This window comes from Lepus europaeus, chromosome 14, assembly GCF_033115175.1.
Source record: "Lepus europaeus isolate LE1 chromosome 14, mLepTim1.pri, whole genome shotgun sequence".
Lineage (NCBI taxonomy): Eukaryota > Metazoa > Chordata > Mammalia > Lagomorpha > Leporidae > Lepus > Lepus europaeus.
This window is the reverse complement of record NC_084840.1, coordinates 30,364,336-30,652,693: the sequence shown is the minus strand read 5'-3', so window position 1 is coordinate 30,652,693 and position 288,358 is coordinate 30,364,336. Positions and strand designations below refer to the sequence as shown.

Here is a 288,358-nt window from a genome sequence, read left to right as displayed (position 1 = left end):
ATGGTACGTTTTAAGCTTTCATTTAGTAAGAAAGGTGCATATGAGAGAGAGCTTTATTTAAGGGAGAGAGGTGAATAGGGGTTCATACCAAGCACCAGGAACCAGCCACGTGCATGAGCATCTAGGTCAGGAAGCCTAGAGCACATGGCCCGAAGGCCATGCACCCTGGAGGCACTGGGCTACAGCAAGCCCCCTCCTGACAAGAGGCCAGGGAAGAAGAGCAGGCCGGGCCATGGTGTGGCCCGGCTTTTAACCCACTCCAAAGGGGAGTGGTTAATTAACCTGATTGGCTGGTGGGGACCCAGGTGTGGCTAGGTAAGGGAATGCCGAGGCCACTCAGGGGCATAGCAAAGGCATCAGGTAGGGGCATGAGGTCACACAGGGGCGTGGTCTTCCAGTTCACAAATCTGATCAATTTTAACCTGTATGCCTGCCTACTTCAACCTGAGGTCACAGGGAGCTAAGACCAGACTTTAGGCCCCCTACCTACCACAGCAGGATCATTTTCATTACACAATTGTAGGGTCTGGAATTTAATTTTTTTAACCCCATTAACTATATATTTCAAAAAAAAGCATATGGTTTTAAAAATAAATAAGAAAAATAAATTTACCACCTATCTAGCTAGTGATATCATAGGGAGGAAAAATAGAACATGCACAATACAGTAAATAAACCCAACATGACTGTCCCATATTATTTTCTCAAAATATCTCTATGTATAGACCTTGCAGCACCTAAGGAAGCTTTTAAATGCAATATATGAGCATCATGAAATAAAGACATATATTTTTTCCTTTGGCAGGAATATTTTAGACACACATTTGGACATAGTTATCAGCATCTTCCGGTTATAAAATTTTGAAAAATTCTGACTTTAGATGTATATTTCACACACCATTAGAATACATTAGAATATATTATAAACTCCCTTAGGGCCAAGCTCTTCTTCCTTGTTCTACATATTTTGCTTATTAGATAACTGTGTGCACATGCTATGGCAAAGATAATAGGGCACTAAATTAGAAATATGCCTAATTTTAATTTTCCAATTGAATTTTTTACATACTACTATAAGCATATGTGTATTTATGTTAAAGAACTATTGAGCATCTTTATTAAATGAGTAAAAGCAATATAAAAACAACTATCATGTTCTTATTTACTTGGCCTTTTAAAAATACCTATTAATTAAAATATGTTTTGGCTCATTTGACATGAAAATATATCTTTGAAATTTATTGCAAAATAGAATAAATCAAGGCTGATGCTTTAATCTAATACTTGACAGAGAATAGGTGTATTTGGTGAATCAATGAAGGGAGGAAGGGAGGAAGCAAGAAAGACAAAAGAGGAATGTGTGGGTAACTGGATGGATAAAGGATGATGGAAAGAGAGATGAAATGGTCATTGTAGGAGAGTCTGCACAGTGAGTCTGTTATCAACTTTTTAAGAAAGAGCCAGGATTGTGGAATAGTTACATACAAAATATAATCCAAAAATGAAACAAATATTTGTTGTTCAAAATGTTTTTACATTTATTTATTTTCATTTTACTATTTATTTAATTTGAAAGAAGGAGAAAGAGAGATTGCACCTGCGGTTCAGTCCCCAAATGCCTGTAACAGCTGGAACAGGGTCTTCTATATCCTTACCTGGAAACTGGGATTATAATACATTTCTTACATGATTTTTGTGAGAAGTGGAAACAACATATGTTGAGTGTCCTAGAATACCTAATGGGCCACCTTTAGAAATAAAGCATACCAGCAATTTGGGAAGGTGCAAAAATTGTTGACTTTTTATCTGGACTTAAAATTTTTTATTATAGCCAGTAATCCCAGGTGTAGCTCCCTGATGGTAGAATTGTTTTGTAAACAGTCCTTTGCTTGGTAAACAAAGCCAACTTAGTTTTTTTAATCATCTTCTTTATTTTTTAATGGACCAAAATTTCCCTGCCTATCTCATCCCCAAATTTTGTCCCAGGATCAAAGTATGTCCTTAATTCTTGAAGCCCAGAATAAATATAAGCTATTGTAACACAAAAAGCTATCTGAAGAAGAAAATCATGTAAGGACTCTCGTGTGTCATTCACACAGCCACAGGCATGTGACTGCCCTCTGGTTACTCAGCTATCTGCTGTGCATTGTATAAGTTATGTATCTGTTTAAGTAAACTGTACTGGTAGCAATCAAAGGCTTTAAGATTGCTTATGTTTTTCCACCATGAGATAGATTGAAAATTACAGACATCATGGAGCTATAGCTGACAAAAATCCAGTATCTTGTTATTCAAATAGCTTTAAACTCACTGTTACCATAACCCATGATAAATATTGCTGGTGATTAGATTGTGGGTAACCTATCTGGATGGCATTTTAGGCAGTAGGCTCAAAACTCCCCCCCACCACCACCTTCTTACCTTATGCCCTTATTTTTCAGAAATAATGTCTTTGAAAATTTTGGCCAGTACCTTCTCTTTTGTGTGTGTCTTTTTCTTTTCTCTTCTTTTTCTAGATGCCAATGTGACTTTAAAAATATAAGGAACAAAGAAAGAAAGGAAAACCTCGTTAGCTCTAGATAACTTTCTGAGTCAGCATGATGAGATGGTTCAATCGCTACTCATCATGACCTTGGACAAGTGCCTTTCCTTAGGCCGTGCCTCAGGCTTCTTGTCTTTTGGTAACAGGGAACTGGAGAATATGCATTCAAGATCCCTTCTAGATCCTGAGGTCATTTTAATTATAAGTGCTTTGGGGTTCGTCAAGTTTTATTTGTAAGGGAAGGGAGATTGGTTTAGATCAGAAAAGAGATTGTGTAATAACCACAATCAAATATATAACAGCCGTATGAACTGAGTAATGGCAATGGATAGAGAACACTGGCTCTCCAGCCAAAGGCATTTGGTCTGAGTCATGTCTGACCCCAGAGAACAGAATTATTGAGATCAGTGATAGGTAAAGTAGAGCCTTCTAAGGAGAATGCCTCTCTTTTTATGTAATTGCTGGCTATTGCTCAAAATCCGTGGTATAACTTCTGATAGAAATTAGGAGGATCTTTTCGATACTTAATGAAATACTCATTGCCATCAGAACAAATATCGGCCTGGATCCCCCCCCTTTTAAGTCAGGTAAACATTTTTATAAGCGGTAAGATGTTTTTAGCACACACTGATGGAATCTCTCTTCTGCCTCAAAGCAGTTTATATGGTGTTGGGAAAGTTCCACTAAAAGAGTGAATGGTTTTCTTTTAAAATTTTTTGTTATTTATATGAAAGGCAGAGGCACAGGGAAAGACACAGAGAGATCTCCCTTCTGTTGTTTCACTCCCCAAATGCCTGCAACAGCTGGAGCTGGGACACGCTGAAGCCAGGAGCTTCAGTCCACATCTGGAACTCAATCTATATTTCCCTCAAGGGTGGTGAGACCTAAGTTCTTGAGCCATCACCTGCTGCCTTATAGGGTTCACATTAGCAGGAAGTTGGAATGACAAGTGCAACTGGGACTTGAACCCAGGTACTCTGATGTGAGATACAGGCATCCAAAGTGGCATCTTAACCTTTGGGTCAGATGCTCATCCTTGAATAGTTTTCTTGTTTCTCTTTTTCTTAGTTTCATTAATCTTTGGACCAGGGCTGCAAGAATGAGAGGGAAAGATAGGAAGAGTAGGGGCATCAGTGAGAATCAAGGAGCTAGGAAGCAAAGTCAAGGCTATTTTTCATCTACTGTCTCCTAGCATTTTCCTCACTCCTCCTCCTCATGTGGTTGCTTCCACACGTGTATCTTCTGTGAATGATTGTATCGCCTGAGTTCCCTCCCGCCCAGGAGCAGCTATGAACTCAGATAACTTACATGGGGAGTTTTCTCTTCATCCTGTGGTGGCCTGAAAATTGAATGAAAGAGAGCGGGAGAGAATGAGAGAGAGAGAGAGAACGAGCCTTTTGTCACTGTGAAACTTGCCAGTGTACTTCTGTGAGGATGACTTCGCTGAATGAAGAGATCAAAACCTGACAGGTTCGCTGTGCAAGATTGGTGACGAAGATTGCTGTGTTTTCCTACCACATTCTATTTTTACCTCCACTGCCTTGAAATTTTTGAGTTTGTGCTTCTATTGCTACTGATACAAAAATTATATCAGCACAAAGAAATGAAAGGTGAAAAAGGCCCGGGGATCCATAATACTCCATTTGTGAGAAACAATAAAGTTTTCTTTGACCTCAGCATGTCAAGTTCAGCTCAAGTCCAGGGGTTAGCTCAGTGCCCACGTTGTAGGAACAGCATGTTCAGAAGCTTTGCAAGGTAGTAGAATGTCCCAGTGCCAGTATGAAAGAACAGCATGTCTAAGGCATGGTGGGCAAAGCTTTCTCCTTCCTCTCCAGGTCCCCCAGTGTCAGGCCACACCTCCAGGTTTCATATTCAACTCACCCCCTGGGTACTTTTGTGTCTCCTGTTTGTTTACTCATATTCCTCTCTCAATTTGGAGCCTCTTTGGAGAGAGTATAGCATGAGAGCCATTCACACAGTACCAGGGAGCAGTTTACCTAAATGAACTCAGCTTTCTGCTACAGCCTAAGGCAGGAAAGTTAATCTTCCCTTTATAAGGTTGGAGCCATAATGAGGCCTGCCTTGTGAACCTGGAGTGAGGATTGGGCATGTAAAGTTTTGAAAACAGTAGAACATGATACAAATTAGGATACAGAACTGTCAGCAGCAGCATTGTTGCTGTTAATGATGTTTGAGTCATTCTCAACTCTAAAAGTCATGGTTTGGTGATAGTTTCCCATCCTTACTGCCATCTGCCCCTTCCTTTCCAGGCAATGCCAACCACCAACCATTCTCACTGGCTCTCTGTATCAAGTGATGACCTCAAGAGACCACATCAACAGGGCTCCTGGGTCTTCTGACTTCTAGTTGGTTCTAGCCAATGGAGAGGCTCAGTAGGCAACTGGGGGAGGGAAGAAAAATGCAAACAGAGCATTTACACTCCAAATACCCTTCCTCTCTGCCAGCCTGTTCTGGCTGTATCCTCGACCAAATGTCACTGCTTCCCTAAAGGAAGTCTCCACACAGCCCTTCCAGATTCTGGATCCATGCTTACCTAGGATTCCTGCACAATCTCTTAGTGCTCCCCTATGCACTCCTGTAGTCCTTCTACAATTGGTTCCTCTGCAGGTCCATTCTCCTAGAATTCTTCCAGGTTGAACGTCCCATCTGTTTCACATTGGATCATTCACTGATAAAATACTTTTCTTCCTAATAGAGGTTCTGGAATTTTAGTGAACACAAGAAAAGCAATTAGTGGGGCTGCTGTTTGACACAACAGACAATACACTGTTTTGCATGCCTGCAATCCATATCAGAACCCTTGCATTTGAATCCCAGCTTCACTTTCAATTCCAGCTTCCTGCTGGTGTGCACCCTGGGAGGCAGCAGGTGATGACTCAAGTGTGAGTCCTTACCACTCCCATGGGAGACCCACATTGAGTCCGGAGCTTCTGTCTTCAATCTGGCACAGCCTTGGCTGTTAGGGGTGTTGGGAGAATGAAACAGAAGTTGGAAAATCTCTTTTTCTTTCTGTCTCTCTCTGCCTTTCAAAATTAAAATAGTAAAACTATTAGGAAGTTTTTTGAAAATGCGGATACACAGATTCCTGAATCAAAACCCTAGAGACCCTGCATTGTCGGTCTGCTAGGAGGACCAGAAATCTGTGTGGTTACCAAGATCTCCAGGGGATTCTGATGCCATGGAAGTATCAGGGTTTATACAACATTGCTATTGCCTTGAATTTTATTAAATGTTTCTCCAAGACTTTTCTTCTCTACAATACACATTGAATACCACCTGTATGCTAAATATTCTCACATCTTTTTACATTTATTATAAATAGCCACAAATCTGTCTGAGCCTTTATCGTTCCTATTGTACAGATGACAAAACTAAGGATCATAAGTTTGAGTAGGGCATCCAGATGAAGGTCACTCCTGGACATCAGTCCACACCCATATCTTCTGGGATCCACATCTTTGCTCTTCTCCTTTGTTGCTAATGCCCATGTGTAAGGAAAATCTTGACAGCTTAGTGTTGGAGTGAATTTAAATGGGAAGGACAACTGCAGGCTGGTGCTGTGGCTACTTGGTTAATCCTCCACCTGCGGTGCCAACATCCCCTATGGGCGCCGGTTCTAGTCCCGGTTGCTCCTCTTCCAGTCCAGCTCTCTGCTGTGGCCCGGGAAGGCAGTGGAGGATGGCCCAAGTGCTTGGGCCCTGCACCTGCATGGGAGACTAGGAGGAAGCATTTGGCTCCTGGCTTCAGATCAGTGCAGCACCAGCCATAGCGGCCATTTGGGGAGTGAACCAACAGAAGGAAGACCTCTCTCTCTCTCTCTCACTCTCACTCTCACTCTCACTCTCACTCTCACTCTCACTCTCACTCACTGTCTAACTCTATCTGTCAAATGAAAAAAAAAAGACAACTTCAAATCAAAATATACACTTGAACTTAGCTTTGCAATATCACAGGAGAAAATAAGTAATTTTAACTACCAGAGATGTGAAGCCTACATCAATTTTGTGATGTTTTTCTCCTTGATGGTTTCTTCAGATTTTTCTTATTTTCTTCTCTTTTCGTACCCTTGCTAACTCACATTCTGCTGTTGTTGGTTGATAATGTGAACTCAAATGGGCATGGTAAAAAAAAAAATCAAAATTAGCATAACTAATGCAATTGGAAGCAAAGAACATTTTTTCAAATGATGAAAATTTTGTTTTTCTTAGTGATTTATTAAAAACTGTAATGCTTCCTGCAGAGGCCTCATGACCACCTTCAACATGTTATGGCCTGAATATGTTTACACTCCATATGCTTATATTAAAAATTATATTGGGGCCGGTGCTGTGGCATAGATTAAGCCACTGTCTACAGTGCCAGCATCCAATGTGGGCACTGGTTCAAGTCCCAGCTGCTCCACTTCCAATCCATCTCCCTGCTAATGCACCTGGGAAAGCAGTGGAAGCTGGCCCAAGTGCTTGGTCCCCTGCACCCTTACGGGAGACCTGGAAGAAGCTCCTGGCTCCTGCCTTCAGCCTGGCCCAGTCTCAGCTGTTGTAGTCATTCGGGGAGTGAACCAGCAGATGGAAGACCTCTCTCTCTCTCTCTCTCTCTCTCTCTCTCTCTGTAACTCTGCCTTTCAAATAAATAAATAAATCTCAACAGAGGGAGGGAAAGACACAGAGAGGTCTTCTATCTGCTGGTTCACTACCCAAATGGCCACATGGCCAGAGCTGGGCTGATTCAAAGCCAGGAGCCAGGGACTTCTTTTGGGTCTCCCACATGGGAGCACTTGGACCATATTCCACTATTTTCCCGGGTCATTAGCAGGGAGCTGGATTGGAAGTGGATCAGCTGGCACTTGAACCATTGCCTATATGGGATACTGGCATCTCAGACTGAGGCTTAGCCTACTATACCACAGCACTGGCCCCAACAATAAAATAATTTAAGATGGACATTCACCCATCCATTCTTGCATCCATCCATTTGTCCATTCACACAGGCAATATCTATTGAGCAACACCTTACTAGGTATTGTCCTTCATGTTGGGGGAGCAACAGAGAACAGCACAAACCAGTCCCCACCTCTCATGGTGCTTACACACTTGTGGGAGATAGGCTGTAAGTGCTATGGCAGGGGAAGGGCTTGGCTGCCATGGAAACCTTTCAGAGAGACACCTACCGCTTTAGGGGTGCAGTGTCATCTCATCTAAGATCTGGAGGTTGGGAAGGAACTAGCCAAGTGAGGGGAGAGATGGTAATACACCTGACAGAGGGTACTCTGTGTGTGGCTACTTGGAGACAGAAGTGCTTGTCTCCTCTGAAGAGCTGAAAGTCATAGCAGAAGGCCAGAGCACAGGGATATGAATGAAGTGTGACCTTCAGGTTCCCTTTAACAAAGTGTCAGAGGGAGACAAAGTCGTTGTGTTGGTATAGTAGTATATCAGGAAGCAAATATTAGTCTACCCGGTGCCTAGCCTTGTGCTCAGAATGTAACAGATACCCAATAAATGTTCTCTGGCTGATTGGTTACTGAGTACTCAGTAGTATGTAATAAGCTTCATACTTTGATTTCTGCCTTCCAGTATCTTTTATTATGGAACTGGTGAAAACTTAAAACAACAAAAGGAAGGGGCAGGCCTAGTGGATAAGATACCACCTGGGACACTCCTGGCTCTACTCTCCATTCTAGCTTCCTGCTATTGTATACTCCAGGAGGCAGCAGGTGATGGCCAAGTAGTTAGGTACCTGCCACCCATGTGGGAGACCCACACTTTAGCCCAGCCCAACCCTAGATGTTGTGGACATTTGGGGAATAAACCAGTGGTTGGGAGAGCTGTACATCTGTCTCTTTTTCTCTCTAAAATACATTTTTTAAAAGATTTATTCATTTATCTGAAAGTCAGAGTTACATACACAGAGAGAGAAGGAGAGGCAGAGAGAGAGAGGTCTTCTATCCGCTGGTTCACTCTCCGGATGGCCACAATGGCTAGAGCCGCGCTGATCCAAAGCCAGGAGTCAGGAGCTTCTTCTGAGTCTCCCATGCAGGTGCAGGGGCCCAAGGACTTCCATTGCTTCCCCAGAACATAGCAGAGAGCTGGATTGGAAGTGGAGCAGCCAAGACTCAAACTGGTGCCCATATGGGATGCCGGTGCTGCAGGCAGCGGCTTTACCGGCTACACCACAGTACCAGCCCCTAAAATACATTTTTTAAAAAGCTTTTTTAAAGACAATTTTAAAAATGTATTAATTCAACAGAAGAGCAGGCAGGCATTTAAAGCCCTGGTAAATGGGAAGAGAATCACATAGGGAAGTGGAGGAGACACTGGGGAGGTTTGGTGGGGTGCCTGGTGCTGTAGCTGGTACTGAAAGTTCCTTGAAGATTAAGTCAGAGAACTTAGCAGGCATCTCTGTTAAAAGCTCTGGTGGTGACCTTGAATAGTTGTATGTTGTGACCCTGAAGTGACCTTGGCTATCTGGGCCTGCGCAGCAACAAGCAGCTACCTGCTCCTGGGAGCTCCAGCCTAGGACCATAATGATGTTTTCCTCTAAAATCTGGGGCACACTCTCTGGAAGAGGTGCACAAATTTATAAATTAGAATCTTCCAGGAACTGCGGAATACATAATGGTTGCAGACATGGATTTTCAAATTGGTTTGATCTCCAGTTCTAATGGGACCTTACGGCTGGGAACATAGACTTTGAAGCCAGTTAGACCATATATTTATGATGGGTCTGCCTGCTGCCAGAAATGTGATCCCTGGCAAAGTCTTTCACATCTCTACGCCTGTGAAAATGGGGATAACATTACCTTGTTAGGGGTTATTTGGCTGATTCAGTGAAAAAATGAATATGCAGTGAGTGCTTAGGACCATGCTTTTGACAAAATAAGTATTAAGTAAAATATTGTTGTTCAAGATAGTAATAATACTTGAGCCTAATGTGCAGGCATGATCAGACTCCTCTGGGAGTAGATGCTCCCCTGAAGCCTTTGACTTTCTAAGTACCCATCATCCCCAGGCCCATAAATGTGTTTTTGTTCTTGGTTCAGCCTTTTATCAGGATTCCCAAACTCACTGATTAGGCTGGCTTGTAGGCGCCAACCTGAAAAAAGAATTTGACTTTGCCAGTATTGGGGAAATATTTGTAAAATAGTCCAGTCAATAAATAAATATACTGTAGACTTTGAGTCGCTTTTTAAAAATTGCCCAGGGGGTTAAAAAAAATTCTGAATGCACAATGTTAACTGGGTTTGGTTTAGTATTTGGACAAAGAAATCCCTGCTCTGAACTGAGCAGAGATAAGCGCCTTGACTTGCGATAGATTAAGAGACCTGCATTGGTGAGAACAAACCACGGCTCAGGCGCTCCCTGAGTGCCGCCACATTTAGATTTAAGATTAACGGCAGCCGAATGGTGGAGCGGCTGTTTGTTTTATGAAACAATCGCTAATGACATTAAACAGACGGAGCCCCTTCCAACATGATTGTTCATTTGCGATAAACTGAGAGAAGCCCACAAGAGATTGAAAAAGAAAACTCCTAAGTGCTTCATTTTGAGGCTCTTACAATATTCTAGTGGAGGTGACAATTAGTGGAAGTGACTAGGTATCTAATTCAAAGCACATTTAGAGAGGAGGAGGAAGGAGGTATGGCAGCAAAGAATCAATATGAATTTGCTTCCTTTTATATTTATATTAAGAAATTGAGTAATCACAGCTTTATGACATTACCCATGGAGGATTCTCTACTCTCTCTTTCTCTCTCTCTCTCTCTCTCTCTCTTTCCCTCCTTCATTCTCTTTCTCCCTCCCCCTCCCACCCTCCCTCCCTTCTTTCCTTCCTTCTTTCTCCCCCTTTCACTCTATCCTCCTCCCTTTCTCTGTCCCTCTCTTCCTTTTTTTTTAGTGCTGTTTATTTATTCATTTCTGCTATCCCTATGGCTTATAGCAGCCTAAAGTTGGCACCAAGCATTAGCTGCATTAAAAAGCACGCTGTCTATTAGTTCAGTTAGACAACAGACATTTACTTTTCTGTGTATTTGAAGCCTGATTTGATTTGAGTTCAGTCATTTAAAATTAAGAGAGCAGAACTGTGTACAGATACCTGTAGCTCTGAAGTCTTAATTGCAAATTCAGATAAGGATTAGAAACGACTATATCGCTCTAGTATTTGCTAATACCTGAGATAGAAAGGTTCTTAGAAACTGTGTTTACTAATTCAGGCTTTGCTTTTGAATTTTCATAGAATTGTAATATTTTGGAAGAAAACAGCACAGATTACACCAGCATTAAGAGAGTATATGTGCATAAAATCTCAAACAAGGCTCACTTATGTTTTCATTATTTTGGCCTAGCTAAAAATTGCAATACTGTTTATTTTTTTTTAAATTGTCAAAGGCCATGTTGCAGCATTAAGCTTTTGTTTTATATACAAAGAAATATATTAATGAAAAGTGTTTTAAGTGCTTATTATAGAGATGGTTTGTTTTGAAACATGGGCTTTTTCACAGCAGTTTTACACTTCATTGTGTACCATGAAAGACATTCTAAGTAGAGGTTGTCAGTCTCCCATCAGAAGCAGAGTACTGCTAGGGAATGGAGCCATTTAGGATGTCACTCATGCAGGACTAATCTAGAGTAGATATCTTATAAATAACCAGTAACGAAAAAACAAATCATTCCTCTCCCCACCAGAGCATAAAGAATAACTGCTTAAGAAAAAGGAAATCTTTATAATAAAGATTTACAGTTTGAATTAGTGAATTGTTTGGGGCAAAGCATTGCACAGAGTTGCAGTGACAATCTTTAGATAGGTGTTTAGAAAGCTGTAGTATTACCTTTATTGGGGCGGGGCTGGGGAGGGGGTGAATTTAGTAGGTCTCTTGTACAGCCACATCTGTTCCTTCAGTTTGGAGGGTAGGGGAGGATGCCCCCAGAAATCTACCAGTTATAGGACATGGCTTTATCATAATATTGTTAAATCACTAACACGTGCACTCTTGGACCCCCAAATATTTTCAAAACTAATCATTATAACCATTCTTTGCTTAGAAAATTGTACATAATTAAAGTGATGGTAGTTTATCATGGTGAGTAACAATAGTCTTTTAAAACTGTATGGTATTTCAGTTTTCATTATTTTACTCTTCAATCTCTGAAAAGAAATGCTGGTTTCATTATATATTTGCAAGTTCCCTAGCTTTGGAAATCTTGCCAGAACCTTCTCTCCTTTGCCTTGTCCTTCTGCAAAAAAGCTGGAGGGAGCTACCTGGTAATGCCCAAGGAAGAAAGAGACTTAGAAAGAGGAAGAACCTGATTGTCTCGATCCTGATAAGTACAAATTCCTCTTGTGGAAGCTCCTGTTGCAAACAAGTTGTGGTGATACAAAGAAATGAAGAGAATGCCTTGCTGATTAGAACAAACTTTTCCATTCCTCCCATCCCTGGGCTAGGAAATACCATATTACCTGAGCTCACTGAACTTGTCCACCACAGTGTATCACTCTGATCTCTTGGAATACAGGAGAGAAAAGAGGCAAAAACACAAAAATCCTACTGGAGTTACTTTAAAAAATTCATGGACAATCAAATGAAAAGATGTTTACTTTTGCTGTAAAACATTTTGAAATCCATGCAGGGTTTTGTTTTTTTTCCCCTACAATGTGAATTTCCATGAACTTTTCGAAGACCCCCTGTATTTATGCATAGCTTTTTTCCCCTAGTAGTTTGGTTTTGATAGGGTTGGAGGAGAGAATGGATTTTATTGAATGCCAGAGCTTTCCATTTTATTGCATCTATTTCCACACATGCCTGTGAGTTAGATAGAGCAGATGCTATCTACATTTTTTAGATGAGAAAATTAAAGTATACAGACTTTCTTAAGATCCGGCAGTGAGAAGCTACATCTATCTAGAGTTCCTCAGAGTTTTAGGAATGCGCACTACTGGGGAACTGAACTGTTTTGGGTTGGTCAGGCAAGTTGGTCTTAGATTCCCTGTCACCTGAGGTGGTCCAGGGCCAGGCAGGATATGCAGACTGCTACACACAGGGACCTGTCACACAGGGGCAAGTACTTATGTAACTAGAATCCTTGACTTAACAGGTGCACATACTTCTTATTCAGTGTATGTTGCAAAGTATGTCCTTAGCATAAAATCACATTCTGTTTCTTATTGTCTCTGCCAGTGATCATCCATATTAAGAGAAGGCTCGGTTTTCTAAACCTCATTGAGTGGTCACTTTAGATGGAACTACTTGAGAACCTATGGAAAGTGAGGACTGGATGTAGGGCACAAGACGGTATGGGCTGAGTTCAAGATCCTTGTTCTCTGGTGTGTGGAGACCCCATAGGATAAATATAAGTGCATAGGAGTGAAAAAGGAACTCCAATTTGATCAAAACAATATAATATACTGCATATAATAAGGTGTTTACACACTTAATTTTTATTTACTATTAATATGTATTTACATTTAATAATATGTATATAAAATTAAATTCTGAATACAAAGTTCAATATCAAAAACAGTCACTTTGCAAATTCGTTTAGCTATTTGTTCAATCAAATGCACCTTTTCATATCACAATATATAGCACCTGGTTTCAGGGGACTCTAAGATCTAGAGTTCTGGTTTAGGGAGAATGAAGACAAAGCAGGACTTGAACCTCTCAGATGAATTCTGCTTGGTAGGCAAGTCATATAGTTTATTATCACTTGGATAGGACTGAGACTTGATATAAAACCAAAATTTGAGAAATTAAAAAAATCACAAATTCACCAATTTGTTACCTTGATAACAGTAAAGTCAAATTTTATTAAGACTATCATATCTCATGCCAAGAAAACAATAGGTAAGATAAAGACGTGAATTGCTTTGGAACCTATAAAACATCCTTTAGGCAGCCCCTTCTCTTTACTGTTCTTTGTCTATGTCTTCTTGGAATACCTGAAATGTATAAACACAAAGGCTATACTCCCTTCTTCCGTACTCTGTCATAATCTGCCTCCTCTGAGGAGGCTTGGTTACATGATAGCAAATTTGATGTCCCTGTCATCATCTTGAAATATTTGTTGAATGAATGGATGGATGCATTCCCCATCTGTGGAGTCAGTTCTCAATTATCCATTATAATGGAGCTGAAATAGGAAAGGAACATTCGAGAGTGAAACCCACAAATCATTGAGTAAGTTCACATGATCCGTTACTTTCAAAGTTCCCCACCAAATCTTTTGCCAACTTGATTATAGTATATCAAAAACAGCGACATGTGAGGTCTTTCTCTTTTGCCTGGCTCTACTAACTTAAATTCTAAGAAATAAAATTCTTGTATTTTTAAAGATTTATTTATGTAGGTGAAAGGCAGTGTGACAGAGAGGGCGTAAGGAAGAAGGAAAGAGAGAGAGAGGCAGGCAGACCTTCCATTTGCTGGTTTACTTCTCAAATGTCCCCAACAATTAGGGCTGGGCCCAGCTGAAGCCAGGAGCATGGAACTCCATCCAGGTCTCCCACGTGGTTGTAAGTGCCCAAGTACTTGAGCCATCACCTGCTGCCTCCCAGGATGCATTAGCATTAGAAGCAGAGTGGCTGGGACTAGAACCAAGCACTCCAACATGGTTGTGGGCATCCTGAGCTGCGGTTTAACTAGCTGAGCTAAGGTGCCCACCCCAGAAATAAGATTCTAAATTAGAGTTGAAGTCAGTATCTAGATAGAGTCCAGCAGTTGAATGATTATCTTTGAATAATCACAGTAGTAGCTTAGACCTCATTCATTGTCCTTATAAAGAGCTTGAAGAATTTTTTTTTTTAGAGTCTCTGAGAAAAACAAACTAAAAGTTCATTTGCCCCCAAAAGAACACTAAACAATGAAAGTTTCCTATTAACTTTGGAAAAGAAGAGGGAGGAAAAACATAATTCAAATGTTCGAAGGAGTCCCGAAAAGATACTAGACACTTAAGTACAAATTTGCTATCTGTCTGGGTTTTTAAGATTGATTGATTTTGGAAATTAGTGTTACAGAGATCTCCCATCCAGCGGTTCACTCCCCAGATAGTCACAACAGCTGGAGCTGGGCCAGGCTGAAGACCAGGAGCCAGGAACTCCATCCTGGTCTCCCATGTGGATGGAATGGCTTGGGTCATCTTCCAGCTGCTTTTCCCAACCATATTAGCAGAGAGGTAGGTCAGAAGTGCAGGAGCTGGGACTTGAACCAGCCCCCTTATGAAATGCTGATCTTGCAGGCTTGCAGCATTACCCACTATGCTAAAACACCAGCCCCAATTTCAGTGAATCCCAGGATACAACTGCAGTGTGTGTGCCTAGGCACTGTGGAGAGAGGGCTTGCGATTCCCTTGGGTGAGAGCCCTTGGAGAAATATAGAGCCTGGATCAAGGTCACATTGCTGATCTTATGTTTCAGGATATATGAAAGTGAGGATTTTCCCCCTCCTCTTTTAAAATGTTTAGCTACTTCCTATTAGGTTACTTTTGTAAGCTCTTATGGTTTGGAAGAAAAAGTGGCAGTAAAATCAGCATGGTTTCTGACTACAGGCCTGCGGGCAACAATGGTAGGGTAAGCAAATGCCACGCAGAGTTACTAGCACCGAGTGGAGTTACAACTGAGCAGCACCAGCCCAGGAAGGCAAGTTTTATGTTGCATGCAAGATCACTGGTGACTGATTTGTACTCCTGCTCTGAAGAAATTGGAGACAATCCACACACACCTGGTCTTTCCCACAACTCCCCACCTTGCCCTCCCATGATATTTGAAACCGGGGTTTCTTATATTTGGAAATAAAGTCATAATATACACTTAGTTATTAATAGAGGGAGAGTTTTTTTTTTAAGAGTTGTTTTATTTATTTATTTGAAAGGGTTACAAAGAGAGAGAATGGGAATCAAAAAGAGAGATTTTTGATCCAATGGTTCACTCCCTGAATGCTGCAACAGCCAGGATGGGCCCAAGCTAAAGTCAGGAGCCAGGAGCTTCCTTCTGGTCTCCCACGTGGATGCAAGGGTCCAGGAACTTGGGCCATTAGCGAAGAGTTGGATGGAAAGTGGAACAGCTGGGATTTTTTTTATTATTATTTGACAGGTAGAGTTATAGACAGTGAGAGAGAGAGACAAAGAGAAAGGTCTTCCTTCCATTGGTTCACCCCCCAAATGGCCGCCACAGCCAGCGCTGTGCCAATCTGAAACCAGAAGCCAGGTGCCTCCTCCTGGTCTCCCATGTGGGTGCAGGGGCCCAAGTACCCAGGCCATCTTCCACTGCCCTCCTGGGCCACAGCAGAGAGCTGGACTGGAAGAGGAGCAACCAGGACCATAACCCGGCACTCATATGAAATGCCAGTGACGCAGGCGGAGGATTAACCAAGTGAGCCACGGCGCAGGCCCCAGCAGCTGGGATTTGAACTGGCATTGCAGGCAGTGGCTTTACTCAGTACCACCCCTAACACAATCTTGAATATCTTGATAGTCTCTGTTTTTAGGCTAAGAAAGTATGTATGCTTTGGTTTATTTAGATTATACCCATATACTCTGTTAAAAACAAACTACTTGAAGTGAACTTTGGAGTGGGCATTAAGTCTAATGGTTAAGATGCTCATGTCCCACATGGAATGCCTGGTTTGATTCCTGGCTCTAGGTTGCTAACTCTAGCTTCCCACCAATGAAGACTAGGTGGCAGCAGTAATGGCTTAAGTAGTTGGGTTGCTTCATGGAAGATTGGGACTTAATTCTAAGCTCCGAGCTTTGGTCCCAACCAGGAACTGCTGAGGGCACTTAAGGAGTGAATCACTCAATGAGAGCTCTCTCTGTGTGTGTCTCTTGCTTTCAAATAAAAAATTTAAACGTGTATAAAAAGAGTATATACATTTTAATGTATTCATACAAATATTATAATATATGCAGAAAGCCCAATGCACCTCTAAGATTAGTTTCTTTAAAAAACAGAAAGCAGGAGGTGGGTGTTCGGCCTAGCAGTTAAAGCTATCACTCAGAATGCTCACATCCCATAATATAAGGCCTAGATTTGCACCTGGGCTTCATTCCTGATTTCAGCTTCCTGCTATTGCATACTCTGGGAGACGGCAGATGATGGCTCGAGTAATTGTATCCCTGCTGCCCAGATGGGAGACCTTGATTGTGTTCCCAGCTCTTGACTTCAAATGGATCCAGCCCTTGCTGTTGTGGGCCTCAGAGGTGTGAACCAGTAGACTGGAGATCGGTCTCTCTTTCTCTATTTTTCTGCTTCTCTGCCTTTCAAATAAATAAAAATAAAAACCAGAGCATAGACTTAAGATAAAAGGAAACTTGTAGGCAATAAGCAATAGTAAATAGTTAAACTCCTTTGCTAACATTTTCTTTTGCTTTTTTTTTTTTTTAAAGAAGGGGCAATAATAATCAGTATGGATTCTAAAATACTCCTTGATGGTTTTATTTTACCATGTCTTTTATAATGACAAGGCAAGTCTCTAGGCATTAACCGAAAGCATCAAACTGAATTTTCGTATCTTTGCAAAGAAGTAAGCAAACCTACAAACACCAGTGTGCAATTTTAAAGTCTTCATACAAGAGTACAAGAAACACATTTATGTCTGCTTAGGGACTCCAAGAATACTATGATGTGTGTGATGTGTGTATGTACATAGAAGAATCTTTTGCCTTCGCTTATATTTTACCCATGATAATTGATAATGCCTGCAGCTTATGAAGACAGCAAAGTCAGACATATATTTATTTACATTAATGGAAGTAACATATCATCTTGGTATAAAGTTACCTCCAGTTCCTAATCTTTGCCTTTTATTTATATATATAATTGAAAGAAAAAAAAATGTCTCCTATCCACAGGTTCATTACCCAAATGTCCACAACAGCCAGGACTAGGCTGAAGCCAGGAACCCTGAAATCAATTAAGGTCTCTCACATAGGTGATAGAGACCCAGATACTTGAGCTGTTACCTGCTGCTTCCAAAGGTGCACACTGGCAGGAAGCTGGAAGCAGGAGTAAAGCCAGGACTCAAACCCAGCTACTCTGATACAGATCATGATGGCCTAAGTAATTTTAACTTCTACTCCAAACGCCTGTCCCAAACCTTTTTTTTTTTTTTGATAAATTTTAATCTTAAGAGGATAAGAATAACAATTTAGTGAGAAGCCACCAAAGCTCTCACTGGAAAAGTTCTGTTCTAGGCATTGTGATACTTTTATCCCCTTAATTACCCCAACAATCCAGTGAAGTTGGGATTATTACAAACGCAATTTATAGTCGAAGAAACTGAAGCTTACTCAAGTTACAGGACTTGCCCAAGGCCATATAGCTAATAAGAGCCATAGACAGGACCTAGACTCTGGTTTCAGACTTCATGCTCTTAAAACCAAACAGGCGCCAGTACTGTGGCACAGTGGCTTAAAGCCCTGGCCTGCAGTGCCAGCATCCCATTTGGGCAATGAGTGATTTGAGAACTGCCTGCTCCACTTTTGATCCAGCTCCCTGCTAATGTGCCTGGGAAAGCAGTGGAAGATGACCCAAGTGCATGGGCCCCTGCACCCATGTAGGAGACCCAGAAGAAGCTCCTGACTCCTGACTCCTGACTCCTGGCTTTGAATTAGCTAAGATCCAGCCCTTGCAGCTATCTGGGGTGAGAACCAGTGGATAGAAGACACAAATGCCTACAACATCCAAAGCTGGGCCAGGCTAAAACCAGGGACTCCATCCTGGTCTCTAATGTAGGAGCAGGAACCGAAGTACTTGGGTCATCTCTGCTACCTCCCAGGTTCATCAGCACAAAGGTGGATTGGAAATAGAGGAGCCCGGGCTAGAACCAGGCACCCTGATATGGGATGTGGGCATCCCAAGTGGTAGCTTAAACCGCTATGTCACAACACCTGCCCACAGAATACATGCTCTTTGATTACTATAATGTTCACTCTTAAAATACTATGTAGCACAGAAAAGATACACGGGCAAGAAGAAGTGTGAGATACTAAAAGAGTAATTCTCATCACAGTGAGCCCATACTGAGCTAAGCGGTTCTTTGGTTGTGTGGGCTTTGCTCTGTATGCCTAGAAGTTCTTTCTGAAGGTAGCAGGACCTCTATCCAGTGTGTTCTGAGTTGTTTTTCCAGAGTAAAGAAAGGTGTGTTTCTCCTATTTTCTTGGGGGAAGAAACCACACAGAAGTCAAGAATTAATTTCTGAGGGCTGGCACTGTGGCTTAGTGGGTAAAGCTGCCACCTGCCCATATGGGCACTGGTTCGAGTTCCTGCTGCTCCACTTCCAATCCAGCTCTCTGCTAGGGCCTGGGAAAGCACTGGAAGATAGCTCAAATCCTTGGGCCCCTGCACCCATGTGGGAGACCTGGAAAAAGCTCCTGCCTCTTGGCTTCAGATCGGCCCAGCTTCGGCTGTTGCAGCCACTTAGGGAGTTAACCGGTGGATAAAAGATATCTCTTTGTCTCTCTTCCTCTCTCTGTAATTCTGCCTTTCCTCTCTCTGTAATTATGCCTTTAAAATAAACAAAAATAAGTCTTTTTTTAAAAAAATTTTACTTTTTTCCCCAAGAGACAGCTGGGACCAACTGTTGCAAAGTGCCCACTTGTTATACAAGAAAGCCATTCGTTCCTGTCACATGTACCTGCAACATCCACTGATGGAACTTTTCAGAAAATAGAAATAAGATGTATGTGAAATATCTTATACAGAGAGAAATCCAAAAGAGGGGAGGGGCGCTATGCTCTCTTGCCATTGAAATAAAGAGAAATGCTTCTTTGCTTTCTGAAAACCATTTATAAATTAACACTCTTTTATTTCTCAGTTTCCCCATCTGTTAAATGGGAATGATTGCCTTTCCACAGGCCTGGATAGGGTTAAAAGGCCAAGTGCACTTGGGATGAAAACCTATCTATTTTCTTTCAGCACTGTGGCTAAGGGCCTCTTGAAGTAACCAAGCCACAGAGCAGAGATGATGGCCTTTATCATGGAGAGAGTGGTCGACCAGATGGCAGAGCCCATTCCACATAATGACTGTCACTCTGGTGGTTTGTAATTTATGAAGTCGCCTTCTAATCAAAGGCGCTGCGGGCTGCCAGAGAGCTCAACCCCAGCATGGAAACAGCTTCTTCCAAAAAGAAAAACACAATCAACTTCAAATCTTCCACCTAATACAACAGATAGAGTAAAGCACAAGAAAGGTCAACACAGACAATGCCCATTTGTGTTTTGTAGACTTTGAGCTAGGAGGATATGGGATCTGTTATCTAATGAGACAGCTTCCCTGGACTTGCTGAAGGCTGCATCGGGAAAGACACGCTTGCAGCCTGGATCTTTACCACCCACTTGTCCACTCGTGGCTCCCAGACCCTGATGCCCAGGCAAGGAAGGAAATGGATAAAGAAGGGCAGACAGAGCGAGGATAGATGAAGGGAACAGGAGAGAATGATGAAAAGGGTTTGCACTGCTGGGCGGAGGCAAACGACTCACCCCGGTGTCAGTGGTTGCCTTTTCCACTTTAAATCATAGACATCAAAGAGCCAGTGAAGGAATTTTTCTGATTTCCTTAACCATTTTCTTTTTTTTTTTTTTTAACCAGACATATGATGAATTTGGTCATAATTCTGTAACCTCTTCTTGCTATCTCTGAGATGTCCCTGCATCTGTTTTGCTGGAGTGCGAATTCCTATCATTCCGGATCCCTGTTCTTTTTCTCACATAACAGTCTTGCTAATCTAGCTATAGCTGAAGTCAGAGTTTCCGAAGAACTTCGCTTGATTTAGAGATATACGCTGCCCCATTTTCTCTTAAGTGTGTAAGGAGACTAAGAATAACCCATCCACTAGTTGGTGTTGGGTACATTTTCAATCTGGCATGCCAAAATTCCCAACTCCAGGGTGAGAAATAAATCTGTTTCTTTGAATAGCAATGAGAAAGATGGGTAAGCATTTTAAAAGGGTAGATGATGAGAGCGAGTTGCAGTGCTAAATGGAATTCTATGTTGTTATGAGCCATTCAGTGTAAAATGATAGAGTGTTTTCTGATTAGGTGATTTTTGCTTTTATGGTGAGAAAATAAATGGTTAAACACAGAGCACTTTCCTAAGGTACTTCACGTGAATGCTTTTCCTCCTTACTGAAAACACATCGGGAAATGCATGATGCATCTCGTTGGATTCAAGTGAAATGGTTTAAATTGTTATGGCTTTGAATTTTTTTTTTAAAAGCAAATAGCTCTCTTTAGTAAAGAACCATACAACTGTATGTTGTAACCAGGTGGTGATCCGATGCCTATTGATTTATTGAGTTGCCACGTTTGGTAAACTATGTCACTAGACAGTAGGCTGTTGGGACATTTTTAAAGGTCATGGCCTATGGCAACTTCACTTTGTAAACCAAGATGCTAACAGTCGCAGCTTGAGAGGAATACTTGTATTTAAATGGGGTTGGGAAGAAGAGCAATGAGGTAAGAGGAAATGATTTGAGAACAACTATTCGTAATCAGAAAAAGCCAGCAGATATTAAGGGGGACAAAGATCCTGAGCTGTTACTGAAAAAAAGCTTTTGAAAGCAGTGTTTCGAAAACTGGCCGTGGAATATAGATTCCTAGAGGAAGAATCAAGGCAGCTTTCTTAGGGAAGGAGACATCGGGAGCAAGTGGAAGGTGGTGCGGGGAGGTGAGCCGCCTGGAAGGCTGGCCACACGCGGAGCATGGCTTCACTCTCTCTGCGAGCTTAGAAGCACCAGTGCCCTCTATCGTTCACACGAGAACTGCAGGGTTGCCTGAGAACACAGCCAGGCATTTTTTGCCTTGGCAACAGACTTCTCAGCAAACTGTGATTGACGATAATCAATAAAGAGGGAGGAAGGAAGGAATGGATGAAGAAAGGAAGGAAGGGAAGGAGGGCGGAAGGAAGGAAGATCATTGTGTGGCCATTGTATAGTTAGAACTAATTATTGTCAAAATGTTTCAAAAATGACGCATATTAAACATGCTTTTTCTGCCTTAGCTATTTGAGTTTATTAACGTGAGAAGCATTCCTTAAGAGAAAGCTGTGTGGGAAATTTAGCAGTGAGAAGACAAGATTAATGATGGAAAAGTTCTTCTTTAACTTTGTTCTACTTCTTTTGTTTTGATAAACCTCTATTAACTGTGGAAGAAAATGCTGATATTAATATCTAGTTTTCTCCTTTGCATATTGCGTATTTCTCAGGTATGATTTCCATCTGCCATCAAGATGCAAAATGCAGGGATGGCAAACTTTTTTGAAAGCTAAAATACCATTAAAAGGAATGTTACTCAGTTCTGTGTCTCACTAAATTAAAGATTACTGCAAGAATGACAACTTCATTCAAGCGGCTCATTTGGAATTGCATTAGACAGCTGCTGTTAAACAGCTGACGACAGAGACCATTTTGATCTCCAGAGCACAGGGAATCTAGCAGCAGGCTCCCTGCATGGGGCTGCGAACACCGTGTGCTCCTGAGCCCCACACACAGCGCACTCCCCATGGCGCTTGTTGCCAAACACTGGGCTTTCTAATCACTTTGTGTTCAGTCAGAGATCCAGGAAGTTCAAATCCATCCAGACAAATGCAGAACGGCTTAGCAGAAGCAGCTTTAACAGGTGCCGTGGGTATGGTCTTAGGAAACCTGAGAGACACAAGACAAACAACGGGGCACGTTGGTCTTTGGTGCCTGTTTGCCCAGTCGCTGAAGAGCAGTTTGCCACCGAGGCTGGCTAATTGATCCCTAAGTGATGGCATAACAGTACAAAAAATATTTCCACATCTCAGCTGTGCATGTTTTCTGCAGACTTCTGCTGGGGGCTCTTTCCTGTTCCCCTTGCTCTTTAGAATGTTAGAAACAGAATGGAGTGGAATAAAGAGCATGTACCTTTTCAAAACGAAAAGGAATGGAGAAGAGGTTTGACTTAAGCAGGTGCTACATTCCAATGTCAAGATCAGACAACTGGATGGCTGACACTGGTGTAGTGGGCTAAGCCTCCTTCTGCTACAGTACTGGCATCCCATATGGATGCAGGTTCTAGTCCTGGCTGCTCCTCTTCCGATCCAGCTCTCTGCTATGGCCTGGGAAAGCAGTAGAAGATGGCCCAAGTTCTTGGGCCCCTGCACCCGTAGGGGAGACCCAGAAGAAACTTCTGGCTCCTGACTCCTGGCTTCTGGCTTTGGATCAGTTTGGGGAATGAACCAGCAGATGGAAGACCTTTCTCTCTGTCTCTCCCTGTCTGTAATTCTTCCTGTCAAATAAATAAATAAATAAAATGTTTTTAAAAAAAAGGAAAGAAAGAAACAGGCAACTGAAGATTGCTACCCCACTGTCTGGCTCTGTCCTTCTCTGTGAGGACGAGTGTTTCACCCAGCAGGTCACACTTGTGCCCCCATGTCTCGTGGTTATTTTTCTGGTTTGTGAGGCAGATTTCTCTTGGTCATGCATTTGCTTTCCTTGCCATATTCTGATCCCTGTTTCAATAGCGCTTGGTTAAAGTGGGCTTGAAAAAGTTGGCTGACCCTACAGCATCCTTCCAAACCCTTTCACTTTATAAGTACAAGGACAACTTATATTCTCCCATAAGGAATACGAAATTATGAAATGGCAAAAAAAAAATGTTCTTGAACTTGTGTACCTTGAGAAAACACTAGAGAAAAATTTACAGGACCTGTGTGCTCAGATAGAGCAAATTGCAGAAGAAACTGGAAACATCTGCATGAAGGTGGAAGACAGTTTGTATAAATAGTTCTATTAATATTCAGACTCTTGGTTTGGTACTGATAGTAAAAAGAGAGACAGAGAAAGAGAGAGCAGCAAGACTGTATTTAAGTTCTTTAAAATGACTAGCCATGTGTTTACTTTTGCATTTGGGCAAACATTTGATTATCTTATAGGTTTTTCTTATAATGTTAATATTGGGTACAAAATAGAGTCTCAGTTGGATGAGCATAACAGGGTCTTCTGGTGCCACAAAATGTCTATTGCTGTCCTCTCTGGTTAACATGGATTAAAAAGTCTGAGAATTGTCAGAGCAGGAGTTTGGCAAGTGATACAGATGGTGCTTGGGATGCTGGCATCTCCTATTAGAGTGCCTGGGTTAAAGACCCAGCTCTGTTTCTGATTGCAGCTTCCTGTCAGTGCCCACCCTGGGAGGCAGCAGGTGATGGCTCCAGTGCTCAGGTCACTGCCAAATACATAGGAGACCTGGATGGACGTCCAGGCTCCTGCTTTCAGCCTGATTCAGCTCAGTCTGTGCTAGCATTTGGGGAGCAAACCAGCAGATATTTAGGAAGTCAATCAGCATATGGAAGATCTTTCTATCTCTCTTGTTCTCTTGCTTTCACTCTGCTGTTCAAATAAATACAAATTTTAAAAAAGTATAGTACATGTAACCAGTTCTCAAATGTTGATCAAAAATGTAATTTTCAAGTGAATCAGAGTCTGTTTCTTATGACAGATTCCAACTTTACCCTAAAATTTGAAAAAGCCTCTCCTAAACTCTATTTGTAAATCAGCAATTACATCCCAGTGTAGCCCTATCTGCACATATGTATTTAAGTTTTTAATTTTAAGATTATCAACCCTCTTTTAGTAGTAGTTATTATTTGAGGTGCAAGTTTCCAAAATCACAGAATTCGCCTTTATGCAATTCCCTTTCTAGTTTGATTGCATGAAGCTGAAGGAAGATGAAGTTAATAGAATAAGCACCATTCAACATGAAGTAAGAGTGAAAAGTTGTTAATGACTAGCAAGTCATTAATCACACTGTGGACTTCTGGACATTGACATTATTGTACCAAATACCACTTTCATTGATTACTAATATTTGGGGACCTGAATGAACTCTTGGTATAAATTAGCCCATTTCTTTCACAGGAATGTCAGTAGACTGAGGCTTCAAGAGACTGAACAATTTGCCCAAGCCACACAAATCGTTCGCAGCAGCATCAGGATTATACAGCAGCTACCCCTGAGTCTGTTTTGCCATTCAGTGTTTCTAAATCAGCTGCCAGTGGTCATGCTCCCTAGTTTGGGAGGAAATGCAGTCACTGTACCCCCATCGGCCCAGTTCTTCTGCATCCCTGGGTCAGGAATATCTGAAGATCAGAGAGCAGCTTATTGCTGAGGGCAGAAGTGGGAAGGGGAGAGGGATCCAGCTCTTTCATTATATCATTGTGCTGATATAAAGGGGCTTTGCAAGGGAACAGTGGTGTGGGTATGATCTTGTGAGGCCTCAACACCTGAGACAAAGGGATCTAGTTAACATGCTGTTATTTTTATCCCATGGTATTGCTACAGATTGAAGTAGAAGAATGATGGGGGTGCTAACACAGAGAGAAACAGCCTGGTGGGATGGGAGTGATTATTCTGAAGTTTGTCTCTGCCACTTAAGGGTTGATAGGATCCCAGGCAATTTAAATAACCTCTCGAATCCTTGTTTCAGAATCTATCAAACTGGAAAACTAACAACATTTATCTCGTACATAGGTAAGAGAGCTCAGTCAGATGATGGGTGTACAAACATTTTTGGAAGCTCTGAAGTGCTATGTTTGTGCTGGAAATTAGCAAATTAAACATGCAAGGCTACAAAATTTATCATTTTAAGCCCATTTTACTGGTTCTTTGATGAGATTCCTCTTGCTAAATCATACTGATAATTACAGATATAATTCAAGGCCTCCAGAACATATTGAAGAAAAAAAAATTAAGCTGCTTTAAGGAAAATGATTAGAATTTCATGCAAATAGACGTAACAGAAAACAAAGCAGAAATTGTGTATGTGTATGTGTGTACTAATCATTTATTGGATGGGTATACAGTTTTTAGAATTAGGAACTGGTTGATGTTTACTTAGCATTGGAAAACTGTTTCAGATCTCAGGTTAGGGGATGAACAATCGGTTGGTATTTTTCTTATTTTGTCATGAGTTTACCAGTTAAGTGCAGTTATTTATACAGGTCAATTATCAGCTAGAATATAAACAAATGGTATAATGTTACAAGTTATACTTTTAAAAAGATTTATTTATTTATTTGAAGGGCATAGTTACAGTGAGGCAGAAGCAGAGAGAGAGGTCTTCCATCCACTGGTTCACTTCCCAAATGGGTGCAATGGCCAGAGCTGGGCCGATCTGAAGCCAGGAGCCAGAAGCTTCCTCCAGGTCTCCCATGAGGGTGCAGGGGCCCAAGGACTTGGCCCATCTTCCATTGCTTTCCAAGGCCATAGCAGAGAGCTGGATTGGAAGTGAAGCAGCTGGGACTCGAACCAGCACCCATGTGGGTTGCCAGTGCTGCAGGCCAGGGCTTTTCCTGCTACACCACAGCATCAACCCCATAAGTTATACTTTTAAAAATGAACAAATCTGCCTACATTTTCAAATATGATTCAATTTTGTTCCATTATTAGATAAGAAAAAGATGCTTTGAAAATTAAGATTTTAAGCCAAAAATTCTTTGAAAAGTTAACCCTACCATTTCAGGTGTAAAGCACTGTTCAATATGAGGGGCAGGTATTGTGATACTGTGGGTTAAGCCATCGCTTGGGACACTTGTATCCCATATCAGGTACCTGGTTTGAGTCCCACCTACTCCATGTTTCCGAGCCAGCTTCCTGCTAATGGGGAGACAGTGGAGTATGGGCCAAGCGCTTGGGTTCCTGCCACCCACATGGGAGACCTGGATGAAGTTACTGACATCTGGCTTTGGCCTGGCCCAGCCCTGGCTATTGTGGGAAGTTTGGGGAAAGAACCAGTGGATGGAAGATCTCTTTTGCTCTCTCTGTCACTCTGCCTTTCCAATAAATAAATCAGTCCTTGAAAGAAAAAAAAATACCATGCCATGAAATTAATATTTTTCTCATTAGGGCATTTTTGAATGTTTTTATCAGTTTGGTATTTTCTTTTTGTAATCAGCCTATCTTGGCCTATTTCCATTCATTCCATCCAGGAAAACCATGTGTCAGAGTAGCAAGAGCGCAGCCTGATGACACAGAGGCTTGGGGTTAGGTCTTGGTCCTATCAATTATGGCCAGGTTTCCTTGGAAACATTAATGTCTCAACTTTGTCCCTATCCTTGTGTTTTTCTGTAAACTGTGAGTCATCATTATTATCCTATCTACTTAATATAGGTCATTAAGATTAAATTACATAGCTATATAATAAAAGCCTATTTAACTGTATTAAAACTTTTTGAGGCTAAACTCAATAATATGTACACAGCACACAACACATTGCTTGAAAAATAGTAGGTGCTCAACCAAGGTTTTCCATTTCTCTTCAACACAAGCTCTACAGGAAGACCTCTCTTAAATCCTGTATTAGTTAATAATGCCAACTAATATTTATATACTTCTTTCCAACTTAAAGACTGAGGTTGATTCATAGATAGTTACCTTATATAGGAAGACTGGAGTATAAATGTAAATCACCAAAATACACTTTTAAAATAATAGCTACTTTTTATGTTTTTTACAGGTGAATAAGCTAAGTACGAAGCAGTTAGTTAACTTTTTCAAGGACAGACTCCAAGAATGAAAGAAGGAAGGGCGTAATTTAAAGGAAATGGGAAAATCTGGAGTATTTCCCTTTAGAGCGACAGCTCATTCTAAAAGGACAGTTCCTCTGGCGGCTCTGCAAGCAGTTGCTTGAGAAACTTTAGAGTCTGTTTTCAACCCTAGTAAAGTAGGCTTCCAGCTTTGGTAAATAGAGCAGAAACATAGCTGTTTACTAATATGGAAATGACAGTAAAACTTGCTCAGAGAGCTGCAGAAATATATATATATATATGCCTGCTCTCACCTAGAGGGTAAAACAAATGGATCCTAGAGAAAACCCAGTCAAATGACATCATGAAGGCTGATGTAGCTCTAGTGGCAGTGGGCCAGCAGTATTGCTAGAAGAACAGATGGAAGATGGGACACATTTGTAGCCAAAAAGAGACTACTCATAGGTAACACAGCATGCATTGCCAGGAATAAAGATGGTGAGATGTAGAAATAACCTCTATAAGTCCTGTGTGTGTGCATTTCTTAAACTCAGATTTTTATGTTGCATGTATTTTGAAAGTCTTCACCTAGGAGTCATACATTCTAGGTATTGTTAAACTTTGTCAGGGGAGTGTTCAGAGGGTGTGTGCGTGTATATGTATGTACACACATACCCAAATGTGCACTACTAGTTGCTGATGAGCTAGAGTTGATTAAAACATCAAATGAGCTACCCTGTGAATGTTGCTTGGTTGTTTACTTTCTAAGAAAACGATATGGGTTTGCATTTCTCTTATGTGTAAATATTTTGTCTAGCACCTCATGCAGTGCTAACAACAATGTGATAAATGCTTGCCAAATATAGTATAGATAAATTGATTCGACACCTAGAAGTTTGGTACTCTCTATTTCATTGCCATTGGTTCAGGCACAAAGTAGGAAAAACCCTAACAGACAAAGCCTATCTTACTCCCTCATGATTCCTTATTTAATACCTGAGATTAATCTCTTTAGTTTTATTCTCTGGAAGCAATTAACCCTTTCATGCCTTCCTATCAGCAACTTTTCTGCTCTTCACTTAGCTACAAGGAGGGATCAGCAGATAAATGAACAGAACCACACTCTGAGGGTACCATGATCAGAGAAACAGCATGTAAGGGAAGATCTGTCACCTAATGGCAATAAACAACATGGTTCAGAGCAAAAGCTAAGTGTTGCAGAAACAGGATTAGAATTGTTTCTGCCAGTTACCCACTAGCGAAGTTGTAGTAAATTATTAGTCTTATTTTCCTAATCAGAATAATTGGAATGTTATTGAGTTTATTATAAGATTCACATGAGCTAAACGAGGTGAACTGTTGAGTGCAGTCCTACACGTTGTGAATTTGTGAAATTTGGCAACATTAACCATGAGGAAGTGATGATGGTGACAGTGGGGATGATGGTGATGCCGGGGGCACCTAGTGGCTAACAGCGGGCTTGAGAAACTCTTCCAAGGGCTCAATAAAACTTGTTTTCTAGTTTATGTTTCTAGATCTGAGAGTGCCTTCAAATACGTTCTTAGTTTTGAAAAAAAAAATAGCTCTCTAAATTGAATTACCCTCAACCCCTGCAACTGTGTATTTTTTTAATCTTTTTTTTTTTTATTTGAGAGGTGAAGAGAGAAACAGACTGAACACACTCCCATCCACTGGTTTGCTCCCCAAATATCTGCCAAGGCCTTGGGATGGGACCAACGCAAGGAACTGGGAACTCAATCCAGGTCTCCCTCATGGGTAGCAGCAGGAACCAATCACTTGAGCCATTACCACTGCCTCCCAGGAGCCACAGTTGCAGGCAGCTGGAATCAGGATGGAGAGATGGGTATAAAATCCAAGCACTCTGATGTGGTACATGGGCATCATAACTACTCAGCCAAATATCTGCCCCTGTATTTTAATACAAGGGACTTTCTGAATTCTGTGCCATGGCAAAAAAAGCCCTGAGATATTTATTTCGGGGTTCTCTCTGTGATACCAAGAGTCACTTTGAAGATGGTCTTTTGTTTTATTTCAGTTACTTTGGCACATTCTCCTACCTGTTATTGCAAATGGATAGATTGTACCTGTGCTATAACTTTTCTTCTCTACTCATTGAATTTTCTGGAACTTACCAACTTTGGGAGAGGGATAAATCTTCATTGTGCAACTGTTACAAAGTCATATCTTCTTGGGATTTAAAGCACACCTTTTATAAAAGCAAGCTGTGGTACAACCTCAATCCATTGGTCTCTAATGGCTATCAGAGGAAGGCAGTGACATTGACAGAAGGAAGAATTTATTCCATTAAGCAAAAATACTGCAGGCTCCATGGATTGTTGGAGTTAAAAAATCAAGTAACAACTGAAGTGAATTTGAGATAAAGCACTTCCCATTTAATGCTACACTCATTTTGCATTTATCAGGGAAGGTTGAACCGTCTACTCCTCTTTTTCTTTAGTTAAAATCTCCCTAAACTGTACATTTGAGGGCTTTTTTAGTTGTCTAGGAGTCTAACACCAGAGGGCGATGCGAATACAACATGTTAACGAGTTTTATATGCTAGTTTAATTAGGGTATGTAAATAAATTAAGAATTTTATATTCTTAACCATTCATTTTCTTTAGACTTCTTTTTGTAATTGAAATTTTGCTCTATCCCTCTCCCCACTTTTGCAATTTGACAAAGAATGGAAGTGTTAAGAAATCATTTATTCATTTAACTATACTTATGGAGTAACCACTGTAGGCAAAGCCCCATATTAAAGGTTTGGAGGGATATGGTACAGAACATCAAAGAAATATGTTTTAGAGTGGGAAGTATCACTATGCTCCTAAATCTGTATATATGAAAGACATAAAAAGTATTCACCTCATATAAATTTAAAAACTGAAACAAAAAGGAATATGCATTGGCCAAATAGTTCTTCATACAAGCACTCTGATAAGTCTACTTGGACTGATAAGGAGTCAGGTAGTTTCTGTCCTCAAGGAACTTACTCTCCATTGGAAAAATATTCTGTTCTCTTCTGTTATTTAAAGCCATCTCATTTTGCCATGAATGTTTGCTCCCCCAGGCTTTTGAGACCTAGCTCAGAAAACCTGCCTTCTTTCTCAAGTAGAATTGTTATATCCTTTTTTAAAAAGATTTATTTATGTATTTAAGATACAACAATTGAGGTAACGAGAGAAAGAGAGTTCCTAACATCTGCTAGTTCACTTCCCAAATGCCTGAAGTAGCCAGCGCTGGGTCAGGCTGAAGCCAAGAGCCAGAAAGTCCATTCAGGTCAGTCTCCTATGTGGGAGGCAAGGTCTCAAGAACTTGAGCCATCATCTCTGCCTTCTAGGCACATTAGCAGGAAGCTGGATAGGAAGTGAAATAGCTGGGACTCTTACCAGCTATTACAAAATAGGATGAGGACATTCCAAGTGAAAGGATTAACCTAGTGCCCCGTAATGCCCACCCTAGTGGCTTTAGACTACTTTGTGAAGACACATCAATGTGAAGACTGTGCCAAATGCCTGGGCATTAAATAGATGGTAATGGGAATAGCTGGAGCAACAATCTGTAAATAGGAATGCATTCAGTCCATTCAGTTCAGGAAGAGATTGTAACCAGGTTGCTTGAAGCAGAATAGGGAGATGTATGCTAGGCAAAGCAGTTTGGGTCAGGTTGTGAACAGACCTGAATTTCAGGTTACAAAAATCTTGATTTTGTTCTGTAGCAGTGGAGAATACAGGGTAAAGTGCTTTAGAACAACATATGGAATAGATTAGAAAAAAAAGCAGAAGGAAGAGGGGGACCGGGAGGCCAAGGAAACCTTTACTTAGGAGATTCAGGCATTTGGAACTTAATTTTAGGAACATAACAGGTGATCTAAAATCAGAATCAATAGGACTTAGAAACTGACAAGTTCTTCTCATCTATATATAAGAAAGTCATAGTTTTTTTCAAAATACTTTTGGTACTTATAAATTGGAGCAAACCAGTTTACTGTTATGATTTTTTTTATTGTTTTTCATGTGTATACATTATTTTTTAGTAAATGTTTTATCTTCAAACAGTATAAGATTTACAGAATAATTGTTAAGATACAACAGAGTTGTCACATATCCTATACAAGGTTTCTTCTCATATGTGCATCTTACATTGTATGGTACATTTATCACAACTTATGAACCAATGTTGGCACACTAACTCTATACTTTACTCAAATTTTCTTGCTTTTTTCATCTAACGTCCTGTTACCATCCCATGACCCCACATTACATTTAGTCATCCTGTCACCTCAGACTTCCCTTGGTTGTTACAGTTTCTCAGGTGGTACTTGTTTTTTTTAATAACCTTGATAGTTCCCAGGGGCACTAGTTACATATTTTGTAGTATGCCCTCTACTGGAATTCCTCTTATATTTTTCTCATGATAAGATATAAGTACTGGCAGGAGGAAAATTTCAGAGGCAAAGTGTCCTCCTTACCACATCCTAACAAGGGTACCTATTATTACTAGGTTCATCTTGTATACTTACTGATCTATACTGAATCAGAAGTCATGTTTTTTGATGGCCAAAAAAGTTACACAAATTAATCATTCTCATGCTAGTAACAATACTAAGCTCCAAAGACTAGTGCTGTGGTAGGTGTTGTGGGGAACATGCCACGAGGGATACTGTCATCCCATATTGGAGTGCCTGGTTTAAGTCCTGGCAGCTCCACCCTTCTGATCCAGATTCATACTAATGCCCCTGGGAGGCAGCAGATGATGCCCCAAGTATTTGGGTTCCTGCCACCCATGTGAGACCCAAATGAAGTTTCTGGCTCCTAAATTTAGCTTGGCCAACCTTGAATTTTGGGAGCATTTCGGGAGTGAACCAGTGGATAGAAGATTGAGATCTCTCTCTCTCTCCCCCTCTCCCTCTTTCTCTTTATGCCTTTCAACTAAATAAATCCTTAAAAAAAAAAAAAAAGGCAAATGCTTTACTATGCTTGTACTCATTCATTTATTTGACACACAGCTGTTGAATTTGTACTCTCTGTAGCGCCTTAGGCTATGTGTTCCAAGCATTCAGAGATAGACAACCCTGGATTCCTGCCTTCAAAGAGCTCACAGTTTAATGAGAAAAGTGAAAGTTCAGATAGGAAAACACAAAATGGTAGCAAGATAAGAGATGCCTCCAGAGAGGATCTTTCTGAGTCTGCAGATAAAAAAGAGAAGTGTGTGTGTGTGTACAAGTAGAGGGGTGTTTCTGGGTAGTAGTGTGGTGAGAAGTTTGTGAGGATGGTGTTTAAGCTTAAGAATTCACATGTGTAGTGACATGAGATTGTCACCAGGCATAAAGAAACAATCTTTATATAAATCACACTGACCCCAAGAACTCTCATTTCTCTAGTAATGACTCTTCGGTTTAGACAATGTTCTGTTTTTCTATCCAATGCTGTTTCAGGATTGTGATGACTAGATACTAGTTTTATTTGAGAATCAATTTCTTACATGATTAAAAAAATTTCAACTGAGAATTAACACTTTCACTTCTGCCCAATGAAATAGTTAACTTGAGAGGTAGAAAAGCTACGGAATGTCAATACATATAAAACCACATTTTGATCATTGTGACATGGTAAATTCAAATCACTTGAATGAACATCAAGCTTCATACAGGGATGCCTCTGCCAGCAAATAATCTCCAGGGGTAAAGAAAATACAAGTAACAATTTGAACCCTTTAGCTTCTTGATAATTTTGCAGTTACTCTGCCAGTTATACAGAAAGGTTTGGAAAAAAACATTATTTCCCCAGAACCACCTAAAGCAGGGTTACTATTTTTTCCCCTTCTTTCTAATTCTTCTTCTTTTTTTTTAATGTGAGGCACGTTCCTTTGCAGGGCTTAGAAATCTCTCTAGTTCAACATTGAACAAAAAAGGCCTCCCCTAGTGCTCTTTTTGTCCGACTGATGAAGCTGTATAGAAATGTAAATGAAATATAAGCGGTGGTAGTGGCTAGGTGGTGTTGTGCTCCTCTCTTCTCCCCAGCTCCCTTGTAAGAAAATTCTCTGATTTTGCTGTGTGTGTGCATCTCTTGTGTAAGGGCATTTAATTAGCTACAAGTTACAACAAAGACTTCTGAAAGGAAAATATATCTGGTGCAGATGCCTTTATTTTCATTCGGCCAAGAGCTCGGTTTTTAACTCCCTTATCAAGAGCTGCATGAACTGCCCAGACTAAATTGGGAACATCTCCACACTGTTTGACAAATAGATTTTTTTGTAAACTGATTTAGCCTTTTCATTGTTTGCATTTCATTATATAGCAGACTTCATGTCACAAAATCGGTATTCATTCAAAATAGAGAATTTACAGATAGGACTGTAGCCAGATAGAAAATATTGCTCAGGTCAGGGCTATTAAGCATAGAATAATAGCAAGTCAGTGATCCAAAGGGTCGTTCTTCAACACAGAAGAGGGTAAGAAGTCAGACTCAGGCCTTAAGATGTGTTCCGGTCACATTTGCAAGACAATCTGCAGGGAAGAGTGAATGAGGGAGTCTGGCAGAATGAATGTAGCAGAGACAGGTTTGCCCTCTGCATCTTAAACCTCATTCTCTTTAGGGACAGAGGTGGGAATTGTCATTGTTTAGATATGGCTTGGTCTGTCCTGAAACTTGCATTTGGAGTGCCACGGCCCATATAGAAGAGCTGCCATTAGGGAACTGGGTTCTGGAAACAGGTTGAATAATGAGAATGCCTTTCATTTTTCTTTTAAATTCTTTCAGGGGTGGGGGACCTTTTTATCTGCTAAGGGCCATGTGGATATTTAGGATATCATTTGTGAACCCTACAAAATTATCAACTTAAAAATTAGCCTGCATTACATTTATTGAATTTTGAATCCCACCTACAGTGGCTTTGGCAGGGCCGTATCAAATTATGCCCCAGGCCTGGTATGGCACCTAGGCCAAAGATGGTAGAAGAACCACTGGGTCTCAAACTTGAATGTATATCACAATGACCTGGGGGGGAAGAGGGGCGGGGGCGGGAGACTGCAGATCACAGACTGCTGGAACCCATCCCCAGCCTGAAATTTACATCCTTACCAGATCCTTAGAGATACTCAAGGTTCACTCTGAGAGCCACTGTTATAAACCATTTACCCCTCACTGGAGATCCCAATTACTCGTGCTTTCAGAGTACCTATCAGTTAAATCCACTGGGCAATGGCTCTTCAAAGCTCTTCACTGATAGCTTCAAGTAGAGAGTCTGAATGAAAGACCATTTGTATATAAGAACCTTCCTTACTTGGTTTTATTATGAAATAAATAGAGCTATGATTCTATGACCTCTTATTCTCACCGCTCCAGGAATTCCTGCCTATTTCCCATCGTCAGGCTTCATTTTAGGTCAGTTTAATGAATCTTTGGAGATTACCTTTTTATGTACTTGGCCCTTAGTGCCAGGATTATTTATAAAAATGAAAGGATGCCATTTTCCTCTCATGAGGGTTACAAGTATGGGGAGGACATCAAGAGCAATTGGTTTGGTTAGTGTGGATGACAAAAGGATGCTAAGTCTTTGTCCCACAGGGAGCCTCCTCTGTCCTCCCCTTTGCCAAACTAAGGATTAAGGATAAGGTTTTTATTTTTTTCCATTTCTTTATATTCAAAATCTTGCTCTTTAAAACAAAAGTTTTATTTATTTTTTTATTTGTTTCAAAGGCAGAGAGAATGAAAGAGATTGAGTCCTCTTGCTGGTTCACTTCCTCAAATGCTTACAACAATCAGCGCTGAGCCAGACTACAACCAGGAGCTCAGAATTCAATCCATGTCTCTCCCTTGTGGGCAACAGGGACCCAAGTACCTGAGTCATCATCTGCTTGCCTCCCAGGGTGTGCATTAGCAGGAAGCTGGATCAGATGTAGAGACAGAACTCAATCCCAAGTGTCAATTTAATCCCTGGGCCAAAGCTTCCTGGGATAATTTGGTTTTCCTATGACTCTGTTTCTGATGATGAAACTGGAGACTCTTGGAATAAAGGTGAACTAGAGATACTCTAGGGGCTGTGTTGCCACACTTGGGCATGTATCAGAATCCCCCTGGGGGCTTGTTAAAACAGACTGCTACCCCCAGATTTTTGGAGTTTTGGAGTTGTGGGCTGCGGGCAAGAATTTGCATTGATAACCCACTTCCAACTGATACAAGTTCTGGGATCAGCACTTTGAGGACCCTTGGGTCTCTTCAATCCCGTTCCCTGGTGATGAGTGGGACCGGGGGCTTAGGTCACAGAGACAGGGAAGAACTGTTCTTCCTACTACACCTTTCTTTTCTGGGCAAGATGGGAGAAATTCAGTGATTGTATTTTCAAACTTACCCTAAAATTCAAGCTGTCTCTAATTTACAGAGATAAGTAACGTGGCAGTAACTGCCACTTGGGAATTTTCCATCCTGTTCTCCTGTTTCTCAAGTGGAGGTCATATTGTGACCCAGGAAAGCAACCGCTTCAGTAAATCACTGAGTTAATTGAGACCACATAGGGCCCCCTAATATGTAGATTTATTTATGAGCATGATATTGGGTATTGAAAACTACTGACCCTCTGTTGCAGAGGTTCTCTCATGATGGCAGGGTTTTGCCATCACTGTACCAACCCTATCTTAAGGAAAAGAATACTGAAAAATGCAGTCAACACATTCTTATCCATGGGGAAGGAGTGCATTCAATGATATAGGTTTAATTTTGTGAGTAGCTAATTAAGAAAGAGTAACTGTATTGGCTTCGTTAAAATATGGACAAGGTTTCTTCAGAGAAATTTTGCAATTTATATACAAAAGGAAACCCCACAAATGTGAATAAATTTGTCAAGATCAGCAATTATTTCAGCTAGTACTTATCAAGAGCCTAAGATGCATAGATTACGGTGTTGGGCACAGCACAGATAAGTAACTGCCTTCAAGAAGTTTACTAAATGAAGTTCAGAGACCTAATTATAAGGTATCTTGAGATAAACCAGTTAGACTAGTTAGTGCAAAGCATTGTAGGACACAGAGGAGAGAGAGCCATTGATTGGGCCTGAGGGCACACGAGGGAGGTTTAGCACGGGAGGGGACAGTGGAGGGTGTTCTGTCTACCCTGTGGACTGTGTCGCTGAATATTGTAGCTGACTAATGGGAGCCCGAATTACAGAGAGGAATACTTTCTGTGCAAATCTACACAGTTTATTTATAAATAATGTAACTTTCTTCTTTGTGACTAAGAGCACATGAATTAAGTCTGATAAAAATGAACTAAATGTTTACATTTGCTTTCTGTGCAGCTCAGAATATTGATTGGGATTGAGTAATTGAGTAGGTCTAACTGCTCAATCAGTGGGAATGAGGCCAATGGTGGGACAGGACTTGGGCAGTACTGAAAAGCTCTAACCTCAGAAAGAGCCCATTAAAGCTAATAATGTCTCATTTAATCATCTTTACTAATAGAGGAAACAAAATGTGGCCTTGTTTCCTTCCAAGATCTTCTTAGCAATGACATACCCAGGCCCAAGAGCACCTGGCCCTGTACAACAAAAATCTCCTTAAATTGCATTCTGTAAACATTAGAGAGATGAAGTAGAGTAATTCTGGAAAAAACACTGATGTTTATGAAGCTGTTATATTATATGGGTTGATCTTTTTTTTTTAATTATGGAGGAAATCTTGGAAAAATCCCAGGCAAGTATAGTAGTTTTTAAATTCAATTTTTAAAAAATTGGATTGTTATTCCTTCTGTCTTAACCAAAAATGGTTTTGATCTTCCTTACGTCTCTGGGTTCCTTGACTTAAATATTCTAGAATTATGCAATGGTTGCATGATGGTAAAACTCGAGGAGGAGAAAGTCAATGGGGAGCTATCCCAAATCTTTCTGAGTGAAATCTGTGATAGAGAAGAGCAACTGAGACCTCAGGTTTCCTTTTTGTGCTCTAACTTCTTACCAGTGTTATTCATGCTGAACCCAGAAAATTCATAAAGTGCCTAGTAAAGCACACATCTAAAAGGGGTTTTCTGAGTAAGAGAGGAAGACCAGGAGATGTCAATGTTAGGAGCAGCTTTACTACATATCCTAAAGCCCAACCATTTGTTGATGGGGAAACATGTATTCTGGTGAAGTGTCTTTCAAAACAGATGCAGAAAGATTAATAGGAAACAGTTAGACATTAGGAGTAGAAAATATACAGATCTTGTAAAAATAAATAAATAAACAACCAATACATTCAGATCCTAATTTTGCTTTATTATATCAGGGCATCTTTTGTGCAATGAATTAAACACTTTGAACCCCAGTTTTGTCATCTATGAAGTAGGGACTGGGGCCAGCATTTGGTGCAGCAGTTAAGCCTCCAGTTGGGACACCTGTATCCAGTATGGGCCTCCCATGTTAGAGTACCTGGTGTCAAGTCCCTGCTCTGCTTCCAGTTCCAGCCTCCTGCTAATGCATACAGCAATGCCCAAGTAGTTGGGTCTCTGCCAGCCACACAGGAGATGCAGACTGACTTCCAGATTTCTGGCTTATTCTTGGCTCAGCCCAGGCTGTTATTGGCATTTGAGAAGTGAACCAGGAAATGGAAGATCTCTTCTGTCTCTGTCTCTCTGCCTTTCAAACAAGTTAAAATTTAAGAAAACAAAATGTTTAAAAACAAATAAAATGAGGAGAATGATAATATAGCTTCTGTCCACCACATAGGGTTAATGTGGGAACAAAAGCATTTGTTAATATTAAATTATAGCAAAAATAATTAGATATTTTACTTATTAATTATAATTTTTAAAGTTCTAACAATCAAATTTCTCTACCAGGATATATATATATATATATATATAATATAATTATATATTTAGATTTATTTATGTATTTGAAAGGCAGAGTTACAGAGAAGAGAGAGAGAGAGAGAGAGAGAGAGAGAGATCTATCTATCTACTGGGTTTCTCCCCAAATGATCATAATGGTCAGGGCTGGGCTGGGTTGAAGCCAGGAGCCAAGAGCTTTTGTTCCGATTCCCTCTGCCCCACCACCATTCCTGTCATTTTAAGCTGCCAGGGGAAGAAGGAAAAATTCTTTTGCATCTTTCTCTTTTGCACCCAAAGTGTGGTTTTCTAGAAATAATATTTTTTTTTTGACAGGCAGAGTGGACAATGAGAGAGACAAAGAGCAAGGTCTTCCTTTTCCGTTGGTTCAGCCCCCAATGGCCACTGTGGCAGGTGCGCTACGGCGGGCGCACCACGCTGATCCGAAGCCAGGAGCCGGGTGCTTCTCCTGGTCTCCCATGCGGGTGCAGGGCCCAAGCACTTGGGCCATCCTCCACTGCACTCCCAGGCCACAGCAGAGAGCTGGACAGGAAAAGCAACTGGGACAGAATCCGGTACCCCGACTGGGACTAGAACCCGGGGTGCCAGTGCCGCAGGCGGAAGATTAGCCTATTGAGCCGCGGCGCCGGCCCTAGAAATAATATATATATATATTTTTTTTTTTTGACAGGCAGAGTGGATAGTGAGAGAGAGACAGAGAGAAAGGTCTTCCTTTTGCCGTTGGTTCACCCTCCAATGGCCGCCGCGGTAGCGCGCTGCGGCCGGCGCACCGCGCTGATCCGATGGCAGGAGCCAGGTGCTTCTCCTGGTCTCCCATGGGGTGCAGGGCCCAAGGACTTGGGCCATCCTCCACTGCACTCCCGGGCCACAGCAGAGAGCTGGCCTGGAAGAGGGGCAACCGGGACAGGATCGGTGCCCCGACCGGGACTAGAACCCGGTGTGCCGGCGCCGCAAGGCGGAGGATTAGCCTAGTGAGCCGCGGCGCCGGCCAGAAATAATATTTGATCCTCTTGAATGTGAGGTGTTCTCATCAGGATCTTGCTCCTGTAGTGAAACAAACTGTACAGGACTTGGGTAAAGAATTTCAGGGAGCAGAGTATAGAACAGCCTGAAGGCAAGAATTTGGTCTTTTTAAATTAATTCCCTTCTTCCCCTCCCTAGAAAAAGTGAAACCTGCCTCCTTCCTGAAGCATCCAGCACCTCATTGACATTGGAGCCACGTGGCCGTTCCTCACAGGGTCCTTGTCAACATTCAACCAAAGAAATCTTTATGCAACGAGATGCTCCTAAAATCTGTCATGTAGAAATTTTTATGTTAGACTGAAGAACCATTTTGGAATGTTTATATAAAAAAGAATTTGGTTTCAGGACATATCTGGGCTTGTGATTAAAAAAAAAAAAAAAATTTAGGGGCCGGTGTTGTGGTGCAGTGGGTTAAGCCATTGCCTTGCAACACCAGCATCTCACATGGGCACCAGTTCAAGTACTGGCTGCTCCTTTCTGATCTTGCTTTCTGCTAACATGTCTGAGAAAGGAGCAGAAGATCGCCTGAGTGCTTGGACCCCTGCACCCATATGGGAGACCTGTAAGGAGTTCCTGGCTCCTGACTTCTGTTTGGCCATTGTAGCCATTTTATGAATGAACCAGAGGATGGAAGATATCTCTCTTCTCCCTCTCTCTTCCTGTCCCCACAATGGATTTTTGAAAAAATTATTTATTTATTTCAGAGACAGAACTTCTACTGGCTAGTTCATTCCCCAAATGGCTACAATGGCCAGGGCTAGAACAAAAATATACGTCTCCTGTGTGGGACCCAACTATTTGAGCCATCGCCAGGCCTCCAGAGTCTGCATTGGCAGGAAGTGGGAGTCAGGGACAAGAGCCAGCCATTGGTCTCAGAGTCTCCAATACGGGACCTGGGTATCTCAACCACTAGGCCAAACAGCCTCCCCATGGGACTATGATTTTTTTTTTTTTTTCAGTTTTACAACTTTAATCAGCAATTAGTTCTCACCCACACTAGCTGCAGATTTCTCCAGGTGGTGACAGCTACGTGGGTAACCAGTGCAGAGCCTGTTTGGCCGATCTGTTTCCTCATTACGTTCTTCTGGACAAACTCACCGCATGTGGTATCGGATGTTCCTTATTCCTTGGGCCCAGACAGTTTTGTTGAGCAGGTTTCCACACCCTCATTTGGAGGCCCTCTTTCATTGCAAACTTCTGGATCTCTCTGAGTGCCCGAGGGGCACGTTTCTTGAAGCCCACTCTAGGGATGCACTTATGTGTTGATGGTAGACTCGGCTCACCACCTCATTGATGACAGAACAGCCCTTCTTCTTCTCGCCACCCTTCTTTGTGGGAGCTATTTTGTAGGGCCCCAGTTGGAATGGAAAGTGGGACTGTGATTTTAAATGCATTTGCTATCAGGTTAAATGGGAACAAAACAATGTGTCTGTGTTACCCTGTTAAGAGCTGGGCTTTTAGGTCCTGATATGGCAAACTTTGCTTGTTGGCTTTCATGTCAATAAAAACATTTTTCTTGATCCAATACTTAGTTAATATACTATTTGGAAAACATAGAAAAATAGAAAGGAGAAGAAGAAAGCAATGACTCCAAATTACTTATGCTTGGCTATGAGAGGGATAAGTGGTGATGAAGTGCTGGAACCACTTAGTCTACATAGCAGGCCTTGTCCCCACATTCTTCTTCCAACCTCCTTGCTCTCCACTTACCTTTGCTTCAATCACTTATCTTTTAGAACCTTCCTCTATGACTTCAAGAATCTGACTGAACCATCTTTGTGATTTGGCAGCCTCCCTTCAAGTGAGCAGTAGTACACTGAGTCAAAGCATTGATCATTAGTTCATACATTCATTCACTCATCCAAAGACATATTCATGTTACTGGCCCTGGGGACACCATCAGACCTGGCCCATTTCCACAGGTATACTAGGAGAGGGGTTGGAATGGAGCAAGGACAGGCCATTTTATAACAATTGAATCTTTAAAGGAAAAGGTAGTCAAAATATGTGTATAAAAGTACAGCTGATTAACCAGGAGAAGAGAGAGAATTTATTTCTACTAGCTCATCCCCACTTGCTTTTAAATGTGACACATTTCTTTGAATGTTTCTAAGCTTTTGTTGAAAATAGAGTACAATACAGTATTCGCTGGGTATTTATCTCTTCCGTTCTGATGTCCCTTGGCTTTCACTGGGACCTTTTTCCTTAGAGGGCTCTGATCTCAGTTGGAGTTCTATGCCCTTGGTATATTGTCAACAATTGTGAGATTAACATTAGTAGCTTGTTACTAACTAAGCACTGCAAAGGGGAGAAATGTAATCTTTTCTAATATGAGCTTTCCTACCACCTAGGTGTGTAACCTGGGCTAAGGCTCTTACCCATTCTGAGCCTTATTTTCTGCACCTGTAAGAGAACCAAGTTGGATCCATAATCCCCTCGGTCTTTCCTCGCCTGTAATTCCCCATTGCCCAGACTTTCTGTTCTGCCATAGATTAGTGGTCATTCAATGTAACAAGAGAAAGCCTTGTGAAGAAATTGAGTTCTTGAGATATCTGATCAAAAGAGTTCCTGGGTGAATGAGCTTGCGCTTGAGATAGTAATAAAATCAACAGCATTATTGACTGAGCGGTTAGGGTAGAGGGAGGTGGAAGAAGTCCCTTAAAGGAAGAGAAAAAGAGCATGAGCAATTTCTCTCTCCTCTTCTTTCTTGTAAACAATGTCCAGTTGAATTCTCGGGAGAGTCAGCAGAATCAGTTAAGTTTCCTAAGTCCGTCTTCCTCATCCCCATGCATAAAACATGGTGATAGCTTTAAGGGGAACAACTCTTATTGTTCCCTCTCATTGCATTGAGCCAGCATCTATTTGGCAGGTTAGCCAGCAATTCAAAATTCTTAAAGTAAATGTTAATGGTATCATTGCTGGAGGAATAGTTGTACCTTGTTTTCTTTTCTATAGTAAGTGTTTTGAACCCCTGGTCAAGGAAGAAGGCCAACTAAACTGCAATGCCATTCTTTCCTATCTCTTCTTTCAGTTAGTAAGATTTAAAATAATATGGCTAATGTGTATGGAAGGGTCACTATGTGTAGGACCAGAATAAAATTTAGTAACCAAACTGAAGCAAAAGGAGGGGAAACTGGAAATTATTAGGCTAGGACACATGGCATAAGACAGAATGTCCTTAGCCTTCTGGGTCATAATGTTCCCGTTCAACGATGACCAGACAACAACACTAAATTGGTATAGCTTGTTTAATTCCCAAAACAAGTCTATAAGACTGTGACTGTTTTTTCCATTTAATAGCTGAAAAAACTGAGACTTAGGTTGGTGAAGTGACTCCAGTCCAGTCTCACTCCTGGTTATTGGAATCCGAGCCCAAGTCATGAGCAAGCTGCAACCTCTTGTTGTAAGCCTGTCTGTAGGCCTCTGACTTCTACCAGGTATGACACATACACACCCCTCACTGATTGCCCTTGCTTCTGGGAAGCAGATTTTTATCAAATATATTAATTTATAAAAAGGAACCTTAGGGGCCAATGCTATGGCATAGCAGGTAAAGCTACTACCTGTGGTGTTAGCATCGCATATGGGTGCTGGTTTGAGTCTCAGCTGCTTCACTTCCAATCCAGTTCCCTGCTAGCACTCCTTGAGAGGGCAACAGAAGATGGCACAAGTTGTTGGCCCCTTGTACCCACATGGGAGACCCAGATGAAGCTCCTGGCTTCAGTCTGGCCCGGCTCTGCCATTGCAGCCTCTGGGGAGTGAACCGGCAGATGGAGGACTTCTCTCTCTGTCTCTCTTTCTGTCTGTCTGTGACTCTACCTTTCAAGTAAATGAATGAGTCCTTAAAAAAAATATTAGAAATATATCAATGCGTTCTAACATCCAAAAGGTGAGATAACCTTTTTAAACCTGTTTATGTGGATACTAGCTGTTAATATCTCATTATTTTTTCAATGCTCCTTTGAAAATCTTGACAGAAAGGTTAACAAAAGCAATAGGAAAAGAGACCTTTCCAATTGTAGTGAACACTCAATTTTATATATATTTATACACACACACACACACACACAGAGAGCGCCTAAATATATGTTGAATGGGGTGGCTAAAAAGGATAATTTGATCATTTTCCTGGGATAAAGCAGATATTGCTTATTCTGAAATCTGTTGTATTTGTTCCACTTTCTCCTCCTCCGTCTCCACTGTGGCCCCTGCCTTGCTCTGAGAGTTAAACTACCCTTTATTTTGGACCACACTATCACACACATGATTGAGTCAACAATTTATGGCTTTTAAAAATAGGGATTTCGTCCTCTCTTAGGTTTATTGTTTATCATAATCATCTTTCAAGTGAAAAGGCTAATTTACTCTTTCTATAGGAATATTTTAAGCTTGATTATCATAATATTACCGCTGCCTGAAAAGGTCTAAAACGGGACATTGACCTTGAATGTTTTCTGCATTTAGCTTGCAGTGCTTAACATTCAGGAAAGAATATGACTGCAACTCATTTATTAATGTATAATCTCAAAATGTTAACTATTGCTCTGTAAATACATGCCACACAGATTATAGAAACCTTGTAGGATGCCATAAAACACTCTTGATATTATACTAGGATGAGTATGTTAGAAATACAACATAACTGAAGTCAGTTGTCCCATTGGAGCTACTGTAGTTTGTAATTTAATTTTTACTGACATTTCACCATGTATATTATTAGCTTGACAAAATGAAAGTGAAATAATCCTGAATTAATTAAACAGGAGCCGAATTGCTTCTCTTAGTTTTTCTGTCACTGATTATTTATTCTTCCACTTTCACAAAAACACCAGGAAACGAGTTTGGTGTATTATGGAGGAGAGACGATTGCTCCCCAGAGAATGGGCTTTTTTTTTTTTTTTAATAGAGACTCCATAATTTGGGAATGGGATGGATTTATAGGACAAGCACTGTATCAAAAGGAAAGATTTTTATTAGTGCTTCTGTGGAAGTGATCACTTTCAGTAGAAATGATTGCTTCTTGCCAATGGAGACAATAATTTAAATATCAAAGCCTGTGCCCTAGAAATGAAAGGCAACAGAAAATGAGGTATGATGAATTGATAGAGGGTTGGTGGTAATATAAAGTAGCCACCCTGATTTCCAAAGAAGTCTGCCTGTGCTCAGTGGGAAAGGTATGTTCCTAAGTAGGTTTATGGCCCAGCAGAAATTCCAGTTTGCAGATGAGGGGACAGGAGACCAGAAAGTGAGGAGCCCAGGCCACAAAGGCTGGCATCTGGACCTTTTCACCTGTGCTGTAAGGTTTTTTTTCTTAGGGACTGAACTATGGGTTTCCCCTCAGAGTGAAAGGTATTAGATTGAAGTAGTCCTGGTTTGCTTTCTGTAGTAAGGTAACACTGCACAGGATATATCAAAGACATCAGAGACAATGGTTCAAAAAATTCAACAGCTTTTCAAAGGTTTGATGATCTTGAGGAAAAATCTGGAAGGCAGATTTACAAGGTAATTTAAACCTCAGAATTTTTAAAAACTGGCTTAGTTTTAAAGTGTTCAGCAAATAGCCATTGTGCAGTAGGGGAGGGAACTTCAAAAAGTTCATGGAAATTGACTTAAAAGATAAGTTTATTTTGGTACAAAAATATTTGAAATTCAGGCATTTTTTTCTTGTAATAAGTATTTTCCAAGAATTTTTTTGAAGACCTCCTTACAAAATCTAAATCTGCTTCAAAATGACTATAGTAAGCTTAAAATATTTTAATATGGATTAGTTTTCTTAATTTTCAGAAAAGGAGCATGAGCGCTATAAAGAGCTATTAGTTTGCAGTCATAGCAACTCTTAGCATTTCGCACCACTTTGTGTAGTAACATAAAAATTGTTAGTATATTTTAGGCAATGATTCTGACTAAAATACAGTAAGATGCATAGTATGTGCAAGGAGAGGAATCTACCTTTTGTTTTACTTGAGTTTTGCTTGTGGCCACTCCTTCCTTTCAAATGGAAATGAAGTACACTATCTCTTTGGTATCTGTGCCTTACCTGGGAACTGAGAATGATGTTGTTCAGATACTTGTGACTGCATTGTTTAGGGAAGAGAGTGAAACTATGTCTAACCTGAGGGTCTGATGTATAATAGACTGATAGTAACTAATTTACTAATACTCTTTTTGAACCAGTCAAAAGAAGTTCTTTTGTTTGATTCCATTTTTCCTGATTTGGGTAGACTCCTTGTGGTAAGATTGTGAAGTATATGGACATTTAGCAATATGAGCTTATTCTAGTCTGTTTATCTTTTTGATTGCTCTTTTTCCCCAAAATCCTCTGTAGTTGAATTTCTTGAAGGCTGAAGCTCAATATGACTTGTGCTGGCTTTCTTTTCCTATGAGTCTCTATTCCTTTCTCTTTCAAGGTGAGGAACTTCTGTGATTAAGGAAGGTTCTTGAGATACTGTGCTGTGTGTTTATGAAATATTCTTGAAGCTGTCTCGAAAGTTCAGTGTAGTGGATATTATTTTAAATTTTAAATTGGTTAAACTGGATTCAGGATTGTATGTGTAATCTTAGGCCCTTGACTTGTACAGGTGACATTTTGATCCCTGGGGGAAAACACCCCATTCTACAAATCTAATGCACTTCTGGTCATTGAGAAAGCGGCAGGCTCAGTGAACACTGCACCTTCGGAGATGAAATATGGTCAGCGGAAGATCAGTGAGGGTGGCGCTGTACGAGTGCGTACATGTGTCTCTGGGCACAGAAGAAAGACGCATGCATGAATATGAGTCTAAATATGTTTAAAAATACACACCGAGGAAATCAAATGAGTCGCAGTAAAGGCAAAAATACCCTGAAAAGGAAATAAGAAAATTCTGGGGAATAAAATATCGCCTCTATAAAATATGATGACTTAAGGCCATCAGTAAATAATTGACTACAAATCTTGCCTTTAAAAAGCCATTTCAAAGGAGGAATAGCCAGGTTCTGTCACAGCATGATAATGCAAAGAGACTGAATACAGTACGAGATTCTTCCGCACAGGTACAAGATCGGAGTGCATGCGTTGAGTCCATTAAGATGTGTTGAGTACATTAAATTTTTTTTTATCATATTAAAGAAATGCTGGACAAAAAAGTTTTTTTTTGGTATATCTTTTTAAAAAATGTACAATTGCATTTATTAATTACCTTGAAGATTTTAGTGTATTCAGAAATCAAGAGGAACAGGAAACAAAGATGTTTTTCTGTCGAATGCAGTATTAGCTTCCATATTTCTCTATATTTTAGAAAAGTCATGTTTCTTTTTCAAAATGCCTTTTTATTTATTTTTGAAATTGTTGAAGAGTTACATGTCTCCTTTTAGATTGAATACACAGATCTTTTTCTTCCCCCACCCCAGTGTCTGCAGAATGCTTGGATTTTCTTCGGCATCTCCAAGCTCTTTGAATTCACTGCTCACAACCAAATTTACATCTTAATTGCAGAGTTCACATTTAACAATATAGACAGCATAATGCTACTGGTAATTAAGCTTTTACTACCTGCTTTTATACAGTATTCTCAAGCACAGTTTTAGCTATGTGAGTTGGGATCTAGAAACTTGTCTGCATTTAGACCACAAATAAAAGGAGATCGGGCCCGTATCTTAGATATAGCTAAGTACATGGCAAGGAAATTGCTTTCTTCTGGGGGGGAATCCAATCATGTCTGTCATTTTTATATTCTGAATGTTAATGTGGCTGTCTTATTTTAGTGTTTTGTTTTATAAAGACCTCAAAAATTGGAGAGGTTTGCAAGATCTGAGTTCTGATTTAGTCACTCTAACACACGCTAAATATCTGAACTAATTAATTTTGATCTCAAAGGTTATACTATTTCTATTAAGTCCTGCCTGATACTGAAGGCGCAAAATGTGGTAAGCAGTAGAGCTGAATTATATAAAAATTGTGGGTCTTCAATGTCCTGTAAGGTAGCAGTTACCTCTCTGCTATAAATAGCTGGTGTCTATTGCATTGGCTATATATATATATATATATATATATGTATATGTATATGCATATACACACATATGTATACACACACATATATATGTATATACATATAAACACTTGCAGTTTAAAATATGACTTCAGCATGCTCTTTGTTATATAGAAATTAAAAATATGCTATATGGTATCATAGGAGGAAAAACACCTCTCTTCTTCTTATAGCCTCTTGGTTTTTTGGAACACTTTTGATTGGGAATTTTTAGTTCTGTAAATTATCTGCTTAGAACTAGTGCTTATAGTGACCAGAGTGTGTGAGGGCTTACAAAAGTTACCTGGGCAAATTTTCTTTAAGCATGCACAAAGCATCAGATATAGAAACAAACATGTACACTGCATTTTATTGGAGGCTGGCATTTGGAGTAAAATCATGTACATTTGTATATATCTCTTAGTTTGGAAGCTTGTATCAAGTACACAATTAAGAACACTTTGAGGACACTATTTAGAAATGTTCTCCCTACCAAAAATGGTCTTTAATTTTGTCCGAATGCACTGAGAGATTTAATGCTGTATTTACCCCACAGCCCTCAGTCCGCCCACCTCTGAGAAACCAACTCCTCTTGCACTTGCAACTCCTCTTGCACTTGCTTTGAAAAGCTCCGTATTGTGTATCTCCTCGTAGCGAGAGGAGCAGATCTAGAGACGGCTGCACATAGAATTTACATAGGCGGTCTCTCAAATTGCAGGGCAGCCCTGTTTCCTCTTCTGTAGTTTGTGTAAAACTGCATTGAGAGGACGCTCCCAGTTCACACGCTTCAACGACGTAGAAGAATGTCTTTTATGTTTAAAACGCCCGGTACACACCAGGACAGCAGGAAGAGACGGGAGTTAGGAATAAACGAGAAAGTACAGCACCCGAGAAGCCGCAGCCCCCAGGGGAATAAAACACAGACAGGGCAGGACAAACTTAATGCTCTACCTTCGGCAGAATCCTTTCCCAAATTAACTGAGAGTCTGCGTGAGTTCTTCTTTTCAAGGCAACACAGATCTTAGAAACCCCAGGCAAATGACTCCAGTGCTTAGAGAGTTAAGTTAGTTCTGTTTCTTTTGTAGCGACAGAGAGGAGGGAGGGGGGAGGAGAGGAAGAGAGAGAGAGAGAGAAAGAGAGAAGAGCAAGAGTGCGGGAGGAGAGCGCGAGCGAGCACGCCCGCACTCGCTCCTGGGAGCCTTGCAATCGCTCGCTCTCGTCCCCGCTCCCTTCCCGCTGCCCGCGCTCAGCCCGCAGCCCCCTCGGCTGCTCTGCACCCGCTCTACCTGCGTGGTTCCTCTCGCTCCGAGCAGCCTCGCGTCGCCTCCCTCCTGATTGGGCAGAGGCCCCCCAATCGGCTGCGCGCCTGGGCCGGTGGGACTGCATATGTAAAGCCCTACTTCATATTAATAAGCTCCAATCGGGGCTTTAAGTCCTTGATTAGGAGAGTGTGAGAGCTTTGGTCCCAACTGGCTGTGCCTCTCGGCTTGTCACTAGGAGAACATTTGTGTTAATTGCACTGTGCTCTGTCAAGGAAACTTTGATTTATAGCTGGGCTACACAAATAATGGTTGCCGGTCGCACATGGATTCGGTAGAACTTTGCCTTCCTGAATCTTTTTCCCTGCACTACGAGGAAGAGTAGGTACCTTTTTCTTTCCCTTTTTCAACTCGGCGTGGGGGTGCGCGTGCGGGGGTGGACAGGATGTGGCGTCGCTCCCCGGTTCAGGTAATGCCCTGGGTGTTTTGTGTGCACGAGTGCCTGTTTGTGTCTGTCCTGTGCCTTTTGTGTGGAGAGTGATCTCCTAATTCAGGAAGTGGCGAATTGTTGTCTGACTACAATGTTACCTTTGAGGCGCAAGGCTCAGTGACTGTCAGTAAAACAGCTGTGTGACAGTCACTTCTTATTCAGGTGCTAAGAATAGGCACTTGGCACAAATGCTTAGTGAACTGTTAAAATGCATCTTTTACCAGGATCCATTTTCCCAAGGAAAGATGTTTTAAAATACAATATTCAAAATGATTTATACTATGGAGTGCCTCTTATGTATTTGCTGTTTGACAGGTATTTTCAGCTCCCTGTCATTTCTAACCGCGCAGAGTTCGAGGCAAAATTGCACATTGACTAATTCTCCTTCAGAGAACAATTTTAAAACTAGCCCTGTGCGATTCTGAGCTAGAATAATGTTATTTGCATGGTTAGCGTTAAGTCAGCAGTTAACTGACAAATCAGTCCATTAAGTAACATGAGATTTTCACACATTATAAATATTTAAGGGGAGGGAAAAAAAAACTCGGGAAGAAACAGTAGTGACTTTTAAAATCTCCCCTGAAAGAGACAATGCTCAGACCATGGATTTGTTTCATGTGTCGTGTCCAGAAAAGCTAGAAAAGTACTTTCGTTCTTACTTGCAGTTTCATTCGTATTTATGGTTATCTTTATATACACAGAAATATATATATACAGATTACTAAAGGTTGAGGGGGGCATGGGTGAGGGAAAAGGAGAAGTAAATTAGCATTCTTGTGTAAATGAGCAGGTCATACATTTAATTTCAACCCACTGGTCAGGTAAAACACTAGTATATCGCAGGAGCTGTCACTCGTTTGTCTTGCTGTTGAGTTAGTTATATTGGTTTGCTTTTACATTACAGTAATACCAACTGTTGTAATTCTGAAAAGAGTGCTGTTGGCAAACATTTCTCTCCATGGGCTGCAAAGAAAATATAAAACTCTAGAAGATGGGGCAGTGCACTATAGGTAGATGTCCACTAGCTGTCCTTAGTGACTGCAGATTGCATTGCTTTGTAATTAAGTAAGAGATGAAAAGTGACTTGCAGTCTCGCCGGCTGTTCAAGTACGTCTGAGTGTGAGTGTGTGTGAGTGTGAGTGTGTGTGCGTGTACCTACATGCACGCTCCCACACGCACGGCCCCCACATCCACGCTCACCCATGAGATGCCGGCCAAGAGATGGGGTTGGGAGGAACTGAGTGTCAGGCTGTGCTTTCTCAGTTTCAAACACTCACGGGGAGAAACAACCTTAAAATGTGTGAAAATAAAAATGAAAGCTAAACAAAGGCAGGGCTGCCCACTCAAGTGTAGTTTGAGGGTTCACATACCTGGGGCTGTAGAACCGGAGAATTGAAAGCGCATTCATGTCAGGAAGAATGTCTTACCTAAGCTCACCCAGATCCTAAACTTTCTCAAATAAATAAACAAAGCAAACTTTAAAAATCCCCCTAGAGGCTTCTTTTTAAAGTAGTTTCCTTGAATTTAACTTCTTATAGCTAATTTGAATAATTAGTTTAGATAAGCCTCTTAAAGCAGATGCATTTAAATGAAATTGGGGCACATGTCCCTTTGGCTTTGGCGCAAGATTCAAACTAGCTTTCTTTTTGGCTCAATTAAAAGTCATCTTTTAAAAATACAGGTTTATTGTCCGGATGAGGTTCTGATCATTACGTGGTTCACTGGACAGACAGAAAGACCCAATGCTAAGCAACGCATCTGTCTCTCTGTCTCAATTAATAAACCACGGAATTTATACATGCTATTAATATTCATAGTAATTGTACTGGGTTAAACCCCATCACGTGTGTGTATACACAGAAATGAAACCAGAGTTATGCAGTTTCAGAGGAAAACATCGGACAGTTTCTGCTTTGGGGACTGTTAAAGATTCATACAATTTATTGGCCACCATTAAGAGAGCCTAAAATGTTAACCTCTAACTATGTATTTTTTTATTTTAGGAAATGTGCCAGCACATTAAAGAACATAATGCTTGAAAGCTTGTTTCACATTTAATAGCAGTAATAGCTGATAGCATAAATAGATGAAAATAATCTATCTGCTCATTTTGACATATGTGTCAGTCTAATCATTCTAAATGAGTGTGCTCATCACATGAATCCCTTTCAACCTCTGATTAAAATGTAACATTGACTACAGGATTACAGAGCGGACTTAATTTTACTGACTGTTTTAACAGTTGTCACAGCTGTTGGAAGAAGGAAAGGCAATTGAAACTCTCCAAAACAGACAAGGCGAGGAGGGAACACTTCAGTACATTTCAGCTTGCTCATTGCAGTCTAGACACTGAAAATTTAACAGTTTTGTATTTAAGATCCCTGTTCAGAGCTGCGCAAGTTTGATTTTATGTGGGCCACTCTTTCTGTTTCAGTGTTTTGATTTTTTTTCTCTCTCTCTGCCTCGTTTCTCCTTATTAAAAGCTAAGCTTAATTGAAATACAACTATCCAAAAGTAATACTCTAATTCACAGTATAGGAGATGAAAATAGGCTGGAAGGAAAAATTTATTCTGTTAACAATGACGCCTAAATCACAGAGGTCACTATTTTTAAAGGAAAGACAGGAGCTTGCCCAAGTCATTTTAGATGTGATATTATTTGACAACTATGAACAGGCACTTTGAGTTTATTTGTCTGAGAAAGAATAGTTAAAACTCCGGAGGTGGAGCTCCTATCCCTTTCCTTCCTATTTCTTCTCTAAATCTGTTGAAAACACCTGCAGCCTTAAAGGTAGGTGCAGTAGGTGGGGTTTTCAGATGATTTCTTTGTAAATTGCTTGAAGTGACAACCGACAGCACCTGGGGGTGAGCCTTCCGAGAGGAGTGAGCTGTAGAATCTTGCAGCCCTGCCCATCACCTCACTACAGTGAACAGAATTAAACAACCATTGTATGTGTCCCACGCTATACGATAGTTGAAATAGCCAGACGGTGTATGTTATGTAACATATGATTTTCTCCTTGAAGTATGCAAAAAAAAAAAAAAAAGTGTTCCCGAGTTAATGGAATAAATGTTGAATGGGAGTGGTGAGCAAATGATGGGCAACCCATGTTCCAGCAGCCCTTTGTGTCAGGGTATTTATATGTTACCCTATGCACATTTGGTGGTAAGTTTAAAAATCTTCCTTTTGCAGAAAAGGCTGCAAAATAGCTTTCCATTTCCTGGGCAGAGGCAAAGGTGACAGTGTGGCTGCTTCTTATAGTGATGGTTTCTCATCTTAATGTGTTCATGGCACTGCTGTTTTATTTACTGAGCCTAGTGTGTTGCAGCGGTAATTAACCCATGTTATTAGCAAAGCCCTTGTGGATATCCATTAATTCTCTTGCATGGATGATCATTTTTCTAGTGTTTTTCCCCCAATAAGATATTGTTGTTCTTTTTAAAAGAAATCTAAATGGACAGCATTTGATATATTTCTTTGATTTAATTTGACCTGTAATATATATTGGCCATCTTAGGAAGAATGGTGTTCTAATTTGGCTTTTAAAAATGCTAACAGAAGCTGGAGGGAAAAAAATGTGTTCCTTTCAAAGTAAAAAATGAAAAGAAATTAAGATTTAACAGGGAAGTAAAACAAGAAATCAGTTTTCACTCCAAATTTTCCAGATCTTAAAATTTATGATAATTTGTTTCTGGGAGGTCTTTGGATCAGGTTTTTATTTAGTTAATAGCATTTGAGGCATTTTTGTAAAATATTGAGCCAGCAGAAAAATACTTGTGCTTCCTGTGCTGAGAAAAGATAAGGACTGTCTCATTAGCCGGGCCATACTTTTGCAATTAATTTTAGATACCTGGTGCTATTCATCAAAGAGGGCAGCTAACTTCTTTATGATGCTATTTAACAATACTTTCACAATACCTCACTCCTGCAAGAATTTCAGACAAAGAAGGGACCCTTCTTTGGGAAGGGATGCGTAATGCCCAATCTCAAGTCCGAATCACTTGTGAAAAATTTCTCAACATTTGTCTTAGCCTGGTGATTCAACAAAATATTTTTTTTTTTCTAACTTGGAGAGTGATGTGCAGTACTGAAGGTTTTTTGCTTTATATTATTTCCTAAGATAAATCACAGTGCAGACTTACGGTTGGTGCTTTTTCATACAAGTGGCAATTAATAGCAATGATATCTATTAAACCAGTGAATAGCAAATAAACTTTTTAACATCACCTATAAGATTTAGCAACAAGAGGAGAGCATTTGAGGGATCTCACTTGAACTTTAAAGTCATCATAGCAGATAAGCGTTGCTCTGAATCATGCTTCCTAGCAAACTCATGGCTGAGAGAAACAATACAATGTTGATCTGTTATAAGTGCATATGAGCCCCGGCCCTAACCAGTTCTCTGGAGAAAATCTTTGATTACACTGGCCCAGTTTGTCCAGTTTTTATCTCTTTTACATCCACTGGCATTGTATTAAATTGTCATTGTCCTAAAGCACATGAGATAGAAATGAATTGCAGTTCTGTACCTTCTCTGACAGTGAAATATTTAGCCTCTCTTTCTCCAATCATACTTATGTGTGTCTTTGATAGTGCAACGATGACACCCAGCATCTTTGCCGCTTGACATTCTTCTTATCGCATTTTGTAAATTTTGCCGCTGATGGTTATTCTTCCAGCCATGTATATCTGGGTATATACGATCTATACCATCATTAATAAACGAGCTCACACGTAGGACTTTAATGTCCAGAGCAGTTGATGGGCTACACACGAGTGCGCTTGTGTTCATGTATAGTTTGCACGTGAAATCCCTGGTATTTAGGAAGAGGCAAATGTAGAACAGAGGTATGCTGCTAAGATCGTTCCTGTGCATTTCTATAATAAAGTAGATCTTAGGTATGAGTCAGTTAGTTGCCAGTTAATTTGCCAGACATGATTTTAACCTAGAATTACCATTTTAGATGTTAACCAAGGCTGATTTTAAACTGAACTGGGATGTTAGATAACAGGTAACCTAATAAGTGAATTTGTTTCTGACTATATTTTTAAAAATTATTTTCATTCATGTATTCAATATTGAGTAATCATAAATAATTTGTAAAATAGGAAATAAACTACTGATATTAAATGCATACTGTAATGGTTTGGGCCCAGATCCAAGAAACAATTTTGATTTAGCTCTTGGCTGCATCTTATACAATTGGGCCTGACAAACATACCTTAATGTAAAGCATGACAGTTTTCAAACAAATGCAAAATATAAATTCTACTTATCTGCATTACATAAACCTCTCATTTGCTATTTTTTGGCTAAAAGCAAATATGTGAAATTCGTAAATATTTATATAAAGTGCATCATAGATTTCAGACTTACTTACTAAATATTATTGTAAGAGGTAAGTTTAGAGGACTGTGATTTTACTAAGCAAATCACAATGAATGTTGAGTAAAAACACTTATAAAATTGCTTTTCTAATTCTAATTCATATTTAAATTCCTAGATTCCATTTTTACTTTTATTTGATCGACTAGTACTTTAAAAAGTTTACTGTTGCTGTCTTTTTAAAATCCTGCTGCTAACTGCTTCTTTATGTCAATCCATCAGATCAAAGTTAGCTCCTTTATTATCAAAGGGTGGTAAGTGATAGCCTTCTGTTTTTTGAAGGATTTACCTGGGCTTTTATTCTTGCTTCAACTTCATTTTAGACTTATGCTTTCTAAGTTTTGGGGAACCTCAGCTGATAAAAATAATTCCATTCAGAGTTTTAGCAAACACATCTTCCTTGTCTACTTGCTCTTTCCAGAAGTGTTTATCCATATTTTCCAATTGATTATCCAAAACTACTGAATTGAGAGGGTTTAGATTCTGTGTGTATTGTATATGTGTGTGTGTGCATACATATATTCCTTCCTTGTACTTTTTAAAAATATTTTTAAATGTTGGGAGGAAACTTGCTATTTATATTTCGATTTCTTCAAATGATACTGTCATTTTAGTTCATGGCAGTGCATGTGTATTTGGATGCTAACTCACTAAGGCAAAGCAATGCAAAAGAAGGTACAGTTTTAAAGAAATTGGCTTCTCACTGGTCAATTAAAATCCATATACTAGTATGGATCTGTATGTACATTTGACCATACATGTATAACACACAACACCAGTCATTAGAAATAACAACCTTTAGCTATTCAGAATTCTTTTACACAAGATAGTAAATGAAAACATGGGTTTTTGGCATTTAAAATCTATCAAATACTTATTGAAGTGTTAAAACTCATAGGGAGTCTACTTCAGGTTAGATTACATTCTAAAAAAGAGCTTACAATTAAATCTATGTGTAATTATAAAAAACATTCTTTGTCACATGCATTCCACAGTGCATTTTCATATTGCTTTGAATGAAATGAAATTGCATATGTTCTTTTCGTCATTTTTGATTGGAAGTACACATTTTGTGTAATATGCCTTGGCAGCACTTACCTAGCCAAAGAAAACAAATTAATATTAAGCATACTGAAAGCTGTCAGGCATATCACAGACATGTCAATTTAGCATTGCTTCATCACACACCTTCTCCGTAAACAGTTGGTTAAGATGGTGCTAAATAAAAAGGGAGCCACCAATAAATTCTCATTTTACATCAGAGATTGATGGCTAGTGTAAGTGTAATGAAAACCAGTTTGCTTGCTTTAAAAACTAACTGTAGGAATACAGATAGTATCAGTAGTAATGGGTATTTTTTTTAATGTGTAATTTAAGCTTTTTCCCATCTTTCTTGCCAATCTTTCTATTACCTTGGAAGTCAAATGAGATTTTATAAAAATATTTCTCAAGTGGTGAGCTTTGATTGCTCTTCTTTATGAAGTAAAAACAAAGATGTAGAGTCAGGTGCATGTCCAGTTTTAACAGGCAACATCTCTTTTTGGTGCACTTTGTATATATTTTCTGGGAAAGAAAAAATCTCCTGCTCTCTTTTGATATGACTTATTCAAAATGAAAAAAAAGGAAATTTTATAAAGTAAATCGGGAACTTATGCACACAGAAAGGCAGAAGGACACTAAATTTTCTTTTCATGATTAGAAGGATACTTTTACAAGTGGTAATTCCTTTTTCATCTACTCTAGAAACATTTTACTCATTTCTAGTGGTTTTGAGAATTTACACAAAGGACTAGTTAAACAAATAGATTTCCTTTTAATACTCACAGTGTGAGTCAAAGGTTTTAAGGGTGTACTTTTCAAGTTAGTAAATATATAAGAATTTTTGTAAAAATTTATTTTGCCTTGAAAAAATTCTGAGAGCATATTAATCACATATATAGGATTACATCCAGAGTTAGCAAAAATAGCATGTGAAGTACAGAGAGCAGTACTTATTTAAGAGAAAAAATTCAAATGTAGGGTTGCTCGATTGTTCTGATTTCCTAATTATCGTAGTAAGTTAGCTTCTCCACGAATGTCAGATGGCCATGTTAAACTGCATTCATTTTCCCGTAAATGAAAGGAATATCCTGATAGTACTTTCTTTCTAGCTGTTCATTTGCTAAAACAGATCAGATCTTTTGAGGAGGGCTATTAAGCCCACAGTGAACTGTTCATAACCAGAGAGGGAAAGATAGTGGTTGAGGAGACCCATGTTTTTATTTTTATTTTATTTTTTATTTATTTATTTTTGCCTACAAGAAAGTGACTGTATACAGTTGGTGCTGGGTCCTATGAAATGACAGAAGCATGCCTTTTATCCATAGACTTGAATGAGACCTGCCTCATCAGTCATGGGATCATAGTGTCACAGATGGAAAAGCAGCCATCAACTGAATTGTACTGAACTACACACTTGGCTAATTCATCTTCTTGCTCTGCACATCTAAAGGAAGGCTCATTCTGTTCTTGGAGCCTAGACAGCATCAGGAGTTGGGCTCAGGTGGGACCATGTGGCTGTCTTTTTCTGTTTTCTCCTAACCATGCAGCAAAGGGAGGCGAGGAACAAATGGACAATGTATTCACAGAAACTCAATGACAGATTCTTTCCCAGGGTCAGGGATTTGTTGTTGCTTAGTGGTTATGTAAATTTCGGAGTTCTCTCATGTTCTGGAAATGTCATGGTTGCCTTTCATGCTCCAGAGGCCTCCCCACAAATGATGAGGTGTGCCCCTCAATTTATGCCAACCGTGAAAAACAGTTTACGTATTTTGCAATAGATAAAAATGGAGAACAGATCATCTATGTCCATTATTTTGGATAATGATCCTGTGTGTGTATGTGTGTATATGTGTGTGTACCTTTATATTGAAGTATTCATTAGGTTAAGTCTGAAGAATAAGGAAAATAATAAGAGGTTAAAAACTCAAATTGTATTTTTTTATTTCTTTATTTCCTTATAGTGAACAAAACTTTAATGTCTAGAGCATTTATGAGGGTTTTAATGATTGGAAAATCTATCCTGAGAATGTGGTCACCATATGTGACAGCCTTGCTTTCTATCTTGTCTTCAGTTTATGGGGTAAGTTCAGAGATATTGTCTACTGTCTTACTTTGCTTACACTGTGGAACCTCTGCCTCCACACTGAGATAACCTGAAATGTGGGGGAAATGCCTGCTTACTTCTAAACCACTTTCCTGAACACCTTCCCCTCCTCAATCCCGGCAGTCTATCCTTTTACAATTTCTGTTTCTATCCATCTATTTTGCTAAAGGATCATTGACTTTGGCCAAAGGTAAGTGCATGATATCCATCCATATTTGCATATGCAGTGCACTCTGTTTTCCCTCTGAATTCCAAAGAGCTTGCCTTCAACTTTTCATATTTGTTTTCCTCTTGTTTCTGTTTGTTGTGCATTCTAGTTGAGTGCTTTTATAGCGGGTTTTTTTTTTTTTTTTTTGATTGTTGTCAGTTTGGGATACTTGCTGTTGACATTTTTGTTAAGTTAATGTCACAGCAGAGAAACCTATGGCAAAGTGGAATCTGGCTATAGTGCATAGAAGATACAAGTTATGTTTGATTGTGTGTAAATACAGTTAGTTAGTTGGGGGTTTATCAGATAGCTTGGCAGAAAGAGAGAGGAGCCGTACAAACTGTTTTCAGTAACTGTGCTGTTCATACACCTGATAAGATTGAGAGAGCTTTTCGAAATGCTGATAGGCTTTGAATAAGAAAAGAATAATCACTTCTACTGGCACCAGCTTATCAGGAATGAAGGAAAATGCCAACACTTTTACATTAGCAAAAGTAAATGTTTTAGACACTCTGCGCCTGTTTCATTCAAGTTAAAAAGGAGGGGTGCTTCTGAGTGTGCTGTAATGAATAGAAGGATTTATTACCTTGCCTAAATTACAGGTGAATATGTTGATAAAGAACCTTCAGCATCAACAGCAGCTTCTTTGATAAGCAGGTACCTCTGTGCTGAACATTCTCTGGAGAAATTAAGCATTCCTTTTTCCACTCTGATTCTATTAAACATCATTTCTGATGGTAGAAGATGTAGTTAGGTCCTGTGTCAGTGGAGTCGCCTTGTTTTTCCTGCGAGTGGGTGACAGGCATTTGAAACTTAGCTTATCAGACTTTGAAAATACTGGAGTGCTGTTGTTAAATAAGTTAGGGCATCTGTAAGTTTCCATCGGTAGTGCTGGACCAGCAAACTCTGGGAAGGAAATCCTTTTTCTCCCCTCCTCGGGGATGAAATGAGATTAATTATAAATTTAGCATACTTTCTAATAAGAAGATAAACGTATGTGTCCCATTTCAAGCACCTCCTCTTAAGAAAGAGATACTGGATTTGCTCCTCAGTATAAACCATTAACTTTCCTAGGTCCCCCATTTTCTCTTCTTTGTAATTTGACGCCTACAAATAATTTGGCGTATTCAGATTTGATAAATGATAGTGCAAGAGCTGATTGATTGATTTTGGATTACTATTGATTACTCTCAATGAGATCACTGTGACACACTCGAATCAATAGTATTCGATTAAGCAAGGCACCACCGTTCTATCCGTTCAGCGGCAGTGGGGACTACAGGAACAGAACGCTCACAAGCTGATAAATTGACAAAGCGCTCAGCTTTAAATAGCCCTTTGTTCAGCACTAGTTCCTTAAAATATATTTCATTGGAAAGTTCGTTTTTGCAACTTGGGGCCTTTCTGTGGAAGAAAGGTCGTCAGTTTAAGGTTCATTAAATTTTAACCAAAAACAACTGGTCTCCATTTAGATATAAAATAATTTAAGTACTTACTGCAGGCAACCTTCATGCTTTTGAGCTGTTGCTCAAAGGTTTCGTTCTTTTATGAAGATGTCAATTGTAAACATAAAAATGCATCACTGGAAATGTAATGGTTTAAGATTCAAACTGAAATAGAAATTTGTGCCTGAGGAAAGCACTATAATCAAAATCAGGTGGTCTTCCCTTTCCTCAGAAGTGGGCGTGCTCAGGAGGCAGCAGCAGGTGGAACACCTTGATCAAGCACACAGCTGCGTGTGCTTCTTATCTAAGGGTATTCATCATGTCGACAATGCTACATGCAAAACACTAAATATCATTTGATCTAAGAACTGCTACTACTGCTGATCCACTGAAGTCTTTGTGCATTGAGCAAACTTACCAAGCTGTTGGGGGGAAAAATCATCCATGTTTTCAGGTCCTTTACTCCAGGCCCTCAAGAGGAAGATTTTTCTTTCATATTCCATTGTTGTGCAGTCCTGGCACTTGGTGCGAAGTCTTTGCTCTTACCTCATATAGCACTGCTCAGTTGCTTTTCACAGAGGTGAGCATTATAGTGCACACTCCCCCAAATATGGAAAGGTTCCTATGGACAAAACTTGATTTCAGGTCTTTACTACTAGGACCTGTATATGCAAGGCCTTACGAGGTCCAAGTCTTAAAATACACCTACATGATTTCTCTGATTTTGATATTAATTTTTTAAAAAGAACCAGAGGTGGTTTTCTGAGGGAAATCAATAAGAAGTCAAGTTTGAAATCATGAAATTCCCTGACAAAACATTAGGCTTTTTTTGCATGACAGTGAGGTAATGGGATTCTAATTATATTAGGCTGAACCATATGAAGCTGCCATTTTTGTAGGTCAAGAAATGGTCAAATATCAGCAATTTCATATGATTCGACGCAATAATTGAATTTATTCCTATACTGTTCATATTTCATAATCAAATTGAAAGCGACAACTGTTTTGTATTTGATGACGGGCTGGATCAGATTATGGAAGACACAGGAATTCTGTCTACAATTATGGCAACTATGGTACTATGTTTAGCAACTCTTTTTTTTCACATCACCATTGCCAGGTGTACTTGCCAAGTGTAGGGTGTTGTAGACATTGAACAAGTGGGTATGCAGTCTGTCTCCCCGGGGGAGGAGCAGCCTGGGAAATCCCGCCTCTGCTAAGGAAGACCCCAACACCAACAAGAGGAAAGCCCCACCATGTCAGGATGCAGTACTGACCCCCCCAAAGAGCACTTCGCTAAGGGTAAAGCGTTTGTAAGCAAACTCGGGGAAAGAGGCCGACACCTCAAGTATTTCATCCTCACATCCGTTCGTTAAGAGAACCTTACCATGCTAGTTAGCGCTTCTGCTGCTTTTCCCCAGAGAAGTATTAGCACTGTGCTCCATTAAACCCGTGCGCCACCGTGCAGCAGGCAGGCACAGAGCTCCCCACGTTGGCAGTGGAGCCTGCGTCGCTTTATTAGCTATTGCAGTCAGGGAAGGGGCTTCAGGAGAGGTAATAAAGTGATCCCGGGCCGCCGTTTGACCCCCCCAGATGCGTGGCTCATTTTGGAGTTGTCCTGTGCCGGCCAACAGGGGCTTTCTGTGCCCACCTGCGGGCAGAAGTTGGCTTCCAGATAGGAAGGAAATTGGCTCTTTCGCTAGGTAGGAGAGAGGGCCGCTAGTGCCACTGCTGGCAATGTCAGCACAAAGTGCATCTTGACTTGGGGTCACGGCAGGACTGGTTAAGTTTTTCTCACCCTGGGTAAGCGCACGACAGCTTACATCTTGTTTCGGAGACAAGGAGGGTGGGCAGCGTTTAGTGGAACTTGATTGAGCGGATGCCTCTGACTGGTCCCACTGTCAGTCTTGGAGTTTTTTCTTAGTAGTGCATTTCCCCCCTGTCTGTGGCACTGAATTTGATTTATCGCCGGTTCTAAGATCAAAAAAGAAATCATTCCTTTTGATGTTTGCTATTAGGCACATGCAGTGCAGGGGGGTGGAGGGTGGAGGGAGAGCTGTCTTAGTGCACAAGTCACTGTCCTGGCCACACGGTGGCCCCTGTTTATTCTCTCTTCCTTTTGCATGTAAAATTCTATGAATAGTGAGGCTAGCTATGGTGTACTCTCATTGAATAATTATGATTAATACAGATCCCTTGGGTAGGGACCCCAACAGTAGATCACATGCTACACCTGAGAGATTTTTTTTTTTTATTTTTACATCAATTTGAACAAAAAAAAAACATAAAAAGCTCAAGAATATAAATAACTCAATGGAATTTTTTTTTTAATTTCAAAAAAGAGCAATTGGTTGCGTATTTCATTGGGTGACAAACTTGGGACTTCAGAACCTTATTTGCAAATGAGGGGAAAGGTTTTATGGGGTCCACTTCTCCTGGCTTCTGGACCCCGGTCAGGCATTGTTCCCAGCCCTGTACAGTAGGAGCTTTTGTGCGGCGTCTCAGTGAGTGGGGTTTCTCCGAGCGGCATGAACCCCAGCCCGTTAGCAGGCTGCTAGTCAGCAGGTGTGAACAACATAAAACAGGATTAACACTGAACCAAAGTGTGTACTAAAAACAGAACCCCTGCCTTGCTTTTAAAAGGAGGGCAGCACTGGAAGATAGAAGCCACCCTGGACCTGTATGCTCCTTGTTTACTAAACAGTGTTCAATGGGCTATTCATTTTTTTGGTACCTATTGACTGAAAACTTGGGCAAAAAAAAGCCCAAGATTTTCACGGGGGAGGGTGCGGAAACAAAACAGACTAAAAATTGTCCTAGGAAATTTTGAACCAGGATTACTGGTTAATATTATAAAAGATACTGCGCTTATGTAAAAAACAAAAAGTCGATAGTTATTTGGGGTGCTGTACTTCCTATCTGGGAAAAACAGTACTGGTTGGCTTAAATTTTAGGACTCTTGTTTATATGTATAATTAAGTGACTTTCTTGATATTTTCACCTAGGTAGGTAATCAACAAATATATAGAATAAGTAATTTCATTATAGAGTATATGCCCACCTCCACCCTCAATTGAGAAATAGCACTACCTATATCTGAACAAGAAAGTGACAAAAGAAAATCATAGTTAACATACAGTGTGAATTTAGCAAGTGGGGCATTGCATTGGATTTATGGCATTTGAATCATTTTGTCAATACTTTGTTTTGGAAAGAGAAAAGTAGCATTGAAAATTTTATTAATTCTTGTATACACTATACATTAGATTAAAATTTAGATATCTGCTTCCTTTATTAGATTTAGACTAGCCTGTATTTTGAAACTTCCAGGAAAAATCTGAAATAGAGATAATTCAATCAATCAGAGAAATTGTATCATATATACATATTAACTCTTTTTTAGACATATGCAAATACAGTTTTTCTTGTATGAGTATGTAATATTGTTACACTGATTCCTAATATTCCAAAAGTATGTTCAAATATACATATTTATATAAGGTAAATCTGTTTAAGAATATCATACAGGTTTACTTTAAGAATACTTTTGATGGGTAAAAAAATAAAAATATTTAATTATCATTCTCTTCCTGCATCACCTTTGTAATAAATATTACTTTTATTACCTCATATCCAGGGCTCCAATTTTAATTATGTACTCCTTTCTTCACCCATTGCTTGTTTATCTTTACTGTTTTTTATATTTTTTAAATGGCTTTTTCTGAGACATTGCTACTAATTTTATTTTAAAAGTAACATGATTTGCCAGTTTGATTGTGATGATTTTAACACTATTGAATTTAACAAAAATATCTAAATCATGATGAACTGTACAAATTTTAAAAATTATTTTTTAGTTCCACAGTTACTATTTTTTTAAAAGATTAATTTTATTTCTTTTAAAGACAGAGTTAGAGAGAGAGAGAGAGAGAGAGAGAGAGAGAGGTCTTCCATTCCGCTGGTTCACTCCCCAAGTAACTGAAATGGTCAGAGCTGAGCTGATCTGAAGCAAGGAGCCAGGAGGTTCTTCTCCCACACAGGTATAGGGGCCCAAGGGCTTGGTCCATCTTCTAGTGCTTTCCCAAGCCATAGCAGAGAGCTGGATCGGAAGAGGAGCAGTTGAGACTAGAACAGGCGCCCTTATGGGATACCAGTGTTGCAGGCTGGGGCTTGAACCTGCTGTGCCATAGCACCAGCCTTCACAGTTACTCTCTTAAAAAGTATATGCCACTTACCTTCTAGTGTCTTTCTTCCTGAGAAATGTCTGTTCCCTTCTGTTTAGGATTTTTACGTACCTTCTGTTATTAAGCAATGTACAGAAACATTGCTTAATGATAGTTAATGAAATCAGCTTCAGAAGATATTAGTTTAAAATTGATTTTTGAAGTGTAGTGTTCATAATTAACTCTCTGGTGTCAAAATGATTGCTTATAGTAACTTCTCATGTTGCATCAAAACAGATTACTTGCATTCCTTTGCAACTTTTTAAATCATTAAAATCATCAATGAAATGCCTTAAACTGCATTTTCTTGATCTTTCATTCAAAAATATTTGTGTGCAGGCACTGTCTTAGGCACTAAAACCCTGAAGCAAATAGTAAAAGTGTGGAATGGTCATGAGTTTCTGTATACCATGTAGAAGGGAGTCTTTCTGTACCTAAGTCCCCAATAAGTGGGGCTCAGTCTTCAGCAAATAAATTCAGGAATTTGGATAGCAATAGTTTTACATAAAACTTGAGAGAACTGATTCTTCCATTCTGACTTTCTGGTTTTGGCTTTTGAGAACTGATATGAAGTTAGTATCATGAACTCAATTAAAAATGTGCATTAGGGGCTGGCGCAATGGCGCAGTGGGTTAAAGCCCTGGCCTGAAGCACCGGCACCCCATATGGGTGTGCGTTCTAGTCCCGGCTGCTCCATTTCCGATCCATCTCTCTGCTATGGCCTAGGAAAGTAGTAGAAGATGGCCCAAGTCCTTGGTCCCCTGCGCCCACGTGGGAGACCCTGAAGAAGCTCCTGGCTCCTGACTTTGGATGGTTTAGCTCCGACCGTTGTAGCCATCTGCGGAGTGAACCAGCAGATGGAAGACCTCTCTCTCTCTGTAACTCTAAATAAAAATTTTAAAAAGTGCATTAGGTCTTGAATATCACAGGGCTGTAACTGGGGCTAAATAGCTGGGTTGGTCTCTCTCTCTTTGAAGCTCCTGATGATCTGATCACCAAAGTTGTTGAAGTCCTTAAAATGTTTGAAATTACTTCTATATCGTTAGTTTTTGTGCACAGATAATGAAAGATGAAAAATGTTTTCAAATATCTTATAGGAAAATATACTTCCCAGGTTGTCAGGAAAGCAAGCGGGATTTATCAGAAGGTTTGTGTTGTTTGACATTGAGGGAAAGGTTTGAATTAGTAAACTCATTCTAATCAAACTGGATGACTGTGGAGAGATAATTTTTATAAAGAAACCTTGCCCTTAATCTTGAGATAATCCCACAGCGCTTGTCTTTGTCCAGCATTCCTACAAAACTGCCCTGTAGAGTTCCCCAAAGCCTGGGATTTCCATTTGCCTGAGGACTGGAAGATTGAATTCTGAGCAGTTCTCTGTCTCTCTGCAGCATCTCTTGAGTGGATGCATTTCACCTACGTGTTTTCTTCATTTATTTATTTTGATGCTACAGATTGGTCTGCTTCAGGTCATTAAAATTATTGTCTCTCACAGTTTTAGATGTTTATAATGAGATGATTAGCAAAGTTAGGCAATAAGATTTGTATTGGCATCAGCTAAGTTTAAGGAAGGATTAAAATCATGGTATCATGGTACCATTGCCAATCAGAATATGCCAGAATTATCTCAGGAGAGTTTTTGTCAAGGGTTTATGCTCAATTAAAATTTATACTGCATGTTACTGAGTGCCTGTCTCATGATGGCTTGGCATCAAGATGTTGCAAGTTTCTCTTTTGCAAGTGATATGCAATGCAATTTGTGTGTGTGTGTGTGTGTGTGTTAGAGAACTATAGGGTTACAAACTATGTAAGGGAAATGTCAGACTTTTGGAAATGATCCTAGAAATATGAGACAAGGAACTATCTCTACCTGGGCACAGCCAATATTCTCTGCAATAGCGACAGAATCTAACAATATTATTTTTGTCTCTTCCCCTACATGTATGCCAGGGCAGCTTACTTGTATGTAAGTCCTGCAAACATGAGCTGAGTTATCATCTCATCTATGTTGCCCCTTCATTTATTTTTGTTTTTTACAAAACATTTGTGAAAAAAGCTTCCCCCATAGTCTTCTTGACTTCGCCCATGTCACTCTTCCTGAATGCTTTTCACTTTTTTAAGCTGCGATGGAATGTTTAAAAGGGATGCATCCTGCTTTGTGCAGAGTGCCAGAGTACATTCTGAAATCTTCACTAGGGTCTTCCAAAAGAAAAGACCCACTTAAAAGCAACAGCATAAAACATCGGGTTGGGGGCGCAGAGAGGGGAGAAGAGGGCAGCTGGTAATTTACGATTCCTCCAGTATTGCATGGGAAGGATCTGCCAGTGCCCCACTTCCACCCCACCCCCAAACTACACACCGCTCAGTGTTAGGATGATGATAATGTACCTGGAAGGAAAAGGCAGCCCATGCCCAGGCAGGCAGCATCAGACAGGGCGCCTTGCCATCTGCCCCACCTGCTGCATTCATGAGTCCATCTGGTGACTGCAATAGCTCATTGTAGGCCTCTTTGGAGGAACATTCGGGCTGAAAAGCAGGCAGTGTGAATTATTTAGGTAGCTGGTATAAATAAATAGAAGGAAAGGGAAAGAATAACAGGGGAAGGGACTGAAAGAACCCGGTGCTCCCTTAGTCTGGAGTGCTGTGGAATGCTCCAGTGGTAGAATGCAACCATTTGCATACAGATTTAGACATATAGATCCCTGTGCAGATTACAAACCAATGAGTTTTATCTAGATTTAGATAGCGCTCAGCCTGTTTGCACTTAAAATGTGGCCACATTCAGGTAGGGAATACTCCAGACTTTCAACATAAAGGAAACTGATAAAATATAGTATTTTTAGACATTGATTTACCGAAAGTAGAACAACTCTGTGTCCTTTTAGAAACAGATGAATTTCCTCCCCCATGGGGACAATATACTTGGCTTTTTACTGAATGATAATTTATATAGATTTTTTTCCTTTCTTCCTGTGAGATATAAAAAAATTGAAAAATTTCCATGTTTATTTGTTTGTATATGTTAAGCAAAATATGTTAATTAACTACTGTGTACAAAGCACTGCTACTGATCCATCATAGATATTAGTGTCTACTAAATAGTGAAAATCTTTTTAAGCATAGAAATCTGTGTATAACATTGTGTGTTTTGTACCTAGATAGATGACATGGACAGCATAAGAAGTCCTCATACTTAATTAATATAAAAATAAATAGTTAAGAAATTATAAACTGGAGTTGAATAAGTTTATGAAATGAAGAAAATTTAACAATATAATGACTTACTGGTATCATCTTATCCAACAAGATGGGTCTATAATCTGTAATGATCATTAAAGTCTAGGCTGAGGTAGTTTATAAACTGTAAATCAAAGTTTAGGATTTTTAATGGAATTGCTATTATCAAGATCTTAAACAAATTGTTCTCTTTTTAAACATTATTTATTTACATGAAAGGCAAAATGACAGAGACAGAGAGAGATATACCATCTGCTGGTTCACTCTCCAAATGTTTATAGCATGTAGGTTTGGGCCAGGCTGAGGCCAGGAGCCAGGGACTCCTTCCTGGTCTCCAATATGGGTGGCAGGAATCCTAGTACTTAGGCCATCATCTTCTTTTGTTTTTTTAAGGGGAAAGGTTTATTGGGGGAACCCTACAGACCAGAGGGAAGGGGTGAAGAAGGAAAAGATGGAGAAGGAGAGCGTGAGAGAGAGACAGAGACAGAGATCGAGACAGAGTGATCAGGAAATGGAGACAAAGAGAGCCAAGTGTTCAGGAACAGGTCCTCTTACAACTTTTCTGGGGGGCAGGCAGAGAAGTAGGAGCAGTGAATCCCATTAGGATGGGGATGGAGCTTACACCTGGCTTCCAGCAATAGCGGCGGGGGCTAGAGCCTAGGATGGTGTCCAGGGTATAGATCGCACCATAGATAAGACAATGCCATTTTACTAACATTCTCCCCTTTTGTTTTTTATAAAGCAAGAGTTGTATGGGATGAGGCCATCATCTTCTGTCTCCCAGGTACAATAGCTGGAAGCTTGATTGGGAAGCCGAAGTGGACTCCATCCCAGGCACTCTGATATGGGAAGCAGCTCTCCCAAGTGGCTATTCCACAATTCCCTCCCCTTAAAGGAACTGTTCTTATTTTCTTCCTTCTGAATTATTTTTAATATCATTTTGGGATAAGAATAGGGCTTCATTTATAATAGTTTATGATTTTTTTAATTCACTCTTCTCATTTTATGTTGTAGATGGACATAAATATTGTATGTGAAAACTCATTTTTTTTAATGAAATGCTTTTCCTTTATTTTTTTAACTCTTTAAACTGTTACTCATTTAATTTATTTGAGAGAAAGATGGAGAGGGAGAGAGGCAGACACACACATACACACACACACACAGATGTCCCATCTACTGGTTCACTCCCCCAGATGCCTGCAACAGTGAAGGCAGGTCAAAGCTGGGTGTGGTGAACTCAAAGTGAGTCTCCTGCTTGGAGGGCAGGGCCCCCCAGCACCTGACCTGAGCCATCATCTGCTCTCTCCAAAGGTACGTCTTAGCAGAAAGCGGGAATCAGGAACCAGAACTCAAACCCGTGAGCTCTGACAGGGCATGTGGATGTCCCAGACAGCAATTTAACTATTATACCAAACACCTACACTAAGTCACTTTATTTTATCAACTATACTTGTACATATTTATGAGCTACAATGTAACATTTCAGTCAGGTGTACAAAATGTGCATTGGTCAAATCAAGATAGTCAATATTTCCCTTCTTTGACATTACTTTAAGCTTGTTTATGGTTTTTTTTAAAAGATTTATTTATTTATTTGAAAGTCAGAGTTACACAGAGAGAGGAGAGGAAGAAAAAGAGAGAGAGAGATAGGGAGAGAGAGAGAAAGACAAAAAGAGAGGTCTTCTATCCGCTGGTTCACTTCCCAGTGGCTGCAACGGCGGGAGCTGGGCCTATCTGAAGCCAGGAAACAGGAACTTCTTCCAGGTCTCCCACACTGGTACAGGGGCCTGAAGAGTGAGGCCACCTTCTACTGCTTTCCCAGGCCATAGCAGAGAGCTGGATCAGAAGTGGAGCAGCAGGGACTCAAACCAGCACCCATTTGGGATGTTGGCACTGCAGACAGTGGCTTTGCCTGCTATGCCACAGCACCGGCCCCTTGTTTGTGTTTTTTACTGACAAATCAATGGTAACGTCACAGAAAAGAGAACAGATTGATTATTATTTCCCCTGACTTTGTGTTTACAGAAAGGCATGTGCTGGTTTGTATTCTAGAATGGAGTGGACTCTTTAGGGTTAGTTCACCCCATCCTTTTTGACTCAACACAACTGCTAAGTAAATGTAATTTACTAAATGTAATCTGCTTTTGTGAGCCAGTAAAGCCCTAGCCTTCATTTAAATAGTCAGCATGAAAATGAATCACATTGCTAATTATAAATAGCCTCTTCATATATATATATATATATATATATATATGTATATATATATATATATATATATATAAACATTTTTATTTGAAAGAATTTTACTTGGGCCACGTTGTGGTGAGGCATGTTAAGTCACCACCTGTGGTGATGGCGTCCCGTATGGGCACCTGTTCTAGTCCCAGCTGATCCAGCTCCCTGCTAATGTGCCTTGGAAAGCATTGGAAGATGGCCCAAGTGCCTGGCCCTTAAACTCATGTGGGAAACCTGGATGAAGCTCCTGGATAAAGCCCCTGGCCATTGCAGCCATTTGGGGAGTGAACTGGTGGATGAAAGACTGACCTTTCTCTTTCTTTCTTTCTCCCCTTCTCTCTGAAACCTTGCCTTTAAAATAAATATATAAATCTTTTTTTAAAAATGAACTTTACTATGCCGGCGCCATGGCTTAACAGGCTAATCCTCCGCCTTGCAGCGCCGGCACACCGGTAGTCCCGGTTGGGGCACCAGATTCTATCCCGGTTGCCCCTCTTCCAGGCCAGCTCTCTGCTATGGCCCAGGAAGGCAGTGGAGGATGGCCCAAGTCCTTGGGCCCTGCACCCGCATGGGAGACCAGGAGAAGCACCTGGCTCCTGGCTTCGGATCAGTGAGATGCGCTGGCCGCAGCGGCCATTGGAGGGTGAACCAACGGCAAAAAGGAAGACCTTTCTCTCTGTCTCTCTCTCACTATCCACTCTGCCTGTTAAAAAAAAAAAGAACTTTACTTAAACTCAGTCTCTACCAAATAGTGTATGAGATGATTCCTTGTATCTGCATTCTGAACCACTTTCCAGCACCAAATACAAGGAGATTTTTGGATTAAGCCGAGAAACTCAGTAAAATTTAGGGAGTTGGATGAGTTAAGCAGCAGACTTTAGCCCCTCCTCCCTCAGACTTTCTTCTGAGAAACGTCCCCACCGTCTCTCCCCAGCCTTGGATTAACCAGCCGCTCCCACCCCCATTCCCTTTGAAAATGTACCATTATTTTAGAAAGCCCCCAAATCATCCTTACTTATTCTCCTGATATTACTATCTTTTCCTGGAAAGCAGTCTCCTTAGAGTTACTTGGAAACTGGTGCCACTCTAGATAGGCAAAGGATGAAGCTGACAGAGACATGGCTTCATTAAAAGTCGTGCTAGTGGTAGTGGTTACCTACAGGAACAGGACTCCATGTTGAACTGACAATTTTGGGGGGGCATCTACAGATATTTTGAGACTCCTTAGATGTATAAAATAATGTCAAAAATTTTAAAATGCATTGACATTTACACTTTCTACTTACTGCCTTAACTGCTTTGCATTCACAACTTGCTGCAGAAGAAATTTTGTTTCTTATTACGACTTAGAGGCAAGGGTCCTCCTGTGCATTATGTTACCTTCTTTTGTGCCTTTGTGTTAGGGTGTTAGAAGTCTCCGATCTAAGCTGGACAGGGCCAGAATAACTCACATGCATATGATATCATTAAATCATAAGCTTCTTTCAACTTTTCCTGGACTATGTAATAACTTACTTTATCCTAAGATCAGATAAAATTACATTTGTTTTGATGAGGGAACCTAAAGTGTGTTTCTTTCCAGAAAATGGCAATGGAAACTTAATGAACATATATCAGCACATTGTACTTACCATGAACACCTTTCTGGCATTTCCCGGATTTCTTTCTTCATCTCTGTCATGAGGTGGATATTCATTTGTTTCTTTATTTGATCAGCATTTTAATCAAAGGTGTTATTTAAAAACACACAAAAAAAATCATCTTTCAAAGGAAGCTGAACACCCAAATATTTGTCAGGAATTTTACAAGGGAGCTTTTATAATTTGTCAAGAACATACCCAGAAGGAATTAATTAGTGTGACTACTTGCTTTTAAGAATGCTGACTTTATAATTATATAGTGAATTGGTAAGTCTAATGATTTCATTGGACCTCAAAATAAATAAAGGTAACATTAATAAAAGTCTTTGTGTGACACATTCTGTGTTTCAAAAGTCAATCTACTTTTAGTGGTTCCTCTTAAAATTTGCTGTTGAGAAGCAAATTTATATTTATACTTTAAATACTGTTCTCTAAGAGCAGTTATGGTGTTATTAATTATATAGCATAAGTAGCAAATAGTAGCATCCATGTTGCTTGTTAATGGCCTCCCATAAAGAACTTCATTACTCCATTCTTTGGCAGTAAGAGGGAAGTCCAAGTAAATCATGGGGGTTTTATGGCAGCACAAGTGGGAAGGCAAGGTGACCATTTGGGTTTTCCCCAAAGCCCAGCTAATAAATACAATGGTATTCACTTAAGCTGGTCAGTGTGGCCTGGTCATCATTTGTTTTGGGACAACTGTTCCCAGGCATCATGCCAGATTCCCTTATTTTCTTAAGACATGAGATTCACCCTGAATTGTCTTTGGAGGGTTAGCACCCATGGCAAAAGAGGAGACAGGTCTGTGGATGGGTACAAACAGAAGGAGCAGCATCTGTGCATGGAGACACACATGGAGCAGTTAAGAGAAATCTACCAACTGCCATTTTCTGTCAAGGCTTCTGTCAAGACTCCTTTATGTAGGAGCCATAGTTTGAGGGCCATATTGGGTGCAGGTCTTTAAAATGATGCACTTTTTGGGGGAGGCAACTGAGTATGGTACAGACCATGATTATGAATGCCAAAGAAATTTATGCTTCTACTTAAAGTATGTAAAGTCTAATGATTTAATCAAACAGCATGCATACATAGCTTGGTAAGAGTAGGCAATGAATAAATATTTCACCCCCGCCCAACTTTGCGCTTAATAATGGGATTGTTAGTAGCACTAGAGGGAGAGTACAAAAGTGAGATTCCACTCCTCAAAGCCAAATTAGCTTCTTACCTCAAGCGACAAATTCTGAAGTCAAAATGAGTCATAATAAGGATTAGTCAGGGAAGCTTGAATTGAACCTATTTCTCTTGCACGTGTGACTCCTTATCAGTCTCCTACTACTTATAATTGCTGGATTCGCTTTCTGAAATTAGCAAAGGGGAAAGCAAAGTAAAGGTAGAAACCAAGTCAGTGGCTGGTTTCTTCCTTGCCTGGAATGTTAGTGTAAGAATAGGACTTTAAACATATAATATTTAATTATTAGTGCTGTTAAAGGGAATTTAGCCATGAGGCTGAGTTCTCTGGCAAGGGTACGGAAGGAGAAAGTATAGATTCTAGCAGATTTCCCTGAGGGGTTAAATTATTTTTTAAAGTTTGTTTGTTTGTTTATTTGTATTTGAAAGGCTGAGTGACAGAGAAAAATCTTCCACCTGGTCTAGGCTGAAACTCAAAGCTGAGAACTACATGTGAATCTCCCACATGGGTGGCAGGGAGCCAGGTCTTGAGCCATCACTTGCTGCTTCCAGGGGCAGACCCCACCCGAAGCATTCGAATTTGGGATGTGGACATCCTAAGCTGTGCCACAATGCCCATCTCCGGATTGAAAAGATATTTGAAGAGATTCTCATATCTTCTGTTTCTCCTAGCTTTTGAAAAGCATAGGAACATCTGTCTTTCATATGAATCCAGTAGAAAATACTTTGTCTCTAAGGTTGGGAGTCCCTTATAAGCCTTGTTACTGGTAGTAAGAGTAGGTAAGTGTGTGTGTGTGTGTGTGTGAGAGAGAGAGAGAGAGAGAGAGAGACAGAGAGAGACAGAGAGAGAAAGAGAGATGTCTGGGAAGTGGTACTCAATCAATTTCAGGTGAGTTTCAAAAGAAAGGGTTAAATCTACTGATTGAGCTCATTTTAGCCTCCTGTGGTGATATTTTATTTATCTGATAAAATGCTTGGAAAGTGATTATTTTGTCAGGGGAGCATCTTGTTACTTTAAATCTGATGACTGTGTAATAAAATTGCCATAACACAGATGGGAAAAAAGAAAAAACTGAAATAGCAAGGAGTCTTCCTATGTTTCCACCCAGTTATTTTCACTCAGATTTCTTCTTTTAAAAACAACTTTCCAAGACTCTTAGTCTAACAGTTAAGTGAGGCACCTGAGCAAGTAATGTTGCCAAACCAAACCAAACGATTAGGAAGGAGTGTGATAGACGCCACAGATGGACTGGTGGATGCTGGTGCCTTATTCCTTCTCCCCAGACCAAGGGTGATAGATCCATCCATTCAATTTCAGCCCAGGCTGATTGATTGGATTTATATAAATTAAAAAATACAGGTCATATACCTTTTCTGATAGACTGTAAATGAGAAATAGGGATTCCTTTATACCTTAAAGGAAAAAATCCATAGGCGAAGCTTTCTAGTCTATAAAGCATCTCAGTGGCAAGCTTCTTGCCATGTTTGTACGGTAAGTTTTAGTTAATAAACAAATATTACACCAGCCGTTCCCCAACTTTTTCAACAAGATGTAATTTGTGCAGGAACACCTATACTGTGGAAGATTTCTCAGCCTTTGTTGCAGGTTGAACTGGTGCTTCCTAGACATGAAGGGGGCAGAAATCACCCATTTTTTTCCCCAGTGTAACAAGTGAAAATGGCATTCGTTAAGGAACAATGACTTCTATTCACACGCATTCTCCCAGCTCCATGTCCATTTGTCCATCAGAATGAGCCACTTATCATTCTTCCAGGTTTTTCCTCTTTCAACATTAAGAGTTATGAAAGGAAAATTCCATTTTTTCCTGGCCCTCCATGACAGGCAGACTGAAGATTGTGGTCATTTGGATTAAAAACATATCCATCACCAGCAGCCGGCAGGTTATTATGATGTCTCCTTTGAATATATGAATTTCATATACTGCATGTTGGAAGTCTAAGAATGCCAACTTTTTAGATAAATAATTATCCCATTGGTGATGTACAGCGTCCTGTTGCCATATTTTCTCACTTCTACAGCATTCTTGCCCTTACTACCCATAACATAAATCTTTTGCTTTCACATTTAATAAAACTACTAGAGTAACAGCCCCCCATACTCAGGACAGTCAACCAATCACACACCATCATTTGATGATCGTTATTTGTTTTCTCACGACAGATATTTTAGTAGACCATCTAGTCTGAATCTGACAGCATATTTGATACAGCAATGCAGGTATAGAAGCAGATGGCTTTATTTATGTGCTGGCTATGACCTCAGCATGCAGTCCTCAGTTTTGTGAGGTTCTATGGATAGAAAGACGGATGAATTAATCAAGTTCCTAACATCGGTCAGTGTTAGTATCTGAGCCAGCTCATCTGTCAGCTGCATTTGGGAGAGTGGGGAGAAATACGTCCATGTGGGCTGGGATGGGAGTGACGGTTTCTCAAGAGCTTCAGCTCTGCTCCATCCCAGTTCCCTGAGTCACAGGTCTCAGGTCCTTAGACCTGGGAGAGACACATGCTCCGTCTCTCAGGTTTCCACAGTGTTGAAGCCAGGCCCCTCACCTCACCTCCCATTTCTTTCTCTGTTCTTCCCCCCAGTTTATCTGCCACTGTTGACCTTATTTCCATCTCCATGAAGTTCATGCCTGGACGCTGTCCCTCACTCACCTACTGTTTGTCTCCTGGTTTCCCAGCAGGCAGACAGACCTAGTCATGAGCAGGGTGTTTGCCTGGGGACGTCAGTGTTCCGGGAGGCACCTGAAATCTTAGCTGTCTGACGGGTCACCTGCTGTGACACACTAACTTTGTGTTTCAGCAGAAGCACTTGGCTAACTTTCCCCGTTACTGTGTTCCCTCAATAACTCCTCCCAGGCTTTGGATAAAAAAAAAAAAAAAAAAGAAATGCCCCTGCCCCTTCAGTTTTCCTTCTGGAAAATGGGCAGATTAACTGTCACAGGGACAAATGGACGTGTGTGTGGAGTGTGGCTCACAAGTGCTGAGACTGGGACTACTGTAATTAATACCGTGTGCTGAGAAGTGGCTCCACTGAGAAGACCCCAGGAGCTCTCCAAAGAAGACCATGCCTCAGCTCCTGGTGGTCGCTTTCTTTCCCAAAGTAGCCAGGTTTCACCACATCGCCTTGTCTGTCTTCCTTGTGGTTAGGGACCATGGTCAAATTAGTTTAGTCGTCTTGGATGTTTCTCCTAGATTGAGTTCCCAGCTCCTGGCTGAAGCCTTGGCATCATGGGTATTTGGGGAGTGATCCGGCAGATGAGAGGTAGCTTGTTTCTCTCTCTCTTTCTCTCTCTCAATCTCTCTCTCTCTTTCTCTTTCTCTCTCCTCTCAAAAACATAGAAGTTTCCCCACACTTGTGTTAAATGAATCGTTATCCACACGGAACCCGGTGGAGGGCTCTGAGCTCTTCAGTTTCTTGCATAACTTCCACACAACCTGAGCTCGTAGTACGACTACTTTGATTTTCTCTGAAACTCACCACCTTTCCCGTTGGCAAAAGAGCTCCTTCGCAGCTAGCACCGTGCTTTGCACGTGGAAGATGCTCACACACCATTTGTGAATTGACTAACTGAAAGCTGGGCTGTAATAAGTAGGCTAACCTCTCAATGTCATGTACCAGGAAGTTAAGGAAATCGTTTCATGTAATGCTGTGAGCTAGCATTGGTGAAAAAAGCTGTAACACTTAGACTACATTATGACATAAAGAAACACAAGCCATTGAGAACCACAGAAGTTGGATAATTTTTCTATGAGTACCCCAGGTAAGTGTGGAGTTATATTTCAAAACTATACACAGATTTAGTTTAAGATTTCATTATTTCAAAGATGAAAACTGATATTTTGTCTTGTAAATTTATAGTAATACTTTAAGTTTTTTGCAAGTTTCTCACATCTCTTTTTTGAGTGTCAACATTGCTGTGCATTAGAGAAGATAGGCATTTGTACCCTATTTTAGTTTTCAGAGTAAGTGTTTGTGTGTTAATTTTACATAGGTACATAAAAAGATTCTTGGAAAAGAAACATTATTAAAAATGTAAGCATGTATTTCAAGATTTTTGTAACAAAATAAACATCTTTTTTAAAACATTTATTTATTTATTTGAAAGGCAAGTTTAGAGAAAAAGAGGTATCTTCCATCTCCTGATTCACTTAGCAAATGATCACAATGGCTAGGGTTGGGCCAGGCTGAAGCCAGCAGCCTAGAACTCATTTCAGGCCTCCCAAATAGGTAGCAGGGTCCCAAGCACTAGGTTCATACTCTGATGCCTTCCCAGGTGCATTGGCAAGGAGTTGGACTGGAAGTAGAGCAGCCAGCCCTTGAGCCAGTGCTCATATGGGAGGCCAGCATCACAGATGGTGGCTTAACCTACAGTACCACAATGCCAGCACCTAAAGTTATCCTTTAATTTGGTTTCTCCATGAACTTTTAAAAGCACTCTCACACATATCAATACAGGTAATAAAGAACACCAACTAATTGACCAGGAAGTTATGCCTAATATCTAGCTTTAGTGTTCCATGCTGTGAAATAAGTCATGTTATCCTTATTGAAAGGCTGTAATCCTGTACCAACTAAATAGTAGTCATGCTCAGCCTTTGCCTTTCTATGATGCGAATAATCCTGATATTTTCTAAATTGCTCCATCATCTTGCCATTTCATCACTGTTATCTTTTTTCTTGGGCTCTCAAGAAGGACTAAGGCACTTTTTTGAGTTTGTTTTATTTTGGTCCCATTTTTATCATCATGGGTTCCTATAGTCTTAATAGGTACATCAAAACATTTCCTGAGTATATGGTTTCAAAAATTAAGGCATTGGAAAAATAAAGTCTTCAGAAAGTGAAAGTTTTAGTAGTTGACTATGTGACTACAGTTGACAAATTAAATTGGCTGTTATAAAGAATTGTGAGTAAATCATTGTGATACAGCATTTGGTAGTTCAGAATAAATGACTTAGATATTGAGAATTAAAGTTCTGGCTTCACAAGTTACATTTCCTCAACTGTAAAAAAATAGAAAAAAGTCTTGTCTTACAAGGATGTCTTAAGAACACATGTAGGAGTGTTTTTTTTCCCCATCAAAACAGAAAAAAAAAAAAACTTGCTTGGGACATATGAAATTGTATCAGTATTTCTTCTTAAGTTTTATGTATTTACATTTTATTTAAAAGGCAGGGAGTCAGAAAGAGATCTTCTACCCACTGACTTATTTCCCAAATTCCTCATTCCAGGGATGAGCCAAGCTGCAACCTGGAGCCTAGAACTCAATCCTGGTCTCCCGTGTTGGGGGTTGGGATCCAAGTACTTGAGTCATCATCTGTTACCTCCCAGGACCTGCATTAGCAGGAAGGTGGATTGGAAGTGGAGGAACCAGAATTCTAACCAGGCACTCATGTATGGGGGGGCAAGTTTCCCAAGCAGTGACTTAACCACTGCACTAAGCACCTGCCCCCCTGATATTTCTTAAGAACATTATTTTGATACTCAACATAGTGTCTAAGAAGTGGCAGAAGAAAGAACAATCTTTCCGTCTATTCCAGCATCTATATGACCTTGACTTCCTGGCATCTAGAGTCAGAGCTTGGGCAATAGAATATTATAGGGCATGTGTTGTGGTGCAGCAGGTTAACTTGCCACTTGAGATGCCTGCAACCCATACTGGAGTGCCTGTTGAAGTCTTGGCCCCTCTGCTTCCCCTCCAGCTCCTTGCTAATGCACCTGGGAAGGCAGCAGATGATGGCAGAAGTACTTGGTTCCCTGCCACCCACATTGGAGACCCAGAAGAAGCTCCTGGCTTCTGGCTTCTGGCTTCTGGCTTCTGGCTTTGACCTGGTCCACCCCTGGCTGTTGCAGGTATTTGGGGAGTGAACAAGTGGAGAGAAGCTCTGTTTCTCCCACTCTCTCTTTCTCTGTGTCACCCTGCCTTTCACACAAATCTTTTAAAAAATAATATCATAGATATAAGTCAGATATAGAAACTCTTGTGATTAGGTTTATGACAGCATTAGTATAAAACAAGTTTTCAATTGACATAAAAACTTGCAGTTCATTCATTGATTCTTCAACAAGCATCTATTAAATGACAAATAGCTAAATGAGATTAGCATAACACAATGCACTGGGAATACAAAGTCAAATAGTAGAAAGCTTATGCTTTCAAGGAAAATGTTAATTTAAAAAAAAATTTTTATTTTGAGATAATTGTGGGACCCACACATATTTACAAAAAACACTACAGAGGAACTCTGTGTGCCCTTAACCTAGTTTCCTTCAATGGAAACATTTTGCATAACCATAGTGTAATATCACAACCAGGTAATTGACATTGATATAATCCTCAGACCTTTCAGATCTCACCAGTTTGCAATCATTGATTTGTTTGTATATTAAATGCTATGCAATTTTGTGATTCCTGTGACCACTACCACAGTTCCATCACCATGTGTAAATTTGTTTTTATTTTATACTTTATTATAGCTTGACTGTTACATATTATTTGTGGATCACTAATGTTGCAAGCACCTGTTTTAATGATGCATATAATATTTATCCCTTCTTTTTATTCTCTTTGTCATTATCTTAATTCAGATCTTTCTCATGTTTTGGATGGAATAGCTTCATCACTGAGCTTTAACTACCATGAGTTCAAAGATCTGCTCCATTTTGTTTATCAGGTTATAGGCCTAACAGACAAGAATTTATGAATGAATAAATGTACAATGCTGGAGCCAAACCTTTGTTTAATAAAAAAAAATTTTTTTTTAAAAACTTGGGTCTCATTTCTTCTCTGTGTAGTTACTTTCAATAGCTTTTAGTTACCTGAAAAAATCTTGGAACCTTCCACAGTCTGTCCCAGATTTACTTTCTGAACCCATTGCTAATTCCAAATCCCCTTTTGTATTTTTCAGGATCACCTCTCTTCCTTTGTTCTCTGAGTTTGCCTTGCACGCTTCCATTTTTAGGGTCATCCTTCTTCACCCTAAATGGATTTTTTGCTCCTTGCTCACTGATACCTTTCAGAATTCAGTGTTGTATCTACAATTAATTTTACATAATCTTGCCACAATTTGCAATGAGATATACTTCCTGTTTAACAAATTCAGCAGCTAAGACTTGTCCATAACTTGTCAGAGCCCGTTTTTAGTAAATGACAGTGTTGGTGAACTCAAAATCAGTTCTTTTTTTTTTTTTAAGGATTTATTTGTTTATTTGAAAGGTGGAATTACAGGATGGGAGAGGCAGAGGCAGAGGCAGAGAGAATTCTTCTATCTGCTGGTTCACTCCCCAAATGGCTGCAATGGCCAGGACTTGACTAGACTGAAATTAACAGACAGGAGTTTCATCTGGGTCTCCCACGTGAGTGCCCAAAGACTTGTCCTGCGCCCAAGGACTTGAGCCATCAAGTTAGCAGGGAGCTAGACTGGAAGTGGAGCAGCCACTGTGGGATGCCCCTGTGGGATGCCAGCACTACAGGTGGAGGCTTAACCTGCTATGCTACAGAGCCTGCCCCAAAATCAGGTCTTCTAATTACAAATCTTCTAATGATTTTACAACTTCAACTAGTAGATTTTTGTTTTGTTTTAAATCAAATCTCTCTGTGGACTGTGACATAAGAGAGAGAAAAATAGCTTACCTGTGCTTAGTTTTTTATCTCAGAGTTTTGAGATTGAAGAATGTTTTAATTTAGGATATTTGTGCTCCAACACTTAAAGTCCACAGCTGTGTGTTTGTGTGTGTGTGAGAGAGAGAGAATCTGTGATTTGTTTATTCATTCAACAACCCAAGCTAAATTTTAGAAATATCAAATGTGTAATGGATAGTCCTTCTCAAGCAAAGGGCTGGAAAGCCAAGTCTATATGTCACAAACCATGTGACAAATACAAGTGCAGAAATGGGCTCAGGGTATCATGGGAAGAGCATGGGGAAGAAGTACCAGCAAAGACTTGCTGCATCAGAGAGAACTCAGTGGAGCTTTTATTGAAGAATGGGAGCTGAAGCCACAGGCAAAGGGAGGGCATTGCAGAAGAGAAAAAGTAATGTGAAGAGCCAGCTGGCATGTGGGAGATCTTTAAATGTTGTTTATCTGTGGAATCTTCAAAAAGTTCATGGAAATGGTTAGGATGAAAGAACTATGCATGAATTTCCAAACTTTTTGTGCCAAAATAAACTTATCTTTTAATTCTGTTTTTTTTTTTTTTCCCCCACAAGCTTTTTGAAGCATCCATATAAAGTACAAAGATGGGAGAAGTAACGTTTGGGGTTGAAGAGCTGGTTCAGCTCAGCTGAGTTGCAGGTCTGGAGTCCCTGGTCAAGAGGCATGATTGTCACCCTGGAGAGTGTATGGAGCTGTTGAAAGGAGTAGGTGGGCCAGTGCCGTGGCTCAACAGGCTAATCCTCCGCCTTGCGGCGCCGGCACACCGGGTTCTAGTCCCGGTTGGGGTGCCGGATTCTATCCTGGTTGCCCCTCTTCCAGGCAAGCTCTCTGCTGTGGCCCGGGAGTGCAGTGGAGGATGGCCCAAGTGCTTGGGCCCTGCACTCGCAGGGGAGACCAGGATCAGCACGGTGCGCTGGCCGCAGCGGCCATTGGAGGGTGAACCAACGGCAAAGGAAAACCTTTCTCTCTGTCTCTCACTGTCCACTCTGCCTGTCAAAAACAAAAAACAAACAAACAAAAAGAAATTGTGCTTCTTTTGAGATGTATCATTTTAACTATTCAAGTTTTATATATTGCAATTTTCTAACCCTTTTGTTTTGTGTGTATGTTTATACTTGACCCGTACTTCTATTTTTTTTAAAAATGATTCTTTTTTTTCGTTTCCACTTTCCAAATTTAAATTTTTTTGCTTCTGTTTCCCATAACATCTACTTCCTTGTTGCAAAAACCAAACAAGTTTTTAAAACCCAACTTGTGTTACTTATGTTGACACATCATGCTTATTCACATATTGCGTGTTTCTTCAAGCCATTTTGTCCAATGTTGTGTTTTGGGGGAAGAAATGAGGATTGAAGTCAGATTAGCATCCTTTACCTCCAGTGTGTAGAAGTACTTTATATTTATAGTCAACAGTATTTTATAAGTTATTAAAAATACCAAAGGAACCATTTTTTAGAAATACCATAAGAACTAATTTTTTTTTAAATCAGATTATTATTCACTATGGGTCTGAGTTAGAAAAAATTTGGCCCAAATCCTGGAAATCTGAAATTTCACCTCAAATCTGCCTGTATGTCTGGAGCCCTTCAGTAAGTTACCTCTTTCCTAGTGCCCTCTGTCCTTGTGTGTAAATGAGAAGTAAAACTAGCTGTTGATGAAGAATCTTCTAGGTCTCGTCATTGAAGATCCAGTACAAGGCATAGAAATCAATGGAAAGTTCTGGTAATTCATAGTTATGTTTAACCCTTGTTCAAAATTTTGTTTAGGTCAGCTTTAAGATAGAGCTTACATATGGCTAAGCATATATTCTCAGTGCATAGTTGTAAGATTCTTGACAAATATGACCCATGTAACCCAGAGAGCCCTTAGTTTCCTTCTGCCCCTCTCTAGGCAATCTATGTTCCATGCGAGCACTGGTGACTTCTGTCATGACTGACTAGTTTTTGCCTATTCTAGAGCTTCATATAAATAGACTTTTACTATATTATACTCTTTTTGTATGTAGTATCTTTTCCTTGCCAGAGTGCCCTCAAGATTCAGCCATGTTGTTGGATTTATCACAGTTCATTTCTTTTTTATCTTTCTCTAGGATTCATGCGTATATAACAATTTGTCTATTCATTCATCATTGATGGACATTTGATTTGTTTCCAGCTCAGGGCTATTATAAATAATAGCTGTGATACACATTCATGTGTGGTTATATTTGTAGGAATATATCTTCATTCTTGGTAAATACCTAGAAGTGGAATTGCTGTGATAAAGCCAGTGTTTAGTTTTATAAGAAGTGTCCTACATTTTTTTCTGAAGAGGTTGTACCGTTTTATATGCATGTGAATTCCAGGTGCTCCTCATCCTCCCCAGCATTTGGTATTGTCAGATTTAAGAATTTTAGCCACTTTTGTGTGGGAAGAAATTAAACATCCTCTTTCGTTTACCAGTGTAACAGAAACTCTGAAAATTAAATAATGCTAATTGCTATATATAACTTTGGGATATTAGAATTAGCATGGTCCTTACTGATGAAGATATGAAGCCTGGTCTTATGTTTTATTATCTTTATTATCTTTAATCAGTTATATTTAATTATGATTCCCATTGATATTTTTATAAATGATATATATGTGATATGTTGTATGTTTATGTGTTTGCATGTCTAAATGTTATTCTGATTTTAAGTATTTTATTTGTTGCAATATTATGAAATAGTTCATTTTTTCCATGATTTTCCATCTCTCTTAAAACTCAAACTTTTATTTTTGCTAATAGTTGAAAATATAAGTAGAGCTAATCACAAGACTCCATCAGTAAAGTGAAAAATTCCCTCCTGAGAGGGCACATCTTTAAAAACAGATTTTAGGTTTTTAAAAAGTTGGATATTAAGATACTACCAGTTCAGGGATGAACTTTACATGTTAAAATCTTCTTTACAAAAATGTACTTATGGGTGACAATCATAACTATGGGAACTATAAATATTATTTTATCATAGTCTCCAATTATTTACTGAGACTAGAGGAATGATATCATTTAACCTAGCTAGTGTCCTATAGGGCTGGATTAGAGAATAAAAGGATAATTCTAACGTTCATTGGAGAGTTAGGGACTGAGCCCGTTGACTAAACGTGTCATCAAACTCACCCCAGTATTTATACAATACCTTTTTCTCCTTTTATAATGAATGACTGTGGATCTTTATGTACTGTTGCCTTTAGAGATAACAAATTTTCACAGACTTAGAAAGCAATAAAATACATTTAACACTAAATCTTTACTGAGCATAGTTTAATCTTTCTCTGATGCAGAAAGCACTTTATAATTTTATTGCTCCGCAGACTCATTATTGTGCATGCCAGTTATTATATTGGCTAAGAGTAGAAGTGATGGAGAATAAAAGTATGTGCTAATAGAATCATACACTGAGAGAGGCTAATGTGGACTTACCCAAATACATCTCTTTATTTTACAATATATATGATTTTCCCCATTTCCATTCTTCCCAGGTTTTTTACCTACCCTTCTCTCTACCCTTTCTGAATATATACATCACTCTTGAGTTTCCTTAACAAAAACACAATTTCAGGCTTTCCCTATGTGAAAACCATGACAAAGTGATTTTATAGCCAGTTCTGAAAGTGACTAAACTTGACAACAATTGTATTTTATGACAACCTCTGCTTTCATGTCCCTGGCCTACTTTTATATCATCTTTTTTTCCCCCCTAAATATGAACAATTTCATATCTCTGCATTGGCTGAAAACAAATCCCCTTACCAGGAATACATTTTAATGGAGGAGCACAAGCTTCCCTTAAGTCACCAGAACCTTAACACCTTAACTCTGTAATATTCAATTTCTCACCCACCAAGAACCAAAGCCTTTTTTCCTCCTGTAGTTTGTGTTCATAAAGGTTGGGGAAGAATTAGTATTATGGAACTAAACCAGATTAAGGGGGAATGTGAATTAGATTTGGTAACAGATGGTGCTGTGGAAATTAAAGGTTCTTTGCGAATGGAAGCGACAGCAGCTTGCCTCTGTTCTCTCGGTCTCTCCGTCCGTGCACTTGATAGACGGGTATAAATCACAACAATCCTGTCTTGACAGCCAATTTCGAGAATTTGATCTGGTTAAAGACATGGCTTTCCTGCTGCACTCACTGAAACCTGCTTCTATTTTATTTTTACACAGCACCTTGTCATATTTAGAAAAGCAGACTCACCTACCCCTTCCCTTAATGAAATTTTTTGTAATTACAGCTTTAGCTCTTTAGTGTTAATTACTTTTCCATTCACCCTGAATTTTCATAATACCTCCAAGGGATTTTTTTCCCTCCCCCCCACCCTATTTTCTCATGTGAATGCTTTTGTTTTTTTCCCAAAATGCTTTTCATGGCAGAAGTTGATGTCAGAGACACTATTGGAGAATCCTAATTACAAACATCATCATTTTTAAAGGGAAGGACTTTGTAGTAAAGTTACCAAGTCATAAAAATGCTTAAAAAGTGCCAGAAGGTATCAATACCCTGCACCCCCCCCCCCCATAGCAATTATTAAAATAAAATTGCATGAAAATGTGAGGGCCAACACTTTTTTTCTTAAGTTTTTAAGATGCGAGAGAAATATTTGCTCCATTGGCTATAATGAACTCTACCAAGTTAAGGAAGAGGTGCGATGTGACTAGACCACTTTGTGTGTGCCTTGACCCTGTAGTAGTGTAGGAAATCAGAATTAAAATGCAGCCTTCAGATGTAGGAACTCTAAGCGAGATGGTAGAAATCCTGAACAAATGGTATGGACCTTCTCCATCCAGGCCTTTAGTTCTAACAAGCTCAGGAGACAAGAACGAGGTTGCCTCTTACAAATCCACGTGGCATTTGGGAGAGGAAAGAGAAGAGAGGGAAAAATCACTCCAAAAATGAAGCAAAGGTTCTTTGAGCCAGCCACTAACAGTTGGTAGAAATGAAGCTTCCTACTGGCAGTCAAATCAAATGTAGTAACAACTCAGCGGCGCCCTGCTGCTTGCTGCCAGCGTGGTGTCACACACTGGGACAAACATTCACTTAAACACTGATTGCAGGGAATTGCCCTTTCTGCCAGCGCCTCCCACCAAAAAAAACCGTAATGAGCAAAAAGAGAGCCATTGCTAGAAAAAGAAGCCGCAAGTCCCGCTCCCCAGCGCTCCAAAATGATCGCTGCTCTATTTGTCCCTTTGTAGCCCTCTGGGAAGGATTCCTCAGTTGAATGTGGTCGCTGTAGTTTCAGTGTTGGGTGGCAAGTTGTTTTTATGATTATTCCTTCTCCTGCAATTCTCTCTCTCTCCCTCCCTCTCTCTCTCTCCCTCCCTCTCTCTCCTCTCTCCTCTCTCTCTCTCTCTCTCTCTGTAGCCTGGGACAATAGCTCTTACTCTCAAGGTCTAATCTGAGTCACAGGCCAATTCTTTTTTTAAAAAGTGGAAGACATTCTTTAGAAAGTCTGTCTGCAAAGCCCCTCATTTTAGAAATGAGGTGCCTGAGGTCACAGTGGTACAGTGCCTTGCTGCAGGTATATGCAATGCCAGATCCAGAGACGGACCCCACGCTGCCTCCTCTCTCAAGGGTTGGAAGAAGGCAGAGTTTTCTAGGAAAGGGGGGAGGTGTGCAAGCTGTGAGGGAACTGCTGTAGTCCTTTTTATTTTGTCAGTTTTTTAGAATGGCAAATAAGATTTCAAAATTTTTCTCTGCATGTTTGTATTTGAACCTTTAAATGTCATACACAACAAGCAAGTCCTTCTGATCTGAACTCCCAGCTTTTTGATGGCTTCTGTTGGCTTCCCTGGATGCTGTCTCACTGCTGAATAATCCCTTTTAACGAAACCTGTCATGCCGCAGAACAAATCCTTAGTCATTTCCATGGCTTGCATTAACGATATGTGTGGATCTATATTATTTTCCCTTGCCTGCCTGGAGTGGCTCGTGTATTTTAGTTTTACCTGCTCTTCAAGCAGCCAGCTCACTGAAATGTTTTAAAAAAAAGAGGACAGAGCAAGAATTTTTAGAATTCATAATTAGCTGGTTTCCCCTCCCCTAGGCATTCCCCTCCGCCCCTTCAGCTGGACGACACCTGATACCAACAGAATATAATCATAACCTCTGTTATCATAGATCACCCAAGACCAGCTGCATTTGCAACCAGATGTTAACTACTGCAGACTAAGCTGTTAAGTTAAAAGTATAAATATAGATTAACCGCTGCCCAACAGATGTGCTTTATTATCTATGGTTGTACTGTGAATCTTCCTCTAATAGAGAAATTTTCACATGTGCTTGAAGCAACCCCCGCTTCTACAGCGACTCCTTCTCAGCATTTAGATTTTCTCACTGCTACAATCGCCCGGTTTCAGAGCACATTTGCAAGTTCCACTCAGAGTGAGCTGGCCCAGCTCTATGGAGGCAGGTGGTTTCCTGGGAATTCTGATTGCTTTTGTAAAACATTTTCTTAACCAGTAAAGGGTGACATCAATACTATGATCTCCATATTCTTACATCAACTCTTAATAGCATCTTTATTTCTTTTTCAGTGTAGCCAGGAGACCAAGAGAGGGAAATCCAAGCAGCCTGAGCATTCATTGACCTGGATTTGATTTGTGAACTCCCTGACTGGGGTGTGTGTGTAAAGCATCTATATTCGATTGTCATTTGTAAAGATCAGTGATGGGCTTTCTATTAGTTGCGTTTCTGTTGATGTCTTCTCCAGCCAGATGCCGTGAGAAGGTCTTCATTGAGCTGTCAGCCCCATCCTGTTGTCGACTTCTCTTCCCTTGGCTCCTTGACTGCTTAAAAACAGAATTGTCTGAACACAAGCAAACTTTATTGATCCATATTTCTGTTTGAAAGACCAGAGATTTGTAGAAGTAGGAGACTATTTCTTTCTTCTAGAAAGCTTACTGGAGAGAAGGCGTGCTCATGGCGTAGTAAATCTCTAAGACCGAATAAATGTTACGTTCAGCACAGATATTGTAAGCGTCACTTTGATGATTTATCTGACATGGTTTTTTGCTCTGTAAGGACCTTGCTTTATAGTGATAGTCCACATCCACTGCCCTGAGGGCTGTTAGACGTTACCCTGGGGATCGTGACCCGCTCAACACTGGGACTTTGACTACCCAAGTGGGTTGACCACAAGACACACTATTCTAAAACCTGTCTGGCTTTTGATTCCCCTGAGACTAACTCATATAAAGTAAGAAACAGTCTTAGGGATCAGAGATAAAAACACTTGTTTTCGTGTCTGTTGTGCCGCTGAGTTTCTGACTTGGCATTTCTTGAGATTCTGTTTCAAGATCCATAGGTGTCGTGTAGTTGGTCAGTTGTAAGGATATAGTTAATTAAGCTGCATTAGGGCAAATATACACACTTGTTAAAACACTTAATTTGCCTCAATAGTATTGATTACATGGCAGACGTTTGTTTAAACTAAATGGTATTTTCCCCCTACTGTTACAGTCCTTGGATGCAATCTGTGTAATAGCTAATAGCCATCATCAGTTAAATATCATGTTAGTTATAAAGTAATGTCATAAGAATTGATTTGGACTTGGCAGTGGAGGAGAGCTCTCGCTTCAAAGCCGATGTAGATGATTAGCCAGAGTTTTAAGCAGAATCATGGCTCATATAAACTGTGTATTTTTTATAGACTTATAGCTACTCTATATTACATGAGTGCCCATTATATTAAAGAAAAGCGCAGACAGTTAATTATGCAAAACATCATGTATGCAATTACCCAGCATTATTATGCATTTAACAGTTTTATTGATTTGTCGGTAGCTCACTTACTGTATGTAGAGCTATAAACAAGAGATGCTCACCCCCAGATTGAAGTAGGTCCAAGGAAACAAGCTAAGGATAAATTACACTGCTACAGGCCTCTGCATCAGATCGAATCCTCAAATACAGAAACTGTCAACAATCACAGTGTGCGACACATGGTGATATCACAGGACCATTTCTTTTCCCATTCATAAAGTTTATCAACCAGGAAGCATACGAAATCACTGGCAGCACAAATGGATGCAACTGCAATTTCCTACATCTAAAATAGTCTGCATAACTTATCAAAGTGATTGGCAGTGGCCTGCAGCTCACCTAGAATAGTATGAGATGCTGGTATATCTGCAACCATGTTCTAATACATCTGTACAGTGGTCCCTCGGTATCCATTGAGAACTGGTTACAAGACTCCCCTGGGAAACCAAAATCCATGGGTACTCAAGTCTCTTGGTAGCATTTGCATACAACATACAACCGGAGCCAGTGCTGTGACATAGCAGGTAGAGCCACCACTGGCGACGTCAGCATACCATATGGGTGCCAGTTCAAGTCCCACCTGGCTGCTCCACTTTTAATCCAGCTCCCTGCTGATGTGCCTGAGAAAGCAGGGGAAAGTGGCCCAAGTGCACTCACCTGGGAGACCTGGAAGAGGCTCCTGGGTTTGGTCTGGCCCAGCTCCAGCCATTGTGAGCATTTGCCATATGAACCAGTAGATGGAAGACCTCTTGTTCTCTATAACTCTGCCTTTCAAATAAATAAATAAATCTTTAAAAAAAAATACAACCTATACACATCCACTTATATACTTAAATTATCTCCAGATTACTCATAACCTATCATGTAATGTAAATGCCCTATAAGTAGTCATTATACTGTATTGTTTAAAAAATAACAAGAAGAAAATAAGTCTGTACATGTTCAGTATACACATAGGTTTTTTTCTGTGAATGTTTTCCATCCATGGGTGGTTGACTTTGTAGATGCAGAGCCTGCAGGTGCAGAGGGCCCAATGTTTATGACACTACCAATCCTTCTCGGGTTGGACACTTTTTTTTTTTTTTAAGATTTATTTATTTGAGAGAGTTACTGAGCAAGAGGGAGAGACAGAGGGGTTCATTCCCCAGATGGCTGCAATGGCCAGGGTTAGGCAAGGCTGAAGCTAAGAGCCAGGAGTTTCATTTAGGTCTCCCACGTGGGTAACAGGGGCCCAAAAATTTGGGTCATCCTCCATTGCTTATCCCAGGCCATTAGCAGGGAGCTGGATTGGAAGTGGAGCAGCTGGGAAACGAACCCAGTGCCCATTTATGATGCCGACATAGCTTTAGCTGCTAAATCACAATACTGGCTCCAAGGGTTGGACGCTGTTACTAATGTATCTCTTTTACTATTGTTCTGAGCCTTTGTTGCTAAAAATGAATATCCTCCAAACTTCCTTTATTTTAGGTCTAACAGTAAGATTATTTTTTTAAAGATTTATTTGAAAGGCAGGGGCAGAGAGAGAGAGAGAGAGAGAGAGAGGTCTTCCATCTCCTAGTTCACTCCCCAAATGGCCACAACAGCTGGAGCTGGGCCAATCTGAAGCCAGGAGCCAGGAGCTTCTTTCGGGTCTCTCATGCAGGTGCAGGGGCCCAAGGACTTGGGCCATCTTCCGCTGCTTTTCGAGGCCATAGCAGGGAGCTTGATAGGAAATGGAGCAGCAGGGACTTGAACTGGTGGCCATTTGGGATGCCTGTACGCCACATCATGGGCAACTAATCATCCCCATTCACATGGGACTTAGGATTTCACCTAGGACATGGAATTTCAGTGCTTAAACCAAAATAGTAGATCAATCTAATGTTGGAATAAAATTTTATAAGAAATGACCATTCTACTTAAGATTCCTAAAGCAAACAGCCTGTCATTTAAGTCCTTCCTGGTAGGAGTATAACATTAGTTATAAAGTTATAATCCATGGGATACTTTTAGTGATCATGCAGAAATTAATTGAAAGTCATTTGTTTATTTGCCCTGAATTCATTTTTTTTTAGTGCAGTGGAAAACTTTGTTTTAGTTATTTATATAAGGGGAACACATTTCATGTATTTCATATATACAGTGGGCAACCTTTTAAGAGTCAGGAGAAAAGTTGTTGTGTATCCTGAATCAGGGTGCTGGGGTTGGAGCCCTTGCTGTGCTTCTGATCCAGCTTCTTGCTAATGTGCACCCTGGGAGGCAGCAGATGGTTGCTCAAGTCCTTGGTTCCCTGCCACCCACATTGGAGACCCAGACTGAGTTCCAGGCTCCTAACTTCAGGCTGGACCAGCCCATGAAATGAGCTTTTAGGGAGTGGACCAGTACATGGAAGATCTGTCTGTCTCTGTATTTCTCTCTCTCTCGCTCTCGCTCTCTCTCTTTGTGTCTGTCTCTGTTGTCCTGCCTTTAAAATAAATACAAATAAAACAAGTGTCCAAAGAGTTGGGAAAGCTCTCAGCTTAAATCGGGGACTCTAGTTTGCTTTCAGGGACTGGCCCCTTGTCTCCACACTGCAGAGCTACATCGCTTGTCAGCAACTCAGCGCCAGCTTTGGAAGCAGCTGTTTGCTTACTCCTGTTCTTGAGGGAGCGAGTTGGAAAGCCTTTTGCACTAAATGTACATGTTATGTTTCAGAGAATTGAGAAGGAGCATTACGAAGTGATTGTGATCCTGTTATACAGAAATCTGTTCTATTAGGGTGGGCTCCATGTTTATTACAGAAGCCCTTAACATTACACATACCCATGTGTTCATAGGTGTGCCCATGAGCAAATGGGTCAGGATTTACAATTCTCCCTTCACAATTAACAATTTACTTCTGTTAGGTTAACCAGGCAGACCTTAAGATATTTCTTATTAAAAGAAAAAAATCCTTTCTCTTCCTTCCCCAACTAAGCCAGTGTACCTTAATGCAATGATGATATGTTAGACCCAGCAGTTGTCAAAGCATCCTATTACTGTGATGCCATAATGACACCCTGTCTCTGTAAAGCAGTCATGTTTTCCCAAATCACACGTTGCACGGTTGATTTCTGACATGACACTTCATTCGGCTGCTTTCCCTTTCTCCTGCATCTCCATTCTCTGACAATAGCAGCTGGTGCCCATTTTGTTACTAAGTGATTCACATTTTGCCACTTTACGAGAGTGCAATTAGTTGAAGCGGACTGAAAAAAAGCTCATTGTAAAGTAGCGTGCTTGACGTTGTAACTCAGGCTGCCAAGGGTGCTTCTGGGGTCAGGGGCTCCCAGGCTGCACCTCAGGGAGCTGCAGTTCTAGTTCGGAGGTTTTTCACCTAAAGTGTTTTTTAAAGAACCAAAACTGTGAGCCCCTGGGAGCTTTTAATATGTTTTAAACAAGGTCTGATGATTTCAGAAGGTAGAAAAATGAAATCATCCCTACAGTTGTGTTCTTGTATTAAGGAAAGAATGATTAGGTGGCGGGATTTAACAAACACTTTTCCTTTCCAGTCCTGAAGTTCTCTGACTCCATGAGAGGAGCTGGGGACTCCTCTTATTGCTCTGTGTTTGCAAACTTGCAGGTGTGCTGACTTCAGTGTTCCCTGTACAAAAATAGGGAAAATAACTTAGCTAAAGCATTTACAATTTATTGTGATCATGGGGATCATTTCAGGCCCTTTAGAATGACAAAGAAAATAGTGATTTGTTAACGGTTATTTAGCCTATGAAGATGTCTGGCACGGGTTCAGGTGTTTTCAAAGTTTCAGAAGGTCTCTATGAAATGTACTTCCCAAGAAGGTCTGGAGTGAGCATTTGGCCTGCCAGTTAGGACAGAAGTTAGGACAGCCACATTCCATATCTGAGTACCTGGGTTCGATTCCTGGCCCTGACTCCTATCTCCAGCTTCCTGCTAATGCAGACCCTGGGAGGCAACAGTGATGGCTACAATAGTTGGATTTCAGCCCTGGTCCAGCCCTTGCCATCTGAGGAGTAAGCCAGTGGGTGGGAGACCCCCGTCTATCTGTGTACCTCTTGGTCTTGCAAGTAAATAAATAAAAATTTTAAAAGGGACTAAGATGAGCTATACATATATGTATATTTTATGTACTCTTTTTCTTTTAGTGAGGAATGAAAGTAGCAAGCAAACCAAGTTCTGTGTAAAATTCAGAAGATAAAATAGAGCAGTTTGTTAAGGAGCTGTATTTTGATGAGAGGATTAAGACTATGTTACCCTATGGAACATTATGGCTATGCTAGCATTTAACAAATAAAATCATTGGTCAAGTCCTTTCTTTGAAATGTGGACCACTCTGGACATCTATACGTGTGTGTGGAAATTCAAACTCATGACATTTCATTCAAGATTACTCAATTACCTGAGGTGGGCAGAATCTCTGAAAACACTTCAGCTTGATCATTACAGTATAATTGAATTTTTAACTCACAAATTATCTTCCTCTTTTTCCCTACAGCAGCAACTTTCATGGTTTCTTTTTCTTTTTCCCCCTCACTTTCTCTCACTCTGTAGGCACACGTGGTTAATTAACTTTCAAAAGTTATATCTTTTAATTGTCCAGCAGCTGAAAGATTTTGTTTGCCTGAGTGTTAGTATCTGACATCGAAGATAAATATTACCCCCCGCCTGACCCTAAGGCAAGGCTGAGAAACTAAGTCCCTATGATGAAGTGTATGATGATCATAATTGTCTGAGACTACATCTCGCACTTGGTGGAAAATACTTTTTAAAGCCCTGAAGTTTCCGCAAGGCTGTTGGATTCCTCACACTCCGGGTCTTATATATAAAAATGCAATGTTATTCTTGCCACGGTTATTTCCCACTGCAGTTTATTCTCAGCGTGTTTATTCAGAGCTCTTGGACAGCAGCTTGTCTTACTCCCTTGTCCTCAGTTATTTCTCTTAAAATCATAAAGTAAAAGTCACCATCCCAAGGCTTTAAAATAAATATTTCCCACATATTTCGACACATGTTATTTCTATTCATAATTCTTAACTAAATTTAGATTTTTATTAATCCAATGTGACCTAAAATTTTTGCATTAACAGCACAATGTGGAATGGGGCTTATTCTCTTTGGCTACAGATAAAGCCATCATTTTGAAAATGGCTCTTTCTGACAAAAAGGTGTTCTTTTGAAATAAAGTCTTATTCACTACATTCCTCTTAGAGTTAATGTGAATTTTAGTGCCTCTAATTTTAGATTGAAGTGAAGTCTAGAATAAAACCCACCCGCTGACAATTGAATTTATAGATAGTTGTGAATATTTCAGGCTTGAATAATAGAGCTGTAGAATTGCAGAGACAGAGAGAGAGAGAATTAAGGCTTGCTGTAGTTTTAGGTTATAATGTAATGGTGTCTTGCAAGTGCTCAGTGTAACGAGCTAAGTAGTAATTAGGAGACAACTGTGTTCCTTCAGAGATTGTGTTTGGGTGTCAATCCAAATCCCGAGGAGGGTGATTCCACAGCCGGGGTGGGGGCCCCCTTAGCTGTGGGTGTAATTGCTGAGAAGGGAAAGCCGGAGATCTTTCCATGTACTACCTCTGCCTCTGTGTGCTTGATTACTTGTTAAAGAATGAGTAAAAAAATACCATTCAAAACTCTCATGCCTGTAAGACATTTCCGCTCCCATCTTTGGAGTCAAATCCAAGTATATACAGCTACTTCCTAGCTGTATGATTTTCAGTAAGTTTCAGAATGTCTGAGTCTCATTTTCTTAGAGAAATACCTCCTGCTCAAGGGTGTCTTTGGGGTTCAATGATGTAATAAGTGCTCAGCTTGGTGCCTGGTGAGCAGTGACAGCCCTGTTAGCATTTCCCCTGGACAAAGGTTGCGACGGAGGAAGCGATTCCTTGCCGGAAAATAGACATGTACAACTTACAGCGCAAAGCCACTTGGTTCACTCTGATTTACTGCACATGTGGCCAGACTTTGCTAGGAGAAGATCTGGCCACTATTCCAAGGACTTCCCTGACTGGGAAGTTATGGGCTGAGATGTTAGAAGGGACAGCTGGCTGGAGACACTCCATTTTTCAGGAACTTTAACCACACACATTTGACACATAAACATTTGGTGACCTAGCAAATAACTGTTCAAAAAACGAGAAAGTAATTTCTGGTCTTGTTCCTTACATAAAAAGTTCTGCAAATAGTAGAAATCAGTGAGAAAAGTGGAAGGGGAGGGGAAGCAAACTTGGAAGAAAATAACCATGGTAGATGCATAAAAAGAGAAAATGGGGGGGGGGCGGAGGGAGAGGGAGAGGGAGAGAGAGAGACAAGGGGATGGAGGTCTCAGAGAATATGTTTTGTGATCAAGTAACATCAAGCAATTCTCTGGGAAAAAAAAAAGAAGAAAGAGCCATGATGCCTTGCAGGCAGATGGTGAAAGAGTTAATTGTCATAGCTGTGAGAAATTCAGTGCCAGAGAGAGGAGCAACCATGGTTTAGTACCCTAATAACTTCTAACTGTAGTCTAAGATCATAATGTATGTGCGAGCAGTCCAGTAATTATAAGGTAATAAGTGAAGTGGTGGTGTAAGTGCTCTAAATTAAAAGGAATTCGCAGGGCTGCTGTAAGTCAGTGGCGACCCGCTTTCTTTCAAACGTTGACTTGAGGAGAGTGCTTAGCCCAGAGTGCAAGCAGGGAGACAAGGAGAGCGAGCTATTAATTACCATGCTCATTAACAGTGACGGGTACGAGGCAGCGGGCGTGGAAGGACAGGATGCTAGAGTTCAGGCTGGCGAGGGGGGTATTTTTTCGTTTGCTGGTGCTTGAGAAAATGACAGCACACACGAGTGGGTGACAGCCGGAGATATTTTGGTGACTTTTCTTCTTCCTACTCACTTTCTCCACGTCCCGATGTTGCTTGACCTCAGAAAGTGGAGTGAGATCGAGCTAACAGGCACATTCTTGCCTTCCTGCTTTGCTGCTGAGAGTGCCTTCTTAGAACAGTAGAGTGAACATGCCTGAGAGAAATTTCCATGTCTTCCTCCACTGTAAAGTCACAGAACAATGTGGGTAGGGAGACCTGGAGGAGAGCGTGAAATCTGTGCAGTGATAAAATATCATTAGATTTATAGGGAACAAGATAATTGCATCCTTTGCTTATGCTGGGACTACTCCCCCAAATTCTAGTGAATGGCCCTTGCACAGTGGGGGTCCTATAAATCAACTTTCCACTGGGAAGCAATTACCTAAGCCTCTTTCTCAACTGTCACCTCTTCTTTCTATAGCAGGCTCTCCGAAGGGTCTTAGAGATGTTGCTAAAAGGGGTTTTGCACTATGGCTAAGCAGAAAGAAAATATGACCAATTGTATGTATCTTTTCATCTAATTACTTTTTCAGAAATCCAATCACTGATGGGTCCAACAAAGAAAGAGGGGCAAAGTGTTTCATTCAGATAAGAGAGAAATAGTTTGTCAGTGAGAAGCTTCCTCATCTTCCTTTTAGGAGGTATGGTGTGGAAAGGCAAAAAGAAAAAGGGGAAGGGAAGGACCAGCACAGATCTCATTCTTTCAAGACACATTTTCCTAGATGTAAAGTAACAGATTGATGGACCCACGGGTATACTGCAGGCTCAAAGGGCTTTTACTGATCCATCTCTTCAACAGTGGCAAGTCACACATAAGAACACGCACACACACACACCTGCAAACATTTATTAATCAACACTGGTGATTATTCACTAAGTTTTGTGCACTCCAGGAAATAATCCTTAAATATCAGCTAGAATTTCATCCTTGATGTCTTTCTATATTGCTAAATGGGTATGCGATAGAGCAATTTAAATAAAGAAACAAAGCGATTGAGGATATATTCCCTATGTGTCTTAGTCTGATCAATAAAAAACACAGTTATGCTTATGGAAGCGTGCTGACAGACAGTAATTACAGTGCTGAAGATCATCTGTTCAGTCTTGAAAATAAAAGTTTGATTCTGCTCATAACACAGTGATGCAGCATCAGAATGTGGAGGGAAAGGGGGAGTGAGGTTAAATGCAATGTTAGAAATGATATGGGCTTTGCAAATCACCAACTCTTCCACGGGTCAATTTAGAAGCAAGAGAGTTGATTTAGATATCGACAGTGGTTCTCCAAGAGAAAGGAAAAATAAAAGCGATCGGACCCTTTAGAGCTTTTGTTTATGGCCTGTCTGGGCCCTTTGATGTAACCCTGTCATGCCCTTATGCTGATTACCTTCTTGTAGAACAAGAGATATTGACTACAGAATGAGTGATGGTCCCCGGCCCTTTAGATAGCACTCTCAAACAGCAATGTCTTCAACATACAAAGTCTTGTATTTTTTTCCTCTTTCCATCCTTCTTTCTCGCTTTCTCCCTCCTTTCGCCATCTTTTTGTTTCTCCCTCTTTTGCACTGTGTATATGACACTCTCTCCTCTTTCTCTCCTGACTTGTGTCTCCCTCCATTCAGGCTTCTCTGCAGAATGTCAAACAAAGATCGGCACATTGATTCCAGCTGTTCGTCCTTCATCAAGACGGAACCCTCCAGCCCAGCCTCCCTGACGGACAGCGTCAACCACCACAGCCCTGGTGGCTCCTCAGACGCCAGTGGGAGCTACAGTTCAACCATGAATGGCCATCAGAACGGACTCGACTCGCCACCTCTCTACCCTTCTGCTCCTATCCTGGGAGGTAGCGGACCTGTCAGGAAACTGTACGATGACTGCTCCAGCACCATTGTTGAAGACCCCCAGACCAAGTGCGAATACATGCTCAACTCGATGCCCAAGAGACTGTGTTTAGTTTGTGGTGACATCGCTTCTGGGTACCACTATGGGGTGGCGTCGTGTGAAGCCTGCAAGGCATTCTTCAAGAGGACAATTCAAGGTTAGTATTGGACTTGGGAGTTCCCTTCTCCCTTCCAACCTCACATGATTTCCCCCCCTTACCCCCAGCTTCTCTTCTTTGACAGTCAAGTTTCACAGTCTTAATTCTCTCTGGAGTAGAAAACAGAAGTAGACTACCATGGATCATGGAGGATTTATAGAATAAACTCCCCCAAGATATACTCCATTTGCATTAATTCTACTTGCACAATTAAGCTCTCATAATGCAATGATAATAAGCTTTGGGGTAGAGTTTTTAAAAGTATACCTATTATTAGAGCAATGTGGGTATGCATAGCAACTGAACAAATGCACTGTAGATTTTTTTAAAAGATTTATTTATTTTATTTGAAAGAGTTACAAAGAGGCAGAGGCAGAAAGAGAGAGAGAGAGAGGGAGGGAGGGAGGGAGGGAGGGAGGGAGGGGAGTCTTCCATGTGCAGCCAGGAGCCAGGAGCTTCTTCAAGGTCTCCCACATGGGTGCAGGGACCCAAGGACTTGGGCCAGCTTCTACTGCTTTCCCAGGCCATAGCAGAGAGCTGGATTGGAAGTGGAGCAACTGGGACTCAAACTGGTGCCCATATGGGATGCTGGCACTACAGGTGGCAGCTTTGCCTGCTACACCACAGTGCCCACTACACTTTAGATTAATAGTGCTTTCTATCCCTTTGGTTCTTTTAGATGCATGGAAGCAATAAATAGTTTAGACAGTGGTTATCAAACTTGAGCATGGATTAAAATCACCTGGAAATCTTATTTTTAAAAATGCTGATTACCAGGTCCCAGAGACAAAGTTCCTTATTTATTAGCTCTTAGATGGGGACTAGAGAATGTATTTTTCTTACAAATCCTAGGTGATGATGATGCCGCTGATCCAGATACCACACTTTGAGAACCAATGCTGTAGGCAAACTTCACTATTACCTCATCTTCCTTCTTTCCCTGTTGTTGGATATACTTCCTTTTCTTTTTTTAAAGATTGATTGATTTGAAAGACAGAGTTGCAGAGGCAGAGAGAGAGAGATAAAAAGAGAGGTCTTCCATTCTGCTGGGTCACTCCTCAAGTGGCCACAACGGCCAGAGCTGGGCTAATCTGGAGCCAGGAGCCTCTTCCCAGTCTCCCATGCTGGTGCCGGGACCCAGGTACTTGGGCCATCTTCTACTGCTTTCCCAGGCCATAGCAGGGAGCTGGAAAGTGGAGCAGCCAGGACTTGAACTGGTACCCATATGGGATACCGACACTGCAGGTGGTGGCTTTTCCCACTACACCACAACACCTTGCCCTTGGATATACTGTCTATACCTTTTGAATTATACTAATGAAATGATACTTATTTCAGTGATCCCAAATATAGCAATGAAATTAGACTTAATTATGATACATTTCCAATACATATGTGTAAAACAAACCCAAACCTTTATTTCTCCAGATTTATAAATAACATTATTATTTTCCTACACAAAATGTAGAGCACTATGCCTGAAGTTTTTATGTGCTCCTCTAAATTAGTGATGTGCAAATGCAGAACTTGGCTCATTACAAAAAGCTATAGCTGTGTATTCTGGCAGAAAATTAAACTTCACCACTTTTTTTTTTCCTTTTTTAAATTTTATTAATACAAAAAGAACAGATTTCATGTATTTCATAGTTATTTTTTTAAAAAAACTTTATTTATTTATTTATTTGACAGGTAGAGTTAGACAGTGAGTGAGTGAGTGAGAGAGAGAGAGAGAGAGAGAGAGAGACAGAGGTCTTCCTTCCATTGGTTCACCTCCCAAATGGCCACTACAGCCAGAGCTACGCTGATCAGAAGCCAGGAACCAGGTACTTCCTCCTGGTCTCCCACACAGGTGCAGGCACCTAAGCACTTGGGCCATCCTCCACTGCCTTCTCGGGCCACGGCAGAGAGCTGACTGGAAGAGGAACAGCCGGGACTAGAACCCGGGGCTCATATGGGAATACCAGCGCCGCAGGCAGAGGATTAGCCAAGTGAGCCACGGCGCTGGCCCCCATAGTTACAGTTCTAATAACCATACTTCCCACATCCCCTCCTCCACCAATCATCCTCATTCCTTCCTTCCTTCCTTTTCTTCCTTTAATTTAGATATTTTACGATACACATTTGAAGAAAATGGGAGGAGGCAAGAATAATTGTTTCTTGAGGGTCACAGCACACTACTCTGTGGTTTAAAAAATACACGTTTTTAACAACCAGTCATGAACACGTGTCTGTTGTTCTCAAGCTCGCTAGATCATCAGAATCACCTGGAAATGTTTTCAAAAAGCTATTGATGCCAGGGCTTATGCCTCCAGATTATGACTTAATCAGTGATAGACGTGGCTGGGGCAAGGAAGGATATTTGAAAGCTTCCTCCAGGATGCTTAACGTAAAGCCAAAGTTGAAAACCACTGCACTGTGTACTTGCTGTTCTGTATTCTATCATAGCAGTTTTCAAAGTGTGCTGACTGGGCCCCCAGCATCAGCATCACCTGGACATTTGTTAGAAATGCACATTCCTGGGCCACATCCAAGATTAACTCTAAATCTCCAGGGGTGGGTCCAGCAGTCCCTGCTACCAAGCTCTCCAGGTAGTTCAGATGCTTAGCCAGCTTTGAGACCCCCTGTTCTTACCCTGTGCTGCTGATGATTTCTACTGACATCTGACCATGGTCATCTAATGGTCCTTTGTTGGACATATTGAAAATGGTTTTCTGTGGACCCTTAATAACTTTGTGCTGTACTAGTTTTTAAAATACAAAAGAAGTGATGTTTGTGAGCTCTAATCCCCTTAAATATTTTAACAAAAAGGTGATTCTGAGATCATTTAAGTACCCAGAGTAGTCTCCCACGCTACCCTTTTAAGGACGTCTGGCTATATAGCTCCTCCCCATGAGTTGCACTGAAGATTATAGTGCCTGTCCTTGGTGGCATAGGCTGTATCATCTCCACCTTGATTTTGTGCTTCCTGTTGCATAGCTTCCTTGGTCCGCGGCTGATGAGAACACAGGTAAAGGGTTTGCTTAAAGCACACTATTTTTCAGGATGGATATTTGAGCTCGGGGTAAGATGCTGGGATCCCAGATTCTATATCAGAGTGCCTGGGTTCAAGTCCTGGCTGTGCTCTGCTTCCAGTTTTCAGCTCATTTTCACCCTAGGAAGCAGCAAATGATAGCTCAAGGAGTTGAGTTCCTTCTACTGTCTTGGGAGACCTGGGTTGTGTTCCTGGCTCCCAGTTTTGTCCCTAGTCCAACCCTCACTACTGGGAGCTTTTGGGAAGTGAATCAGTGGAAGGGACACCTCTCTGTGGGACTCTTTGTCTCTCTGCCTCTCAAGTAAGTAAATAGATCAATCAATAAAAATTTTTAAATGTACACAATTTTTCAATGCATCATAACTCTTTAATATAATCAGTATTTAAGTCTAATTTGTTCATAACTTTAGTCATAGTTTTAACTGGGAAACACAAAGCCAAATTAATAGGAAATACATTTGAATCCCCCAAACATTTTAGTACATATATTTTCTGGCTCATGGTGGCTATATCTTATTAATATTTTCTCATGAAAAGTCTTCATCTGTACTTTCCTTGTCCTTGTCTACAAGTAGAAAGAATTAATAGCTACTAGACTGCTTAAGGATAAAATGGTATGTATTATATATAAAGTAAGCAAGTTAAAAACAATGGTTTTCTAAGTTGAAAGCTTTGTATCACTTTATAGTATTTTAAAAATCTCTTCAGTCTATTTACTAACACTGCAAAACTTGAGGATGAAAACACATGTGCAATCTCTGGGTTGTAACCAGTCATGCTTCAACAGTATTGTAATCCTTATGGTTACAGAGTATATAAAATTTGAACTGTTAGTAATTTGATTTTGTTAACTTGGTTTACACAGCTCTGAGTCTAACTACACAAAGATAAGCAAATATTTTGGGATAAATTAACAAGTTCCATGTATGCTAATATAAGCGAGAGGTTCTCAGCATGAACACCGGTCCCATTTACTCAACAAATATTTACTGAACACCTACTGTGAGTCAGGCAGTGCTGGCTGGAATTCCTTGTTATCAACATTTTATTAAAGCTTTGCTCCCAAAGGTTATGGATTCAGGCAAATTCCTCCTGCAAATGGGTCCTGCCTTAAGGAAATACTAAATTTTTAAGGTGGGGGATTACACTCTTTATCTGTTAGCACATTTTATAAAGATAGTAAAGATGGGACAACTTTGTGGGAAAAAAAAAAAATTCCTGATAGTTGTTGAAAACAAAATAGGAATGTATTCTGGATGTCAGTTGCTCTGCAGTGGTTATTACTGAGCAGTGATTAGAACAGAACAACTGGAATTCTGTGCATGACTATTTTTTAGAAGGCTGTGATGTTACCAAAAGCGCAACAGAGCAAAGCACGGGATGATTCTTGGCATTGATGTACGGTGCTCAGTTTTACTCCATATTGGAGAGAACAAGTTTCAAGGATTTTGAGCAGGAGACAGAGATGTCACTGTCCAGATTAGCACTCTGGACCTGCCCACCTGGCTGTGCTTGTAGCTGGCAGCTGGGCAGCACTCAGTGAGGCTACCCTGCTAGCTACATCATCAGGCATCACACTGTGGTGCTTACTTAGCCCCAAGAAGGCAGTGAGGCAAATAAAGGGATTAAATTGTGAAAGTGTAATGTAATAATTAGGGCGGTAATTGTAAGGAAGATTGGAACGGCCCCTCCTTTCTGTAGCCAAATAGTGGTAGCGATTGAACTTCAAAGATGTTGAAAGTGGCCTGAACATATTGTACCATGAGAGACTTTTATTCCAGTGCTAAAGCGGCCATAGAATCCATCCTCATGGCTTCGGGCAGTATCAGCATTGCAGATTCTGCCTACCCTCTCTTCAGGCTGTCCATGCACTGAGCGGATTGCATAACTCCCCTTCAGAACCAGTCTTTATACTGGTTCACCGCCCTCGTGGCCAGGACATTATATAAGTGTGCCTTCAGCCTCACCAAGGCCTCCATCTGGTCTCATTGATTTGACTAAGGGACCTGTGCATCCTTAGGCATATTATGTACAGTGTTACCTCTTGAGGTTCTTTATTTCTTATTGCAATTAATTTTTTAGGGTAGACTATTAAGTGTGTCATAAGTATAACATTAAGAAATCAGGCAAAATCCTTTTTAAACTTGAACCAGAGAACTATCTTGAGAAAAATAGTGAGAGTTGTTCTTTCCAAAGTTGAATTTCAGTTGTAGAAAGGCAATTAATCATAGATTTCAGTGGAAGTCAACCATAAAGGCATATTTTTATTTTATTTATCGACAATTTCTAAGTTATCATTGAAAAACTATTGAATTAGGTCAGAACTTAAGTAGAGTTAACATTTTTTTATGTTTTGTTTTTGTTTTTTTGTTTTTTTTCAGGAGCTAAATGCTTTTTGGAAAACTCTGACATTTCTACCCTATCATCCAATAGGTTTACAGTAGCAGTAATTCATTGTCATTCCTAAGTGTATTAAGTTTTGGAGGTATGATACTGTTAGGGTCTGATTTTTTTTCCCTATAATCCCAATTTTGATCTCAATTCACAAATGAATGGGGAGTTTTCCCTAGACCCATGTTAATGAGCCAGAAGAGGGAAGATGTCTTATTGCCCCAAAAGGTCAATACAGATTTCATTATTTAATATCCAAAATACTAGCCCTCTGAAGTTTTAATTTCTGCATAAGAATAAGGAAAATAATTTTATATTTTTCTTTGTGTCAGTAATATAGCCATACCAGCTGCTTGTTTGAGTGCCAGAATGAAAACAATCTGCTTTTTTTTTTTTAAAAAAAAAAAGCATTAATTTGTTTATTTATGAGAGAGAAAGAGAGAGAGAGATATCTGCCATCCATTGGTTCACTCCTCAGATGGCTGCAACAGCTCGGGGGGGAGGGGTGGCGAGCAGGCCAATGCCAGGAACTTCATCTAGATCTGCCACATGGGTACAGGGTCCAAGCGCTTGTGCCATCCTTTGCTGCTTTTCCCAGGCCATTAGCAGGGAGCTGGATCCAAAGTAGAGCAGCAGGACTTGAACTGGCACACTTATGGGATGCCAGCATCACAGACAGTGGCTTCACCCAGTACACTGCCACAACAGTCCAAGGTTACAAGTTAGGGCAGTTAGCCTGAGAGATCGATGCCTGTAGCCTGCATTGGAGTACCTGGGTTTGATTCCTGGCTCTGACTCCTCACTAGAGTTTCCCATCAATGCAGACTCGGGATCTCATCTTTTGTGGGCATTTGGGATGTGAACTAGTAGATGGGAGCATGCTTTCTGCCTCTTAAATAAGTTTAAAAAAAATTAAAATATTAAAAGGGGAGCAGACATTGTGGCACCATGGGTTAAACTGCCACTTGCAATGCAGGACTCTCATATCAGAGTGCCAGTTTGAGTCCTGGCTCTGCCGCTTCCAATCTTGCTTCTTGCTAGTGCATCCTGGGAGGCAGCAGAAAATGGCTCAAATGCTTGGGCCCTGCCAGCCATGTGGGAGACCTGGATGGAATTGCAGACTCCCGGCTTTAAGTCCTGATTATTATAGGCAACTGGGAAGTGAAGTAGCAAATTGAAGATCTCTTTCTGTCTCTTTTTCTGTCTTCCTTTCAAGTAGATGAAAAATAAATGTTTTTAAAAATTGAAAGAGGAGGCCGGCGCCGTGGCTTAACAGGCTAATCCTCCACCTTGCACCACCAGCACACCGGGTTCTAGTCCCGGTTGGGGTTCCAGATTCTATCCCGGTTGCCCCTCTTCCAGGCCAGCTCTCTGCTATGGCCCGGGGAAGGCAGTGGAGGATGGCCCAAGTGCTTGGGCCCTGCACCCGCATAGGAGCCCAGGAGAAGCACCTGGCTCCTGGCTTCGAATCAGCGAGATGCGCCGGCCGCAGCGGCCATTGGAGGGTGAACCAACAGCAAAAAGGAAAACCTTCCTCTCTGTCTCTCTCACTATCCACTCTGCCTGTCAAAAAAAAAAAATTGAAAGAGGAAATTATATATTTAAAAATATGGTGGGCAGCAGATTTGAGGTGCAGTGGGTTAAGCCACCACTTGGCATGTCCACATCCCATAAGGGAGTACCTAGATGAAGTCCAGGCCACTCTACTTCTGGGCCAGCTTTCTGCTAATGTGCCTGAGAAGTAGCATATGACGACCCAAGTACTTGGGTTCCTGCCACCCACATGGGAGACCCTGATGGAGTTCTTATTTGATAAAATATATCTTCATAATGGCTGGAGAGGCCAACATTGCATTTTTCAGTCTTAGACTCCCAGGAGTTTTGTGTCAGGAAGAGGCAGTGTAAGGGGAGCTAGTCCATAGCTGTGGTCCACCGCCTTTCTCTTCTTCCTCTGCCTCCCCAGCTTGTCTTGTACATGGTGTGGACACCTCTGCCACAGAACTCCTTATAAACAGACCCTTGTCCACACACAGGTTGCACATAGTCTTCCCACCTGCTTCCCTGACCAGCCTCTAGAGGATGGAGCCAGAAGAGAGGCCATTCTAGGCCCTGGAATGGGATTAGCAAGAGGATGTGAGTGAGAAGGGTGCTGGCATTCATGGAGTACACAGGGGACAACTCCAGCCAGGCTGCTCCTTAGCATCTTTAATGGGCTCCTTGTATAATGGACACCCGCTAAAGGGTAGAGCCTGTGGGCAGGGGCTTTTCTTGTCTGAGTCTAGAGGTGGCACCCTAAACCTGGGCATTTGATGCTACAGGTGTATAGGCACACAGCCCTCGGATCTGATGCCGCCAGTTGGTTTTCTGCACTGTGAATTCCCTGATTTCTTCCTGAGGCAGGCAGTGTACTCCTAGAGGGTCCTTCCTAGATACATTTTCTTTGCTACCATGTGCTTGTTCAGTCTTGGGATACGATGTTTGCAGCAGCAGTGGTAATAAGAACATATAAATTGAGTGTATGTAATTCCAACCTTTCGAAGGAAAATAACACAATATTTTCTAAAATAATTATCCCAGTTTATAGTAAAGAGAAACTTTAGAATGAATAAGCTCCAAAATTAAAATCTAAAATAATTTGGAAATATCTAAATTGACTTGATGGATCTCCATGATTATCAGTTTGAATATGGTATTAAGTCAAATATGGAAGTTATATTTTCAAAAGAAATGTTATCTGTGATTCATTTGCTTTAACTCAGAACTTGCTATTCTTGTAAGTTTGACTTTTCTTCTTTTTCTTGCATTTGAAGCCAATTTTGTCTGATTTTTCCAAAGGTGTTAACATTGCCAAATTATAAGTGGCAAATATTATTCTACTCTTGTTATTTTAGCATTTAGGTCAAATGATTGATTATTTTAATAGTAAAAAAAGTTTAAAAAAAGTCTTGCTGACTTTTTTTGTTGGTGGGGAAGATGTATTAAGTGAATGGATGTACTAATGTAGCATAATGTACAACTTCATTTCTCTGGGTTTTGGTTTAGTGAAACCACTTCTTCGCATAAGTGAGTAGGGATTCTTTTTCTGTAGTTCATTCTGACTTTAGAAGTTGACCTAAATTGTCATACTTCTTGAGGCTATTGAAAACCTACTGATCCTAACACTTTTTGATAAAGGATTAGATAATAATTTAGATAGTTTAAGTACATTAGGATATTCAATATTTTAAGATCTGTAAGCTACATGCCTTCTGTGTCCCTATCCTTTGTTCTTTCTTGTTTATTAAGCTGCTTAAAACTATAAAGACCACTATGAGGTGGGAATAAAACAAGCCTGGAGCTGGGTTTGACTTGCTGGCCATAGTGTGCGTAACTTTTAGACCAAAACACCCTTTATTGATCTCCCTTACAGTCAGCATTGATTGCCAGGATTTTTAAGTGTTTGGGCATACAGATCATTTATTTAAACAGAAAGCAAGCTCTCTATATGATATTTTAAGCCCATTTCAGCTTTCACAAATTTTTTAGGTTTTCAGGGATCAGAATTTTCTAGTGTCTTTTCACTGTCTTTTTTTTTTTTTGTATTTTAAGTTTGTTCTAACTATACATCATCGAACATTATGACATATACCTGAGTCTATATGTACTTGTGTGTGTGTGTGTGTGTGTTTTGTCTAGCTTACCAGAAAAATATAATCAATATAAATTAAGATAAAGTAACTAGTGGCTGATTTTAAGAAGTTGGACTTTGATCTCAATAAAATCAAAGTGATTGTTTTCAGATATTAAATTTTATGGCTGATCTTTGATCTAGGAAAGGAAAACAGAAAATTTATGAACTTCACTATATGTGTGTCCTTCAGGTGTTAGAAACTCAATTTTTCTGACACCAGAATCTATGATGTCATTTACATGTTTATTAAGCACATAGTATATACTATGCTAATGTATTTTGAAAGGCACTTAAAAAATTGGCACATTATTTTACCTTTTGACTTCTAAGGTATATTTTCTGGTTGGGTGACCCTGGATAAGAACCTTTCCCATGTAAGGTATATTTGGTGATGGCATGTAGGGAGGAAATGGATTTGCAGTGAGCTCAATACCATCTGAAGATGTCTAACTAGAGTTTACTGTTGAATTGAGTGAACAGTAGACTTTCTTGGAAACACGTTTGCCAAATAGGTGACCCTTTCTCCTATTGTTGTTTTACAGTGATTGGCAGGAAGCCATAGTATGGGTTTTATGTTCTTCTGGTAAGAATACATTTATTTTGAAGAAGATATTTTGTAGTAGCAGTATCAGCAATTCGTAACAGTTACAGTTAGTTCAAGGATAAATGCTTTAGTGAACTTCTAAAGTTAGTTCTATCTTCCTACTGTCATTGAATAAATATGTCTGTAATGTGAGTTTTTTGTTTTTTTTTTAGAGAGTTATTTATTTAAGAGGCAGAGTTACAGACAGAGAGATGGAAAGACAGAGAGAGAAGTCTTCCATCTGCTGGTTCACTCCCCAAATGGTCGCAACAGCCAGAGCTGGGCTGATCTGAAGCCGGGAACCAGGAGCTTGGGTACAGGGGCCCAAGCACTTGGGCCATTTTCTGCTGTTTCCCAGGCTATTAACAGGGAGCTGGATGAGAAGTTGAGCAGCTGGGACACAAACCGGAGCCCATATGAGTTGCTGGCGCTCCAGGCAGAGGCTTACTTAGTATGCCACAGCGCCGGCCTCTGGCCTTCTTTATAGAATCTGAAAACACCAACATGTCATTCTGGAATATATTATCTTTTGATATGCATGCATCATCGGAGCCTATACTCTTATTTATTTGTTTATTATTTATGTATTTTTGTAAACTGTTTTTAGGGTTAGTGGCAGGGAGGGGGAAGTTACGCCTGTGGTGCTGACTGGGGTGCAGCTGCCCTCTTTGCTTCCATTGTGGGAGCAGCCACTGTCCCGACCCACCTGGGCCCTGATTTCTGTTCCTGCTTCCGTCACATTGTATCAAAAGGAAGCCCTGGCACTGCATTTCTGCCAAGGATTTTGTTGGTAATTCTCTTTTCTTAGCCCACCCCACTCTACTAGCTGTCAAATCCCAGCAAGCAACTGAGGAGAAGGCAGTTTGTGATGTTTCCATGGTGAACTCTAAGGGACTTCATTGATCAGTTCCAGTTAAGTGTCATAGACACACTATTGCCTTTTGGTGAAGTGGAACTTACCTTTGTGGCCTTCCTGGGAAGTGGGGTGGAGCTGATACTTTGCCTCCAGAGCACTGGACTTTAGCCCAGGACTCAACACCCATAATCAGAAATGCCTCACTGTTTGTGTTGATGAACGGGTTGCAGGTTAGTCTTTGATGATAAGATAAACAGGCAAACAGAAGTATCAGTGCCTCTCCTAATATTGTAATAGCTTTTCTTCATTCCTTCTTGCTCAGCCTTAATTGAGAACCAATTATTGACAAATAAGACTGTTTTATCCAGACCTTGTTGGATCAGCCACAGCCACATCTCATTTTATTGTCTTAAAAATTTGTTTATTTATCTGAAAGGGCTACAGAAAGAAGGAGGGTGAGAGGAGAGGAGAAGGGAGGGGAGGAGAGGAGAGAAGGGAGAGATCTTTCCTGACAGCTGGTTCACTCTCCAAATGGCCACAACAGCCAGGACTGGCCAGGCTGAAGCCAGGAGCCTGGGAGTCCATCCTAGTCTCCCACATGGATGGCAGAGACCCAAGTACGTGAACCACCATTCCTTGCCTTCCTAGGTGCATTAACAGGAAGCTGGATCAGAAGCAGACATTCCAATATGGGATGCCAACGTCACAAACAGCGACTTAACCCACTGTGGTTACAATGCTGGCCCACAGAACAACATTTCAATGCTGGAGTACAAAATGATGAGAATGATACCTGTGCTTTCTGTTTGCCAAGATGCATGCTTTTATACATAGGTTGAAAAAATTATACAGCGGCACTCTTCCTCAGTTAAACTCAAATCCAGTTGGAGTAGGTTAGAATCTGAAGGGCTGGAAAGAAACAGAAATGAGAACTGTTGTCAGAAGTCCCTAAGGATGCAGGTCACCTTCCTTTGGTAATTAACGGTAGGAACCTGTGACTCAGCAGGATCTGCTGGGTCTCCAGGAAAGTTGAAAGGCGAGCTGTGGACAAGTGGCAGGAATGGTGGGGTGGGTCAGGGCGGGGCCCACAATTCTGTTTTCCTTCATTGCTAGAGCCAGCGGCTGTTATTTCTCTTGTCTTCAACAGTTGATAAACTTAGGTACTATCTTAGAAAGTTTGCTAATCCATTTAAGTTGTAAACTGCATTAATTTACTTTTGTTTTGAAGTTTCTGGTGGTGGAATTTCAACGATGTTAAGGCAGCTCACTTAAACAATTTCAAAAGTTTCACATAAACACACAAAAAAAGTAGGCTGGTGAAGCCATACAGTGTTCTGACATAAAAGCACATATACACCTATTTTTAACAGATGTGATGCTTCAAGTTTTTATGTGGTAAAACTAATTAATGTAAAATTTACCATTTTAACATGTTTTTAAGTCATCAGGATATTAGTTAACTGTCTTCACATTATTACCAGAACTTTTTCATCTTGCAAAACTGAAGCTCCATACTCACTCATTCAACAGCGTTCCCCCACCTTATTCCCTAGCTGTTGTCTTCCTACTTTCCAATTATGTAATTCAATTAGTAGACACTTTAGATACTAGAATCATGTAATATTTGTCTTTAAAAATTATGTATACGTGTATGTATGTATTTATCTGAAACAGAGAAAGAGAGATCTCCTATCCACTGATTTTCTCCCCAAATGCCCACAACAGCTGGGGATGGGCCAGGTCAAAATTGGGAGCCAGGAATTCAATTCAGGTCTCTCATGTGTGGCAGGAACCCAATTCCTTGGATCCATCACCTGCTGTTCCCCAATGTGTGAGTTGGCAGGAGGCTAGAATTGGGAGTGCAGTGGGGACTCACAGCCACACATGGGTGTCCCAAGCAGTGGTTAACTACGAAGTCAGAGGCCCACCACAGCAGTTGTTTGTGACTGGCTGTTTCACTTAATGTCCTCAAAGTTCCTCATGTAGTGCAAGACAGAATTTCTTTTCAAAAACTGAAGAATTTAAAAACTGAAGCATTATACATTTATCTATGTGTTATATATATATATATATATATATATATATATATATATATATATATTCCACATTTTCTTTTTCTATTTGTCTGTTGGGCATTCTGGTTGTTTCCACCTCTTGGCTATCATAAACAATGCTGTAGTGTGAACATGAGTGTTCATAAGACCCTATTTTCAATACTTTTGTATATATATCAATAAGAAGTAGGATTGCTACACCCGTATTATTGTTTTCATAATAGCTACACCAGTTTATATTCCCACAACAGAGCATAAGGGTTATAATTTTTCCACATCCTCTCCAACATTTGTTTTCTGTTTTTTTTGTTTTTTTTTTTTTTTTTCTATTGGGTGGTAACTAACCTAACAGATTTGAGATGAATGTTTAAATATTTCTGAGGGGTTTCACATATACCCAAATTTTACTTCCGTAGGCTGGTCCTTAGAGGATAACTATGTGGACAGTGTACATAGTTGTTTTCAGACTCCTGAGTTCACTGCAATACCTTATACCAGTCACAGATGAAGAAATCCTACAGATAATAATCATGACTTGATTACATTAGTTTGTACAGTGTGCCACTTGTGCTCAAAGTACCTTATGCTAATTATCTTTCATTATTTCATTTTGGCCTCTATTATTATGCTATCTTCCTTTATAGATATTGAACTTGAGGCACAGAGCAGTAGTTGCCCAAACCACAGATGTACCCCAGAAAATCTGAACCCCAGAGCCTGTGTTCTTAACCCCCCATTACGTATCCTTGTGTGTTTTAAAAGTTGTTTAAAGCATTGAATAGTGGTGGACTGTGTTTTTCCTGGGAGATTTTTAATCCATGAGCAAAATTTTCTGTGAAGCTATTACAGCAAAAATGGGGAGTTAGGAATATTCCAAAAGATAATGTTAAAGGTTTTTAGAAAGGAGACCATCAGAACTAAGTCTTGAAAATGCCTGATGGTTTATGGATCATTTTCAGAAGTCCCATAAATGTGAAGCTTGAGAGGCCACCCCTTCAGGAACCCCTCAGCCGTGTTCTGTCTCAGGTCCCTGCGCTCGACACTCGATTCTCCACTGAGGTTTTGGTTGGGGGTCTTGGACCGATTCTAAAACTGTGTCTCCACACCCACTGCTGCGAAGATTTCTAGACTCTGTAATTCCTCATTTCAGGGGGAATAGGGTTCATTTCTCCCCCAGTCCACGTCCGTAAAATTTGTGACCACAAGAGAGAGCAGCTCAGATTCAAAGCCTTTCCCTTGTCTTAGGATGAACACCAGGCAGAAGGAGAAAGAAAAATCTTCAATCCCTATTTTTAAAGAAAAAAAATGTTATATTCATTGGAATTAAATCTGGTCTTATCTTGGTTTGAGCAAATGCAAGGGAATAACTGTATTTTTATACTTCTTCAAAAAGGAATCTGAGTAATACTGGAAAGAGAGTAAGAGAATTTAGCCTAAGGAAATCATTAATTTAGAACTTAAGATCTAGTTATAACTTTAAAATGAATCTAAAAGCCTATACCAAAATCTTCATTCTGATAACCAATCTTTAAGTGTGTACTGTTTACACAGTTTCCACTTAAGGAAGATCCAAGATAAGAGCAAGAATCTTCAAAGGAATGACTCTGGCCCATTATTTTGTCCTCCAGAACACCTCTTAGATCCCTTTTCTCCAAAGCCTTGTGACTACTCCAAGGTTCTCCTTGCTCCTGGAACCCCGTCGCTCTCCTCCAGTGTTCACACTACGTTTCATATGGAGAACCATTTCAAATTTTGTAGTTACTTCCAGCAAGATTCCTCCAACTCATTCCTTTTTTTTTTTTTTTTTTTGACAGGCAGAGTGGATAGAGAGAGAGACAGAGAGAAAGGTCTTCCTTTTTGCCGTTGGTTCACCCTCCAATGGCCGCTGCGGCCGGCGTTTCATTCTGATCCGAAGCCAGGAGCCAGGTGCTTCTCCTGGTCTCCCATGCGAGTGCAGGGCCCAAGCACTTGGGCCATCCTCCACTGCCTTCTCAGGCCATAGCAGAGAGCTGGCCTGGAAGAGGGGCAACCAGGATAGAATCCGGCACCCCAACCGGGACTAGAACCCGGTGTGCTGGTGGCGCAAGGCGGAGGATTAGCCTGTTAAGCCACAGCTCCGGCCCGGCCCCAACTCATTCCTGCATTTGTTCTTCCCAGATTATACTACTTTATCCAGATTTCCTTTTGAAATGTCTGCACCTAGCTTGTGTGACAGCAGTGTACGGGGTTGTGAATAAGAAAGGAAGTAGTGGGCAATAGATTGTAGTTTTTCATTGTAGCCTTTTGTCCATCTGGTTTAAGCCAAGGCCTGGGGCCCAATCCATTTTGCTGAAGCAAGTTTTATTGGAACACAGCCACGCCCCTTCTTGCATTGTCCGGGACTGCTTTTGTGCCCCTGCAGCAGGGCTGAGGAGTGACAACAGAGACTGAATGGCCTGCACAGGGGAAAGTATTTACTGTCTGAGCTTGTGAGGGCAAGCTTGCTGGCCCCTGCTGTTCTATGAAGGACTTAGAATTATAGCAATACTCCAGGAGGACAAGTCACCTGCTGCCCCTGGACAGTCCCGAACCAGGAAGCCCCTACTTCCGCCTGCTCAGTGTTCCTTTGTGTTACTCTTCCTTCCTGAGGTCCCTATCACTCCCCACAGCACAGGGCACAGATTTCAGTTCAGAGAGGAGCAACTTCACACGAGCTCTCCTGTTAGGAGCTTTCACTTCCACCCCCTCGGAATTTTCCTTGATTTATGCTAAATCCAGCTTGCAGCTCTGAGTTCCCTGGCCCTCAGAGTATTTACTGTTTTTCCAGTGTTCCCTGTTCTTTTACGCCTGAGTCCATGCAGTAGTCTTCCGATTGGTTGGTTGGTTTGTGCTTCTTCCCAAAGTGCCTTTTGATAGGGGTGTCAGGCCTGTGCCTTTTGGCTGTGACGGGTGAACTTCTCTGCTCAGCATTTCTATGCAGAGAGCAGCATGCAGGCCACTCTTCAACCCCTCTTAGTGGTTTCTCCCCATCAGGAATCCCCTCCTGGGCATTGGTACAATTATCCATGCCCATGTGTGAATTATTGTTACCCATCCCCATTTTGCCCACCAACAAAGTGACTTCACATGGAAAAGCTTTCTCAAAGTTGCCCAGGAAATGGGAGAGCCAGGGATTGAGCCCGATTCAACCCTAGGAGGACAGCTCACAATTGTTGTAGTATACCACCTCCTACAGCTTGTGAGTCACTGCCCCCAGTCGAGCAGGAGTTCCCCAGATGTGTGCAGAGAATATCCCGTATGCAAAATGCTTGGAATAGGAAGGGTTTTTGTTTTTTTATAATATTTGCATATAAATAATAAGATATCTTGGGGATGGGACCCAAGCAGAAATATGAAACCTATGTTTCATGAACCTCTTCTACACATAGTCTGAATGTAATTTTCTTGTAATTTATTTGAAAGAGTTAGAGAGAAGGAGAGAGAGAGAGGGAGATCATCCATATAATGCTTCCTATAGTGAAGGGATCGTGACAGGATCCCTGCACTAAGTGGTTCACTTCCCAGATGGCTGAAACAGCCAGGACTGGTCCAGGCCAAAACCAGAAGCCAAGGAACTCTATCCAGGTCTCCCATGTGCGTGACAGGGGCCCAAATTTCTCAGGCCATTAGCAGGAAGTGGGATCAGAAGTAGAGCAGCTGGGACTAGAACCCATGCCCATATGGGATGCCAGCATCATTGGCATCTATTTTACTGGCTATGCCAGAATGCCAGCCCCTGAATCTAATTTTATATATTTTTGCCGAGACTGTGTCTTATGAAGTCAGGTGTGGAATTTCCCACTTGTGGGAACCTGTCAGTTCTCAAAAGTTTTACATTTCAATTTTTTTTGGATTAAAGATGCTCAACTTGTATTAATTTTTGAAGACACAGATATTTCATACATAAAATTGCTCTTAAAGGAAGATTTTAATGTATTTGTCTTTTTTCTGACAAAATTTTGGGGACATTGCTAGTATTTAGGAACAGAAGCACTTAGGGGCAGTATTATAAAAGGTTATGCTGGGCCGGCGCCTGGCTCAACAGGCTAATCCTCCGCCTTGCGCCACCAGCACACCGGGTTCTAGTCCCAGTCGGGGTACCGGATTCTGTCCTGGTTGCCCCTCTTCCAGGCCAGCTCTCTGCTATGGCCCGGGAGTGCAGTGGAGGATAGCCCAAGTGCTTGGGCCCTGCACCCCATGGGAGACCAGGAGAAGCACCTGGCTCCTGGCTTCAGATCAGCGCGGTGCACCAGCCGCAGCACGCCAGCCGTGGTGGCCATTGGAGGGTGAACCAATGGCAAAGGAAGACCTTTCTCTCTGTCTCTCTCTCTCACTGTCCACTCTGCCTGTCAAAAATGGAAAAGAAAATTAAAAAAAAGAAAGGTTATGCTTACTTTCACCTCTTTGAAGTGCAAGGAAATCTCTACATGTCAGGTGTGTGTATGTGTGTGTGTAGTCAATTGCCTTCATCATGTAGGATATGATCCAAATATCTCCACATTTGTCATAAAGACTTACTGAAATTTTTTCTATCCAATGGTAGTGAATATAATAGACTTCACATTTATTTTTTTTCTTTTACCAAGAGTACTTTTTTTAACAATTTTTTTTTAGTTGCATGTTTTAAAAGAGAGAGAGGTAGACTAGGAGGTTGTTTAAAATTTGTGGGTAGAGAAAGGACATGTAAAAGTTGACATTGGATACTGAGCACAGCAAATTTAGAGGCATTGGCTAATTCAGATATAGCACGTTCCTTGTGACAGTGGTCACTTTTAAGCTCCTTTCTAAGAACCTTTGTGACACGATCCCTGCACCATAGGGCTTAAAATTTAGGACAAAGTGCACATATCATTGAGGGTATGCATCTAGACTACAGGAGGAAAAACAAAACAAACCACCAACAAAATATACCAGAGAGGAATCTACTCCAAGAAGTTCATCCCATCAAATGAAAACATTGAATGTCTGTACACTTTGGGCGAGAGATACTTATACTATCATTTCCACCGATGAGTGTATTCTTGTCATGAACTTACCATTCCCTTTTGAACATGGCCTCATGATTATGGATGACTTGTTTTTGCCTACCATGAACAATTGCATTATTTTGGGATCCGTAGAATCATTGTGTACAACTTGACACCTGTTGCTTTGGTGACATGCTCTGTTTGGTTTCTGTGGAATTAAACTGGCCGCAAACCACGGTGGTACAGAGACAAGTCGAGGGATTTCTTTTTGAGGTGTTGAGAGATTCCATTCTCTGAAAGCAACCCTATCCCATCCTGCAGCTGCCTTGCACCGTAAGTCTGACAACAGCAGAAGACAATGCCAAGATCCACCCTTATCCTATCACTCCCGGGCTCCTATGTCAGGCTTCAAAATTTCCTTTCCAACCAACAGCAGTCGCAACAACAACAGGTATACACAGCAGCTTCTGAGAGAGAGAATGTTTATTTTTTATTTCTGAGCAACATCTAGTCATTACTTTTTAAAAGGTCAGTGCTGGGCAGCAGTGTCGCATCGTGATGTGCATAGACTTTGCACCTGGATTGCCTGTGCTCAAATCCTGCCTCTGGCACTCAGTATCTGCGGGATTCCAGGTTTCTTACCTATTTTCTCTGCCTGAAATCTTTCACCTATAAAATGGGAGTGTGTTTATATAATGTGCAGCCAAGAATGCCTGGCACTTGTAGTGTTTATTATGAGATTCTTAAATATCGAAGGGGAAATGTTTGTGGGTACATTTAAGGAGCATTGGACTGCATGTCAGGATATCTTGAGTTTGGTCTCATTTCTGCAGTTATCTAGCTCACATTCTTGTAAAGATGGTCAAGTGATTACAGGAAAGTCAGTACCCAGTCACCCCTCTGTGGTCTCCTCGTAGGAAGAGAGAGGAGAAGCAACTGGATTAAGGGATCTTTTTGAATTCTCATGTCCAATAAATCTGTACTGCTTTCTGCCAAGTGACACATTATTAGTAGATTGCTGTTTTAGTCTGTCAAATTTTTGAATGAAGAATCAGGGGCTAACCACTAAAATGGGGGAGTGAAGAATGGACTCGCTGAAAACCAAGGTGACAGACAGTGAGTGCTTCCTGTGGATCTCAGCCTTCGCTGATCACTCTGTTGGACAGAGGAGATTCTGCAGGGAGTAGGTCTCTGCTCTCAAGGAACCTGCAGATGGGACGGGGGGGGGCAATTCAATGGACTCATACAGTAAATTATGTCAGGTGCAGGGTGAGGAAGACTCACCTGAGCGATCAGTGAGAGGGAAACTAGTTACTTCTCCCATTGGAACCCCCAACCCAGTCACGTGAGCCCGAGCAGGGATGAAATGATAAGAGAAGCCTCACAGAGCAGCAGAGGACCAAGGACCTGCTTTCTAGGAATTTCGGCAGATTCAGCATGGGTGTCAGACAATGGAGTGACCTTGGGGCAGAGGTAGAAATTGACCTGGGACTGTGGCAAGAGATAAGGCTGGGCTAAGATTTTTGAAGAGCTTTGCAAATGCTTTCCTCTCAGTTATAATCAGATTATACTCAGGGTAGGGAGTGCGTGAGCTCCAATGTAGGCACAGGAAATGTTCACAAGGAAATGTGGCTGATAGCTCAGAAATTTACTTCTCAGATAACTTGGTCCTGTAGAAATGCACTAAGTTCTTGAGGAGTTATTACACTTTCTCTCCTCCTCCTCAGTGTCTGTGAAATAGAGCTATAAACTCTCTCTGGAGTTGTTGGCAAGACAAAAATCCTCTTTAAGCTTCTTGGAGTGAGTGTCAGACTCATTTTTACACATAAATCTGAGGAAGGTTGTTTTTATAAAATTCACAAAATTCAGATCAAGATGTAGAGTCAAGATGTGTAATTATCAATGAATCTTAAAATACTTCTGTTCCTCCTTCTTTATAAACATTTTTTGATTGACTGAGTTGTAAGGCAGGGTGACACAGAGGGAGAGGGAGAGGGAGAGGGAGAGGGAGAGGGAGAGGGAGAGGGAGAGGGAGAGAGAGAGAGAGAGAGAGAGAGAGAAAGAGAGAGAGAGACCTTCCACCCACTAGTTCATTTCCCAAATGGCTACAATAGCTGGGACTAGGCCAGGAAGAGGCAACTCCATCCTAGTTCCCACAGGGGTGGCAGGGACCCAAGTACTTTTATCACGTTCTCCTGCCTTCTAGGAGTATTAGCAGGAAGCTGGGTGGGAAGCAGAGCAGCTGGGACTAAAACTGGCTCTCCTGGGGCCGGTTAAACTGCTGCCTGCAATGTTGGCATCACATATGAGTGCTGGTTCAAGTCTTGGCCACTCTGCTACTGATCCCAGCTTCTTGTTAATGGCATGGGAAAGGCAGCGGATACTGGCCCAAATGCTTGGCCCCCTGCCACCCATGTGGGAGACCTGAATGAAGCTCCTTGCTCCTGGATTTGGCCTGACTCAGTTCTGTCCTTTGTGACCTTCTGGGGGGTGAACCAGGAGATGGAAGGTCTCTCTCTCTCTCTTTCTCTCTTTGTATCTCCCTTCCTCTCTCTCTAGCTCTGTCAGATAAATACATCTTAAAAAAACAAAACAAATAACAACAACAACAACAAAACCCTGGCACTCCTATTTGGAATGCCAGCATTCCAAGTGATGGCTTAACCCACCCCACCACAGTACCAGCCCCTTCCCCTTCTTATTAGAAGGGGAAACCAACCATATAGGATTTTAATATTTTCCAGCAATTCTTACAGAATTATGAAGCAGATGTGATTATTTCTCCTTTGCAGTTTAGAAACGTGAGGATAATAAAGGTGACTAGTTCAAGTTCACACAGCCATAAAATGCAATGTGAACTTGAACCTAGATCTGCCTTTTTCTTTCTCCTTTTTATCCCCTTCTTTCTCCTCCTCTCCCTTCGCTCATTCCTTCTCAGATGTTTTCCTGAACCACATAAGGTAATTTGCTAATAGGCATTCTGTGGCATACAAGAAATTTTTCCATCTTCTTTTTAAGATGAGCATGCACAGTGCTTACTGTTTAGTTAATTGTTAGAGAATTGAAATGATAGAAAAATGACCATGTGGGGCAGGTGCCGTGGCTCACTTGTTAATCCTCTGCCTGCGGCACCGGCATCCCATATGGGCATCAGGTTCTAGTCCCGGTTGCTCCTCTTCCAGGCCAGCTCTTTGCTATGGCCCGGGAGTGCAGTGGAGGATGGCCCAAGTGCTTGGGCCCCTGTACCCGCATGGAAGACCAGGAGGAAGCACCTGGCTCCTGGCTTTGGATCAGCACAGCGCACCAGCCTTAGCAACCATTTGGGGGGTGAACCAACAGAAGGAAGACCTTTCTCCCTGTCTCTCTCTCTCACTGTCTATAACTCTGCCTGTCAAACAAAAAAAATGACCATGTGCACAAATTTAGGAAAATTGAGGCAAGTATCATGTGTAAGCTAGAAAAAAATCAAGGCTAAAGGACTTGCCAGTTGGGGCTGACATTGTGCCTAGGCCAGTTAAATCTCTACCCGCAACACTGGCATCCCGTCTGGGCACTGGTTCAAGTCACAGCTGCTCCACTTCTGATCTAGCTCCATGCTAATGGGCTGTGAAAACAGCAGAAGATGTCCCAAGTACTTGGGCCCCTACCACCCACATGGGAAACCCAGAAGAAGCTCATGGTTCCTGGCTTAGGCCTGGCCCAGCATTAGGCCTGGCCATTGTGCCCATTTGGAGAGTGAGCCAGCGGATGGAAGACTTTTCTGTCTGTCTCCCTCTCTATCTGTAGCTCTGACTTTCAAATAAATAAATGAGTAAATCCTTATTTAAAAAAAATGCTTTCCCTCTCTCACAGTGTTGTTTCATTGTTGCTTCACAAGCAGTAGGGGGTAGGACTGCGCTGTTTGATGGCATGTACAGGGAAGTGGCCCATGCTGCACCAGCTGTGGCCTCCGTGACTCGCCGTTCCCTGCAGGCTGACGCCAGGCTGTGCAGGCTTCAGTCACCAGACATTGCTCAGGGCCAACAAGCTTGCCCGCTGTGGGGTTCTTTCTGGTCTTTTTCCTTCAAGGCACAGAAAGCATCATCATTCCCAGTGGGGAGCGAGGTCTGAACTTCATGATGGAAATGCAGCCGTTTGTGCCAACGTGCTGTGTTCATGATTGTCAGAATTTAATCCTGTAAAGATTAAAGTCTCAAATATCCAAAGATCTTTTCTGTACCATCCTGTCTCACTTTTTAGGCGATGGAGGGATAGCACAGAGGCACATGACTTGTCTCTCTGGCACAACTCGGTGTGTGCTATGGGCTTTCATAAGGACCAGCCGTAGGCAGTGAGCTGATGTGCCTCCCTTCCTCTCACCTCTGCCGCCACAGCCTGCACTTTGCTGGTGGTCTGGGTTCCCCACAGCCCTCTGACACCGCCATGCATGGCTGCATTGGGGGGAATCCTCTTTCAGAGCCTCAGGCAGATTCCTGAAATGGCTTCAGGGATGGCAGATCTGTGACCTTTCAAAATAGATTTAAAGCTTTGTAAGGACGGAAGTCATGTTTCATCATGTCTTGTGATGATGAGGGTAATAAATGTTTTGGGTGAAAACAAGGTGTAATATGACTCCCTCCCCCTATTATAAATTTGTAAAGTGACTCTGGAGGCGGAGCTAAAGGGAGCATAAAAAGTGTTTGGAAAGGTCCTGTGGGAGTATCCCCAAATGACTTACTGAAAAGTCTAGCTTTGAGTGTATTTTTTTTTTTTTTGACAGGCAGAGTTAGAGAGAGAGAGACAGAGAGAAAGGTCTTCCTTTTCCATTGGTTCACCCCTCAATGGCTGCTGCGGCTGGTGCGCTGCGGCCGGCGCACCGCGCTGATCTGAAGGCAGGAGCCAGGTGCTTCTCCTGGTCTCCCATAGGGTGCAGGGCCCAAGGACTTGGGCCATCCTCCACTGCACTCCCAGGCCACAGCAGAGAGCTGGACTGGAAGAGGAGCAACTGGGACAGAATCTGGTACCCCAACCGGGACTAGAACCCAGGGTGCTGGCGCTACAGGCGGAGGATTAGCCTGTTGAGCCACGGCACCAGCCATTTAAAAACATGTATTTATTTGAAAAGCAGAATGACAGGGAGAGGCAGAGACAGATCTTCCATCTACTGGTTCACTGCTGAAGTGGCTACTAATGGCTGGGGCTGGGGCTGGGCCTGGGCCAGGCTGAAGCCAGGAGCCTGGAACTCCATCCAGGTCTCCCATGGTTGGGGGTCGGAGGGGTAGAGACCCAAACACTTGGACCATCATCCACTGCTCTCCCAGGTACATTAGCAGGGAGCTGGATCAGAAACAAAGCAGCCAGTACTCTAACTGGCTCTCCAATATGGGATGCTGGCATCACAAGCAGCAGTTTAACCTGTTACGCCACATTGCCTGCCCCTTGAGTGTGTTCTTTAAAATAGAAAAAGACCCCTTAGATGTGTGTTCATAAACTTTTGGCTTTTTAAAAGTTACAGATGTATTATGAATGATTATTCCATGTTAGAATATTCTTTCTTTCTTAGTTGCAATGGTCAGGGAATAGCTAGAAACAAAGGATCATTAACAAGAAAGTAAAGAAAAGGAAGTTATATAGCAATAAAAATAGGAAAAACTTGACAAATACGAAGAGGTGGTTTTCTTTTTTATCCATGTTTTAGGGCTCTGAAAACGAAAATACTACAGAATATTGCCTGCATGTTTTCAGTGCTCTGTAATTGTGTACCAAGGCAAATCCCATTATTTTTAAATCACTTAACGTCGAAAAACAATTGGATAAATCCCACTTGGAGTGCCCTGTGGGTCATCTCAAGCCATTTGGTTCTGTTAATAAAATTAAAACAATTGGGGGGAAATGTACACTTGCTTTCAAATTGGCTTTACAATTATGATGTCTGTATGGATGAAAAATAGGGTGACTCTTAGGAACTCCAGAAATCCAAATGCATCATTACCATGTGGGAGTGATAGGAATCGGGAGTAAAGAGTTGACATATATTTTTATTTTGAGATGCCATGCTAATTTACATCATTCAGCCCTTTCACTGCCAAACTGTAAAAGTCCATTAAGTGACTGAAAGGAATATACAAATTATCCTCTGGCACTCCAGGCTGGAGTTTTACATACACCCTGTTATTCCGTCCGCCAGCTAGCTGCAAGATTCTATTAAGCGGTAAGTGAGAAAATTATATTGCCTGCAAACTAATTGTACAAAAGACTCTGAAATAAGTAATCAGAGCCCAGGACTTCCTGAAAAGCCGCCAGGAGATATTATAAATTGCTCTATCATTCTTGTCAGCCTGGTGGAAGGACCCGAAGCTTCCATGTTGATTTGTTCCCTCCACAGCAGAGCGCACTTCCCCGGCTATTGACAAAACTGGGAAAATTCCAGTCGTGTCATCAGTAGCTGCCCGATTCAGTCCCTGGTGCCATCCAACAAATGTGTCCCAGAAAATAGCATGCCATAATCCAAGAAGACTGCCTGTCTGAAATGAGACTGCTGTTCACGGAACAACCACCTCGGCGTCCTCCTGAAAGGCTGTCCAGTGTTCGCGTTCCAGGTGCCCACGGCTGCTACTGGAAATATTTTTGTCTAGTTTCCTCTTTCAGTGAATCGAAGGAAAACAAGTGCCCCATAGAGATCATATGGTCTACTGGGAGTAATGTCTTTGAACCGTTACCAAAATAGATGTAACATTGTTACTCAGGTGCTTGGGGCAGCACATTTTTAGGATAAAATGTTTTCTCTGTTGAATAGAAAAAGCACCAGGGAAGGTTTTTCAAGGGCAGAATCTCTGTAGATTCGAACATGGATCAAAGAGTTTCTTGGGGGTGGTGGTGATCATAGCCAGCAACAATGAACTAAGTAGCTCTGTGGGAGGCCTTAGAAATTAGAGAGGTTTCCCTCCAGCAAATAAGTTATTTAGAATGATGTTGACTTGTTTTTCAAGAAATAAGCCAGTGTTACTTAATGAAATCAAGGTTATCATCCGTCTGTGGGAAGACAAAGTTATTCAGACAGAGCACTTGTGAAGGATGCCCCAATTCCCCATAAACAATTTCTGTACACTTAAACTGAAAATGTATCATTTGTGAACACACTTAGGACCACTGTGTTTTTCACTCATTCATGGTGAAATTTTGACAAACATATTGGGTTTCCTATAGCTCTAGGCATATTCCTTTATACAATGTCATCATTTATTCATTTTTCACAGCACAGTTTAAGCATTTGCTCCCATGTGAAGAATTCGCTGACTTTCAAAAGCATAATCTTTGTGTTTTTAGGACTGCGTGTGTGTGCACCTGCTTGCTAGTACTCTATCAACAACCCTTACCTATGACACCACACTCTGAGCTGTAACGATATTTCCTTGTGTGCCTTGTCTCTGCTAAGACTGTGGCCTCCACAGACTGTGGCACTGTGAAAACTTTCTCTGCCTTTCTACCTCTCTTTATCATTGAAGAATGATGAAGTGCAATGATTAGAAAAGAAACTAGACTACTTCTTTGTATGTGACCTAAAACTCATGTGGCAGTTTGTCAATTTCCCTTCTGTATTTTGATGAAGTTTTCAAATGTTCACACAAGTTTTTCTAGAAGAATCATTCTAAGATTTGCATACTAGTATTAGATTACTCCTAAATATTTTCTCCAATGGGAGTGCCGTTTTGAGAAAATCTATTTTGTCAATAGGTATTATAAGATAAAAATTACCTAACTCTGTGCCATCTGCCTGTATTTCCATATTTCCCTTCTTAGCCTATTCATATCAGGGTATGCTTGTATTTCCTTTAAAGCCTCTTACAAGTTGTTGTTACTGTTTTTTCTTTTTCCTCACACTGTATTCCTCAGAAAATTTTATATTTTTTCTGCCTTCATGTTCTTTCCCTTTATTGCCATGCATTTCCATATCGTCAAAATTGCTTTTCCCTCCCCTCCCCTCCCCTCCTCTCCCCTCCCCTCCCCTCCTTCCTCCTTCCTTCCTTCCTTCCTTCCTTCCTTCCTTCCTTCCTCCTTTCCTTCCTTTTCTCTTTCTTTCTTTCTTTCTTTCTTTCTTTCTTTCTTTCTTTCTTTCTTTCTTTCTTTCTTTCTTTCTTTTGGTAAAGATTTGCTTATTTAAAAGGCAGAGTGACAAAGAAAGAGAGGGAAAGGAGAGCTGGCATCTACTGGTTCATTCCCCATATTACGAAAAGAGTTGCAGATTGGTGCGTCCTCACACAGGGCACCAAGATGTTGAAAAAAAGAGGCGCAGACTAGAGAGGAGGCAGTGTACGAATTTGCAGCCAGACCAAACTTACTCAGAGAAAATAAATCCGTAGAGGTGGGTGACCAACTGCCCATGTGCCCATGATGGAACACGTGGCAGAAGGTCCTGACCCTGGAGGCCAGGCCTTTTTATATTTTAGGAGGGCTGGGCATGGGGGTAGAGTAGAGGGCAGCAGGCAGAGAGGAATTCTTGGAACTGGTCTTTCAGATGTTCAGAGCAATGGTCTTTCAGGTGTCTGTAAGAGGTGGGATATGAAGGCAATAAATAGGGTGTGAGACCCAGTTGAGTTTCAAGGGCAAGGAATACAGTCCAAAGTTTATCTCTTTGGGGCAATGAGGGAAAATAGCTGAGGCTTATGTCCTTATTCCGTCACCCCAAATAGTTAAAATGGCCAAGCCAAAGTCAGAAGCCTGGTGCTCCACTTGGTTCTCCCCATGGCTGGCAGGGGACCAAATACTTGGCCATGTTCTGCTGCTTTCCCGGGTGTTTCAGTAGGGAATTGGATCAGAAGCAGACCAGCCAAGAATTAAACCAGCACTCTGATACGGGATGCTGGCATCACAGGTGGCAGCTTTACCCCTAGTCTCCAAGTTTTCAACATTTTGGAAAGTTAAGCAGATTCTCTCTCTGTATTATTTTTGGAATGATTTTCCTACTATTCTTTTATTATTCATTTTTTAAAAATTGATTTTATTTAGTTGAGAGGCAGAGTTATAGACAGAGAGAGGCAAAGACAGACAGAAGTCAGTCTTCCGTAAGCTGGTTCACTTCCCAGATGGCTTCAACAGCCGGAGCTGAGCTCATCCAAAGCCAAGAGCCAGGAATTTCTTCTTGGTCTCTCATGTGGGTGCAGGGGACCAAGCATTTGGGCCATCCTTCCAAGTGCATTAGCAGGGAGCTGGATCGGAAGTGGAGCAGCCGGGACTCCAATTGGGCCCCTTATGGGATGCCGGCACTGCAGGCCGGGGCTTTAACCCACTGCATCACAGTGCCGGCCCCCCTACTATCCTTAATATTGCTTCCTAATGCATCGTCCAGCTCACTAGATCCTGTGAACATTACTCCATTACAGCACCACAATGGAATTTCATAATAATGACCTTGAGTTAACAGGAAAATACTAAGTTGTTATAAGTGTATACCTTCACTTATATCCTACTTTTTGGTAGATTTTTATCCTGCATAAGAAATGAGTCCTTGTCTTCCAGTATCTCACCATGTAATGGGTAATATGCACGTGAAGAGGTATAAAATAATATGGCGTGTCTGCCTATGATGAAAGTACCTGAAAAAATATGAGAACGAAGACAGACATCATTTTCTCCTAGGCTGGTCTGAAAATTTTTCATATAAGATTTGAATGGAATTGGAGTTGAACATTGAGGCTTGAAAATAATTTTAAGAAGAAAAGAGGGCAAAGATAGATCATTTTCAGAGGGGAGTCTGAAGGACACTTAACAAAAAAATGAATAAATCAAATTGACTGCATCAGAAAGTTCATGTTAGGTAATAGTTGTAATATTGTTGGAAAAGTAGATGAGAATGAGATTGGGAGAGGACCCTGTTTGCTAGACTAGTGTTATGTATTTGATTCAGGAGGACAGAGGAATCTATTGATTTTTGTTTTTTTAATTAGGGTCGTGACATGATAAAGCAGTCACTGGGAGAGGAATGTGACAGTAGTGTGTAGCATGGATTAGGTGGGAGCAAATGCAGGCAAGAAGCACGGTGGGAGATAATTGCCATGCACACGTGTGGACTCACCAGTGCCGTATCTATGCTCCTGTTGGATGGAATGTGTTGATGTGAAGGATGGGGACACAGTTTTCCAAGAGCAGGAGGGGCTGGTGTGAAAAGAAAGTTGATGCTGTTTCCTTGTGGTGGTGGGTCATTCCAAAGGAACTTTACAGAACTGGGTTAAAGGTAGGGTACCCATGCTCATGCCTCCATATAGGAAAGTGTCACTTTATACAGATTTTCAGGCACAAAAAATCAAAGACGCGCTCTTTGTTAAATACTGTTCTGGTTGATCCTTCCACGCAGCCATTGTTCAGTGCTTCCTCAGAGAACGAAGGTCTGGGTGTCTTTTCACATCCCTATAGGGACAGCTGGAGAGTGAGGAAGGTTCTGGTAGGGGAATATGAATTAACACATGGAAGATGACCACTACAACTTTTTTTGATGCAAAATAAGTGTTCAGGTCTAGTTAAAGAAACTGCAATGAAGACTGGGTCCTAAAGCCTTTTCTTCTCAGCTATTCCCCAGCCCATCTGGTTTCTTCAACTTCCTAGGTTTCTGTGAGCACAGCACAGGTAGTACCTCTGAGGAAGGTGATTCTATATGCTTCTGTGGGTGCAATGGATATTACTCTTATTATTTAACCTCATGTTAAAAAGTAGTTGCTCTTATTATTATAAATGCCCTGAATTAGAATGCTAATTTAGTCAAATGATCATGATAGGCTTATCTGAAATTGTAATGCACAGATTATTTTTTAAGTCATGCATACTTAACCAGTTTTCAGTAGTTATAAGTGGTTAGGTATTACTTCCTGTTGAATTAGCAGTTGCTGAGTAGTTGAGTCTTTGTACAATCCTGCAATCCACTAATGTGATATTTAATGAGAAGACATCAGTCTGGAGAAAGGTAGTCAATATAAATCAGTGTTTACAAAGTGTGATTAACTCTGAAATATTTCATCAATGCTGTGGTCCCAGGCAGACTCTATGCTAATTACTAGACGCTGTGCACGTTTCAGGGGGCTTGGAGGACCCTGAGCATTGCAAACATGGAGCAGCAAAATTGCAATTATGCTCGGACCGTCTCTGATGACAATTTATGCATTTGGTGTGATGACCTCCCCCTTCCCAGGAGGACAATAAACAGAATGCATTTTCATTAAGATAGTAATGCACTTAATCACAAGGGGAAAGGGCTAGGAAGTAACGAAAGACCTTCAAGCATTGTGTGACAGAGCTGATGGGGAGGCTTTATTTTAAAGGCAGCCTCTTTAGAAAATTGTAGCAGCCCCAAGGTGCATCCTGCACAGGCACTGGCACCAATTGAAAAAAAATTGGATTTTCTGGTTCCATACTTTTCATTTCAAATATGTAGAAGCTACCATAAATGCTGTAAAGTCTAATAGTAAAAGTATGATTTCCTAGCAGTTTATTCTGTGTGTAACATTTTCAGGGCATTTGAATGTTTGGAATTAAAAATGCAAATAATGATGATGGCCATGATAATGACAATGACAGTTGTCATCATTGTCAGCATCATCTTCATCATCACCATCAATAAGCGTCTACCAAGCTTAGCACTGTGTTGCCAGGCTCTGGCATATGTTGCGGCAAGACCTTTGTCATTTGTGTCTCTGTCTAGGAGCTTACCCTGAAGTTCCAAATTAGCCTACTGAACATTTTCCAAAGTGAAGTTTAGGTTGTTTGATGCTGGAGAGACAATGAACCTGATGCACCAAAGCTTTAGTAACCGAAAGAAATCTGGAATCCACAATACAAGAATCCAGTCCCACTGCTGGCATTTTCATGACTATCATCCAATTAGACCTTTCTTTTGGATCCTTGGATTCTGGGTGACTGTTCCTCTGCAAAGATCTTCTAGGCATAACGTTTTTATCTTTAAAACAAGAACCCCAAAAGCTTCCAAGTATATTATGTTTGTAGAAGGGTGGATTTAAATCCTGGGAGGAGCGTCACCATGTGTCTCCTCAGCACTCAGTGCGTCTTCAGAGGTTGTGGGCCAGCACCCACATCCAGCTTCATGGTATTTCGCACATTCTCTGTGGATCTCCTGGGACTTTTGTGGCCGGGCTTGGGAGTAGGGGGCGGACAGGAGAAGCAGGGTCGACACTGCCTTTGGGGTGCTCCTCTGTGTTGGGTCTTGCGAGTTTCACAGCTGCTTTTCTTCCAACTCTGTTTTAGGAAACATAGAATATAGCTGCCCTGCCACGAATGAGTGTGAAATCACAAAGCGCAGACGTAAATCCTGCCAGGCTTGCCGCTTCATGAAGTGTTTAAAAGTGGGCATGCTCAAAGAAGGTAAGGCACTCTGCTAGTGTCTCTGCTTTAGACTGGGGGAGCCGGGGGGTGGGGGGTGTCCGCATTGCAGGGAATCGCACCAGTTTTAGAGAAACCAGAAACAGATGGGGTGATCCGGAGCCTGAGGGCAGAACACTCCTTTTTTACACCCGAACTTTCTGATTCCTGTGGCTAACTGCTTGACATCAATGAAAGGGAACAAGGTAGGACACTCATTCCAGCACGCATCCTCTTCTGGTCTTTTCATCTTTACAATCTGTAGAAGACAAACGATGAAGACAAACCAAGATGAGATCGTCATTGTCTTTTTGTTCTTTTCTCATTCATTGCTAGGTTCACAGAGAGGCTTTTAAAAAAATTAACTGTCAAAAAAAAAAAAAAATCTTAAGTTTAAAACACTTGTAACTTTTTTCCAACCTCAACATTTACACTTATTTTTAATAAAGGGCTTATAATATGATACTAAAATTGCTTTCCATTGACTATAACAACAGCAAACACAAGTGAGCTTGTACTCTCTGCTAACCAAGTTGCCTAACTCGCAGAGTTAATAAGAGCCAGGAACTGAACTCATTGATTCTGGATACTACTCAACTACTCCACACATTTCACAGATCCTGACTTATTTATTTCTGCACATCTTGTGAAACTAACAGTTTAGCTTGGAGATGGAGACAATTTGTTCATTTTAGGAGGAGACCTACCATTTAGTTTTAGTGTTTCTTTTAATATATCCCTATGTGTGTGTGTATTTGTAGATGTACATTTTTTATAGTGGAGTTAGATTTTTTTCCTTCTCAACACAAATTTCAAATTTCAAAGAGTTTAAAAATAAATATGAGTAACTGAAAATATGGTAATTAAATTTTGAAAAAAATTTAGGTTAATTAAGTGCTGAAATATGTTGCTTCTGTTGCCTAGTAAAAATAGACTTGGTTCCTGGGTTTGGATCGATCAGTTTGTATATTTTATTGCTCCTGGAGATCCTCTATTTTTTTAACTTCTAAATCTGATCCTTGTGTTATTTCCCCAAGAATGAACCAGAGTTTTCAGCTGGGTGTGGCATTATTAGATCTCATGATATTCCTTGGTTTATTCTTATTCTAAGATTTTTACCATAAGCAGTGTTAGGGAAAGATGAGTAGATCGGAAAGATGAGTAGATCGGATTCTATTTGGATACATGGAACTCAGGCTATATTTCTCTGTCTCTTGTCTGCTCAAAACAAGAAGCCCTTCAGATTCTTTTCATCTTCACCTTGAAAAAGAGCTATAAACAAATGAGTGTATAACTTTATAATTAAACTCTTAGGAAATGATGACCAAGATATATTGTGAAACATAAAAATAAAAAGACATTTAGTAGTTCGATTTCATATATATGTATGCACATACACACATATATCAATTGTGCATACACACAAGAGGACTTTAGAAAGGTCATGGAAAAGAGAATTAAATGATAATTTTATTTTGATGCAGAAAAATGTTGGAATCTATGTATAGTTTCCTCATAATATTTATTTTATGAACTTTTTAAAGACCCCTATATGCATGAATTTCAATATTTCTTATGCCAAAAATAAACATATCCTTTAATATCATTTTCTGTGAGCTTTGTGAAGGCCCTGTGTGTGCCTGTGTGTAGGTGTGTGTATGGTGCAGGAGAAAAGGACAGCAGAAAGAATGGTAGAAGGTCAACACTCAGGATGGCAGTATATTACTGGAGAAGTGGAGGGAGGGATACATAGAGATTAGTGATATGGTTATACCTGTGAACCACCAGGAGGATGGGGGAGAGCCTTTGGTGGTATTAGGATTTTTCAGTTAATACGTTTTACCTTCATAATCCATTTGATGACTATTTTCTGTGGCCCTTCCACATGCCAGAATCATTACTCTTCCTAGAGAAAACTTAAGTGAAAACACCGAGAGAACAGTTTTTGACAAGGGCAAACATGTCAATGAAATTCAACAACAATAACCCAGTCAGCAAGATAGAAAGTTTTCCTTTTAATTAGGATGATGATAATAACTTACTTTGTGGAGGTAGAAGACTTTATCTTAGCCATTGTCTTAAACCATAATGTAATGTAATGAACAAAACATATTTCCAAAGGTATTAAGTGATCAATAGTCACTTTCTTGTTTTATTTATATTTATGCTGCCTCTTAGTTGAACTGTAGAAACTGGAACTCGACTTAGCACTCACTCAAAAAGACTTAAAACTAGCTTCAAACCCTTGAAAGTTGAAGAATCATTTTCAAAAGCAAATCAGTATTTTAAAAGTGTTATGAAAGCATTATATCAATGAACCCTTTGTACTGATGTGTCTTAGATTTGGATTTTATTTTCAGGAACTAAACATGGAGACATGCCTCATTTCTAGGCAGGTAGAATTTTTTGAGTGTACTTCTATAATTTATTCAACTGGTTGCCCTTCCAAGTTTAAGGAGGAAGAAGAAAAAACGTCTTCTCCAATAATTCTTCCCACTGCTATTTCTAGCAGGAGCAGTCCTGAAGGGGGTTGGTAAGAGTGAATGAAGAGGTGTGAGCTGTGTTTAATTGAACATTGTTGGTGAAAGTAAATGGGACAGTGCTTATCTATAATTCACACCTCTTCAGTTGCCGTTATCGAGCCGTTAGAGGATCTGTTTTCATGGGAATTGCTGCTGTTGCTGAGACGCTCAAATAATAATTTATTTCCCATTACTTCCTTATATCCACTTGGATGGCAAAATACCATTCTCTAAGCTTCCCTTTCCCCATGTAGAAAGAATGGGATGGATATGTGTAAATATGGAATATTCTTTTTCTTTTGTACTTAAAAAATGCAGTCAAATATTACATTACACCCTGCATATAAATGCACAATTATGTTTGGCCATCTCCTTGGCTCAAGACTTCCTTTCTAAGCCTGGGGAGAGTGATATCGTCTTAAATGTATCTTTATGGATGGAGAGGGATTTCAGTCCTGTGCAGTATGTCAGAGATCATGATGTAGTAAATCTATTCAAATGTAAACCTGTTCAATTCAATTACCAGTTCATAATAAAATTTGCTGCTACAACCCCCGTGTTGACCACAGCAGTCCATACAGGCTGATGGCACAGCAGGTCTGGAAATTGACAGACAAAATCTATTTAAACAAAAAACAACATTAGTTCTAGAATCTAAAATGAAATCAAATACCAGCAGCTTTGATAGGAACCATCTTTTCTTTAACAGGTATTTTTTAGTCAACTAACAAGTGCATTTTAAAGTCTCACCTGAGGGAAATGAAGAGATTTTCATTAAAAAAGTGGTTTATAGGAAAATGTCTCTTCTAAAAATAATAATCCTTAGTTTTGTAGTCTAAAATTTCTACTAATTGAGGCAAATGACTTTGAAAGATATCTGACGGTAGATAGGAGTGTGAAAGAGAAATAGTGGCTTAGTGGGTAAATACTTCTGGTTACATTGCACTGTGCAAAGTTAAGTTCTTAGAAGATAGACCTTTTCAGGGCTAGCACTGTGGTGCAGTGGGTTAATGCCCTGGCCTGAAATACTGGCATCCCATATGGGTGCTGGTTCTAGTCCTGGCTTCTCCTCTTCTGATCCAGCTCTCTGCTATGGCCTGGGAAAGCAGTAGAAGATGGCCCAAGTCCTTGGGCCCCTGCACCTACGTGGGAGACCTGAAAGAAACTCCTGGCTCCTGGCTTTGGATCGGCACAGCTCTGGCCGTTGTGGCCATTTGGGGAGTGAACCATCGGATGGAAGATCTCTCTCTCTCTCTGCCTCTCCTCTCTCTGTGTTACTCTGACTTTCAAATAAATAAACAAATAAATCTTTTTTTTAAAAGAAAAAGACCTTCTCAGTAGCCAGCATCAGAGTTATATATGAGTAACTACATTTATTTTATTTTATTTTTTATAGCAGAGAGACAGAGATCTCTTATCTGCTGGCTCATTACCTAAATGGCCACAATAGCCTGGGCTAGGCCAGGCCAAAGTCAGGAGCCAGAAACTGAATCCAGATGTTCTACGTGTGTGGCAGGGACCCAACTTGTTCAGCCATCACCTGCTGCCTCTTAGAGTACACAGTAGCAGGAAGCTGGGGTTGGGAGCCAGAGCTGGGACCTGAACCCAGACACTCTGATATGGGATGCAGACCTCCCAACCAGCATCTTAACCACTACGTCAGATGCCTGCCCCTGATTTTAACATAAGAGTTTTTGAATTAAAAAATGATTACCAGTTGAAGCAGGCGGTGTGTGTGTGTGTGGGGGGGGGGGGACTGTTGTGTTGGAGTGATACCATAACAAAACTTCAAGAAATACAGTTAAACAAATGAGATTTTGTTCAACCAATTGGTAGTACCGTTCAGCGTCCTGAAAAACCCCCTTTGTCTCTTTCTGTGCTCTACTTTGCTGGTAAAAGTCACGAATGATGGGCCAGTATTATTTTTTCAGCATTATACCATACCACATGTCAGAGAAAACCCATCTATTACTTGATATCTGGTCCCAACATTCCCTTTTCATTTTTTTCAGGTATTGCTTATTTGAAGGAAAAAACAAGAACTAATCAAGGTGCACCTATAAATCTGGTCAAGATTTATTTTTATTTTGATCTTTCCCCTTGGTTATTTAAAGGCTACAGTAGAATGTACCTACTGTCACTAGTTCAGTTTTCTGTCACTAGTAAACAGAGACATTGTATGAAAGCAATAAGTATTTTATATAGATATAAAATTCACTGATCAAAGGATTGAAGCATGTTTGATGTTTATTGGCACAATGGGTTTAACCTTGGCAACTCAAGTATTTTTCTTTTACTCTTTTAGGTGAACAAAAGACTCATATTTACGTACAACACTATATTCCAGCCAGTTTGGCCTCCACAGATGAATTTGGCCACACAGAGAACCAGTTTAGTTATTTCATGCCAAGAAAGTATGGTATTTACTTTGCCTTTAGAAAAAACGTTAAAAAAATTGTTTAACCTTTCTAATCTTCAATTTCATCATCTGCAAAATGATTACATCAATAATAGTATTTGCAAATAAAGTGTTGTGAATACTGAATAAGATTGTGCAACTTAGGTGCTTAGCATACCATGTGTCCTGGAGTGTAGACAAGATCAACAGTAGCTACTGTTATCAGAGATGGTGAGATTCAAGCTTTAGGGTTAAGTGAACCTAGATTCAAGACCTGGCTCTGCTAACTCCTGGATATGAGGCAATTGGCTTCAGTTAATTATTTGTAAATATAAAGCTGAAGATTGATTTATACTGTAAGGTTTTGGTGAAGACCAAGAAACTCAGGGTAGACACAGGACCTAGCATATTGTTAGCAGGTGATGCTATGAGCTTGAATCTGGATATATTATATATCATATTGACTTGGGGACCTCACCCAAGTTCATGTAAATTTGTTGTCTTTTGGCAATGTCAATGGCCTTAGGAGTACTTTCCAATAGAATGCAATCAATAGGTGAAAATTTGCTCAGAAATTTCACGAGGAAATTTAGTCTTTGATATCTGATCTTAGGTAAAAGAGAGACAATAGCATAAAAAGAAAAACAGGAGATTTATACATAAGTAGAAGCTTTCATCCACATTATAGGCAAAATATGCCTTCAATTACTAGTTTAGTTTAAAAAGAAGAACTTACACGTTTGTCTCAAAAGGAAAATAAAGAGCAGGAGAAGAAAGAGTAGGAGGGAAGGAGGCTAATATTCCACCAAAGAAGCTGGGTGAGTCACACACATTTTAAAATGTGCAAGAAATATGAGAAATCTACCAACCTCATGAGGACATTATTTTTGTGTTTTTTCTCATTTATTTATTTATAATTGTTCTTTAATTTTTTTTGGTTAAAGATTTATTTATTTATTTGAAAGGCAGAGTTACAGAGAGGCAGAGGTAGAGAGAAAAAGAGAGAGAGGTCTTCCATCTGCTGGTTCACTCCCCAGAAGGCCACAATGGCTGGAGCTGGGCTGATCCAAAGCCAGGAGCCAGAAGCTTTTTCCAAGTCTCCTATGTGGGTGGCAGGGGGCCAAAGACTTAGGCCATCTTCTACTGTTTTCTGAGGACATAGAAGAGAGCTGGATCAGAAGTGGAGCAGCCGGTACTCAAACTGGCACTGATATGAGATGCCAGCATTACAGGCAGTGGCTTTACCCACTATGCCACAACACTGACCCCTTGTTCATTCATTTTTAAAATTTATTTGAGGGGCCAGCACTGTGGCATAGTGGGTAAAGCCATCGCCTGTGGCACCAGCATCCTGTATGGGTGCAGTTTTGAGTCCTGGCTGCTCCATTTCTGATCCAGCTCTCTGATATGGCCTGGGAAAGCAGTAGAAGATGGCCCAAATCCTTGGGCCCCTGCACCCACGTGGGAGACCCAGAGGAAACTCTTGGATCCTGGCTTCGGATAAGCTTAGCTCCAGCCATTGCAGCCATTTGGGAAGTGAACTAGAGGATGGAAGACCTTTGTCTCTGTCTTTCCCTCTCTCTGACTGTAATTCTACCTCTCAAATAAATAAATAAAATAAAGGCAGAGTTACAGAGAGAGAGAGAAATTGATTGATTTTCTGTCTCTTGATCCACTCCCCAAATGTCAATAACAGGTGGGGCTGGGCCAGGCCTGGAATTCCATGTAGGTCTTGCATGTGGGTAGAAGGGACTCAAGTACTTGAGCTATCATCTGCTGCCTTCCCAGGAAGGAAGATTGGCAGGCACCAGGATCAGAGGGTAGAGATTGGACTCTGTCCTGAGCTGTCCTATGTGGGATGTGGGCATCTCAAGTAGCAGCTTAAATGCTATCCCACAACACCCATTTCCCACTCCCCTTTGTTTTTATTTAGATGCCTTCCTCTTGAAGGTGCAGAGGATTCCTGAACCCCTATAGCTCCTGCTCAGATGCATTACATTTTACTGGGGAAATTTGATAAGAGAGCACAGTGGAAAAGAAAAGTCACAGGATGGAAACGAGTTATAGTAAAACCTCAACACACATTAGTGGAGCTTCTCTCATGAGCCTGACGGTATATTGTGCTGTAGCTTTTAATTCCAGTTTTTTCACTGTCTAGCACTGGGATTTTGAGCAGGTCCACTCAGCTCTGAGTTTCCTTTCCCATAGGTGCAGGGAGACAGATTACATTCTTTCTCTTTCCCTTATCTTACAGGTGAGCAAAAGATTCATACATATCCATACATAAAATTATATGAGGCTAAACGTGATGTAATACCTATAGAAACATACTAATATATGACATGTAGATTCTTTAATGATGATGAATATATTGATGACAATACCAGTGAGATTGGCATTACAATGGAAACTGCTTTGGCAGACATGGATAGTGAAGTATGCTTTTTTGTAAATTTTTGGATGCTTTTTCATCTACCCCAGAAAGCTGGAAGCAGGTTATTTTTGTAGAAGTTAACAGAAGTGGGAGTTAAAGGAGCAGAAGAACAATTAATAAGCATTTGAATAATTAGGAACTGAGATATTGATTATACATTTTTGCCTGTGTTTGGAAAACTTCTACTCTATATCTCCTCACATTTCCTACCATCTCATGTCAATATATTGAAGTACAGTCAGTATAGTTTTATTCCTGTGGGCATCTAAAATCTCATCACAGATTACTGTGATCACTACCAGTCAGATTTTATTTGAAGTTTATTGTTCCATTTTTAAAATAAAAATATTGACAGCAATAGAGAGGAGAAGAGCAAGCTTATAAATGTTAAATGCTTTCTAAATACTTCCTCTGGGGGAGAAAATAAGTAATTAAACAGATGAAACAATTACATAGTTATTGTATATTTTATTGATACTCTTATTTGACTTTCATATTTGATCTCACTTCTTTAAAGTATGCTTCTATTGCAAGGGTGCTCTATGCTATGTATACGATTTTTCTCTACTTTTAAAAAGTCTACAAGGTACAAACATGAAGATTCCAGGTCGATGATATAAACAATGTAGTAGATTTTTTAGTCCTCCTGTTTAGGATTAGGAATCTTCCTTTGGAATAAGTTACCATACAATGTTGAAAGGGTAAAGTTGTATTAGGGTTCGATTATCAAATAAAAATTCATCTAGTATAGAAAAATGTGACCCAGGTGTTTTAGATTTAATTAATCAGATAAGGTGCCCAATATTCAGAGAACTTTAGTGAATTGTCCAAGGTCCCATCGCAGATGAAGTAGGAATCGGACTAACAATCAGATTTGAGCAGGTGTTGGAGTGCCTGGGTTCAAGTCCTGGCTTTGCTCTCAACTTCAGCATTCTACTAATACATACCCCAGGAGGGAGCAGTAGGGCCAGCATTGGCCTGAAATAGTCATTTGAATGTAGAGGAAATAGTGAAGATTCCTGGAGATTCCAGGAAACAGCTGAACTTGTGGGTTTATCAGGGTGTTCAGATCAAGGTAGATAGGCAAGTGACATTCATTAGGAGGGGACTTTTTCTCAGGATTCCGATCTAGGGAAAGTGGGCTTCCTACCTGAAGTTTGATGAGATGGCTGGAGATGCAGATAACGATGGAGAATAGTTTAGGAAAGGTCTTTTCAGTCCTCTGAGCAGACTGGAGGGTGTCTAGCTGATTGGGAGTTGGAGCAGGCAATGTGTATCAGGAGCTGAGGATGGTAGAATAGCAAGATTGAAGACGCTGTCTTAAAAGGATCCAGCCATCAGTACCCAGCCTTAATCCTTAGGCTGGACAATTCATCTCAAATCCATCAAGAATTGCCAGGCCCCGTGGAATAGAAGGCCTTTTTATCTTTGCTCTAACTTATGGACTAATAGGGCTGACCTAATGTTGAGGAAATCTCTGGGTGAAATAGGAGTATGGAGGAGGATGCCTCTTCTTCCACGTTAGAAGGTCCTTAACCCAGAAGCACTACGTATTCTAAGCTCTCATAGAACAATCTTTAGAGTCTATTTCCTATTTTTTTAAAAAAATAGTTATAGAAGTTTTTTTTTTTTCTTTTTAGACTTATTATTTATTTGACAGGCCAAGAGAGGGAGAGACAAAGATCTTCCATGCTTGGTTCACTCCCCAAATGGCCACAATAGCTCATGCTGGGTCAGGCTGAAGCAAGGAGCCTGGAACTCCATCTGGGTCTCCCATGTGGATGACTGGGGCACAAGTACCTGTACCATCTTCCACTGCTTTTGCAGGCACATTAGCAGGGAGCTGTATTAGAAGTGGAGCAGCTGGGACTCGAACCTGTGCTCATATCTGCACCACAACACCAGCCCCTAATGTCTACTTCTACTTTTTAGTTTAAAGAAGGCAATCTGTATGTGTGTGTACATATAGACATGTATGTTGAGAGAGAGCAGAGATTATAAATTTGTTTTTCTTAGCTGGCATTGTATTGTTCCAATCAGTTGTCTTGAGCCCTCAGAACATAAAGAAAAATGATTCCAGTACTGCTTTGCTGCAGCCACAGCTTGAGTCTTGATTTCTATATGGCAGTGGGAATGCTAAGGCTTCTGGGTTTACCCTATCAGCAAGAGTGGCAAAGAGCAACTTACTTGTCTAATTACGCTCCTGTTCGATATTTTCTATTTTAATGAAGTGTTCATTAAGAATATGCTGCATTTTTCAGGCAGGTTTTCTTTTTTAAAAAATATAAAACTAAGTTTATTTAATAACAAGTGGATTTGTTTGTGCTTACTCAAAGGATCTGCTTAGTACAATTTATCCTAACAAAATACCTTTTATAAAACCTCTGAAAAAGACATTGCCAAGGTGATTTTTTTTCTCTCAAGTCTAATATCATTATGCTGCTGAGTCAAAAACAGAAATTATTGGTGGGGAAATTTGGGTGCCTACTGCCTTCAAAAGACAGAACAAAGACAAGGAGAAAGCTTTCATGGTATTCAAGGAAAATATTTCTGTGTTAGATGACAGTTAATAGAACTGCATTGACCTCTCTGGTATTTCTTGCACTTTCTGTTGTAATATTATCCTAAGAAGCTCCCTCATTAATGCAGAGTATTAAACAAAACTCCCAAGTTATAATATAAGCAATAGCAAAGAGTGTCTTCTTTGTGAGCTTTGTCTTGACATTATGCCATTTGGGAATGTATTTAAGGTGCCACAAAAAGTTATTTCGTGTACAGATACTGCATTACCAGATGATAATTTTTTTCTTCTATTGTTGATAGGAAGCTTGAACAGTCTGTCTCAAAAGGAAGAGCAAAGATTTTGAAGGGACGACTAACAACACGCATTCTTGAGGGCTTCCTTTGCATTAGGCTCTGTGCTCTGTGCTTTGGTTGGATTTTTATTTTTTTGCTAATCCTTCCAATGACCCCCAGTGGTAGGCATTTCCTGTTTCACAGAAGGAAAGGCAAGCTGCGAGAGGTCATGTTACCTGACAATGTTCTCACAGTGTACGAGGGAGCTGAGATTCTGTAGCAGGCATTTGGATTTTGATTCTATTGCCTGTGCTGTGTATTTGTTTAACATAGTTTCTCTTTGTGAACTGCAGGAATATTCAAGCTATTCAAGTGTATGTTTATTTCAGAGACCAAGGATAATATGAGATACTGAACTCTTCAAAGATTATCTAAGTAACTCACGCTGCCCCCTTTTCCTTTTTTCATTTGTTTGGTTTTGGAACCAGGGATGACTTCAGTGTTTTGTGTTCTTCACTTACTGTCCAAACATAGATGGATGGTGTTGGGAGGCAGGAAGTTCCCCTCACTGTGAGAAATTCTAAGGAACAAGTTCAAGTATCACATGAGGATTAGAGAATGTCTTCTCTGGTGGTTTCCCACTGACAGACTGTTGTGCACACAACATAAACTTTGCAGGGACTTAACAGTTATGAACTATGTGAACAAACTTCAGCAGTACTCAAATTGTCCAAATGTGGAAGCCCTTATTTCAGAGGTCTGTGTGTGTTTTAAGATTTATGTGTTTATTTATTTGACCAGGAGCTTATTCTAGGTCTCCCATGCAGGTGCAAGGGTCCAAGATCTTGTGCCATCTTCCACTGCTTTCCCAGGCCATAGCAGAGAGCTGGATGGGAAGTGGAGCAGCCGAGACTCAAACTGGCCCCCATATGGGATGCCAGCACTGCAGGCAGCAGCTTTACCTGCTACACTACAGCGCAGACCAAGAAGTCTATTTTTTTTTTTTGACAGGCAGAGTTAGACAGTGAGAGAGAGAGACAGAGACAGAGAAAGGTCTCCTTCCATTGGTTCACCCCCCAAATGGCTGTTACGGCCGGCATGCTGTGCCGATCCGAAGCCAGGAGCCAGGTGCTTCCTCCTGGTCTCCCATGTGGGTGCAGGGGCCAAGCACTTGGGCCATCCTCCATTGCCTTCCCGGGTCACAGCAGAGAGCTGGACTGGAAGAGGGGCAACCGGGACAGAATCCGGAGCCCCAACCGGGAACAGAACCTGCGGTGCTGGCGCCGCAGGCGGAGGATTAGTCTAGTGAGACGCGGTGCCGGCCTAAGTCTATGTTTTTGTCAAACAGTATGTGGCATCTTATGATCCAGTGGGATCACAGAGGAAGTTTTTGCCTTGTGGCATAGTTTTATTCTCCCAACTCAGTGTTTAGCAAGTGAAGTTCAGCACATTCTTTAGATGTCATGCCTTTGCAGAGAGACTGAGGTGATTCATTGACTTGGGGCACTGTTTGTCTCAGTGGTTTCGAGGATACAGCCATAGTGTGTCACTGAGGTATTATCATCTTACCTATTTTATAAGTAGGGAAAATTGAAGTATTAATATTCTAAAGATTTGCCCATAATTCTGTATATAATCTATGTGGGTCTTAGAAAACTCCCACTAACTTCCTGTGCATGCATGATTTTCTGAAATAGTGTGTGTGTGTGTGTGTGTGTGAGAATTACATTAGGAATGGGGTAGATAGAATCTCTTGCATAAACTAACCAAAATGTGGCTTAAGAATTCTTTTGACTTGGTCAGTCTACCCTCCCTGCATTTGTGTTAGAAAGGACAGAGAGAAAGACAGCAATCATAAGAATCGTTTTTTTCATTCCCTTCCTCATGATTTAATTAGAATACTATTAAAAGTTAATCATTTATTTGATTGTCCTCATTTGTCATTTCCATTTGTGAACTTGAAATAGGAAGCCAGAATTTATATAGCATGCTACACATTTTTATACCTTTTAAATTATAAAAAAAAATCCCCAATGAATTTAGCCCCAAGGGGGGGAAACCTGCTTCAACATTTGCTCAGGCCCTGGAAGTCCAGTGACAGCCTGGTGCATAGTGAGGGAGGAGCAGGGGAGGACAGAGCTGATCAGACTGTTTGATGTGGGTTTTTTTCTTACCAGTCTTCAGACAATAGATTTTTATTTCTCACCAACAATGCGTGAATAGATCAACAGCATTGATATTTATGACATTGTACTTAAATTTAATGTAAAGAAATGCTAGTATGCATTTGAAAAAGGCTCATGTAATGGCATGCTTCATGGTTTTATTTTATTTTGGACCCATTCTTGTTAGTTTTCTTTTTTTCTTAATAAGGCTGTGTAGAGTTCTACTCTATCTATCTTATATCAAGTATTAGACATGAGTTTGTTCATCCCTAAGTCTCCCTCAATTGAAAACAAACACTGGAGATTTCTTGAGAGATTGTTCTGTGGTCTCTCTCTCTCCCCCTCATTCCATCTCCCTCTTTCTCCCTCTTTCTCTCTTTCTCTCTTAGTAGGTTGAGGAGCCACCAACCAGCTTCCCTAAGGCAAGCTGTCTGCAAAGGAACAAGCCAGCTGGCTTGGCCAAGGTTGATCAATGATGAGAGGCAGGCTGGGTTCCAGGTTCACAAAAGCCACTCAGTGGAGAGTAGGTCAGCGGCTTCCCCAAAGCCAATTAGCTGGCAGAAGTCTGAGGTGCCTGGTGCTAGCCAAATTCCCTGAGCCTGATGGTACTAGTGGGGAGTCCATCCTTGGGCTTCCTGGCAAACCAGACTTAAGTGAATGGCAGATTGTGCTGTTTGAGAGCCAGTGTGGCTTTGTGGCTACTAGAACAAATACCACGCACCTGCCACTCCCACTCAGCCCTACCAAGTAGAATGCACAGCCCAGGCACAATAAGTGACCCTCATGTGTGATAGACTGCAGCTGATTATTCACATCACAGATTTGTTTTTACCCTACTTCAGGATAAATGCTTTTGAAAGTTGATGTGAATACGTCTCATTGCATTAAAAGTGAGTAACATGGAAATGGTTTGGGAAGCAGGAAGTAGCCCAGAGACCTTGACAGGAGTGTTAGGATTTCTATTTCTGAAACCCCAAATTGTAAGGTACTCTTCTCTTACAGATGACTGGGATGAAATGGGACCCCCAGAAAAATCCAAGGAATGGGTTCCTTAACAGTTGCCCTTTGGTTATCCTGTGTCTCTAGAGATTGTTTGTATCCAGATTCATATCCTTTCCCTATTTTTCCCTACTAATACATTTTCATTTACAAGATCTTTCTGTGGGCGGCACTGTGGCACAGTGGGTTAACGCCCTGGCCTGCAGCACCGGCATCCCTTATGGGCACCGATTTGAGACCCGGCTGCCCCACTTCCCATCCAGCTCTCTCCTATGGCCTGTGAAAGCAGTAGAAAATGGCCCAAGTCCTTGGGCCCCTGCACTCACATGGGAAACCTGGAAGAAGTTCCTGGCTCCTGGCTTCAGATCAGCTCAGCTCTGACCATTGTGGTCAATTTGGGGAGTGAACCAGCAGAATGGAAGACCTCTCTCTCTCTCTCTGGCCATGGCTCTGGCTCTGGCTCTACCTCTCTCTAACTCTGTCATTGAAATCAATAAAATAATTTAAAAAAAAATCTTTCTAACATTGGCTGCTTTGTGCCTAGACGGTCTTACTAGAGTTTTTAGGTGTCCTGGGGATGTAGGAATTTAAGGAGTAGAATATAGAAGAATGAGGTAATTTACATTACCCAGTTTCACATGGTTCTACTTAGATCTGTTTTTTGTACTTCGGGTTTTGTGTCTCAGTTCAAGCCAGCACATTGTTGCCTTAGGAAGTCAAGTCTGCCTTGCTTGGCCTTCTCCCAGCACTTAGCAGTAACCAGGGTTTTCCTTGGGGTCACCCGAGCTCTTATTTAGACGCTTGCCCTCAGCTAAGAACACACAAATTCTTCCCCCTCTGCTGCCCCTCCACCCTTTACATGTTACTTTTTTTATTCTAAGTGTTTCATCTAAAAACCAATTTCTTCACACCTCCACTGAGTGACCACTTGGCCATTCCCACTTATGACTACTTTCCCCATTTGTCTCTCACCGCCCATGCCCACCCATGGATTCACCTCTCTGCTCTCTCAGACATTTGTCTCCAGGCCTATTAAGTCTCTTCCGTATCCACATTATCATAATCATTAGTATATTTGAAGCCAATTAAATGGCAATTACTCTGACCTCATCTAGTCTTAAGTTATTACCAACTTATGCATAATTTGGAAATATTTGGAAGGGAAGCCGATTCTTGCTTTATAGTTTGATCTGTGTAAATATTTTTATCTGTTATCTCAGAAATATACCCTATTCTTTACACCAGCTTAGACTGAGATGAACTCATTCCTCCAAAGAGTTGTTGGCTGTCTACCTATCAATCCAAATAACATCCATCTCCAAGTCCATTTCCAAACTCCTATTCATCCATTCAACAGGTGTACCACTCATTTTATTAAGTCTCAAGGGTTAAAAGTGAAGATGAAAGATGAATTTTTACCCTCATTTATGATATTCTATAAGCCCAATCCTTAAAATTGCATAGATTTTGCCCCTTTCTTAATTGTATGAAACAGATTTTTAAAGAGGGAAGCAAACCATAAAGACAAATAGCATAGATTTGAGATCAGATGGAACCTGTAACTATTCTTTGGGTCCTTGAAATGTGTCCCGAGCAACTGAAGAACACAATTGTAGATTTTACTTTACTTTAGTTAAACTAAATAGCCAGTGGCTAACCATATAATATAGTATTCTCACAAATTTTTAACTATTTGGTTATGTGCTCCAGCAGAGAAAAATCTATCAGGATTTAATCCAAAGTTTAGTACCTACCAGCTGAGTCAAGTTTCTTTACCTTTTTATGCCTTATCTATAAAATGGAGGCTGTAATTATACACATGTTAGAGGATTATTTTGAGGCTTAAATGGGGCATATGTGTAATAGTCTTGGTATAATGTCTGGTAAACAGCACTCAGAAAAATTAATTGTCATTGATTTTTAGTTTCTTGTCACTCGTATAGTAAGGCATAAACAATTTGAGGACAGGGATTGCATCTGCTTCCATTTTATTCTTTTTTTTTTAAGATTCATTTTTTTATTTGAAAGGCAGAATTACAGAGAGAGAGGGAGAGACAGTAAGAAAGATCTTCCATCTACTGCTTCATTCCCCAAATGGCTACAACAGCCAGGGCTGAGCAGACTGAAGCCTGGAGCCAGGAACTTCTCCTAGGTGTCCCACATGGGTAACAAGGGCCCAAGTACTTGGGGCATCTTCCACTGTTTTCCCAGGCACGTCAGCAGGGAACTGGATCAAAAATGGAACAGCTGGGTCTCAAACCAGCAATCATATGGGACGCCAGCATCGCTGGCAGCAGCTCAATCCACTAAACTACAGTGCAGGCCCCCATTTTACTTCTTAACAGATACCTAACACATCATGATCACACTGATACTCAATAAATGCAAATGACTTTTATAAGTTGTTAGAGAGAGAGAGAGAGAGAGCGAGCTCCTAGCTACTGGTTCACTCCCCAAATGCCTGTATGGACTGGGGTTCGTCCAGACCAAAGCTGGGGTCTGGGCACTCCACCCAGATTTCCCATATGGTAGCAGGAACTCAATTAAGCAATCATGTGGTACCACCCAGGTCTGCATTAGCAGAAAATTGGGGACAGAGCTACTCTGATGTAGGATACAGACAGTGACTACATGGCTAAAAACCTGCCCCTGATAGATTTTTTTTTTAGACTACTTTAGTACGCTTTCAGTTGTATAAGTAAGGTATAAGAATAATTTTTTCATACATAACGAATTTCAAAAAGTTTTGAATATATTTACCTTTATGTGTGGGTGACTTACAGATTTGTATTTCAGAAGTTGTGTTTCATTGAATTCATGTCGACTACCCAGACCATACAACCTTGTCATCAAAAAAGGAAAAAAGGACTGACTTTGTTTTTGTCTCTGATTTGATCAATTAGTGAATCTGGATGAGGAAACTAAGACTTATTTTAAATAACCTGTGTAAATTACTTGCCAAAGACCCGAAGGCTAGTAAAGCCATGGCTCAATCTGAAATTCACTGGCTCTGAAGCCTGTTGCTGGGCTGATATTCCACATGAAGTCTTGCTTTCCTGTTAGTCTCATCGGAATGTCAGAAGGTGAAATATTGTTGAAGTCACGTGCAGCTTCTGTTGCCTGACATTACTTCCTTTTGTGAGCAAGGGAACTTTTACTTCTGGGCATCACTTGGGTGCAAGAGTTGTTAAATGCCCCAATCATTTCTTGTTGTGGACTCTAAAACAGGAGAACCATGCCATAACAAGAACGACTTTTGATTTCTGTAATTGTTACTCTTAGCAGAAAGGGAATATTATTTCATCAAGTTTCTGTGTCGAATCTTTCTGGCATGTTTCAGAAATGGCTTGAAGAATGTGTGAGCTGCTCTACTATTGCTCAACAGTTCCCCTTCCACGTTGACTATCATAGCTTATAATTCCAAGGAATAAGCTGCCAGGGCCCAGCCTCTGTCCCCAAGAATCTATCCAGGTCAGTGACTGAGGATTTCATTTTCTGTTTGTAGCATCATTCTGATGCTTCTGCAGTCAACAGGTACAAATCTGTGGTCTGTGAACAAATGTACTTCTCAATGATTTTGGATGTGTCTCTTGGTCTCCCCAGAAGTCATTAATTAGGGATCTGAAGAGGACAGGGAGAAATAAAGCGTTGTTAATGGTGACAAAGTAAAAGGAATAGAAATTCAATTCAGACGCTTTGTGCCTAAGAAATGTTAGAGAATCTCCTGGTTATCTCACAAATCTTTAACTATTTGGTTATGTGCTCCAGCAGAGAAAAATCTATCAAAAGTTTTGTTAAGGTAGGAAAGAACAAAATCCCCCAGCTTTTACAAGTAATTCTATTTCTATTTTAATGCCACTTGGGAACTGGCCTCTTTGAAAGTTCCCAAGCTTATAAAGCTAGGAATTCTTCCTTTCCTCACCTTTCTGACTTAACTTGCAGTCACACAATCTAACTAGCAGCCACGGTTAATACATTGATTTTAACCGGAAACCCAAAAGGAGCCAGTGCTATAGTCAGCTGAACTCTAAACAGTCCTGGGAGACCTGAGTCATTGGCACATTGGAAAACAGCTAATGGGCCAGGGGAGCGGAGGTTAGTTCCAGAGCCTTCCCCACTGTCTTCCTTCGATCTTTGGAAGAGACAGCACTGAGGAAAAGTCCTCAGATGTGAAGTGCTAAGGCACCTACGCCTCATTCTTTTTCTCTATTTTTACTTTCATGCTTTTTTTTTTTTTTCCCCCAGGCCTGAGTATTCTAGAAAAACTCAAGGTCGAGGAAACTGGAAGGAAAAACTGTGACCAATAATGCTTCTCACATTGCAAAAATTCTAGTAGGTAGTGTGGTAGTTTCCAAAGTCACAGTTTCAAAAATATTTTTGAAAACTGGAGGTAACTGTGTTTTGAATTGCATTATAAATACATCTTCTGCATAGCCTATTACCAAGATCATGCACTTTGCTAATATCCGTGGGTTGCTGTTAAGTTGCTGAACACTAACAAGGTTCATAATGTCTCCAGCCTCAGTTTCTTCACATGTAAATAGTGAGAATACAATGCTATTCTGCCAAATTTGCAGTGAGAATTAAATGAGATAATGTATTCAATATGCTTAGCACAATGGCTAGCAAAGGAATACACCTACTTCTTTAGTCCACATTAGTTATTGTTATTGTTGTCACTATTACATTGTTGTCCAAATACTCAGACTCTTGCCCAGCTACACCAGAGGCAAATCAATTCTGCTTGGTCTTAAATGCCATCAGCCAGGAATTTTTTTTCCCTCCACAATGACCAAGTGCTATGTTCTCAGCAGGCCTGTGTTGTCTTCACATTGCTTGCTCTCTTTGACTTGCCGAGGTCAAAGGTCCCCCGTAATGCTCTGTATGACTCCAGCCCGAGCCCCTTTGCCGTGTGCCGGCGATGGGAAGGTGACAGGTAGGGTCAGCAAGACCTGCCAGAATTACAGAAACCCCTCCGTGGATTGTGTGGGGACAGCAAGGAAGTCTGTCATGGTCCAGAAACAAATAACCTTGACTCCATGGAATCCTTCTCACTTGGACACTGCCAACTTTTTCAAGGTATAATTTGTGGCATCCGCGCTTTGCTTTTGCTCATGCTACTGTGTTTCTTCAGTTCTAGCAGGAGTAAAAATGGAGTCACTGGCGAAGAAAGGGCTTTCACTCCAGCCTCCAACATTTGATGACCCTGCTGTCCCTTAACAGCCAATCTGTCCTTGCTGTTGTATTGACATATCCAAACAACTTAGGTGCGAAGTTGCAGGCAGCTTGGAGCCTGTGAGTTCTGAATGTGCCTTCTCCAGTCCTGCCTCCGAGCCCTCACTCCAGTGTGGGAAGCAGAGAGCATAAATTACTCATGCTTTGGAATTCTTTTCCTCTCCTCGCCCTTCCTTTCCTCCTGGTTACTTCCTTTCCACCCTAGGACTGACCGAGACCTTCAGGTAAATGTCACCTTGATAGCCAGTCGTGGGCCTGAACCACAGTTCTCCAGGCAATGGTTTCAGTCTCAGAGTATTGGGGGTGGGAGGAAGGACAGAGCAAGGAGGAGAAAGCAAACAGGAAGAAAAGAAAAAAAGGCTTCCGGAGTGCAAAGGACTAGGTTCTCTCCCTGCTTGCTTGCTTTGATGCACTTGCTGTTCTTTTTTCTGTGTAGCACAGTGGTACGCTGTCAGAACACTGAGACCACAAGGATTTTCTTTGACTCTGGAGTGCCCCAACCCACACCCTCACTTTTCAATGGGGGAAGGAGGAAGTTTTCAACCACAGCTTTCCCATTTCCCATTGCATCAAAGAGTCCCAGCCTGTCCCTTGGGCGTAGTCCTCTTACTGGGGGACACATCGCCTTGTCTAGCTCTCCTCCACTGGCTCCTCTCTAATTAGAGTCCTCGCTATGAATGATTTTTAAGTACCACAGCTTAATAAAGTTAGAAAAAGGATTTGGATGCAGTTTGTGAAGACTTCAAATTGTTTGAGTTTTTTCTCTAGGGAGAATCGTACAGTCTGGAGGCATTCTGAATTACTTAACAACGCATTCCATTTTGTTCTTTTCAAAAATTCTCTTTTGGGGTGGATAGCTCAAGTAGTAAGCCCAGTGCGCACCTGCCCCTCCTCCCTCCCACCTCCCTATGCCAGAGAATACTAGCTCATGCTTTGTAAAGTGGCTTCCTGGGAAGTTACCATCTTTGAGTACTGTTATCTGCCCCTGACTTTAATTTTCATCAGCAGCTCTACCTTGGACCCTATAGCATCCAGGGGTTGAACAGAAAATCACATCCATCCCAGAGAACTTGAAGCTTGTACTCTTGGATGTTTGTCTCTTTTCTGGATGTTCTCTGCCTGTAGTTCTATGGTTCAGAGTCACCAGCATGAGCAGAAAAAATGATCTATGTAGTTGTAGGTGGATCTATGCAGTGCATTTCTCTGTCCATCGGGGTTTATTGCTGACCAGTAAATGTTGGCTAATACCTTCTGTCACAGATCGGAGTAGCAGTAATTTGTCGTCAATAGCTGTAATTAGGTTTATCTACCCTTTTAACCAATACCATAATCTTTACCGGATTGTTATTGTTTGGGGCTATTGAGAGAAATTCTGGAAAACTATTTTAACGATTGGTTTAAAGTAGTTCAATCCTTTAGGGATTCTCCCTTTTATCCATCCCTTCTTCATCTTCCCCTCAAATATTCAAATGGTTTCTCAGAAGAAAGTGTCACGAAAGCATGTCATGTATCTGAAAAATAATTAATATAATTGACAGGGATGCCGGTTTTCTGCTGAGGTGTGTTTCTCCTAATCCCACCGTGCAATCTTTAATATTGATCCAGTTGTTAGGAAATCTTGTCACTCGCTACGCACGATACCTGGGCTAAATATTTTTCAGGACCAAGGGTCCTAAAATTACAGAATATTTACATCTGTATTATAATAATCACCAGACAAAAATAGGTTTGTTTTCACTTCTGTTGCTGGGGCGTTGTGTACATAATATCCTTGTGTGTGGGAGGGATGTGCTGTGTGTATACAGTGCTTGCACAGATTTGACAGTTTATTCAGAGTGTACATTGCATATAATATTGCAAATGGCACATTGGAGTGTTGGAATCCAGGCAATAGGAGTTCAGCACTTAAAGTGTCCAGGTTGCACCTGAACTAGCTGGAGCCTGCCAGCCCCTGCAAGCCCACTGAGAGCATCTGTCTCGCCACCACCTTGCTCATGCTGTCTCCTCCGCAGGCCCTCCGATTCTTCTGACTATGAGCATAAATCATCCACCTGTCAGGAGCTCTTGCTGCCTGGATTATGCAATGTGCCTGCCTTCATTTGGAGGTGGTGTGAGCTGGAGATTGCTGCAAATGGTTTGCATTCATTTTAATGCCATCCCAGCATTTCTTTAGCTTTAATGAGGGGATTAGGGTGGTGACAATGACTTTCAGAGACAATGAAAGTCTTCAAGATTCGGGAATTTGCTTTGTATTTGGGGATAGCCCAGTTTGAGATCTCATTTTTTTTTAAGTCCTAAATAAACTAGTGGTTTTAAACATTTAGGCAAAGGAACGGGGGTATTGTACAAAGCCAGCTGTCGACAGCTCTATTTATTGCCTTTATAATAGTTTCATCCAGCTAACAAACTCAAAATCAGTCAAATTTATTGCTGATTCTCATTTAGTTACTTTTGCCTTCTTTCAGGGGTGACCTTACACAATTGGGAGCCCTTTCACCTCCTTTTTTCTTCTTTGCTGCCTTTTCTTTTTCTGGAATTTTTAAAAAAATCCTAGAAACTCTACAATAATTTTAACTCCACTAATTGTTGACAATTCAAGGTGAATCATACTTTTAAAAAATCTCTTTTGGGTTTAAAATTTCCATCTTCTCTTGCATATTTAGGGAAAGAAAGAGATTCCCCACCCAGTCCTGGTAATGTTAATATTTAAATGAAGAGAACTCTCCAGCCATGCAGTTTTTTTTAATGTGATACATAGCAAAATGCGAAATTATCATTTTCTGTAATACACCTTTTTTGCATCTTCAGACCTCAGTTCCAAGGAGACATAACTAGGAATTGTGTTGATTCGAAATTAGGAGAATGAAAATCTCAGTGATTTCCTGGCTTTGGAATAGCAAAGCATAAATGCTATCATCATACACGAATGCATCAAGTTGCATAGCTAGGAGGATTGAAAGGAAATATTGCTTTAAAATTGAGAGCTGTATCAGTGGAAATCAGGGTAGTGAGACGTGACATGTGTTTTGTAATATCACTAAAAAAGGTCTATAGTTTATTACAGGAATATTAATTACACCACACAGTAGGATGCTGGGCAGAGTGGGTGTGTTTTCTGGACTATAAGGGTTTCTTTTTTGTCACAGAGCATAAAATAAACTAAGCGTAAGATTGAAATGTCTGCCTGCATTTCTTCCTTAGAAGGCTTCAGGACCTCCCGCTTGTGTGTGTTTGTGAAGGGTGGTGTTCGGGGCAGCTCAGGAGTGAAAGAGTGACAGTTCCATGTAGCCTTCCTGTCCTCCTGTGTCCTCATCCCAGTCCTCTGCCCACCTCTTCCTCTGTCAGAGCTGGAGCTCTTCTCAATTTTCCTTGGGTACGTGCTTGAATTTTATTAAAATCTGAGACACCAACAATCACGTGGAGTAAATCTTTGCACGTTCTTTCCACTCTGTGTGTGTGCGCGTGTGTTATCTATGTATATATAATCCGTAAACCTGTGTGTGTGTTTTATACATATGTACATATACACACATATAAATGTCCCTATCTAGAAATTGCCTAGAGTAGATTTTTGTCTGGATGCTGAACACACACAGATTTGGTCTGCATTGCAAGGAATGCAGGGAAACAAAGGAAGAGAATCAAACCACTCTCTGATGAATATGGGCTTTTGATGACATAATTCTCATTACTCAAGAAAAATTAGTCTTCCCCCTACAATACTAGGACTGTCAAGCATCTGAGTTACACACAACATTCCTTCAGGTCTTGAAATGTGATTCAGACACATATTTCCAGCATTCGGAAAGCCACCACAATTCACCAAGATCAGAAGCAGGAGCTTCCTCTGTTCCTAAGGAGGTGACAGCTTTTCTTGGGTACTGAGGAAGGGGCTCTAGGAGACCCAGTTTGAGCAGGGCAACTTGCTGCATGCGACTTTGTGGAGGAAGCTGGCCTCAGAGAAGGAAACACACCATGCTTGGAAGTTGACCCAGCAACCAGCAAGAAGTGAGCCTCCCTCTCCGGTTTTGAATGGAGGAGAAGCTTCAGTTTTTTATTTTTTCCTTCTTCTGCCTTGTCCTCTCTGGGAACCCCAGGGCCCCAGCTTCCTACAACAGAAAGTGTTTCATCATCATTTTTTTTTCTCGTCACTGACAAACCTAAATGTATGTATATTTAAAAAAAGAGAGAAAGAAAACAGGGACGTTTGAAGAGATAAATGCAACACAACACTGACAAAATCTGATGAACAATCTCACTCTTTTATCTCTGGAGAAATTAGGTTTATCATCAGGAAAGCATTCTCTTTTCATTTTCTGAAAGGTGCTTTTTGACAGACCCTTTGCAGTGGACGTCACAGTCACAAAACATGCTGTCACGGGGCTATTTGAATATGGTGACAGGCTCATTATCATGTTGAAGACTCCTGACAACACTGCAGTGGGGAAATGGACAGGGCTGCCAATCAGCTGTTGAAAAGACTGTGGTTGAAATAGGGTTTTTTGTTCCAGGAACAGTGGTACAAATTGACTGCATTAATTCTTTTTATTATAGCTGTGCACACTGTGGTTAAGGGCTCGGAAGGGTTTCCATTATCAGTCCCTGTTTGCAGCAGGTTTATTAGGTGGCCGTAAAAATCTGTTCCCAGCTGAAATTTGGCAGAGGTTGAAGGCTTTCCTCTAGTATTTAATTGTATGTGTATGTGTTAGTTTTTGCTAACAGGTTAAAAATTGCCAAAGTGAAGTTTGATAAGCAGGTAGACAGGACTTCCCAAGTCTTACCGTAATTCAGTGATAATTCTATATTGGGAAGGAAAAATAATTCCAGCTGATAATCTGAGACTGTGCTGTAGGATCCTGCAGTCTCTGTGACCACAGAGAATGAAAGATGCTGACAAGTTACAAACCAGAATTTAGCAAAGTGGCTGTCATGAAGCCCGTTTGTGTTTGTTATCTAACTCTGAAACATGGGCTAAAATGTCCTGTGTTTTCTCCCAGTATTTTTGGTGTCTCCATCAAGATTTTTGTTTATTATGATGGTGTCAAAGTTTTCACTTGGTGTGTATTTTTGAATAAACAATTGACCTCAAGAATTCCTGTGTACCTTCACTTAAAACATTTTTTACAAGAATTAGCTCACTAGGGTGTCTAAAAATGAGAACATTATTCAAGTAGTGCTTGAAGCCAAAAATAGATAACCACAGGATTTGTAATCTATTTTTTTTTTTCAGCTCTGTGATCATGGGTGAGACTGATATTTTACCTAAGTCTCTACCCTACAGGCACCTAAAGAAAAAATCATCAAATTGTAACCTTCATACCAAGCAAGGGTATTTGTGTCCCTAAGTTCTGCATAACTCTTTCTGATGATCCCTGTTCTATTCTGTGCACAAGTTACTTCCTGTTGGTCAGACTCTTTGGGAACCCCCAAAAGGGACATTAATTTTCCTTTGGTGTCTTGCGGCATTTACACACTTGATTAGACTCTTCTCTGCTGAAAAAAGTTAGCATTCTTAGATAAGAGTCAAATTCTCCCTGGGAGTGACTTCGATATTGGAGTTAATAAGTTCGATAGGGAAATTCTACTTCTCTTCCAGAATTATTCCATTCTCACTTCCCTTAGTAGCTGTGTATTAAATGTGCTTCTCACAGTGGTGTCTTAGACCATATATTCAATGAGCAAAATTATGTGTCTTCTAGACATTATGTTTAAGAAAAAAAAAAAAGTCAGAGTGAGCGTTTGGCTCAGTGGTTAACACACTGCTTGGGATTTCTGCATTCTGTATAAGAATGGCTGGACTCAAATCCTGGCTCTGTTCCTGATTCCAGCTTCCTGTTAAGGTGCACTGTAGGAGGCAGCAGATGATGGCTCAAGTACTTGAGTACTTGCCACCCACATGGGAGACTCAGATTGAGTTCTTGGCTCCTGGCTTCAACCTGGCCCAACCCTGTATGTTGCTGGCATTTAGGGAGTGAACCAGAAGATGGGATCTCTTCCTCTTCTCTTTCTCTCTCTCTCCCTCTCTTTCAAATAAATAAAATAAATAAAATAAATTAAAAAAGAAAAAGAAAAACATTGTTACTTTCCACATTTATATTTCATAAAACTGAAATCTGAAATGTTTGCTGTTGGTTCATTGGTTTCTGTGCTGAGGTGTCCCTGGTATGTGAATTTTATTGTTTTCTCTATTCATTGGTTCTTTGAACAAAGTTGTATTGACAATTGATTTCCTTGGTTCCAGCAGCATTCTAGGTGATGGTGACAGACAGTGAACAGGAGTTCAGGAGGATTTTTTCTCCAGTGGATGGCAGGGATGGGGCAGTGGAGGTGGAGCCAGGGGAACACATAGAAAGGCTATGTGGCCTAGTCTTGTGGCGTACAAAGTAAGACCTAGAGAATGAGTAGACCTCAGTTAGGGAAGGGTGGGGTGGGGGTGGGGAAGCAGGTGTTGCCAGTGGAGAGGTCAGCTGATGCACAAGCTCAGAGGCCTAATGAAGAGTTTTGCTTCTTTGAAGAAATAAAATTTGCTAAAAATGGCTAAACAGCTATAAGTGATCTTAAAAGGCAGGTTACCAGTGATGAGGATAGGGTTAGGGACTTGATCATGAAGGATTTTGGAATATAGTTGAGGGTGTTAGGCTCTGCCTGAGGATAATGGGGGAGTTTATGAAGGTTTTATTCTTTCTTGTTTTAGATCAGATTTTGTTGCTGTGTTTATTTCTTAACCCTGTATAGCAAAACAGAGTATTGCTTTATTTATTTATTTTTTAAAGCTGGTACCACATTGCAAAAATCAGCATTCCACTAGATGGAGCAGAGTGGAAGGAGAACTAACAGGAGGGAGATACGTTGACAGAACCCAGTTGGCATTTGAGGGAGTAAGAACCAGATCACTGTGATCCAAAAGAAAAGGAAGGGAATTCAGAGGAGCCTTAAATGGGGTGATAGAGGCTATAGGAAGTGATGAGAAAGGATTATGAGTGACCAAGAAATGTGTAAATTAAAAAAAGTGGCACCTGAGAAGGAAGGGATTGTCAACTATACAGATAAAATTTCAAGATGTATAGCTACAAAGGAATTATTTTATGTGGATTAACAGGATTTATTTGTTATTGGCATCCACAAAAAGCAATACTTTTCATATGAAATCATGCCACTGATGCAACATTTATTCTAGTTCTGGAAATCAATGCCTTGAAAGTGAGTTAGAAATTCGTCTCTTGAGGGCTCGTTGCCCTTCAATAGACATTAGTAGTCATAAGCCCCAGAACTCAAGCTTTTCTTACTTTTTAAGATGGTTAGACTATGGTGGAGCCACTTGGCACAAAGATACAGAGGAGGACATCTGTACTCCATGGAATAAGCGTGTGGTACCATGCTGCTACTTTTCATTCTAGCCTATGTACCTATCTTTGCTCTAACCCTATCTCAGATTTAAATAACAGCCCCTGTCTCCCTCAAACACCACCTGACCATTCCTACTTTTGCTATCTGAAGTCTCAAAGAAGTTTGTAATTTTATGCATGTGATGGGCTTTAACAATCAGAAACTGTTGGCAGGCATTTGACCTACAGGCTAGGACAACCATATGCCTTTATCAGAGTGTCTGTGCTGAAGTTCCAGCTCTGGGCCGGATTCTGCCTTCCCACTGATGCAGATGCTGGGAGGCATCAGGTGATGACTCAGGTAGTTGGGTACCTGCCACTCGTGCGGGAGACCTGGACCATGCTGCCAGCTCCCAGGTGTGGTTAGTCCAGCCCTGTTATGGGCAATTGAGGAATAAACCAGTGGTTAGGAATTCTCTCTTTCTCCATCTGCCTCTTCAATAAATAAATTTAAATTTTTTAAAAAGATTTATTTATTTGAAAGCCAGAGTTATAAAGAGAGAGGGAGAAACAGAGAGAGAGAGAAGAGAATCATATCTGCTGGTTCACTTCCCAGATTGGCCAGGGCTGGGCCAGGCTGAAGTCAAGAGCCAAAAGCTTCTTACAGGTCTCCCATGTATGTGCAGGGGCCCGAGCACGTGGGCCATCTTCCACTGCCTTCCCAGGTGTATTAGCAGGGAGTTTGATCTAAAGCAGAGCAGCTGGAACTTGAACCAGTGTCCATATGGGGTGCTGGCATTGCAGGCAGAGGCTTAACCCATTGCATCACAATGGTGCTCTCCCCCCTCCTCCACTGACCCCAGCCCACTTTTTTTAAAATCAGAAACAGTTTACTTTTCCTCCTTCATGCTTTTCCAGACTCAGTTGTCTGTAGTTCTTCTCTAACACTACTTTCAAGCTCCTTCTTCTGATTTTCTTTCTCATTATTTTTTACTTAATAAACGTCCTTCTTAAAGTCTGGTTCTCACACCTGCACAAAATAGTGCTCCTTTATGACTAAATATTGCCCACCCAGATCTATTGACTCCTTTTGATGTTATAACAGTTCTTCCCCTCATGGTATGTACCTCATCCCCTCCAGTCCTGAGGTGCTTTTCTCATGAATTGTTAACGAATTGTTGTCTAGTTTTGATTCTCCTATCCTTTACTTACCTAGCTGAGTTTGCAACTTAAACTTGAATTTTACATTTAGTCATATGATATTCATATATATAATAATATATAGTCATATAGTATGAATCACTTATTATCTCTGTATAACATATAAACTGCTACTTTGGGCCACCTGTAAATATAACAAAAATGTCTTCTTTGCCTTTGAGCCATTGTTATGCATGTTGAGCAGAACTTGCTATGGACATCTCTCATCCACCTCTGAAGCTCCCACAGCCTGCAATCTAACATCAGTTCTTTGATGTGCATCATCTGAATATGATGGTACATCCCACTGTGAGTTTGCCTAAGTCTAATATTATTTACCCACAATTTCTTCTAAATCTGCTGTCATCCACTGCACATGTTTCTATCTTGTCCACAAGATTTTCATGGGGATTTTTTTTTTTTTTTTGACAGGCAGAGTGGACAGTGAGAGAGAGAGAGAGAGACAGAGAGAAAGGTCTTCCTTTTGCCGTTGGTTCACCCTCCAATGGCCGCCGCGGTAGTGCGCTGCGGCCGGCGCACCGCGCTGTTCCGATAGCAGGAGCCAGGTGCTTCTCCTGGTCTCCCATGGGGTGCAGCGCCCAAGCACTTGGGCCATCCTCCACTGTACTCCCTGGCCACAGCAGAGAGCTGGCCTGGAAGAGGGGCAACCGGGACAGGATCGGTGCCCCGACCGGGACTAGACCCCTGTGTGCCGGCACCGCAAGGCGGAGGATTAGCCTGTTGAGCCACAGCGCCGGCCCATGGGGATTTTGTCACGTACTTTGTTGAAGGTGCTATTAACATACCTGTGGTATTCTACTCATATACTAGGAGGATAAACCCATTCAAAAGGTATATTATTTCACCTTTACATTCTTTTCTTCCATTTTAAAAAGATTAATTATTCATTATGGAGAATGAATATGGAAAATGCAGAATAAGAGGAGGAAAAAAAAATGTACCACCAGAAGGCCATTTGTTAGTACTGTTTGTATTATGTGCTTGAATGCGTGTGTTCAAGGGGAGCAGGGCCTAATCCACTCTGAAATTCGGTAAAGGTTGCACATCAGATCTGTAGTGTGTAAAATCCCTCATTGCCTCTTTTGAGGAGAACCTAGATAAGATCACACCCATAGATGGAATTCTTCTAGTCTCATGGTTTCTTAAAGATTAAGGAGAACGCTTCTTCAGTTTCATGAGTCTAGTATCCTGGTAGTCTGGATAGCATTTCCCTGGGTCTACAAATTTGGCTTTTATTAAAGTGTGTGGATGCTCTTATTACTGCCCTAGTAGGAGGATCATTCTGTTTGATGGAGGAAAAAAGGAGAAAAAAAGGCAGCAGAAAAATAGTTTACTAGCACTAGGTCATATGTTCTGTCTCAATATTTTACCAGTCTAAGGGCTCTTGCAATCAATAGAAATTGACATTAGTTAACTTAAAGAGAAAAAGAATAGGTAGAGAAGGATGGCAGAGTCATAGCTAGATAGTCAGTGGGAATGCTAATGAAATAGGCTCAGGGAAGGAAGTTGAGAAACTGAACTATAGCTAAATTCTTGCCCAGGAAAATTGTTCTGGGGACTGTGCTTTCAGTGGGCACTGAAGCCAGGAACCAGGAACTTCTTCTGGGTCTCCCACATGGGTGCAGGAGCCCAAGGACTTGGGCCATGCTATGCTGCTTTCCCAGGCCATAGCAGAGAGCTGGATCAGAAGCTGAGCAGCCAGGACTTGAACTGGCACTCATATAGGATGCCGGCATTGCAGGCGGTGGCTTTACCCGCTACGTCACAGTGTCAACCCCAATAATTAGACTTTTAAAAGTTAGATATCTAAAAACTAACTTCCCTACTGGAGTCATGATCTGTTTTTAATATTTTTAATTTCTATTTTGAAAGCAAATTTATTGCAAATATGATTTTTATTTTTATTTCTCTATGATCTCTTTATTAATGCATATATTTCATACTTGTAGCTGTAAGCATAGTATATGAATTATTTCTTACATATACTTGGGCATTTTTAAAATTCCATGTCATTTAAAATTAATGTCATAATTCACTTAATTATTTCTTTGCTTCATGAGTCTATTTCTTGTTTCTGTTTTTTCTTTTATTATAAATAACACAATCCTATATATTATGGAATTTTTCTTTTTTTGAATAATATCTTTAAGATACATTCCCTTGGGAGGGAAAACTGGGTCAATTTATTGGGTAGTTTTATAATTCTTGATATGATATAAATATCACTCTGAAGTTTGAAGGTCTGTATCTGTTAGACGTACATGCATATCTTAGAGTCTAGCGTCCATGTTGAGCTGTCCCTTTCACTTTTATAAACTGCGAGATGACCTGATCTTTTCCCCTTGATATTTCTTCTATTTCAATACTCACCAATATTTTTACCTACATTTCTTCCTTATTGGAGAGAGTGGCACTATTAATTCTCTTGATATTATCTCTTTTTCTTGGGACTGCACATTATCATGCAAGCTAGTCATAAATTTAAGCATTCTTTTAGACCAAGAATATTACAGTGATGCCCATTATACCTTGAGAACTACAGTTAGGTTCCTTCACACTTCCAGTTAATAAATGCATATTGAACAGCTATTGGGTACTGGTTACAATGCTGTGTGCCAGGAATATCATGATGAATAAAGCATGGATCCTGTCCCTGAAGAATTCATTTTGTAAGAGGAATAAAATGTAATTATGTGATAGCAAGAACTGCAGTATTATGGGTGTGCAGAGTTTGTAAATGAAACAAATTCAAACTTGGGAAGTCAGGAGGAGTGATTGCAGAGGTGACATCCAAATCTAACACTACAAGATGAAGATAAGTTGGGTGGAAAACAGAGCAGTGTGACACAGAGAATTCTACATAGAAGTAGTAGAATCTGCTGGGGAGAATGACACTTCTAGGGAGCAGTGTGTAGTTTATTGCTGTTAAGTTTAGAGTCTGAAGAAGTGGATGTTTAGGGGATGCAGCCTGCAAGGTAGGCGGGATCCTGATGAACTCTAACCCTCCAGAGTTAGGGTTTTATGCAGACTGTGGTGGGAGTCATGGTGAGGAAATCACCTGGGGGTTGTTGACATGATTAGATTCTCAGTTGTAGAAAGATGAGCTAGCACTCAGGGTGGGACATGACAGCTGGCTAGGCCAATTGCAAAGGTTCCAGTTAGGAACCTGCCACAGTGATCCAGGTAGAAACAAGAGCTAACCAACTGGGGGATAAGCACTGGTAGGCAGGGTGGACCCAGTTTGCAAAGACAGTAAAACACAGTTGTGGTCGTTTAGAGATGCTCAACATGCAGTTTTTAAGCAGGTATGAATTTCTAAGAAAATGACAAAGCTGCTATTTTATGAATTCTCTTCTTGTAGCTATAGTAGGATCAGATGAAAGGGGAAAGAGGCAGCCAGTGGTTGTGCTAAACTAGGAGGGAGTCTCATTGTCACAGATGTAAGGTGATCAGTGTCTGGGGCTTGCAGCATTCAAAGAGATAAATATGATAGAGTTGTGAGGAAAGAGTTGAGATGCTTGGTGGTATTTGCATATGGTTAAGGGAGGGGAAAAACTTAATAAGACTCAATTATTTCCAGGAAGTAAAATAGGAAACTAGTGGCCAAGAAAGAAAACTGGGAAACTTGTGGTTGGAAGTTGGTGTGAGAAAAAAACAATCACTCAACATTTAGGATGCTTCTCTGTCCTGTGAGCAGAGCCCTCTGATAAGCATCGAACATGGATTCATTATGAGTTCGGTTAAGGTGTTCTTGGCTTTAAGTAAAAATGGGGGTATCCAAATACAAGTGACTTACAAGCAATTGAGAACATGAAGCTGGAAGATGAGTAAGGATTTCAGAGATGGGGACATTAGTTTGAGAGCAGAAGCATCAAGATGACAAATGGGTCATGTATTGATTCATGAGTAGTCAAACTGGGAAAAATGTACCTTTTCTTCTTGTGTCTCTGTGTGAATTTCCATGTGGTATTGAAGGCAGGTATGATGAATATTCATTTCAAAGTATATTATCTGTTACAGATGGGGTATGAAAATGTTGTCTTGATCAGATGTCAACAAATATACCTTTTTTTTTTTATAGGGTTAACAGTAGAACTGCAGCCCCCCACCCCCCCTTTTTTTTTACCTCTGGGAAATTTTGACACGTTTCTTAGAGATCAGGAATTATTTCTGTTCTAAGCTGTCTACTATTATTAGGCACTGTTAAGTATCTGTTTTTTTTTTTTTCATCACTGCACTGAGTGAGCACTATAACAGAAATATGCGGCATTGGTAGAAATCAGCAGAGGCAAATTTTTACTTATGATTCTAGGAATTTATTATTCCTTTTTAGGTTGTTACTACTATCACTTACAGGGAAAAGAGGACCAAGGTCAGCATTTGGTGGTCACTCATGGGGTTCGCTACATCTCTGAGCTTTTTTCTGGGTCTTAGTAGAGACTATTTGGCTTAGCATATTTTGGAGAAAATGAGAATATGTACCTTTTCCAAATGTTATCAGTCTGAGCACATGAGCTTGGCTACTAGAGTGTGAGTCATAAATAATAATCCTGTTGGAATAGGACATTTGAACCACACAGATATACATACGGTTGAGCCTTTGTTTAATATTTGGTTGCATTTCTGAGCATTTTGCTATACAAGCATCGTAAGATCTTAATGCTCAATCCAGTCTGTGTGTGACTCTAGCACATCCTCAGTGTACTTCTCACACTTAGTTTCTATTAAGTGTCATATCGCCAAGAACGTTCAGGGGCTTAGTGTGACATGGGTATTAACTTTTCAGTGCTGCATAGTCTAATTACTCTTGTCCATATTTATATGCATCTAGTTAATTGTAAGATTTTTCCCCCTACCCTGTACCCTCAAAAGTTGATGAAGTAGCTTTTCAATTCCCTTGGTATCTCAATAGCGGAGCTTTATCACTAGTACATTTACTATTTTGCCAGAACAGCAAGAGCAAGGAATGTTTTATGATGTATGTTCTTGTCTTAACATGAGGGTACATTGTTTACAGGATGCAAGAATTTCCCTAGAGAATAATTATATCGTATCCCCTATCTGGGCAATGCTACTCTATGTACCACTGCAACCAAGATCATTGCTATTCCTTGTATTATATTGATGCTTTTGTAAATTTTTTAAAAAAGATTTATTTATTTGAAAGTAGAGTTACAGAGGCAGAGGGAGAGGGAAACTCTCTTCAGTGGCTGCAATAGTCAGGTCTGCGCCAAGCCAAAGCCAGGGGCCTGTGATTCCATCTGGGTCTCCTAAATGGGTGGCAGGGTCTCAGGTACATAGGACACCTTCTGCTGCCTTCCCAGCACATCAGCAGGAAGCTGGATTGGAAGTGGAGCAACCAAGACTCAAACTTGCCCTCGTAGGAGATGCCAGCATCATCAGGAGGTACCTTAACTTACTATGGTACAATGCTAGCCCCTATATTTATTCTTTTTTTTTTCTAAGGGATGTGGGCTGCTTCAGCCTTGTAGCCACACATCTTTTTTTTTTTTTTTTTAAGATTTATTTATTTATTTGAAAGCCAGAGTTACACACAGAGAGGAGAGGCGGGATGTGGGGGTGGGGAGGAAGGGAGGTAGAGGTCTTCTATCTGCTAGTTCACTCCCCAGTTGGCCGCAATGGCCAGAGCTGCACTGATCTGAAGCCAGGATCCAGGAGCTTCCTCCAGGTCTTCCCATGCGGGTGCAAGGGGCCCAAGGACTTGGGCCATTTTCTACTGCTTTCCCAGGCCATAGCAGAGAGCTGGATGGGAAGTGGAGCAGCCAGGTCTCGAACCAATGCCCATATGGGATGCCAGCACTTCAGGCCAAGGCTTTACCCACTACACCATGGCACCAGCCCCTGTATTTATTCTTAATAGTTAGAGTTTAATGATTTTGACCAATGCCAAGTTTAGTACTCTGTTGCATTAAACATTGACTATAGAAATAAATATTTTGAGCTTCTCAAGAAAAAAAGGAAGAATGTTTTTAAATGATACTATCTTCTATTGAAGGTATTTAAATTACATTACTTCACATGAATAAATCTCCATTCTTTACTTCCATCTTTAAAACAGTGCTAATCTCATCTTAAAATAGGGAAATTCCTTCCAAAATACACTGGGACTTTATTTTGGGACTTCAAAAGGTTCAAATCAATGTAGAGAGTTTTGAAAACAAAATCTTTAATCAGCATGATGGATATGTATCTAAAATTCTTCGGGGAAATTCTGAGCTTATACATTGAGTTCACATGGAACAAAATGTTGATGAAAGAATAAATAATTACATGAACTATCTTATGGGAAAAGTGTGTGTATAAATGTAGTTCAGAACGTTTGTGGGAGGGGGTACCTTTAGCAATTAAGACACTGGTTAAGGGGCAGCTCTGTGGCGTAAATTTCTGTGGATAAAGCCACCCCCTGCAGTGTTGACATTCCATATGGGCACCAGTTCAAGTCCCAGCTGCTCCACTTCTGATCTAGCTCTCTTCTATGGCCTGGGAAAGCAGTAGAAGATGGCCCAAGTCCTTGGGCCCCTGCACCCGCATGGGAGATCCAGAAGAAGCTCTTGGCTCCTGGCTTTGTGGCCTTTGGGGAGTGAACCACCAGATGGAAGACCTCTCTCTCTTTCTCTGTAGCTCTACCTTTCAAAATATATATATATATATTTGAAAACACTGGTTAGGATATCTGAGTCCTACACTGGGGTGTTTGGATTTGATTCCTGGCTCCAGGTCATGATTGCAATTTCCTGCTAATGCAGACCCTAGGAGGCTGTGGTGGTGACTCAAGTAATTGGGTTTCTGAATGGAATTCCTGGTTCCCCAGCTTTGACTGGTCATTTGGAGAGTGAACCAGTGGAGGAGGTAGTTCACTGCTTGCTCTCTTTTCTCTCTCACAAATTTTATAAAATTTTTTAAAGTTTTGGAGAAAATTAAAATTAATAGATGTTTATTTTGTTGCAAACAAATTTTGAAATCCATGCATAGTTTCTTCATAATATATATAATATATATTCTCAGAATGCATATGTTAAAATCTATGTATAATTTTTTTCATAATACACATTTTCCACTGACTTAATTTTTTTCTGCTTTCCATTGGAGCCATTTAGTAACAGGAGAAACACATTTTCTATGATGTTTTGGCCACTCATGTATGTACAGGGAATTTCAGGTGCAAGGTCTGTGCTCCTAAAAGGCTGATGATCCAGCCAAGAAGGATCAAAGAACACCTAAAAGGAAACTAACCATTTAGGAGAGCATAGACAAGATCCCATATAAATGTGGCAGATACCTCTCAGTTCAGCTCCTAAACTGTTTAAAAAATGACACAATCATTTTAGTTAGTCCTTTAGAAATGAAATTTCTACGCTTTTTAAGAAAATTAGTTCCTTTTTTAAATAAAAAGATTTATTTATATGAGAGGCAGAGTTAGAGAGAGAGAGAGAGAGAGGTCTTCCAGCTGCTGGTTTATTCCTCAAATAGCCACAATGGCTGGAGCTGGGCCAATCTGAAGCCAGGAGCTAGGAGATTCTTCTGCCACGCCAGCCTTCTCCATTTTCCCAGGCCATTAGCAGGGAGCTGGATCAGAAGAAGAGCAGCCAGGACTCAAACCAACACCTATGGGATGCCAGTACTGCTAGTGGAAGCCCAACCTACCAGGCCACAGCACCGGCCTCACAGTATTAGTTCTTAGCAGTGCAGAGTCAAGTGGAAGGGCTTTCTCCCCAGAAGTGGTGGTGATCAGCCACATCTCATGGGGATAGCTTCTGTAGTGCTTCCAGGACACAGTAAGTATCATTTTGGCAATAGTCAAGTTTTTGTAAAAGGTAGAACTTGGAGATAAGGATGGTGACATAGATAAGACCTGGAAGGTTCTGTTTGAATTCCAGGCAAAATGTTTGCCCTGAATCCTCTGCACAGTAGCTATCTGGTTCAGGCTGCTTTGCGGGGAGATCACAGGTGCACATGTGTGTGATGACAGAAGGGAGAGTAAGATGGGCCCACAGTTCAGGGAGCACACTGTGGCAGAGATTGCCCATTTAAGCAGAGCCCCCAGGAGAAACTGGTGATGGTGGGGCTAGAAAGGAAGGGATGGAATTGAGAAACATTCCAAAGGCAGAATTAACCTACCCAGTGTCTGACTGGACTCGGGAATATCGTTGGAAGGAGCAATAATCACTTCATCAGGAAAATCAGTGGAGCCATCTGTTGCCATAGATTAATCCCCATATGCCATCAGCCTGCAGTTCTGAATGGCAAAGCTACAATGACTTTAGAGTGTGAAATTTTGTCTTCTGTCGTCGATGACCACCCCATGTGCCCTGGTTGATCTGGGGCATTCTGCTTGCTCCAGAGGCTATGGTGGGCATAGTATTATTAGGAACTTCAGAGACTGTCTGGCGATGAGGAATATCTGGAGGAATCCCTTCTCCTACAGGGTGTGGCTTTCTCATCATATGCCCCAAACACGTAGGTTGAGATCTTTCTCTATCCCCTCCTCCTTTACTTAGCAACAAGACACAAGGCTGCAACCAATAGCCCTCTTTTGATGAGATGTTTGAAATTGACAAAAATAATTACAGTGTGTGACCCTGGTATTGCACCTGTTTGTCAAAAGTCTTTTAAGCACATATCACTAGGATGTTTATTTTAGTAAAGCCATGAGCTAGACAAGCATAATTTTCCAATAAACCATAAGGAAAAGGAAATTCTTTCAATTGTATAACAAATTGGATTTTTGCCAATTTGGGTAGGTTAGGTCAAGGTTAGTACTTTGAGTGTGTTAGTATAGAATAAGTAAGCAAAAATTTATACATAAATATCACTTATATGCCACTTACATTAACTTTCTGCTGTGGATACATATCCAGGGCTGCTTCCTGAGGCTTATCCATATTCATCAGCTGATGTAAAAGCAAAATAGGATGGAAGTCTTCACTGGAAAGCACCCTGCATCTTGACATCTGTTGTCCAAACATGATGTCGATATTGATATTATCTCAAGGGATAGCAGATTTTGGATTGGAAAGCCAAACATATTTGGAGACCAATCCCCTTTTCAACATTATTCAAAGCACTGCCCTGCTTTGAACTCTTTTCTTAAAATTGAGAATATTTAAGTAGAAAAAATGCTCTACCTGGTAACTATAGACACAAATCAAAGAACAGTGTATGAAGGGAGATTGCCGCCTTTCAGGGATGTGTATTCTCATACATACTTAAATTTGTTTTCTCTAGGTCAAATAAAATACATCTTAGACATTTTCCTGAGTCACATACAAGTGATTAAACTCCTTACTCATTTTGTGCCCACAACATAATATGAATGAATTAGAGGTGAAGGCAGGACTGGCATATATTATTCAAAGAATTACTTCTGTCCATCAAAATGCATGCTTATTGTCAAAAGTAGGCCTTATTAATTCTTTTTTATTGGTTTTCCATCCTGTTAGTGGTGTATCTATTTCCAAATGCTTTTTGAGAAAACAAACGATTGGATGAGTGAATGAAATAAAAACCTGAATAAATAGCATTCTCTTAGGGCAGCATACCATTTAAATAGCAAATTGGGCCTGCAGTGGTAGACTGCTCTAAAATGTATTAGTATTAGGTACTCATGATGGTTTGCATTTAGAGCTTACCATGCCTCCTAAGTGTTGGATGTGCGTTAAGTTGTTTCATCCTCAAAACAGTACTATGAATTAAGTGCTGTTTTTACCCACTTTTAGATAATAAAGTTGGGAGACAAAAGTATTAAATATTTGTTCAGAGTCTTATAACTGATGAGTTAGAGCTGAGATTCAAAGCCACAAATTGGTTTGTGTTGAAAAAACTCTGAAGACGATTTGCTATTATAAAGTGGAGGATTCTTGCCTTATTACATGAGCATGACTTCTTTGTATGTATTGTGGTAGGTTTTTGATATCAAAAGGAATTTTTTTTTTTACTTTTTGAAATGTAAGAAAGGATCCTAGGTAGAGGAATAGTGAGAACAGCTTTGTGTCTTCTTGACTCAGTGTTGTACACTAAAGACATTTTGAATTTACAAGGAATAGTATTTTAGTTGAAAAACTACTTGAGGTATATTTCTCAATGAGCATTTCTCGTTAAATTTGAGTCTGCTAGCCACATACATGGTACACACGGGTGTACTCAATTACCCAGTTATCAAGTCTGTTTAACAGGCATACATCACCTCATCAACTAAATAAGTGCTTCTCTCTTATGAAAAATGTAATCATATTTTTTTTCAAATATTTATTTATTTATTTGAAAGAGTTACACAGAGAGAGGAGAGGCAGAGAGAGAGAGAGAGAGAGGTCTTCCATCTGATGGTTCACTCCCCAAATGGCCGCAATGGCCGGAGCTGCGCCGATCCGAAGTCAGGAGTCAGGAACTTCTTCCGGATCTCCCACATGAGTGCAGGGGCCCAAGAACTTGGGCCATCTTCTACTGCTTTCTCAGGCCATAGCAGAGAGCTGAACAGGAAGTGGAGCAGCCGGGTCTCGAACTGTGCCCATATGGGATGCCGGCACTTCAGGCCAGGGTATTAACCCACTGCGCTACAGCGCTGGCCCCAGAAAAATGTAATCACATTTTAATATGAACCTCAAAAATGTTATTGGGAAGGTAGACATGCTTCAGGAGTAGGATCCTCACTGGATTGCAAAATACTGTCTGTGGCCTTTTGTCACTATTGCTTAAATTTCAGCATAAAGTAACACTTCTGGCTTAGTATTTGCTACAGTTTTGCAGAAAAAAGAGTTTCTGTCTTCACTGGGAAGCTCCCATATCACCATATAAATTGTTGATCAAGCCTACTTATTTGACAGCCAATGAAAATGAGAGAACTTAATTCCTTTTTCTTGAAAGAGGGGAAACAGGAATATGAATTATTATCCACAATAGGATGAAGGTGGCCCCAACTATTCCTGATGATATCTTTTCTTTGTCTATTTAGATAATCTACTGGAAATATAATTTGACATTTTATTTTATGTTTAATTTTGGAAATAAACCAATCTCCATAATTTCTGTAACTTCCCTTCTCTTACACACATGAGCATACATGTGAATGCCCATTTGCCTGCACACTCACATGTACAAACACACATCCCGGATGTCTGGTCTATATGGCATTAGGAAGTCTTTCATTTCTTTGATTTCATAATCGTAGATAATTTTAAAATGCACTAACAAGGAAAATAGCTAAAGGCCCATATATTGATGTACTGTATCTATTCCTCATGGGATTTTGTGGAGTTGAATGCTGACCCAAATTCATTTACTACCCATGAGCCTCAAATTCTGACAGAGCCTACAGGGTTCTAGTGGATGTGTTTGCCAGTAAATCACTTGTCCCAAGGAAACCAAAGTGACCTGTGTCAATGGCATAGCTGTTCTCAGAAGCTTTGGTTGTTGACCCCAGGCCACCTGTCTTCCCCAAGTGCCTACATATATCTCTCTCTGAGAATTTCTAGTGACCTAGTGTTTACTCAAGTTCATTGAATTTACAGTGATCACTGCCAACCTCAAACAGAAGGCAAAGAAAACAAATCTCAGCCATTTTTTAAGGGTGATGTTCTACCTGGGGTTTGTGCACATTTTGAGACTCACCTTTGGAAAGCTATTTTCTTCAACATTCTAGAATGTTGTGAAAAGCCACCTACGTGTGCCAAATAGCAAAATGCTTAATGACCAGAACTTGCATTAATACTGTAATTGTTTGAAAATGAAAGTGAGCCACATGTGTGTGCCTACTTATGTCTGAGTGGTTACAGACATACTTCATGTATGAATTTAAAGTTAGGTGGACACCTGTGTAAGTTTTCAGATGAGCAAAGCAGGGAATGATACAAAATGAGGGTAAGGATTCAGATTCAGTTCCTGTATAGCCGCTTTGTTAATTCTGTTCTTTGTCCATAGATTGAAGTTTTGACAGTTGGTCATATCTTGTAGCCCATCCAAAAGGGTGGAGTGAATGAGTCAGTGCAATTCATTCCACTACTTGGAAAACAAGCAAACCTATCAGAGTAGATCATAATGTATCATAATGTATCTGTTCTTTTGAGGGCAAGTTTAATTTTGCTCTCAAATTCAATATGATTTTGATATTACTATGTAAGTCTTGTTAAAATATGTAAATAGGGCATTTGCTAAACTACCATTATTTAGTGTTCTTTAAAGTGATCATAAAATTTTAATGACTATTATTACTGATACTCTAATAAGTACTTCAATGAATTTTTTGATAGTTAAATATAATTTGTATGTTACTGTAGAATCTCAGTATGAGGATTTGAATATTGAAGCATTACTGTAAAATATTCATGCCATCAGGTTCCTGTATTGCTAGACCATAGAATAAATGCATGTTGATTTCAACTTAAATCTTTCTGACATTCAATGGTTTAAGTATCACAAAATCTTGTAACGCATTAGCCATTCATTTGAGGGAAAGTGACTTGCATTTTCAGAGTGTTTGTAAATTGATGTTAAAAACTGTCTTATTCTAGCCAAGCAGGCTCTTGGTTTACAGTCTAATTTTGGACATATATGTGGGTTGCTTAAATAGGGAGATAAGATTAATCTTTCAGTAGTAACAAGTGTTAGGGGAGGTTAGGGCCAAGAGATTAGCATTCTTGTTATCAAAATGCTACTGTTGGACTTAAGTACCACAGTATAATCATTGCTCAATGTTCAAATCATTTGGATTCTTTTGAACTCTGCCCTGTGATGCTATGCTTTCTGACATTGTAGGACCCCCCACCCCAACTTGATTTTATTTATTTTATTATTTTATTTTATTTTATAGACAAAGCAGCAATGGGTAGAAAATATTCTGTTTCCTGTGCCTGTGATGAACCTGAGGCCCCTATCATAAAGCAACTCATGATTCTGTGTTCATGCTGCCGTTTAGACTTTAGGCACAGGAGCAAATTTGGAGCAAAATGACTACTTGGGCTTTATGTTACACACCGTGAAACATTCTGTGTACACTTTAGAAATAGTGTCACTCATTTATACCTTCAGCTACTCTTTTTTAGTGGCTTTTTCAAGTGGGCTTCGGTTTGGTTAACCTAAGCTACTCACGTACTTCTCTGCTGCTTGGGAGGTTAAATAGGGATGTGTGAGTTTTAGCTGGCCAAGCAGCTGCGACTCTGGGACATTGGTAGGGTAAGAGACATTAATATATAATTGGTGGCATATAACAAACAACGAAAATGTTGAAAAGAAACAGATCAGTTGAGTTTTTTATGAAAATGGCACCTGGCAGATGCTGCACTGTGGTCTCATTTGAAAAGATCTCTGCCTACACTGAGAGTCTTATATTCCATTAAAAGAAGAAAAAGAAGGAAAAAAAAAAAACCCGAGGTGACAGGAGATTCCTATGGGGAAGAACTGTCTACACGTATCTCAGGAAATCTTTGGGGAACGTTTATTCTCATCTTGGAGGTAGAGGGAAGATTTTAAAGTTAATAATATTTCTGCCACCTTCCTCTTTCGTCCCCTTCTGCTTACAGGCAAAGGTGAAACCTGCCCTGTCTCCCCTGTGTCTAATAGAGAATCTACATCAAAAGCAGGAAGTGCTTTTAGAGATAATAGAGAGTAGAAGGAGGAAAGTGAGGAGGAGATCAGCTCAGTGGTTTGTGGCAGTCTATAAAATCTGACAAGGCCTTTGCAGCACCAGGAGCCAGACAGAACTCACAGGCACTAGAGTGATCTGTGAACAAATGTAGGCCAGGCTGCACATCTGAGTGACTGTCCCGCACCATCGCAGAGGGTCCCGAGCAACACGCCACCCAAACAGATTTGCACTTACAGTCCGTGTAGAGACACCGATGAAAGGGAGGGGCAGGCATCAACCTTACTAAAATCTTCACCTCTCACTTTTTGGAGGATGATTATGAAGAGAATGGTGGCCAGGTCAGGATTCTGTGTACCAGGGCACCCATCCCCCAGCTGGCTCAGAATGGCACATAGACTTGTAATTTACTCCCAGCCTCCTGGTAGGCTTTCAGTGTCGTCCGAAGCCACCTGCACCCTGCAGGATAGGGGAGCTTTGTGCTTCTGCACTCTAGGTCTTTGCGGGCACACAGTGATAGGAACCAGGAAGTGCTGGACCACCTTCTGTGAACATCCTTTGCAACACCTGCCTTGATTTATTCCTGACAAAAACAGAGTTCCTTGTCACAGGTGCTGAGACCTTCTTATGGGAGTAGGATGCCTTTTTCCCAGCTGGTGTAAGCAAATATGTGACTCTGATCACTGATTACACTGAAGTAGAGACCCTACCTTTGATAGGCAAGGCCAGGGTGGGTGCTGTAGTACAGTGGGTGAAGCTTTTGCTTGGGATACCCATATCCCATATTGGAGTGCCTGATTCAAGTCCTGGCTATTGACTTCTGATCTAATTTCCTGCTCATGTGCACCCTGGGAGGCAGCAGATAATGGCTCAATTTCTTAGGTCCTTGCCACCCATGTGGGAGATTCAGATTGAGTTCCTGTTTCCTGGCTTTAGTCTAGACCATCCCTGGCTGTTGTAGGCATCTGGAGAGTGAACCAGCAAATGGAAGATATCTGTGTGTGTGTGTGTGTCCATCTGTCTATCTGTCTCCCCTTATCACTCTTTCAAATGAAAAAAAAAATTAAGAAAAATAGGCAAGGCCTACAGATCACATGAACTGTGTTCTCCCTTTCCACACATGGGAACCGTAGGGTACTGACAAGCCGCAAGTCCTGGGAAGGATAGGAAGGCCCACCTTGGTAAGGGCAGATGAGTGTCAGTCCCAGTGCCATGTGCCAGACCTCACATTGGAAGTGACTTTTCAGTCCCAGCTGATGATTCTGCAGTGCCAAGAACTGGATTTGCTGTAGCTAACTGGGTTTCTAAAGCAAAGTCGTTCATTTAAAGATGATCCATCAGGTGGAACAATTACTTTAAAATGTGTATAAACAAAGCTCAAAGTGAAGGAAATGCACCAGGATAAGCAGAATCACCCAAGCAGGCCCACTTACATAGATCACAGCATGAGTGACACAGTAGAGAAATATCTTTATGCCCAAGAACCTTACAGGGTGATGTCTTTAAAAAAGAAGTGCTCAAAGTGTTTAGATATACTTTTATTCTTTGTAAACAAAGTGACTTCAGAGTGATTTCCCTGAAGGTTGACGTTAACCTGCCTAAAGGTTTGTGGTCAACAAAAATCTTTTGGGAAAGAGCTTTAGTCACTTTGAAGAAGAAAGGCAATGCCTGTTCTGAAATGTGACAGGCACAGCACCCCCAAACACGGCTAAATGTGGTGAAGGCATGAGAGAGTCTACCGTCCCTTCCGTCCTAGTAGTTACACATAGTAGACACTGGCCTCAATCTGTCTCTAGAATCTGTTACTTTCTGCTTTCAGGAATAAGCCATCTGCAATAATCCAGCAGGTTACAGAGTTAAGACCCAGTGCGTAGTCTGTTCACTTATGTGGGCCCTTGGCCTCTATTGTGTATTCCGCAATTATTTCTCATAGACAGTGTTTTTGCAAAATCTGGCAATGATGTCAACTTCAGTAAGTTAAGATGCTACGCTCCCTTTGCTGTTTATGCTTCGGTACCTTATTAAATGCACCAGCTAAACCGAAAATGCAGTATAAATATGTTTCATGAGTCATTTAAGGATTCAGCCAAGAGACGTTGCAATTGACTTCTGAGTCCATTTTTAGAACCAACTCTTTCAAGACTCTTCTCAACAGGAGCACTTCTTCCTGCACTAGAACTGACAAGACTGTATGCATTACTTTATTTTGATACTGACATTTAAACAATAAAATAAAGCCATTTAAAACAAATAGTAGTGCTTTAAGTGTCTGGGCTGTCAAGATATCAAATTATATAACTTGGAAAAAATCAGAATTCATTGTTAATGGTATGCACTTAACACAAAGGGTCGCTGGAGTACTCACCAGATACATATTCAGCTACCATGTTGGAGCTAACAGGCTGTATTCCTTTAGATAGAATTGACTATATTCACTTAAATGGACTTGACTCTGGTACAATCACTGTATTCAAATGTCAGAAAAAAAAGAGAGAGAGAGAGAAAGAGGATGTCACAGAGGGTCACAAATTATGTTGGATTTTGACAGATTGTAGCCTTGCTTTACAAGAGCAGTAACATCTCATTTGTCACCGTTTGATCTGTAAGTGCGGGAATGGGAGCGGAAGGCCCTCCATCTCCGCCACAATTTAATCGCTCTGAGGCCGATGGTGGTGGCGGGAGCCACCTGCCCATGCACCGCACTGCTGATCTGTTTTAATTTAATCGTCCGTCAGCTGGATGAAAGCATAAATCGTCTCTCTTTGATCTGCAAATGGTGTGTTTTTGTAAAGCAGGGTGTGGAATTGAGGGAGAAGGGACTTCCCAGTTTGGTGCAGCCTGGACAATGTGTGACAAATGTAGCAAAAGTTGCAAACCAAGAGACCACTGTCTCATGAAACTTAGGATGAAGCACGGAAAATAACAAAAGGAAACCCATTTGTGTTGAAGGTTATCAACAAAAACAAAGCTTTGGGCATGAGATGTCGATTTCAGAAAACTAGAACCAGTGATTTCACTCACACCCCATCATCTTTCAATACATTCTGTGGTCATTAGTGTTTGATTTTGGCTCAAAGAGAAGCAACAGGAGAGAATCTCAAAGGACTTTTTGTGTTGCCATTGTGAATGGTCAGCACTATTAAAATAACTTGAAAGTTTCTAAGGAGGGTGTAAATAGTAAAAAGCAATTTGTTAAATTTGGCATATGTAAGGGGCATACTTTTGAGTAAAACAAACGATGCAATGATTGAACACTATAAATGTTATGTCACAGTGGTGGTTAGTAGCCCTATGTGGTCTCCTAAAGATTTTAAGGTGCTTTCCACATCCTTTTGTAGTCTTATTTCCCAGAATCACAAAAAATATATTTTTATAAGTTGAAAGGGAAAATGTTATAGCACCTCTGCCAAAAATAAAGGGGTTTACAAAGAGCTGTCAGAAACATATCCCATGTTTTTAAAATAGGACTTCTTACCACAGAGGCCAAAGCTGTAGGATGGGATTTCCTAACAACTAGTAGAAACTCTTTCACCATGAAGAGATATCATTTTTTACAATACTGTTTTTATGAATCATGTAAACAGAAAATTGGGAGCATGCTACAAATTTTTATACAGAAACTTTCCAATATATTTTTCAAAGGAGTCATCAAAAGATTTCTGAAGAAGAACCCATTTCAGGAAAAGTCCCCGGCAATAACTCAGAAATTTCCAACAGACTTCCCCTGGTCTACAGGGACTCACTCCACAAACCAGAAAGAAATTTCCCTGCCATTCCTTTAAGATACCATGGAAAGCAGAAACAATTTACAGTTCCTTCGCAAAGCAGAGAACACCCTCACTGGTAATGGTTCTAATAAAATTACCAGCACAGGAGAAGGCCCCTAAAGACCAGTTGAGTCATCCAGCTTATTCTGGCCCATGTATTTAGTTGCCTTTCCCCTTCCATAATTCCCATTAATGGCTTTTCTAAGCAGTATTTGCATAGGAAACATAAAGGTGTCTCCACTACTTCCATCTATTAAGTTATTCCACTGCGCTGCTGCGGGCACAGAGGTAAACATCGCTGAGCTTTTAGGTTAAATAAGTCCCACAAAGCCGTTTTGGAAGAACTTGAATTTTTATAATGGGATTTTGAGCAGTGTAAAGCAAATTGTGACTGTGACACTAATGTTACTGTGAGTGAAATGGGAGAGTAGATTACATGGCTTCTTCCCACCTTGTAGGGCTGAGCTCTGCTGATGTGTTTGGGTTTAGGAGAGACCACGGAAAAGGGGTAAGGAAACAGAAAGGAATGGGAAGATGTAGGAGAAAGGGAAGGAAAGAAAGAGCTGTCAAGGGTGTTATGTATGTATCTGGGGGAAGTGATGAAAAGCTGCCAATAGCCTCTGTTAGGTGTCGCACACTGTATCCCAAGACAGGTGTCTCAATTTTGTGGCATCCTAGAATGGAAACCAGCCATTGTTTTCCTGCTCCTTCACTCCTTCCTCCCTCCCTCCTTCCTTTTGAGCAAGAGTAAGCTTAAGAGCCTGTAGATTGTTGCCATCAAATAATCCTGGAGTTCATCCTTTTCCTATCCCCCTGTATCCCCTCAGTACCTAGTGTGTCTTTTGACTCCATCTCCTTTTATTGATCCCCTTTGGCAACACTTTAATGCAGATCACTTCCATTTTTCATCTGGGCCACTGAAATAATCTCTAATAGTCCATACGGTTTCAGTGCCTCTGCTCCCATCTGCCTTTTGCACCGCGTAGGATAAAGTTCAAACTCTCTAGCAGTCATATAAGGGCCATTAACAATTAGAACCTCATATACTTTCCTTGCCTGCTTCAGCTCCCACATGTTTTAGCCTCCTAGCCTGTGCTTTGCATGCTTTTCCTGTCTCCCTATTTTTGCTGGCTCATTCTCTCAACCTGGAATGCCTTCTCACCCTCATCTTTGCCTAGAGAAGTTCAACATGTCTAGAAAAAATCACTTCTATTTTGAGAATCCTAAGGCATAATGACTGTTCCATGTCCTACATTCCCATAAGATTTTTTTTTTGCATACCTCTAGCATAGCACAAAACGTATTAGTGTAAATTATTAAAGAGTTCCCCAGTGGATATTTGGACCCTTGAGAGCAGACAATAAATTTTATTCTTGTCTGACCTCCTCCGCTCATTGCCCCTAAACCCAGCACAATGTTTGTGACCAAAGTCATTGGCCCATCAATATTGATGACACACTCATTGGCAGTGGATATTCCAGGAGACTCTCTGGATGCTTACTTCAAACTAGTGTGTGTTTATGTATGTGTGTGCATGTGCGCACATGGTCATGTGTGTGTGTGGGGGTTATACATGTATTGTGCTTGTTAGGGGGCTTTATATTCATGTACACTGTTATAGAATTTTGTATCTTATAACTCCCTACTGAGATGTTTTTCCAAATTGAATTAGTCCCCCCCCCCCCTTATTTATTTGAGAAACAGAGACATAGAAAGAGAGACAGAGAGAGCTCTCAACTGCTGGTTCACTCACCAAATGCTGAAGCAGGTCCAGGCCAGGAACTTGATCCAGGTCACCCACTTGGGTGGGAGACACCCAAATACTTGAACCATTACCATTGCCTCCCAAGATCTGCCCCAGCAGGAAGCCGGAGTCAGGAGTTAGAACTGGGAATTGGACCCAGGTACCCCAGTGTGAGACAACATCTTAACAGCTAAGCTAAACACCTGCTGTTCAATTAGTTGTTTCAAGCTACTCTAAGAGAATGTGACTATTGATTTATGTGAAATAGAAACACAAAAGACATACAACTACATAGAAAGAAGAATCTACCACTTATATAGGGTACCTAATGTGTGCTTAGCTCTGTCCTAGGTGCTTTTGTAATCTTATTTATACCTCTCAGAGGCACTTTGATAGCTAGATTCCAGTTATGCTATTCAGTTGAGTAAACTTGGGCAACTACTTAACCACTATATATTTCTATTTCCTTTTTTTTTTCCATCTAGAGTTGTTATAAGAAATACATGATTCAATATATGTGAAGTCCTTAAGACATTGCACTTGATGAGTACTCCATACTATGAATAAGTAATATATATCCATATATAGTTTATGTATATGTGTGTGTGTGTGTGTGTGTGTGATGATGATGCATTTTTAGAAATTGCACTTACTATCTTATGTCCTTACAGATGTGGAAGTTGGGTGTCCTGCCCTGAGTCAAATTGCTAGTAAACAGCAGAACTGTAGGGATGATCAAACTCAGTGCTTTAGGCACTTGTATGTCCTGTGCTACTGAGTGTCTCTCTCTGCAACACTCATGCTCACAGGCTGTTAAGATGGTCTCATCATGCTGAAGCTAAGTCAAATGGGAAAAACATGATCCTCTAAATATTCTTTAAATACTTCAAGCTCCATAAGTTGTGTCGGCCTAATTTGTTACAGAGATGGGGAAGTTAGGCAAGGATAAAGTTGGTTCTTAAGGCTATTGTAAGTCTATACTTTTACAAACTGAATGTTATCCTGCTAACAAAAGGAATTCTGACTTTGGAAATAACAGCCTTTTTAGGATCAGTTTGGAACCTGGAGCAAAAGAAAATATACACATTGAATGTTATACAATTATCTAGACTTCACTCTGAGAGAACTTTGTTTTTAAGGATTACAAATCTATTTTAATAATATATTTCTGTTGCTAAATATATGACCTCTAAATTCAAGGCACACCCGCTATTGTACACTCTGCTCAGTACCAAATACTGAATAGGGAAATAAATGAGGCCCAGGTCCTTCTGTGACAGTGAACTTCACTTTTGTGGAGACTGATCACTCTTGAGAGGTGATAAATGCCAGTGGAAAGGTACAGTAAGCCATCATATATTAAATATGGAAAAGTACTTTTAAATAATATTGAAATGTGCAAAATACAAGGTGACAGCCACCACCAAATAGAATTGTAGGCCAAGATCTTGTTTGACAGAATTAAGTCCTAATGAAGATTTTGACAGGAAATGCCAGCATACATACCATATATGATTTTTATGTTAACTGACATATCAACAGTAAGGCTATTTTTATATTTACATCTCCTGTCTTTTCATGACAGATTATTTAAAAAAACAAATTTGTTACTTCTAAAGTGATTTCTAGCTAACATTATTTAGTGAATCATGGGGCATTCCATTTTATTGAATTGGATTTAAGTAGTTGGGGATCCTACTTTGCATTTTCTACATAGAACAGATATTGTGCAAACATCAAAACCTCAGTTATACTGCCTTTGTTATTTTTGGAAAGAAGTAGGAATGTAGGAGACCTAAGGACTACCTCACCTGAAGTTCAGGGCTCTGTTGTGGAAACTGTGGCAACAATGGGGTACACTCTCCAGAGAAGACAAAGGTATGACCCAGTCAAAGGCTCACTGCAGACAAGTCCACAATAGGTGTTGGCTTCCCTGGGAAAAGTCTCTGTGTTCTTCATTTGATGATAGCTTATGTACCAGACTGTGTCCTGGGCTTTAAGCATACTGTCATAACACAAAAGTCAATATGGTTCTTGTCTGAAAAAGTTTACAGTGTAATGTATAATGCTATCCCCAGTCAGATCATCTCCTGAGTGAATGTAGAATACACGTGGCTATGACAGTGCTGTGTAACAGAGGTATGTGGTTCCATGAGGCACCCTTAATAGATTAGCAAACAGAGCTATTAGAAAACACCTTTTGTTCTACACATTAGTAAATGCCCAGAAGGTATCTTTCTTTGGAGACTGTGGAGTTCAAAGGAGATGGTGAAAGGATACCCATATCCAAAACTAGGAAAGATATTCATACTCCTAAGTTATAAAAAAAAAAAGACATGTATGTCATTTATTTGTGTATCTTCTAGAAAACACAATTCTTCCTCTTTTTTTCTAGATTATTCTATAATACTCATTTTGTGGACTATAGGGAATTGCCAAAGCTGTTTTTACAATAAGAAGCAATCTGATTGCTTCATTAGATTTTAATAATATGCTTGGTGATTTCTGCCTATTTTCAATGAGCAAAGATCCCTGAGAACTATCAGACTTGGGAACGGTATAACTGTGTTTGGGAGACAGGTTAAACTAACAGTGGCAGCTCATCAGTAGTAAAGCCGAAAATAGAACACTGGCTTCTGAGTTCAGTTTCTGGGCACCAGAACACCCTGCACATTCCATGCACAAGGGTCCAGTAATGTTCAGCCCATCCGTTTCTGTGAATTGGACACCAGGCGCCCCAGGGAGGATTAGGTTATGATTTGGTGAATCTATGATTCCCTAAGAAGATCTTAGGATGTCTAAAAATAGCTTCCTCTTCTCTCTTGACACGTAGAGGAAATCTACTTCATGATCCCCTTAGAAAGAAGATTGAAATGCATTTATGACCTGAATGCCTGTATTAAATATTTGCCCTCAAAGCAATGGTACCAGGGTGACTATGCATGCATGTTTCAGAAGAACATTTTCAGAATCTGCAGTCATGACAAAAGCAATAAAGGAAGATAATATTTAAGTTGATAAAAGATGCAAACATGGCTTTATTGGGTTTCCAAATTCAAATTAAAAGAATAAATATTTCATCAGTGATACTAATTAAAGATTGGTCAAAGATTTGTCTGTGTCTCATATAGGCAAATACCAATCAGAACTGATTAAGAGAAGTAACATTTATTGCACTGCTCAGTTAAAGAAAGAAATGATTACTGTGGAGTCCATCGAACTGAGTTATGGCTATTGGGCTACAACTTGGTTTTCAAATGCCATTAGTGCTTGTTGATATCATGCTACCCTATTTTTTTCCACACAGTAACATTTTGATGGGTTGGAAGGGAGAAAAATGCTTTGGTCTATTTAGTATAAACTTTGCTTATCAGTGGTTTTGTGTGGTTACATGTGGTTCAGGTTTTCATTTGGTGCCATCTTGCTTCTTAAAAATAGTGCTTAATCAGTGGATTGCAAGGATTGTGATATTCAGACATCTTTTTGATCACCATTGCCACTTTTATTTTATTTATTTAGATGCAAACTTCTGTTAAAGTAGTTTGTGTTCTTAGTAAAAGTAGCAATAGAGAAAATAGGGAATAAAAGAAAAGAAAGTGTAGTGTCAAGGTCTTGGTCACTGGCCTGCATCTGCTGGTGTATCCGATGAGAGCTGTTCTGAGTCCAGGGACCAATATTTCGGAAGCAGCCGTGAATATCTGCACATGCAACTTATGCTGTGACATCTTTCCACATAGTTTCACTCTTTAGATTTTTAAGGACGTAAACTGCAGTACAACCACCCACCCACTCTACCTTTCTTGACCATTGCGCTGGCCCTGGATGTCATTTACTTTTATTTGGCAAGGCAGGCTGATGCCAAGGTATTCTTGCACGTCTATATAATGCATGTAAACAGCTGACACGGAGGTCATCATTATCAAACCTGCTCTGATGTGAACCTTGGTGGCTGATTTTATTTTTCCATATCTAACTCCATCTACTCTTTCCAAAGCCAGGGTCATGGGAGTTTTGGGGAGGTGGTGTTCAGCATGATTCTGACCGAGCTCTCTTTATTCCTCTCGGGTGTCTGAAAGTGATTAGACTAGATGAGAGATTTCTTTTATACTTCCCAGGTGACATCCTGTCATGGATGTTGAAATTTTTTAGTTTCCTAAGGACAATAAAACCATTATGGATTCAATTGTTTTTATTTAACAAGAACAATTTCTGTGAGCAGCCTTTTTCCGATTCCCTGGAAGATCTACAGATCAATCTGTGGGTTTATCTAACCATAAATTACCTTTCTCTGTTAAGCACATGGAAAACACTAGAGCATTGTGACATGTTTTCTTTCCTCCTCAACAGTTGTGCATTTATGTAGACACGTGTCTACTCGAAGCTGTTTTTTGTTAGCAAATCTATGAAACAATGAGGAGTTAAAATAATTCTCAACTTGACCTCTGCAAGCAGCTCCCACAGTCTCTTTCTGTATGTACGTGTTACATACCAGGTACATTAAAATTCACATTTAAATTTCAAATGAGTTAAATACACCATTGCTTTCAAATAAGTGACTGATTTTTGTTCCTCTCATGTTATATTAATATTAATATTATGGAATCTTCTGTACCCTTGCGTTCTTTGCTGACTATCTGATAATTGGGTGGGGAGGGAGTACGGAGGGTCATCTTGTTTAGCTTATCTCTGCGAGAGAAAGAGTGGCCAATAATAAGGGAAAGCGGCAATAAAATGGTAACAAAAAATTGAAAAGAAGATTTAATCTCTGGCCAATTTGAAACATATCCCAGAGAATCCATAGAGAAAAAGATAAAGTGTGACTATGAGTAAGTTAACTAAACACATTACAGTGTGGGAGAGCAAATGGAGTTAGTCCATTGTACATGTTTAATTTCCTATTAGTCTCTGGCGTTTACTACCACGTCTGAGTTGGGGCATCTGTAAATTCAGTTAAATACAGTGCATTGTCTAAACATATCACAGCTCCAATCAGTCACCCCAGCTGCTGATAAGAAGCCTCTTGTATTATTGAATCTACAATGGGGAGGCTCTGCAGGCACCAAGATAACAGCTAGGTATTTCACTTTTAAGTATGGAGGGAAAGAAAGGCACCTAGCTGCTGCCTTTGCAGTTACAGCAGCGACATTTATTACTGCTCTCTGATTTGCTTTATACTAGTGATGTGATTTTGTTTGGGGATGTATTATGTTTTTCTTTAGTTTTAACGTAAACTCTGTGAATCAGAGAGAAGGTGAGTGGGGGCAGCAAACAACCTCCCCGAAGCAGCTTTCCTGCTATTCTGAAGATAGCACAGCTTCTTCAGAAGGTCCTTTCTTTATAATTTAAGCTTTCTTTATTGATTTTTTTGTTGTTGTTGCTTTTCTTCCAGGCTGGGCATATTAGGATGAGATCCAGTCTTTCGTTTACTTTTCTCTTTCATATAGTTTCACCGAAATTTTTATTGGAATCCTTGTAATGACTGATCCACAGAAAGCAAATCATTTTGGCTCTTACGAGCTAGAGGGCAGGCCTGTGCATAACATAACAAATGTCTTGTGCAGTTCCACTTACTAGGTTTCTTTTCAGTGGTCATTATTACTTTATTTAATCTTGTATATGACACTAGTCATTCCACTGTTAGTGGAAGTTTAAATAGACATATAGAGTTATTTGTTAGATACAATTGCTATTTTATATTTAAACTTTTTGCAAGGAAGATGTTAGTAGCTATTCTCAGTCCCTCAAAATACTTACATATCATTTTCTAAATCTTCTTCAGCTATTGGCTAATATGCTGTGTGACAATCATAATGTCACCTATTTCACACTTTATTTTTTAATAGAATGATTGATAATCTTTTGCAAACTGCTCCATATGTCTCGGATCTGCCTATTTGTGAAAATACAGATCACATTGCCTTCATTTGATTTTATGAGTTTATATTTCCTCTTTCCCAAACAGATGTTTTACTACAGCTGCTATTTGTTTAGTAAATTGGTTCACATGCCATAGTTCTGTTTCCATATAACATTACGGATCTGACCCACAACATTAATGAAAAAAAAAAAAAAAAGGAGAAAATAGAATAGATAAAAAACCAAAGAACTCCCATCCAGTTTCAGTTTAAGCTGTGTTTCTTGATTATATTTGTTTGGCCTCCTTATGTATTGCTTTTCTCTTTACAATTGCAGCCTCATTGTACACTCATATCCATACCTCCCTCACATACAAGCATTTCCCCCTCCTCCTTCCATCCACCTGTCCACCTGGTAATGAGCCAAAGAAGCCCTAAGGCCAGACAGAGGGTAGGGTTTCAATATATTCAAAGATGTTGTCATCCTACACAAAGATACCACTATGCATATGTGACAAATGATGATATAATTTGTCTTTTTAAGGTTAAAAGGTCAAGAATAAGTATTCAGATCATGGAATAGCAGATAAATTTTTAGGGAATGCAGGCTAGAGAAAAGAATGTACACATGGTAGTGGGGGGTGGTGAACACTGTGTATTAGCAACAGATTATTGGATCATGAAAGTGACCCAATCCCTTTCTAATGTCAGAGGATGCACTTTTCTAGAAAGGTTACTGTTTTTTAGAGATGAAGTTGATGATCCAGTTATGAAAGCCCTCTTAAGCCTATATGCCCTTTGTTAAGCTATTGTCTGTCAGCTCTCCACCCACCCTCTTTTGTAATATGGGGGCAGGGACTAGAGGCAGGAGTGGAGGGGAGGAGGGATTTGATTCTTATGTTTGCTTCCCGTTGACTTCTTGTTCCTGACAGAGTCACCCCATCAAAGACCCTTTGCCCTGGTATTGATAGTTGGCACAGGTTCTAGTTTTTGCTGGCACTCTCAGTTCAAGCCCCATTGTGCACCTCAGAAGGCCTGGGTCTGGCCGTTGCCTTCCCTCCTCAGAGGTCTGAGCCTAAGCCCAACAGGGTCTCTTCTCCAAGCTTCCAGATTTCTGATAGTGCTGAGATCTTCCTTTGGTTCCCACAATTTCCACAGGCAACAGTTGCTTCCTGCACATAAAATCCTTGCTCCATTTTTTTCTGTTCTCCAGAACCTTGTGAATGAATTTTTCATATTAAATTCTTCCTGTTGAAATGCCCACTATGGTTTCTGTCTGACCTCTGACAAAGGGAGAACAACAGTTAGGTAATTCTGTATACATTATCCCTTTTAATGCCACCACTGGGCGCTAGATTGTGTGACTAGGGTGCTACGGCATAAAGGAAACAGTCTTCCCAGGTTGCATTTTTTACTGGGAATCCAAGAATTTTATAGAACAGTTGGAAAATTACTGAGGTCAATGAACAACTGTATTTTGTGTTTTGTTTATGTCTAAAACTTAAACTGACTTGAGGTGAATGATCTTTTCTGGAATATTTATAAGGTTCTTAGCATTCAGTAGTACATTTTTCTGGTGAAGACTAAATAGAAATAGGTCTTCATACAGCTAAGTCAAACCAGGTAAGGCAGATTGATAAAGGAATAGCAAATATTTTCCAATTACTTCAATAAAAATTAGGGGTTGGTTCAGGGATTGTATCAGTCTTTTGGAGAATGGATGAATAAGATAGGTTTTAAAACTGCAGTATATGGGTTTTGAGCTATATTTTTAAAAGTAAGCACAGTTTGGTTTTAAAAATGAATAAGAGGAAATACTAATGAAAATTAAATGGTATTTTAAAAATACATCGATTAATCTCCTTTAAAATGTCATCTCAGCACATTCACTTGTTAAAATGGAATTGTTAGTAACATCAAATCAAAAATCAAGGAGGCTAATGTGGTTATTATGATCAATGCAGGCAGAAGCTAAATTCAATAATTAAAGTAAAAAGATAATGCTTTGAGATCTCTATTTCCCGATTTTGCTCTCTGTAACAAGCAAATTAAACAGCACCTCCACCTATTGTTTTCTAGTGCTGTACAGATGGTAGTTTAACATATCTTGTGATACAGCTGTAAAGTTATTTTGTCTTAATTTTCTTCATGTAGGCAATGAAAACGATATCAGGTTATTGATCACATTAATTTAAAGACTAAACTAATTTACAGTGAGTTTAAATTTATTTTCTGAGTCATTTCAGTGCTGTGTTAAACTGTGAGGATGTTGCTTCACTAGGCAATTCATTGAACTGCAGTCTTGAAAACCTAGTTCCTATACACTGTATGTCAGAGAAAGTCTTGTGAGATTTTAGAATAATCCCTGCAGATCTTCTATCCATTGCACTGAATCAGCAACCCACTTGGGAGCAGTTAACCTGGAATAGATAATCCAGGGAAGCCTGGCATTAAAATGGCCCAAGTGTTCCAGGTCAGGCCTGGGATTACACGGACACAGTGGTTCATGGAAAAATTTTATTAACACCTGTTATGGTTGGCTCTGGGTCTGAATTTCTTATCCTAGTCTTATTGTTTGAAAAGTGCAAAGAAAGAGATGATACTTGATATTGAGGAATATTTGCTTCCACAAGCAGAATTCTACTTTGTGCATTATGTTTCATATCAAAAGCTTGCATGTACCTAGAATAGTCTCAAAAGTCTTTCAGGCTCGTGACAAGCTAGGGTCCAGGGGGACTTAGCTCCCCCTGTTCTGGTCAATTTCTTGTGAGAGGAGTGATATGTACAGCAGAGGGAGTTCCTCCTCATTGTCCCCAGGAATCGTTAGGAAGTCTTTGCAGATGTCAGAAGCTGCCTTCAGGACAGCCCATTCTATGCAAGTGTGGATAATAGCCTCAATGGTGTGTAAAATAAGTATTAATTTGAAATTGGGGAATTTAAGCAAAATGTATAAGGACTAGGATTTTTCCAGACGCGCCCATATATTGTTATCTTGTTATTTACAAACTGTGTGACCTTGCACAAGTCATTCAGCCATTCTGAACTCGTGTTCTTGTTGTTAGTTGAAGACATTTTAATTATGCTCCCAAAGGCCCATTCGGTTGTAAGGATTTTAAGTGGATTTAAGTTTTGAAAGAAGTAAAGAGTTCTGTAAAAAAAAAAATCTAGAATTTGTATGAAGCTGCAGTAGTTAAGGAATCAGATAATGTGATGCTTTGCCCCCCTCAATACTAGCTACTTCTTCCTGTGTCTTTATTTCTCCCTTGTAAATCCTAAGTATTTGTATCAGCTTCCTGTTGTGGTAATTAAGGAATTAATCTTCCTACCTGTAAGGGAGCGTGGGAGTGGGTCTCGCAGCTCCTGCAAGGGACATGGACACAAGCCGCTGCCGGGAAAGCAGCTGGGAATACTGTAGATCCCAAACCCAGCACCTGCCTGCCTGCCCCGCGTCAGGCACACCCTTGCTGATTCACTTTGAATTCTTTTTTTCTGCCAGAACCAAAACCAGTTCGTAACCAGCCACCCTGTTTAGTGAATAACACACCCACGGCGTCCCCCTCACACGCGCAGTGAGTCCTGTCCGGCTTTGGTCCCTACCGTCCTGGCCGCTGCTCCGCTTTGGCCCAAGCAGCACCTGCTCTCGGCTCCCCGGTTCCTGGCGGAGCCGTGGCTTTGGCTCTTCCCGCGCGCAGCGCCCTCCCCCGGGCGCTCCGAGGTAGCCCTCCCTGGAAGTCTGCGGAGAGGAGCCCCGGGGAGGCCCAGGGGTGCGCTCTGGCTGCCGCCGGCTCCCCTTCCCAGGACGTCCCTTCCCCCCAGCCGCACAGCCCCTGGCCCGGCGCCCGCTGGGGGCCCATGGGCGGCCTGTGGGTGGCCGTGGCCCGGAGCTGATGGCCTGCACCGGCTCTCCGCCCTCGCCTGCAGCTGCAGCTGCGGCCGGCCGCCGCGGCCTCCCTGCCAGGCCCTCTAACAACCTACAGAAACCCGAATCCCAGTAGAGAACTGGGGAGGCCCGCAGAGGCGGCTCTTTCGGCCTCCTAATTTGAGATACTATTTTATCTTTAACAATCTGTGCTGAGAGGGGAAGAGATGGGGCTGACGATGTCAAGGAAGCAGGATGCAGGCTGCATACCAGCAGAATGTGGCAGCTATGTTTTCCGGGACCTGCTTCAAAGCCGTGGTTCTGCATTGGTTACTCCTGATGTGCACGCACTGAGCAATTTGAATGAAGGCTGGAAATCTAGCTGACAGTGACATGATCCAGGAGGCTCAGGGTTTTGTTGTTTTGTTTTGTGTTTCCAGGAGTTGGGATAAATCTTACAGATGTCCAGAGTGGATTTATTTATGTATTTATTTTGGATTCTCTTTCTTTCTTTTTTAAAATATGCTTTATGTTTTAAAGCGACTTCTGGTTCACCACCAAATTGAGCAAACAATAGTTTCCTTTTATCCTCTGCCCCTACATATACCAGGGTAGTTCAGAAAGTTTTGGGAAAATGGAATTAAAAGAGAAGTTTATTTGGATGCTAAAAAACTGTGAAATCCAAGCATCCGCATTCATGGCCTCCCCCCATTGCCAACATCCTCAACCAGGGAGGTGAGTTTGCTACCCTCGATGAACCCACCCTGACACATCATTATCATCCAAAGTCCATAGCTCCCACTGGGGCTCAGTCTTGGTGTGGTGCCTTCCATGGGTTTTGACAAATGTATAGTGACACGGCCCCACCATGTCATTACAGTGTCACATGGAATACTTTCACTGAAGGCTGCCTATTCATCCCTCCCTGCCCCCAACCCTTAGCCCAAAGTGGGATATTTAAAAATAACTCGTCGGACCAGAAGTTTCTCCCTAATTAGTTGCTTATTTTCTTGGTGGACTGCTTCAGGCTCGTAGAGAAGACATCGTGGCATGAAGCATTCTTTCACGGTTTAGGTTTTGTTAACAGGGGCTATTAGTGTGTGTGACTTCCTAATCCCCCCTTCTGCTGAGGGCCATCTCCAGCCCAACCCGTTTTAATTAACAGGCAAATGCTCACATTATTTTGGTACACTGATTAGGGGCCAAGCCTAAGTACAAGTCAGTGTGGTGCCCCAAGGGATTTCAGTGTTAAAAATGCATAGGGTACCTCTTTCTTTCCTTTCTTTTCTTTGCTTTTTTTTTTTTTTTTTCCTTTCTGTTAATTCTCCTCCTCCATGAACTCCAGATAAGCAGCAGGCCTGAGCCAGATTTCATTACTATCACGAACTCTTCATGGTCATCTTTTAATATTTGAAAGGATCATTTGTTAACTGGAAATGGTCAATTTTTTTTTCTTTGGCTTTTGAAATATAATTTTCAATTTTTAATTTGATTCATTTAGATGAAATCATTAATCAGGGTTGAAACTGAGTTAATTTTCTGGAAAATAAATGAGGTTGTTAGAGTGAACATTATTAAGTGGGCTCTTTGTAAGAAAGGGATAATAGCTGAAAATATGGAATACTTGGAGAACTGTAGCACTTGGGCAAAAATCGAAAGGATTTTTTTTCTTGTTAAGTGGAATAATTCACTTTAAAATTAGTTAGATCAGAGGATTTTCAGCATTAAGCATTCTAAACACCCCATTAATTATATCAGAAATTGTAAATAGCAAAATTTCAAGAAATTATAAAAAAAGTGCACCATGTAAAGTTCTTTTTCTTATTGAGATATAGGACATGTAATTTCTTATGTATTTTTACTCTTTCAAAACTACTTATTACCCAGTCCTAGTTTAATATACTTTATCTCTTACATTGCTTTTCAGATTTTTCAAAACCTCAAATTGTTGTTTTATTTTAAAACCAAACAGAAATAATTCACTAGAACTCCTCATAAACATGTGAACCTATAATATTTTTTCTGCCCCAACACTTCCTTAACAACCTAATTTATTCAGCCTCCTTCCAGTGGTTTCCCTCCCTTAACCTCATCGACTCTGTCTATCACTTTACCTAAATTCCTGGTCCCTCTAGCATTCACAGAGTCAGTTTGTAATGGACTATTTTAATTGTTGTCCTATTTCTTCCCATATACATGTTTTAAAAGTTTCAGTGCCAAGGTTATGAGTTTTGTTATATACTATATACTCTTCTTTGTATGTAATAGACATTCAATTAATTATCTTGATTGATTGACTCAGTGAATTATGGGAAAGCAGTAGGTGTTCAAGAGTAGCTTGGAAGCAGCTCCAGTCCCCAGACCATAGCAAGTCTCTTTTTCTTCATCTGAACTTGGATCAAATCTTCATCATTAAAGCAAAAAACATATTTCATTAACTTGCTGAGGAGTGTATCATGACCATAAACGGTTAGGATGGTGTGCAGAATACCCTTCCCAAGACAACCAAGAAAGCGGAGATTTGGCCAGACATCCAACCACCTCAATGCACATTTAAGTGAGATGCAAGTCATTGCAGAAGTCACCGTTCATTGTCGCTTCTGTCATTTCCATGTCTGAAAGAGCCACAAGGTAGGTTTTCCATATGAACAGTTTCCTCCAGGTTTTTAGTTGAGTATATGTAGAGAAGCTCCCATTAATACAATTCAAGAAATTTTTATTGGCACTTTTATGAAGGCCATATTATCTATGGATGCAGGAAGTAACCACAGTCAGCTCAGAGTCTCCCAACCCTCTACCTCTCCCACCCCCAACTGCTGCTTAATGCTTAAGTTTGGTTGGCAGGGTGATTGGACCATCAGTTCAATATGTCCATGTGTTTTCCTGTAGTTTTTCTGTTCACAGTTCTTGATTGCTAGTCCTATACAGCAGTATAAATGAATGATTAAATGAAAATATTGGCCTTTATTAAACTTATTTCTCTAAGGTATCTTTCCACTCCTTGCTTTTGTGTTATTACGTATGAAGTATTTGAGGCGGTGTTAATAAGTGTTAACAACCATTATTATCACTCACTGAAACACAAAGAGAGAAAAAGCAGAAATAGCTGCTACTCATATGTGGGGTATCCTATGTGAGTATGGATGGATGTGTGTGGACCACCCTCCACACTGCAGCTTGAGTGAGTTTCTTTCTAAAACACAGATCTTATTTGTTTTCTGTCTGTTTGACCAGACCACTTACTGTACCACTTAGTCAATGGTTCTTGAAGTATCGTATGCTAAAGCTTCCTTTTTGCCTCAGTGGCTTCTTTGGATCCATAGGACCTAATTCCTTCATGCATTTTAACTCTATAGCTTGTCACTTTTTCGTGGTCTACATTTCCAAGTCAACACTGTCCAATAGAACTTTCTACAATGGTGGAAGTATTCCATAACTGTGGTGTCCAGTACGTTAGCCATTGGCCACAAGTGATCATGGAACATTTGCTAATATAACTTAGAAGCAACATTTTAAATTTTATTTTAGCAAATTTACATGTTGGGCAGTACATTTCTAGATACCCCCCCCCCCTTTTTTTTTAAATTGAGAAACAGGGAGAGACAGAGGACAAGAGAGAAACAGAGACAGAGAGATCTCCAATCTCTGCAAATGCCCCCAACAACGGGGGCTGGGCCAAGCCAAAGCTGGAAACCAGAAATTCAATCCAGATGACAGGGATATATTATTTGAGCAATTACCTGCTGCTTTATTAGCAGGAAACTGGAATGGAGAGTGAAGCTAGGACTTGAACCCAGGCACTCCAATGAAGCATCCTAAATAGCATCTTTACTGCCACCCCAAATGCCTACCCTCTCTCCTACTTTTTTTAAAAAAAGATTTATTTAATTGAGAGGCATAGTTACAGGCAGACAGAGGGAGAGACAGAGAGAGAAAGGTTTTCCATCTGCTGGTTCACCTCCAAATGGCTGCAACGTCGGGAGCTGGGTCCATCCGAAGCCAGGAGCCAGGAGCTACTTCCTGGTCTCTCACATGGGTGCAGGGGCCCAAGCCAGATTTCATCACTATCATGTGTCTTCCATTGCTTTTCAAGGCCATTAGCAGGGAGCTTGAACCAGTGCCCATATGGGATGCTGGCGCAGCCGATGTCAATGGATGCTTAACTTACTACACCACAGCACCTGCCATGTCCCCTTTCCTGTTTTAACTTGCTCCTTTTCCACAGCTGTTCTCTGTGACTGCAATGTCCTTCCATCTTCCTCATCTGTGTGTGCAACTCCACAGCTCAACACAATCTTTCTCAAATACCTTCCTTGATATCCCTACACAGAGTTACATTATTTCCCTGATGTGCCTTCAAGATCCTGACCCGTGCTTTATTAAAAAGCAGGTGTCGCATAGATAAAATTATCTCTTAGTGTGCCTGTCTCATCACTAGACTGTGAGCTCTGCAAGGAACAATCAGTATTTTCCCATGCCCAGCACAATACCTGGCACATAAGTGCTTCATACATATTTGAATAAATTGAATTGGATGAATATAACAAGGCCAACAGATGAAAACAATTCCTCTTAGATATAACAGATTATTAAATATGAGTTCCTACTGTTACCATTGCTTTATTATTATTATATGGGAAAAGTTTTAACTTTTTAGAAATACAACAGAGAAAATTATCTAGCTGGTCAGCAGCTCTTTCCTTTACCACAAACACAGCAGATATACAAGGGGCCCCAAACCACAAATGCATATTTTAATTAGTTAACCTGTCCTCCTCTGGTGTTTGCAATAAATTTAGCACTAGGAATTGTATAGCCTTGGTACTCAGGCTGCCATGGCCAGATCAGATTTGGCCCAAGTCATATTGTAGACAGATGCAAACATATGCCACTGATTGCAAAAAAATTAAATTTAGTTACTGTTTGGACGCGGAAGCCTAAGCTGCGATTCACTTATTTCAGAATTGACTGCATTGTGATGGTTTAGCCATCTGTCCCACATGTGAAACGTTCAGCTCACACATACTTGGAGCATCAGTGTTGGCTAGTGGTGTTGGCCAAAGTGAATGCAAATGTTTAATGTCCACAAATAGAAATTGGTTTAGAGATAGTTGGTCTGCTCTCCTACCCTCCCTTCCAGCTCTCGCAAGTCTTCAGGCATGATAAAATACAAGGGAAGGCTAGTGGAGCAGTACAATGGCTCAGCTTCAACCTCCTTCTTCCAAGGGAGGCTCCTGGGTCAGTTCCCATCCCTTTCAAACATCCTTCTCTGACTTTGAAGCCAGAGCAACCACCCCCTCCATGTCTGAAGCTAGGCAGTGGCCCTTTTTGTTTCCACGCACTGAAAATAAAGTGTTCACATGAGCTCATTTACAGAGAGTGGAGTTGGCAGTCTTATCAGCAGAGGAGAAAGGTGCACTGAAGATGAAAAGCCCTCGCAGTGACAGAAGTCTTTATTACTTTGGGCAGTAATGGAATGCCGTGTACACAGGGTAAAGTGACGGCTACCTGGAGCATTTAGGGAAAACTAGAGCAGTAATCGTGTTTTATGTTGTTCCTCATCTCACTTTCTCGCTGAGCCAGTTGACCCCAGGGATGGGGCTTGTGCAGGTTGGAAGCAGTGTAAGAAATGTGTGTTCTTCTCTGGAGAAAGGCAGGCTGTGGCTAATCCCCGGGTGCTCCTTGAATAGGCTTTGGGGCAGCCTACGTCAAAATCATGCATATGAAACATGGCAGCAAACCCTGGTATTTTCTCCTTCACCACTACAAACACCCAACTTGTTGCTGATTTTTATTTTTAATGGCCTACTGTTTTTCTACTAAAATTATGCCAAGGAAAAAAAATTGCTATTGATGCATTGTGTAACTGTTTTCATAATCCAGAATGGTAGAAAATAAAATCAGCACTTGATCCCAAGGGCTTTGAGGCAATTGAAGTATAAATTCAGCATTCTAAAGAATCAGAAGTTGAGGGGACACAGCCAGGAATGCCCTTAGCTTTTTCACTGAGTTGTACTTGAAGAGACAGCTAATTAGGCACTCTCAAAATTTATTTGTCTGCAGAAATAGAGAAAAGATGCTGAAAGCTTAATGGAAATGCAATCTGTGCTGTGCCTTTTGCAAGAAATTGACATTTTGTGCATTTGACATTTGAAACTAACAGTTTATTTAAAAATTATTTGAAATTTAATCATCTGAAATAACTTAAACATGTTCTTATTGTATATGCTTCCCAGTGTATTTCCAGAACACATTTTATCAACTGTTAATATAAATAAATCTGGTTACGATCGATTACGTTAGCATATAACGGTTGGGGCACATCATGAATTTCCTATTTCTAGATGTGTCATGGCTCTGTCAATTTTGAGCTAACCTGAGTTCTGAAAGCGAGCTGCCATGAAGACTAGGGAATTTTACACGTCAAGTATGGCCTCCTAGGTAATAATAACAACCTGGAAAACAGAAGCCACATTTTCTAACATTCAGCATTTTTTAGAATGTTCTCCATAGTGTTTAGTTTTAATCATACTGACTTTCCTTTTTAAACATGTCTTTCAAACATTTGTCTAGAAAATGATGTCCTTCCCCTCTTCTTAGAACATGAGGAGATAGAGTTCCTGCTCTCATACAAACCCCTAGCAGGATTTTTCCAAAGGAGTTTACGGAAACAGCACCTTTAGCCACAACCTACTCCCTGCAGGATGGAGCAAGTGGTTGCCTATTGTGGTATGAAGGATGCCAGAAATGGTCCAGGCCTCAAAACACCTGCTCTATCCAGGTACTACTGAGCCCCGAGGTCCCACCGATAAAGACTAGCTTGTTTGCATTGCAGTTGTTTCCTTCCTATGTGCCTGCTTTGAGGGAGGAGTGCAGTGCAGGCCGAAGGGAATCCATAGCTCTTGAGTGTCTGCTCTGTGCCAAGTACAGTGCCATTTGCAGATCCTCACCCCAGCTCTTCAGGAGAGAAGGAAAAGGGCATTTGAGGAAAAGGGCATTTGATGGTATTCATGAATCCTGTAGAGATCACACAGGGAGGAAGTGGTAGCGCTGTGATTCAAACCCCAAACAGTAACTTTTCCCACCAGCCTTCATTTTGAATCGAGTGCTCATATTTCACTGGGCAGTTCCACGATGCTGAGAATTCCAGGCAACTGTGAAGTGGAAGTAGAAGACTGCTCTGAAAGATGGGGATGAAAGAAGACAGTTTGCCAAAGATCTTCCTTTGGCCACTCAATGTGGTTGACAGGACTATAGAGCAAATAGATATTCCCGAGCATTTTGCTGTCTTCAGAATATTCCAATCTGAAATAGTACTCAAGATGGTATAAATATCATCATTGTCCTGAAATGCTCTGATTTCTGCAAATCAGATAGAGTTAAAACAGTGAGAGAGAGAGAGAGAGAGAAAGGTTTTCCTTCTGTTGGTTCACCCCCCAAATGGCCGCCATGGCCGGAGCTATGCCAATCCGAAGCCAGGAGCCAGGTGCATCTTCCTGCTCTCCCAAGTGTGTGCAGGTACCCAAGCACTTGGGCTAACCTCCACTGCCTTCCTGGGCCATAGCAGAGAGCTGGACTGGAAGAGGAGCAACCAGGACTAGAACCCAGCACCCATATGGGAGGCCAGCGCCACAGGTAGAAGATTAACCTAGTGAGCCATGGCGCCGGCCTCTACAAATCAGAGAATTTTAAAGAACCAAAACGAAGTCTAAAGGATAGTAAAAATGTACTTGTCATGCAAATGTAAATTCTAATAATGGATAACTTTTTTTTTTTTTTGGTACCAGGAAATAAGTCATTTAGTCATTATGTTTCTGGGAGATACACACTATTTTTTATTTATTTATTTGAAAGAGTTACAAAGAGGTGGGGGGGGGGGAGGGAGGGACAGAGAGAGAGAGAGAGAGGTCTTCCGTATGCTGGTTCACTCCCCAGATGGCCGCAATGGCCAGAGCTGGGCTGATCCAAAGCCAGGAGCCAGGAGCTTCTTCTGGGTCTCTCACATGGGTATAGAGTCCCAAGCACTTGGGCCATCCTCTGCTACTTTCCCAGGGTGCATTATCAGGGAGCTGAATTGGAAGTAGAGCAGCTGGGACTCGAACCGGCACCCATATGGGATGCCAGCGCTGTAGGCCAGAGCTTTAACCCACTGCACCAAAGTGCCAGCCCCAGTACACACTATTTTTATCCCCATTTTATAAATGAGCAAGCTGAGGCCCAAAGAGACTAAGTTCATACATCTGAGAAGCGAAGGCGCAGGGATTTGACCCCAAGTCTCTTAAGTCTGAACGCCTGCACTGTTGGCTTCTTATTCCATTTAGAAGAGGTTTCCCTTGCGTTTCACTGCTCACAGTACTGTTGAGATTCAGTCAGTGTGGCCGGTGCCGCGGCTTACTAGACTAATCCTCTGCCTGCAGCGCTGGCACCCCAGGTTCTAGTCCTGGTTGGGGTGCCGGATTCTGTCCCGGTTGCTCCTCTTCCAGTCCAGCTCTCTGATGTGGCCTGGGATTGCAGTGGAGGATGGCCCAGGTCCTTGGGCCCTGCACCCGCATGGGAGACCAGGAGAAGCACCTGGCTCTTGGCTTCGGATCAGCACAGCCAAAAAAGATTCAGTCAGTGTGAGTGGAATAAATTTAAGAATTATTCTCTGGGAATATTTGATTTTACTTTTTATTTTAAAAAAGATTTATTTATTTATTTGAAAGGCAGAGTTGAGAGAGAGAGAGAGAGAGAGAGCGAGAGAGAGAGAGAGAGAGAGAGAGACTTCTTGCACCCACAGGCTCACTCCCCAAGTGGTGGCAACAGCCAGAGCTGGGCTGGTCTGAAGCCAGGATCTTCTTCCAGGTCTTCACATGGATGGCAGGGGCCCAGGGACTGGGGCCATCTTTTCTGCTTTCCCAGGCCATTAACAGGGAGCTAGATTGGAAGTGGAGCAGTGGGGACTTGAACTGACACCCCTATAAGATGCCAGCATTGCATGTGGCAGCTTTACCTGCTATGCCTTCACACCAACCTCTCAGTTTAATTGTATGTTTGCCAACTTTACCTAATTCCTTTAAACTGCATAACTGTCCAAAAATTGAGTCATCAGAAAAGAAACCAATACTCTAAAGTGTGGTTAGCATGGCTGTTGTATATGTTCCACTTGAAAAAGGTGTGTGTGTGTGTGTGTGTGTGTGTGGTGGGGGAGCAGTATCAGGATTTAAATTGCCTTTTTAATGTCTTTAAAACAATGGGCCTATATTTCCCTTTAATTAAAACAGTAAAGTTGTATCTCCCATATATAGAATTCACCAACAACTATAATTGATTTTGTTCATTTTCTTTTTTTTTCCTTATTACTTCTTAAAACCACAATTAACAATAAAGGGCTGTCCGTTTTAGTTCCAAAGCTGAATAACAATGGGAAGGAAGATAGATGACTACAGTCTCCCACACATGAATTGAGATGGCACAGTGACTGTTATTCATTCACTCTGAGCAACATGGACAATACCATCTTATTTCACTGACAGTTTTTGTCTAATTGCTTCCTTCTTCTTCCCTCAAGGCTGAGAGTCAGACAGTTTCTTGTATATGAGGACAGCCACCATGTGGGACTGATGTTAGCAGCGTTCCAGGTAATCCATAGACCTTGCTATGGATTGACTCTGCCTCAGTTTCCACATTTGTAAAATGAGAAGCCTACTGATACCTATCTCATGGAGTAAATAGGAGAGTCAGATGAGGCAAGCTAGCTGAAGTGCTTCATAAATGGAAAAGCAGGACAAAAATGTTCCTCCAATTATCATTTGGGACTGACTTTTTCAAGATAGTAGCCCCATCCTGAAACTGTAGTTCCTCTGATGTTATTAAGATGGGCTCAGAATACAGGCTCACGGTTTGGACAAAGAAAATCGAGATCCATTGTTAAATGAACAATTTGGTAATACTGCTTCCAGCTACTGCTAACACTTTGGAGTTTGCAGAACAGAGGGATGTGGAAAAAGGAGAGAATGCAAGATAGAACCAAGGGTGCTCCACACAAAAAAAGGAAAATAAAAATAAAAAAGATTAAAAAAGGGAGACAGTGCTATGGCATAGTAAGCTGAGTCTCCACCTGCAGCATTGGCATCCTATATGGGCACTGGTTTATGTCCTAGTTGCTCCTCTTCTGATCCAGCTCCTTACCTATAGTCTGGGAAATCAGTGGAAGATGGCCCAAGTGCTTGGGCCCCTGTACCTCCATTGAGACCCAGAAGAAGCTCCTGGCTCCTGGCTTTGGATCAGCTCAGTTCTGGCCGTTGAGGCTGTTTGGGAAGTGAACCAGTGAATGGAAGACCTTTCTTTCTGTCTCTCCCTCTCTCTGTAACTCTATTTCTCAAATAAATAAAATTTTTAAAAAATCCAAATGACTACTGGAAACTACTGACACAATATATGTATTTTTATTTAAATTTTATATTGTTCACTTTCATAATTGACAATTTTGAAGATTATAGTTCAGTTATTTTAAAGAATGACTCTCAATTTGGGCTTTCATGTTATTTCTTATGAGCAGACTCAAGTCAATCATCTTTGCCAGTAATATCACAGAAATACACAGGGACTTCATTGCATTGAACTAGGAAGCACATGATTGTCTGTTGTCTTGTCACTGATGACATTAGCTTTGTCACGATTGGGGTATCTACTAGGCTTGTTTATAAAGATGCTCTTTTACTCTTGGAAAGTCATAACAATTTTGTGGGTTGATAATTTGAAACTTTGTAATTTTCCATTCTCCATCAGTTTATTTCTTTGTTTATGTTAGTGTGGACTCATGGATTCCTGTTTTATTCAGTGAGTTATTATCTATTGTAGCATTATGTATTTTAGTGCTCAGATTGTCCCGGATTTATCTAGTAAGAGTCTCTTTAAGCTGACTTCTTGTGACTGTTTGGCACATTCCTACCATTATGGCACACCTTCTTGCATTTGTGACACAAAAACATGATCCAGGTTTATTTTGTGTATTTTGTGTATTTTTTATATTCCATGCCACACTGTATCGCTTGGGAAATTCCAAGGGCTTTAGAAGCCCTGTACCTGGAACCAGAGAAAAAGACCAAGCATCTTCCCAACCTATCACAATTGTTGTTTCTATAAATGGAACATCACCTTGTCCTAGTGGAGTGTTCGTGTGTCAGTACAGTTTAAGTTTTCGATAGTCATGTGTCAATAAAGCATAAACTTTATGAGACAGTCAAAGTAACATCTATTAGTACTACATCTTTCAGATAATGTACTCAGCTCTAATTGAGACACTGCATGTGGCTTGAACTCTCTTGTATAAAAAGACCTGTGTCTGTGTCTGTAGTTCTCATGATACTCTTCCACACTGCAGTGATGTATCAAACACTTGAAGACTGGAAGCCACAGAATAATAGTCAGTCTTCTGGGGTTTTATTACTATAACCAATATTCCTGTTCCCTACATTCGTTTTCTCCAAAATTCTCTAACTTTAACCTAGAAAACATATTTATGCTGTTTGTAAGTGAAACAGTTTCACAGGTTGTAGGATTTCAGTAGGCTTCTTACTTTTCTAAACACCAAAAAGATTGAAAAGAAGCCAATCTTGAAGCTCCTTTTTATGTGTACATCCAAATTTTTTTGTTCATTTTCAACATATGTGACATTCCTACATAATGAATGGTGGAATGTTGGTTGTATAGTGTTTTGAGTTCATAACCTTCAGAACTTCAAAATGGTATCTAATGTAGATTGGTTCTATCTGGAATTTAACAACAAAAAATAACAAAGAAGTATCCAAATGAATCCAGTCCCATAACATGGATCTTAGAACTGTTGGTAACATGAAGCTTTTTTTGTTTTTCTGGAAGAAAAAATAAAATTCTATGCAGTTTAATTATGTATTGATATATATATTCCTTTGACTTTGGTTTCTCTTTTTCCCCACAGTGTATTGAAGAAGTACAAGGCTATATTGCAACTTATACATGGTTATCTTTCAATAATATGTATACATAAATATAGCAATAAAGTAGGATATAACAGTTTCCTTATTGATACGATAAAATAGCTGGCATATAATTATATATTAGTAATACTGTTAGCAGTTTTGATTTAGATAAGGATCTGAAGTATTGAATATACTTTTATCACAGTTGATTAAAGTCTAGAATGTACATTTATACTATATTTTTCATTTTTAAAAAATTTTAAGTATGTTTTATTTATTTGAATGATAGAATCAGGGACAGAGAGAGGCAAGCAAGACAGAGAAGTAAGACAAAAAAACAGACATATATCTCCCATTCACTCATTCCCCAAATTCTCATAATAGCCAGGGTTGTGCCAAACTGAAGCCAAAAGCCAGGAACTCAATCCAGGCCTCCCACCTTGGTGGCAGGGCTACCTGAACCACTCACTACCTGCTGGCTCCCAGGGTGTTCACCAGCAGATGGAAGCCGGAATGAAGAGCAGAGCTGGGACTGCAACCCAAGCACTCCAATGTGAGATGTGGGTGTTCCAAGTGACAGTGTAATTGATACAGTAAATGCCCCTACCCAATACTGCTTTTAATATAGTCATTTTTATCATGTTATCTTTATATCACTATTATATTTTTTCTTCAACTTTAAATTTGTATGACATTCTTTTTTAATGGTTTCTCCTCCTTTGAGTTGCATGGGGCAATAGTTACAAGTTTCTCCCTTTCTGCTTTTGAAATCACTCTTAGTTTCCTTCTCTGGTTTCACTTACAGCTTCTCCTCTATCGTTATGAGTAGCTCCCAAGATTGGGCCTGCTCATTCTACTCTACTTTCTGCAGATCAAATCTACACTTATGTTTTCAGATACCTGTTTTGGTAAATCAAGTTTAAATCACCAGTCCCGGGTTCTTACTTGAACTAATGTTCGAAGATCTATGTGATTTGTCTTGGATTTTGCAAGGTCGTCTTATACTTTACAAACATAAACCATGGTTTGTTCTTTAGCAGCTGGTTCCCTCTTTGAATTTTGCTTTTTGGTCTAGAACACTATTTTCCTCTCCTTTAGGATCTAAATTTTTGCATTTCTTTTGACTCTATCTTCATTTCCCCTTCTGTATGTTCAGTCTTAATGATGCACAGTTGATGTCTTGGATTCTTGCCTTTCATTTTGTTGCTATGCACTGCAAGTCCTCAGAGGACCCAATAGATTACAAAAACACTTCTTTCAGAAATATGGGGACTCTATCAGTGAATTAGCTTCTTTCACTTTAATTCTTTTTCTGTTTCTTGTTATTTAGAGAAAAATCAGTTATTGAACATCTCAGGCCTGTAAACAGGAGATAGTAATCCTATACGTACAACAATAAATTGTAAGAATTAAATGAGATGATCTACATGAAAGTGCTTTGTAAACATTTTAAAATTACTTGGGTTTTAAAACTGATTGTGTTGGGGCTGGCACTGTGGCATAGCTGGTAAAGGCGCCAGCTATCCCTATAGGCATGGGTTTGAGTCCTGGCTGCTCCACTTCCCATCCAACTCCCTGCTGATGCCCCTGGGAGAACAACAGAAGATGGCCCAAGTAATTAGGCCCCTGTACCCACACAGGAGACCCGGAAAAAGCTCCTGGCTCCTGACTTCAGAATGGCCCAGCTCCGGCCCCTGAGGCCATTTGGAGAGTGCACTAGCAGATTGAAGATTTCTCTCTCTCTCTGTACCCCTGCCTTTCAAATAAATAAATAAATCTTAAAAAAAAATGATGTCTTCCAAAGTTTGCAAAATAGAGGTGGATAATATATTGGAAATATCTGGAATACAAAGGCATTAAAATTATAATTATTTATTTTATATTTGGCAATGCCAGATTTAATTCATATGAATCAATTTATTAATAACCATATTCAGATTATCTCAGCTTTTTTTTTTTCATTGCTTGTTTAATGTAGTAGTTCCTTACTCTCCAGTCTTTGCATATCAAAAGGTTATAGAAGAAACAGCAGCCCAAGGGGACAAGAGAGATAACAGAGGTATAATTTGTGAGTTTTCTAGACTCAAATAGTGCCAATTTCGTATGCTAAAATCCCTAATGATCAATGGACATCAGTCCAATTAAACTGTTAGGTTAGAAATAAAGGTGAAATCACAGATATAATTTACTTATTTATTGATATTGGCTCTCGTAGTTGAAGACTGAGCATTAGCCAGGGAGAACACACATTAGTATACCATGCCCACGAAGAGGCATAGGAATTTGTACAACTCTCTGTGATATGTTTCACATTCATTTCATATTTATGCAGTTGCTGTCCAAATAAAATCTTGCTCTACTCAGAGCTCATGCAGTTTCAAAAGATGTTTAATGTAAAATTAAGATTAATGGCTCCATGTAACCTTTCCAAATGAAGAGTCACGCTCAGGAAATGGACACACCTCGGCAATAACACGCTGCTTGCAGGGACACTAATTTTCATGTATTATGTTCATATCAAACACTGTATTTAGCCTGCAGGCTACCCTGCCTTTAAAAGGACTTATTCCTAAGGCAAGAAAACTGTGTATGTTTCCTGCTCCTTAGTGATTTATTTGCAGATTCCTTTCCTCTTGTTTCTCTCCAGATAGTTTTATTTAAAATTGAGAATTTCTTTTGAAACCATAAGACATAAAAGCTTTTAGGAGAGGGGGAAGGGAAGCAAGTCTTCTCTTGTGACAACAATTATTGTCCCTATTTTTTTATTTATTCATTTTTTTGGGTTAATTTAGTCTGGCTAAAATTACATACATATTCATGTTTCTTAATAAGAACAAAGCTTTACTCTTGTTTTTTTTCCATAAATTTGTCCTCATAAGCAGTTTGATAGACATCTACTTTAACTATTAGAATGAAAGTTCACGGTGAATTCAGGAAACCGGGTTTCAGATCTATAATTCATTAACTCTTTCCCCAAAGGTCTGAATGCTTCTTTATCAGATTACAATACAATTGCTGCTGCTTTCTTTTCAAAGTTCACAGTGGACACATATTGTAATCAAGATTTAGATTGTCTGCCTATTACTAAATGCACTAGAGTTTTCAAATGTAATTCCATTTTGGTCCAAAAGCATTAATTTGAAGCAACATTATGCATTGTGAAGCAAGTTATCATTTTTAAGAAATGATTTTCTTGTTAGCAATACTACAGAATGGATGCCTAACTTGTTTACATTAAGTATATAGTTATTTTATTTTTGTTGTATTTATCATAGATATATGTGAGGTTTATAACATCCAGCTTATTTTGAAATATCTGTAACGTGAAATTGTTTATTGAATCCTCCCTCATCACACAGGCACTGATTGCATAGCAGATGTAGAAACTGCAAGTAGGATAAAATGCCATTTTAAATAGTACGATAGTGTTGATAAAAGGTTTTCAAAGCCCAAAAGTTACCTGGACTGTCAGCTTCCTTGTAAAGGTAAAAGTTGATATGGAGTTCTTTGTGACTCTCTTAATAGTTGTGTAATTATCATATTATGTTGTTTAAATCATTAACACATCTCTTTAAGAGCTAAAGTTAGTTCACTTTTAATTTTGCCATTAATTTGCTTTAGGCTGAATGTAAAAAAATTAACCATTGATTTTTGAAACTGCAGTTATTTTATCTGTGGCAGAGATTTATCTAATTTTCACACATTTTTAAAGTAAATGTTATTTGAAAATCCTGGAAACATTATGTTTCTTTTGGTGACAGAGTTGAAACCGAGACACCTTCAGAAATTAAGCATATGCAATACAGGAAAGTAGAGAAGTGGAAAAGCCATGACTTTTTAATTTAAGAAATCATTTCTCGGGTTCTAAATTATTTGTATATATTCCCACTTCATTATATGAAAACTAGAATATTGTAGAATTTCCTTAAAGCTAACTTTTTAGATTTAAGAGTTTTATTTTTATGTACTTTTTATTGGATTCAGTTATTGGGATTGATTAAATTTGTAGAATGGATCCTATATTTCTATTTCTGTTGTATTATTTGATAGAATATTCTATGGTGATTTTTAAAATTTATGCACAACTGTTCACAAACACCCCTTTTGATGTTGCTTGAAATGGATAACATCTTATTTTTGAAAATATTCTTTTCCCTCACGGATATTGGGTCAGGTTTCCTTCTTCATTTACTTATTAAATGAATATTTTAGGATTTGTTTACTCTCTAATTCTATACTTGATTCTTTGATTTCAGGAGAATTTTACAAGGATATATTCTAAATTCAAATTGTCCATCTTTTTATCTTTTAAATAGTTAAGAAAGGATTGAAATTTAGAATTCATTGGTTGCTGAATCCATGCAAACATTTTTATAAGAAAATACAGAACATGTTGGCAGTTTTTAAATGTGACTTGATTCAAATCTACAGAATTAATGCTATATCTTTATTTCCAAATATTTCTCTCTTTTTTTGACATTTAAAGAAATTTATTAGAGTCTAAAACCTCCATCCAGAGTGGTATTTCATCCTTGAAAAACAAATCTTCAATAAGATACAGGGAAACCTAAAAAATATCAAGAAGTAGTTTCTGTAAATGATTTTCTTTTAATGCAAATTCCTATACAAACTTGCTTAGCCTTTAAAATTTATCTTGATTTTAGGCTGACCACACATTGATAGATGAATGAATTCTTACTTTATTAGAACAATTATTACATAATTTCAATTGGTCTTGTTTTCATCCTTACTAGCAATGAATTTTCACTGAATATTTTTGGTACCATGGGATCTTGAACATTTTAACACCTACCATTATTTAGCATACAACTTTTTTTTTTTTTTAAGAGTTATTTGTTTATTTGAAAGGCAGAGAGGCAGGGAAAGAGAGAGAGAGAGGGAGGGAGAGGTCCTCCATCTGCTGGTTCACTCCCCAAATGGCTGCAAAGGTTGGAACTGAGTCAGTCTGAAGCCAGGAGCCAGAAGCTTCTTCTGGGTCTCCCAAGCAGGTGCAGGGACCCAAACACTTGGGTCATCTTCTTCTGCTTTCCCAGGCCATACATAGCTGGATCAGAAGAGGAGAAGCCTGGATTCCAACCAGCTCGCATATGGGATTCTAGCACTGTAGGGGTTGGCTTTACCCTGTAGCCTTTAGTGCTGGTCCCAGCCCCTACAACTGGTCTTAAACTACTCTACAAGTGTTGACATTTTTGAATCATACCCTCATCAATAAAATTAATCATGTTGTAGAGGGATACATTGAGAACCACAGAACTGAGCTCAACTTTCTCATGTGTAACACTTAGTAGTATTTTTCTTATTTTCCTTGCTTTTGTAAGTAAAACAAAAACACATATAGAAGTGATATGAAAATCATAAAGGATATGCAAATTTTTAAACGAATGCTGGGAAAATATTTGAAATCTGAAAACTTTCAGTAGTGGCTTATGCAAGAAATACACAGAAGCATCTACTGATTGTTCCCACTTCCGGCTGTTTTTTTAAAAACAAGGTTTAAAAAATGTAGTATATTGGTTTACAACAGCAGAATTTATTGTAGGAAAAGCTACTCAGTTCTATACATGTACATTCTATTAAATAAAATTGATTGACCAGATGGGGGAAAGAAGGCAGAGTGTGGGGCGGAATAGCTTGTCTATTTTCCTTCTAAATTACATCTGCTACCTCTCTCCTTTAGGAAGTGGTTAAATGTATAAGTAAACCGAGATATGTCTATCTAAAAAGGTTTTTTTTTTTTTTTAATCTAGGAACTGTACTTTTTCCCGTCCCAATACTGTGATGAAAATGTTATTATAATATTAAAGGATGCTCCTGGGCTGCTTTGGGGACTAGTTGCTGTGCTTTCTTGACCTGCTGTGTGGTAACTTGGGTTCAATTTCATGGTCTTTCATTTCCTTGGCCAGCAGGGATTCAGAGTGTGGAGAGGCCAGCCTTGAAGCCCCAGTGGGTGGAGGGGAGGCCTCACGCTGCCCAACAGCAGCCTTCTTGACTGATTAGGGCACTGCAATGACAGCTTCCAAGGGGATCCCTTTCTAGTTTTCTTGCAGGCAGCAGAGATGAGAGGCTTTGAAAGTGAGTTTGTGAGCCATGTACATTGGAAGAGGCCAATATCTCTCTCTCAGAGGCTCATGTTCCTGGAGTGATCTGGTATGAGCAGGAACTATGGAATTAGCCATTTGTTCCAGCCTGGATACACATTTACCTGTCATCTGTTGCTAATAAGTTTATATTTTTAATAACCTTGACTGAAGTGATACTATGTTGGTTTACAGCCTACAGCTAGCTCTCCAGTGTGTGCCACATGGTGTTTGAAGACTCCTCATTGTAAACTATATAGTAGTTATTTGCTCACAGTATACTTGCATATTCTTGGAAAGTTTATAGAAAAATGATTTTACTGCCTTCTTTCAAACTTACAGTTGATTTTAAAAAACATCTTCATCTTTTCAAAGTAAATTTCCTTCCCTTTATTTTTTCTTATAATATTGCAAATAGATAAACTCTCTGGACGTTTCTTCTTGGCTTAGTCTTCTATTCTAGCAGCATCTTCTGCTCCTTGTAATCTATGACCTACTAACCCAAAGGAATCATTGTTAATCCCTAAGGCCGAATTCCTTCTAGGACTATTGCAAAAATGATTCAACATCTACTTCCTCTTCTGCCCCTTCAAAGACCTTATTTTCCATCTGATGAAAGACGTTGCAAGACAGAGGGTCCAGGCTAATAGAACAATTCTTTGCTAATTCCTAGTGATGATCAGTTTGGTGTGATCTTAGTCGTAATGGAGGCATACTGATTGGATATGAAGAGCTGACTTGCAGGTCCCAACAGATTTCCGTGTGCAGAAAGATGTTGCTTCAAAAAGTGAAATCATTTAGTAAATATAACGAATGGATTTATTTATTTATTTATTTTTATTTTTTGAAAAAAATCTTTCATTTGATGAATACAAATGTCATAGGTATAGCTTTAGGAATATAGCGGTTCTTTCCCTCATTCTCGCCCTCCCACCCCCACTCCTTCTACTCCCTCTCCCATCTCATTCTTCATTAAGATTCATTTTTAATTAAATGGATGGATTTCAAGAAAGCCTTTGCTGCTATTCACTATGCATACCAGTGGAGACCAGGCCTTAGCAAGAGATTCTTAAAGAGAATTTGTTTAGACTAAAACATGTCAGCATGTGCAGGTGCTAGGTCTGGGCGTATATTAAACTTTTACTGTTTGAAATTAATTTTAATGAAAACTGTCATGTTTTACACATTACTATATTTGAAACCCTACTAAGTAGCATTTTAAAATTAGTATTTCAAATTTTAGCCTTTAGAGTAACTTAAGCAGTTAAGTAATTAGATTTATGCTTACATGAGAGAATGGGCCGTCTTTCACTGTTTTACCAGGTACATTGCCAGGAAGCTGGGTCAGAAGTGGAGCATAAGTAGTTGAACTGGTGCTCTGATATTGGATGCTGGTATCACAGATCCAGCTTAACCTTCCGTGCTACAACCCTGGCCCCTGGCTACCAACTTACAGCCCTTTTGCTGTTGCACCTCAAACTGCCAACATGATGGCCATAATTCATGATGACTGCTCAGTTAAGATGGAAAATACATTACATTTGTATAGATATGTATAGGACAAAAAACATCTGGATTTGGTACTCTGCATGGTTTCAAGCATCCACTGGGGGACTTGGAACACATCTTCTGCAGATACAGGGGGACTGCTCTCTGCATATACACATGTACATGTTTATGCTTACTGTGATGTCTGAGAAAGAGTATCTGTAGATGTTGAGATGTGCCACTGTGATGTGCTTAATGAAATCTGGTCATATTTAGCCAAAATACCTTTTAAGACCCTAGATGAAATTTAGTTAATAACAGAATAGCTACCAACCTATCACTGGTTGCTTTCAAAATAACTGTTCTTTGGCCATACTCTCCTCAGCTTCATCTAGTCTATTTGTAAAGTGCCTGCAAATTTGAAGCTGTTTATGATTTCCTATACTTCAGTTTCCACAGCAATGTGCAACAGACATTGATCTTTTCCTAATGCAGTAATAAGCTAGAAGCATTTTTCAAACATGGGCACTTTATTTGCTTTATTATCGTCAAGAACAAAAGGAAATGCATTTGGCCAAGGTCAGTGTGAGGGGAACACTAGGGCCTGTGCCAGAAAGCCTTCTGCTCTCCTAGTTCATTAATGATATCCATTTGGCTCTGGTCTTCCCTGATTTAAGATATGAAGTATGTTGATGTTTCTGACTGCCAAGGCGCTTGTCGGACTCTGAATCTGAGGGTCGGTTCCATCATTCTAAGTACAACATCTCATTCATAGAGTCTTGGATGTGGGAGAAAGCTGAACATGTGATCGCACTCATTCATCTGCTTCCAGGCAGGAGAGCAATAAAAATGTCTCAGGAAGAGAATGGTTTTCTTCATTTGTCAAATTTCTCAGTATAAGGACCTGTGATCTTTTCCTGTTCAGTATTCAATATCCAAATATAATCCTCAACAGTTAGTTCTTCTTAGTGTGTAACTAAGTTCTTCTCAGTAAATAAAATACTTTTTGTACTATTCAGGATGAATGTTAAACAATTAAATTCTTTCTGCCAACTCAGTGCCTTTCATGGTGCCTCCTGCTGTTTTGTTCTGCTCAAGTTTTCTGTACATTTCTACAGTTGTATTATGTATTAAGAACAAACTGGCCAGTGCCGGCTCACTTGGCTAATCCTCTGCCTGCAGCGCTGGCATCTGGGTTCTAGTCCCGGTTGGGGTGCCAGATTCTGTCCTGGTTGCTCCTCTTCTAGTCCAGCTCTCTGATGTGGCCCAGGAGTGCAGTGGAGGATGGCCCAAGTCCTTGGGCCCTGCACCTGCATGGGAGACCAGGAGAAGCACCTGGCTCTTGGCTTCAGATTGGTGCAGTGCGCTGGCGGTAGCAGCCATTTGGGGGGTGAACCAACAGAAAAGGAAGACCTTTCTCTCTCTCTCTCTCTCACTATCTAACTGCCTGTCAAAAAAAAAAAAAAAAAAAAAAAAAAAAAGAACAAACTGAACAATAATTACTGAGGGAGATAGGCATTGTGGTTCAGTGGTTTAAGCTGCTGCTTGGGACACCCATATCCCCTATGGTTGAAGTCCCAGCTATTCTGTGCTTCTGGTCCAGCTTCCTGCTAATGTGCCAGGAGGCTGTGGATGTTGATCCAAGTACTTGGGTTCCTGTTATTAATGTGTTAGATAGGATGGATTTCCTGGCTCTTAGCTTTGGCCTGGCCCAGCCCTGGGTAATACATAATTGGTACATAAATGTGGACTAATATTAGTATATAGAATTGAGTGAGAAGGGGATGGAAACAACTATATTTTATTTTCATATTATACCCCATTTCAACCCATTTTACAGGTTCCATTAACTTCTTTTTATATTCATCATTAATTGTGTATTTCACTGTAATCCTCTCCACTGACTTAAATAGAATAACTGTGGTTCACAGCCCAGCAAATTTGAAAACCAGCTTGTCTGGTTTCCTATTTAGTTCATTTTTACAGAATACTGAGCTTCGAGTCAGCAATAGCCAAGCTTTTGTTTACACAGAGCATCCCTTTAAGGTGCTATGCTTTGTTGTTACTATTCTTATTATGTTAAACTTATTGTTGTCAGTGTCATAAGAAATAACAAGTATCACAGTATCATAAGAAATCTCTCACTGGCATGATATCTGGGCATATTACATTAATATTGTTTTCTACATTTAATCTCTGTTGAACTGATTTTTCCTATGTATTTTATATATTAAATATAATTTTCTTTACATATGCCCTGAAAATGTGTACTGCATTCTTTGTATTAGACTTACTTTTTATTTATCTTTTAGTTGAGAGACAGGGCAGGGAGGAGGGAGAAACAGCTATCTCACATGGATAGCAGGGACCCAAGTACTTGAGTCATCACCTGCTGTCTCCTAGGATGCACTGTAGCAGGAAGATGGAATCAGAAATAGAACAGAAATTCTGATACGGTATGTGGACATCCCAACTTCCATCTTAACACCTAGGCCAACCACCTACCTTGATGTAGATTATTTTGAATCTCAGTTTGGCTACACTATAATGATCACCAGAGAAATATTATTAAATAGCTTGATTCTCTTTAATTAGCCCTCAGAATTTCTGCTTAAGTCTTTGGTAATTTATTTCATTGCCTTTGGTGAATTACTAACAGAGTGCCTAGGACTCAAGGTTTTTTCCTACTAGAATTTCCATAAGCTTCTCTGTGAGCTTCATAAGCTCTTCCTGAGTTGCAGAAATGTGACCTAGACTCACCCAGGCTGAATACCCAATGGCCTTAGCCTCCCATGCCCCCTCTCTCTATCACCTCTTTCTTTTTGTTTTAGTTCATTTTCTCTTTGAAATCTTTTTCTACTTTTTTCGTCATTAGACTCTGCTTTATTCCTCTCCATTCAATGAAACAAAGTTACAAAGTTACAATTGCTCTCAACCCTGAGACTCATAAGCCCTTTGGTTGATTTCATATGTAATTCATTTTTATCAAGCATTGAATTTTGCATAAGCAGTATTTGTGCTTCTGTTTATACAAAGTTTCTCAATGGTATTCTATTCATTGTTATTACTATTATTATTGTGTTTAAACTTACTGCTGCCAGTGTCACCTTTCATTGTGCATTAGTAGCAACACTTTTCTTGATGTTGGGGTACAACCACATGTCATGGCTTTACCCTCTAATTCATGACTTTATTCACATGAGAAGGCAATTTCAAAAAAGATAAAGGGAAAGTCAGCAGTATTAAATAGTAACAAGATGAATATAATTTAAACAGGCATAAGCTACATTTATATATTTTATATCTTTTTCAATAGTTTATAAAATTTTTAATAAGCAAAAAGAAGAAAACAGAAGATTTTCTTTAGAAGGTCCATATTTTTAACAAACAGCCATACATGTCCATTCTCTCTCTCTCTCTCTTTCTTCCTTTCTCCATCCCTTTGATCGCCCTCTCCCTCTGTCTCTCCCCTGACATCAAGCAATGTAAGAAATAGTGCCTTTTGAATAGGAGATTTCCTTTAATTACATTGGAGAAGTGATAATGGTAGGTATTGCATGTTTAATGTAATGTTCTGGATGCTTCTTTTTCTTTTTCTCTTTTCCTCCCCCTTCACAGCCACCTCATCTTGAGCAGAAATAAAAGGTTCAAGGCTTGTCAGCATCAGTTTACAGATAGCTGTTTAAAAATAATGAGATATTGGGTATTGTAAGGCTCAGGGCTGTCTTGCCAGACTCATTTATTTCCATTCACCTTTTGTCAGAATTGCAGACAGAAGACATTCAATTAAAACGTGTCACCTGTTGCAGATGACCTAATTTGTACTTGTATGTGTCATAGATGAGGGCTCCGTGCTTCAGACATAGCAGCTTTACCACTGGTAGAACATTTCCCTTACTAAATATTTTGTTTATTGTTATTTCAAATTTCTGCCATTTCAAGTTTGGCTCTGATTCAAATGATAAATTTAGCACATGAGTCTTGGAATCAGCCAAGAGCAGTCAATCACATATTGGAAGGGGAACTGAAAACAGAAGGAACTTCTTTGGGGTTATGTCCTATACACAAAAACCCACCCATGTATTTTGGATGCAACTTGAATCTGCAGTGGAGAGAGACTGCCTTAGTAATTTCCTATGCAAGCCTCACATGTTTAATAGTCCAGATAGCTATCAGGAGACCAAAACGAAAGACTTCCCCTTGCTAATTGTTAATTCATCTGTAGAGCAAGGAAGCTTTAATGTGAGTCATGGCTTTTATCTCTTTTAGTGACTGAGGACTCAGTTTAAAAAAAAAAGAAGGAAAAAAGTGTGCCTAATGGATATGCATTTCCTCTCCCTGTGTGACTTTTCTCTTTTCTACCAGCAGACATGACAGTGTTTCCACAAGCACCCGAGTGATTTCCAGAGTTCCTGAGTTGTGGTTGGGCATGCTATTCCAGCAGAAGTAAATGCAGTCACTGGCCAGGGTGTCTGGTGGAAAACTGGCTGTCGGGCCTCCCTCCTGAACTGTAAAATTCAGCTGCAATGTCACACTGTCTCCCCAGTGCTGGCAAAGCATGCCTACTCTCATTTGCAGTGATATTTGAAGGAGGAAGCAGGAATAAGGAAATGCATATCTCTGCATCCTTGCCTCAGCAGAAAAGCACAGGACCTGAGTCCCTTTGATCAGTTCTGGTTTTTCCACATTCTCCTTGATGTAAACTTAGGATGCGAAGGCACCATCCATTCACGAGGAGGAGGAGTCATTGTTTTCCTCTTGCGAGTTCTTCATCCTGCCTACCTTTTTGCTTGTGTCCTGTATCGTGTTACAAGTATTGCTTACCTCAATAACTGGCTTTATCTGCTTGTGCATCTGCTTTTGGGAATTGGTACCAAATGCTCTTTTCCAAATATAGACTTTGATGGCAGAGGAGCAGTATCAGCATAGTGCTTAACAATGGCTTCTGCAGATTTTCTCCCCAGCTCCCTCTCCCAACTCTGCCTCTGTATGGTTCCAGTTTCCTCATCTGTAAAATGGGCTAATCATAGCATCTGCCCAATAAGGTTACGACAAGACTAAACATGCTCATGTATGTAGAGCAGTTAATCCACCCTAGCATTTGATAAGCTCTCAGTAACCAATGACTGCTGGTCACTGGCTGCTATTTTGCTTTATTCCATCATACATCATGCATTGTTTGGTTCATTCTGTTGCAGATGAAGGCATTGCTGGGTAGGGAGAAGTAGGTATCGGGAGGCAAAGGCTGTTGAAACAGAAAGAAAGGGACAAAATCTTAGAGCCACATTTAGCAATGAAGGGGCAATTGTATTTAGAGAAAACATCTCAGGGTTGGTTTGTTTTGCTGCGTTGTTATCTTTTTGTTTGTTTGTTTTTGTTTTTGACAGGCAGAGTGGATAGTGAGAGAGAGAGAGACAGAGAAAGGTCTTCCTTTTTGCCGTTGGTTCACCCTCCAATGGCTGCTGCGGCCAGCGCATCGCGCTGATCTGAAGCCAGGAGCCAGGTGCTTCTCCTGGTCTCCCATGCAGGTGCAGGGCCCAAGCACTTGGGCCATCCTCCACTGCCTTCTCAGGCCATAGCAGAGAGCTGGCCTGAAGAGGGGCAACCGGGATAGAACCCGGTGTGCCGGCGCAGCAAGGCGGAGGATTAGCCTGTTAAGCCACGGCGCCGGCCGCTGCGTTGTTATCTTTAAGAATTTAATATGGTTAGATTCTCCCAGGGTATACATGTTAATACATAAATAATTTTCACTCACCCACTTACTGAGAAGCCCATAAATATGCACAACTACCCTAGGTTCAAGTGGTCAGGATCCTTTCCCCCAAGAGAGCCCCATCAGAGGCTCCCGCCAGGTCCCCACTGCTGTGACTGATACTGCTCAGCTGCCATTGCTTCTTTCCCTGAAGCTCCTGAAAGGGATTTTCTCCATCTTCTGTTTATAATGGTTTCCCCGCGGGAATCTCTGGAGAATTCAAGGGTGCTGCTAGATGCTTGTCTTCCTAAAAGAAGGAAGAAAGCTTTCTTAGGCAGTAAGGGAAACTGCAGCATGGGAGCCATAGGATGCTGTACAAAGTTCCCATTCCCACCCTTTCTTTTTTAGATAATATTTTATTTATTTTCATTTTATTTGAAGGACAGGAAGATAGAGATCTCCAGTTTACACCCAAAGTGCCCACAATGGCCAGTGCTATGCCAAACTGAAGCCAGGAGCCAAGAACTCCTTCCAGGTCTCCCTTGTAGGTAACAAGGACTCAGGTTCTTGAGCCATTATCTACTGCCTCCCAGGGTGTGCATGTGCTGGAGGCAGTATCAGAAGTGGAAAAGCCAGACTCAAAGTAGGCACTCTGATATGGGATGCATATCATAGTCAAATGTTCACCTCATCTTCTCCACTTCATCCTTTCAGAAGCCTTACTTTTCCATTCCACTCACATTAATCAATTATGTTTGATGACATTTACTTAACCAAAAGGTTTATTTAGAATTCATTATCTTCTCAAAATTATTTTGACTTTGATGTGACTATAAGGAGACTTCAAAGAATTTGTTGAAAATGGAATTAGAAGATACATTATTTTGGTGCAAATTTTTTTTTTAAAGATTGCTTTATTTATTCGAAAGGCAGGGTTACAGAAAGAGAGAGAGAGAGAGATCTTCCATCTGCTGGTTCACTCCCCAAATGACTGCAATGGCCAGGGCTGGGCCATACTGATGCCAAGATCCAGAAACTTCTTTCAGGTGTCCCATATGAGTACAGCACCTGGGCCATCTTCTGCCATTTTCCCAGATGTATTAGTAAGACGCTGGATCAGTAGTAGAGCAGCCAGGACTTGTACAGGGGCCCATATGGGGTGCTGGCATTGCAGGTGGAGGCTTAACTTGCTGCTCCACGGGACAGGACGCCCTCCCCCTAAACCCCCGATTTTGAAATCCATGCATACAAGGGGATCTTCAAAAAGTTCATGAAAAATGTGTTTTATGAACAAACTGCACGGATTTCAAATTTTTTTGCACCAAGATAAACTGATCTTTTAATTCTGTTTCCATTAACTTTTCAAAGCATTCTCATATTTGTTTCTTACTTAAGTGTTCCAGAGGTCTTTGTAATTAATGGTTTTTGAGCAAACTCTTGTTTGGAAACAACAGTTTAAATGTCTTATCTTTAAATTTGCAAAGTAGGCTAGAGTATCCTTGTGTAGTTATTTGAAGGGGAGATTTTTTATTATCCTATGAAATGCTTCTGACTTTGTTCTATTAAAAATGTGAAAAATACTTTTGACTTTGGACTATATATTATAAAAATTTGCATATGAGCATAAAATGTAGGCTTAAAATTAGCTGACCTAAGAAGACCTAGTGCTGAACTGTTTTACTTCTATTGGTGACTATTTGCCTCACAGCATATTTTTTCTCTTTGCCCTACTCTTGCTTTCTCAATTTTGTAAATTCTGACAGTGTCTAAGATTTGTAATCCTCTTGTGGCACTGTCGGCATATGCAGTGTGAGAAAGAAGAAGCGGTGTGAGACTTCTATTAGGTGGGTAATGCCAACTATGAAAATCTGTTATTTAGAAGAAGAAGATAATGGCAGCCTCCACACAAGTAGAAAATCCAATTGCCTTAATTGACTTCAAATCCTGTCAAGCATTGTGCATTGTGGGTATTTTGTTTCCTGGGAGAAATCTTATTTAAAGTTTTTTCAAAAGTGGTTTGCAAGGGAAGTCCAAGCAGAAGTTATGCTTAAGGTTGTAAAAATATAAATAGTCAGTTTTATCACCTACAGTGGGAATATTTGGATTACATTGATGCTTGTTTATCACAAATCTGAATTTCCCAAGTTCCTATGCTAATAGTATTGTTTGCTTCTGCTAATAACATGGTTAGTTCGAGCCTTTTAAATACATTGTTTTGGGGAGTGGCATTGTGGTATAGTGGGTTAAGCCTCTGCTTGTGACATTGATATTACATATGGACATTTGTTTGAGTCTTGGCTGTTCCACTTACTATCCAGCTCCTTCCTAATGTGCCTGGGAAAGCAGCAGCAGATGGCCCAAGTCCTTGGGCTCCTGCATGCACATGGGAGATACAGAAGAAGCTCCCAGCTCCTAGCTTTGGCCTGGCCTAGCTCTGGCCATTGTGGCCATTTGGGAAGTGAACTAACAGATGCAAGATCTTACTCTCTCTTCTACTCTCTCTGTAACTCTGCCTTTCAAGTAAATAAAAAATAATAAAAAATTACAATAAATAAAATAAATATATTATTTTAGATAGTTGTAAATTCTCTATTTTGTATTGTGTGCTCATAGCTAAACTCCGGGAAAGGGTTTCTTTAATAAAATCCTGATTAATTTCTGTATCTCTTCTGAAATAATGACCACTCTAAATAGTGTTATTGATAAAAGAAATTGTCAGCAAGTAAAATGGAGTACCTGATATCCATCATATCCAAAATTGGTTGTGATCTCCATGAGGATAGATTGTGATGGGAAAAAAACTATTAAAAAATAAAGATAGTGGGGCCAGCACTGTGGCATAGTGGATAAGGGCTCCACCTGCAGTGCCGGCATCTCATATGGGTGCCGGTTTGAGTCCCAGCTTCTCCACTTCTGATCCAACTCTCTGCTAAGGCCTGGGAAAGCAGTAGAAGATAGCTCAAGTCCTTGGGCCCCTGAACCTGCATGGAAGACCTGGAGGAAGCTCCTGGCTCCAGGCTTTGGATCGGCACAGCTCCAGCCATTGCAGCCAACTGGGGAGTGAACCAGAGGATAGAAGACATCTCTCTCTCTCTCTCTCTCTCTCTCTCTCTCTCTCTCTCTCTCTCTCTCCCTCTCTGTAAATCTGCCTTTCAAATAAATAAATAAATCTTTAAAAAAATAAATAAGAAGAAGTAAAAATAGTGATATTTCAAAGAAATAATGATGTAAGAACAACCTCCTTATTTTTATTTGGCATTTTAAAGTATATAAAATATTTTATATATGCATTTATATAACACTCATAATGTTATTAGATCCTTATGGCAAAACATTGGAATGTTTACTCTCTATGTATTCATCCTTTTTTTTTTTTAAGATTTAATTTATTTTATTTGAAAGGCTGGTTCACTCTCCAAATGGCAGGAACTACTGGGGCTAGCCAGGCTAAGTCAGGAGCCAGAAGCTTCTTCTGGGTCTCCAATATGGATGCAGGGGCCAAAGAACTTGGGCCATCTTCTGCTGCCTTCCCAGATGCATTGGTAGAGAGCTGTATTGAAAGTAGAGCAGCCGGGACTTGAACGGGCACCCATATAGGATGCCAGCACTGTAGATGGTGGCCCAGCCTGCTATGGCACAATGCCAGCCCTGCATTCTTAATTAAAGTTTTCTGTGAAAAAATCATTATAAAATATAATTATGTTGAGTACACACACACACATACACACACAACACTCGCCCCTTAATGTCTATACCAGTATTATTTTATCATTCCATTTCAAATAATATTACTAAAATTTAAGTGCATATAGTATTATGACTCATATAATAAACCTCATTTGCAAAGATTCCCTAACAAAGAAGACACACTCCTATGTTTCAAGTCATATTTGGGGCTGGTTTAACTTTTCAAGCTGTGTCATTTATGTAGAGGTGTATTTATATGACTGTCCTGGAGGAAACAATAGCTTTACTGCATGGTATTTTTTCTCCCAGTGTAACTGAATAAATTAATCAATAGTTTCAGGATGATGTAGAAGTAGTTGTCCCAGTGTTCTACTAGAATTTTGGCTCTCACATTTCATCGAGTATGAAGTCACCTCAGGCTGATAATAATGATGATAATCCCACCAGAAGATGCCTAAAAGTTACATTTTCCAAAATTTGAAAAGAGATAAGAGCATTAGTAAATAATTTTTTCTTGGTTTTGAGAATTTGAAATTGTCATTATGTGCCTGCTTTTGACAGGGAATGAAAACGCCCATGAGGTGATTATGGTCTTTTAAAATATATCCACCCAAGAAATTTCTATCATTGTAGTTCATTGTTATCTAAATTTGGAAGGAACCCTTTTCTGAATATAAATCTCTTTCAACTTTTACTATATTATTGATAATCTGGTATCTAATATCTAGTCATTTAAAATTATGTAAATATAATTACAAATCATGAAAGAATTCATACAGTTGTCCTCTATTTTAGGAAATAAAATGTAAAATCATGGTCAATTTTAAAAGTTTTTGAATACTTACAAATTGGAAAGATGTGTAGGTGGAGCGAATGAATGGAGAGATGGGATGGATGAGAGGTATGTGTAAATGCATGAGTAGGGACCAGCATAGTGGGTAAGCTGCCTGCAACACCAGTATCCCATATGGGCTCCAGTTCAAGTCCCAGCTGCTCCAGTTCTGATCCTGCTCCCTACTATTATGTCTGGGAAAGCAGTGCAGGATGGCTCAAGTGCTTGGGCCCCTGCACCCATGTGGGAGACCCAGAAGAAGCTCCTAGCTCCTGGCTTCAGCCTGGCCTTGCCCTGGATGTTGTAGCCATTTGGGAGTGAACCAGTAGATGGACAATTATCTCTCTCTCTCTCTCTCTCTCTCTCTCTCTCTCTTTCTCTGTCTTTCTCTTCCCCCCCAACTCTTTCAAATAAATAAATATAGCTTTAAAACCCTTTATAAATGCATGAGTAGATAGTTTTTAAAAAATTTTATCTTAGTTTTTAACAGATTCAATTTGCTTTGTAGATGCAATTCTATCCTATTTTTAAATTATTTAAAGATTTATATTTATTTGAAAGAGGGTTAGAGAGAGAGAGAGAGAGAGAGAGAGAGAGTGAGTGTATCCATCTACCAGTTCACTTCCCAAACGGTTGTAATAGCTAGGGCTGGGCCAGGCTGAAACCAGGGGCTAGGAGTTTCTTCAAGATCTCCTGTGTGGGTGGCAGGGGCCCAAGCACTTGGACCTTCCTCCACTGCTTTCCCAGGCACATTAGCAGGGAGCTCAATTGGAACTGGAGCAGCCAGGACCTGAACTGGTGCCCATATGGGATGCCAGCACTTACCCACTATGTCACAGCACTGGCCCCTGTATACACAATTCTAGTATTCCCTTCCTCCTTCCCCCTTTCTCCTCTCTCCCTCCCACCCTCCTCTTTCCTCCGTTGTTTTTTATTTTTGTTCTTTGAAATGACTTATTTTAAATTTACATTACAGTAAAAAGCTTAATACCTCTCCAAATAAGACATTTAACAAGTAAAAAGCAGAAACACCCCAGTTTAGTGGGAATATAGCCAATGGCTATAAGATAGTTATTGCTCTACGTAGGAGGGGTAGAAGTAGGGCAAACATAATAGAACACTCCCTTAGATTAGGAAAAGCATAGAGAAAGTGGTATGACTGTATCTTTGTCATTTTTCAGAGTTGAAAGGGAAATGCACAATAATGGCAATTATTAGACAACATTTGAAGAACATGTTTAAAATTAACCCATAATACAAAATAAAGATTCTATTGATTGATGGTGTGTATTTTTTCCTCACGATGTGCAGTAACTAGTTTTCAGGGTTGCCTTTTCTCCATAGACTTGGCCCAATTTGATTAAGCTGATTGGTAGCTTTGGTCAGATAGGATTGTGTGTCCAAATGATTTCCATCCAAGACTTTGAATCAAGTCATTCAGGCATAGTCATCATTCAGAGGCCTTCATGATCCATAAGCTGTATTGTGAGAAACTCACCAGCTTGGACATAGGTGCTAGAGAGAGCATGGTTTATTGTTTAATCTAGGAAGATATATTGCTGATGGTGCTTCCCCTGACATGCCACAGAAGCAAATGTAGGAGTCTGCTTGCCCAATTGAGAAATATTCTGTGAGTTTTCTTAGTTCTAACAACTTTAGAAATGTCTAAAGTGTTCTCTCCCTTTTTAGCTTATGGCTGCCATTGTGTGTGTATGTATTACTGTCTGCCTTCTCTCACACCTCGAAGTAATATAAGATTAAAGGTTTCTATGAAGTTGAAATTAGATGATAAGCATGTGAGGATGTAACTAATATATAAACTATGTCTTTTCTAGTATGATTTTGAATTTTAAAAACTCTAATGAAACAAATTTAAGTGTATTTTAAATAACTAAATAAAATGTAACTGTCTTCTATAAACTACAAAAACTCTTGGAGAAAATTTTGAAGAAGAAGACATGAAAAAGAGATAAAACATAACAGAGGAAGGAGAAAGTGTTAAAATTTAGTAAATACAGATGCAATAACAATAAATCATTAGCAATTAGATGAATAAAGGAATGAAACTCTCTTGTAGACACAGAACTTTTTTTTTTGACAGGGAGAGTTACACACACACACACACACACAGATCTTCCATATGCTGGTTCACTCCCCAAATGGCTGCAGTAGCCAGATCTGGCCAGGCCAAAGTCAGGATCTTTGAACTCAGTCTGGGTCTCCCATGTGGTTGGCAGGGGCCCAGACTCTTGGGCCATTTTCTGCTGCTTTCCCAGGCCATTAGCAGGGAGCTGGATCAGATGCAGAGCAGCAGGGACATGAGCTGGTGCCTCAGGTGGGATGCTGGTGAGATGTAAGTGGGATGCTGGCGTCGCAGGTGGTGACGTTATCTGCTGTGCTGCAATGCTGGTCTGGCTTTTTTTTTGACAGGCAGAGTGGACAGTGAGGGAGAGAGACAGAGAGAAAGGTCTTCATTTTCTGTTGGTTCAGCCCCCAATGGCCACCGCGGCTGGAGGCTTTTGTTTTTAATTCCTTTCCTTCCCTTGTGTTTTTTTTCCTTTATCTCTCTCTCTCTCTCTCTCTCTCTCTCTCTCTCTCTATATATATATATATATATATATATATATATACATATATCTATCTCTATCTCTATCTCTCTATCTATTTTTTAATTTGAGATTGTGAGTGCAGGAGAGAAAATGAGCTCCTATCCACTAGTTTACTCCACAAGTGCATAAAGCAGCCTGGGCTGTACTGAGTTGCAGCCAGGGGCTTGAAAGTCAGTCTAGGTGCCCTACATGGGTGGCAGGAACTCAATTACTTGAGCCATCACCACTGCTTCCCAAGTCCATCATTAGCAGGAAACTGGAGTCAGGAACTGGAGCTGGTGTCAAAGGCAGGTGCTCCAGTGTGGGACATGGGCATCCTAACCACTAGAATAAATGCTTCCCATTCCTTAATCTTTTAAATATATTATCAGCAAAACCCCTCAGAACTGACCCAACTCGTTGCTATTTGGGAAAAAGTTTTATGCACGCCAATCTACTTTTGCCTACTTACCAGCCTCATTCTTCAACCCTCTCCTATCAACAGATCTCTCCTTCAACATCCTGACTTGCTGTATTTTTTCTTCGGGAAGCTCCTTTTCCTATCCTGTGTTTGACTCAGACCAACTCTCAGTTTTCGCACATGTGACAGGAAATCCAAATGTGTGCCAAAATATAAATAACATTTCTTTCCTGAGACACATGCCATTTTCATATACACTCACAGGACTGAATCTTGTGATACTTAGCTCACCCCTCCTACCTGCTGCTGTATGTAAGCATTCTTTATTCAGCTCAGGTGCACATGTCCATAGTGAGACTTCCAGTAGGTTGGAGGTGGGTTGAATGGCTCTTGCTCTCCTTGTCTACTCAGCCCTACACATTGAACTTCCAGGATGATTGATGCGGAGGATACAAAATGCCAACGTTTTTAATTTGAGAAATGACATTAGCTCCAAAGAATGTACTAATGTACTAATTCACTGGAAATCTGCCTTATGGTGACTCTGATGGTTTTGCATCAAATATCTTTTTAGGTCTGCTGATGCTGGTATGTTTGGTTTCCAACCACTGGCAATTTTGATTTAGCAGCCACAGTTTTGCAATTCTCCAGTACCCCGGACTGTTCTGCATTCTACCGTTGGTCTCCACAGCACCACTGGGGGATACCATTCATCTGTGTATTTGATTGATCTCAAAGACCACTGCCTGAACACTAAGTCGGTGCCTGTCTTGCCCACAGGGGTGCGTCTTGACAGAGTACGTGGAGGTCGGCAGAAGTACAAGCGCAGAATAGATGCGGAGAACAGCCCCTACCTGAACCCTCAGCTGGTTCAGCCAGCCAAAAAGCCATGTAAGTACAGCTGATGTGTCTGGCTTCTCAGAACACATAACCCTCCCCATTGCCTGTACGTGTATCTGTGTTGGTGTGCCCATCCCGAGTGACTCCCAGGAGACTTCTCATTGAAGGAGGACAGTGGCTCTATTCCCAAGGATTTCCTGTGAGGAGCATCAGCAACTCAGCTCATTGTCTCTCTCTTTTTTTTCCTTGAAAAATGTTTATGATTTTCTTCTGCCTTTTTTCATCTAGTCATTTTGTGGAAGCATAAGAATATTAATGCATAGCTTATATAGTGTGAATTTTACATTTACAGGTTATCTTTATTTGCAGAGGTACATAAAATGGATCATACTGTGATCATTAGTTCATTGGAGCTGTTTTAGATTTCACAAGAAGGTGATTTTTGTAGTTTTCACTAACTAAATGAGTTTGACTGCTCAACCTCCCAATGAAAATACATTAGGAGCCTCATTAATTTGGAGCTATAGAAGGTTAACACACTGGCTCATAATATAGTAAAACAAGAATGGGCCCTCTTAATAACAAGCATAGGTTGGTGGTTCTGTCTCAGATGCTCTTATAGGCATTATGAATTGTTTTTAAAGAGCCCCGGTTTTATGAGGCCAGGTTGCAATTTGAAAGGATGACTGGTACATTGCTAAAATGCAAGTCCCATTCTCTTTGTCATTAACTCAGAAGAGGTGGAATATAGATTGAGGCAATCACTGTGTCCCATTTTCAGAAAAATCTGTTAATAGCAGCAGTGCAACAGAGCTCACATTTTGGGGTATTTATGCAGAGAGATCATACTAGGTGGTGAGAAGTGCCTTTGTGGAAAGAGTTCTCCCATTTAGCTGTCTTTATCAAAGCAGACACAACCAGCCCTCACCAGAGGAGGCTGCGTCTACAGCAGTTCTGGAATAGTCATGAGTGGTCTGGGATCTGCTTTCAAGGGACCAGAAGTGTCCATTTCTAATTCAGATTCTCCAGGAGAGGTCACTGCTGTGCATCACCCATGTGAACATATGGGAATCTGGTAAATAAATCAAACAGATCCTGAACTGTAAATGAAAGGACATTTTAACTATGTCAAAGGAAAAACAACCAGTTTTACATAAAATTAAAGCTTAAGTGAACATATGGCATAGTTTCCTTTTGCCTTTCCAAAAAACATTATGTTGATTATACCTTCAATTGTCCAATCTGGCATCTTCGCTTCAGCCTGCATAAGCGGTTTGGCATTCTGCAAATACAATCTAGGACTGCATTAAGCAGATTTTGCACATTATAATAAAAAAAACTTTCTGATAATACAATAAAATGCAATAAACACTAATGCTTAATTTCATTAGCGGTTTAGTGTTCCTGGATTCAATAATATGCAGACTTCCCATTTCTCATTTATTTTATGTGAACATTGACTGAAGCCACTGATAATTTCTTCTACTGAAAGAAAAATGAGCACCCGCCCATGTGTAAGTCAACTTGATAGAAGGGCATCTATAGTTTTCTGTGTAAACCTGAGACATCGGGAAGTGGCTTGTCAAGTATCTTTAAGAAGATTACAGCAATTTCAGTGAGCTCCATTTGTCTGAGATAAAGAGGACTCCTAATAAATCATTACTCATTATCTAAGGGCCTCTGTGTTAATTTTCCTTAGTCCATCCAATTAGTGTGTTTTTGTAACAAACATTTATAAAACTTAATTTTCAGATCCTGTCAGATAAGTGTCAAGAGACTGTACGTGGGCTTTGCGGGGGAAGTGGCAGGGGAGCTGCCTGCACCCTGCCTGATTGTGAACTGCAAAGGCCCAGGAATGAAAATTGGGTTCTATTGATTCTAATTAGGGAAACATTAAATAAGATTTACTTAGAAACAGTGCCGCTGGCTGTTCCATTTCCTGAATGATGGGAATTTCTAAGCTTCAACCAGATTCCTCTGACCTCTCAAGTCAAGTAGCCATTGACTTGAGTGAAACAGATTGCCTTTTTCTCTTTAAGACAAAAACACTGGAGTCATGATTTCATTTTTTGTGCCTGGGAATCTAGTGATTGCTGACAGGTTTTGTTGCATTGTCAGAGCAATGAGATTTGAACTTTTCTAGTTTAAATAAAAATATAAGGTGTTATATTCTTAGCATATGTAAGAAACAAATGTCATTCTTTGCAGATCCTGCAAATTAAAAAAGAAACTCTATTTTTAATTGCTAGTAGAAAATACGGTATTTTGGAATATTTCCTCCAAAATATGCATATTCAGTTTGATGACTGCATGTCACCGCCAGTGATGTCTGTTGACTATTTGCAATAAATATAATTCATAAGGTAACCATGTAAAGAAAATTTTTTTAAATCATGTCAGAAAAAAATGTCCCTAAATCTTGTTATTTCATGAAAGGAGACTGAAAGAATGCTGTATATAATTGTAAGTAAGTTTTGTGAAGTTCCTTTGGGTTAAAAAAGTTAAAAACTTACAGTGAAAGGCAAATGACCTTGTAAATAGTGGAAATCTTGCTTTGTCCACGAGGATTCCATTTGATTCCCTGGTTTTCTGGAGTAATAGTGCATAGAGCGTTTCAATATGAAAGTTTATTCTGACCCACCTGCATCTCCTCACTTGGAAGAAAGTGTCAACTCTGAAGCTACATGGAGAAATTGAAAACAGGGCCTACAAGAGCAATCATTCCGAGAGCATGGCTTACACCCCATCCATAAACTCTCACATGCCCCTGAGCAGCGAAACGTACTGGGTGTGATGCTTTCCATTTGTCTCTAGTGTTGATTTTATGAAGCATTTTTAAAGCATATATCACAAATTTCAGACAGATAAATCTGAACCAGAGAATGAACTAAGGGCAACAGATGAAAACACAGGATTAAAGAATTAGACACTCAGAAGAGAAAGCAGTGTAACCTTTAGGTAGGAGTGTTTTTATGGAAACTGATATTGGCTATGTTTGGAAGATTGGCTAAGGATGTGGGGAGCAGGAAAGGAGAGAAATTCCTATTGAATGCCTCCCACGGATGTGGAGTTATACAGTCAGTAATTCACCCAGGCAGAAGGGCTCTGACCTTTGCTCTTCTTTAAAGGAATTAAGACAATTAATGACTTTCATGTGCATTATGACTGTGAGCGTTAGTTATTGGCCTCCCGCATAATGGTCTATATTTCAATGGTTCACCGTGGGTTTTTATGTTAAAGCTCTTGTATACTACTTAATCTGCTTCTCCAAATCCCACTTTAAGAATCAAAGAGGAAATGGAGAGAGCATGTAACTTCTTTTATCCATTTGCTATAAAATTTTCACTACAGGACTGATGCTGCATTCTGGCAAAAGCAAGTAGAACAAAGAATAAAAGAATGCATTCCAGTGCTTCATTCCTGGCTTTGTGTTATTTTCAACACTGCTTAAATACCTTAGCTTCATTGTAGGCTATCTGAATTATTTTTTCGGAATACGAAGTACTTTGGGATTATAAGGAGGGATGATGCTACCAGTGATCTTGTAGTCCTCTGGTCTGATCCTGCAGATAACAAGATTGTCTCACATTTGTTGGTGGCTGAACCGGAGAAGATCTATGCCATGCCTGACCCGACCGTCCCCGACAGTGACATCAAAGCCCTCACTACACTGTGTGACTTGGCCGACCGAGAGTTGGTGGTTATCATAGGATGGGCGAAGCATATTCCAGGTACATTTTCTGAAAACAAAAAGCAAAGATTGTAATTAATTTCCTAGGCTATATATGTAGATTTGAGCCAATTCAAATTTTTCTTGTTTTTTTTTTTTTTTTTTTTTAAAGCCCTCACATTTGTTGTTGTTATGCTTAACTCAGAGCTTTGCTGATCCTAAGAGAATCATTAGGCTCTCCATTTTTATACTACCTGGAGCTCCTGTTAATTATTTTCTCATATTTGAAGTTGCTATTGCCAATTTAAGAAACAGGGAACACATCTTTTAAAGTTCTTTATTCTTTTTAAATTCAGACTATTTTTTAAATTTTTCCTAAGGAAATACTTCTGACTTACTCTTAATTTTAAAAAGCGTTTTCATCAGTAGTACTCTAATGTACCTCTCTTACTTTGAGAATCACTCATTTTGTTGTTTATGGTGCCTATTTGGATTGAATTGCTATTCATAGTCATCAGTTCAGCATTAGTTTACAATTAGATGTTTACCATGCATTTATATATAAATTATGAGAATAAATGTTAAGTTGACATGGTAAATTTTATCATATGATAATTTAAAGTGAATGTTTTAAAATATTTTATTAGTTTTCTTTCTTGATCCATCCTATATGCGTGATTACAAGTTTTGAGAATTTTAGTATTCCTTTTGAATTAATTTTTGTTTTTTGGACTTGGATCTTCAACTAATTTAGAAGCAAGTTTTTGAATGATGAGCGATGTTTTTCTGGTACAGTTAACTTATTTCTGTCTCCTTAAACTAGTTTGTCTTTATGCTTTGAATGCTACAGTAATTTCTTTAATCAAATTGATGGAAGTCCCTTTCCCAGCCCACACTGAAACCAATTTATTGGTCATGATACGCCAGCTATGTTGCTAACAGTCGTAACGAACTGTCAGGCGATAGCGCAGTGAAGCTAATTTGAAGTCATTAGGTGTGCAGCGTTGAGGCGACAATTTGTTACAGTGGTTAGGAACACAGCTGACATTTCTGAATGGCTTTGTTCAGTGCAGTCCTCGATGAGGCCAAGCAAATTGTAAACTAATTTAAACATCACTCTGTATTATACCAGCTACTTTGTCTTACACTGTTTGCTAATAAAGCACCCCAAATTAAGTCAAAACTAGTTAAATAGGTGAGCTTGAGTGTATTCTTTAGACAGTGCCTCCACAAAGGTTAAGGTTACTGTGTCTAAAGAAGGCTGAGGATGTGATCGGGTGGCTCATTGATGTTGCATCTGGATTATAACCCCATCTGTAGGATGTTTACAAAAAGAAAAAGGATTTATTAAGACATGTTAAGATGGTAGGAACTGTGACAGTGGAAATATCCAGAATTTGCTTTAGTGATAAATGAAAACTCCTGTGGAAATAAAGTGCTATTGGAAGGTTTTACAACAGAAAGAAACAAAAGTAACCTTGGTTGAAGTGTCCTGTGACACTTCTAGATAATCATACATATATATATATATATATTTATATTAACATGTGAGAATTCAAAAAGTTCATGGAGAAATGGAATTAAAAGATAAGTTGCATTGGTGCAAAGACATCTTGAAGTCCACACATGGTTTTTTCCTAATATGCATTACCCATGAACATTGTGGAGCCCCTGCTTTTGCATGTATCACATAGACACACACACACATATAAAATATTATTGTAACCCAGGCTTTTTCAGCCTCGGCATTATTGATCTTTGGGAGGAAATGTCTTTCTGTGGTGAAGGACTGTCATGTTAATCATAGGAGGTTGAGCAGCATCTTCAGCATTGTTGGCCTCTGCCCACTAGAAGTGGTAGTGCCCTGGAGTTGGGACAAACAGAAATATCTTCACCTATTTCCATGTGTACTAGGTGGGGAAACGTTACGCCAGCTGGTCCTCTCTGCCTCTGCTGCCCAGAGGAGAGCCATTATCCAGCCTGGGGCTGGTAAGCCAGTATTGTGATGTCCTACAGAGCTGCCATAATAAAGACCAATACGTTCAATAGCTCCTTTTGGTCCTTCTGAGAAGAAAAAGTCCAAGATGACTTTGTAGGCCTGATTGTGCATCTAAGCAGCCATGCAAGCTTACGTAGGCCCTTGTCATGGTACAGGGCTCCAGTGGCTCCTGTGAAGGTGGTGACTTCAATAGCTATGAGTCACACCAGGTCCAGCCATGGAGACGGTGGCTGCATGAGTGCGTGGCTCTGATGTTGTTCCCTCTCTGTAGCAAATGTCAGAGGGAGTCGCTGTGGAGTGATGATTCATGGCTCTGATATTCCTGATACCCACAGGGTTTTTAATGATTACACAGAGTATCCTGACTTTTGAGAATGCAATTAACAAAATGAGAACTGACTGGAATTGTTAAAAAAAAAAAGTTTTTAACAATATGGATGCCATACAGTGTATTTTTTTTTTTTTAGATTTATTTACTTATTTGAAAGGCAGAGTGACAGAGAGGGAGTAGGAGAAAGAGAGCAAGCAAGCACTTCCATCTACTGGTTCTCTCCCTAAATGGTAGGAACAGCCAGGGCTGGGCCAGGCTGCTACCAGAGCCAGGAGCTTCATCCTGGTCTCCCACATGGGAGATAGGGGCTCAGGTACTTGGAACATTATCTGCTGCCTTCCCAGGTGCATTTTCTGGGTGGGAAGCAACAGTGGGGAGTCAAACCAGAATTCTGATAGGAGTTGCGAACATCACAAACAGTGGCTTAACCCAGTGCTCAAGAATACTGTCTCCCCATACAGAGTATTGAAGGAGCAGAGGGTGTCCTGATAGCAGCAAATCTACTTATCCTGCATTCAGGGGCACTGAGCTATGTGGAGTACGGGCGAGGGAGGTTAAGAACGAGAACATCACAGTCAAAGTCACATTTCTGCCTTGGTAAAAGTAAAATTGTGCTCTTAATACATAAACCAACCCCGTCACTGGGGCCAGGGCTGGAACTAAAGCCGAATCAAGATCGAAATCTCTCCTGTCTTAGTCTTAACTTCAAAATTGTTTGTTTTTGTAAAACTTACATTAAAAATTAAACCTTTTAAAAAAGGCACTAACATCCAGGTCTTGGTTCTCTTTTTTGCTGTTCTCAGTTTGTGTAATCACCACACACACACACACACAGGAGATAAGATCAGTTGCCTTTCTGCACTGCTGTGAGTGTACTTTTGTCCCCTTGCTTTTGCCACATAAAAAAGTGAAGAATTCAAGAAAAGAAAATATTGAAGAAAAATACATATGGAGTGGGTTTTTTTTATCAGTAAATAGAATTAGTTGACTTACATTAATAAATCATATAAATGGGAAAGTGTGTTGTTATGAAACATGACCACACTTTATCTGTGGAAGAAAAAAGATCACAGGGGCTTTAGAAAATGCTTGACTTTAGTTGGAGGAGCATAAGGGCACAAGAACAGATGATGGTGCCCTAATAGCCCTTTTTAAGAATGACAGGGCCCCGCCATTAGCATCCTTTTATATCCTTGGAAATTGCTCATGCCTCGCTTTTCTGGTTCCTATCTGCCTGACTCTTTTTTATTTCTCTTTCAATTTCGTCCGCGCTCGGATAAGCGCATGCTAACACAATATGATTGAGCTGTAAAATGGAACGCTGTCGCCTCTAATCTCTTTTATGTAGATACGGAGGTACTGCACACTCCACTTCATTCTCTCTACATTGTTGGCCTTTTTTAGAATGGGCTGCCAAGTAATGGAGGCTCCGTCAAATATTAGAGCTAGGTTTCACACGGTGTGATAAGACGATTATCAGCCCAGCAGTCAGATCTATTATTGTTCCTGGGAGTTGATTAAAATATTATTATGTACTGCAACTTTGTTAGCAAAATGTAGAATATGCTTAGTCAGATGGTGCTTAAAAAAGCATAACCTATATTAGCTGACCTATATAAGTGGCTTAAACATATTTATGGATCTTGCCAGACAGCTTACTTTAAAAGAACACAAAGGTATTTGAATAATTAAGTGAGTAGACGTATTTTAAAAAATGTTTTCCTTTTTCAATTCGACAGATTTTCAGGTTGGCTTGTTTATTTTTAACACTGTAAATGAAACAATCACCTATTAAAAAAAGAGTTGGCTCAATTTTGGGAGCCTCTTGGTCCTGTTTTTAAAATCAAAATGTCTAATGTAATAATATCAAACAACAAACCAAAAAAGAACCTATAATTTCTCTTCATATTGAGTGAGGGCAGGAGATACTGAGTTCTAAGGAAACTACACTACAGAAGGTGATATGAGAAACCATCCTTAAGTACTTTTTATTTATGTGAGAAACCGACATCTGAACTCTAGAAACCAGTGTTTTCCATTTGCTCTGAAACATTTTTTGTTGTTAAAATATTGTTAGGAGACTGCATCAAAAGGTATTTGTTGACATGGCTTTGTATACTTTTGTCACCAAAGGTATTTAACACTTTCTGCAATGACAAGAATCTGTAAAGGATATCAGTTTAACTCTTTCTTCATTAGGATCTAAATTTTGTAAAAGAATACTCAAGAATGTTTGAATATGTGCTGCCAAAGATACTGCTTAAAGATATAGTGATTGTTCTAACAGATGGATTATTAATATTGTGTTAGCCTCCAACCTAAGTTATGGAGGTTTAATTTTAAAATACCTATCAAAGGATAAAATATGCATTTTTTAAAAGATTTATTTATTTGAAAGAGTTACAGAGAAGAAGAGGCAGAGGCAGAGAGAGAGAAAGGTCTTTCATCTGCCAGTTTACTCCCAAAATAGGCTGCAATGGTCAGGACTGGACCAGGTCATAGTCTGGAGCCAGGAACTGGGCCAGGGCTGGGCCAGCTCAAAGTTGGCATCCAGGGTCTCCTACATGGGTGCAGGGGCCCAAGGACTTGGGCCATCTTCCACTGCTTTCCCAGCTGCATCAGCAGGGAGCTACATCAGAAGTGGAGCAGCTGGGTCTCAAACCAGCACCCATTTGGGATGCTGACATCACAGGCAGCAAGCTTTACATGCTACACCACAGCACCAGACCCAAAATACCTATCTTTTAATTTTGTAAAAATTGTTATTTGAAAGGGAGAGAGAGAGAGAAAGAGATATCTTCCATGAACTAGTTAACTCCCCAAGTCACTCCAACATCTGGCCCAGACCGAAACTAGGAGCCTGAAATTCAGTCCAGATCTCCTACATGTGTGTCAGGGAGCCATGTTCTTGAGCTATTATCCACTGCCTCCCAGGGTGATATTAATAGGAAACTAGTCAGAAGTGGCGCCAAGATTTGAACCTGAGTACTCTGAAATAGGATGTGGGCATACCAATGAGCATCTTCAGTGCTACACCAATGTCCAGGCATAAAATACCCATCTTAAACTAATAGGACCATTAAGTGATTGGGATGTTTGCAAAAGCACAATGTGGCAGAAAAAATTTCTAGAAGATTATTTCTCTAATAGTAAAGCAAGAGATGGTTTCATGTGTTTGTGTGTGTAACTGTGGTTTGATGTGCAAGAGGGAGGGCGTGACTGACCAAGAGGGACTTGTGCTTTATGTTAGTAGCACCTGGTACTTTCTTGAATCTGAATCTGAACTCTAGATTGAGTTCATGGGTGCTGCCTTTGGCCTGGCTCAGCCCTGGTAATTGTAGGCATGTGGGCAGTGAACCAGCAGATTTTAGCTCTGTCTCTCTGTGTCTCTCTGCCTCTCAAAATAAGCAAACAACAAATAAAAATATTTAAAACCACAAACTTTCTGAACTTTAAAAATTGTAAAGCATTTCAGTATTAATTTTTATTTCCAAGCTACTACATAGGGATTGTCATTTTATTGCAATTAAAACCAAGTGACCCACAAAGTTAATATTCGTAGAAGTCATTTTAAGACATTCAGAACAAACATCAGTTTTAATAGAGAGAGCTTAAAGCTATTTCAGTCAAGAGGATTGCTGTATGGATATTGTCATTATTCTGTCCTGGGTTGCAAGATTGAGAGTCTAAGTAATCTAGCCCATTCTTCCTGACCAAACTTAAAATAGCAGGAAGACAACCAGCTTCTGAAGTCACAAGTGTGACACAGAAACAGGAACAGCAAGTTGAGAAATATGTCGTAAAAAAATACTCCAAAGTGTCACCAAAGGACTCCTTTATTCCCTGCAGCTACCCTTGTTGGAAATGAAAAGGTAGACCTACAAAGTGGTATAGTTTTCAAGGCAGACACCCAGCTCAAAAGACAACTCAGGCCTGCGCCACGGCTTAATAGGCTAATCCTCTGCCTTGCGGCGCTGGCAACTGGGTTCTAGTCCCGGTTGGGGTGCTGGATTCTGTCCCAGTTGCTCGTCTTCCAGTCCAGCTCTCTGCTGTGGCCCGGGAGTGCAGTGGAGGATGGCCCAAGTGCTTGGGCAACTGCACCCGCATGGGAGACCAGGAGAAGCACTTGGCTCCTGACTACGGATCAGCGCACCGGATCAGTGCACCGGCCATTGTGGGGTGAACCAACGGACAAAGAAAGACCTTTCTCTCTGTCTCTCTCTCTCTCTCTCCCACTGTCCACTCTGCCTGTCAAAAAAAAAAAAAAAGACAACCCAAAGGTGTTCAAGAGGCTCATGGAGAACTCTCTCCATGCAGAGCCGCTGTTTGTGACCTGATGCATGGCTCTGTCATCATTACTGCATCACATGACCTCTGCCCCTTACTAGGTGTTACTTCTGTTCATTACTAGGCAACCTCAAAATATATTTACCATCCTTCCATTCATGCCACTGTACACTGCTGATCAAAATGGAACCAGAGTTTTATAACCATCATTCGATTACATTTAAAAATTTCAGTGTTTGCTATGTACCTAACCCTATGATCAGTACCATGAGAAATTTAGAAGTTGTACATGATGTGGTACTTACCTTGAACCATGTATGTATGTCTTCGTAAACACATAGTCGTGCAAAGATGCACAACTGTGTGATAATCTCCTTGTTTTACAGCTTTGTTAGTTCCAGACTTGAATTATTCAGTTTCATTCTGTTTTTATGGGTTTAAGTATAAAAATAAATAATATCTTTAAGTATAATATCTTTAAGTATATAATAATATCTAAGTATAAACATAAATAATATCTAATCTTTACAAAGCACTTACTAAGTGCTTACAAAACACAAAACAAGTGCTTACAAAGCACTTTTTTTAAAAAAAATATTTTTTGTTTGAAAGAGTTACAGAAAGAGAGAGGGGTGGGAGAGAGACAGAGATTTTCCATCCACTGGTTTACTCCCAAGATGGCCACAACTTACAAGGCTGGGCCAGGCTGCAACCAGGGACCAGGACTTTCTTCCAGGTCTCTCACATGGGTGTAAGTGGCCAATCACTTAAGCCACATTCTGCTGCTTTTACTTGACCATTAGCAGGCAGCTGGATCAGAAGTGGAGCTTCAGGAACTTGAACCAGTGCCAATATGCAGGTGGTAGCTTAACCCAGTGTGCCACAATGCTGGCCCCTTACAAAATGCTTTTTAAAAAGTTTATTTATTTATTTGGAAGTCAGAGTTACAGAGAGAAAGGGAGAAAGAAATCTTTCATCTGCTGGTTCACTCCCTGGGTGGCTGAAATGGCTGGGGCTGGACCAGGCCAAAACCAGGAGCCAGGAGTTTTATTGAGGTCTCCCACATGGGTGGCAGGGGCCCAAACATTTGAGCCATCTTCTGCTGCTTTTTCCAGGCCATTAGCAGGGAGCTGGGGAGGAATTGGAGGAGCTAGGACATGAACCAGTGGCCTTATGGGATGCTGGAGTCACAGGTGGCAGCTTTACCTGCTATGCCAAAACACTGTCCCCTACAAGAAACATCCACAAACTTTTACCTGATGTCCATAATTTAGATAGATTTCCTTCCTATGATCTCCACTTTATAGAAAAGCAAACTTGAATTTCAACAACTTAGCCTACTGTTGCTAATGTTACTGAGACCCATCAAATCTCTAACGTTCATGGGTGTTTTACCCCATACCTTCCTTACATGGTTCTTCTACACCTCATTCATTTCCCTGTGTTCTCTGTTATATGTCCCAAATTGTCTACCTGCATTTTTTTTAACAAGTTTAGGCTAGTGTAATATATTTATACTGTCTTTAAAATTTTTATATGGTTATAAAATAAAATGGTTAAAGAAGAGGAGAGTGAATATGAAAGGAATGGTATGTCACATATTTAAATAAGCAAAAATCAAGATATTTGATGGATAAGGTACCCTAGACATCCTTGATTACAAATTTTAGTGAAACAAGTCTATCACTCATGTGAATAGTTGGAAAAGTCCTGAAATGGCTGATGGTGGAGATTGGAGGAGATTGGATGCTCCCCCTTCAGCGACTGTTCAGATTCTCTGGGTTCTGAAGGTACTGAATTTGGTCAAAAGTTAGTGGAGCAGAAATGATTGGTTGTGAAAGGGTTCCAACCATATAAAAATATTGGTTCTACCATTTAACTTTGAATCAGTTCCTGCCTCCCTCTTTCTCTTCTTCCTTGCATAAGCATTTAAACAGCTCTGTGTCTGGTACAATGTGCCAAGGATCCACACCCAAAGATAGCAGAGATTCTGCTTTTCAGACCTGCACAGTGTGTTGGTGACTCAGAAGGTTGAGCTGAGAGCTATAACCAAGTGATGAGGGCTACAATGTGTTCTTCCTTAGAACCACTTGGGAAGGTGGATGGAAGGAACATGATGGGAAGAAAGTGCAGCATGAGGCTGGAGACCCAGGCAAAGACCCGGTCCTGAAAAATCTTGAATTTCATGCATAGGAAAACAACTTTTCTACTAACCGCAGTGTGATGCTATTGACATTTTTAACAGAGTGACCTGATCAGAACTGCATTTTTAAAAGATAAAGATCAGAGCTTTTGTATCAACTTACTTAGAGAAAGATTACCTAATACTTTTGAAACTATTCTATTCTTAAGTGTTTAGGAATTCTATATGTAGTATGTCTTAAAATACATTAATTTCCAGGCAAGTACACGGTAATTGTTAAGCTATCTTGAATGATAAAATGACAGGATGAGTCCAATCATTGAATAAATTATATGTCATGATGCTTCAGAAGCCAGAAATAGCCTGAAACATACCTGAGGAGTGTACAAATATTGACATCCTATGGACTTGGCCCCGATCACGTCTTTCTATTCTGGGATTCTTATTTTTGTTAATGGAGCTGTTACCTCTGACTTTTAAATCCTTCTTAAGGCTACCCAATGAATTAAAGAGAGAAAGCTTTTTGGATCTTGGGAGAAAATTGTTCTATAAAAGCTGGCATAATTAGTATAATTCATATATGCTTAACTTTTTGATTAAAATAGCCTCTTCACTTAGAAAAGAATTTGGAGACGAGTGCGGAACACTGAACGGACTGTTCTGTGTTCCCCTTTGCTCTCTCCTGACCCTCTCTTCAACCCTAATCCCACTCCTCTTCGTGACTGGTTGCATTTTCCCCGATGCGTCCCCCTTTATCTGCCTCAGCCAATCTCCAAATGAATGCATGTCTATCCTGGCCTTGGCTTTGACACTCGGGATATATTGATTAATAGTTGCCCTAAGCTCCTTTTAGCAAATCAAATTTTCACTTTTAGCAAGGATTTCGCCTCTGATTTATTCAGCAAAGTGAAATGCACTAAATTGACTTTGACATTCAGGGAAAATGGCTGAAAAACAGAGAGTGAGGAAAGAGATATAAATTGTATGGCAGCTGGAGACTTCAAGCATCAGAGAAACAGTTTTCTATAGAATTCAGAGTAATTTGAAAGGACTTTTGAAACACACAGAAAAGTGACTTCTTTAAAAAATTTTTGTTTTTAACTGCTGTGATCCCTTTTGAAAAAGGATAAGCTCAGAATTGCTGGGATCATATATTACATTTTTATAGATAAAATAGCTTTATAATCCAGGCATGAGCATATCAAAATTAGTTTATGAAAGCTGAGAAGCAACCTCATTTTACTTTGGAAGTGACATGTTTAAGTTACCTTACACAAAGTGGAATGGGTAACGTAAAGGTGTGATTGTTTTGTAGTTGTTTGTATGTGTGTTATGTGTCAGTGTAATAAATGGGGACTTTCCATCACCGCAGAGAGAATCTGAAACAGTTTGGGATCACAAACCTCAGTCTGGAAAAGCTTGCTAAGGTGGCTCTTCTATATTCTTTTCTCCCCAAGAACGTCTGCCTGGGCTGTGCCCTTTCGTGTGACCGAGTGGGACGGCTTCCTTGTTAGACCAAGGTTCAGTGAATAAGTAACCACTGGTTCAAGATACAAAGTGTGGTTTTGATGTGTAAAGAGAAATGTGCTGGCGTGGATGAAGCAAAGAGGACAGGGAGTTGAACGGTACTCACTGTGGGCACTTGGGAGGAATTAAAGGTGTGAGGACTATCAGGGAAGAATTTTTGATATTGAGATCTAATAGGCTGGTGTATCACCTCTGTTGAGGGATTATCAGAGCATTGCGAGAAGAGGAAAGTGGAAGCTACAGCTGGAGTTTGCTCTTCGTTTACCTCTGTCCAGTAGGAATTTTCCTTGTTAACCAGTCAGTATTTACATGTGGATTGAGGCACTATGCACCCTTTAACTATATCTTCATGGTATTCTCCTAATTTTCAACAAGTGCAACAGGAAAGCTAATGTCAAAAGTGACCTGAGCTGTCTTAATGTTAATGGCATTTTACAAATCAGAGATAATATCATTATAACACCAAACCAGATAAGTCCATAGCGCCATGCACTTATAGTCAAGTTATTTAATATAAATACAAATCATGCAGCATCCTCCCCACTTCAGACCAATTTCCTACCATCATACATGACCTCAATTAGAAGAATTCAATTAAAAAAGCCCACTTAACCTGTCAAAATCATTTTAACTGACAAAACTTTCTAAGCAGTTTGTTGTATGTAACCAGAGATAACAGCTACATCTGTTTATCTATAAATATTCAAGAAGGAAAATTTCATCTTTTCCAAGAAAAAAATACTCTTTATGTTTTTCTCAAGTATTAGCTCACAACTTTTCTTTCGTATTATTTTGTCAGATTATTTTTTCCCTCTAGCAAAAGTGAGAAATGACGTACACAGTATATAAAAGGAAAGGTTTTTTTGTGTGCTGAGGTCTCTTATGGTATAGTTCAATAATATTATTATTATATGAATTTAAAAGTACTAGTGCATTGCAATTTAGTTTAAGAGAAAAATATAATGGTTTGATTCCACCTCTTGGTAATTTTGATAGTTATATTCAGTTCTATTAATCCCCAAATTTTCCCAGTATCCATTATTCACAGAAGCCTGTTCCAATAAGGAAAGTGTATTTCTTTTGTCAGAATGGGTGTGAAGTCCTGACTGTTAATATGATAAATCGACAAGGGGAAAGGACCAGTTTCTTGAACTGGATTAGATTAGACAAGTTGGTACCTGAACATCCGGGTCAGCAGCACCGCCTATCAGTTTCACGGGAATCGTCTGAGCCCAATTAGATACTCTGATTCTAGGGGTGTCTCCAAAGAGCAGCTACCTCCTCTGTCTGAGGGAGGCTTCACACCTGCTTAACCTACATGAGGAAAGGATTAATTACCTGAAAGACGGAGCCCCTCTGCCAGTCAGCACGTTTGCGGCTGGGCACATGGTGGCCTGGGCTGCGGAGGGAGATGGAGAAGGAGCAGGAGCAGGTGGGGGTTCTCGCAAGGACGCACTCCTCCTGCCACGATCAGCACTTCTGATCAAAATGTGCTGCTCTTCTTGTGACTTGTCTGTGTTGTGGAGGGCCAGTGACCGGTGACATTCAGCACAGTTTGTCATGCCTGGAAGACGAAGACGCACACCCAAAGATTGTCTCCACTGAAATGGATCTCTGATTGACCTTTTATGGAAAAATACAGAATAATTACTGCTGGCTTTTCAGGTGTATTTCTGTGAATTGCTGTCATTTTGAAGTACTGTGTTTTATGGTAGATTTTCCTGAAGCTTGTAGAATATGCATGTTTGTTCACAAACATGCCTGGAGGAATCTTTGTGACATCATTTGAAGGGCGAGGGGACTTCAAAAAGTTCATGGAAAAATGGAATTAAAATATATTTTGGTGCAAATAATTTGAAATCCATGCATTCCATTTTCATAATACGCATATTTCATGAACATTTTGAAGACCCTCATGTGTATGGACTTCAAAAAAATTTCGCACCAAAATAAACTTACATTTTAATGTGATTTCTCATGAACTTTTTGCAATACTCTTGTACACAGGATAATATTAAAGCAAGGTCCCCTTCCCCAAAAAATCAATACTCGGATGACAGAGTCAGAAGGAACCTTTAGCAATTATTGGCTAGAACTTTGCATTTTTTAGGAGGAACATTATGATGTAGTGGGGTTTTCTGCCTGTGGCGTTAAGAGTCCTTGGTGGAAATCTTGGTACCGCTACATACCAGGAACTCGGTTTGCTTATGTGTAAGTTGGGGATAATAATATTTACTTTATACACTGCTGAGATAATTTGATGAGCAAATGGAGGCACAGTGCCCAGTCTAATGGGCATGTAACTTTAAGTGTGCAAATGGTAAATGCCTTTATTTCACATTCTCTTGTGGATAAGGGTACTTAGGACCAGTGGAGCTGAATAACCTGCACAAGGTCACAGCCAGTCAGAGGCAAAGTTAAGACTAAAAACTCAACTCAGCACTATTGACATTTATCATTCTTACTAGCGGTTTTCCAGAAAAGTGTATATATCCTTATGTGTAGTTTTATATATTAGCAAATTTTTGTCTTGCCTTTATCCTATTATTATACCATGGTATGTTTTTATATGTTACATGCATACATATGGATATATTGATATGGATGATGTATTATATTTCTTTTTTTAAGATTTTTTTTATTTATTTATTTATATTTGAAAGGCAGATACAAAGACAGAAGGAGAGAGAGAAATCTTCCATCCACTGGCTCACTCCTCAAAAGGTCACAATGACTGGGGCTGGTCCAGGCTGAAAGCAGGAACCAGGAACTAGGAGCTTCCTCCTGGAAGCCCATGCAGGTGCAGGGGCCCAAGAGCCTGGGCCATCTTCCACTGCTTTCCCAGGCGCATTTGTAGGGAGCCGGATCAGAAGTGGAGCAGCCAGGACTTGAACCTGTGCACATATGTTTGCTCCAGGGTCTGTGCTACCTAGAAAGCCAAGTCTCCTCCTGCAATGCTAAGGATGACGCTCAGTCCCTTCTGTCTTGTACAGGGGAAAATAGTAGAGCGATGTCCTGGCTTGAGATTTGAGGCTGGGAAACATGGCCAACAAGTTAACCAAGTTAACCAAGACTTTGATGAGGAACTAAGGAGTCTAAACAATGAAAGGATAAAATAACATGAATTCATGAAATGTAACCTGAGTGGGGCCGATGCTGTGGCGTAGTGGGTAAAGCCGCCACCTGCAATGCTGGCATCCCATATGGGTGCCAGTCCAAGTCCCAGTTGCTCCACTTCCAATCCAGCTCTCTGCTATGGCCTCGGAAAGCAGGAGATGACCCAAGTCCTTGGGCCTCTGCACTGGTGTGAGAAGACCCAGAGGAAGCTCCTGACTCCTGGCTTCGGGTGGGTGCAGCTCTGGCTGTTGTAGCCAACTGGGGAGTGAACCAGAGGATGGAAGACCTATTTCTCTCTCTCTCCCTCTCTCCCTCTCTTCCTCTCCCTCTCCCCCTCTCTCTCCCTCTCGCTCTCTCTCTGTGTAACTCTTTCAAATAAAATAAATAAATCTTAAAAAAAGAAATGTATCTGACTTATAAAGCATCTTCAAATACACCATGTAAGGATGCTGCTGTCTTTGAAAATGATGTTTCTAGCACATCAAGATACCTCTTTTGGTTAAAATTAGCTTGTGAATAATCCATGAGTTGTAATTAGCTTGGTCAGTTATCTGACCTATTACACTCAGTAAGGGCTTAGCATACCTGTTTTTGCCATAAAACTTTAACTCAAACTGTCAAGGCAATTTTATAAAGTTAGAAAAGAAGCTTTCATTCTTTGAGTCTGATCACACTATATTGGGATGGTTGAGTACGTTTTATATGCCTGAGCATGGGTAGTGCAGTTACCTTGAAAACATCAAGTAGGATGCTATTTGAGATATCTGAATATGGTGATAAGTTTTATAAATTGAATTTGACATTTTCTTAAATACCTTGAAATATTCCATTCTCCAACAGAAATACCACCTGAAGCATATTTTTGAAGCCAGCTCAACAGCAGTGTACATGTCGGAGGTCTACACTGCGACAGACCTTTCCCTGGAGCTGCTTTCCGGGGGAAGACAGTCTCAGTCATTTTTTTTTTTTTTTTACTGTGATCTCTATTGTAGATGTTGTCAAAATATATTTTGAGTTTTTCTTTCAAGGATGTTGTTTTGCAGCTCATTGTGTATCATAACTTCATTTTTATGTCTCCCAAACTCAAGAGTCTTGTTTGGAGAGTGAGCTAAGTCAGATGACAGTGCTTGCTCCTGGCCCGGATTTCAGCACTTAGCCCTCTACAGAGCTGTCCTGTGTCCTGGAAACCAGGGGTATTCTGTGGAGTAAAGAAAGGCCAACATTTGCTTGAAAGGATTTGTATGCTGTTTTCAAACTGTATGTGTGTTGTTGGTCTGAGGCCATTTGGAGTTTAAATGGTTAAGTTGCCTCTGAAGAAAAGGAGTCCCCTTATGACCAGAGATCACTTTGCTGCATTCGGAAGGGTGGCAGTGTTTTTACTTTAAGAACGGCCTCCTCATTTGCTGTTCCTTAGTACCGGGATATAGAGCTGATTCCAGCTATAGTTTTTCTCAAGATGGTTAAGGTCATGTTCTGTCTCCTGCAGTTCACTTTTGTTCTCTGCTGCAAAAACACAGTTCGGAGGTGTGGGCTCCACATTGCATCCATGCTTGGCTTGTTATCCTCTTATCAAGCTCTTAGCATCCCTTTGTTTATTTGAGGCGACAGGAAGACTGTGTAAAGGCTGCTTAGTCAGGGATATCAGCCTTGTTGGCAGGGGAGTGATTGCCAGTTGAAAAACAAGGCATTATTGCTCATTTTTTCCCTCTTATTAGTTTGATTACATTTGCAAATCAAATCAATCCATCAGACATGATCAGGCCTCGTCCGCATTTTAAGGAATAGTAATCTCCGTCTAATAAGATGCAAATGTGTCACATCGGTAAGTAACCAATAAATCATCGTCTTGTCTTTGGCAATCATTAAATATCAGAACCAACAGTCAATTTTTAGTATTTTCAATTTGCGATATGCCGCTGGAATATAAAGATAGATGGACGTAATTACACAAACCAAACACTATTTCAGTTCATTCCAGACAGCAAATTTAGTGGAAGGTATAACTGGCTTGTCATCACACTACATTATTCCTAGCGGTTCATGCAAAGTTCACAGACAAGCTTCAAATGGACATTGCTTTTTTTCAACTTCTAACAACATCCCCACAATGGCAAGCAAACTTTGATGTAAGGACTTGAACTGACTTCCGCACGGCTGTTGCAAGTCAGATGCCAACATGACAGAAAACATATGCTGTCTCCATCAGAAACTGCTGGCAGTGCCAGCCTCATCTTCTATATTCCCCATAAAACCAAAATAACTCACAAATATAAAAATAAATAAAAACAATCAAGCTCTCTTCAGATGATTTGTACCATCTTCATCTTTGTGGATGGAATTGTTTTCCTTTGGGGCAAAAATGAGAAAAATCTTTATTTCTTCAAGTTTCTTGCTTTGGGCAATGTGTTCTTTAGTTATAAGCCACCCTCTGAAAACATACATGTATGCAGTACAGGAAAGAAGGACTGTTAATTTTTGGCACATCATAAAATCTTGATGCATGTAAGCTGCTATAATTCAAGGGCTAAGAAATGTAATTGTTTGGATGGACTATCTGGTCTGAATGTCTTTTCCCTAATTATGCTTGCCTGGCAACTCAATATCTGCTGATGAACGGTGACACTTGCCCTTTTATTTATTTATTTACTTGCGGAAATTGTCCTGTCACAAGTGGAAGGTCCTCCCCAATCTCTCTTGACTCAATTTGATAATCACAATGTAATCAATATTCATACTTTTCCTTCCCAGTATTTTTCTCTTGTCTGTTTCTCAATTTCTGACTTCTAATATTTAAAAAGCTCGCTTAAATCATTGATCTGATGATATTTAAAAATTGCAACATCTCTCTCCCCCTCTGATTATTCTTTTTCACTTTAGCCTCATCTTGTTACTGATAACACTTTTACTTTTTCTCTTCTCTGCAAAAGTTGTTTGCCTTCTTCAGTGTAAGTTGCTAAATAGAATGTGAAAAACATTTTTATATGACCTTGGTGCACCTGCTACTTATTTTGGCACTTCAAATAGTCATTGAGTGATTCCATTTTGTCTTGACAGATTTGTCATATTCTATATAGCAACATTTAGAGCTTAGCACTTGGCAATGCCAATCCTTGGCCTACATGGTCCCTATTTTCATGGAGAAAAGCAAATTTATTAGAATATTACTTAACAACTACTCTCATTTAAATTTGACAAAATTAAATCTTTACTGCATTACTTACTTGAAATGTTTTGAACACATTTATACTGGCTAGATTTATTTATTTTTAATTTATTTGAAAGTCTCAGTGACACACATACACACACGTATACACAGGGAGAAAGGGCTAGAGAGAGTGAGAGAGTGAGAGAGCAAGGTCTTCCATCTGCTGGTTTACTCCTTAAATGGCCATAGCAGTCAGGGCTGGGCTAGATTGAAGCCAGGAGGCATGAACTCCATCCACTTCTCCCATGTGGGTGACAGGAACTCAATGAGTTGAGCTATATCTGCTGCTTCTCAGGCACCTTAGCAGGGAGCTAGATGGGAATCAGAATGGCCTAGCCCTCTGATACAAGATGTGGGCATATCAAATGGCAGCTGAACCTGTCGTGCCACAGTCCCCAGACTCCTTTAGGCTAATCACTCTACTAGGCAGTTAGGATACAAAAGTTAATGACAGTGAGTTAAAGCCCTGGCCTGAGATGCTGGTATCCCATGTGGACACAGGTTCTGGTCCCAGCTGCTCCTCTTCCAATCCAGCTCTCTGCTAATGGCCGGGGAAAGCAGTAGAAGATGGCCCAAGTCCTTGGACCCCTGCACTCATGTGGGGGGCCGGAAGAAGCTCCTGGCTCCTGGCTTCGGATTGGCTTGACTCTGGCTGTTGCAGCCATCTGGGGAGTGAGCCAGTGGATGGAAGACCTCTCTCTGTCTCTCTCTCTGTAGCTCTTTCAAATAAATAAATAAATCTTTTTTTTTAAAAGAAAGTTAATGACAGTAGATATGGTCACAGCATTTTAAAACCTAGAGTCTGTTGAGAAATAAAGAGGAGCAAAAAGGCAATTATACCATCATATTCTAAGGACATTGATGGAGTAGTACAGTACACTATGGCTATGCCATGGTGCAAACTCTAATTTTTGGAATCAATTTTCTTGAGGAAGATGACATCTTATCTTAGCTAAATGTACACAACATGTAGTAATCCAGCAAAGATGCATTTACAGAGAGATAACAAGTAGAAGGTTTAATTAAATGTGAATTTCCTTTTTTAAATGAAACCCATAGTATAAGTTAAGCAAGTCCATTTTCAATACTTCTGCCCCATTTGTTAGTGGAACTAAAGAACATCATTCATTTGACAAATGAAGAACATTTTTTTTTCAAATTTTCAGAGATTATTATAATTTAAAATAAGATTCTAGTTACAGAGAAGGCTATGATGTTTCAAATTTAGACAATGAGAATACACATTACTTGAGGTTGTACTAAGATAGTTTGTTGATAGCATAACAAACCTCTTAAATGTCACACATGTACATCAGTTGCGTATTCTCTACTGGCCATACATATGAGCAGGAAAAATGAGACATCACTTTATGAAAACAAGTTTTTAAAGATTGATTTATTTATTCATTTGAAACAGAGTGACAAAGACACAGAGACAGAGAAAGAGAGCATGTGTGCTACTATCTGCTCATTCACTCCCCAATGGCTGCAAAATCCTGGGGCTATCCAGGCTGAAACCAGGAGTCAGGAACTCCATTCAGGTCTCCGATGTGTGTGGCAGTGAATGTGGAGCCATCATCTGCTGTGCCCAGGCGCATTATCAGGAATCTAGATTGTAAGTGGAGTCGCCAGGACTTGAACCAGTGCTCAATATAGGATGTAGGCATTGCAAGCTGTGGCTTAGTTTGCTGCACCACAACACTGGCCCCTACAAAAGCAATTTTATGCTGCTTCTGTGCCTCTTTTTTTCTCTGTATGCACTTGAAGTTAGATTTCCATCTGTCTTTTCCCCTCTGCAAAACTGTTGCGAAGTTTTAAAATTCAGCCCTAGCCTTTCCTGGTGACTGTTCTGCCAGCCAGCCTGTGTCGCTCAGGGAACCCCACATATAGCAGCAAATGCCAGGAACCCCTGCAAGTTACAGCTGATAAAAGCCATACAGCTCATGCCTTTGAAGCTTTGTACCAGAACCTTATGCTCTCTCTAACCGATTTACATACCACCATGGTATGTTTAATTTGCTTTTTCATCAAATCAATAATGGGTCTAATTGAAAAAATTGGCAGTGCTACGTGCAACCTTAACTACTGATCTCAATGTTTGCCGGCTAAAGGGAATGTTGCACAGCTCTGTGTCAGACACCTGTGTTATTGGTGTACTCCTGCTACTAATGCGTACAAAAACAAACATTAATACAGGTGGAGCATCTGCACCAATTGATCACTATGCTATGAGAATTAATCACCTGGCTTTCAGCTTGAAGAATAAAATTTACATCTGTAATGTATGAAATGTATTATCACACATGCTAACACCATCAACTGAGGGTGATGTCAGCAAATGTGAATGTGCAGCCCCATTCAAATATGTTTCTGGTCATTTGGACCTGGGTGTGTAACATTAGGGCAAAGTTTTAAGCACTCGGTAACATTTAAACATCTGGAATTGGAACATTTTGTTTAATAGCAACTGGAAAAAACTGGACAGTAATTCAGCCCAAGTGGCAACACTTTGAACTCTGGACATCTGCCTTTAAAATCTTTATAATGAAACATCCAAGGTTGAATTTTATTTTCTCATCCCAATCCAGAGTGGATTTTGGCAACATCAGTATCATCAACAATCTTTATTCATTGAGCTAGTACTGCTTGGTTTATGTACAGTATCTCAATGAATTTTCAGAATAACCCTATAGTTAAGGATTGCCTCTGACACCATTTTATAATTCAGAAAACTGAAGCACAGAGAAGTCAAATAACTTTCTGAGATCCCAAAGCCATTAAGGTAGTGGAAGTAATATTTAAATTTTGGCCTGTTGCATTCCAAACCCTGATCTTCATGTACTGTGCTAACACCAATGATTTGTATAGATAAATTCATTTTCTTTAGATTCTGTAACACAATAGGATCTTATCAATTTTTATGGCATCAAAAACTTTTGATTTGATTGCAGTTGGCAGAGCCCAGTATAAAATGGAAATTCAAATTTCCTTGTTAAAAATTATGAAGAATTTTGATAGTGATAGCAGAGTGTTAAACCTAGTGTGCCTCTCTCTACAGCTTGCACACCCCTGAAGCTGGGCTGGTATTGTTGTGGGAGACAGAGATTTTGCTTGGGGGCAAGTTGGGCAATAGAGGAAATCTTGGTCAAGTTTGTGTATGGATGCTACATAGAAGAGACAAACTATTTTTGATACCATCATTCTCAACATGTAATGATTCATTCAAGAAGGAAAGATGAGTTTTATGTTATCTCTAACCAGTAGTTCCTAACCAGGGAGCAATTTTGCCTCACAGGGGAGATTTGACAATGTCTACATATGTTTTGATGGTCCCAGTGTTGGGGCAGAGAGGGGGATTTAGTAGTAGAAGCCAGAGATGTTGTTAAGTAGTCAGTAGTACGTAAGATAGCCCTCATTATTCTTTTCTCAACAAAGAATTATGGCAGTAGTGTTGCGATTGAAATACCTGTCTTAAACTATCACACTCTTGAGACTCTTGAGTTTGTTATTCAGTTTTGTAAATCTTGTGCATTAATACATAAATAAAATATGGTAGCTTTAGTGCCATTTTTGTGACCCCACTTAATAAGATGCCTCTTCATCAATAAGCTCAATAACTATTTATTGAGAAGCTGTGATATTTTTGTACCAGCACTTTGTGGTCATGCAGTAAAAGTTTTATTTTTGGTATTTAAAAATAAAACAGAAATATTAGTGAACTCTACAAAGGGGTCATGGCACATTTGAATTAAGAGTTTCCTTGGAACTTTCACAGGATATGTTTAATATGTAGCAAATTACAAATTCATATGATGGTGAGAAAGGAGCCATTAGAGCATATCAAGTAAGCAATATGCATTTTAAGAAATATTTACATATATATTCATATTTATTCACTAGGCAGAAACATTTTTTATTATTTTGATGTAAATAATGTTTGTGATAATCAATAAACTACAAATGATGAATGTTTAAATGCTCAGATAATGTTTTGTATATTTAAAGACATTTACATATTTGATGGAGAAATTTTATATTAACTTGTACAAATAACATCAGAATAACTCTAAATCTTAATATTAACCTGGACATTCTTAGAATCACTGATTGAGATGAGTATGTCAGAAGCTTGACAATGAATTTGATAAAGTTTATGTGAAATCACGGTACATAATATATCATTGCATTGCATAAATTATTTGAAAATGACTGGTGAACATGTAGGAGGCTTTATAATTCACACACTTCTGGCATTTTCTAATTCTTAAGTTGTTTGTCTAATCATCTTAGAGGAAAAGCAGTAAAGTATAATAACCATGTTATCTTGTAGAAATTTCCATTTAAGCCATTCCCATGTCACTATCTTTCAGCTGAGCTTCTCTCCACGTAGGGATAATACCCTCAACTCCTCAGAGCATTGTTAAGAAGAACAGAAAGTTTGTTCTGGCTGACCTGTCAGTTAGTATATTTGCAAAGGAGTCCCGCAGCCCCTCCCTCCTAGGCCAACTGAGCTCATTCTAACTTAACTTTCCTTCAAGTTTCCAGCAGATCTGAGGGAAGATTGATGCTAAAGGGAATTTTGTGGACAGCAATTGCAGTAAGAGAGTCTGTGTAAAAAACAGAAAATGCAGATCAAGGATATAAACGTAGGTCTAGAGGCTCTGTAAGGTAAGATGTCTTGAGCACCCCATATCCCTCAGTGACCAGAGAGAGGCTTACAGTGTAACCCTAGATCTCCTGATGATTCCTGATCCTGTACTAATTCTGAGACATCAAGAAATCCAATATGTATTTAATAGTCATCTTAGGAAGACTGAGAAATATGCAATAATTTTGAAGGATTCCAGCTAGGATGACTAAAAATTCTTTAAAATATTTTGGGGTTTTATATCATGCATCTACTTGAGATGCTTCCTTCCTTCACAGTTCTGAGTTATTGTTACTGTTATTGAAAAATAAGAATGATGGCCGGCGCCCCGGCTCACTAGGCTAATCCTCCACCTTGCGGCGCCGGCACACCAGGTTCTAGTCCCGGTCGGGGTGCCGGATTCTGTCCTGGTTGCCCCTCTTCCAGGCCAGCTCTCTGCTGTGGCCCGGGAGTGCAGTGGAGGATGGCCCAAGTGCTTGGGCCCTGCACCCCATGGGAGACCAGGAGAAGCACCTGGCTCCTGCCATCAGAACAGCACGGTGCGCAGGCCGCAGCGCGCCTACCACGGTGGCCATTGGAGGGTGAACCAACGGCAAAAGAAGACCTTTCTCTCTGTCTCTCTCTCTCACTGTCCACTCTGCCTGTCAAAAAAAAAAAAAAAGAAAAAGAAAAAAAAAGAAAAATAAGAATGACAATAATTTTCATATGCATAGTGATGTGATTATAAAGTGATTCCAAATAAATTTGATGTTCACTTGCATTTGATTTCTACAACATCCCTCTGGGGTTGTTATATTCACCCTCTTATTTTGTTCAGATGAGGATATAAGACCCAAAGATTAAATGATATTCTCTAAATGCATCTAGTTCACTCTGTCTCCCCGATAGTATCACTCAGGTCTTTACCACTTACATTTACAAAAATAAATTCCAGTTATTAAAAGTTTCTATTATTTTGATATTTGAAACAGCTCTCTATTTTTTCCCATTTTTAACTATTGAACACAAACAACAAAAAAGACAAAATTCTATAATTTTTTAGCTAGTCTAGTTCTTAAAAAGAAATGTAGGTCATGTTACTTGTCACTACAATGTTAAGAATAGATAGAAAAACATAAGATTTTAGAGTGATGTTAAAACACCATTCATCTAATGGCAGGCTCTATCTTCATGTTAAGTAGACAAACTTAAAGCTTATACTGCAAATGCAATTGCAGTTTTTATAGTGAATCAATGGATCAATGGAAACACAAGAAATAATGGCAAAAACACATGTTGAAACTCCATGTATTTCTTTTTTTTAAACTTTTATTTAGTAAATATAAATTTCCAAAGTACAGTTTATGAATTACAATGGCTTCCCCCCCATAACTTCCCTCCCACCCGCAACCCTCCTATCTCCTGCTCCCTCTCCCATTCCATATACATCAAGACTCATTTTCAATTATCTTTATATACAGAATATCAATTTAGTATATATTAAGTAAAGATTTCTTCTGTTTGCACCCACACAGAACATAAAGTGTAAAATACTGTTTCAATACTAGTTATAGCATTAATTCACATTGAATAACACATTAAGGTCAGAGATCCTACATGAGGAGTAAGTACACAGTGACTCCTGTTGTTGACTTAACAATTTGACACCCTTGTTTATGGCATCAGTAATCTCCCTAGGCGCTAGTCATGAGTTGCCAAGGCTATGGAAGCCTTTTGAGTTCACCAACTTCGATCTTATTTAGACAAGGTCATAGTCAAAGTGGAAGTTCTCTCCTTCCTTCAGAGAAAGGTACCTCCTTCTTTGATGGCCCATTCTTTCTACTGGGATCTCACTCGCAGAGATCTTTCATTTAGGTTTTTTTCTTTTCTTTTCTTTTTTCTTTTTTTTTTTTTTTTTGCCAGAGTGTCTTGGCTTTCCATGCCTAAAATACTCTCATGGGCTCTTCAGCCAGATCTGAATGCCTTAAGGGCTGATTCTGAGGCCCGAGTGCTGTTTAGGACATTTGCCATTCTATGAGTCTGCTGTATACCCTGCTTCCCATGTTGGATCATTCTCTCCCTTTTTTATTCTATCAGTTAGTATTAGCAGACACTAGTCTTGTTTGTGTGATCCCTTTGACTCTTAGACCTATCAGTATGATCAATTGTGAGCTGAAATTGATCACTTGAACTAGTGAGATGGCATTGGTCCATGCAACCTTGATGGGATTATATCGGAATCCTCTGGCACATTTCTAACTCCACCATTTGGAACTCCATGTATTTCTAATCCACATTTTCATTGAGTATTAAGGCAATTAGTTCTTTACTATTAGAGCTGTCAGGGATTAGGTCAGGCATAGAAGAGATTTCTTGGATGCTTATACAAAGGAAAGAAATACATGTTATCCTCACACTTTTAAAAAAAAGATTTATTTACTTATTTGAAAGGCAGAATTACAGAGAGAGAAGGAGAGACAGAGAGAGAGAGAGAGAGAGAGAGAGAGAGAGAGAGAGAGAGTTCTTTCATCTGCGGGTTCACTCCCCAAATGGCTGCAATTGCCAGTTCTGGGCCAGGAGCTTCTTCCAGGTCTCTCACATAGGGTGGCAGGGACCCAACACTTGGTCCATCTTCTGCTACTTTCCCAGGCCATTAGCAGAGAGCTGGATGGGAAGTACAGCAACTGGGACAAGAAACAGCGCCCATATGGGATGCTGGCATCCCAGGTTGTGGCTTTACCTGCTATGCCACAATGGTGGCCCTCCCACACTTTTTTTTTAGTGATAGCATAGAACTTCAAAAAATTCTAGGAAAATTATATGTAATGATATTATTTTTAAAGAAAATGGTACTCTTGAAGGTGGATTTGGAAGCAATACTCCAAACTAAAAAGTAGTATAGTTCCAAGGATTTGGTGGATGAATATGACCATGCTGTGGCAAATTTCCAAACATACATTTCTTATCAGTGATATGAAGGTGGCCCCATGTGTGTTGTAGCACATGATCAGTGTGTGGTCAATTCCAGTTTTATTTCTCCAGTGCACTTGACTCACGGTGTTTTTTGATGGAGTGCTATTGCCAGTTTGAGTGGGAACTTATTTGTTTTGTAGAACTGTTATTTTTTATATTAATTTCTAAATATTTTTAGAGTAGCACATTGCAGGATGAAGGCCATCTATTTTTTTTTTAAAGCTTTCATTTGTTTGAGAGGTAGAGCTACAGACAGTGGGAGGGAGAGATAGAAAGGTCTTCCATCTGCTGGTTCACTCCCCAAATGGCCACAATGGCTGGAGCTGGGCTGATCCGGAGCCAGGAGCCAGGAGCTTCTTCCAGTTCTCCCATGCAGTTGCAGGGAAGCACTTGGGGCATCTTCCACTGCTTTCCCAGGCCATAGCAGAGAGCTGGATTGGAAAAGAAGCAGCCAAGACTCGAACCAGGTCCCATATGGAATGCTGGCGCCACAGGTAGAGGCGTAGCTAACTATGCTACCATGTCAGCCCCTAATTTCTGAAAATTTACTCTTAGTTTAATTTTTTTTCTTGGAGAGACAAAGAAAAAGAGGCTAGTAGAGAGCTATTCCCTCAAATGTCTCTACAGGATCTGAGAGTGTGCCTGGCCAAGCCAAGAGGTGGGAGCTCAACCATGTAGGTCTCCCATGCAGGTGGCAGGAATCTAACTACTTGAGCTGTCACCACCTCCTCCTGGGGTCTGCATGAGCAGGAAGCTGGAGTCAGGAGTGAAGCTGGGTATTGAACTCAGGTACTTTCATATAGGATACAAGCTACTTACCCACTAGGCCAAATGCCTACCTACTTTTTCAGAATTTTAGCATTCTTTGGTTCTTCCACTAAAAGTCACAGTTCAAATTCACTGTCATATACTTCTAAATGCCATCTGCTGGTGGAAAGGGAGACAGCTAGTTACACCCTCAATTAAGAACAAACTGAGTACAAATAAACACTAACTTAAAACCAATTCAATTCCAAATGGATTTTTTTTGGTGCAGAACACATGCAAGACTATATTGTACATATAAAGTATGGACTTAGAGCTATGTTATTACATGAGTAAATTGATAAATAGAAGGAAAATTCAATTCTACAGCATAATAATAAGGTTTTCTCATATGGAATGTATTGTTTTAAAACATAGTTCTGGTCATTAAAAATTTCAATTTGGTAAAGGAGTATAAAATTTGGAAGTCAAAAATCAAAGATCTGAGGACAATTTGCGATATATGAAGGGGTCCTCAGATAATGGATGGAAAATGTGGGTTATGAATAAACTGTGCATGTGTTTCAAACATTTTTTGCACCAAGACGCATTTATCTTTTAATTCCATTTTCCATGCACTTTGTGACTTATTTTCCTGTGTGCCATTAGTGCTTCAAGATATCCTAATTCAAAGTGACCAAACAGTAGCTTTTTAAGTATTATTGAAGTGTAAGCTTCCACGTGACACTCCCTGTTACCCTGAGAACTGACAGAAAACCAGGGGTGTTTGTGCCCCATTGTGGACCTTGCCTGAGGGCATTCTCTGTTGATACCTCGCTTGTCTTGTGAACATATTTAAAAGATAGGGCTGCTTTTTATTTTAAACAGAACAAAATGAGAAACATCTTTTTATTCCTCTAAGAATGAAGAACACCAGAATTCTTAATTCTGGAGTGATGAAATAAGAAATCCCATATGTGGGAGAGAGATAGAAAACAGTTCAAGAATAGGGAAAAATAGAGTTCAACAGGACGTGAGCCTTAGAAGGGCTGTCCTTTGTGAATCACAGAGAAGGCATAGGTATTGATGAACCAGGATTGGCAGCAGGATCAGAAAACATGCTCTTTCTCTGTCTCTGTCCCACCTCCCTCCCCCTGTCAATACACATACCATATCCCCATCGAACCTAGTATATCCAGTTCATGAAAACTCACCAAACGAGAAAGTTTAGGTCACTTCATAACCAGGTACCTAGGATTAGCTTCCCAAAGTATGGTCTGGATGAAAAATTCCAAACCCATAGTTGTTGAGGCTCCCAAGAACCAGGAATCTGCTGTCTGATCACATTTAGGGATGAGGGTGGGTGATAGACAATTTGAGGAAAACCAAAGATTTGGCTGTGGAGAATTCTGCAGAGTTTTGCCATAAAAATGATTATAGACACAGAAGAACAACATAAAAGTGACTATAAAAGGCACAGACTTAGGTCATTATCGCTTCTCTTTATATGTGTTATGCTCATGAGCAAAATATGTAAAAGAACTGATAAAAAAAATAGCCAACAGATTCAGAAATATCTAAACAAAGCTTCCTTTACTTAAATATCATTATTTCCCAAGCTTTTTATTAAATTGAGGTTCATACTCTGTAATGTGCAACAATATACACAAAATGATAATGCCACTGGCTAAGAGATAACACTTAGCTCTCAATTCTTCTGTGATCCTATTGAATTCGCCTGTTCTTAGTGTAATTAAAGCAGGTAGACGCATTCATACATTTTGTTGCAAATTGATATGATCTCCTTTGTCTGTGATCTAAGTGAGATTGCCCTGTAGTTTTTAATTTAGCAGGTTAAGAAGCACAATTAAAATATCATGAAAAAGATCATAATCACAAACTGTCTTTTGGGTTGTCCCTGCCAACTAGATAAAGGGATTGGTGTATTTAATAATTACCTCCTTTGCTGTACATTCTTTCTATTTGTGGGCTGAAGTGTTAATAAATACCTTGCACTATTCCAGTGGGAAAGGCTTTCCACCTAATTAATAAAACTTGGAAGAATACCTAGGACATGGAACCATATCTTTCTTGTTAGAGTTGTCTGCCTCAGAAAAGAATCTTTGTCTCTTCAGCATATTAAATGGAATCTTCCTAGGGTATAAAGAAATATCTTGAAAAAACAAAATGGTGATTTTTCAATAGAAAAAAAAGCAAATTGTTTGATTTTCTTCAAAGAAATAATTTTTTTGAATTTTGAATAGCTGAAATCCTAATCAAGCACAATAGGAACCATCATATCTAAAGAACTTAGTAAAAGCACCACAATAAAGAGAAGTTTATATTAGGATATAATTGGCTTTTGACTAGTCTGTATTCCTAACTATTGTTTCTCCTATATTTCTAGTACTTCCTAGGTCACCTCCTAGATAAACTGAAACAGATATTAGTATGTAGTGCCATTACATTTACACATATACTGCTAATGATTAAATCACACATTACTTGGCAGATATTTTATGTACATTAATATATTTTTAAAATTTAATTTTTCATTTATTTTTTATTCTTATTTGAAAGAGAAACACAGAGACATACAGACATATAGACAGATAGACGTCTCCCATTCTGTGGTTCACTCCCCAAATGCCTACAACAGCTGGAGATAGACCATGGCAAAGCTGGGAACCTGGAGCTCCATCCAAGTATCCCAAGTGGGTGGCAAGGGACCAAAGTACTTGAGCCATAATCTCTTGCCTCCAAGGGTGCTCATTAGCAGGAACTGGAATTGGAAGCAGGGCTGGGGCTCAAATCCATGTATCTGACAGGGCATGTGGGTACTCCCAGCAGTGTCTTAAAATGCTGTTAGATGCCCACCCTAAGACTAAATTTAACAATGAAGAGGTTGAAAACACATCCTGATTTCAAATACAATATTGGCTGATTTAGACAAGTTGCTATTTTGAGTTTATGCATTTAATGAATATTTGAGACTTTGGAGTGTAAAATATAAAACAGCTCAATAAGTTAAATAAGATCCCTTGTCTATGGCCACATCCCACCTTCAGTTAGAAGCCTAAATAATGAATCTGGTCTTATACTTTTTTTCTAATTAAAATTTTGTAATAAATGAATAAAACTTGTAATATGTAATATATAAATCTTTTTCTAAATAGAATATGGAAATATATACCTGTTTCATGATATATAAATTGCTGAGTCCATTGGCTTTGCTGAGACTCTTTCAGATATAAAAATAGCAGTATCTGAATTCTATGGGAAACATTAATAAAGGAGAAGGCTCCAGAGGTTACCTCTATCTTAGGTGTGTGATGAGGTGGAAATAGCCAAGTACATAAACGCCATGTGTCGTGTGACAGACGGTATCTCCTAAAATTGTTAGGGAAAGAGAAATAGAGTCTGCTTCAAATTTCTTGTTAAATCATGCTGCTTTTTCTTGTTTCCAAGTTCACTCAAGTACTCTTATTGAATTTTTTTAAAAAATAATCTTTTTAGACTGCTATTTAGAATACAGAAGCAAGAAATATTTTTTGGGAAAAATTTTTGTATGTGTTATATCTCAAGTTCATTGGTCCTTGTGTCAAAGATGAGATAAGAAATGAATATATGTTGAGCATCTTCTAAAAACCTACTAACTTCACAACACATGGTTAAGGCTATGCATACTTTTGTTTATCTCTTCATTCAGTTTTTTCAAATCTTTTGTAAAACTCTTACTCTGTGTGAAGCTCTGCTAAACACTAGTGATTAGTGCAGTGAGCAAAGGTGATAAAAATCCTTGTGATTTCAGATTTTGCGTTCTAACAGGGAACAAAAAAAATGGGTAAGAGGGAAAGTATGTGCAAATGTCCAGAGACAGGAGTATACTGAAATATTACAACAATAGTAAGGAGACCCAAGTGATTGCAGTAGAATGTTCTGGAGAGGGGGAAAGTTGTAATGGTGGTGATGGGGAACTGATTTTTGCGCTTTCAAGTGTATCATCTCGTTGAATCACCTGTGTGTTAAATCCATAATAATAAGCTAATTGAAATTGTGTAATTCTAAGTGATGCTAGAAGCATGTCATCCTTGTTAAAAGCTTATATATATATATATATATATATATATATATATATGAAAATTCTCTGGATTCATTAAATAAATTCCCAGAAAACACATTCTAGCCATCATCCAGCACATAGCATGGCAAGACATATCCATGTTGCCTTACCCTTCTTTATACTTGAGGAGCAATCCTTCCAGAGTTTTGAAGTTAAATTTTATTTATGCAACTGGAATGTATATCTTCATTTCCTAGAGTCTGTTTTAAAAATTAGACTTTAATTTTGAGCAATGAGCATAGTTATTTAAATCTGTTTTAAAACCCTGTCATGGTGACAAATGTCTAAGTCCTAGGATTATAAATTAGATTTGTTGTTAACTGACGTGATTATGGGAAGTGCTTTCTAAAGTGTCACCAGCTTCCTTGTCTGTTCAGTGAACATTGTAAATAACACAATTTCTAAAATCATTTCCTGAGCTTATTTTCTCTGCTCTTATGGACTTTGTTTCATGAATACCTGGCAACTACACCATCCTGGGGCAGGTGGCTTTCAGAGCTATCTGGAAGCAATTTCTCTCAACTGGGTGCCTGGCTTGCAGGAGATTTAAACCTAAGCATGAGGAGCAGTAACATAGCGTGAAGCTGGGGAATGTGATGATGATTAGGGTTCATGGGCTACAGGATGCATTTGCTGCCTTTTCTTTCTCAAATTCTTCCAGCTTCTCAGGCTTATCCCGTGTTACCCTTAAGGAGTTATTGAGCTGCCTGGGTCACCCATAGTGCAGGCACAGTGGGAAGGCTTCTTGAGCTTCTGCTTTCCAGTTCCATGACTGCAGAAATGCAGATAGTAGGCCGGCGCCGCGGCTCACTAGGCTAATCCTCCGCCTTGCGGCGTCGGCACACCGGGTTCTAGTCCCGGTCGGGGCACCGATCCTGTCCCGGTTGCCCCTCTTCCAGGCCAGCTCTCTGCTGTGGCCAGGGAGTGCAGTGGAGGATGGCCCAAGTGCTTGGGTGCTGCACCCCATGGGAGACCAGGAGAAGCACCTGGCTCCTGCCATCGGATCAGCGCGGTGCGCCGGCCGCAGTGCGCTACCGCGGCGGCCATTGGAGGGTGAACCAACGGCAAAAGGAAGACCTTTCTCTCTGTCTCTCTCTCACTGTCCACTCTGCCTGTCAAAAAAAAAAAAAAAAAGAAAAAGAAAAAAAAATAAAAAAAAAAAAAAAGAAATGCAGATAGTAAGGGGAAAGGGGAGACATAGGTTCTAGGATGCTCTCTAGCTATATTGCTCTTTGGCTCTTTTCATAAATGCATGGCTTTTGCCTTTACCCAGGCTGTGAGCACTCTCCCTTCCCACCACTCATTTATTTTCTTATTACCCAAACATGGATTAAGATAATTTAGGTCCTCAAGACCTAACAAGTTCTGAGTATCTGCATGGGCACACACACACACACACATACACACAGTATTTCAATTAATAAAATCCACAAAACCTGCTATTTTGAACACTGGTGATAAAAAGATGAATAACTGCTTTGATATCACAGGAGAGATGATGACTTCAGAAGTGCCAACACAATGTGCTAATAGAAATAGGCCACAGTGGTAGAGGAGAAGGCAGGAGACCAGGACGTATTATTTTGCCTGAGTTCATTAAGGGAATGCTTGTAGTAAAGTCTCTCAGATGTGTGTGGCTGGTGTGAGAGGGCTGTGCCTTGCAGACAGGTAGGGAAAAGGCATTTAATCAAAAGATAAGGAAATATTAAAAACACAGAAGTGAAAAAACCACATGGCATTTTTGGAAAACGGTAAATGATGCCTGGAAAACAGGAAGAGAACAGAGCTGCATGATGATTAAATTATGTTCCAAGCTCAAATAGTGTGGGTACAAATCATGACTTTGATACTTTTAATCATAGGACTGTGAGTGGGTTTGTACTCACTTTCCTCATATGTAAAGTGGGAAAGAGATTATGTTCCATAAGGTATTAATTAGGATTAAATGTTTGTAACTGCTTCATTCTTCTCCCTTACCTAGTCAATTTTATTTATTTTTAAAGATATATTTTATTTATTTGAAAGGCAGAATTAGAAAGAGGAAGGGAGGGGAGGAGGGAGAGAGAGAGAGAAAGAGAAAAAGAGAGAAAGAGTAGGAAAGAGAGAGAGAGAGAGAGAGAGAGAGAGAGAGAAAGAAAGATATTTTCTATCCACTGGTTCTCTCTCCCCAAATGGCCACAACAACCAGGGCTGGGCCATGCTGAAGCCATTAGCTTCATTTGGTCTCCCAGTGGATACAAAGCTATCTTCTGCTACTTTCCCCAGGCACATTAGCAGGGAACTGGATCAGAAGTGGAGCAGCTGGGACATGAACTGGTACCCATCTGGGATGGCAGCTTTACCTGCTAAGCCACAATGCCAGCCTCACCTTGTCAGTTTGCAAAATGCGATTCAGATACCGCCCCCTCTTTGCTCCCAATTCCTTGCCATCTCACTCAGAGTAAAACCTGGAAAAGTTTCAAAGCCTTTTTGATAATTCTGCCTCATTACTCTTCCCCTGCTACCTAGTCTGGCTGAACTGTACTCTTTAATTAGTCTTTGGCCTGTGTGTCTTTGCCTTTCCCTCTGTGCAGAATGCCTTTCCTCAATGTCTTAGTCCATCCAGGCATCTATACCCAGAATTCCAGAGACTGGGCAGTTTGTAAATAACAGAAGTATTATTTTCTCACAGTTCTGGAGTCCGAGAAATCCAAGATCAAGGTCCTGCCATAGTTCGGGGCCCTCTTCCTAGTTCACAGATTCAATCTTCTTGCTGTGTCTTCACATGAAGAAAGTGTGTGTAGGGGGATACAGGTCTCTGAGGTTCCCTTATTTATATAATTATTTCCATTTTATTTGAAAGGCAGAGAGAGAGAGAGAGAGAGAGAGAGAGAGAGAGAGAGAGAGAGTCTGCTATCTACTGATTCAACTCCTCAACTGCCCATAATCATGAGGGCTGGGCCATGCTGAAGCCAGGAACCTGAAACTCTCTCCCATTCTCTCCTGTGGGTGGTAAGGACTCAAGTACTTGCATATTCATCTGGTGCCTCCCAAGGAGCACATTAGAAAGAAGCTGGAATTGGAAGCAGAGCCCAGACTTGAAACAGGCACTCTTAGGGGCTGCATGTGTCCCAGGTGACAGTCAATGCCATGCCAAGTGCCAGACCCTGGGGTCCCTTTTAGAAGGCACTATTTCCATTCATGGAGGTCCTACCTGCTTTCCTGGCCTGCTCACCTCCAAGAGACCTCACTTCCTGATACCTTCACATTGGGGGGGCTGAATTTAAACAATTGAAATATGTGTGTGTAGGTGGCATAAACAGTCCATCTATGTTACCCAGATAGAGGGAGCCTCATTCTCTCACCTCCCTCAGATCTCTGCTCAAAGGCCAGATACCAGTGAGGCTTTTTTTACATCCTTTGCTAATGGTAGCATCTCTTCCTTCCCATACTCCACCCATGGTACCCACTTTCTCCTTAGTTTTGTGGGCATTTTTCTCCATAGCACTGCTGAATCACCACCCATTTTTTTTATTATTCATCTTCTTCCCTAATCCCAAATATAAACACCCAATGGATCCATGCTTTGTCTTTTGATGTGTTCCTAGTGCCTGGCTCATAATAGACACTTGATAAATTGAAAGACTTAGCATGGTGCCTGGCTAATAATAAGCCCACAGTGAATTTTACAAATTTTTATCATCATCATCATCATCATCATCATTATCATCATCTTTTAACAAATATTGAAGAAAGAAAGGTAAATTGGACCTCACAGAGAGAAACCATCAGAGCAGGAAGGAGAGATGGTTCCTACTTAATGCAATTCTAGAGGAAAAACTCAAGTTAGAGAAGCCAGGACTTGGGAGGCTTGAACTTAGTTCAGGTAGAAGTTAATGAAGGACTGCATCAAATTGTGCAACTAGAAATTAGGGCTGGGACACAGAGATGTTTTCATAGGAAAGGGTAGACATAGAAGAGTCAAAAATAACTCCACAATTTCAATTCTGTCTTATTCAGTATTTAATGATGCTCCAGAGATTATCTGTGGAATACGTTTAGCTGGAGAACGAGTCCAATTTTAGACATTTTGTGATGGGTTTCCTAGGGGAGATTTCACTGGGGATGACCTGTGGGGAACTGGAAATTTAAAAGTGGAGCTCTTTTGGGAAAAGTGTGTGCTGGAAAAAGACATGGAGAGCGGTAGAGGAAGAAAAGAAGCCGAGAGAGAATTGCTGAAGGCGTCATTTGGAGAGGATTGGCACTAAAGAAGGAAAAAAGACTAGGAGTGTAAGCAGATGAAAGAGAGATGTGCTGCAGGGACCAAAGGAGGAGAGTTTTGGGGAAGAAGAGAAGAGCCAGACTGGACTAAATGTAACTTAAAGAGATCAAAGAGGATCTGAAGGATGTGGCAGACAGGTGACCACTGATGACCACAGTGTGGTGGAGCTCAATCCACATGCAGTGCATGGAAGACGAATGGAATTGGAGAAGCTCATGATAGCATTTTGTTGGGAATTGTGGTGATGAAGGGATGCGAAGAGTAGAGGTGGAAGGAGATGGAAACAGAGTTCGCTGCAGAGGAGGAGTCAGTGTGGAGGGAAGATGGAATCAGAATGCAGGGATGGAGAGATGGAACGTGAGGAGAAGGAGAGATTAATAAACAGAAGAAGTGGGGGGAGAGGCTGAGCATAAAATCGATGGATCCACATCTTCAATGTCTGTCTGTGCATGGGAACATGATCATGTATTAACATATTAGTTACATATTAACAGCCTTCCCTGAGAAGATGGAGAAATCTCCTTTCTTTAGCGATATTAGGGAGGTGTTAGACATTAGTCCTGGTGAGGCAAGTGGCGCAGCAGTGAAATTGCTGCTTGAGATACCTATAGTCCCTGTTTAAGTGCCTGGTTTGAATCCTGGCTCCTCTGCTTCTGATCCAGCTTCAGGTTGGGGTGCATCCTGGGAGGCAGCAATACTTAGATCAGCCACCCGTTTGGGAGATCTGGATAAAGTTCGGAGTTTTTCCTTGGCCTGGCTCAGCCCTAGCTGTTACAGGCATTTGGGGAGTGAACCACTGAAGGGAAGATTCATCTATCCTCTCTCCCTCTCCCTCTCTCTCTCCCTCTCTCCCTCTCTCTCTCCCTCCCTCCCTCCCCATCTTATACATAAAATAAAATAAAAATAGATAAATAAATAATTTAAAGAAATTAGTTCTGGTAGAGAGGAGGAGGGGAAGTAGGTCATGGGCATTTATATCTGATGTCTTTCATTTCTAAATAAACTAGGAGGTGAAATCACATTGGCAGAATAAAATACAGCCGGGATAGAAAGCAAGGGATTCAGGCAGAGACTTCCCACTCACGTAGGGAAGCGTGCTTCAGATCCGGCCTTCACCCAGCCAGTAGCAAAGAACATCAAAGGGAGATGGGGTGTTCAGGCTGGAGAGTCCTAGCAGCCTTGATCTTAGATGAGGAAATTGAGCAATTCATTGACTGGCTCAAAGTCACGGTGCTGGTTAGAAGCTGAGACTGCATTAAGGCTGGTTTTTCTCCCTCTTTTTTGTTTTGACAGGCAGAGTGGACAGTGAGAGAGACAGAGACAGAGAGAAAGGTCTTCCTTTGCCGTTGGTTCACCCTCCAATGGCCGCCACTGCCGGCGCACCGCGCTGATCCGAAGCCAGGAGCCAGGTGCTTCTCCTGGTCTCCCATGGGGTGCAGGGCCCAAGCACTTGGGCCATCCTCCACTGCACTCCCGGGCCATAGCAGAGAGCTGGCCTGGAAGAGGGGCAACCGGGACAGACTCCGGCGCCCCAACCAGGACTAGAACCTGGTGTGCCGGCGCCGCGAGTCGGAGGATCAGCCTGTTGAGCCACAGTGTCGGCCAGTTTTTCTCCCTCTTAATCCAAACATTTAGAACACTGTCCAGCGGTGCTTTCCAGAGACTTGGCTATGACATCCTTGTGGAAAGGTCCTCTCCTGCCGCTGCACACCTGCACACGCCCTGAACCTCTGCTAGTCATCAGCCTCAATCTCAGGCTCCGTGCAGCCTCTCCTTGTCTTGCCTGCGCTGCGCCATCCACTGTTTTAGCTTGCAGCCTACGTGGGATTGACCTCAGATGGGCTTTTTCTGTCGGATAAACTACCACACACACTGGCTGTCTGCTTATGTTTATGAGACCAGCCAGCAGAGGGCTGGTGCCATCCTAAGGATGGAGGGCAGTAGCTCCGAGAAGTTGCTGCCACACCCCAAAGGCAGAGCTGGGCTAGATGCACCCTGGAGTACAGCACTTAGGGTTGTCAATTGAGCCTCCTAGCTGGACTTTTTCTATTTAACTTGATATTTAGAAGGACCTGTGGAAACGCTTAATTCACCAAAAGACGTATGTCAGAAATACATGAAGGAAAATAGTTGTTATCAGTTCTTAGGCTACAACCAAATCAGTTAGACATGTGACCTACAAATGTTTTAGTTATGCGTGAATGTGATTTTTTCCTCTTTCTACATGTCAGTGTGGTTTTTGTTGATTTTGAATTGTTTTTAAAGTGTGAATATCAATGGAAGCAGTGCTTGTGAGCTATAATCTCACTTGCTTCTGAGAACTTACTTTGGATCACTGTATTGGTGCCGTGTGCTGGTAACAAAGTCCCATAAAGCTAACCAAACCCCTTTATTCGACACCACTGAGATAAATGTTAGGGATGTCTGAGTAGTTTCTGCCCTTTACAGAATGCCCTAAATACTATGCTCATGGACATTCCTTCCTTTTCTCATTTGATTGTTAGATATGAGTGATACACGTGACACTCGCTTGGGGTTCACTGTCTTTTTATAAATCCAACTCATTCTGGAGCAAGTACGTGAGAAGTGCAGGAGGCTGCCTTTGTGGGGCAACTTGCTTTCCCAAGTGTCTCATCCTCTCTCCTCTGACATCTCCAGGCGATGTGTCTCTCTGTGTGTGTGTGTGCGGTGTGTGCACAGATTTATAGTTTATCTTTATCTATGGCTTCATCTGTAGGTAGCTATTATAGCTGCCTTGCCTGGATATTGTTTGGGCCTGATAGATCTGTCTGTAGTTCATCAAAGGGGAGCCGAGTGCCTAAAAGCCATCGGGTCCAGCTGAGGATGAAATACGAGCCATCAGCCTTGGTAATGGCTGTAAAATTTCATAATTACACGGCCTTTATTACATTGCATAATGATCCTGAAGCAGTATGGAACAATTAATTAAGATTTTCAACCGTGGCTCTTTCAGAAATTAAAAGGTGCTAGTAGCTGAGAAATGGGGATCTGTCTAGTCCTAAAAGCATTAGAGATGCTTAAGAAATACTTTCCGGTGCACTTTTGTTGTTTTTTTGTTGTCGTTGAAAGCTACATCTCCAACTTAGGAAACACACATTAGTATACCATGCCCATGATTGTTTTTATTTTAACTTTAAAACTGATACTTTGAAAGGGCAGGGAGTAAAAGAGAGTGCTAAGATCTACGTAACTCCCCAACTCCCCTTTTCTCTTCTTTGGAAAATTCTACACAGCTTCCTGCTAGAGCCATTTATCACATTTATGGTTGTTCATCTCTACACATTAAATAAATGCCGGCTCTGAGATAGGGGGTCAGTTAACTGCCTCCTATAGTATACTGACCAAGGAGGTTTTCTTATACACTCTCTCATATCTTGAGGCATTAAAATTCTTTCAAGATCTCTACAGTTTTGACAGTCATCCCCAAAGGAAGACTTTACTGTTTTCATTTATTATCCTGTGAATGCAGCATGTCACATCTAATATACACCTTAGGTTTTTTATTTTTTTCATAATCTCATCCTCATACTCCATAAAGAGTAATTAAATTTGATGAGGACCTGTAAGAGCCACTAGGAATTTGCTATATTTAAATACTAATATAAGCTAAAGAAAAAAACAGACATACACACATGTGTGCATTTTCACACACAGATTATGACCCACTTGATTTTATTATCTATGTTAGAGAAATTACAGTCGACATGGCTGGGTACAATAAAATACTAATGAAAAGATCATGGAAACAAGCCCGCCACTTTAATGATGATGATTCTAAGCCATAGCCCAAGCTTTCGTGCACGTACTTGCTAAGAAGTAGATATGCTTCCAGGAAATATTACCAATGGTATTGTCCATTCAGATGAGAGAACATAGAAAAAAAGAAACTCCCCCAGCTCCATTGTGATTTATACATAACTCCTGGATATTTGTTCATGTCAAGTATTATTGTTTTTAAATTGACAATCATCATATAACGTTTTACGGATCTAAATATTTCATGGGAGACTAAAACTTCCCCTGGGCCTCTCCCATAATAAACTTTCAGCAGAAAATTGGGAAAGGATTATGTGCCTCAAGGAGGAGCTGGTGCTTGGAGTGAATTCTCTTGTTGAGGCATTTAGTCCCTTAATAGGAATTTTCTGATCTGCTGTCATTCTTGTTCACACACCAAGTGTCACTGCCTCTAAAACACTTGTCATTCTTTAATGGAAACAAAATAGTCATTGCAGCCGGAGCCGCAATGTCATTCCACTACCCCTTGCTGCGTCGGCAATAGTGAAAATGACAGAGCGGCTCTCAGTAGGGGTAATTAAAATGTAAATATTGATATTTTATTATTTGAAATTACTTTCCAGTGCGGCATTTAATATCTCTCCATCTGTGCGGCTCTGTTTAGCGGTCACTTTAGTGCAGCTCTGGGATACCAAGCAGCGGCTTGATCCCCGTTATGTCAAAATGCTTGTTGCTGCTTAATTTTGATATCTAATTAAGTGGAAAAGTACAGTCCACACTGTAATCCATGGCATCTTAACCAGCTGCTTGGGTATATTTAGAATTAATCTCCACTATGGAATCATCCTAATGTATGCAATTAAGAGTCTGCCGATGGCTAATTAGGTGTATTAGAATCAGGCAGACTTTTTTTTTTTTTTTCTCTCTCTCTCTCCTTTTTTCCCCCCTTTCATTTCGGACTGTTGCAGACCTAAAAGTCTCTGGCTTCCGAGGTAGTCTTAATGCTACTGAAATCGCGTAAGGAAACAGAGCAACTTCAGAGCAGCTTCATGCATGGACGGTAACCCTTGTATTCCGAGTCAGCCTGGTACAGGAATATCTAGGATTTCCTGGCTTTATTTGCAAGGTCTCAGAGACATGAAAGGGACTGGTCACAGCATAGGAGAGAGGTGGGATACAAAGATAAATACACTTCCCAGCAGATCAAAGCAGAGAGGCTGCAAGGCAGAGCTGTGGGTGCTCCCATTCATTTAGGGAGGGAAGGAATTTTAGAGCTTTATTACCGCACCTGTGGTTGCCTCCGCCTTGCTACTTTGAATGGAAGAGCATTACCAGAAGAGGTGCACGTTTGGTTTGCATATCACAGAACTGCGGTAAATGTGACACGCAGCCTTTTCCTACTGTTAGCAATTCTGCATTCATGTTGTTGAGGAATTCTGAGAGCTGTGTTCTGTTTTCTTCTTTGTTTCGTTTTCACTTGGCCCCTTGTCCAAATTGGGGACGAGGTAGAGAAGAAGGGAGGGCGGAGAGGAATCGGAGGGGTTGCCTCCACTGTCAATGACAAGATAACTGGTTGCCTTCCCAGTGGAACGTGTGCCAAGTCCTAATGACTTAGCTCCGCTTGAGCCAGCAAACACCAGCCGTGAACTTGGGAGTAAATATTCGTAAACAGATCTTCATTAGCCACAGAGAAAAATTGCGTGGGAGTCTGACTTTAAACTGAACTCTCCAGGCTGGAAATTCAAAGAAGTTGTTTCTCCGCGCTGTCCAGATCACAAATTATGCCCAGGTCTTTAAGCACAGATAGTGAGGATTTCTAATATTATTCGAATGTGGAGTTTCAGGGTCAGTAGGCTATAATTTCGCATCTGTGACATGCATCTCATGGATAACATATTTCTTCTACATTCTTTCATGAATACATATGACACTTTGTTTTTAATGGCCTGTGCTGTAAATCCTTTAACTTGGCGTTTATGCAGAAGACCTCCTATTTTTTTTTTTTTTTTCTACCTCTCCTCCTAGGGCATATGTTAGAGACGCTGAGTTATAGTGTCTTTCTATTTTAGGAAAACTGATAAAAGCACACCTGAAGGATTTTCTTTTCTTTTCTTTTTTTCACTTGTAACTAGTGAAAGTAAGACCAAGGAAGATATAAATGTGAATTCTACAAACACTGAATCTCTAATAATTAGTGCTCTTGTTAGAACTTGTGTTTCTATATCAAGGGAAAAATTAGGTAAATTTGAAATGACTGGAAGGTATGTTGTTTTAAATTGGTGGAAGAATTTTAACTGATTTTTCTCCTGGAGATCCTAGATAGAATCAATTTCTGGTCATCTTAGGGAAAGTCCAAAGATGATGACCGCTCTCTCTCTCTTTTTAGTAATTAATAACTCAAATCCAATTTTCAAAAATTTAGGTCAATTTATGTGAACATATCCAGCTTCTCATAGTACTTACATCATTTTGTGCCTTAGTGTGAGTGTAGATGTGGCCTTCACAAATGGCAAAACCGTAACAAAAAGACCTGTTTGACAAAATACCCCAAACCTGAATGCCAGCAGCTTTGCTTCATTCATGCAATTAGATGTGTTTGGGGAAACTGAATTCTCGCCATCTTTGTACAGGCAGTGTTTAAAATCAGACTGGCATGCATTGAGCATTTCTCTTCTAATTTAATCTTTTCCACCAACTCAGTAAAATAAAATATATTTCATATATAAATATATATTTTTCACTATAGCTGATTTCTAGTTCATCCAAAGTGTGGACTGTGCCTTAATCTAGAGTCTTCCAATATCAGAATATCCTATTGTATCACAATAGAAATAAGGTGGCCATGGGTAAGCTGCAATGACAAATTTCCTTTACTTGTTGAATGTTCCAAGGAAGAGCAATGTACCTTTCAAAATATTGTTATTAAACTTCATGGGTGGAAAAAAGAAACATTCATAAAAATTCATTTTTAAATTTTATGTGTAATTTTCAGTTGCAAAAACAGTGAAAAAATCAACTATTAGAAAGTATAAAGAAAAGCATAACATTCCAATAATTTGTTGGTTGTGTTGTATTTAAAAAGGTAGACAGGCAGGATTGTCTCCCTGATGGTGCTGAAGTTTCTCAGGCACATTTATCTATTGTTGAAGCCTGCAGAATGACATGCTTTATTAAATACTTACTGGTTAGTTTATCAACATTTTGGATGGTTGAAGAAACATGGTTTTGCTTCTAAAATTTAGTTTAGAAAAATTCACTTTCTTATGTTTCTTTCCATATGTCTATTTTAAAAGAAAAATTATGATGTGCAACAGACATAATTCACTTGCTTATAAATTCAGAATCTCAGCTAAGTTGATACAAAAAGTAGAGAAACAAAGTTCACAATAAAATAATGTGAATCTGCTCCAGACATATTAAAATATATTTTTGACACCCCCCCCCCCCCGTTGATTTGCTTAAGGTTCTACTTGATCTATTTTACACTGAAATAGATGCTGTGGTGTGATCCATAATATATGCATAGGACCGCCTAGGGCTATGCTGCTTCCTAGAGCAGGTGGAAGGGATTCTTTTCCAACATTATTTTGTAAGAATGGATGTACAAACCAGTTTGATAAACCAGAAACATTTTTAAATGGCATTTAAATTACATTAACACCTATGTGTACCGACACAGGGAGAGGTCATAACAGACATGTCCCATCTTCACTGTGGGTAAATGTCTCATTTGCTGCTGCAAAATGGGAGAGGCACTCATTCCCTTGGGTGCTGCTCAGTGTTGTGCTATTGTAAACACCTGTACTTCTGACAAGGGAGTATGTACTTAGTAACGATCCATTGTTCTAAAATGGACTGAAGGGGAGATACCACCTAAATGCATTTTTATTGCTGTTTTCTCTGGGCTGTTTTTGATTCAGGGTGAGGAAACTTGTACAGATAAAAACCCAGAATTTCTCACACTGCCGCATTGTTTAAACTGTGAAAAAACACCCTGCTGAGAAATTTTTACTTGGACTTTACAAAAACTAGATTTGGAATCTTATAAGAACTCATGTAAAAAAATGTAGACATAGTATCTTATTTTTGGAAGTACAAAGAAGCAAGGTATACTGTTTTCATCCCTGACTTGACTGGATTAGAATTTCACAGGTTTAAAAATCTCAGTTCTGGAAAAGAAATTTATACATTGTCAAAATATATAATTATCCAATTAGGATAAAGTAGAGAATTTAATCACACCTACTTGTAAATAATAGAAAGCTATTGTGACATTATTATGGGATATGTTATGAATGGTTATATATAAATATAAGAGAAGTATATAGACCGTATGATTAAAATGTCAACTTTAATTACAGATTAAAGAGGAACTGGATGAGGTTAGGAAACTTAGGCAGGACTTTCTCAGAGTTTAAATCACTCTAAGTGAAATCCCATATACTATATAAGCACTTAGAAGCAAAGAACTTTAGACTTAAAGCAGTGCCTTAATATACATTTGTTGAATTAATAAAAAAGCATTAGACTACTATTTTTTTGTTATGTCTTCATATATTTCTTTTCAGTGTGGAGGGACTGATTTCTGGAACTGTCTCTTTATTCTTTACCTGCTTTGTTTTAGAAAGCCAGTCAAGAACTCTTTAGAAGTTATCCATTCATACACTCAGCACATACTCACTGAGCACCTGCTATGTGACAGGCACAGTTGGAGGCAAGAAGTGCATCAGAAAGCAAAGAAGAGGAGGTCTCTACTCCTAGGAGTTCATAAAACATGCCAGAGCACCATAAGCAGGACACATATACCTGTTCGGGTGCATGTCAGCCCATCCACTGCTGTGCTTCAGTTGTCACACTCAGATCTTTGTCTCTTACTTATGTCTTTTCCTTCATATTCACTGTTATGTTTTATAAATACTCCTGTATGCTACACAGTAAGCAGTGATTATGGCAGGAAGAAATAGAAGGTGCATGTGCATTTGAGAAGGATTTCAGAAATTAAAAAAAGGAAATGTGCTATAGATCAACAAAGAGCTCAGAGTGAGCTATTCATATGGGGAGGGGAGGAGTGGAGTTGTGGGTTTTGACATGGAAGTTAGGAAAATAAGCTCACTTTTCAACATGTTAGATCATCTACCCAGGAGTTACTAGGGGAAATACTTTTCAGGAAATATAGCAAGAAAAGGAGAAAAGGTCCAACCAGTAAAGGAATTTCTGTATTGTGCTGAGTCTGAGTCTCAGTTTTGTCCTGTAGGAAGTATAGAAGCCAAGAAAAAATTTCTTTTCAAATTTCTCTCTCTCTCTCTTCTCTCTCTCTCTCTCTCTCTCTCTCTCTCTCTCTCTCTCTCTCTCACACACACACACACACACACACACACAGGTGGTGGAGAAGACTGCCATCCACTTGTTTACTTTTCAAATCCCACAGTGGATGGGACTGAGCTGAGTCAAAGCCTGGAGCCGGGACCCAATTCAGGTCTCCCTTGTGGGTGGTAGGGACCGAACTATCTTGAGGCATCACCTGCTGCCTCCCAGAGTGTGCATTACATGGAAACTAGGATTGGGAGTGGAGGTATTATGATATGCAGCATGGTCATCTTAATCACTAGGCCAAATGCCCACCCCCAATAAAGCATGCTAATCAGTGAATGAAATCATTAGATTTACTATTTAAATGATTCATTGAGTAGTCATGGGGTAGGATAGAAGAAGAAAGTGCCAAATACAAGGGTTTGTATAAGGAGGCTGTTAAATTACCCCCAATGAGATTATGCAAATCTTGGAAGGGAGGAAGGAAGTGAAGTGATTGATGCATACAAACACCTGTCCTCACTCCTCTGAATGTACATATACTTTGATCAACCCTTAGAGTACCTATCTTTCTTTTCTTTTCTTTTTTTTTTTTTTTTGGTGTTGTAGTCTAATCTACTTTTAAAAAAATTATTTGAAAATCAGAGAGAGAGAAAGAGGTCTCCCATCTATTGGTTTACTCTCTATCAGGAGCTGGGCCAACCTGAAGTCATCTGCTAGGAACTCAGTTCAGATCTCTCACAAGAGTGGTGGGCAGCCAACTACATAAGCCATCACTATTGCCTCTCAGGGACAAAATTAACAGGAAGCTTAAATCACAAGTGAAGCTAGGACTCAAACCCAGGCAGGCTTCCCAACTGGCATCTTAGCCACTGTGCCAAATGCCTGCTCTGATCTTACCTACTTTTACTGTCCTATAATAATTTAGATGGAAAGCATTATAATATCCTCAATTTGTGTGTTTTATTGGTATTGAGAATAGGGCTGTACTTATAAGAGAAGCCCTGTGTATCAGTTGATTTGAATTTTATTACTGCAGAACCATTGGGATCTCAATGATGTAGGGCTAGAAGAAAGCTCAGAAACACTTTTCCCACCTTTTCTTTTTATAGCAGGAACTAGGGAAGTCTAGCCATTCTTCAGAGTAAAACAGTTACTTGGTGGTGAAGGTAGCACCTAGTTTTAGGTCTGCTTATTCCCAGTCCTGTGATTTTTATCTGAGATGCTCACCACTACTCAGCCTGATGCTTTAAGGAAGTAGTTCCAGGCGTGTTACTCTGAATCAGTAACTACTGGAACTGGGAGAGTCTTTGGAAGTATCTAGTCTACCTTTCACATTTGACCTATAAGAAGATCCACTGAGGGTCTGTATTAGTTTGCTAGGGCTGCTATGACAAAGTGCTACAAACAGGGTGGCTTCACCAACAAAAAGTGGATTTTGTGACAATTCTGGACATTGGAAGTCTAAGATCAAAGTATCAGCAGGTTTGGTTCTCTCTAAGGTCCCAGAGCAAAAACCTGTACCATGCCTTCCTTGTAGCTTCTGGTAGCTTCAGGCATCTTCTGAGTCATACATGTCATTCCTTCAATGTCTTCATATCATCTTCCCTCTGAATGTATCTACTTCAGTGCCTAAATTTCCTGATTTTGTGAAGATATAGTCATATTAAATCAGTGCCCAACTTAATGCCATAATCTTTGTTTCATCACAGATCCTTGGAGTTAAGACTCCATCATCTTTTTGGAAAACACAATTCAATCCAAGAGAAACCAAGTTAGTAATGTCACTTACAGTCAGATTTCTAGACCCCAAGGTCAGTGCTCCCCACACTGGCCATTTTCCTCAGATATCATATCATGGTATGAAGCCCTTTATCTTTTGAGTATTTGACACTAAATGTTATACAGTTTTGGGAAAGTCCATGGAAACATCTGTCAGCTTTACCGATCAGAGTCTATGTATGTCTATTTTAGAGGCTTGATTTTTAAAGCAAGTACTAGAACAAATTTTATGCTGACTCCTTGGGAACTTCCTGAACAGGACAGTGTCCACTTATCTGATACCCCAGCTAGGCTGGTTTTCCTTGGACTACTGAGTGGTCAGTGCCCTATATACCTTATGGTATTCCTTGAACCTGTTGTACCCAGGATTGCATGGAGCAAGTTAGATCCAAGTAGGGTTTCTTTTCCTTTCAAATCAGAAAAGTGGTTTCAAAATGATGGTTTTCTTACTTGATATCCACCTAATCCCAAAGTGAGACTGAAAATGTCATTTTAGAAGATTTACTTTTTACAGTTTTATATCATATTGCATTGTCTTCCTTTTTTCTTGGTGGACAAATTTCAGTCACATCAAAAAAGCGAGCTTCCCAGGAAGAATTTTCTTGTTGTCAGCTTGTTAAAAAAAGTTGAAGGAAAAGAAAATCATTTGATTTCCCTTCTTTATGGTAGCTCAGATCATACATGCTTCCATGTCTCCCTACCTCTCCACAGCCCACCCCACCAAAAGTTTTTCTTTTTGGCTTAGATGAAAGAGGGAAATAAGTCAAGTTGAAGTGCCAAGTTAGATGTAGTTTGGGGAGTTATTTCCGCTCCTCTGTAGTCATTCAAAAGTCATAAGTAAGGACATCCAGGGAGGAAGTGCACATTCCAGGCAGATACTCCATAGATTATTATTTGGTATTTATCTGCCCTATCTCTAGTCCTTTTGAGAATTTTATTTATTTTTATATTTTTAATTTTATTTGAAAGGCAGAGAGGGGAAGAGGGGGAGAGGAGGAGGAAGGGAGAGAGAGAAAGAGAGAGTGCACACGAGCGAGAAACAGAGGTCTTCCATCTACTGGTTCACTCCCCAAATACCCACAACAGCAAGGGCTGGGCCAAGTCATAGCCAGGAGCCCACAGTTCAATCCAGGTTCATCATGTAGGTATTAGGGTCCCAGGTACTTGAGCTGTCTGCAGGCAGCTATACCAGACACAGAGGAGCTGAGACTTGAACCAGGGACTCTGAAATGGGATAGAGTTTCCCCAAGGAGCATTGAAGCAATGCCTACTGCTTTATTTCTGTTTAAAAAGTAGATGAGCAATGATTTAAAAAACGAACGATCACTGGGAAAGCAAAGCAAAACAAAACACAAAACCCTGGTGTCATTACTTTGAGGTTTTCCTGTGTTGCCTCTTGGAATGGTTTTGCACAGCTGCTGTTACACTTTGAATTGTTATAGTAAGCTGGACTGGGAAATCAGGGACAGTTGCTGAGGAAACCATGTCACCACTGCCAGCACAGCATGTTTTGAGTTTCTGTGCCCATAACTGAGCTAATTGTCAACATAATCAGTGAGAGTGGTCAGGGGTCCGTTGCACACATGAACTCAGTTAACCATGGCAATTCTGCCTTGGAGTGGTTGACAGTACCTTTCCAATTCTGTTCTTTTCTCCTGCAGTTGATCACAAGTACCCAAATTGCTTGCTGCATTTTACAGAAGGTGGACAATTCTGCCACATGTATGAAGGTGATTCAAAAATTTATGGAAAATGCAATTAAAATGTTTATTTCGGTGTAAAAATCTTTGAAATTCTTGCAGTTTTGCATAATATACACTTTCTATGAACATTTTGATGATCCCTCATATAAAAAACAATTTTAAAATTTGATGTTTACTTTTCAGTTTTTTAAAAATATATCCTGTGAAACCACTTTTTAAAAAGATTTATTTATTTATTTGAAAGTTATAGTTACAGAGGGAGGAAGGGAGAGATAGAGAGCTCCCATCCCCTGGTTCATGCCACAAATGACCACAGAAGCCAGGAGTTTCATCTGCGTCTCCCATGTGGGTGCAGGAGCCCGAAGACTTGGGCCATTCTGCAGTGCTTTCAAGGTGTATTAGCAGGGAGGTGGATTGGAAGTGGAGCAACCAGGACTGGAACCGGCACCTATATGGGATGCTGGATCTGCAGGCAGTGGTTTTAACTCCCTGTGCTACAGTGCCAGCCCCAAAACCATTCTTTTAAATAATGGTTCCATAAAATCTATGTGAGACCTACTTGAAGTATAAAAACGGACCTACAGAAACAGGTTGATGGAATCAATAAGTATTGAAACAAATACTCAGCTTAGCAAGATAGGGAACAATCTCCCATTTTCTTCAGTTATTGTTACATATGATATGTCACCCGTATCAAGTTAAGTTCTTGAAATCGATGTTATAGTTTACCTATAAGAATAAAGATTCAAAAGTAATATTGTTGGTATTGTACCTAATGCTATGAAATACTTATATGATCATTATTATCCTTCTTAAACACAATTTCTTAAATATCTCTGATCACACCAAGTAGATGTTCCAGTTTTTACTCTTGCTTAACTGTAGCTCTTATTGAGTTTCAGTCCTGAAGTAAACACATATCAATAAAATCTCTTAAAAGACTCAGGGAAGTGTATTTTGTGAATCATCGAACAAGTGATGCATCTGCCCATTTGAAAAAAGAGCAACTGGCTTTAAAATATGGCGTAAATTTATCTCCAGCAAGGGTTAAGCATCTGTGTGTCTTACGGTCACCAAGATCAAGTCTTAGTGTCCCTGTTGCTCTTTTCTTCCCTCATTCCTGAAAACGTTAGGTTTATTTGTATGGGAGAAAAAGAATCTAGCTTATGCTGTTACTCAATCATCTTCTCACTACGAATTTCATTTGCCATCTCCGTGAGTCATTATGGCATAATTACAATTCTGGCCTGATATGCCATTTGTTGAAAAGTGTCATTTTTTGGTGGAACCTAGAAACTACAGTTTAAAACTGCGAGCAGGCAAATCAATGCCTTGATTACCTGATACTAATAGACACCCTGAAGATTTAAGATGTGTGCTCTCTGTTTTGAGAAAGCAGCAAAGATAATGCCCAAAGCCTAGCACGGGTTAAACCCAAATGCCGGTGCTGCAGCCTATTTCTGTCAACACTCTGTTCAGGAAATAAACATTTATGCTTTCTGAAATGAAAGTGTATTTTTGAAGACTAGCCGTCAGATATTTTTTGCCCTTCACACTTTCAAATGCTTAGCCTTTTTTTGTATGTTGACTGCAAAGTGCATCAGTTTGCCAGGCTTAAAAAAAAAAGTGCTTGACAACTGCCCATGGCACCACTGTCAACCTAGAAGTTTCCAGCCGAAGAAGGCAAGAGGGTGGCACCAAACATGCTTTCCTCAAGCCTGTTACCGCGGGGTACCTGCCTCTCGGGCAGCATTTCTATCCCTCCAAACGATGTTTCTCCCAACTGTCATCTGGCTTATTTGGAGCACGCTGGATTGCAGATAAACATGCTATTTAACTGCGGGTCAAGGTAGAGAGTCATTCTGCTAGCAAAATGCCTGAGATACATTAAATGGCACTGACTCCAGGACAGAGATGAAGAGAGATCAGAGTTGTCAGCAGTATGCAGAGAATGGGCCGTAGCTGGGGCAGGAAAAAAAAAAAAAAACTGCACCACAGTATCAGGGTATTTTAAAAAGCTGTACTACGGACTGAACATTTAAAACTATAACCTGTCACACTCTAAAGATTTAGATTCTTGAATGGACAAAACATGAAGTACAAACAACACAACTGTGAAGCATATTTTATTTCACTTGGGAAACCTTTTCTTTCCAAAGATAGCTAAATATTATAGATGAGAGAACCTCTAACTTGTAAGCTGATAGCTGCAGAAACCCATTAAATGTCCGGTAAAAGTGCACACAAGTAATTATCACTGGAATAGATGTGTTTGCAAGCCAGTAGAGCAATCGTGTTTTTTGAAAAATTCCTTAGATTCAATTTATTCAAACATGCATTTTTATTTAGGCCTTGGTCATTTAAGTCTTCATACTTTTCTCAGGCCTCTTGATAAAAATATTGTTTCATTCATGTGTCTTTATGTATGTTCCATATAGCTAGCAATCCTACGGGGCAGACAGAATGATTTTATGTTATTAAAATAAAACCTCTATTATGTGTTTGGCCTCCTTCGTGACCAGATGAACATAACCGTCTCATAACCAGGCTGTTCGACTGCCACTCATGCATTTATTAGGTCCCGAAGAGCTCTTTGTGCCAATTTCCAGATTTCAGACGTGTGGTAGTAAAGGGTTAAATTTCGAGGCAGCTATTTCTGGACGGAGAGAGGAGACTCAAGTCCAGGCTCTTGTTTTCTTCTGTTCCTTTTTCCTATGATTTTGCAGAAATTACGTTTTGGCTAATCAGCCAAAACAGACTTGACGGTATCAAGCAAGCAAACTTGTCAAAGCTTTTGTGCAATAGGCATCGCCTCATGCTGCCAGATCAAAAAATAAACAAACACACAAACAAAAAGAGAACCTTCTCTTTCTCTTTTTCCCTTTTCTTTATTTCACAGAGAAACGCAAGGAGAGGAAAAAGTGAAGTTAGCAGGAAGGATGAAAGCACACACAGAGAGAAAGCCATCGACACAGACGAAACAAATGGCAGGATCCACCTTAAAAAAATGAAATTGTATTGCTTTTTGCTTAATTAAACCCCAAAGAAATGTGTGAAATGTTGCTGTGGCTGGAAAATTGTTCATTCGTAAATCACAGGGACAAAGGGGCCCCCGTGCAACTTTCAACTTTCGGCACACGTAAATGTCGATGGTGTGCCTTCTCCATCATCAGCACTAAATTCACATTGATGCCTCTTTTCTTCTCTGTATTGATCCTTCCATGAGAACGTAGATTTGTATCTGTTAATTAATGCGTCCTGAAACAGCGTTTGTATTAATCAGGCAGATAAGAAAAATTGGATGCCTGCACCCCCCTGACAACCGTAAAAGTGCTAGCCCTGATAAAATCATGGATGGACCTCAATAAAAAAGTTCCTCCTTCCACTCAATAAACTAATCATCCTGCTTTTAATTATTCGGCAGAAAGATGTGTGGAGATTGGAGAATGTGTAAATCTATTTACTAACAGCAGTGTCTGGGCGAGAGAATAGGGCTGTCAGAGGAAGGTGCTGTGGGCTGTGTGCTCTGTCCATCTGCTGCTGCAGGGAACTGCTCCCTGGCGGCATGAACAGCAACAGCAAAACTCAGGGAAGAGACCAGTTTCTTCCTGCTCATAACTTTCCTGATGAGAAGTTGTTGTTGTTGTTTTCTATTTAATTTATCAAAGAAATTCCCATTTGGTCTATTTCTTTGAGTTGCTAATCTGGCTTTGCATTCTGGTTTTTTTAGGGGGAGATAGGAAAAAAAGCAGTGTGTGTTGTTGTTGTTGTTGTTTTGTGTGAGAATAACATTCTCCAATTCAAAAGCACCTGGAGCCAAGCATATTCAGTTTAGATCACTGTTTTTTTTTTTTTTCCCCAGTCCCTGTTTTTCAATATTATCACTTATTATATCTTTAGCTCTGAGATGGTATTTATTAATTTAACTCCTAAGTAACATGTAAGAATCTTGATAAAAAAATGTAAGAAATGCTTTTTAACATATGCCAAGATCCCCTTAAGAAAAGCTCAACTAATCCCTTTTGATGGTTTTATTAAGCTCATATAGTCATGGAGCCAAACGGCAAGTCACTAATTGTAACCAATAGTTCGGGAAACCTTTTTCTTGATTGTGCTGCTGTAGTTTGTAAGGTCTTGTGGGATCTGAACAATTTCATATGAATAAAAATGACAACAATGACCTTAAACAGAAACTTAAAAGATTGGCCATAGTGGATGTTTATGATTTGGATAACAATATCTAAGAGGGCAGTAGGCAGAGATTTCTTATGTCTCATTATTGAACATGTCACCTGTGCCCTTCTGTAGAATTATGAAGTATTCATGGTACCATTGTCCTCAGGAAGTACAGTGGTGGGTGGGCACCCTTGGAATTCCTGGACATACCATTGGAAGGGAAAGGGAAGTTTTAAGGAACATCTTTCCTGTAGGACTCCTGGAAAAAGCATCTGATCAGCAGGTATCTTCACCAGTAGAAGCTTCTGGAATATAGATCCATTCCCTCTGGGATATAAGCATTTTTACTTCAAGTGGATTTAATTGTTCTTCCTCATCCTTCCCTATGGAATGACAGTTTCTTCAAAAATTGTTGTATGTTTTCTCAAGCTCAGAAGGGACTTTAAGTATACCTGTGTGGATGCAGCTCAGATTTGCAATAAAGAATTGAAGTAACCACCAAATAGTTCAGATAAAAACAACATAGTAACATTTGTTGGCTACCTATCATAAACGAGTGCTTAGCTGGGTGTTATTTTTTATTTCCCACAGGCATATATTAGGGTACTGCTCAAGGTGAAACCTGCAGTAGCTGAGTGGAGCCAGTATTTACAATTAAGAGACCACTTCACTCATATCCTTTCTACCAAACCCCATTGCCTCTATGTCTAACTTTTTAAATAATAGAATCTTACTGTGACCTTTCAGTTTGTTACAGAGGCCAAGTGGCTAAGTTTTCCACTTTCTTTGATCTCAATAAACACCATTTTAAAAGGATTTCAGGGCACATGTTTGGCAGAGTCTTTATGATACCACTTGAGATGCCCACATCCCATGTTGGGGCCTGGGTTTGAGTCCTGGCTCTGTTCCCAATTCCAGCTTCCTACAAATGTGCACCATGGGAGGCGGCAGGTGATGGCCCCCGTGGTTGGGTCCCTGTCACCTAAAGGGGAGATTTATTCTGATTTCCAGACTCCTGGCTCTGGCTTGGCTGAGACCTTGTTGTTGTATGCCGTTGGGGAATGCACCAGTGAGTGGAAGTTCTTTAAGAGTTTGCTTGTCGGTCTGTATATATTTCCCTCTCTCTGCACTTCAAATAAAATAGAAAAGTAATAATATTTTTAAAAAAAGAAACTCATGTTAAATATCAGTGAGGACAAAATATCTAGTTAAGAAGTTTGATCTGGTTGAAAGTCATCATCCCCTGTGACTATTAGAGAGAAACTTTTCCAAGATGTACTGCATTGTGTGGGCTAAATTGTTTTTATTTTGGGGCTTTTTTATTTTTGCTTATTTGTTGTTTTTCACTGGTAGTTTGTAGGGATGAGGTAGTGGAAATATGACTTCCTCTCACACATTTCTCGAGCATACAGCCAGAAATCACGCATACTTAAAGATGACATTGTATTTTCTTATCAGATGGAAGAAAGAAAACCACATCTCTGTTCTATCTATATAGCCATTTCTACAAAACCTATAGAAAAGGCCAACAGATTGAAACTGGTTTTCGGCTTTTACTTCACATGGGTAAAGTGACCAGGGGGAAGTTTTTCAGAGCTTTTGATGAAAGTTGTGCATCACCGTGGGCTCCGATGTGGAGTCCAATGCCATAGGAGATTAACTTTGCATCGTGAAGTGGCCTTTCAGTAACATGGTCTGCCTCTCTTCCCATACAGGTTTCTCCACCCTGTCCCTGGCGGACCAGATGAGCCTTCTGCAGAGTGCGTGGATGGAAATTTTGATCCTTGGTGTCGTATACCGATCTCTATCGTTTGAAGATGAACTTGTCTATGCAGATGATTATATAATGGACGAAGACCAGTCCAAATTAGCAGGCCTTCTTGACCTCAATAATGCTATTCTGCAGCTGGTAAAGAAATACAAGAGCATGAAGCTGGAGAAAGAAGAATTTGTCACCCTCAAAGCTATAGCTCTTGCTAATTCAGGTTGGCATATTGACATGATTGTTGGTGCATTTTTTACCCCTTCCCTTAACTTCTTCAGGGATTTGCTAGACCTAGTTTGTAAATTGTGTGTGAGTCAGCAAAATTATAATCAGTGTAGCTTTCTAGTGAAAAGTTCGAAATAAGAAAAGTACACTTACAGGGAATAATTTTCAGTTTTCTTGCTTATTGAAAGCTGTGAAACTTTTACCATCTAATGCATTTATTAATTTGGATCTCAGCAAAGCACAAGCTCATATGCAAGTAGCATAAATGAACCCTTTGGGGACAACATTTTCTTGTCTTTTGTGCTCAAGTCAAAATAAGTGAATTAGAGCTATGCATTAACCTCTTTTTCTCCTGGAAAATGAAAACTTTGCTACTGGGAAACTATATTTAGTGTTGTTTTCAATTTTGATGATCAAAAGATGCAGTTTCCCTAACATTCTGGATAGAATTCTCTAGAAGTCAAATTCTGCTGAAGGAGCATTTTCCTGAAAGGCCCTACCTGTGCGGGAGAGGTTAAGAATTATGGGAATAAGTGTTCTTTCCATCCACACTGAAATGTGCTACAATAGGGAGCAACCTCCAAGAAGTAAAAATCGTTGGGGCTTTGTTGTTTTTCCCTTTGTGCCTCTCCTACTGCTTTATTGTGGTCTTAAGTCTCTCTCAGTATTTGCATAAAGTTCAGGATAGATCCCTCTTTAATGACGTGCCGATCATTAGATACCTGCGTGTCAATAGCACGCTCTGATGCTATGTACCATTGACAGTCACACCGTGCCCCTCCATCTGCTTTTGTTTTGACCCTATCTTTGAACTTTATCTTGGTTGCCGGCCAGTAGTTTTCCCTTTAATTACAAGAAGGAAACTGTCAATAAAATCTGTTAAATGGGATGCAATGAGTGGCTTGAATGGGCGGACGGCTATTTGTTCAAATTCTGCAGCATTCAAGGTATTGACAGTTTGTTTTCTGGGGCCATATGTGACGATCAATCTCAGGCTGGGCTCAGCCGCGCTGAAAAATGAAAAACCAGATTGCTTTTGCTTACTTGTGGATGACGACTTTGTGATTTGGCGCGGTCCTAGTGAGATGAGACCTTCTGCCCAAATTGCCCCCATGAGAGCCAGGGACGCGTGACTGTTTTTGGAAATAATTTTTAATTGATTTTGTAATTAACAGTTCATCTACAATATTGATGCATGAATCCTTGGACTGATAGGAGGGAAATTGTTTTCAACAATGAAGTTGTACTTTCCTATTTGTCTTCATAATAGAGTTTAGCATTTCACAGTGCCATGCAGTCACTCTTCCCCTCCCACTTCATGTGAAACTGAAATTTATGATTCTTTGGGACAAATGGCATTGTTGTTATAAACCCTCAAGAACCCCTTGCTCTATTCTCTAGAAGATCAAAGTGGGAACTGGGATTGAAATTTTCTGAGCATTTACGAGTTTGTAGAAACTTCATGTTACAGCATCTCCCACAATTAGATGGAAGGTTTTTATAGCAGTGTTTTGGGGATGAATTTTTATGAAGTGATTCAAATTTCAAGCATTTACTTTAAAAATTACATTGAAACATTTACTAGGATAATTGTTTTTGAAATAAACTGAACATGGTTTTATAACTTTTGTTTCAGATTGCTTTCATACATTATCAGTTGATCATAAATGCTGAGCAATGCTAAAACTTTGTAAGCATTGTAATTCTAGATGTTAGATGTATGCTTTATGGCTAGGTAGTGTAGAGTACCTCAATGAGTAGCAACATTTGTGTCTCTGTGGCTTAGAGGTATAATCACTAATATATATATATATACATATATATATATATATATTTAAAATTTTATGTATTTGAAAGTCAGAGAGATAGAACGAGAGAGAGAAAGATTGAGATTGAGATTCTATCTTCCAATTTATTCCTCAAATGCCCAAGACTGGGCTAGGTTGAAGCTGGGAGCCAGAGACTCAGTCAAGATCTCCTATGTGGGTGTCAGGGAACCAAGTACTTGAGCCATCACCTGATGCCTCCCAGAGTGTACATTAGCAGGTAGTTGGAATAAGAAATGGGGCTGAAATTCAAACCCAGCACTGTAATATAGAATATGGTGTCTCAGTGATATCCCAACTGCTGTGTCAAATGCCTGCCTCCATTAATGCTTTGATATATAAATGTTATCATCCTACATATTCTGTGCTTGGGGGAGGAAGTGGCCTACTTTATAGCAGTGATTGGAGATTAGAAACTCTTATTTTTCTTGTTTAAAGTCAGAAATAGTTAACAAGGCTAGTAGTTGAGTAGCATAGTTTCTCATAGAATTTCTGCCTAGCACATTTTCCTGAAGGTAGATCTCACATTCTTTTGGACTCTCAGCATCAAGAAAAATGGATTGACTCAAACTCCACATAAAAGAAATGATTAGTGCAAGGACTACTTTCATCTCTAAAGTGGGCCACCTCTCTTATGCTATGTGAATATAGTCTTTTCTCTACCCACTAAACATGCAAGCCTCCACCATTTTAGTTTGGTGTAACCTGCTCAAAAGGTTATTTTCTTTGACACTATTAATATAATAGCATCATGTTCAATATTTTGACCATTAGTTAGAGGACAGCAATAAGCTTGTAGTTACAAGCCTGTAAGATTCTTAAGCTGTTCTTAAATTATCAATACAAAAATATTCTGATGCTTCTTATAGATTACCTCAAAAGTCCTAGATTCTCTTTTAGTATTTTGGAATTTCAGATTAACATAAGTGACTTTTTTGTGCCAAAAATCTATTCTAGTGTTATTTATGTAGATACTTAGGTTACCCTCTATGAGAGTGTGTGTGAACTACCCTTGTCACATTCATATATATTTCATCTTATTTTAGACTCCTGTGTTTATTCAACAATTATAATTGTTGTGCTTATACTTAGGAACAGGTAATTGGCTTCTTGATGGTGGTGTCATATTCTTTGTAGCTATGTTTTTGTCATATTAATTTAGAATACTTCTAACACCAGAGCATTATTGAAAATATATTGCCTATCTTCAAGTATTTGGCTAAAATAACACTATGCCATGAGATAATACTTCAGTTCTTACATGCAAATATTTGAAAACCCTAAATAATAAGATAAGAAATTTAGGCTCACCTAAGCTGCATGTCCTTTTATTTTTGAATATTAACGTTGAGTAGTTATTCTATTCCTGATATATCTCTTGTGGTACCTATTTTTTAAGATCTAGATCATAATTTTAGCATTGTATTTAATTTTTTTTAAAAGATTGATTTTATTTATTTGAAAGTCAGAGTTACTGAGAGGGAAGGAGAGATTAGAAAGTGAAAGAGAGACCTTCCATCTGCTGGTTCATTCCCCAAATGGCTGCAACAGCCAGGACTGAGCTAGGCTAAAGCCAGGACCAGGAGCTTCTTCTGGGTCTTCAATGTCAATGCAGAGGTCCAAGCACTTAGGCCATCTTCCACTGCTTTCTCAGGCCGTTAGCATGGAGATGGATCAGAAGTGGAGCAACCAGGACTCAAACTGGAGCCCATATGGGATGTTGGGCGCTGCAGACGGTGGCTTATTCTGCTGCACAACAGTGCCTGCCCTCTACATTGTAATTCCTAGGATCCCTCTCCTCCCCCCCCCCTTTTAATGCATATACCTAGAGGTTAGACCGACCTCTAGTATTCTTTTTATTTTTTTATATCATAAAACAGTGAAATAGAAGCATTTTAGGTAAGGTGGTATTATGGGATTCTTTTCTCTCGATTAGTTTTTTTGCTTTTTATATTTAAGAATTTATCTGAAACTATTATCAATGGCTCCAAGGTAATATATTTACATATGGGAAGACTAAAAACAGTTGAAGATTATGAATAACTTGTCTGATCATTCTCTTTTGTTCAAGTCACAAAATCTTCAAGCTTACTAGCTGTCACTCACATGCCAAACTCATGCTTGCCCCATACCCCACTGAAAGCCAGGAAGCCTGATCCATTCAATAAAAACCACATTGATGGTCAAGTTTTACTTTTCATTTCTGCATTGTGTTTCTGAAACAGTAGTAACTATTGATAGAAAGCTTTGAGTAGTTTTAGACACCAGTGTAAAAACATAAGCACTGCATGACATTCTATAGTTGATCTTGAGGACAAATGGTATATGTGCACAATTGTGTAATTTCAGGGAACAGAAAGGTCATGATTTCTTTAGAAGACAAAGAGGACAGCCATATTTGCTTAGTCTATTTGGACCCATGTATAATTATGGCTCAGTATTTTTTAATACTTACTTATCACTCCCTTGGGGAGAGCTTCTTGAAAATGTTTATTTTCTTCTATGTGTGTGAGAGGGAGGGAGGGAGGGAGAGAGAGAGAGAGAGAGAGAGAGCTTTCTATTCAGTGGTTCACTCTGAAAATGTCCACAACACCTAATACTGGGCCAGGCTGAAGTCAGGAACCTGAAACTCCACCCAGGATTTCCACATGGGTGGCAGAGACCCAGCAGTTGGGTCATCATCTGCTCGCTCTTATTGTGCATTAGCAGGAAACTGGATCAGAAGTAGAGGGGCTAGGACTGAAACTGGCATGCCGATATGGGTGCAGGTGTCGCAAGGAGCCACTTAACGCATTGCTCTACAATGCTCACCTCAAGAGACATTCTTAATATACTTGTACTGATAACATCCCCAACAAAATCTTAACAACACAAATATGCTACATCTGTTTACATACTGTATACTGTGTCTATGTGTGTGTGTGTGTATACATTTTACCTAAAAACATAAATAGTTTTGGAGTCACCAAATTCTAAATGTTACCCTCTTTGAGAATATATGGTTTAGTCATGTAACTATTTTCTCGTTGGGAAAATAAAGCAGGTGAATTAAATAATTGGCTTAATATATATCATTTTAAATATATATTGATGATATTATATATATATATATAGATAGAGAGAGAGCGAGAGAGAGCGCGAGTGAGCTAGAGTGAGCAATGAACCATTAATATAGAAATACTGACAGCTCCATGGGTCTAAACAGCTAGTATAAAAGTGAAAACCTTCCCCAGTCTTTACTATCTGCTGGGCTCTCAGCCAATTTGTCTAAAATTATCACTAAATTTACTTATTTGATATTCTAGAGAGTTTTAGCTGCCAGTTAAGAGGTTATCTTTTTTCAGAATCTTTCTGTAGATGTTTTTTTAAAGCCTCTGCTAGGGAATCTTATTTGATTCCCTCAACATGTCTGGGTGGGCAACATGTCCAATACCACTTCACAGGTGCCTGAAGCGTGCTGATAAAGAAGTGCAGTGACTAGGAGGCTGAGGGCTGGGTCTTCTCTCCCTGGTATCATGTTTCTATGGCACAGGTCTTTCTGCGCTGTGCCTTGAAAAGCTCAGTGCAGGAGACTTTTGCCACTGTAATTTCACAGCCATAACCTATGCTAGTATTTTTACTCTAGCTTAGAATTTTGTGCTCACTTTCTTTATCTTGCTGTCTTCTTGTCCGTCAGTATCTGCAGCGATTACTCTCCATGGATACCACAATCTGCAGATACTCAAGTCTCTTATAGAAATAGCATAATATTTTAGTTTAATGTCTACACCCTCTTCTTCTATACTTGAATTCAAGTCTAGATTACTTATATTACCTAATACAATGTAAATGCTATATAAATAGTCATCATGTATTATTTAGGGAATAATGACACTTTTTTCTTTTTTAAGTTTTACTTATTTATTTTTGAGAGGCAGAGAGAGAGAGAGAGAGAGAGAGAGAGGTCTTTCATCTGCTGGTTCACTCCCCAAATGACCGCAATGGCTGGAGCTGTACTGATCTGGAGCCAGGAGCCAGGAGCTTTTTCTGGGTCTCTCACACAGGTTCAGGGGCCCAAGGACTTGCACAATCTTCCAGTGCTGTCGCAGGCCATAGCTGAGAGCTGGATCATTAGTGTAGCAGCCAGGACTCAACCCGGCATCCATGTGGGATGCCAGTGCTGCAGACTGGGGCTTTAACCCACTGTGCCACAGCACTGACCCCTACTGGAAGTGGAACAGCCGGGACTTGAACCAGCGCCCATATGGGATGTCGGCACTGCAGGCGGTGGCTTTACCTGCTATGCCACAGTGCCAGCCCCAACATGTTTAAAAAATCTGTTTAGTATCTGTTTAGTACAATGCAAAGTTTTTGATTATTTTTATTTTAAAAAATATTTTCAGTACAAGTTTGGTTGAATTTAAAGATATAGAACCCATGGATATGAGAAAAAATTTTGGTGTAAAACTTCTCAGAAGAATGACAAACAGGATTGGAGGTGAAATATTTGCCAATCTATGAAAGTGTTTAATGAGAAATGAATTTATGTAGGTCTTTTGTGACAGGTAGATCTGTGCTCTTAACTCTAACCTAGAACAAAACTGTATATTAATATCAGGTAAAGAAGAAATCAGTTTATAACTTCCTGTCTCCTAGTATACTTGTCTTTGATTTTTACTCATCTGCCTCCACCATTTCTGTCATTTTAAAATTTTATTAAACATAATAGATTTGGATTTTAAAGATTTATTTAAGATAACTGGAATGAACCAGTGGATGAAAAATCTCTCAGTGTGTCTCCCTCTCAGTCTGTAACTCTGCCTTTCAAGTAAATAAATAAGTCCCTTAAAAAAATTCATACATATTATGAGGTTGTGTATTTGTAGGTAAAAAGTAGGAGCTGGCTCTTAAATGTTCCTTATTGTGCTCAGTGGTCTTAGTGTTTTGGCAGGGTACAGAAATATTTGCCACAAATATGCCTGTGCTTCCAGCCTGGATAATAAGCACATGAAATAGTCTGTATTTGCCTTACTTGCAGGGAGTGACTACAACCTAACATCATTTTCATTTACAGGTCTTAAGATAATGAGCAATGTGTACAAAAGGTCATTCTCATGGAACAAATCATCTATGATGTTGTGGAAGGGGGAAGCATTCCCCACGGAAGTGGTATCAGCATTCACTTACTGAGTACAATTGTCTTTACCTCTCCTAGTTGAAGGAGTTAGAAAGCTGCTGGGAAAGTGAAAGATGTGGAAGGAAACAGAAGCCTGGCTGTAGGGAAGTAGAAAGGACCTAGCAGGACAATTCCACGTAAGCATGCATGCTAAGAGCACTGTGGGGTTTGCTGAGGGAAACCTTCAGGAAAGACCAGATGTGTTGGTGGAGGATTGCTGTGGTTCCAAATTTTATGTAAGTACAGCAAGAGTCGTTTATGTGACTGCTGTAAATGTAGGAGAAGGCTGGCTTTCTGTTCTTTTTGCCATGGCCGAGCACAACAGAGGTAGAAAATACTGTTTCCAGTATTAGAATCCAGCTCCTTTGGACTGGCAAAGACCTATAGCATGTCCTTGGTTTTACTGCTACGTGTTTCTAAGCCTTTAAGGAACTCCATTTTATTCACTTCTTTCTAGAAGAGCTGGTTCCAACAGAAGTTTCTCTCTCTCTCTCTCTCTCTCTCTCTCTCTCTCTCTCTCTCTCTCTCTCCCTCTCCCTCTCCCTCTCCCTCTCCCTCTCCCTCTCCCTCTCCCTCTCCCTCTCCCTCTCCCTCTCTCCCTCCCTCTCCCTCCCTCCCTCCCTCCCTCCCTCCCTCCCTCCCTCCCTCCCTCTCTGTTGCCCTGTCTTTTCCAGCTTCTAGAGCTGCATTTCTTGCATTCCTTGGCTCCTGACAATTCCCTTGCTCGTTGCAGCCAGCAGTGGAGACTTGCCTCAGCCTTCTTCTTCCTTTGCTTCCCTCCGTGAGGAAACCTTTGCTTTCATGGGGGGCCCGCCTGGATAATTCCCAATGATCCCCCTCAGCAAGATTCCAACTCTATGACAGTGGCACAATGCAGTTTGCTGTATAATGTAATATTCAAAGATGCCCGAGATTCGCATCTGGATATCTTTGGGGTTTTTTCAGCCTACCATAATGAGGATATAGGCAAACTAAGGAGATAAAGCTTTGCAAGGAACCCCAGAAACCCTTCTGTCTCTATCCTCTGCCTTCCCATTCCCTTATCCTGACTCTTAGAGTCACCACACTTCCTTGTGTATCATTATGTTTTTCACTACTGAATGTACATCCTTAGTTACTGTGCTCATCTAGGTCATTTATTCAGAAAAAAAATTCCATGCATAGATTTTAAAGTGTCCTTCAATTTCAAATTCCGTTCTTCATTTTTGTTTCCTTACTATTTATTCACTGAAGAAAAAGAGCACTTGGCCTGCAGAGTTTTCCAGAGTCTGGATTTTGAGGAGTGTGTACTCTTAGGGAAGTGTATGGTTCTCTACCCTCTGCTTTTTTTGTTAATTGGCTCAGGTGTTATCCCTGTGGCACAGATCAGTGGTGGGTTGTTGTTCATTAGGTGACACATAATTTGTAGTTGTCTCTCTTTTTGTGATGATGGCTGTTGGTGATGCGCAACACCTAAATTCATTGATTCTTGGGGCTTGCAAAATGGTGACTTGTAATTTTGTCATTTCTCTTCTCTTTTAGTACTAGGATTATTTACAGATTACCAGTGATATATTTTGAATAGGGAAAGTAATACTAATGCTTGTTTCTTTATCTTTATTTATTAGTTTTCAGAATAAGTAATTTAGTGTCATTTAAATCATTTACACCTTTAAATGCCATTAAGACACATGTCATTATAACACATGTAATCAGACATATGAGTATATTTAATGAATTTCAATCAATTGCAATTATAATTCATTATGATGTTCACATTCTCCCATTTTTGGTGTGTGAGAACCTCTTTAGATTGGCTCCTGGAACCTTCATGAAGGACCAAGTAGTCATAGAGAGCATCCTTCTTCCTATTCGGTGTGGTAAAATGTTTCATACTGTTTTTTAACCATTTCCTGGCCAGGGCCTGGAATCTAGTTACAACCTGGATGCTTCAGGTACATTCTAGGTTGACCATTCTTTCTAGGCTTAGTGCACCAAAGTAGGAACACAGACACACATTAACCTGCTTGTGTGTGTATTTGTGTGTTGTGTGTGAACATGTTTGTGTGTTGGGGATGCCTTGTCCTCTAGTTTTGTTGTAAGTGTCCACGAGTTCATAGTTTTGCCATTTAGTTCTGCCTTTTTGTGAAGATTTGGAGAAATTTAAAAATTTTGATATGACCACTGCCATATTTGTAAGTCCAGTCTGCCTACTTTTAATTAAAACTTTGATTAGCACATTTCTTTCTTTTTTTTTAAGATTTATTTATTTATTTGAAAGTCAGAGTTACACAGAGAGAGAAGGAGAGGCAGAGAGAGAGAGAGAGAGGCCTTCCATCTGCTGGCTTACTCCCCAAATGGCCGCAACAGCTGGCGCTGGGCCTATCCGAAGCCAGGTGCCTCTCCCGAGTCTCCCATGTGGGTGCAGGAGCCCAAGGACCTGGGCCATCTTTTACTGCTTTCCCAGGCCATAACAGAGAGCTGGATTGAAAATGGAGCAGCCAGGTCTCAAACCAGAACCCATATGGGATTCCAGCACTGCAGGAGGTGGCCTTATCCACTATACTACAGCACTGGCACCAGCACATTTATTTCTACATTTAGGGCCAATTATTTATGTTAATCAAGAACTAATTGGACAATCAGTGTTACTCAGTACCCCAACTGATTGTTACTTTAAGAATCACTCGGTTAGACTCTTTACAGATTGAAGATAGAAATCTTGAGATACAAATTCCTTTTTTAGAAAGCACACTTTTGCTCACCCCTCCATCATTTCCACATTCTCTGTTGTATTAATTTTATGATTGAAGAGAACCACATTCAATGTTGGTTTATATTGTGTACTAGACCTAACTCTGAATATACTTTGTCTATGTCTGACGTTCAGTTCCATCTTTAAACGTTCAGTTGGCATTATTGAGAATGTATTGTCAAGAATGAGCTGCAAATCCTGGAGACATTTCCCAACTAAGACTTGGGCATTCTGGAATAGCTCTGCCCATGCCCACAATGATTAATATGTTTAGCACAGAGAAGCGAAGTGTTTTATTCCAGGTGAGATATAAAAAATAAGATCTATTTTTGCAATGGCTTTATTTTCTTCCCTTAGTAAAGGATATGAACTAGACACCTTTTTTTTTTTTAAGATTTATTTATTTGAAAGGCAGAATTACAGAGAGAGGGAGGAGAGACAGAGAGAGAGAGAGAGAGAGAGAGAGAGAGCGAGCGCTAGCTAGCTCTTCTTTCCTCTGGCTCACTCCCCAAATGGCTACAATGCCCAGGGCTGGGCCAGGCCAAAGCCAGGAGCCAGGAGCTTCATCCAAGTCTCCCATGTGAATACAGAGAATGGACTCAGGCCCTCTTCTGCTAATTTCCCAGGCACATCAGCAGGGAGCTGGATCAGAAGTGGAGCAACTGGTTCTCAAACCAGCACCCATATGGAATGCTGGCATCACAGGCAGCAGCTTAACTGTTATGCCACAATGCCAGCCCCTAGATATATTTCTTTAGGATCCTCTTCGGAGAGTAAAATGTTAAATTTTAAATAGACCTTATTAAAGGTTCTATTTTATTTTAAATGTTGATACTTAATATATGTGTCTTTTGAACTTTATCTTATGAAATCTTGGTTGTTTTAGGATAGCATTTGTTTGCCTTATTGTCTAGGTCAGTAGCCCGCAAACCTGGCTTGGCAATAGAATTTCCTAGATTTTTAAAAACACTGATTCCGGGGCTGCTATTGTTGCACAGTAGCTAAGCTGCTGCCAACAATGCTGGAGTCCCATCCTGAAATGCCAGTTTGAGTCCTGGCTGCTGTGATTCCTAGCCAGCTCCCTAAAATGTGTCTGGGAAGGAAGAAGATGGCTCAAGTACTTGTTATACTGCCAACCATGTGAGAGACCTGGATGGAGTTTCAGGCTCCTGGCTTCAGCCTGGCCCAGACCCGACAATTGTAGCCATTTGGGCAGTGAACCAGTGGATAGAAGATTTCTTTTTGTGTCTCTCCCTCTCTGTGCATCACTCTGTCTTGCAAATAAATAAATAAATTTGGGTTTATAGGTCTAGGCTTGGACACAGGTATCCTAGGTTTTTATTGTACAGCCTATCTATCTTGTTAGTTCATAAACTGATGGTCTCCATGGTTAAGTTTAGCTGGCTCTTAGGAGCACAAATATAAGGACTGTTTCCTTTAACTTACAGTTCAAAGTAAATCAGCACCAACAACCAAAGCTAAATAATTGCATAAATTAATTTCACTGCCAGTTCTGTTGAGCTTGGTATCAATATCTGAATTTAGCCCAAAGAACAACCCAGAGATTAAAGCCACAGAGCCAGAACTTGAACTAGGATCCCTAATGGAGATTAATATTTTCTTCAGTAGTCTGGCAGCTGAATCATGGTCTAATTAAATAGTTCAGATTTAGTGAGTTTGCATTTAAAGTATTAGCAGATCTGAGAACGGGTAAAGCTAAAATGAGTTAGAATCTTTTCTGTAAATGGGAAGTTAAATTATCATAGTAATTTGATTAAATCATTTTTAAATCTCTCGAGCTAAATCACAGGCTTTAAAGAATAGTTTGAAGTCTTAATTGCTGTTTGTGAGCATATCTCTCTGCTATTTGTTCTCGCCTCATTTCCTGTGACATCCTATAATATATCTCCTGCTGGGCCGGAGTAGTGGGGAAGGCAAGGCTTCGGGTGCAGGCTGAGGTGACTGTGTGGCTGACTGTAAGCACTTCAAGGTATGCCGTGTAGAAGAAAGGAAATTGATTCTTTATCATTCTGGTGTTTACAACCAAGACCAAAGGATGGAGTTTGAATACAGACTTGGAGAAAGACATTTCTGGAAAATAGTGCTGTCTGTTGTAAGGGAGAATCCATACTCCACATGCAATTAAAAATGTCTTCATTAGGAATATTGTAGAGAGAGTTGCACTGAAGACGGAAGTGTCGATGAGATGGTTCAGAGAACCATTTCATCTCTCTTTCACAAGGAAATGCCATGGGCAGTGTTACACATTCAATGAGCATAATTCAATCCAAGAAAACTTAGGTTGAAGCCTCACTGTAACACTTACTATGGTGCCACCTGACTTGCAAGGTCCTTGGGAGATGAAACGAGGCAACATTCACCTCAAGTAGGTGCTTGATGATTGATAGATTTAGTGTTTTTTAAATTCTGCTAGTTTGGGGCCTCGTTAGAAAACAATTGTTTGTTTTTTTTTTTAATTTTGTTTGGTCTCTAAAGAATGCAACCCATCCATCTGTTCCCCTCTGTTTTAATGTAGAGAGTTAACATAGTTCCGGGATAGGTTGGCTAAGTCCAACCCATCTCCATTCCCTATGTACAGGGTCCTTATAGCAATCCTTTGTACACCTAGAGTCTCATCATTAGTGTGTGTCCTTTCCTACTATTTTTCTCTGAGGCAACCTTGAAGTACAAAAATAGAGAGAAAGAGGGGTGGGTATTTATCCTAGTGGATAAGATGTTATGACTTGTGATGCCTACATCCCATTTTGGGGTATTTGGGTTGAAATCTTATCTTCTGATTTCAGCTTCCTGGTAATATGTACCCTAGGAGACAGTAGGTAATGGCTCAAGTAGTGCAGTCTTGTGTGGGAGATTCAGACTGAATTCCTAGTTCCCAGGTTCAGCCATTTTGATACCCCCCTCATAAGTATATATACACAATCGCATATACATATACTTGTTATATAAATGTGTGTAATACATATATAATTTTTTTAAAGATTTATTTTATTTATTTGAAACAGAGTTACAGAGAGAGGCAAAGAGGGAGAGAGAGGTCTTCCATTCGCTGGTTTACTCCCCAAATGGCCGCAACGGCTAGACCTGCACCAATCCGAAACCAGGAGCCAGGAGCTTCTTCTGGGTCTCTCATGTGGGTGCAGGGGGCCAAAGGACTTGGGCCATCTTCTACTGCTTTCCCAGGCCATAGCAGAGAGCTGTATTGGAAGAGGAGCAGCCGAGACTAGAACCGGCGCCCATATGGGATGCCGGCGCTTCAGGCCAGGGCTTTAACCCACTGCGCCACAGTGCCAGCCCCAATAAATATAAATATATATAAATTAAGGGAGTGATTGTGTGATGCCATTCAGAAACAAAGAAAACAAAGAAAAGCCTATCAGAGCATGCTGTAATTTCCGTGGCTGTTTTCCCATAGCTGCACATGGCTGCAGACAGTATGTGTGCACATGAAATAGGTGAGATGACCATGTAGAGGGGAACCAGGCTGGAGAGAAACATGGGTAGAAATAGTACACAGGGAAAGGTTAGATATATTTTGGGGATGTCTTCAGTACACTCCAGGGCATCATTATCAATGCTATTTCCTTTTTGAAAGTATTTTGTTTCTACCAGACAGATTTCTGGTCTTGAGCAGTAAATACTTGCAAAGCAGCTCTACTCTAAATTATTCAAAATTCTTTGGAAGAAATGTGCACACCAACCTGTGGTCCTCTCACCAGTGATGTGGTCAAATATTGAAAATAACAGCATAAGAGAAAAAAACAACATACAAAGAAGTTTAAAAACACATGTTGCTAGTTAAATCCATCTATCTTTTCATTACTTTGCCATATTTCTTTAACATTATATATTTAGCCACTTGATTTTAAATTATGTTGTGTCCCATTTTGTTCATGTGATATATATTTGAATTGTATGAAAGATTAAGCTAACTACATATATCTTAGAGCTCAGCGTTCTCAGAGAACTAGAATTATTAAACATGAAGAATCCCCCAAAGACTCCATTATGTGTAATTAACAGATAAACTGTCATCAGAATCAATAAAACGTGCTAAATGATTCAAACTTGTATATAATTAAGTGTCTCTTTTAGAGCTAGAGCTGTAACTTTTATTTTTTCCCCACATCTCACATTTCTCACAAGAATAATTGTGGCAACCTTCTTAACCCTTTATTTGCTTGATTGGAATAATTTTCAAATTTGTCATTTAAGGGCAAGGTTCGCCTTCACAAATGTGAAATATGTTCGAGCACTCAATAATCTCAAAACACCATTTGCTTTTCAGCAACAGGGAAGTTGACTATGCACACATGCTTTAAAGAACAGTTAGTAGGACATTCAAAATCCTAGAAAGATAAGCAATTTTTTTTTTTTTTTTTTTTTTTTACTGTTTTGGCCTAGTGCTAGATTCACTGTGTTGACACAGACTTCCTAAGGTCTTAGTCTTCAGCATTGTTCCCCTTTGGAAAATATGAGCTTTTTCCAGGCAAGATTAGAATATATTAACATTTTTAGAAACATAATTTTAAAATTTTACCTATTTGAAAGGCAGAGCAAGCAGAAGAGAGATAAAGAGAAAAATAGATGGAGAGATACTTGGGTACTGGTTCACTACCCAATTTCTACAAAGCCAGAACTGGCCTGGATCAAGTTGAAGCCAGATGCCATGTCTCCCATTTAGGTGGCAAGGACTTAACTACTTGAGCCATTATCTGCTGCCTCCTGGAGTGTGCTTGTAGCCAGAGCTGAACCAGCAGCAGAGGTGGACTGAATACTCAAAATTCAGATATGGGATATGAGCATCCCAAGTGATGGCTTAATCACAATGTCCTCCCCAGTTTACTTATTTTTAATTGATTTTTATTTGAAAGAGAGACACACCAAGGTCTCCCATCTGTTGGTTCACTCCCCAAGTTCTCGCAACAGTTAGGGCTGGGCCAGGCTGAAGCCAGGAGTTCAGAACTTAATCCAAGTCTTGCATGTGGGTGACAGGAACAGAAGTACTTCATTCATCACATGCTGCCTCCCAGGGTACACATTAGTAGGAAACTTTAATCAGAAGTGGAGCCCAGACAGACAACTTAGGCACTGCAATGTGGGATGTGAGGATCTCAGTTGAAACATTAACCACTGCACCAAATAACTGCTCCAAGTTCAGAATTTTAAGCAACGTTATCTCACACAGCACTTAGAATAATACTTTTAATAGATGGCCTTCCATAATTGTTTGTTGAGGCGAATGAATAAATTCATGAATGAGGTAATGAATAAAAGACCCAAGATTATCATCTTAACATAAAAGCCTTTTCTTGGCCAGTCTTAGGAGAAAGCACAAGTTTTCAATAATAAGGAATTCCCACCTTCTAAACTAACATTTCAAATTGCTGATGGGGGAAGTTGGAAATGTGAGACTCTGAGCTTTGAGCTTGGAGAAGTTCAAGAACAATGCTTAACTTTTGTAACTTCCGTCTGCATCGGTTGATGGCGACTAATGTGATTCCTTGCATTTTTTGCTTCGTTGTACAGACTCCATGCACATAGAAGACGTAGAAGCCGTGCAGAAGCTTCAGGATGTCTTGCACGAGGCCCTGCAGGATTACGAGGCTGGCCAGCACATGGAAGACCCACGCCGAGCTGGCAAGATGCTGATGACGCTGCCACTGCTCAGGCAGACCTCCACCAAGGCCGTGCAGCACTTCTACAACATCAAACTCGAAGGCAAAGTCCCCATGCACAAACTTTTTTTGGAAATGCTGGAGGCCAAGGTCTGACTAAAAGCTTCCTGGGCCTTCCCATCCTGCACGTCGTCGAAAAAGGGAAAATAAACCCAAGAGTGATGTCGAAGAAATGTAGAGTTTAGTTAACAACATCAAAAACCAACCAAGACTGCACTGATATTTTAGCAGCAAGACTGTGAAGCAGCCTTCAGACTCCTGCGTCTTCCTGACGATTTCTACTTTTTTGCTCATCTTTTCTCCTTTTCTTTCATTTCTCTTCCTCTCTGGTTTGTTTTCTCCCTGCCTTCTTCCCCCCTCCCTGTTTCTTGGCTTCCTTCATTCGTGGTTTCTTCTTCCCCTCATTTCCTTCCTTCCTTCTTTCTGCTCGCCTGCCCTCCCTCCCTCCTTTCCTTCCTTCCTTCCTTCCTTCCTTCCTCCCTCCCTCCCTCCCTCCCTCCCTCCCTCCCTCCCTCCCTCCTCTTCCTCTTTTCTCATTTTCCCTTTTTCTTCTAAATTTTAAATGGTTCTGGTTGCAAGAAAAATTTCCTTCCTTCCTTCCTCCCCTCCCCTCCCCTCCCCTCCCCTCTCCTCTCCTCTCTTCTCTTCTCTCCCCTTCCCTGCCTTTCCCCTCCCTCCCTTTCTGTTCCTATCCTTCCTGCTGCTGCTGAACTTTTAGAAGAAGTCTAACAGAGAGTGGTGGAAGCCAACCCTGCCAAAGGATGGAGATCCATTGTATGGATGCCAGTGACCTTAGCGTGAACCATAGCGTCCCCAATGACTGAGGAATCAAAGCGAGAGAACCAACGCACCTAGAAGTACAGTGCAACACAAACGAATTGACTGATGCAGTATTAGGCTTCACGGGAGCAGCCTCTGATTAGACAACCTAAGCCACGTTGCATCGGCTGCTTCTTATCATTGCTTTTCCATCTAGATCAGTTACAGCCATTTGATTCCTTAATTGTTTTTCAAGTCTTCCAGGTATTTGTTAGTTTAGCTACTATGTAACTTTTTCAGGGAATAGTTTAAGCTTTATTCATTCATGCAATACTAAAGAGAAATAAGAATACTGCAATTTTGTGCTGGCTTTGAACAATTATGAACAATTATGATGAAGGACAAATGAATCCTGAAGGAAGATTTTTAAAAATGTTTCATTTCTTCTTACAAATGGAGATTTTTTTGTACCAGCTTTACCACTTTTCAGCCATTTATTAATATGGGAATTTAACTTACTCAAGCAATAGTTGAAGGGAAGGTGCATATTATCACGGATGCAATTTATGTTGTGTGCCAGTCTGGTCCCAAACATCAATTTCTTAACATGAGCTCCAGTTTACCTAAATGTTCACTGACACAAAGGATTAGATTACACCTACAGTGACTCGGCGTAGTCACGCCTGTAAGCACTGCACATCGAACACTGATCCGTAGAGTTATCACGAGTGCACCTCTCTACCGGGAGGTCCAGTTGCCATATTACTTCTAGCTGCCTCGGTGGTTAGGAGTGAGATTCTGCCTATTTGCAAAGTTGCAGACCTTGTCTCAGAAGGAGCTGTGAGCCAGTATTCATTGAAGAGGCAATAAGGCAAATGCCAGAATTAAAAAAAAAATTATCAAAGACAGCAGACGCCTGACCAAATTCTAAATCCTGATCCATATGAGTTTATTCATTTAGAAATGTTTGTTTAAATTAATCTGCGGTTTTTTACCAAGAGCTAAGCCAATATATGTGCTTTTCCACCAGTGTTGTCACAGCATGAAAGTGAGTCAGGTTTCAGACTGTTGAGGTGTAATCTAATGAAGAAATCAATTAGATGCCCCCGAAATCTACAGTCGCTGAATAACCAATAAACAGTAACCTCCATCCAATGCTATACCAATGGACCAGTGTTAGTAGCTGCTCCCTGTACTATGTGAACAGTCTTATTCTATGTACACAGATGTAATTAAAATTGTAATCCTAACAAACAAAAGAAATGTAGTTCAGCTTTTCAATGTTTCATGTTTGCTGTGCTTTTCTGAATTTTATGTTGCATTCAAAGACTGTTGTCTTGTTCTTGTGGTGTTTGGATTCTTGTGGTGTG

The 288,358-nt window shown here is 40.2% G+C and overlaps 1 protein-coding gene across 3 annotated transcripts; it reads left to right on the top strand.

Annotated features, from left to right (window-relative positions):
• The first annotated feature begins 48,483 nt into the window (after nucleotides 1-48,483).
• Nucleotides 48,484-286,325, top strand: ESRRG (estrogen related receptor gamma). Of its 3 annotated transcripts, XM_062211325.1 has the most exons (7): nucleotides 48,484-48,539; nucleotides 95,265-95,680; nucleotides 125,479-125,595; nucleotides 215,035-215,145; nucleotides 218,664-218,825; nucleotides 270,544-270,813; nucleotides 286,081-286,325. In XM_062211325.1, the coding sequence occupies exons 1-7, from the start codon at nucleotides 48,484-48,486 to the stop codon at nucleotides 286,323-286,325; spliced, it is 1,377 nt and encodes a 458-aa protein (XP_062067309.1). The 3 variants fall into 3 exon arrangements, with proteins under 3 accessions (XP_062067309.1, XP_062067311.1, XP_062067310.1); XM_062211327.1 differs by lacking the exon at nucleotides 48,484-48,539 and having other exon boundaries at nucleotides 95,269-95,680; nucleotides 218,643-218,825; XM_062211326.1 differs by lacking the exons at nucleotides 48,484-48,539; nucleotides 125,479-125,595 and having other exon boundaries at nucleotides 95,278-95,680.
• The last annotated feature ends 2,033 nt before the right edge of the window (nucleotides 286,326-288,358 follow it).

Bases quoted from the DNA above. Each gene is read 5' to 3' on its own strand.
- ESRRG (XM_062211325.1), top strand. From the start codon at position 48,484: ATGGATTCGGTAGAACTTTGCCTTCCTGAATCTTTTTCCCTGCACTAC. The intron at 48,540-95,264 runs GTAGGTACCTTT...CCCTCCATTCAG, and splicing joins TCCCTGCACTACGAGGAAGA to GCTTCTCTGCAGAATGTCAA. The intron at 218,826-270,543 runs GTACATTTTCTG...CTTCCCATACAG, and splicing joins ATGGGCGAAGCATATTCCAG to GTTTCTCCACCCTGTCCCTG.